General features: G+C 37.6%; 6 protein-coding genes, 1 long non-coding RNA gene and 2 other non-coding genes across 29 annotated transcripts; 5 read left to right on the top strand and 4 right to left on the bottom strand.

The window, feature by feature from the left end:
- Positions 1 to 7,630: 7,630 nt before the first annotated feature.
- On the bottom strand, positions 7,631 to 8,041 carry LOC133244333 (uncharacterized). Its single transcript, XR_009735367.1, has 2 exons — positions 7,905 to 8,041; positions 7,631 to 7,819 (listed from the first exon to the last, which is right to left on the bottom strand). It is a non-coding gene; the product is annotated as an uncharacterized LOC133244333 (long non-coding RNA).
- Positions 8,042 to 8,118: 77 nt separating this feature from the next.
- On the top strand, positions 8,119 to 40,002 carry FYTTD1 (forty-two-three domain containing 1). Its single transcript, XM_061411293.1, has 9 exons — positions 8,119 to 8,371; positions 12,705 to 12,833; positions 20,388 to 20,536; positions 26,450 to 26,562; positions 29,593 to 29,689; positions 30,089 to 30,150; positions 31,521 to 31,595; positions 35,627 to 35,753; positions 37,610 to 40,002. The coding sequence occupies exons 1-9, from the start codon at positions 8,266 to 8,268 to the stop codon at positions 37,706 to 37,708; spliced, it is 957 nt and encodes a 318-aa protein (XP_061267277.1). The 5' UTR covers positions 8,119 to 8,265; the 3' UTR covers positions 37,709 to 40,002.
- A 5,149-nt stretch (positions 40,003 to 45,151) lies between these two features.
- Positions 45,152 to 152,769, top strand: LRCH3 (leucine rich repeats and calponin homology domain containing 3). Of its 12 annotated transcripts, none has more exons than XM_061411110.1 (21): positions 45,152 to 45,461; positions 91,018 to 91,162; positions 92,744 to 92,870; positions 93,325 to 93,430; positions 96,736 to 96,872; positions 98,091 to 98,200; positions 106,460 to 106,553; positions 107,766 to 107,886; positions 109,389 to 109,537; positions 113,962 to 114,038; positions 121,796 to 121,847; positions 122,243 to 122,383; positions 125,949 to 125,999; positions 127,507 to 127,560; positions 131,736 to 131,807; positions 135,719 to 135,767; positions 136,541 to 136,648; positions 138,245 to 138,363; positions 138,903 to 139,040; positions 143,027 to 143,104; positions 146,518 to 152,769. In XM_061411110.1, exons 1-21 carry the CDS (start codon positions 45,200 to 45,202, stop codon positions 146,716 to 146,718), a joined length of 2,391 nt encoding a protein of 796 aa, XP_061267094.1. In that variant the 5' UTR covers positions 45,152 to 45,199; the 3' UTR covers positions 146,719 to 152,769. The 12 variants fall into 12 exon arrangements, with proteins under 12 accessions (XP_061267094.1, XP_061267102.1, XP_061267111.1 ...); XM_061411120.1 differs by having other exon boundaries at positions 45,153 to 45,461; positions 149,857 to 152,769; XM_061411118.1 differs by lacking the exon at positions 127,507 to 127,560.
- On the bottom strand, positions 151,985 to 207,763 carry IQCG (IQ motif containing G). 5 transcript variants are annotated; one of them, XM_061411248.1, is made up of 11 exons: positions 207,679 to 207,763; positions 195,070 to 195,136; positions 192,964 to 193,231; positions 188,161 to 188,384; positions 185,931 to 186,059; positions 177,600 to 177,681; positions 169,695 to 169,856; positions 167,213 to 167,287; positions 158,866 to 158,997; positions 157,809 to 157,910; positions 151,985 to 154,331 (listed from the first exon to the last, which is right to left on the bottom strand). In XM_061411248.1, the coding sequence occupies exons 2-11, from the start codon at positions 195,075 to 195,077 to the stop codon at positions 154,200 to 154,202; spliced, it is 1,314 nt and encodes a 437-aa protein (XP_061267232.1). In that variant the 5' UTR covers positions 195,078 to 195,136; positions 207,679 to 207,763; the 3' UTR covers positions 151,985 to 154,199. The 5 variants fall into 5 exon arrangements, with proteins under 5 accessions (XP_061267232.1, XP_061267223.1, XP_061267262.1 ...); XM_061411239.1 differs by lacking the exon at positions 207,679 to 207,763 and adding an exon at positions 199,596 to 199,714; XM_061411256.1 differs by lacking the exons at positions 151,985 to 154,331; positions 207,679 to 207,763 and adding exons at positions 155,177 to 155,733; positions 199,596 to 199,716.
- RPL35A (ribosomal protein L35a) lies at positions 199,955 to 203,434 on the top strand. 4 transcript variants are annotated; one of them, XM_061411326.1, is made up of 4 exons: positions 199,955 to 200,049; positions 200,643 to 200,687; positions 200,908 to 201,060; positions 201,998 to 203,434. In XM_061411326.1, the coding sequence occupies exons 2-4, from the start codon at positions 200,677 to 200,679 to the stop codon at positions 202,185 to 202,187; spliced, it is 354 nt and encodes a 117-aa protein (XP_061267310.1). In that variant the 5' UTR covers positions 199,955 to 200,049; positions 200,643 to 200,676; the 3' UTR covers positions 202,188 to 203,434. The 4 variants fall into 4 exon arrangements, with proteins under 4 accessions (XP_061267310.1, XP_061267300.1, XP_061267291.1 ...); XM_061411316.1 differs by having other exon boundaries at positions 199,967 to 200,004; XM_061411307.1 differs by having other exon boundaries at positions 199,971 to 200,040.
- On the bottom strand, positions 205,248 to 205,356 carry LOC133255187 (U6 spliceosomal RNA). The gene has a single exon (XR_009738898.1). It is a non-coding gene; the product is annotated as a U6 spliceosomal RNA (small nuclear RNA).
- Positions 207,764 to 207,770: 7 nt separating the features above from the next.
- Positions 207,771 to 258,590, top strand: LMLN (leishmanolysin like peptidase). 3 transcript variants are annotated; one of them, XM_061411218.1, is made up of 18 exons: positions 207,771 to 208,085; positions 215,162 to 215,256; positions 215,815 to 215,845; positions 216,909 to 216,991; positions 217,462 to 217,585; positions 220,920 to 221,098; positions 224,419 to 224,440; positions 225,443 to 225,499; positions 228,752 to 228,846; positions 232,605 to 232,722; positions 234,206 to 234,313; positions 237,411 to 237,487; positions 238,819 to 238,929; positions 240,544 to 240,676; positions 242,403 to 242,562; positions 244,299 to 244,429; positions 248,195 to 248,405; positions 254,883 to 258,590. In XM_061411218.1, exons 1-18 carry the CDS (start codon positions 207,867 to 207,869, stop codon positions 254,981 to 254,983), a joined length of 2,055 nt encoding a protein of 684 aa, XP_061267202.1. In that variant the 5' UTR covers positions 207,771 to 207,866; the 3' UTR covers positions 254,984 to 258,590. The 3 variants fall into 3 exon arrangements, with proteins under 3 accessions (XP_061267202.1, XP_061267193.1, XP_061267209.1); XM_061411209.1 differs by lacking the exon at positions 224,419 to 224,440 and having other exon boundaries at positions 225,394 to 225,499; XM_061411225.1 differs by lacking the exons at positions 224,419 to 224,440; positions 234,206 to 234,313 and having other exon boundaries at positions 225,394 to 225,499.
- LOC133255513 (U6 spliceosomal RNA) lies at positions 216,456 to 216,562 on the top strand. Its single transcript, XR_009738953.1, has one exon. It is a non-coding gene; the product is annotated as a U6 spliceosomal RNA (small nuclear RNA).
- LOC133244319 (cytochrome c oxidase subunit 7C, mitochondrial) lies at positions 223,058 to 223,394 on the bottom strand. The gene has a single exon (XM_061411350.1). The coding sequence runs from the start codon at positions 223,365 to 223,367 to the stop codon at positions 223,176 to 223,178; it is 192 nt and encodes a 63-aa protein (XP_061267334.1). The 5' UTR covers positions 223,368 to 223,394; the 3' UTR covers positions 223,058 to 223,175.
- Positions 258,591 to 284,971: the final 26,381 nt, after the last annotated feature.

Here is a 284,971-nt window from a genome sequence, read left to right as displayed (position 1 = left end):
TTTAAATAGTTTCTTTGAATCTATCCATAACATTTTTGTGTTCTAACTTTATAAAAATGATATTAAGCTGTATTTATTCTTTGAGGGCTTTTTCTGCTTAATATTACATTGATAAGATTTGTTTATAACGTGTATCTCTATAGCTCATTGATTTTGACTGCAATATAAGAGTTCATTGTGTGAATGAACTGGTTTATTCATGTTTTCTTCCACTGATAGGCATTTGGTTTGTTTCAAAGTTTTTGCTATTGTAAACAGTGCTGCTATGAATATTCTTTTACATGTCACCTCTTATACATAAGCAAGGGTTTCTCATGGGTACATACCTAGAAGTGAAATTGCCAAGTCATAGAGATATTGTCTGTACTAGCTTTTGTTTTGAGTGATAGGTTTGTAGGTACACAATTTCAAAAATATCTAATTAGTTATGAAGCCATAACTAATTATAATAAATTATTTAAAATAATTAACTAACCAAATGAAAATGGGCCATGCATGGAAAATGATGAGCGTATACCATGAACCAAGGATTATGATTAACAAACCTTTATGCATCGCATCTGAGACCCAAATGCAAAAATTCAAATATGCAAGAATATCTAGCATTAGGGTTCAGTAACTGTCACATAAATGTAATGGCCTTATTTCCTGGAGAAGGGAATGGCAACCCACTCCAGTACTCTTGCCTGGAGAGTCCCATGGAAAGAGGAGCCTGGTGGGCTACAGTTCATGGAGTCATAAAGATTAGGACACAACTAAGCAACTAACACCCTACTTAGCAACTGCTTGCTGGGTTAACATTTTAAAGTTCAAAAAATCTGAAGAACTATATTGATCCTGATTAATCTGTTTTAAAGATTACTGGGCAATAACCTCAGATATGCAGATAACACCACCCTTATGGCAGAAAGTGAAGAGGAACCCAAAAGCCTCTTGATGAAAGTGAAAGTGGAGAGTGAAAAAGTTGGCTTAAAGCTCAACATTCAGAAAACGAAGATCATGGCATCTGGCCCCATCACTTTATGGCAAATAGATGGGGAAACAGTGTCAAACTGTATTTATTTGGGCTCCGAAATCGCTGCAGATGGTGACTGCAGCCATGAAATTAAAAGACGCTTACTCCTTGGAAGGAAAGTTATGACCAACCTAGACAGCATATTCAAAAGCAGAGACATTACTTTGCCAACAAAGATCCGCCTAGTCAAGGCTATGGTTTTTCCAGTGGTCATGTATGGATGTGAGAGTTGGACTGTGAAGAAAGCTGAGCGCTGAAGAATTGATGCTTTTGAACTGTGGTGTTGGAGAAGACTCTTGAGAGTCCCTTGGACTGCAAGGAGATCCAACCAGTCCATCCTAAAGGAGATCAGTCCTGGGTGTTCATTGGAAGGACTGATGCTGAAGCTGAAACTTCAATACTTTGGCCACCTCATGTGAAGAGCTGACTCATTGGAAAAGACCCTGATGCTGGGAGGGATTGGGGGCAGGAGGAGAAGGGGACGACAGAGGATGAGATGGCTGGATGGCATCACTGACTCAATGGACATGGGTTTGGGTGAACTCTGGGAGTTAGTGATGGACAGGGAGGCCTGGCGTGCTGTAATTCATGGCGTCGCAAAGAGTCAGACACGACTGAGCAACTGGACTGAACTGAACTGAACTGAGGATGCAATTTTTATAGAATGGTAGTTGGCCGTAGAGTACTATTTGTTGTTGTTTGGTCACTAAATTGTGTCCAACTCTTTTGCACTCCCATAGGCTATATAGCCTGCCAGGCTTCTCTGTCCATGGGATGTCCTAGGCAGAAATACCAGAGTTAGTTGCCATTTCCTTCTCCAGGGGATCTTCCTGACCCAAAGAAGATCCACGTCTCCACTGGAAGAAAGCAAAATTCACTCAAGAATCATTTATTCAAATAACAGGTTTTTAAAGCTTATTACAGTTACCTATTTGCCAAAAAAATTGGTTTTAAGAAATAGTCTTCTTGAATATATTCAACAAATATCAAAGTCATGAATATTTTATTCTTATTGTATTCACTAAAATTATTCTTAGCATTTTTTTAAATATTCAAAATTTAAAAGCTAAGGGATGTTGTCTACTTGCCAAGTCTAAAGCAATTTGAGCATCAAAATGAGTTAATTCATGATATGTGTACATATCTACATTCTTTTCAAAGGTAAGCAGAACCCTTACACTCTGCACCCCTTTCCTTTTCAAAAGAGTTACTGAACATGAGATGAGTCTGTGAACTTCTTTGGAACTTATATGTATATATAAGTAAGTATGCAAATAGATAAATAAATAGAAAAAGGAAGGAAGAAAGGGATGTAAAAGCTCTTTTCACCACTGAATGTCAGCTTATGAATGTGGAGGAATGACAGTGAGAACATTATTGTTTTGTAGCCACCATCATAATAATTGATTCAGGCAAGAATCATCAATGGATGCTAAAGCTGTTAGTAAAATTTGTTCTGAAACAGATTATTTACACAGTCGCAAACCATCTCCTCAAAGATTACTTATTCATTGTATATAGGGGGAAAAGAGCATCTTCACAATGAAGAAATGTGGCAGATATCACCTTAACCAAGTGACCAAAGATCACCAATAAGAAAATAACATCATGTGTCTCCTGATGTTAAGTACTGAGAAGGACCCAACATCATCTATGTATTAATAGTATTTCTTACAAGAGTGAATAACCAAATCTAATCATACGGTGGCAATAAGAAAACGAAACTGAAGGAAAATCTTTGCACTGATTACCTTCAACCTTCAAAAACGTAAATATCATAAAAGACTAAGAAAGGCTGATAAACTTTTTCTGATGGAAGGAGATAGAAGATAGAATTATCCTTGTTATAAAGGATAATTATTTATTAGGATAATTGGCAAAATTTAGAATATGGACTATAGTCAGAGAATAGAATTGCATCAATGTTAAGTTTCTTGAATTTGATCATTTTGGCATGGTTTTATAAAAGAATATCCTTAGATATACATTCTGTAGTGTCATGTTGTCTACAGCTTACTGAGATTTCTTGGACTACCAATTTATCTATTGAGGAAACTGAAGAAATATTTTTTAAAATAAACAATCTTTACGTAACTAAGGGGGAATTGTGTGATTTATGTAAATTTGTGTAGCTTCAGAAAGTTCCACAGTTAGTCATTCAGTGAACTGACCTAGAATCTTTGGTTGAAAGAACCCCTGTCCTGCCCAGAGAAGACAAGGCCTAATAAGGAGAAGGCTACAGCTCCAACCCCTGAGTGCAGGAAGAATTCCCCTTCAAGTTCCCCTATCTATCCAAGCAGGTTACCTAGTCAGAGAAAACTGATGACCAGGGAACTGGAGACTAGTAATTTCTCCAGCCACGCCTGCTATCCTGCCTGTCCTGTTCTCGGCTGTAACGCTGTACTGTGTAGCAGAGTGTCTTGCCCAGAGTAGGGACTCAAATTCTGAATAAATGAATGAATAAATCTGAGATTAAAAGGCAGAAGACTAGAACAGCTAGAAACACTTAGAACAAAAGAAAAGGGCAATACAAAAGAGAAAAAGGAAGCTGTGCCAAGGTGGCAAAGAAAAGGTACTGCAGCGGAAAAGAGAAGGAAAACCATACTGTACATACAAGAGCTTAAGGGAGTTGTGTGCATGCTAAGTTGCTTCATCATGTCTGACTCTTTGCCACCCTGTGGACTGTAACTTGTCAGGCTCCTCTGTCCATGGGATTCTCTAGGCAAAATACCATGGTTGCCATGCCCTCCTCCAGGGGATCTCCCCCATCCAGGGATCGAATCCATGTCTCTTGTGTCTCCTGCATTGGCAGGCAGGTTCTTTACCACTAGCACCACCTGGGAAGCCCCACGGAGTTAGGTATAATATTAATAGTCATACCTAACTGATACATACTTAATACATACTGTATCTACATAGAATACAAACTATATCTATTAACAGTTCCCTTATTTCAGTATAATACAAATTACATCAACATATGAATTCTAAAGAGAAGGAAATGGTAACCCATTCCAGTATTCTTGCCTGGAGAATCTTGTGGACAGAGGAGCCTGGAGGGCTGCTGTCCATAGGGTTGCACAGAGTCGGACACGACTGAAGCGACTTAGCATGCATGCATGCATTGGAGAAGGAAATGGCAACCCACTCCAGTATTCTTGCCTGGAGAATCTTATGGACAGAGGAGCCTAGAGGGCTGCTGTCCATAGGGTCGCACAGAGTTACAGGGACTTCCCTGATATGAAGTTGTGGCTCAGACGGTAAAGCATCTGCCTGCAATGCAGGAGACCCGGATTCGATCCCTGGGGAAGGAAGATCCTCTGGAGAAGGAAATGGCAACCCACTCCAGTATTCTTGCCTAGAAAATCCCATGTATGGAGGAGCGTGGTAGGCTACAATTCATGAGGTCGAAAAGAGTTGGACACAACTGAGCGACTTCACTTTCACTTTCCTGGTAGTCCAGTGGTTAAGAAGCTGCCTGAGAAGGCAGGGGACATATGTTCAATCTCTGGTCTGAGATCCCACGTGCCATGGAGCAACTAAGCCCAAGCACCACAACTATTGAGCCCCACACCTAGATCCTGTGTTCCACAAGAAGAGAAGCCACCACAATGAGAGGCCAGTGCCCCACCACTAAGAGTAGCCTCCACTTGCAGCAACTAGAGAAAGCCCGCATGCAGCACTGAAGACTCAGTGCAGCCAAAATAAAGATTTTTTTTTTAAAGGATAATACACAATGACCATGTAGGTTTATCCTAGAAATGCAAGGATGGTTTAACATTTGAAAAGCAGCCAATATAATTTGCCATATTAATAAACTTAGAAAAACCATTTGGTTATCTCAGATGCAGAAAAAGCACTAGATAAAATTCACCATTCACTTATAACTAAAACTCTCAGCAAACCAGGAGTAGAAGGGAACTTCCTCAACCTGATAAAGGCCATCAACAAGAACAAAAAAATCTAACGTCATACTTAATGGTGAAAGACTGAATGCTTTCCCCTTGGTGTTGGGAACGAGTCAAAGATGTCCACTTTCTCCATTGTTATTTAACATGGTACTAGAGTCCCCAGTCAGTGTAATAATGCAAGAAAGATAATAAAAAGCATACAGATTGGAAACAATTATGCCGAGTGAATGATCTAGATATAAAAAAGAGTTTATACCGTGTGATTCCACTTATATAAAATTCTAAAAATGCAAATTAATCTTTAGTGACAGAAAACATATCAGTGGTTGCTTAGGTAGAGGTTGGGGGGAGGGATTACAAAGGAGCACAGGAAATCTTTGGGAGATGATAGATAAATTTATTATCCTGATTATGGTGGTATTTTCACAGGTATGTATTTCACACGTCTACAAACTGCACACTTTAAATATATCTTTTATTGTCTGTCAGTTATACCTCAATAAAGTTGAAAAAAGGAGGGGACTTAAAATATATATCAAACTAATAAAACTGAGTTAAATATATGAGTTGTGCTTACTTTTGAAGAGAATATAGATCTCTATGCACATTGTGAAAAGAGAGCTAGCACATGTTAATAGGTATGGTGTTGTTAAGGTTGCCAGATTAGCAAATAAAAATATAAGACTCCTTGTTAAATTTTAATTTCAGATAAACAACAAATAATTGCTTAATATAAATATATCCTAAATATTACTGCAATATTTTGTGGTAAAAAAAATTGCTGTTTATCTGAAACCTGGAACAAAACTGATACTAAACAATTATTGATTGTTTACCTGAAAATCAGATTTCACTGGTTCTGTATTTTGTCTGGCAAGCCTAAACATTGTCTTATCTACACTGTATGAAATTAAGCCTCCAAAAGGGGCAGTTGCTTGAATTCTGTTTATTTTGACTCAGGTCTGAAGACTTAACTGCTGAACTGAAGACAAACGCTGTCTGCTCAGTGTCCAGCACATGCTGAGAAAATGTTCACAGTACACGCTCAGAAAATGTTTTTTTCTTTGCAAGCTACATGAAGATAGGGACAACATCTGTCTTGCTCAGCATTTTACCCTCGGGCCTATTATAATGCCACTGCTCAATGAATATATGATTAAATGAACATCTGCCCCTTGTGCCCCAGCAAATTGCAGGGTTGACCTTTTATCTCCAGCCCTATAACGGGCTGGTCAACTTCTTGGACGTGCACCGGTTTTGCTTTCTTGGCTTTTCTTCCTCCTCTCTGTTGCTGTGTATGTCTCAGGTTGCTCTTTTGTTTTGTATGGCTTTGTGTGTGGCTGATCTACCCTTAACTACAATGCCTCTTGTCTCGTTTTTCCCTTTCGAATAGGGGTGATTGCTCTGAGACTCTGAAACCCTCAGCCCTTGGAGAAACACAACAGCTAGAATTGCTTCATGAAACCCCAGAGCATGTTCCCTTTTAGAACTAAAGAGATTTGGTATGGGGCTTCAGTTTGGAGGAGAAGACCAGGATAAAAGGGAATCTTTATAAATTGGTGTGGGAAGAATTTTACACATTTGAGACTTTTATTTTCTGTCCTGTATTGCCTGAAATACAAAATGTATCCATACTCTAAATACATTAATTTTCTTCCATAAAATTAAGAACTCAATCCAGTGTTCCTCCCTGTAGTTTGCTCCTACCAATAAGTAGTGATTGCAGAAGTTATTTCTAGTGAGAGAAGGATAGTATGTAGAAAAATGTCTTGTGTTTAGAATATTTTAGAACTGTAAGGAATCTTAGAGATAATAAAGATTAACATATATTAAGTATAACTACTTCTTGTTTTGAAGATGATTATGAAGCCCAGACACTCTCCCAAGTTCACAAGGTGAATGACTGAAGTGAGTGAAAACATTCAATAAAACCTAGGCTCTCTTGTACTTCTCTACAATACAGTTGCCTAGTTCTTAGCAGTTGGGAAAGAGGTGGTAGCTGCAGAGTAGAACAGTAGTAATATCAAGCACATTGTGCTAGGAGCATACATGTTATTCTCCTTGACGTGCTGAATATTGTTCTTGGATCTTTTTGAGTCCAAACCTTCCTCCACCATTTAAGTTTCTTGTATCCCTTCATAGGTGTGTCTTCACCTGATTCACTCTACTCTTATGGTTGTATTTTTTGTCTTGGGGAAAAATAAGTAAGGCTATTGTGGGTTTGAGACACTTTAGATCACTGGTTGGTTTCTATGCAAAGAGAAATTTTAGGAAGTGCAGAGGGGGAAGGTGGCAGAGATTTCTAAATGAACAGAATACCTGTCCCTGATTTTTTTCTTACATGCAAATGTGTTACATAGTTTAAGCTGCAATGAGGATGATATAACTTAAATGCTTCCACACAAGCGCAGTTACTTTGGAGGAGGAGAAGGAGGTAAGAAGAGAGGGAATATCACGTTTTGTAAATAGGAAAAAAAAAGTTCTTATGCAGAAGTTAATCAAATATTAAGAAGTTTTCCCACAGGGATGATTAGAAAGAAATCGAATCCCCCTATCAATTTCCAACGCAAGTGAATTAGAGAAAAATGCAGCCAAATAAGCAGAGGTACTTACCCCTCTTCCAAAGGAAGGTGAGGTTTTAAGGTAGCTAGTACCGTGAAAAATGTTTTGAGTGTGCCGGCTGAGAAGTGGTACAGAGACGGGGAACGTTAGCATATACTTTTATTAGTATGGTGACGCAAGGATTATCAGTGCAGGCTTTGCTTTGCGTCCAGACGTGGCGATTCCGCATGCTGCAGGTGGAGGAGCTGACCAGGGAGAGGGGAGCTGAGGCACAGTTCTGCAATCCACGCTCGTAGGGTCGGCCCTGCCTCTGCGGCTGCATTGCAGTGGGCTGTGAAAGGTTCGTGTGTACCAAAGCTTACGGGGCCTTTCTGTAGCAGAGGGGACTCGAAGGGCACGGAGGAACATGATCTCACTTTAGGCATGTGATTCTGAGGTGTTCACGGTCCAGCATAATTCCGGCAGAAAGGCGAACTGCTAAAACGGTGGCTCTCACTAGCAGCCAGAGCGGCGGGTGAAATGTTTTCTCCTGTCCAGCAAGGGGCGCTAGGACCCAGTCCCTGAAAGGGGGTGGGGCCACTCTCGCAGGCCGCTCGTCTCTATGGTCCCCACCTCCCTCGCCGTCAGACGCGCGTGGGGGGAGGAGGGGGGGGCACGGACTCCGTCAGCACGCGTGCGCGCTCTCGCGGTGCGGATAGTCTGCGTGCGTGAGTGGGAGGTGGCAGGCCTCAGCCTCTGGCCTTCTCGTCTGACTGTTCCAGCTCGACGTCTCCAGCCATGAACCGGTTTAGTACCCGGTTAATGGGAGCCACCGCAACCCCGCCGCCTGCGCCGCCGAAAGCCCGCAGCAATGAAAACCTGGACAAAATTGATATGTCTTTGGGTGAGGAGCCGAGTCGGACCGAGTTGGAGTGGGAGGAGGTGTGGGTGGAACCAAATACCGTGGTTTGTGGGGGAAGGGGCGGTTGGGTGCTGGAGTTTTCTTGCGGGTGGGCGGAACCAAGCGAGGGCCGGTGGGGACGTGGGGGCGGGGGAGAGCTCGCAGGTGTCGGGGTCAAGTCGGAGGGCCTCGGGGATCCCCTCGGCCGGACTGTATCTGAGGGGGCGGAGGGCGCTTTGGGTTGGGACTTTGGGGGGGATCTAGGAGTGCGGACCCTCTTTCCTCTCGAAGGGCGCCACCACACGGGTGACCCCGGCTCTTTGTGAGGAAAACTCCGCGCGTTTCACCTCAGGCGTATTCGGTGTGGGCGTTATCGAGGGAGCTAGGGCACGGATCGGACGGAGCCAACCTTTCTAAGGAAAGCTCTTCGAGAGCCGGGCTGGTTCGGTTAAATCCGTGGTTCCAGGGAAGGGCTAGTTGGACGTTTTGCGCGCTTGGGCCTGTGTCTGGCGCCGCGCAGAAGCGTCAAGAAGCCCCTAGAGTTGGCCATTTCTGACGGGCAGCAGACGGCAAGGCCACCGCGGGGCGCTTGACAGAAAAGATACTTAGAAAGGACTTCATGGAATGGTGGTGTATTAGGTGCTGCCCAGAAAAGCACTTTCTCCTCATCCAGTCCTTCAAGTTAGCAAATTAGAACAAAACGAAGCGAAAAGCGAAGGATGGTTTATGTGGATTGATAGGAAGACAAGTAAAGCATAGGACCTAGAAGAGTTGGAGTGGTTTGGTGACAACTAGGTAAAAAGCAGGAAGATGGGCGATTCAGTTAAAAATTCAGACCCAGCACCACGGAGGCACTAGTCTGTTTGGCTTGGTTGGTTTAAAAGCAATGCTGTTTTTATCGGGATTTAGGTTATGACATTAGATATGGTTAGCTCTGGCTGAGGCCTACAAGTTTTCGGATATTTAAAAAGTTCTGGGGACATATAGAGGGGCTTCCCTGGTACCTCAACTGGTGAAGAATCCACCTGCAATGCAGGAGACCCCGGTTCGATTCCGGGGTCGGGAAGATTCCCTGGAGAAGGGATAGGCTACCCACTTCAGTATCATTGGGCTTCCTGGGTTTGATCCCTGAGTTGGGAAGATTCCCCTGGAGGAGGGCATGGCAACCCATTCCAGTATTCTTGCCTGGAGAATCCTCATGGACAGAGGAGCTTGGCGGGATACTGTCCATGGGGTTGCAAAGAGTTGGACACGACTTAGCAGCTGACTAATAAGCACAGCACAGGGCATATAGAAGTGTAACTTTTCCAAGGATGATATTTTTCATTTTTGTTGTGTTTCTTTTTTTTTTGCAAGATTTTTAGTCATTAAGAACTCTTGCTTTCTGTTGTTGCCATAAGTTAGAACCCAAGACATGAATTAAGCAGATCATCAGAAGATCATAGTTTTGCAAAGACATGAGGCATCTTTTGAACTAAGGCCAAGAAAAAGTATAGTAAATATTTATTGAGTGCTTACTACCTGCCAGGCACTGGACTAAGCATTTTTATATGTGTTAAATTATCCCAGTGATAACCCTATAAGGTATATAACTGCTTGTAAAGAGCATGGAATCTGGAATCCCAAACTGTCTCAGTTCAAATCCTGTCTCTGCCGCTTATTAGCCATTTGATCTTGGGCAAATTGCTTCTTAGTGCCTCATCTGTAAAAAGGTGAGGCCCTACCTCAGAGGGTTGCTGTAAGTGTTAAAAGAGTCAGTAGGCATGGATAAACTGCTCAGAACTGTACCTGGTACACCGTAAGCACCATATTTACAAACACACACACACTGTATAAGCCATTGTTATTTCTGTTTTACAAAACCTGAGGCATAGAGAAATTAAGTAACTTTGCCCAAGTTGTACAGCAAGTTAATGATGGAATCAGTATTTCAGAGCACCATGATGTAGATGTAGAAAGTGTTAAACGTGTGTTTTCTAACCAATACATTTCTTAAGTTTCTGAGTTTTTTTGTATGCATTTTCCTTTGGTAATTAGGGTGTTCAAGTGAAGAAAACTGAGGGATAATTCTCTTTGAAGGTAGAGATGAAGTGCAGTAGATAGCTAAACTAGAACTTGGTCTCTCTATTCTCTTAAGAACATACAGCATTCTGTCAGGTGCCTTTTTTTTTTTAAGTGAATTTCATGTAGATGTGATGAAGAGACAGATATTTTAAGTAATTATTATGTTTTGTGAATATCCCACTTTATCCCTGATAAAATGAATATCCCATTTTATCAGGCTTGCATAGGTTTTAGAATTTAATTTTTTGTTTTATTTCTAACTGTGGCTCTTTCGGGTTTATGTGACTATTCATATAGAATTATCTACCAAGGTTATCAGTAGTTGACCTCATTGTGACTCAGTTTCTTAATTTGAAAATGGGGATTAAAATAGTTACTTCATGGAATTATTGTGAGAATTGAATGAATGCATGCTTTAAGAACCATCTTATTAGTACTCAGTTACTATCTCTCCTTGATTAGGAGAAAGCCATTTTCTTCGTTAGATTAGAAGACTCTTCTGTGTCATTGTAGCTCCATTTAACTTGAGGATTTAGGTAATAAAATGCTTAAATATAAAACATAATTTTATATTTGATATGCTTTGCTACTTTTAATTTTTAGTTTTACTCTGTAATGCCCTATTTTTAAATCAGCCTAATTAGGCAGATTTATACTCTACTGTTTCTTGTTTTATGGTTTCCAGACCAAATTAATTTTGGAGGGGGAATACTCTCCTGAACTCTGAGATTTCAGACTTTTGGTGAAGACTAAGTAGCACCTTGTTAAAGGAACGTAGTGCTTCGAAAGTAGTGGCTTTCTAACTATATTTTCTTTCTGCTTACTGGGAATTTAACATGTTCATGCCTCTGAGATTTGTGAAATCTTTGTATTTTATAAAAACTGTTTTTGAGTCCCTTTAACTTTGATGAATTTTTCTGTAGCTGAAAGATTTATCTCTTCTTGAGGAGATTTGAATTATTTTATATGATTGTTTGAATGTGATTTAAAGTCTTAAATGTGAAAGACGGGTGAGATAGAGTAGTGCTATATGAGAAAAGATCCCTGTATATCTTTCTTTGACTTTAGAAAAGACTATGGTCATATTGATACAGTTGTTAAATTATTTGTATTTAGAGCAGTTTGGAAAAAAATAACTGAGGTTTGTTAGTTTCATTAATTTTATTTAGAAGTGTTGACAGTGTTCAGTTTATTTGGTTTATTTGCTGTAGTTTCAATTCAGAATTGGAGTTGGAACTTCAGAGAAATTGTTTGAATATTTTTAAATAGGTATTTTTTGTCTACTAGTAATCTCCTTTTAACATATGTAAATAGGATCTGGAGTACATTTAGTTTCCTGATCTTCACATTGTTCTTTTTTGATATTAGAGCAGTGTGTTGTTTGTGAATTACCTTGGGACAGTTTGAAAGTGTTTTTGGAGATAATGAGACTTAGAACAGTGCAGAGGGAATTCCCTAGAGGTTCAGTGGTTAGGATTCCAAGCTTCCACTTGGGTCACGGTTTCCATCCCTAGTCCAGGAATTAGATCCCACAATCCCATGTGCCCCTTGGCATGACCAAAAAAAAAAAAAGAGACAACTGTGTAGAAAGAAAAATAGATAACCCTGAATTGCTGTGCTAAACAAGCAAAGAACGAGTAGTGTTTTCTTTTTGTACTGTACAAAAAGTACTTGTTTACTTGTTTGGTACTTGTTTACTTATATGTACTTGTTTACTTATATGTCTTTTATGTTCATTATTTACATGTCTGTTTCGTTCACTAATTTTAAATTTATTGAGAGTAGTCATATTTTACTTTTGTTTGTTTCTATTACGGCCACATACATTCATCGCACCATAATATATACTCAGTAAAGATTTGCTAACTTGAGATGAACTTAGAAATTTGGTTTATAAATGATTTATTATTTGACTGCCAATGGTTTTATTGAAAGTTGGTCATCTTTAAAACTGAAGACTTCTGTGTTTATAGAAGATAAATACAGATAATTTTTGTAAACAGGTTTTGCTTATTTACATTCATTAGGAAAAGAAATACTGTGAATAATAGAAATTTGACTTCAGCTTTTCCTATGAAACTTTCCTTCACTGCTCCAAACATATTGGCTGATTTGAGCTTTTATGTTCTTAGGATTGTTATCCTTTTAAGGAAGTGCTTCCAAAGTAGAAAAGAAGTTAGGGACATAGGAAATCTGTCAACTAGAAAATGAGACTGAGTAATTGAGTCATTAAGTTAAAATGAAGATAATCATCACATTTTGTCTATCACAGATGATATCATCAAGTTGAATCGAAAGGAAGGAAAGAAGCAGAATTTCCCGAGATTAAATAGAAGACTTCAGCAAAGTAGTGCCAGGCAATTCAGGATGAGAGTAAGATGGGGTATTCAACAGAATTCTGGTAAGTTTTGCAAGTAAGCTTTAATAAAATGCCAATTATTTATGGGTTCATAGTATACTATCTTTGATACATACTTAAAACATGGAGGAAATACATCAGTGATTTATGTTTTTCCTTCTCTCAGTGTTTTGTTTAATCTTACAATCTGGTAGCAATTCAGGTTTCCTTAAATAGGTGATTAACCGTGTGTCTTAAAAACATTAAGTCATTTTAAAGTAACCTCAGTATATAAAGTCTTTGTTATTTTTAGGGATATAGATTTGTAAAGGATCTTACATACCATAAAGTCTCAGTCTTCTTTGCAGTTAGATGTTAGTTTGTCTGATGGATGACTGTGTAACTCTAGCTTAAATACATTCAGTGGGAGAACGTACCACCTCACAAGATAACTTATTCCATTATTGGAGACACACTGTTTACTAGAAGATTCTCTTAATTTGAATTAAATCATGCCTTCCTGTTAATTCTATAGAGTTATAGGAAACAAATTATCTTTCTTATATGAAAACCTTTTAAATACATGGAGACTGCTATTTTGCATAGAAAATTATTTCTACGTTACTTATCTTATGCAGGATCTTTAAGATTTGTTAAATTCTCCAAAGGTAACACAGAATTGAATGCTTTAGATGTGGTCTATTATTTTGGAACTCTACATATACAGTTATTTTTAGTAATCTAGAAGCTTATTTATTTATAACATCTTGTTCCAAAATGGACTTACGGTTGTAAGGGAATACTATTAATTATATGTGACTCATTAACTTTTTTAGCAGTTACATCAGCATTTCAGAATAAACATTTGTTCAGATTTTTAAAACTCAAGATCTTTTTTACACATGTGAAAAAATGTTTGATAAACTAATTCCTAAGGTGATTTTTGTCCTATATGTTAAAAAACGTAACAAGTAATCTCCAGTAGATTGAACATAATTAATCCTACGTTTAATTTAACAGCTGATATGCCAACATATCCTCAACATATACCTATAACTAAAATTAGACTGTACAGAAAAATTTATTCTTCCCTAATAATTTTCTTGGATAGCTGGACTCAAGAGAATAAATCTTGTGACAGGTATTTAGCTATAGAAAATTAATATTTAATTCCAGTGATTTATATTTCAAGATTTCTTATGTTACTCAACATACCATATTTAAATATGATTTATATTAAAATAATTTTAGAGTTCATAGAAGCCAGAAATACATTTGTTTATGCTAATCATTTGTTAAATACATGATAAATGCTCTGAACTGACCAGCTTGTTGGGGTTTGTAAAGATGCAGTCTTTTACTTCAGGGAACTTCAGGTGACAGATAAGGTTAAAAACACTTGAGAAATATCATAAGAGAAATTCTGATAGTACTATAGGATTTTAGATAGGCATTTTGTGCTAAGATAATCGGTGGTAATTTAATCAATAAGGTGAAATAGGATCTTGTTCATGAAGGATCAGAAAAGCTTTCCTTTTACAGAGATTATGATCTCAGCGTTGAGCTAAAGATCTGCAAGTGCCTTAGGATCTTTTAAGATTGAATTTGCGCTTGTATATTCTTCACTTCCATGTGACAGGGCCTAAAATAGAACAGCTGCTCCTGTCACTGAATGTTCAGAGAGAGATGGGATTTTCTTAAGCTCTGATTGGTTTGGATAAGTTCAGATTTCCACATTGTAATGTCAGTGAGAATGTTAGCTTGAGGTAACAGAATAAGCAGAGAGCCCTTAGCAAATAATCATTTATTTTTGATGACTGAACACATAAGAGAATAAAGTTTTCCCAATTCTATTCCTGAAATGTAATTTAGTCACTCAATGCATATTTGTACAAACAACCTAAATGTTCTTCAGGGATGGAATACTATGCAACAGCGATTATCAAAGTGTTGTCCAGAGATCCTAGGGAATCCCCAGGACTCAAGGGGTGTAAACAGTCAAAGTTATTTCTATAATAATAGTAAGACATTAATTGTTTCAGTCTTATTCTCTCATGAATGTACAGTGGACTTTTCCAAAATCTACACAGCATGTGATCAAACAGATTGGATGCAGAAACAGAAAATTTCCTATTAAGCCATACAGTAAAAAGATTTGCAAAAATGCAAATCAGTGCTTCTCTTTTTATTAAATATTTTTGTTTAGGAAAATAATAGTTGTTTTTCGTTAAAAAATGTTTTTTGCCCTACATTTAGTGAACTTTAAAATAGCATCGTTATTAAATGTTTTAGTTTTCATTTGTAGTATGGCTTGTTGTTATTTTTAGTCCCTAAGAGTTTTGCAACTCCATGGACTATATCCCACCAAGCTTCTCTGTCCATGGGAGTTCCCAGGCGAGAATACTAGAGCCGTTTGCCATTTCCTTTTCCAGGCTGTCTTCCAGACCCATGGATTGAGCCCTTATCTCCTGCATTGGCAGGCGGATTCTTTACCACTGAGCCAACAGCATACCACCCTTATAGTATGCTAAATATCAGTAAACATAAACTCATGAAAAGAAAAGCTCTTTGGGGTCCTCAGTAATTTTTTAAGAGTATGAAGAGGTCCTGAGACCAAAAAGGTTGAGAATGCTGTCTCTTTTAGATGCAGAAGAGGCAGGGAGAAGTTTGTGTGCTGATTTGAAAAGGAGCCAGTAATACGATTGCATACACTTTGTGATACGATATTTTCTAGAAAATCCCTCAAGTCTTCGTGTAAGTGATCTGACTGCAGAAATTAAGCAACTGGATGTGTCTGTGAAAGAAATGCATGAAGGAATTGGGCTGTAGATTCAAAAGAAAGATGAAAATTCCTATGTCTAGTTTTCATTCTCAACATTAGTTGAACCTGTGGAGCTTTATAAATTAGACTGATAGTCTGGCTGCACTCCATTGCTACTGAACCAGAATCTGCAGAAGTATGATCTGGGTATTTTTAAAGTTCCATATGTCCCTCTAACACATGACTAGTGTTCAACTGCTGCTCTGGTGAAGCTTAAAATGTGGAAGGATCTTCATAGAGGTAGTAGTTGAAGTAATGAGAATGAAGGTACTCTGGAAAGACAAGAGAACTTTCTAAAGGGGCTAAATGAGTGAAAACTGAGAAAAGACTATTGCATGAAACATGACAAGGAAAGGGTGAAAAATAGAACTGTTGCTAAAACTGAGATAGAGCTAGTGAAGTTTGTTCAAAGGTAGAAAAGGAAGGAGAAGAAAGGGATGATCTAGGCTTTTTAGAAGGTAAAGGAGAAGCTGTTGATAAATAAGAGATTGTAGAAAGAAAGGGTGATGAGAATGGGAACAGTAACTATAATAGAAAGCACCTAGAAATAGAATTTCCTTTTATTTGTGTGTTTTTTTAAATTTTATTGAAGTATAGTTGATTTACAATGTTGTGTTAATTTCTTCTGTACAGCAAAGTGACTCAGTGATATATATGTGTGTGTGTGTGTGTGTGTGTGTGTGTATAGTTTTTCATATTCTTTTCTATTATGGCTTACCCCGGATATTGAATATAGTTCCCTGTGCTATATAGTAGTGTACCTTGTTGTTTATCCATCCTATATATACTAGTTTGTATTTACTAATCCCAAATTTCCAATCCTTCCCTCTCCACCTCTTTTTATTCTTGTTGATGAGATTTTTTTTCATGAGTCTTTCTCATCTAAGCCTCAAACTTTGGTATAATAATGGATTCCTGCTCTCTTTAAACTTTCTCTTTGTTCTACTAATTCACTCATTCTTTTGGAATACATTCAGATTTCCTTGTTCCTCTCCCAGTCCCTTATCATGTTATGTTTTAATATTGCAATAGCATCCAGAATGGTTTCACTGTCTTCTGTCTTCCATTCAGTATAAGATACTGCTTCAAAACTGATATAATCTAATCATGAATTCCATGACCCCCTCAATTCCTATTCAAGTATAGTCTTTATCCCCACTTAGAGCCCTCTTATTTGTGCCTACCACATCCATTCACTTTCTGTCCTTTTCTCTAGACTCTCAGTACACTGTGCTTGCCTATGTCTTTGAATTGTACTTGTCACTGTTTGCCTTATTCCTTATTCACATCGTTTGTGTTTTGTAGCTAGCTCAGAGCCTGCCTTTTCTGTCATAGCTGTTTTTTTTCTCTTTGGAAATGTACCAGATTATATTCTGCCTTTTATTATTCTTTAATCGTTTGGAAAAGTGTTCAATTTTTCGAGCCACAGAAACTTGCACTTAGGTCATGGCTCTGCCATTTTCTAACTATGACCTCTGGGTAGTCACTATTCTTTGCCTCATTTTACTTGCAAAATTGAGATGTTAGCATCAGCTTCATCAAGTTCTCATTTAAAGTACTCAGAACAGTGCCTAGCACAGTAGTAGATCCTTCATTATTTAATACAAATAAAAATAGCAAGTTGTTACAGATTTAATTTGAACTAGAGGCTTTCCCATCATGCTTGATTTTCATTTGGTTGCAATTCTAGAAGGAAATCACACAAAGAGTAGCAACAATTTGATCCTAATATTTTAAAAAGTTATATCTCTATTGTTTTTTTGATGATTATAAAACTAATAAGATCATTACTTTTAGTCCTAAGGCAGAGCACCCAAAAAAGGAACAAATCTACATGAATTCCCTACCATACAGAGTTGCCATGCAGATAGAATTCACTGGGAAGTGATCTGTAGGGATGCTGCTGCTGCTGCTAAGTCGCTTCAGTCGTGTCCGACTCTGTACGACCCCATAGACGGCAGCCCACCAGGCTCTCACGTCCCTGGGATTCTCCAGGCAAGAATACTGGAGTGGCTTGCCATTTCCTTCTCCAGTGCATGAAAGTGAAAAGTGAAAATGAAGTCACTCAGTTGTGTCCAACTCTTAGCGACCCCATGGACTGCAGCCTACCAGGCTCCTCAGTCCATGGGAGTTTCCAGGCAAGAGTACTGGAGTAGGGTGCCATTGCCTTCTCCCACTGTAGGGATGAGGGGGCTTTAATTTACTGGAGGATGAGCAGGGTCAGAATTAGAGTGATACCTAGGACTAGATCTAGATAGATACCTTGGGCCTAAAATTTAAGGTGTCATTCATTCTCAAATTTTGTGCCTTAGGCGCCTCTCTTACCTCACCAGAGTCTTAGCTTGAGGGGAGGGGATAATGATTGCCATTGACTGTCCTATGCCACAGAAACAAACCTTGAGTTGCACACTAGAACTTGAAAGAAAAGCTTCTAGAGTCCCTGCAGCTCCCTCTGCTGACAAAGCCTAATATTAAGCCAACTGGTAAGAGACATGTTCCAGTAACAGAAGTGGGGCAGTAAAGGCAATGAATTCATAAATGGTTCAACCATCATAACAGGTTTTTTCTAACTGCCTTGTTGAATTCTGGTCTCAAAATTGGTACACCACAAAAAAGCATTATGGAATTATATATTTGAGAATGACATATACATGATTATGACTTAAGAGATTCATCACACACATTAGTCCTGAGAAATCCTACAGTAAACTATTTTATTTAGTTTGACTGTGAAGCAAGTTGTTAGACCTGTTACCACATTGAAGGTGTATAGTATTACACAGGATTCCATTCTAAAGACATTCCCCCACAAATTAAAATTAAGAATAGCCAGTATCACAATTGTTACTTAGCATAGTCCTCTGGAATTTCTGGCCATTGCATTAAGAAGTAAAAGAATTCGAGGTGTAATTATTGGAAGGAAGAAGATAGTATTATTTGTGAGTAATATGATTGTCACTCAGAAATCCCAAGAAAATAATTTGAAAAACTATTAGAACTAATAAGTGAATTCAGTGAGATAGCTGATTAGAAGCTATTGAAAGCTCAATAGCTTTCTATAGTCCCAGGAATGACAATATGAAAATTATTAATAGGGATCTTTTTTGAGATTAATAACATATGAAATACCTTTAATAAATTTAATGAGAACTGTACAGGACCTATGGGGGAAAAGCCTTGAAACTTTACTGTGCCAATTTAGTGACCAAAGAAGACTTGAATGAGTGGAAAGACAGCACATTCCTGGATATTGTAAAGATATCAATCCTTGAAAAGTTAATTATAAATTTAAAGTAATTCTTAGAGCATCAAAGAAAATTAGAACTTGATCCTGAAAGACTGATTATGAACATGGCAGTTTGGGAATGAAAGATAAAAAAAAAAAAACACATGGAAAGTGTTCATTATTGCTAGTAAACTACCAAATGTGATGAGATTTTTTTTTTTAATTTCAAAGATAAAGTGATAAAGATTAAAAAGAATAATAGTCAAAGTAGTCAATGATGTGGAAAAATGGGCACCCTTATGTTCCTGGAAATATACATAAATACAGTCATTCTGGAGGAGATTTTTTACCAAAAGAATCAAAATCCTTAAGAATTTGCTTTACTCTTTGATACAGCATTTTGACCTTTGGAAATTTATATATTGAAGAAATGATCATGGCTGTGTATAAAAATGTGTTATCTATAGTGTTATTGTAATCTTTATGGTAGAGTAATGGTAGAAGTAACTGAAATGGTTTAGTGTGAATATTAAAGACATTAGAATTAAGGATGGCCAATATCACAGTTGTTACCTAGTGTAGTTCACAATATTCACAATACAGTGTTAACATAGACTACAAAGTAGTATTTTGAGTGTGAAATATGCTTGCTGGAAGATTGACTTGGCCTGCTTTCTCAGCCCACAGTACTACAAAATTGTAAATTACCTCATGTGATACAGTCTTTTGTGTTGCTTAAAAACAGTTGATTCTAAAAGTGTTAACTTGAAATATATGTGTATAAGTAAAATACTAGAAAAATGTAAAATGTTAGTAGTTGTTATCTCTAAGTGGTGACCTAATAATGGTGGTGACTTTTATATTCTTATTTATACTTTATATATTTTTAAGATTTATGCAGTTGAACATGTTTACTTTTCCAGAATTAGAAAATGAATGTTTAAATAGATAAGACATATAATGGAAGAGTGAAGTAAGTAATGTCATGTGCCGCAGAGATTAAAATATTCATTGGAGTTTACTGCAGACTTTAGCAAAACCAGTTGGAATACAGTAAGACTGAAAACAAAGAACCCAGATTGCAGCATAGTAAGTAAATAGGAGATAATGATTCCACTCTAAATCAGTTGCCACCAAACAAATAAAGTGTGAGGCACCTGTTAATAATGTATTTTATCTAACCCAATACATCTGAGATATCTTTATAATGTATGATTAATATGAAATTATTAATGAAATATTATATTTTCTTTTGTTACATCTCAATTCAGATTAGTCATATTTCAAGTACTCAATAAGCATATGTGATTAGCAGCTGCACAGGGAAAGTTGAGACTGTTCTCTTTGTTGAGAGTAATTCTGAAGAGAAGATAGCTAGGAGGAAATGTGAGAATCCTCTAGTCCTTTGCAGTCCATTACCAGTAGCAGAACCCTTTTCAGTGCAGCTTATACAATATAGTAAAAGAAGTATTATATAATAATAAGTGAAAAACTCTCATGTCCTCCACCCTGCTTAAGAAAGACAGTATCCTATTGATTCTGAGATTGTTTTTTCCTCTTCTCCTTACAGGTTTTGGTAAGAATAGTCTGAGCCGTAGAGGAAGAGTGATGCCTGGGAAGAGACGTCCTTATGGAGTTATCACTGGCCTTGCAGCTAGGAAAGCAACTGGAATTCGAAAAGGAATTAGTCCTATGAATCGACCACCTCTAAGTGACAAGGTAGGATGATAGTTAATCCTGAATCAGAAACTCTGGGACAAATGAATCTGTATTCAAAACAGAAATAAGACTCACAGACATAGAAAATAAACTTTCAGTTACCAAAGGGAATGAGGGGAGGAGGGATGAATTAGGAGTATGGGATTAACAGATACAAGCTACTATACATAAAATGGATAAGCAACAAGGATTTACTGTATATCACAGGAAACTATATTCAGTATCTTATAATAACCTATAATAAAAAATAATCTGAAAAAGATATATATTTACAACTGAATTACTTTGCTGTACACCTGAAACTAATGCAATATGTAAATCAACTATATTTCAACTAAGGAAAAAAAATAAAATTTTATTTGTACTAGTATTTTTGTGAATGAGCTTGAGAGAACATTTTATTTGAATATTTTGGTTTTTTAATGTAGTACTTTAGGGCTTATATAAAAAATTTAATAATTAAATAAAAATGATTGTCATTCATGAAGAATACCTAAACTTCCACATTATCAAATATAAACTTTTTTTTTAATAGGTTCTTAATTTTGCTTGTACATGTGCCCCCGTGTGTGTGTATACAGTTTTTAACAGATGTGTGTCTGCAGTTTTTAATAGGTTATTGATGTATAATTTTATACTATAAAATTCATTTAAGTGTACAGTTCAGTGAATTTTAGAAAATTTAGAGTTGAACAATCATCACAGTAATTAATTTTAGAAAAACATTTCTATCACTCTAAAGAGAAATCTCATGTCCATTCACAGTCATACCCCATCATATGCCCCCAAGCAACCACTAATCTACTTGCTGTAAATATATTATAAATTTGTCTTTCCCACGCATTTCATATACAGGCATACCTTGTTTTATTACACTTCACTTTATTATGCTTCACAGATACTGCGTTTTTTACAAATTGAAGATTTGTGGCAACCCTGCATTGAGCATGTCTGTTGGTGCCTTATTTTCAACAGCCTTTGCTCAGTTTCTGTCTCTGTGTTACATTTTGGTAATCCTCACAATATTTTAAACTCTTTCATCATTGTATTTGTTATGGTGATCCATAATCTTTGATGGTACTATTGAAAAAAGATCAAAACTCACAGAAGACTGAGATGATGGTTAGCATTTTTTTAGCAATAAAGTATTTTTAAAGTAAGGTATGTACATTCTTTTTTTAGGCATAATACTGTGGCACACTTAAAGACTACATTGTAGTGTAAATATAATTTTTTATATGTACTGGGAAACCAAAAATTCTTGTGACTGAGTTTTTTGTGGTATTTATTTTACTGCAGTGGTCTGGAACCAAATCCCCAGTAACTCCAAGGTATCCCTGTAAATGGAATCATACAGTAGTATATGGGCTGGCAGTTAGCTGTATACTTTTGAGGTTTATCATGTTGTAGCAAGTCTCAGTACTTCATCTCTTTTTATTGTTGAATAATATTCCATTATATGGATATACTATATTTTGTGTATCCATTCACCAGTTGATGGACAACATTTTCATTGTTTTCACTTTTTTGGGTATTGTAAATACTGTTGCTTACATCCCTGTAAGTCTGTAGGGACACAGGTTTTCATTTCTCTTGGGTGGATAACTGTTTCCTCTAGTTTATATTTTTAATTAGAGTTATATTTATTTACCCACTGTAAATTAACTACTTTTCAAATCTTAATTGACTTTTTATTTACATCTCAATGGAGTAAATTTCGAATTGGCTAAATAAAGCACTACTTAAAATAGTTTCACACATGGTTTTTCTTTAATTTCTTATGTTTAGTAAGTCTGAACCACCAAGGAATGTAATGTTCTACTCTTCTATTTTTTAACCTGTTTGGTTTCTCTGATTATGAAAGTAAGACATTTTAATTGAAAAATTCAGGACATGAATCATTTCTTAAAATATCTTTAAGAATGTATTCTGGTTAACCACAACTCTCTTTACACCTTAACTTTTCAGTTCTGCTATCACCAACAGCTGTCTCTAAAACTTCATCACAGAACTTGCTCCAGTAAAAATTTTAGATTGCAACATATGGTATAGTCTTTTGAGTTGTTTAAAAATAGTGAAAATTGAAAGTGTTAAATTATAGAATACTTACAAGCTCTATAAATTGTAGAATAATGTACTGAATGTTTTTATTCAAAGACTGAATGATTTTAGAAAAGGTATGGTTTGAAATTTTCTGGTACTTAAGAACCTTTCTCTCAACCTGAATGTAGATTAATATCTGAACAGGAATGACTGTGGTACTTGTGAAGCAGATCATTTTCTAGCAATTTACGAAATTTCTTTTTACATATAAATAACTTATACCATCCTTTTATATTCATTAAATGAATTACCCAAATACTTTAATATACTTAGAAATTTTATACCTTAAAAAAAATTCCTGACCGTAATTAGACATTTTGTTACTTTATCTCTTCCTTTCCACAGTTTATATGCAATAGTAAGATTTTATTTCAATAAAAATGTACATTTTCTTACAGATGAAGTGAAATACTAAGTGGGATGTGCTATGACTAGCAAATGACTGTGCTAGGAGGGGAATGAACATCTCTAAGAATGAATTTTTTTCTTTTATTTAGAGAAAGCTTAAAGTATCTGCCAAGTGAAAGTTCTTAAGGAATTTTTTGACTGGAATATATTACCTTGTCAGTGTCAGTTCTATAACATTTTCCTTTTAGATTCACAATTTCCTAAAACTGAGGGTATGTTATGTTTTGTAGAACTTTTAACTGGACTGTAATAGCACTAAACTATTTAGTACTTCTGTAAACTTAAAAAAATAACTGCATAAATAGCAGTTATATTCTGCTAATGGGTAGTTTTGATCATTTGTCTGATTTTGATAGTTTATTAATACCTTATCTTCATACTGTGGAATTCAACAGTAAAATAGGAATAAATGTTAATGTGCAAGACAGTGTGGATACATCTCAAAACATCGTGCTGAGCAGAAGAATTCAAACACAAAATACTATGTACTATGATCCTGTTTCTTTGAAATTGTATAAAAGGCTGAACTAACTATAGTGACAGATCAGGCATTGCCTGGGGTTAGAGTCATGTGAGGGAAGGAAATTGCAGGGGGCATAAGGAAACATTTAAGGTTAAAGGTACTGTTTTATATTTTGGTTATGATGTGTTACATGACTACATGTAGTTACCCAAATTCATCAAACTGTACACTTAAAATTTTATTACTTTTAATAAGTAATAAAATACTACTTTAATAGAAAAACATTCAAATAGACTACCTTAATTTCTTTCCCTCAAGGAATAATTTTTGATATCAAAATTCTGTAGGGAAAACTTACTGCTAGATATTCTTTGTAAACACTTTTGTACACATATACAAACCTTAGATTCATGAACACAAATTTCCCAATACATTATTGGACTATTGACAGTTCTTGACCATGTATCATCATTTAATTCATGTTGACTGAATACTCAGTATGTCCTAGATGCAAGGGATTCTGTATTAAAATCCCTGTCCTCATGGAGAACTCAAATAAATATTAAATAATTTATCACACAGGTAACTAAATGATTATCATATGGCAGGTATTTTGAAGGAAAATGACATGTGACAGTAACATTATAGAAGGAACTTTTACATTTACCTATAAAATGGTCTTTGGTATTTTTATTAAAGACAAAATATTAAGCTCAGAATGGGCTATCATTAGTCTGATTTCATAGCATTTCTTCTGTATGGTTGATATTCTTTATTCCTGCTTTTACATTCTTCTCTAAATGTTCATGAAAATGAAGACTATTGTAATTTTTGTGTATTTTAATCTGTATCTTTGGGATACTTCTCATATTTTTAAAATACAAGGGAATCTACATTAAGTAAAATATACAGTTCATATTGTCAAAGACTTTTGAAAAGCCTTCATGGAAAATATGGAAACCTGAATTAGGCTTTAATGATGGACTGAATTTATGTGGAGAGAGAAAAAGTGGACATTTCATGTGCTAATATTCTATGACATTGAATTTTTTAAATTTCTATATTTCTACTCAGGTTTCTTTGCTATCACAACCTCCCTTTTTTTCTTCTCACACATTTGTTTTGGAAATTAGCTCTCTCTTTTTTTTAAAACTATTTGTATTGATATATAGTTAATTTATAATGTATTAATTTCAGGTGTAGCAAGTGATTCAGATATATGTTTTCAGATTATTTTTCATTATAGGTTATTACAAGATATTGACTATAATTCCCTGTGCCATACAGTAAATCCATGTTTCTTATCTTTTTTATATATCATAGTGTGTATATATTAATCCCAAACTCTTCATTTATCTCTCTTCCCCTTACTTGCTATCCATTTGATAACCATAAGTTTGTTTTCTATGTCTGTGAGCCCATTTCTGTTCTGTAAATAAGTTCATATATATCATTTTTTTATATTCCACATATAAATGATACCATATATTTGTCTTTCTCTGATTTATATCACATAATATGTTTTAAATCTTTCAAGGATTCTAAATTGTTGATTTTATTTAGCATGGAATGCAGTATTTGTATTTGGCCTATGTCCACCTTTAAACCTACATTCCACACCATTACCTTCACCCCCTCCTCTCCGCCATAAACATACCTCAACATTCCAAGAATCTAAAGTCATAGTTTCCTCTTTCATCTCTCTTTCTCTTTGTGCATATGCAAATCTCTCTGTTATAATGTTATTACCGTATTTCCCATATCCTATTACATAACTTACCACAGTATATTATAATTACCCATTAATATGCATCTGTCTGTTAGACTGGATTACTTGAAGATGAGGACTATACTTAGATATCTTTGTATATCTGACTAATATACCTGTCCCATTATAGATACCTGATAGATATTTGTTGAATGCCCTCAAGAGACAGAGCTGCTCTAAACATTTTGTAACGTGTCAAATTCTTTATATAATGGAATTCTCAACTTGAGTTTAAGCTGTGCCCACTGCAGGATTTCAGTCTTTAGTTGTTAAGATAGATTTCAGAGAAGCCTATTGGCAAGGGGTCTAAGAGCCTCTTGTGAAATAGCTCAAGTTATGCCACTGCTGAGTCTGAGACATGTCTGGAAATTAACCAGTCTTTTTAAACTTGGTGGATGCCCTGACAGGTGACTCTTTGCAGGGGTCCTGGGAGGGAGCTAATTAAAAGGAAGACTGACTCTAAATGCTGGAGGGAAAGAGTGATTGTGAGCACACTGTAATACACTTTGTTCCCACAAAAGTCTTTAGACATCTCATAGAAACAAATAGACACCAAACAAAGCTTAACACAAATTCACTAAAAACACTAGAATCATAGAAGCACAAGCCACACTGCTTAGGACCCTCTAAGAGAGCAAGAGACAAAGGAGAGATAACATATCTCTTCTACTTCTCCTCTGACTTAAAGATCAACTTCAGTCCAGTCAAAGTCAAGGAAACCATCAGAGATTGCTTGGCTAGCACGATGGCGCTGCACCTGCATCAGGAATTTGGCTCTCTTACACCTTCACTTGACATCAAAATCATATTTATATGAAAGATTCCCAGATTTTCATTTCAGGCTCTCTCGATTCTTCTCTTGAGCTCCAAAGCCATGTTTCCTCATCACCTGTGTATCCCTCAGAGAATCTCAAACTGAACATAACCAAAATAGAAAAAATTCCTTCTTCTGTTTGAATTCTTCTTTAGTTGCAAGTATTTTAAGTATAATGTGGTTATCTTTTTGGTCACTTAGACTGGAAATATTCAAGTTGTTTTAGCTTCTCTGTCTCTCTAATCTGTACATCTTAAGTAGTGGTCAGTCCCTGTCCATTCTGCTTCAGAAATGTTTATATGGTAGGTTATAGAGCATGAAGCAATCTAATTAACATAGTCTCTTGCTTTCTAAAAGAATATAGAACGATATTTTCCAGCATTAAAAAGGAAGGCAAACCTTCTGAGACAAAACGAAGTGCAGAGAAAACCAGTTGCAGCTCTCAAGAGACCTAACCAGTTAAATAGAAAGTAAGTACTCAAATATAAGACAGTATTATGTTATCCTTCATAAATAAAGATGGACTTCTTATACTGAGAGTTCAAATCAATGAATTTGCAGTGATGTTGTAGTTGTCTGGTCATTTTTGAGACAGGTCATTTGGGATGTCTGTTTGAACACTCAGTATGGAAGCATTTAGTTACAGCTTCCTTATTTTTTAGAACCAGTGTTGTTGATGAATTTAATTATAGACTTCTTAAGAAAAACATCACTCTGTTTCTTTGTTTCTCTTGACATATAGAAAAAGACTGAAAAAGGTGATTGTTTTGGTAAAAACACCTCAGCCAGAATTATTCAAAATTCTGAAAGCTGAATTTGTTACATACTCTCAGTGGCTCTTAACAGAATAGTGTATGTTATTTGTGGGAAAAGCAAACCTGAAAGGATTTTTCATGAATACTTCTTAAGCTTAAATTATTTATTTGTCTATGTCCAGTCTTAGTTGTAGCATGCGGGATCATTCATTGATTGTAGTGCGTGGGCTTCTCTCTAGTTGTGGCATGTGGGTTCAATAATTGTGGTGCACAGGCTTAGTTACCCAGGAGTATGTGGATCTTAGTTTCCTGATCAGGGATTGAACCTGTGTGCCCTGCATTGAAAGGTGGATTCTCAACTGCTGGACCACCAGGGAAGTCCCTAGCTGAAATTATTTTGGTATTAAATTAAAAAGGGTATGTCCTGTGATTCCACTCTTGCAAGGTCCCCAGAGCAATCAGATTCACAGAGACAGGCAGCGGAGGGGTGGGGGCTGGGGGCTGGGCGGAGGTGGGCAGTGAGTTGGAAGGGGAACAGGTTTAGTCTGTGAAGGTGAATGTTTCTGGAAATGGTGGTGGTGGTGGTACGACGTGAATGCACTGAATGCCACTGAACTGGCCGAAGCGGTAAACTTCACATGTATTTTACCAATTAAGGATATTTAAAATGTTAAAAAGACCATTGTTTAAAATGTGACCTACTATTATAGTACTTCTGCTTTATTGACTATGCCAAAGCCTTTGACTGTGTGGATCACAACAAACTGTGGAGAATTCTTAAATAGATGGGAATACGACACCACGTGACCTGCCTCCTGAGAAATCTATATATGCAGGTCAAGAAGCAACAATTAGAACTGGACATGGAATGGCAAACTGGTTCCAAATCAGGAAAGGAGTATGTCAAGGCTGTGTATTGTCACCCTGTTTAACTTATATGCTGAGTACATAATGCAAAATGCCAGGCTGGATGAAGCACAAGCTGGAATCAGGATTGCTGGGAGAAATATCAATAACCTCAGATATGCAGATGACACCACCCTTATGGCAGAAAGCGAAGAAGAACTAAAGAGCCTCTTGATGAAAGTGCAAGGAGAGTGAAAAAGTTGGCTTAAAACTCAACATTCAGAAAACTAAGATCATGGCATCTGGTCCCATCACTTCATGGCAATAGACAAGGGAACAATGGAAACAGTGACAGACTTTATTTTGGGGGGCTCCAAAATCACTGGAAATTGTGACTGCAGCTGTGAAATTAAAAGACACTTGCTCCTTGGAAGAAAAGTTATGACCAACCTAGACAGCATATTCAAAAGCAGAGACATTACTTTGCCAACAAAGTTCCATCTAGTCAAAGCTGTGGTTTTACCAGTAGTCATGTATGGATGTGAGAGTTGGACTATAAAGAAAGCTGAGTGCAAAAGAATTGATGCTTTTGAAGTGTGGTGTTGGAGAAGACTCTTGAGAGTCCCTTGGACTGCAAGGAGATCCAACCAGTCCATCCTAAAGGAAATCAGTCCTAAATATTCATTGGAAGGACTGATGCTGAGGCTGAAACTCCAATACTTTGGCCACCTGATGGGAAGAATTGATTCATTTGAAAAGACCCTGATGTTGGGAAAGATTGAAGGCAGGAGGAGAAGGGATCGACAGAGGATGAGATGGTTGGATGGCATCACCAACTTGATGGACATGATTTTGAGTAAACTCCGGGATGGACAGGGTGATGGTGATGGACAGGGAAGCCTGGTGTTCTGCAGTCCATGGGGTCGCAAAGAGTTAGACATGACTGAGCGATTGAACTGAACTGAACTGATTATGGTACTCTGTTCTCTGTAAGGATAAAGTAGAAGTTGACAAGCTGTGAAGTTTTATTATTTCAGTTTCAAATACCATTTGTTCATCTCTTATAAAAGACAATTCAAAGCAAAAAAAAAACAAAAAAACCCTGAAATGAAGTTTTTGTATATGTGGAATGGCTATAATTGTAACTTTACTCAACTATCATCTCTTTGTTTTGAGAATCAATTGGGAGTACTTTTTTTTTGGAAAAGAGGAACTTCTCAAAAATTTGTCAATTACCTGAGCCATTAATGAGTCCTTGTTAATTGAGATGGCCAGGGAAATTATGCATTTGAGCCTCTATAAGGTTGGAGGTAAGATGAGGTGACATGTTAAACATTTATTTATAGAAATAAGCAGATAAGTATGAAAAGTTGTCTTTTACCAACTTGCTATAGAAATTAGAAATTGGTGAAAGTAAAGTCAAACATAATTAAGGTTACAGTATTCTATGCAGGAGAGAGCAAACAGTGGAACAGTATGAGTTTTTGTGTGATTTATATTAATATAATATGTATTATGAGTGAAGGAGAGCAATACATATGAGTGAAGGAGAGAGATTTGGAGAATATGTTATATTTCAATATTTTCTCTTTATTGTTGGTTTTTAGCAGTTTGACAGTGATGTATCTAGGTATGATTTTCTTTGTACTAATTCTTTTAGACAGTTGAATATTTGTAAGATAAATTAGCTCCAGAATTAACCAGATTGTTATATGATATCTGTAAATCAGATCTCAATAGCTTCATGTAAACAAGAACATAATTGAATCTTTGTGTTTAGTATACCTCAGTATTTTCGCCTATGCATTTAACTATTTTTGCTTATTTTTTCAAGATGTTTCAGAGTTGTTAAGTGGCCCAGACTTTTCATGGTACATGTGTTTTTTTTTGTTGTTGCAGAAATAACATTCCAAATAATTTTACCAGGAGTGGAAATAAATTAAGTCATCAGAAAGACACTCGTCAGGCAACTTTTCTTTTCAGAAGAGGCCTGAAGGTATAAAAAACCCTTGACAGTGTTTTCTTTTTACACAAAGGATCCTGACCATCCACCTTTAGTAATCATCAATTATAGACATGACCCATGATCAAGGTAGGGTTTGGGTTTAGGATATGGAGAACATGACATTAGATTAATTTTTTTCCCTCTTTTCTCTTTTGTTGTCATCAATGCAGTGTCCTATAAGAATTCAACATGTTATTTAGGAATAAATTTGTTTTTACTACTTATTCTGATACAGGAACCTCAAGAAAGAGGTGTTGTCAGAATAGGCACATGCTCCTCTCTTGCATTCAAACCCACCACACAGGGTTCTAAAGTTACAGAGCAGGATAGCTCTTTGGATTCAAATCCTCTGCTTTCTATGGCATCTACTGCTTTTTTTTTCCCCTTCAGGTTCAGGCCCAGTTGAACTCAGAACAACTGCTAGACGATGTAGTAGCAAAGAGAACTCGTCAGTAAGTTTCAATTTGTTTTTCAAGATGTCATTTCAAAACTCCCAGAATAGTAGTGACCTAAATTACTTTGTGCTGCAGTTTAAAAGAAATTAAATGAGACCCAGAGTGAATTAACCATTGAGACTGAAATAAGTAAATCCTGTTTTGTTTTTGTTGATTTCCCCCCCAAAACATTTGGTTTTTCACATGTCAGTGTTACACGTTTTAGCAGCAAATGCATTACTCTGTATTTTTTTTCCTGTTTATTCCATTTTAATGAAATAGCTCTTTATTTTTTTGTAATCACTTTATACAAATGAACCAGTTCAGGGAATAAGTAGAAGAAAATCCAGTAGAGCTTTTAGAATATTTATAAATTTTTAAAAACAATACAGTGTTTTCTTCTTATATTGCTTTTTTCCTCCTTACCCCATGAAGGTATTTTAAGAATATATTTTTGTCTCTTAGAATTGTACTGCAAGTGTGAGTTGTAACATTCCATCAGTATGACCAGAGTTTAAAACTAAATCATTTAAAATTATGGCTGCTACTTAGAAAACAAAGCATATATCACATGATCGCAGTTCAGATATGATACCTTCTAGAATGGGCATGATTTTGAGCAGTTGGAGTATAAGAATGGCAACTATTTGAACTTCATGCTGATAGTATTCTTTTGCACTGGAGTTTGAGGATCAATGTATAGAACAAAGCACAAGATACTTAATTTGGTAACAATGTAATATAAATGTCAGACTTTGACCTATATAAATATAAAAGTAAAGCTGATAAAAAGTGGGTGAAGAGGTAGAGGGAAGGAATTAGAAATACTATTGTCCTTTCTTTTAAAGGAGGTAGGGGAAAATGTCAAGAGATACTACTGGAAAAAGAAATTCAAGTGTATTTATAAAATTAATGAAAATAAAATAGTGATACAGCCATCAAAATGTTTCAAACTAGGAAGAGAAACTAGAGGATAGTGTGATGAGCTGAATCTTTATGATAGCAAGATATTATTACCTAAGTATCTTGTTTAGTGAACTGGAGGTAACTAACAAGCAGAAAATCAGGAAGTTAAAAGTGCTGCCTCTGGGGAGCAGGAAGGGAGAACAGTGGAGTAAAGGATTGTTGCTTTTTATTAGAAGCTTTTCTGAATTATTTGATTTTTTTATGTGCATATATCTGTTACATGGAAAAATATTTATAAATTCATGTGTCCAGTTCTTATAACCAGTATGCTGATCAATTATATCATGTCGGGGCTCAGATATCTAGAATTTCTGAAAACTTAGAAAAAGTAATGGCTACTTTAAAATGTATGTTTTATATAGAACACACAGTAGGATTTGTAAACTTTCGTTTTAATGAAATTTTTGGTTTTTTGAAACTAGATGGCGAACTTCCACCACAAATGGAGGAATTTTGACTGTATCCATTGATAATCCAGGAGCAGTGCAGTGCCCAGTGTAAGTCTTTTTTTTCTTTTTGGAAAAAATTATAACCTCTCATTATGTAAGATAATAGAAAAATATTTGACTCTGCTCAGGAGTATGATGTCCAGGCTAGGATAAACTGAGACAAGGAAACAATACAAAGTGTAAGTTAAAAGTAGAGAATTCCTTGGTGGTTCATTGGTTAGGCGGAGAAGGCAATGGCCCCCACTCCAGTACTCTAGCCTGGAAAATCCTATGGACGGAGGAGCCTGGTGGGATGCAGTCCATGGGGTGGCGAAGAGTCAGACACTACTGAGCGACTTCATTTTCACTTTCACTTTCAGTGGTTAGGACTCAGTACTTTGAGTGCTATGGCCCAGATTCAATCCCTGATTGGACAGGGCACTAGGATTCCACAAGCCACACAGCATGCCAAAGCAAACAAGCAAACAAACAAAAAAGCCAAAACAACTAAAAAAGTTACATGTTTTGGACTTCATTACATACACATCCGCCTTTTTTTTAAAGACTTCATAGTATATTCTTTTATTTTTGTTGTTTAGTTGCTAATTCATGTCTGTGACCCTATGAACTATAGCCTCCAGGCTTCTCTGTCCATGGAATTTCCCAGGCAGGAATACTGGAGTGGGTTGCTATTTCCTTCTCCATGGATCTTCTTGACCCAGGGATCAAACCCAAGTCTCTGGCATCGGCAGGTGGATTCTTTACCACTGAGCCACCAGGGAAGCCCATTCTTTAATTTAAATGACCTTAATTAACTTCACCATTCCATTATATTTATTGCATTATAAACTTTCTAGGTTGAAGCTGGAAGTGATATTGCCTGGGGTGGGGGTTGAGCTGAACCCTGAGTTCACAGGCAAGATGTGAGACTTGTAGCACTGGGCTGGAGGTAAAGGATCCATTTCAAGAAAGTTCTAAAACCATATTATCAAATTCAACCTGATAATTGACCTAGCCGTGGAAAAGCCTCATTGGATCCTCACTAGACCACACGGTAACTCTCACTCTTAAATTTTTCCCATCAAAAAGTATCAGGAATGAAAATCTACGTTGTGTACTTAGAATTGAAAGAAAGTCCCGTATCAGCCAGTGGTCTAGCAGATTGGCTAATTTCTTGGAACTTCATGCAGACGTACTCAAGCTAACACAGCAGAGGAAAATGTCTGTGTCGATGTGTGTAACCCATTAGTAGGTTATGAAGTCAATTATGTGAGTTGTGATGAACATATTTTTAAAATAATAAATTTTTTTTTAATTCCTAGGTTTACAGAGTTTTTGTTTTGCCTATACATCCATTTTAATAATTGAGATGAAAACATCAGATGAGTCTCGAGGTTTTAGAGGTTGCTTTATTTTAGTAGAAGATTAAGACTTGGAAATGACCAATTATTCCAAATTGTTGAAAAGTTTGTAGTTCTACTTACAGAGGTATTCTGTGAGCAATTTATAAATTTTAGTCTCTAGATTAGTCTGTCAAGAACCAAGTTGTTTTTTTTTTTTTGATTCAGCAAGGTTGCAGGATACAAGATTAATATCTGTTTTTATATACTAATAATGAAATATCAGAAAGAGAAAGTAAAAAAGAAAACTGATTTAAAATTGTATTTACAAAATGCCTATGAATAAACTTAACCAAGGAGGTGAAGGACCTGTATGTTGAAAACTGCAAGATATTGATGAAGGAAATTTTAGATGATTCAAAGAAATGGAAAGATAATCCCATGCTCTTGGATTGGGAGAATTAATATCATTAAAATGACCATATAACTGAGTAATCTATAGAGTTAACGCAATCCCTATCAAAATACCCAGGGCATTTTTCACAGAACTAGAGCAGATAAAATTTACATGGAACCCCAGGTGACCCCCAAATTACCAAAGCAATTCTGAAAAAAAAAAAAAAAAACGAAGGTGGGAGGTCACACCCTGACATAAATCATAGCAGTATTTTCTTGAATCAGTCTCCAAAGGCAAAAGATATAACAAAAGTAAACAAATGGGACTTTTAATTAAACTTTAAAGCTTTTACACAGCCAAGGAAACCATCAACAAAATCAGAAGACAGCCTACAGAATGCAAGAAAGTATTTGCAAATGATGCAACCAACAATGGGTTAAAATCCAAAATATACAAACAGCTTATACAAGTCAGTATGAAAACAGTTCAGTCAAAAGGTGGGAAGAAGACCTAAACAGACATTTTTCCAAAGAAGACATACAGATGGCTAGCAGGCACATGAAAAGATACTTAGCACCACTAATTGTTAAAGAAATGCAAATCAGAACCCCAATGAGGTATCACTTCACCTGTCAGAATAGCTCTCATCAAAAAGTCTACAAATAATAAATGTAAGAGAGGATATGGAGAAAAGGGAACCCATGTACACTGTTGGTGAGAATGTAAATTGGTTCATCCACTGTGGAAAACAGTATAGAGGTTTCTTAAAAATAGAACTAACTACCAATTCCACTCCTGGGTATATATCTAGAAAAAAATGAAAACACTAAATCAAAAAGATATGTGCACCCCAGTGTTTTTCATAACAGCACTGTTTACAATAGTCAAGACATGGAAGCAACCTAAGTATACATCAAGAGATGAATGGATAAATAAGATGTGGCATATATATATGCATATATATGTATATATACAATGAAATGTTACTCAGCTATAAAAAGAATGAAATACTGTTATTTGCAGCAACATGGATGGACTGAGAGAATGTTATACTTAAATAAGTCAGAGAAAGACAAATACTATATATTACTTATATATGGAATCTAAAAAAATAATACAAATGAATGTATATAGAAAGCAGAAACAGACTTGTAGACATAGAAAACAAATTTGTGGTTACACAGAGGGGAGAGAAGGCAGAAGGAAAAAAATCAGGTGTATGGAATTAACAGATACAAATTACTATATATAAAATAGATAAGCAACAAGGATTTACTGTATAGCATAGGGAATTAGACCCATTATCATATAACAACCTATAATGAAATATCTGCAAAAATACTGAATCACTATGCTGTATACCTGAAACACACAATATTGTAAATTAACTATACTTCAAAAAATAGAGGAGGGGGACCTACTGGATGATGATGATAATGAAGATCGGGGGGATGACCAGCTGGAGTTGATCAAGGATGATGAAAAAGAGGCTGAGGAAGGAGAGGATGACAGAGACAGCGCCAATGGCGAGGATGACTCTTAAGCACATAGCGGGGTTTAGAAATCTTGTCCCATTATTTCTTTACCTAGGCGCTTGTCTAAGATCAAAATTTTCACCAGATCCTCTCCCCTAGTATCTTCAGCACATGCTCACGGTTCTCCCCATCCTTGTCCTTCCCATGTTCATTAATTCATATTGCCCTACGCCTAGTCCCATTTTCACTTCTTTGACCCTCCTAGTAGTTAGGTTAAGTCTTACCCTGTAATTTTTGCTTTTAATTTTGATACCTCTTTATGACTTAACAATAAAAAGGATGTATGGTTTTTATCAACTGTCTCCAAAATAATCTCTTGTTACACAGGGAGTACAGTTCTTTCCATTCATACAATAGTTGCTTCCCTGACAACAAAGGCAGTCCTCATTAGTTGAGTGGAACCTGAGAGCAGCTTTGAGTTAGAGGTATGTGTGTTAAACCCCACATAAGAGTGCTGTGTGGGGCTGTTCAACACAAATGTAACAATGTATTTTTGTGAATGAGAGTTGGCATGTTAAATGCATCCTCTAGAAAAATAACTAGTGTAATAGTCTTAAGATTTGTTTTCTAAAGTTGATACTGTGGGTTATTTTTGTGAACAGCCTGATGTTTGGGACCTTTTTTCTCAAAATAAACAAGACTTTATTAAACCAGGAATTTGGAGAAAAAAAAAAAAAAAAATGGGTTGGCGGGGTTATTGAGAATGTAAATAAAGTAGCCTTCATACAGTTGAACATGTATACAAGTCAAAATGTCTTAATGAACCAAGTGATTTATTTCTCTTCTTTTGATTGTTTAATTGACCTTATTTTAATTTTTTTCTAATAGAACTCAGAAACCACGATTAACTCGTACTGCTGTGCCCTCATTCTTGACAAAACGGGATCAATCTGATATAAAGAAAGTTCCTAAAGGTGTCCCCCTACAATTTGACATAAACAGTGTTGGAAAACAGGTAAATTTCCCCCCCTGTATTTCTCTGGCCATTGACTGAAAATATTTTAATTAACAAAACTAATGTTGTATAATAAATAGGATGTCCTAACTATCCTTAACCCTAGGAAACTACTGGTCTACCTGTTTTCTGTCTCTGGATTTGCTTATTTTGGACATTTCATGTGAATGGGATCATATAATGTGTGAACCTTTTTTCACTTACCATAATTTTTTCATGGTTTATCCATTGTGTATATCAATATTTTATTTCTTTTTATTCCTGAATAATATTCCACCATATGGATATACTTGTATTTTATTTGTCAGTTGATGGACATTTGGATTGTTTCCATTCTTTGGCTATTGTGAATAATGCTCCTCTGAACATTCATGTACATATGCTCACACAAAAACCTGTGCATTCATGTTTTTGTGTGCGTGTATTTTATTTCTCCTCGGTAAATACCTAAGAATGGAATTGCTAGATCATATTATAATTCTGGGTTTATCTTTTGGGGGAGTACGAAACTGTTTTCCAGAGAAGTAGCTGCGGTACCATTCCTTCCAACATGTAAGAGTTCTGAATTTTTCCATGGCCTTACCGGCATTTGTTATTATCTGTCATTTGATTTTAGACATTCTGATGCATGTCAGGTGGTATATCTCACCATGGTTTTGGCAGTTTTTGTATTATTAACCTTGTAATCTTGCTAAAATACACTTTCTGCTTTTAATAATTTTATAGATTACTTAGGATTTTCTTTGTAAGCAATCATGTCATTCTTTGAATTTCTTGCCAATCTTTAAATCTTTTCGTTTTCTTCATTATGATGGCTAGGACATTCAGTTCTATGTTGAGAGCATGTTTGCTTGCTTTGTCTCCAGACTTGAGAAGGCATTGTTTTTCACCATTAAGTTTGATGTTAGCAGTAGGCTGTTTTTATCAGATTGAGGAAGTTCCCTTCTATTTGTAATTTGCTGAGAATTTTTATCATGAATGAGTGTTACATTTTAAAATGTCAACTGTGGCATGAAGATAAAATTTTCTGTATAGACAGAAATTTGACCAAATTTATTTTGCTTATTTTGTCTGTTGTTACTTTCCTTTCAGCCTGGTATTTCCATCTCGTTAAGAATTTTCTAAGTTAGTTGTGATCCACACAAAGGCTTTAGTGTAGTCAATGAAGCAGAAGTAGATGTTTTTTCTGGAATTCCCTGTTTTTTTCCTATGATCCAGTGGATGTTGGTAGTTTGACCTCTGGTTCTTCTGCCTTTTCAAATCCAGCTTGAACATCTGGAGGTTCTCAATTCATATACTATTGAAGCCTGGCTTGAAGGATTTTGAGCATTCCTTTGCTAGCATGTGAGATGAGCTTAGTTGTGTGGTAGTTTGAACATTCTTTCATTGCCCTTTTAGGGATTCTGACTCTAGGTTTCAATTCTAGACCTCCAAGTGGACAACTGACTTCCTTAAACGTCACTAAATTCACCTATTTCATATGGGTGTTTCCCTCATATATATACACACACACACACACACATATTTATTTATTTATATATGAATGTTAAGTATTGTTACTGTGAATTACCATTATGATCACATTATTATTCCAAAGCAAATCTCCAGGGGATCTTTCCGACCCAGAAATCGAACCCGGGTCTCCTGCATTGCAGGCAGACACTTTACCGTCTGAGCCACCAGGAAAGGTGGCTCAGATATATATATTATAGTACACATATATATCATATATATGTATATATATATGAATGTTAGGTATTGTTACTGTGAATTACCATTATGATCACATTGTTGTTCCAAAGCAAATGTAGCTTACAGTCAAGTTGTTAATTTTTGTTTTGTTTTGTTTTCTCCAGACAGGGATGACTTTGAATGAGCGATTTGGGATCCTGAAGGAACAAAGAGCCACTCTCACTTTCAACAAAGGAGGAAGCCGCTTTGTAACCGTGGGATAGATCCCATGTCACAGGAACTTTTCAGTGATGACTCTTAAAAATTTAATTGCTTGAAGAGTTCATCACAGAAATTCAAGAAACTTTATTTCAAAATATTCACAAGGCTAAATAACTCTTATTTTTATTTTTGAAGTTTTTTTTAAACATGTATAAATAATGCCCTGAAAGAATAACAGGGAATATGCCTATGTGTTCTTAAAGATTTCATGGTTGGCCCAGACAGAACAATTCTCTATTTGACTTTTTTGATTCCTCATGCAGCAGAAAGAATGTGGAAAGATAGAAATTGATTATTTTATGATAGTGGTATTTAGGATCTCATCACCTTTGCCCATTTTTTACACCTTGCCATTGTAAATCTTGGTCTTCAAGATTTGAAATAGGTCCCTTTGTTGCTGTCACTTATACTTTAATAGTGTTGGTGTAATAAGTGCAGTTGACTTTTCTGCATTAGGGATATAAAAAATTATTAGAATTTCAGTTTGGGGGTTTAAGATTTATGGGGATATCTGGAACTTGGTTCATTTTTCAAATAACATTAAGTTAATCCTCCAGAGTTGTAAATCTTTAATGCTGAACTTTTTTTTAATGAGAAATGTGACTCCGGGCATTAGCTTCTGTTTAAAATGTTGGTGTTTAAAGGCTGTAAATGGGTGTTTACAAAGTTATCTGATAGAGCCTAATTGGAGGAAAGTCCAGAGTAAAAATCTGGTAATTTGTGTGGAGAGAAAGTAGCAGGTGGAAGATGGTAACTGAGATGAAGACGTTAAAAGCTAGGTCATAGGTATACTGTTTGAATTTAGTGTAGTTTTGAGTCTAGTGTGCACAAAGTGTTCTTCAGATGATATTTGGAATAATTATAATTAAAATGGATTGAGTTCTATAGATATTTTGATAGGAAAATTAGCCATAAAGTCCTGGACTTCTTATTTGAAAAAGTTAAATTTTAAGTTTACTAAGTTGAACAGTACATACAGCTCTTAAAAATATATATATATGTCACAAGGTAAAAGGTGCAAAATTATAATAGAGTTAACATTATTATGACCTTGTTCTGTACCTTTGCTTCTGATTTCTTGTGTAAAGTTCAGGCATTTGTGGTGAGAAAAGGATTTCCCCCCTCATACTCTGGAGGGTTAGGAGGAGTTAATTTGTTGTGCCAAGCTAGTGCTGAAAGTCCTCAGATGGTTGTAAATTTTAAGTTATGATATAATAGCAAAATGCAGCAAAATATTCAAACTACAGGTTACGAGTTTGGTCATTTTGAAGCTTAACTTTTTGATTTGCTGTAATGTTAAAACCTCTAAGTAGGTGTTAGTTTTCCCTTCAGTGTATAATTTGTGTTGATTTTCCCTGTTAAAACACAAAACATTGTATGGCTCCTGCCTGCGTTGCAGGGTATACTAGATTTCATTGTTGTTTCTCATGGTCCTTTGGTTACTTGGTTTATGCTAGCCACGGAAAGCTATCAATAACAGTTTCATGCTTATACCAAAGAATTAAATCTGATCCTTAATATCTGGTATTTTGCTTGTAAGTCTACTGATAAGGGATTATTGGAAGCCAGTCATACAATTTGAAAGTAAACTCCAGTCTCTCTGTAGGCCAAGGACTCACTGCAAAACATTTTTGCAAGTATGAATGCTTAGATTTGATTTCATGAACAATACATTTTAGACTGGTTTAGAATTATTGATAACTTATTTTAAAACAAAGGAAAAACAACTGAGCACGAGTTTGCTGTCTTTAGAGCAGTTTGTGAAAATACGGTATAAAGATGTTTTCATTTTCTTGTTCTTTTAAATATTATTGTACAGAGCTATTATTAATGCCTTCTTTTTAAATCTTAAAAATCCCTCCAAATATTAAGTGCATCAAACAAAATGTCTTTGGTATATTAAACTTTTGCTCTTCATGCATCTGTAATTTCATTTTCTTTTTAAATATAAAATCTTGCCTTTGTTACAGCCAAATTATAATTCTTGAGTGCTAACATGTTGTATAAAAACAAAGGAATATGCTCTTTTGGAGGAAATTTTTCCTTTCTTAGAATGTGGTTGTAGTCATCCTATTTCAGTTATTAAAAGTTTTTTTTTTTTTTAAACAAGATGCAACTTAAATTTCCCTTTGCATCAAGGTGTGTAAAAAACATTGATGCAGTGCATCACAAAATGAACGTTTGTATTTAATGAGGAGATGCTTTACACTGTACTTTTTGGTGTTTTTTGGAAAAGTTACCTTTAGATCTGAAGCTGTTCATTTTTAACAAATAAAATATTACAGGTCTCTCATGATTTATTCTTAGCTAAAAAGATTGAGTTGTGGTTTTTAGATTGTTTTGTGTTACAAAGAACTTTGTAGTGACTATAACATTTAGGATTTGAAAAGCTGCCAAACAATTAAATTGGTAAATCAATTTAGACTCATATTGACATCCCATTAACTATCTTTTGACTGCTTCAATTATAGCTCCAACAAGAACTAGTCAGGGGGAATTAGAATAGAAAATCAAATTTTCTTAGAATGCAATATATTAGACTGAATGAACCTTTAGAGATCATCCATTTTTTTTTTTTTTTTTTTTACATCTTGGTTCAGTGATACTCAGCTTTTCAACACCTGTGTGTGATCCAGTTACTTTTTAAGCTTAGATCTTTAATTCTCCATGAATGGAACACCCACAGAAAGTAGTGGAATGGTGTGTGGCTTGTCAGATATCTAAGAAATGGTAATACCATGCTCTAGCATTTGTAACATGGTAAGTAAATACACTCTGCCAGTGATAATTATGAGATTTCATCACTTTTCATTCCAGTTAGGTAGACCTATTAGAAAAGGCCAGTGTTCCTTGTCAAACATTATGTATTTTTTTCTAATAGGTATAAACTTCACCACAATTTTAATTATAAGCAAATCATAAAATACTGTAAGTATGAAGAAACTTTGAATTTATTGCCCAGTGGTTATTTTTTGTTATAATAGATAGATATATCATATTTTGCTGTCAATAGCTTTGTAATTCACAGTGTAACATAAACAGTGTTGGGGTACCTTTTGATTTCTGTTACTCTAAGGAAGTAAGAGTGAAAAGAAATAGCGGACAGAGAATGAATACACTGCAGAGAATGAATGCCATACATTCTAAATGCAGGCAACATTAGGGCAGAAAATGATTTCTTCATTTCTGTTCACTAAATCTTTGAAGTCTCATCAGAATTATATGATTATTTGTTTTTTGCCACTGTGAAAAAAAAAGGAAGCATGAGATTTAAGCTTTCCTTAAGTTAAAAGCAAGTTATTTTTGCATAGATCAGTTTGGAGTTAACCCCTGTTTAAAAATGACACCAATAAACTCCAAGCATTTACAACAAGAATTTTGGACTACTGTGAACCATTAAGAGGGATTTTCCATGTGGCTCATATGGTAAAGTGACTACCCGCAATGCGGGAGACCCGGGTTTGATCCCTGGGTCAAAAATATCCCCTAGAGAAGGAAATGGCAACCCACTCCAGTACTCTTGCCTGGAAAATTCCATGGACGAAGGAGCCTGGGCTACAGTCCATGGGGTTGCAGAGTTGGACACAGCTGAGCGATTTCACTTTCTAAGAGGGATTTAAAGATTTGTTTATAAATTGTTGACTTTGAATGTCTCTTTTTTTCCCTGCCCTTACAGTTTACTTTCTACCTAAAAATCTATCCAACTAAAAGCTTGATAAAACAAAGAAATGTGATACCATTCTGGAACTGAAATTCCTTTTTCTCAATATATTCTGATGAGGTTTATCAATGTTTAAAGAAAAATAAGAGGGACTTCGCTGGTGGCCCAGTGGTTAAAACTTCACCTTCCAATGCAGGGGGTGCAGTTCCGTCTCTGCTTGGGGAACTAAGAACTCACATGCCTTGCAGGCAAAAACCCAAAACATAAAATAGAAGCAATATTTTAACAAGTTCAATAAAGACTTTTAAAAGGTCCACATAAAAAAAAATTAAAAACAGATAAATAGGAAATTATTTCCCTAGCCTGTATGTTTAATTTCTATTTCCACTTTTCCTGAGAAGAAAATCACAGTCTAAATTTTCTTGTAAAATTTTTTAAAAAGTCAATTCTTTTTTTTTTTTTCCCCCACTAAAGCAGTCAGAAAGGGTAGAACCAAACATTTGTTGAACATATTCAACAAACCAGTTTCTGTGCTTTGTATTTTTAGAAAAGGGGATTGGCCAAGATTTTAATCCTACTGCTCTGAGTTTATAAAGTAGAATCTTAAAGGAGTAGCCATAATATATTTCTAATGAGTAAAACTAGGGAAAGAACTTTATTTCTGCGTGATATGAGATGCAGAGGTGGAGAGAGTTACTAAGGTTGGAGTGAAACTTTTGCCACTAGTGTTCAGTGAGTAACCTTTCAGACTATAAAATACACAGGGAGAAGCAGGGAGGTTCTTTGTGTTAATTCCTAACATTTGGTAAACCCGCATTGACTTTTCACCTGCTTCCAGACCATAGAGCAGTAGTGGAACAAGTTAGAGATCCCTGAAGCCCTTTTACTCAGCCCTTTTGCAACTGTTTCTCATCACTTCTTTTGTTCATCACTAGACTCTGGTGAATTCCCTACAATGACTCCCATTTCCCATACCTTATTTTCTCAAGATGATTTTGTCCCTTCCTTTATGGAGAAGATTGAGGGAGAAGGATGAGAATTCCCTCATTCTACCTTTACTTTATAGATAAAACTTCAAATCCTTAGAGGTCTCAAAATTAACTTCTGATTTATCTTTTCTTCCAGCCTTTCTTTATGGAGGACTAGTTCTTATAGTGTATATATAGCATCTTAATTTTTACTGTATCCACAGGCTTCTGTTTTGACCATGGTAGACTTAATATCTACAGATATTTTGGACTTGAGACCCTGTTCTCAAATATTGTAATTCTTTTTTCTCCTAACCTCTGATGTATTAGCACATAACTTCTACTGTGTTAGTACTTAACAGCATCTTTGTTTCTTTCCACTTACTCTATTTTTAAACTATTGATATACTCAGCCAGGATATTGAAGATAACTATAAAGTTTAACATATTAAGGACCTTAAAATCTAGTTGACTAGACAAAGTATAATCTATGTATAAACTTGGTCAGAACTTCAAAGGCCAGAATTAGCATGCTGCTACTGCTAAGTCACTTCAGTCGTGTCCGACTCTGTGCGACCCCATAGACGGCAGCCCACCAGGCTCTCCCGTCCCTGGGATTCTCTAGGCAAGAACACTGGAGTGGGTTGCCATTTCCTTCTCCAATGCATGAAAGTGAAAAGTGAAAGTGAAGTGTCCTGGTCGTGTCTGACTCTTCGCAACCCCATGGACTGCAGCCTACTAGGCTCCTCCATCCATAGGATTTTCCGGGCAAGAGCACTGGAGTGGGTTGCCATTGCCTTCTCCATTGTATGTTGTAATTATAATGATATGTGCAGGTGGATAGGAAGAATGAGGCCATATAAGGAGAATTTGTCAGGAATTCAAATGTGGAAGGTAATTGGTAATCAAATATAGATGATATCTGTGCATTTAAAAAAGTCTATTTCTATAGCATTGTAGCATTAATATGGAATATATGGTTCTGCTTTTGTGGTTGAAATAGCTCTAAAAAAATTAAAATGAGGACCTGCTTTTTGTATAGCTTAAAGTCTTTCTAAGAGTAACAATTTTAGAAGTCTAGAGTAACAAAAACCAATTCATACACAGGATAGATGATACCTGCCAGGGATAACAGATCACTTGCTATTTGGGTGACCCATGTTCATTAGAGACACTGATCATGGAACCTGTCGCTGAAGAACCTAGAACACAATTTACAGAACAACTCTTTGAGCAATTGATACTAATGAACTTTGGCACTGAGATTAAACATTTTCACAGTCTCTTCTATTTAGGAGTTGGGGAAATGCTAATCAACGTTTCATTGTAAAGCTGGACCTTGAGTGATGGACAGCATCTCTCCAACCTTACTTTCTTTTGCTCTCTGACATGAACTTTTTGGCCTGTGGCAATGTTCTCCACATGAACCATTATAAAAATACCTGGATGTGTTCATGCTGATATTCCTTTCAATTTGGGATGTTACTTTCCCCTTCCAGCCTATTGCACTTCAGAATCCTTCAGATTTGTTTCAGAATTTGACATACTAGATTCCTTTTCTTTGAATTCTGATGGTTAATTCCCACTACCCCCACTCAGCCCTTTTTTTGTGGTTTTAATCTCTATTGGGGTCGCAAAGAGTCGGACACGACTGAGTGACTGAACTGAACTGAACTGAACTGAATCTCTATTTGGCTTACTTGGATTCCATAATTACAATCTAGGAAAAGGACTGTATCTGACAGTCTTATTTCCCACAGAAAATACTAGTTGATTGATTGTAGGGGAAATTTACATCATTTAGCAGGAATGACTTAAGTGTCATTCAGTAATGTCAAGAATAAGCTGAAGACTGGTTGTAATATATGTGAGGCCTAATTGGTTTAAAATGAAGTGGGAATTCCCTGGCATCCAGTGGTCAGAACTCCCAGCTTTCATTCTGGAGGGCATAGGTTCAATCCCTCATTCAGGAAGTCATGCTGCTGTGCAAGTCACCCAGTCTTGCCAACTCTGCAACCAGACCTCTGAACTGCAGCCCACCAGGCTCCTCTGTCCATGGATCAGGAAGCTAAAATCCTGCAAGTCCCATGGTGTGGTAAAAAATTACAAAGTATTTTTAATAAAATGAAATATTTTCTTATCTTCCAGTAACTGAATGGTTTCATTTTTATTTTTAACTCTCTTCAGTTCTGTCTTTAATTCCCACATGTAGATTATGGTAAGATCATTTTCTCTTCCTCGGTTTTGCTTCTAGACCCAAATTTTAGACTTCAGTGAGGTTCACTCAGTTTTGTTCAACAATAAAATCTTGCCCAAAGAAGAGGTACTATTTAAAGTGTTTATTTTCCTTAAGAAGCTATTTTGTAGGAAGGGCCTAAAATATTTATATAACCCTTTCAATGAGAATTATGAAGTTTGGGAGCCAGGTTAACACTTCTGTTTCCCTCAGGCAATAATGGTTAATAAATTCACAATCTCCACTTAAATCACTTGGCTTATAGAATGACAAGTCAAGGAACCTTTTCCCTCTTTTGTGGCAGCAACAGTGTTAAAACTTAATGTTTAATCCTCCTAAGGGAGGAAGGTAGTTTTGGTGAGGAGCGTGTCTGAAAGACATTTTTGTAGGGGTATGTTAGAAAGGCCACTGGGAGCCTATCATAGGGAGCTGCTCGAGATTTGTGAGTTCCGTTTTAAATTTCTCTTGGAAACCTGTGGGCGGAGGCCAGCGCCTGGAAGTGCAGAGCGGCACCGCAGCCCTGTCCATCAAGGGATCTGGCCGGGGTCTGTAAGCCCCTTTCCCCGCCCACCTATCATCGGGTCGCGCATGCGCTGAGCTGAAGGGCCGGAGAGTTGTCGGCTGGGAAATGGCGGCCGCGGGCTTGGTCGCTGTGGCCGCGGCTGCAGAATACTCTTGCCCAGGAGCGTCGGGAGGTAACCTCTCGGCTGTTAACTGCGGCCCAAACTCCGGGGCAGGCCCTGGTCCTGGCCCGGGCTCTTGGAGCCGCTCCCTCGACCGAGCGCTGGAGGAGGCGGCGGTAACCGGGGTGCTGAGCCTGAGCGGCCGGAAACTGAGGGAGTTTCCCCGGGGAGCGGCCAACCACGACCTGACGGACACCACTCGGGCGGGTGAGTGGGGTGGGGGACAACCCAGGGGACAGGAGGCCCCGGGCGCGGTTGGAGGCCGCCCTGGCCGTTCAGGGGAATCGAGGGTAGTTACAGTAACTGGTCCTGTTATTCCTGGTCGGGACCAGGTTAACGGGGAGAAGCCGACTGCCCCAACCCACCCAGGCCTGCGGGTCAGACCCCGAGCCTGGGGCGAGGCGGACAGCAGCATCTCTCGGGGAAGAAGGCCGTAGGAAACTGATGGGTACTGTTTTACTTTCCTAGAAAATTAACTTTTGCAGAAGCTGAGGTAGACCCTTGCTCCGCCTGATTGCTGCAGGCCAATTCGGATTTAGGATGCCAAATTGACTTTACAGATTTAGGTTTGTAGCGCGCTTTTAATCGGAATAATATTGGTCGCTGCATTGTCAGGAAAGCATGACTCTCAGCACTGGCGTTTTTTAAGAACTGTTGTTTTCAGAGTGAGCCCGAACGCTTTTTCTTTCTCCCCTTCGTCTAGTTGACTTACCAAATGTACTTGTAAAAATATCTAGGGGCAACTTTAAGACTTCCACTACTTTTCCTCTTTCCTCATGCCCCCTCAAAAAAAAGTTGCAGAAAGAAAACTAGAAAAGGCACAAAAGATTACCTACTGTATCTATGTTTAATTCTTAAAAAAAAAAAATTACTTTGCCTTATACATATTTTTTTAACATAGAAAATAAAATAAATTAGATATTATTTGATTTTCTTAGTTGTAGAGAACAATATCTGGTGACTGAGGTGTTCAACATGTTTCCTTTGTGTTTAAAATACAGCTTCCTCAAGGAGTAGATTAAAAACAGTACAAAGGAGGAAAACATCTCTTACGTATAGTATATAGTATGATGTAATTATTTTCATACAACTTTTCTTAAGCTGTTAACTTTTCCTATGTTTGTGCACTCATTAAAGATTGCCGAGTATTACATATGATTCACTCATTTTGGAAAGATAAGCAAAACTGTTAACACTACTTCAAGAAACTGTTTTCCAAAGAAACTTTGCCTCTTGTGTAAAATGGAAGGAATCAAATGTTTGTTTAATCTTTTTGAAAACAGTTATATAGAATATGGTTTGTGTTTTTTAGTGAATGACCTTAAAATTAAATTTTTTTGAATATGTAAATGAGTGGCCACTTGCCTTTTGTATGTGTTCTGATAGACAGCATCTAAACTTGTTGTTCATACCCCAAATTTTGTGATTCTGTTCAGGAGGTGGCTATATGGCATATGACTGACTGTTCAGGAGATGGATAGCATAGTGACTTCATATTGGCATGAGTCATTTCGGTATTACTACATTAAGCCTCAAGTTAAGGGATAAGTTGATTGTAGGAGTTTATCTAGCTCATTATCTTACCGTCTTTTAAATAGCTCTAGGGCCAGTGTCTTTTTCCTTTAAGAAATATTAGCTAACAAAGAAAATGCAAAGGCATTTATGAAGAATAAGTAATGCCAGTGGATTTTTCCCTTACTATGCTGTGAACTTTTAATTCATTATTATCCACACTTATTTTTATTACTTTAGTAGTTTATTTATAAACCAGATTTTTTGTTCGTTGACATTTTGTTCATTTTGTTCATTTTATTTAGTCAAAAAGTCTAAAAGAGGAGAAAAAGATTGCAAAGTACCTTACAACCTGTTAGACTAGATTAATTTCTAAAATGTCAGAAATATCACTTATTAAGTATAAGAAGTCTTTGGCAGACCTTGGTGAGTACAAAAATACTTAATTCTCTAAATTATTTTAAACAGATAATTTGATGTAGATAAGATCATTGATTGAGTTTTCACTGTTTACTGTTCATTGTGGTAGATGTTTAAAGTACATTGCCTTATTAAATGCTTAACAACCAATGGATTAAATATTATTATCCCAAGGATTTCCCTGGTGATCCAGTAGCTAAGACACCGCACTTCCAGTGTAGGGGACCTGGTTTAATCCCTGGGCAGGTAACTAGATCCCTCATGCCACAACTAAGACCCAGCACAGGCAAATAAATAAAATGCTTAAAATATTATTATCCCAAATTTACATATGAGGAATCACACAGGATTTACAAAAAGACACTCAGAATCATATAAATAATAATAGCGGTAGAATTTCAGCCTTGGTCCATCTTACTCTTTTTCTTCACTGTGCCACACAGCCTCTTTACATACAGATAGATATTATCATTCCTGTTTTTAGAGGTAATGAAACCCAGGTTTGGAGAGAAAAATAATTTGCTTAAAGACCTGTAGCTAAAGCCAAGGAAGGTGTTGTTAGCCATGATTTGAGCCTAACTCAAATCCTGTTTGAGGTAACTCTAAAACCATAGACTGTTACACAGTGTCCTTTGAATTCAGACCCAACTTTAGTTAGCTGAAATGTTTTATTTAGACCCTATAGAAAATTTAAAGCCCCAAACATTACTTGAACACTATATTAAAAGTTGCCAGGTTATCTGTTCTTTCCTAATATATAGAATGTATCTGTAGATACATATAACTGCTATCTTTACATTTTAAGAAATAGTACATATTACCTGTACTGTTTATAACTTGACATAATTAGAATTCATCATGCAATATTTTCTTGGAATTTTTCCCCTCCTGTTTGTTTTAAATGGTAGATTTTTAGGAAGAAAAAGAAGTGTTTGTTTGGAAATGAGTTACTTGATCCAACGGACAGGGAAGATCTTAAATCACAAAAGACTTTTGGGGGCTGAAAAGCTGTAGCTTTAATTTGGGGAGGCAGAAATGGGAAGGAAAGCCATTCCAGGCAGTAGAATGGATCCCACCCTGCCACAAAGGTGTGCACATAACTCAGGGCTAGCTAGTCAAGTAGTCCATCCCTCTGTCAACAGTGATAGTTTAGAGAGGGACACATTTTCCTATCAGCATGCAGGAGTGTTAATTCTGTTGAGAAAGAGGCGTGCTTTGAACCGTGGAGTTGCTGAGAGAATAGAATGTGAACCTGGAGCTTGCCAATAAATTGAAAGCAGAGCCAAAAGATGGAAAGAATGAGGCCAAGTTCGATGGTAATCTTTGGATCAATAGCCAGGCTTTAAATTAGTGGTATCCTTGGACTGTCTAATTATACAAGCTAATGAATTTCCTGTCCTACTTAATCTGAGTAGACTTTTTGATACAAAATAAGAGTCCTGAGTAATGACAGTGAGTCTGCTCTTGAAGTTGTGGGGAGGTCAGTTTGGTCAGAATAAATTGGTGGGATTAGAGAATATGAGAGCTGCCCTTTGCATTCTCAAAAGGGAGATTGTTCATTTAACAGATGTTTGTTGACTAAAGGATTTTCAGGTGTAGATACACAGAGAGGACCAAGACACTCCCTGTTTTCAAAGAACTCAAGAGGTCTAGTGTAATAGAATGAATAAATATAAAGATTATTTGAATTGTCTGATAATAGCAAAACTTTTATGTGTAAGGCATTATGCTAGGTAATATAGTGGGAATAAAAATAAGAAAAGACTCTACCCTGTAAGTATTAAAAATCTAGTAATCTGTTTGGCTGGCTGCAGTAACAGTCAAGGAATGAAAAACAGTCTGAGATCATACTGGAAAATAAATGTACAAATGTTGACTGATTTTTTTTTTTTTAAAGAGACAGAATGCATCAAGTTGGCTGAGTTATTAAACCTATAGGACTAGGAAGGTGGTAATGCTACTGATAATAATAGTAGCTAACATTTTTTGAGCTGTTAGCATATTTCAGATATTGTACTAAGCTATATATATAAAATGCACATATAACAACCACCTGAGTTGTAGGTACTAGTTTTAACCCCATTTTACATGTAAAAATGGAGACTTGAGGTTAACCTGATCATTGTTACACAGGTAATAAATGACAGCACTAGGATTCAAATTCAGATACATCTGATCCTAAAACTTCTGTTTTTGATCACTGAGCCGTACTGACAAAGAAAGTTTGGTTCAGTTTCTTTAGTTGGCCTGATACATGTTCTGTTGCTGTTAAGTCACTTCAGTCGTGTCCGACTCTGTGCGACCCCATAGACGGCAGCCCACCAGGCTCCCCCGTCCCTGGGATTCTCCAGGCAAGAACACTGGAGTGGGTTGCCATTTCCTTCTCCACTGCATGAAAGTGAAAAGTGAAAGTGAAGTTGCTCAGTCGTGTTCGACTCTTAGCGACCCCATGGACTGCAGCCCACCAGGCTCCTCCGTCCATGGGATTTTCCAGGCAAGAGTACTGCAGTGGGGTGGATACATGTTCTACTGGAGTCTTAAATGTGTCAGGCCAACTAAAGAAACTGTGCAGCAAATAGAAGTGTATATCTGGAACTTGTAAGAGTGAAGTTAGAACTGCAGCATAAATTTGAGACAGTCATAATGAAGGGTTTATGCAGTTCTTGGAGAGAGAATGTGGAGAGTGGAAAAGTTGGTCGCTGACAACCATGGGGTACCATAGCACTTAAAGGGCAAGAAGAAGAATCAGTCTGAGAAAAAAACAGAAACAAAGTTTTATAACTAGGCCTCTACTAGAATTTAGAGACTCCTAAAACCAAAGGAACTGTAGTAACCCTCTTAAGTTATTTTACAAATGAGAAGCTGTCTTAAAGATTAAGACTTTGTTTAAGGTTGTATAGTGAAGTGCTGTTTTGCAGAAGACAAATAGGATCATAGTTGAAGGTGTAAGAAGTCTTTTCTGAATGGAAAATCGAAAACAGGAAACCAAGGATTCATCTTTTGGGACAAGCCTGTGGTTGATGGCAGATGGAAGAGACTAATGATACAAAAAAAAGAAAGACATGGAGATGTAATGGGTGAGCCTAAGTAACACAGTCTTATTGAAGCCATGAGAATAACGCTTTCAAGAATCGTGTGCTTATTTCCTACATAAAGAAGAATGAGGATTGCATAAAAGACCATTTAGTTTTTCAAAAAACATTCTGTAACTCACACAGTCATGGTTTCATTAGTCTTGGAAATATGCACTGAAATGCCAGGTCTTAAATGGAAACTATATTTCTCTTGGATACTTATTTATGTATATTTTATATCAATTTCAGTTTGTAAATTTTAAATTTGGTTCCTTAATTGTACTAGCCACATTTCAAATGCTCAGTGGCCACATGTGTCATATTGGTCAGCACATTAGATAGACCTACTGTCCATTATATTGGACAGCACAGGTAATAGAATCTTCCCATCATCACAGAAAGTTATATTTGACAGTGATTTTGGGGTATACTGCAATGCCTTTCTATATCCATGAATACAATAAGCCACCATGATCACCAAGATCACTTAAATAATTGTTGAGAAGACATCAGCAAATGGGGGCTCATTAATAATTACCAGATCTTTGGTAATATCTCAGGTCTGAAAGGGGATATATCATTTTTTCTTCTAGAAATAATATCTTGTTGTTTTTTTTAAAAGGGTGTTGACTTTTTACTTTTGTTGGCTGCAACAGGTCTTCGTTGAAGCACACAGGATCCTTGTTGCAGCACATGGGATCTTTAGTTGTTGCTTGCAAACTCTTAGTTGTGGCATGTGGGATCTAGTTCCCTGACCACGGATTGAACCTGGGCCCCCTACATTAGGAGCACAGAGTCTTAGCTCCTGGACCATTAGGCAAGTCCTAGAAATAATATCTTCTTAATAAAAACTGCCATTTAAGCATGCCATCTTTGTTAATAGAGGCATTAACTGTATCAGATCAGATCTGTCGCTCAGTTGTGTCTGACTCTTTGCAACCCCATGAATCGCAGCACACCAGACCTCCCTGTCCATCACCAACTCCTGGAGTTCACTGAGACTCACGTCCATCGAGTCAGTGATGCCATCCAGCCATCTCATCCTCTGTCATCCCCTTCTCCTCTTGCCCCCAATCCCTCCCAGCATCAGAGTCTTTTCCAGTGAGTCAACTCTTTGCATGAGGTGGCCAATGTACTGGAGTTTCAGCTTTAGCATCATTCCTTCCAAAGATATCCCAGGGCTGATCTCCTTCAGAATGGACTGGTTGGATCTCCTTGCAGTCCAAGGGACTCTCAAGAGTCTTCTCCAACACCACAGTTCAAAAGCATGAATTCCTCGGCGCTCAGCCTTCTTCACAGTCCAACTCTCACATCCATACATGACCACAGGAAAAACCATAGCCTTGACTAGACGAGCCTTTGTTGGCAAAGTAATGTCTCTGCTTTTGAATATGCTATCTAGGTTGGTCATAACTTTCCTTCCAAGGAGTAAGCGTCTTTTAATTTCATGGCTGCAGTCACCATCTGCATTGATTTTGGAGCCCAGAAAAGTAAAGTCTGACACTGTTTCCACTGTTTCCCCATCTATTTCCCATGAAGTGATGGGACCGGATGCCATGATCTTTGTTTTCTGAATGTTGAGCTTTAAGCCAACTTTTTCACTCTCCACTTTCACTTTCATCAAGAGGCTTTTGAGTTCCTCTTCACTTTCTGCCATAAGGGTGTGTCATTTGCATATCTGAGGTTATTGATATTTCTCCCGGCAGTCTTGATTCCAGCTTGTGTTTCTTCCAGCCCAGTGTTTCTCATGATGTACTCTGCATATAAGTTAAATAAACAGGGTGACAATATACAGCCTTGACGTACTTCTTTTCCTATTTGGAACCAGTCTGTTGTTCCATGTCCAGTTCTAACTGTTGTTTCCTGACCTGCATACAAATTTCTCAAGAGGCAGATCAGGTGGTCTGGTATTCCCATCTCTTTCAGAATTTTCCACAGTGTATTGTGATCCACACAGTCAAAGGCTTTGGCATAGTCAATAAAGCAGAAATAGATGTTTTTCTGGAACTCTCTTGCTTTTTCCATGATCCAGCGGATATTGGCAATTTGATCTCTGGTTCCTCTGCCTTTTCTAAAACCAGCTTGAACATCAGGAAGTTCAGGGTTCACGTATTGCTGAAGCCTGGCTTGGAGAATTTTGAGCATTACTTTACTAGCGTGTGAGATGAGTGCAATTGTGCAGTAGTTTGAGCATTCTTTGGCATTGCCTTTCTTTGGGATTGGAATGAAAACTGATCTTTTCCAGTCCTGTGGCCACTGCTGAGTTTTCCAAATTTGCTGGCATATTGAGTGCAATCCTTTCACAGCATCATCTTTCAGGATTTCAAAGAGCTCAACTGGAATTCTATCACCTTCACTAGCTTTGTATATCCACTATTAACTGTATAGTTGACCCATTTTTCATCTGTGAGTATCATGCGCTCAAATCAGGAACCTTCTAAGAGCCTTAGGAATGAGAAAAGAGTAGGAAAAAACCAAAGCTAATTTTATTTGACTAATCAGACTGTTTCAAAATCATTCCTTCTGATATTAAGAGTTGTACATGCTCATTGTAGTACAAGAAGTTATAAATAAGACATTAAAAATCTTTTGTAATTCCACTTACCACAGAAAACTGGTAGTGAACCTTGGTTTGAAATCTTTAAACATTTTCTTCATGAATATATACATTCTCACTTTAAAAAAACATCTTAAAATGGGATCTCATAAAGGCTGTTTTATCATTTTTTTACTATATGATATATAGTATCAGAAAATAGCTGCTACAGAAAGATATGTAGCATACTTTTTAATAGTAGTCTGCCGTAGGTATACTGTCTTCTCATTTACCCTATTGATACACTTTGGAATTGTCTTCATCTTTCACTGTTACAAATGATATTGCTGAAAATAACTTCATGTGTATCTCTTTGCAGACTTGTTTAATTTCCTTAGGATAAATCCCTAGAAATATAATTGATTGGGTAAAAGAATGTACAGTTTTAGGGGTTTTTAAATACAGATTGTAAAACTGTTATTCCTAAAGGGTTTTTTAGCTTAGATTTGTATCAGCAGTTCATGAGTTGTCTTCACTCTGCTGATTTTATTCTTTGTGATCTGTGTCAGTCTGATAGCTGAGAGATTGTATCTCCTTCTTCTGTATTCAGTTCATCTTAAGAAGTATAATTTTTACTACCATAAGAAAAAGTATATAAGTACAAAGAGAAAATATTTATTTTTTTGTTTTTTTCTGTGTCCTTTTGTCAGAATAAATTGATGACAAAGACTCAGAAACTGTTTGTGCCTGTATATAAACTCCTGTATATTCAAATTTTTCTATGATTATAAAAGTAACACATGTTTTTTACAGAAAATTTGGAAAAAAATAGAGAAAGAAAAAAGGAATACTATTGCATCAATAAACCACTGAACATTTTGACATATTCTTCCAAGTATTTTTTTTAATCTGTGTACATGTATATTGAAAAACATGGTATTAGCTTTTTGTAGTTTGCTTTTTTCCACTGTAGAGTGTATTAGAAATATTGTGTCATATCTTTCAGTTCAGTTCAGTCACTCAGTCGTGTCTGACTCTTTGCGACCCCATGAATTGCAGCACGCCAGGCCTCCCTGTCCATCACCATCTCCCGGACGGATTTCACTGAAACTCACGTCCATCGAGTCAGTGATGCCATCCAGCCATCTCATCCTCTGTCGTCCCCTTCTCCTCCTGCCCCCAATCCCTCCCAGCATCAGAGTCTTTTCCAATGAGTCAACTCTTCGCATGAGGTGGCCAAAGTACTGGAGTTTCAGCTTTAGCATCATTTCTTCCAAAGAACACCCAGGGCTGATCTCCTCTAGAATGGAAGGGACTCTCAAGAGTCTTCTCCAACACCACAGTTCAAAAGCATCAATTCTTCAGCGCTCAGCCTTCTTCACAGTCCAACTCTCACATCCATACATGACTACTGGAAAAACCATAGCCCTGATTAGATGGACCTTTGTTTGCAAAGTAATGTCTCTGCTTTTGAATATGCTATCTAGGTTGGTCATAACTTTCCTTCCAAGGAGTAAGCGTCTTTTAATTTCATGGCTGCAATCACCATCTCCGGTGATTTTGGAGCCCCCCAAAATAAAGTCTGACACTGTTTCCACTGTTTCCCCATCTATTTGCCAAGAAGTGATGGGATCAGATGCCATGATCTTCGTTTTCTGAATGTTGAGCTTTAAGCCAACTTTTTCACTCTCCTCTTTCACTTTCATTATATCTTTACACTTAACCAAATCCCTTTTATTGAGCATTTAGACTATTTCTATTTTTTTCTTGTTATAAATAATACTAGAGTATAAAATGTCATCTCCAGTATTGCCTGGAAAATTCCATGGGCAGAGGAGCCTGGTGGACTATAGTCCATGGGGCCACAAAGAGTTGGACAAGACTGAGCACAGGAAGTGAACTCTTAAATAAATATAACTCTTTGCTCACATCTCTTATTATTATCTCTTACTAGATAAATTCCTAGAAGTGGAATTGTTCTAACAAATTCTTATATTGTATTGACACAATACAAAAGACTTAAAAATATCCTGTTATTTATGTCCGTAGCCACCTCCTCCCTGCTCCCCTCCTTCAACAGACACATATTTTATAAAGAGAAGCAGAGACCATGGGGAAGATCATGGCTGTTGAGTATAAAGGCTTATTTAATAAGATTTAAATTTACTTTTCAGGGGAAAAATCTAGACTCTGCTGTACTGGCATTGTTTTTTAAATAGGAAGGGTAAATAGTAGGATGGTGCCTTTAGGAGGGGTGAGAAGATGAGTCATAGATCATCACAAAAATCAGTGTTGAGACTAAAAGAATGGCAACAAGGTTGGGACCAAGGATTTCCTAGGGTTCATTTCCTTTTCCTGTGGCTGTATTTGGGGTCTAGATGCTTAATATTAATGCTTAATATTAATAAATTAATATTAATGCTTACTATTAATAAAAAGTCCTATTACATGAAATAGGACTTTTTAAGTAGTAACATGCATGTTCATTTTTTTTTCCAGTTCATTTATGAAGCAGTTACTCCACTGAAGTTTGGAAGAAAATACATGGTTAATATGGTAATTCACAAAAGGAACACTGTTTTGAGTTCCTGAAGTAGCCAGCAATATCAAATGCAGTGCTGCTACTAATTATAGAATCATAAACTAGTACTAAAAATTTAAGGAATTTCCTTGCTTTTAACTTTCTCCCTTGCTCCTCTAAATTTGTAGATTTTTTATTATTTGAAAGAAATCTCAAACCAAGAACTTTAACTAATTTATTAAACATATTTCTTATAAGAACTAGGTAACTGATTTTTTTCATTAAAAACGGGTTTTTAGAAATGGCCTATAATCATAGAGTGAAAAGATAAGCCACAGAGTAACAGATTGGCGATAAATACAACAAACAAATGATATTCAGAATATATAAAGCATTTCTACAAACAAGATAGCACAATAGAAAACTGAGAAAACTCTTGAACTGGTACTTCACTAAAGAGGAATTCCAAATAACTGATAAATGTGTGAAAAGGTGCTCAATCTCATTAGTAATCAAGGGCACGAAAAAGAAAACCAAACTGAGGTACTTCTCATTGACAGACAGTACGGAGTACTACAAAGTACTGTTCTCCCTCAGTGCCCTCAGGGAAATGGTTCTGGACCACCCCCCAGACACACACACAAAGGCACTAAAATCTGTGGTTACTTAAGTCCCTTACATAAAAATGGCACTATTTGCATATAATCCATGCAGTTTTCCCTGAACTTTAATTCCTCTCCAGATTACTTGTAAGATTTAATACAATCTAAATGTTGTATAAATAGTCACTGGTGCGTAGCAAATTCAAGTTTTGCTTTTTGGAACTTTCTGTAATATTTTCCCCAAATATTTTCAGTCCAAGGTTAGTGGAATATGCAGATGTCAGATCCCACAAATACAAGGGTACTGACTGGAGCATTGGGACATTTATACAGTGCCAATGGGAGTTGAAAAATACCTAGTAAAGTTGAAAATACACATATTTTATGAACCAGAAATTCCAGGCTCTGAGGTACATACCCCAAAGAAACTTGTGTATAAGTGCGCCAGGACATATGTATAAGAATGTTCATGTGCTGTGCTTAGTCGCTCAGTTGCGTTCGACTCTTTGCGACCCCATGGACTGTAGCCCGCCAGGCTCCTCTGTCCATCGGGATTCTCCAGGCAAGAATACTGGAGTGGGTTGCCATGCCCTCTTCCAGGGGATCTTCCCAAACCAGGGATTGAACTCACATCTCCTGCATTGCAGGTGAATTCTTTACTGTCTGAGCCACCAGGGAAGCCCAAGAATGTTCATAACGTTCATATTTGACAAAACAAAAAAAGAAACGATCATCAATATAATATTGTTTAGTCGCAAAGTCGTGTCAGACTCTTTTGTGACCCCATGGACTGTACCTGCCAGGCTGCTCTGTCCATGGGATTTCCCAAGCAAGAATACTGGAATGGGTTGCCATTTCCTTCTCCATCAATAGAATGGGTAAATCAATTTTGGATATTTATGTGATTTCACAGCAGTGAAAATGAATAAGTTACAACTGCACGCAATTACATAGATGAACCTCGGAAGCATGTTAAGCAAATGAAGTATATGACACTGTATTTGCAGTACAAATATGCTTAAATGAAGGTCAAAAACAAGCATAATCATAAATGCTAAAACTTTTAAGAGGCAAGAAAGTAATTACCGTAGAAGTTAGGATTATGGTTACTTGTAAGTGGGGACTTCCCTGGTGGCTCAAATGCTAAAGCGTCTGCCTGCAGTGCGGGAGATTTGGGTTCTATCCCCGGGTCAGGAAGATCCCCTGGAGAAGTAAATGGCAGCGCACTCCAGTACTCTTGCCTGGAAAATTCCATGGACAGAGGAGCCTTGTAGGTTACAGTCCATGGGTTCGCAAAGAGTCGGACACGACTGAGCGACTTCACTCACTCACTCACTCTACTTGTAAGTGAGAGGGGAAAATATTAAAGGAAAGGGGCAGTGGGTTAAGGGTGGGTGCATTTCTGAAGTACTGAAAATATTCTATTCTTTAACCTGGGTTCTTCACCTATATGATTATTCACTTTATACTATTTTTTAAAAATTGTACATCTGCATTTATAATTTATTTACTTTTATAATGTGCTTCTTTGTTTAGGCTTACTTACTCATTCTTAACTTGATTATTACTCATATCACCTCTTCTTTTTTGCCTTCCCCTTTGCCTTCTCTATCTCTTTACCATCCGCCTTCACTAGTCACTTTTCTTGCTTCCCTAATACTTGTTCACATTCTTTTTTCCATATTAACTTAAAGAAGGTATATTCAGTTCAGTTCAGTCGCTCAGTCGTGTCCGACTCTTTGTGACCCCATGAATCGCAGCGTGCCAGGCCTCCCTGTCCATCACCAGCTCCTGGAGTTCACCCAGACTCACGTCCATTGAGTCAGTGATGCCATCCAGCCATCTTATCCTCTGTCGTCCCCTTCTCCTCCTGCCCCTAATCCCTCCCAGCATCAGTCTTTTCCAGTGAGTCAGCTCTTCGCATGAGGTGGCCAAAGTACTGGAGTTTCAGCTTTAGCATCATTCCTTCCAAAGAAATCCCAGGGCTGATCTCCTTCAGAATGGACTGGTTGGATCTCCTTAAGAGTCCTCTCCAACACCACAGTTCAAAAGCATCAATTCTTCCACGCTCAGCCGCCTTCACAGTCCAACTCTCACATCCATACATGACCACTGGAAAAACCATAGCCTTGACTAGACAAACCTTTGTTAGCAAGGTAATGTCTCTGCTTTTGAATATGCTATCTAGGTTGGTCATTAGTTTTCTCTTGCTGCGTAACAAATCATTATAGCCAAAGCTTAAAACAGTGTTTATTATTTTACAGCTCTGTAGGTCAGAAGACTGGACTCAGCTGAGTTATCTGCTTGTGGACTCACAAAACCAAAATCAATGTCTTGGCCAGGTTGGACCCTTATCTGGAGGCTTTGGGGAAGAATTTCCTGAATCATTCAGATATTGGCAGCATTCAGTTTCTTGCAGTTATAAAACTCAGGTCTCCCATTTCCTTGATGGTTGTCATCTTCCGGCTACTCTGAGGCTCTGAAAGGTATCCACATTCCTTACAGCATGGCCTCCTTCACCTTCAAGCCAACAGTCGTGTGTCCTCTTGGAATCTCTGACTTCCTCTTCTGCTATCAGCCAGAAGGCTCATTTGATGAGATTGGGTCTAGCCAGATGATCTATTTTTTGTTTAATTCAGAGTCAGTTGATTCAGTTCAGTTCAGTTCAGTCACTCAGTTGTGTCTGACTCTTTGCAACCCCATGAATTGCAGCTCGCCAGGCCTCCATGTCCATCACCAACTCCTGGAGTTCACCCAAACTAATGTCCATCAAGTCAGTGATGCCATCCAGCCATCTCATCCTCTGTCGTCCCCTTCTCCTCCTGCCCCCAATCCCTCCCAGCATCAGTGTTTTCCAGTGAGTCAGCTCTTCATGAGGTGGCCAAAGTACTGGAGTTTCAGCTTTAACATCATTCCTTCCAAAGATATCCCAGGGCTGATCTCCTTCAGAATGGACTGGTTGGATCTCCTTGCAGTCCAAGGGACTCTCAAGAGTCTTCTCCAACACCAGAGTTCAAAAGCATCAATTCTTCGGCACTCAGCTTTCTTTATGGTCCTACTCTCACATCCATACATGACTACTGGAAAAAACATAGCTTTGACTAGACAGACCTTTGTTGGGAAAGTAATGTCTCTGCTTTTGAATATGCTATCTAGGTTGGTCATAACTTTTCTTACAAGGAGTAAGTGTCTTTTAATTTCATGGCTGCAGTCACCATCTGCAGTGATTTTGGAGCCCAGAAAAATAAAGTCTGACACTGTTTCCACTGTTTCCTCATCTGTTTCCCATGAAGTGATGAGACCGGATGCCATGATCTTTGTTTTCTGAATGTTGAGCTTTAAGCCAACTTTTTGACTCTCCACTTTCACTTTCATCAAGAGGCTTTTGAGTTCCTCTTCACTTTCTGCCACAAGGGTGGTGTCATCTGCATATCTGAGGTTATTGATATTTCTCCCGGCAATTTGATTCCAGTCAGTTGATTGCTGCTGCTGCTGCTAAGTCGCTTCAGTCCTGTCTGACTCTGTGGGACCCCATAGACGGCAGCCCACCAGGCTCCCCCATCCCTGGGATTCTCCAAGCAAGAACACTGGAGTGGGTTGCCATTTCCTTCTCCAATGCATGAAAGTGAAAAGTGAAAGTGAAGTCGCTCAGTCGTGTCCGACTCTTAGCGACCCCATGGACTGCAGCCTACCAGGCTCCTCCGTCCATGGGATTTTCCAGGCAAGAGTACTGGAGTGGGTTGCCATTGCCTTCTCTGAGTCAGTTGATTAGCAGTTACTTAATTATATCCACAAAATCCCTTCTGCCTCATGAGGAATATAATCAGTGATATTTCATATTCACAGTCCCAGGGATTAGGGTGGAGATCTGTGGGAGGCATTTTAGGATTCTGCTTTACATAGAGGGTTCTGTCTTAACTTTATTTTGTGTATCACTTAGTACAGTACCAAATATCCTTTGAGTGTTTGTTGTATGGATGGATGCATGGATGGGATATGGATGGTAGGGATGGGAGGGAAAAGTGGATGAATGAGAAGGCAAAAACAGGAAATGAAAAGCCTATTCTCTTTCTTAGCTTTAGAAATAGTGACAACTGACTTCTGTGTGACTGGGTTTAATGAGGAGCCTTGGGGCTTCAATGATATAGTAGAATTCAATCAAAACATTCTCAAGGATAATGCCAGTGAATATACTTCCCTTTTATGTCAAAAGTCAGGCATTCAGACCCTCTGTAATTGGTGTCATAGAGGATAAGAGTGATCATGTTACATGTGCTAGGAGTCAGCACCCCAAAATAATAAGTAACAATTGAGAATTTTTAGGTGTTTGAAAAATTTTAGAATATGACCTTGATTTGCTAATAAAAGAAGTAAAACAAATTTTAAACTCCGTACAGTAAAGCAGGCTTTCCATGTATATTCAGTATTTATAACTTTAATAATTAGGCAAGGCTCAGTTATCCAGGGAGACTCTTAGCCTGATAAATATGTGATCCTTTTTCTATCTCAGTAACATTGTGGTATCTGATCATCTGTTATCAAGTGACAGACCATAGCCTGTTGGTTCTCAAACTTTAGTGTGCATAAAATCCCCTGCTACTGCTGATGCTAAGTCATTTCAGTTGTGTCCAACTCTGTGCAACTCCATAGACGGCAGCCACCAGGCTCCCCCGTCCCTGGGATTCTCCAGGTAAGAACACTGGAGTGGGTTGACATTTCCTTCTCCAATGCATGAAAGTGAAAAGTGAAAGTGAAGTCGCTCAGTCGTGTCCGACCCTCAGCGACCCCATGGACTGAAGCCTTCCAGGCTCCTCCTCCCATGGAATTTTCCAGGCAAGAGTACTGGAATGGGGTGCCATTGCCTTCTCCGTAAAATCCCCTATGGCACTTAAAAAAAAATATACATACATTCCTGGGTCCAGACCCTAGAGAGTCTGATTCAGCAGATCTGGGTGGGGTCCATTAAGTTCCATTTTTAACAAGCAGTCGGATAGTTCTAGGTGCATGTGGCCTAAGAACCACTACTTGAGGAATTTGTTCATAGACTTTACTACTTTACTCTAAAATTTGTTTAGGAAAGTAGTATCTGTTCACGTCCTAAAACTATCTTGATTAGGTAAGCCAAAGATTTTATTCAATTGAAAAAAATATTAAGTATAAAATACAGACTTCATTTTGCAAAATTGGGCACTTTGATACAGAATAAACCTTTGAAAGGTTGGTTTATTTGTTTTAAAGGTAGTGTCACTGAAGAGCTGTGTTGTTAACTAGATACAAATAGACAACCAATTTAATATGATTATCCAATGGATATGGGTATCCAATTTATACTAACAGATAACCAAATAAACTATGAAAATTGAGCATAAATAATTAGTTAGGGTCTTAATTACAAGCAGCAGACACTGGCTGTGGTTATGAGTAGCCCCCATGATCTCTGGGAGGACTGGAGAACCAGGCTAGTAAAAGGTTACTTACTTATAATTAAGTAACCAGGAATGTGTCCCAAATCATGTGACAGAACTTATCCAGTGAAGACACCACTAGCATTGCCACCTGGGGATAGACACCTCAAATTGCACCACTATCACCAAAGATAATGTACACTCTTTACTAGCACTGGAGCGTTTGCCACCACTACCTGTGGAAATTGAAATATATTGTTACACTGGTTTTAGTTCAAGGTTAGGGGAGGATGTGCCTGGGAGAACCAGATCATATGCCGATGCCCCTAGCTGTGAGAGAGTCTGGGAAAGCTAACGTATGGTGTGGCACTTTGCAGCTTCTGTTGAGGAAAGAACTGTTTCAAAAAGTATTGGATTCTCCAAATAGGAATAGTGTTTAGATCCTGGGCAGCCTAAAAAAATGGCATGTGTCTAACTACAAGTTGTATTTTATACTAAAACCAGGTAATCAATTAGGCCTTTATAATTATCAAAATGAACAAGAAGCAGTATGTATGATGCAGTGGTAGGCAGTTTATTGTAATTAGTATTAACTTTTTTACAACTAAACATTCCATTGCCTGGTTCAGTTGGGAGAGGAGGAAAAGATTTTTCTTTTCAAGGGGTACCTTCAGTTTTCCTTTTCTGTTTTTTTCTTTTTTCCCCTAAACTGAGCATACCCTTAATTTCTGTTTAAGATCTGAAGTCTGCATTAATTTGAGAAGAAGGATCAACAGTGTTGCCTACTTCCTATCCTTTCAAGTTTGCATGTCCCAAATCCCAGTACCTATGGACAGTATTCTGTCATTTTAGCCAGTGGTCCCCATAGTAAGAAATTATTAACAACAAATGTGTTTGTTTATTGTATGTACTAAATTACATGTATTATAAAATAGGCATAAAATACAAAATTTAAAGGAGAAATTAAAGACAAATAGAAATAGAAATTCCAATGTTTTTGTTCTATACTCCAGTGGATCATTATTCTACACTCCAGTGGATCATTACTCTGCATCCTGTGGATAGCAGGCCCACATTCCTCCCTTGAATACTTATGATTCAGAACAGTAATTAGCCTCTTAAAAATATAAGTAGAAGAAAGGGAATTTAATGTTAAGTATCTGAAAGCACTCTAGACCCTACTATGAGGCAGTATGGGAAGTGAGAGACTGAGGTATGGAATCCAAGGATAGAGAGCTGTGACCTGTTGAAAAGGAAGGGGTTTTAGAAGACAAAGACTTAGGAATTTCTTGAAGCAGAGCTGTAGATGAGGTATTCCTTTTATAGCATGTGCAAAACAAACCAGTGTCTGTGTGAAGTGTGCTGCGCTGCTCCCACGGATTTGAAGAGATGGGGTTAAGCAGGGTAGGAGCAGTGTTACTTTGGGAGTAAGAAGATTTGGATGTTTCTTCTCTGCTTTTAATACTTTTTTCCCTATGTCTTTTATTTTCTGCAGCTTGATTACGATGAAGCTTTCTTTATATGCATCCTGCCCTTAGGTGTACAGAGCCTCTTGATTCTATGAATTGAAAAATTCTTGGTTATTTGGTTTCAGTAGTGAGTTTTTCTGTTTTCTTGGTTGACAGATACTAGTCAAAGTTACAATTTTTCTTTTTTGTTTTGATTTGCTTTTCCTAGGGTATTACTATTATATAACATCTTCTTTTGAAATTTTCAAATGTGATCTATAGGTCTAAAGTTTTGCTATTCAAACTGTGGCTTATGGACCAGCAATATGGCATCACTTAGGATTTTATGAGAAATGCAGAAATTCAGGCTCCATCCCAGAATTAGAATCTGCATCTTAATAAGATCCCCAAGTGCTTATGAGAACATTGCAGTTTGAGAAGTGCTCCTCTATAGCTAATCCAGTTAACTGAGGTTGCTCTTTTTTCCAAAGGGTCTCTGAGATAAGTATATAGATAAGTATATAGATCCCCAGTTATTCTAACCCCATGCCACAGAAGTCAGCCAAATTGAGCACTCTCAACACCAATCTCTTAAAAAGGGTGGGGAGAGGTTCAGTAGGCAAAGAAGAAAGTTATGCCAGCAGTTACTTTGTTCTGCTCATGTGATTTTTTGGGGCTCCAAAATCACTGTGGATGATGACTGCAGCCATGAAATTAAAAGACTCTTGCTCCTTGGAAGAAAAGCTATGACCAACCTAGACAACATATTAAAAAACAGAGACATCACTTTTCCAACAAAGGTCCATCTAGTCAAAGCTATGGTTTTTCCCAGTAGTCATGTATAAATGTGAGAGTTGGACTATAAGGAAAGCTGAGTGCCAAAGAATTGATGCTTTTGAACTGTGGTGTTGGAGAAGACTCTTGAGAGTCCCTTGGAGAGCAAGGAGATCCAACCAGTCCATCCTAAAGGAAATCAGTCCTGAATATTCATTGGAAGGACTGATGCTGAAGCTGAAACTCCCAATACTTGGGCCACCTGATGCGAAGATCTGACTCATCTGAAAAGACCCTGATGCTGGGAAAAATTGAAAATGGGAGGAGAAGGGGACACAGGATGAGATGGTTGGATGGCATCACTCGATGCCATGTCCAACTCCATGGACATGAATTTGAGCAAGCTCCAGGAGTTGAGGATGGACAGGGAAGCCTGGCATGCTGCAGTCCATGGAGTCTCAAAGAGTCGGACACGACTGAGCAACTGAACTGAACTGATGCTCATGATCTGGGCATATCGTGGATATGTATGAGCTAGAGTTAAATATGCCGCTATCAAGTCCTTTAGACTGTGCCTTGGCTCAGCCGAGCCACTGCCAAAGTTATGTTCAACAGGTTAAAAAAAAGGTCTTGGTGTGTCGTCCTGTAGGTGTAGTAAGGATGCCAGCTTGTACAGAAACCCTAACCTATGTCCACAGCTCAGTCTTCTTGTGTTTTTTTGATCTCCACTTCTCTTATGAGGATTGGAGCTTTCTACCCAAAATTACTATGTCATAAGCAGGTTTTTATTTCTCATTGGTATATTTGTTTCTCATATTTGCTTTAAAAAGTCTAATTGTTACTGGTTCAGTTGTTTATCTTGCTTATAAAGATACTGTTTAGTAACAGTAAAGTTAAATATTCTTGAGGTCGAATCAACAGTGACCAGCTTAGGTTTATTAATTTTGCTCTCCTATCATAGAACTTAGAGCTTCTCAGATGGCACTAGTGGTAAAGAACCCCAAGAGATGCATGATATGCAGGTTCAATCCCTGGCTTGGGAAGATCCCTAGAGTAGGAAATGGCAACCCACTCCAGTATTCTTGCCTAGGAAATTCCATGGACAGAGGGGCCATGTGGGCTACAGTCCATAGGGTTGCGAAGAGTTGGACACGACTTAGCACGCATGCATGCATCATAGTACTTGGAATTGTAAACACTTCATTTTCCAACATACTATAATGATAAACACAACTTAGACTTAAGTTGTGTTATTTTTTAAGTTATTTTCTATAGAATCTGTATCTTGATTATCCTTTTCTTTTGTCACAAAAGAAAGAGAATTTTTCATGGTAGGTATTGATTTCTTCACAGCATCCTTCATGTTATCTTTGCTTTTTCGGATCCTTCTGGACTTAAGAATCTCTTAAGAGATTTAAGAGTGTTCCATTACTCACATATCACTGCCTAAACCCTTCATACGTGGGAGCCCTTCTCTTGAGTAAGCCTTTCCCCATACTAGCGTTGCTGCTGGGAACTTGAAAATTGCATTCCAAGAACAAAAAGATTTTGTAACTCCGTCTTATTTCCCCTTCCCTCAAATAAAACATTTGTTATCTTTAAGCAGTCTTTGTTCCTTGTAGTGAGCAATAGGATACAGGATTACAGTCTGTCTGCTGCAGCCTCCTTTTATCGTATTTCACATGACAACTGATACCAGACAGGATGGCATCAGGGACAACTTAGATAATTTATGTGAAGGAGTAGGAGCCTTTCGAAGTCATTAATGTGGACAATTTTAACTATTTGACCAAATTCTTTTCTCACTTTAATGTTAAAGCTCTGCAGTTGGTTCTCATTTATATTCTAATCTGAGTTACCAACTTTTCCTTTCCTTCATACCCAGTATAGTCATATTTTATGCACTGTTACTATATTTTATTATATCAAACTGTATTTTCAATTAAAGTACTGTCAAAAGGTTCAGAAATATTACATTTAAATGCCACCTTGTGACTGTTCATTTTCAATAACTCTTATATATATGATGCCACTGAACTGTATTTTTGAAGGTTCCTAAGTTTAACTTCCTTAGTTTCCTCAGTATACTGATAGTTGGTCTGATTTCGTAGGTATATCCAGTTGGTTAATCAGGACCAATTTCACCAAAGATTTATCTTCTTTCTTTAAAAAATGAGTATTTCATATGCATAATGACTTTCTGGCAAAATGTATTTAAACTAACATACTAAGTAATGTAACAGCTATTAAACTCAATGTAAAATAATATAATTGTCAAGAATAAATAGTATTGAATTATTTCATGTACTCTCTGCCTCAGCATGTGACGGTTTTTGCAGAATACAATATGTTCTTCGCTGTCTTACATTATGCTGCCTTGTCAAAAGGTACTTTTTTACTTTGCCAGGGTTATGACTCAAAACTTTATATTTTTCTTTAAGTTATGTTACTATTATCATTAGAGTATGTATTAAAAGTTGTTATTTTTATTTTCATCTGTTTTCTGGAGGAAGAAACCTTACTGCAACATACACAGTTGCAGCTTCATCAGATCAGATCAGTCGCTCAGTCATGTGCGACTCTGTGCAACCCCATGAATCGCAGCATGCCAGGCCTCCCTGTCCATCACCAACTCCTGGAGTTCACTCAGACTCACATCCATCGAGTCAGTGATGCCATCCAGCCATCTCATCCTCTGTCGTCCCCTTCTCCTCCTGCCCCCAAACCCTCCCAGCATCAGAGTCTTTTCCAATGAGTCAACTCTTCACATGAGGTGGCCAAAGTACTGGAGTTTCAGCTTTAGCATCATTCCCTCCAGAGAAATCTCAGGGCTGATCTCCTTCAGAATGGACTGGTTGGATCTCCTTGCAGTCCAAGGGACTCTGAAGAGTCCTCTCCAACACCACAGTTCAAAAGCATCAATTCTTCGGTGCTCAGCCTTCTTCACAGTCCAGCTCTCACATCCATACATGACCATAGGAAAAACCATAGCCTTGACTAGACGAACCTTTGTTGGCAAAGTAATGTCTCTGCTTTTGAATATGCTATCTAGGTTGGTCATAACTTTCCTTCCAAGGAGTAAGCGTTTTTTAATTTCATGGCTGCAGTCACCATCTGTAGTGATTTTGGAGCCCATAAAAATAAAGTCTGACACTGTTTCCACTGTTTCCCCATCTATTTCCCATGAAGTGATGGGACCGGATGCCATGATCTTTGTTTTCTGAATGTTGAGCTTTAAGCCAACTTTTTCACTCTCCACTTTCACTTTCATCAAGGGGCTTTTGAGTTCCTCTTCACTTTCTGCCATAAGGGTGTGTCATCTGCATATCTGAGGTTATTGATATTTCTCCTGGCAATCTTGATTCCAGCTTGTGTTTCTTCCAGTCCAGCGTTTCTCATGATGTACTCTGCATATAAGTTAAATAAACAGGGTGACAATATACAGCCCTGACGTACTCCTTTTCCTATTTGGAACCAGTCTGTTTGTTCCATGTCCAGTTCTAACTGTTGCTTCCTGTTCATAGTAATGCACTATTCAAATTTCTTAGTCTGTTTTTCAAATGTGGACAAACACAGAGATAATTACACAACACCAGTCATTTAGCTTGTTTGAGAAAACAGTAAAAAAAAAAAAAAAAACCATATTGCTCTTGGTTGCAAACATTGAAGTTATTGTCTTGGACTAGAAATCCTAGGCCTGCTCTGCCAATACACAATATACTGTAGTATATGTTTATGCCAATACACAAAATAGCATAGTTTACCATAGGGCACTGATTGTCAAAGTGTGGTAATCTAGACTAGCAGCAACAGCATCACATGGGAAATTGTTTGAAATACGTATTACTATTTTTAAAGTTTTTATTTATTTTATTTTTGGCTGCACTTGCTCTTCATTGCTGTGCCTAAGGCTTTATATAGTTGCAGGTGTGTGGGCTTCCCGTTGTGGTGCCGTCTTTTGTTGCAGAGCATGGACTCTGGGGTACATGGGCTTCAATAGTTGTGTCGTACGGGCTTATTTACCTGCAGCATGTGGAATCTTCCCAGACCAGGGATCAAACCCATATCCCTTCATTGACAGGTGGATTCCCAACCACAGGTCCACCAGGTAACTCCAGAAATAAATATTACTCAGTCTCACCTCAGGCCTGTGGTATCTGAAATTCTGGGGACCACGTCTTGCCCTCCAGGTCCATGTAATGCATGCTAAAGTTTGATAGCCCTTGCCATGGAATATAGAAAATCTCAAGGTAATTATATAATTATTCTTATAATTTCTCCATTAAATTCAGAGCATCCGTTATTTTTAATAGCACAAACTAAAGAATTTATCTAAATTCTAAAGCTCCAATTTTGAGGGGCCAGTACTTTAAAATCTTCATGGTTACAACTTTGCAATGGAAGCCCTAGTACATTGCTTGCTGCTAATAAAACCTTTATTATTCCCTCCACCATGCGTGTGTGCTCAGTCGTTTCAGTCTTGTCCATTCCTTTGCTACCTCATGGACTTTAGCCTACCAGGCTTCTCTGTCTGTGGGTTTACTCTGGCAAGAATAGTGGAGCAGGTTGCCATTTTCTCCTCCAAAGATAATCTTCCCAACCCGGGGATCATACCTGCATCTCCTGCATCAGCAGGTGGATTCTTTCCCATTGAGCTGTCAGGGAAGCCCTCCCTCCACCATACTTTGTTTTTAAAAACTGGAAAACTGCCTTTTACTTTTTAGGAACCGTTGAGTAGTGGAGGGAGAGTAAAGGTTTGATAATAGTATAAAACATTTTATTAAAAGTTTTATTAAATACTTCTTAAAATGATAATCCCCTTCCCCTCAACATAAAGGAATAGAAATTCCAGTAGATACTGGAAAAGCAGGCCAGGGAGCATGAGTAAGAAAAGTAGCTCCTATCTCTTCCCATTATAATTTTCAGCCTTCCTGTTTTAAGATGTGAAAGAAAATCCAGTCCAGTGACATACCAGAGTATAAGTATATTGTAGTTATTTAACCTATAATCCCTGTGGATCTTAAAGGTAATATTTAGTGAGAGTCTCTGAAGAAGCGATTTGATAATGCTGTATGATATCTGTATTAAATGATATCTCTTTAAAAATCCTGATTTTTCACTGGAATAATGGCATTGACTATATTAATCATATACCTGTTTTTCAGCATTTTAAAATAATTTTTAGTATAATAGTGTTTGATGTGAGTGTATTTATGCATGGGCTTTTAATTTGAAGAAATCTAGGTTTGAATTTCGATTCAGTCACTTCCTAACTTTGTGTGACCTATAGGCAATGTTTCTTAACCTTCCTAATGGCGGTTTCCTCATTTGCCTCAAGGACATTTTTTGGATTAAATAAGATTGTGGCTATATGAAACAACAAATGTTCTAGTGCTTATATGTGCTCAGCAAAAGATAGCTTCCTTTCTTTTCTCTTTTCCTTTATTTCTCCTGCTTAATTCAGCGCCATATCTATTTAGTAAAAATGTATTTTGTGCGTGTGTCTCAGGCACTGTTCCAGGCATAGACATAGTTTTTTTCTTTTTTTTTAAATAAATTGGGAGAGCTTTTTGAAGCATGGTTTTTGAATCTAAAATAAACTAACTCCAGTTTGTTACAAAATGTTTTCTATTTTTCAGTCATATTTTCCATTTCATTATGGAGTCATTTAAGGGCTTCCTTGGTGGCTCAGTGGTAAAGAATCTACCTGCCAGTGCAGGAGATGTGGGTTCCATCCCTGGGTCAGGAACATCACCTGAGAAAGAAATGGCTACCCACTCTAGTATTCTTGCATGGGAAATCCCATGGACAGAGGAGCCTGGTGGGCTACAGTCCATGGGGTCACAAAGGAGTCAGACATGACTTAGCTGCTGAAGAATATGGAGTCATAAAATATATGTAACAGGCTTAAATTGATACATTGTATTGCCACGGTTTTAAATGGACATATACCTCCACTGTGGAGAAAGCAATGGCACCCCACTCCAGTACTCTTGCCTGGAAAATCCCATGGACGGAGGAGCCTGGTGGGCTGCCGTCTATGGGATCGCACAGAGTCGGACACGACTGAAGCAACTTAGCAGCAGCAGCAGCATAACTCCATTGTACTGATAGAAGATAAAGATAGTTGATTGATTACTACTGGTAATTGGTATGTTTTCCCAGAGTTTTTTGTTGAAGTCATTTTTTGTAATGTATGATTTAGTTTCCTTCTGTTTGTACTTTAAAAGTTTCATTTTACTTTGAATTTTTGGATTATCACTTTTAAGGATTTCTTTTAAAATTTTGGAGAAATTCTTTAGTTGTCTTTACATTTTATATTACTTAGAGTAAGCTGTCAAATAAAAATATTTTTGACTGCAGAGTTTCATCATTAATTATGCCTTACATTTTTAAAACACCTTTTTCAAAGAACAGAGTTCTCCTGCTTTTTCATTACACAGTTTTTACATTTCACTTATCCTAGTTCTGCATATGTCACCAACGAAACAAGATTAGAACCCAGGTCTCCAGACTACAAAGATAATTCTCTTAGCTAAAGTAAATTAAGGCTTCTAAGTTTGATTTAATTTTTCACTCCTCTTGTTAAATTTCTTTAATATTTTTATCATAGCTCAGCTTTAGAAACATGTACCAACATTTTGTCAGCCTACATGCATTTTTCAGCATCCTACACTCCTAGAATATGTAGAAAACATAATTTGGGAGGGGGAGTTATTTTTCAAAATCGTTCTGTATACATTATTGCTTTTCCTGGGTTAAATATGTGTAAAGTGATAAAACATGGAATATGGGCCTTCTTAGACTCTAGCATCCTTGATAGCTTTTCCATAAGACTTTTTTTTTCCTTTGGTTTATTACACACTCAGTTCCAAACGTTGACTGCCCTGGGGCCTGGCGCGTCCTCCACACAGTGGACAGAGGGTGGAAAGAAGGGCTGGAAAAAATGTGGGGTTTCATGATGTTACAGAAATGAGACCTTTACTCTAGCAATAGGAATTCACATTTCAAAAGTTGATGGTTGTCAAGCTGATCTAAAAAACTTTATGAGAATGCCAAAATAGTTGCTGCTTTTTTAAAACTTGGCCCTTTCTAAAACAAAATTTGTTTTTTCTCTAAATAGCCTTCCATATCAATAAGGAAAGCATATAACTGATTATTTTTGAGTTAGTTCTCTTCTTTAAGATGTGTTGGGAGACAGCATTCTAAGCTGGAGGAAAAAAAGGGGGCAGCTATAGCATAGCTTAAATGAAACGAAATGCAATGAAAAAAATCCATTTACCTAGGTTTAGTTGTGTGGAAGATAGATGGCATTGCTTACATTTTCAAATCTTGTAAAAACTAGTCACAAAGTTAGGTACTGTTTAGAACCTCTTGAGGTAATAAAAAAAAAACCTCAAAGTTGCTAGAAACATCTTGTGTTAAGTTGTGAAGGAATAATGATCAATAAAAGCATTTACATAAAATGAGTATCTAGCAATTTTACACATCCTATAAAATAAGAGTTTGGGTTTTGAACAAAATCTCAACATTTTAGTATAAACAATGAAACCAAATTGCCATCCAGTAGGAGCCTAGGAAACTTTGGTCATCATTAGTGAGCTAGAATATACAAGATTACCAATATGATATTTAACAACTACATTGGGACTCCTCAGTTAATTGCTTTTATAGAATGACTGAATTGCAGAATAAAAAGGTTGTTTGAGGATCACTTTGTCTTCGTCCTTTTGCTGAATAAAATAACCTGCTTTTTTTTTTTCACCAGTAAATCCTCAATTTGATTTAACAATTATACTATGAAGAAATCATTTCTGGAAAACTGATTAAAAATTTAAATAGGGTAATGATAATACATTTGGTCATAATTTAAATTCTGCATACATTTTAGAGAGAATTTTATAAGAATGGTAAATTTTAAACAAGTCCTTATTCATGCTTTTAAATATAAATTTAGACCACGCACTTAAAAAAAAGTCAAATACATGTTCAAATTAAATACCAAGCCAGTAAAGGAATTCCATTATGAAAGAAGGCTGATGATATAATTTCAAATACTGACAGAAATTAACCCCACTATAACAAATTATAAATTCAAAGTTGAAATCCTTTCCTTACACTGAAATTGTCAAAATTTTTTGAATAAACGGTCAGCTGAATATTTTCATTTTATGATATTTGTTGAGGATGTGATATACCTAATAAGACATTTATGTGAAATTAAGTATAAAGATGAGACTAGAAATAGGTTTAAACATTTCATTAGAGATTAAAAAACAAAGCCCATACACTTAAAAAATATTAGTTTATTAGAAATTCTTCCCTTTCTCACCTGTACTAGTAACAAGATACTGGTATCAGTATTGTAACCTGGATACTTGGTCAGTCTGTATATCAGCAATGACAAAAAAAAAAGGCATTAATCTTTTTTTTTAACTTAAAAAAATTTTAATTGAAGTATGGATAATTTACAATAGTGTATTAGTTTCAAGTATAGAGCAAAGTGAATCCATTATACATACATATACATATATTCTTTTTTAGTTCTTTTCCATTATAAGTTATTACAAGACATTGAGTATAGTCCTTGTGTTATATGGTAGGAAAATAAGTTAATTTTAACAATTTACTTTTCTAATGACATGTTTATGTGTTAAAAATATTTGACAGTGCATTCACTTAAATGATGATTTTAATTTTAACAAATATCTGTTAGTAACAAATTAAACCTTATTGTAAAGAAATTCTTTATAGTGTTCATGACCAGATCTCCTAATTTCAGGGAAGGCCACAATAAATTGACCAGACACGTTACAGTTAAAAATTGTTGTGACAAGATTGTAATAAATTTGTTCAAAAAGTTCATGAAGTTTTAACTTGGAAGGTACTAAAGAGAAATATAAAAAGATATCATTGTATCCTCTAAAAATTTTGATCATAGTCTATGCTTTTAATTTTCTAACTGATCAAACCAACATCTGCCTCATAATGAAGCACATTTTGGCATCTCTGTAAATGCTGCTATGTGAAAGTAAAAATAGGGAAAATAAGTTGTGATAGTCACATTCGCAACTTTCAAAGAAAATTATGTATTTCCTGAATTAGTCATATCAAGTGGTCATCATTCCGTATGAATTCCAGCATTATACATAAAAGTAAGGTGTTAATGGATTTTCTCCACTTATTTCTAACAATCTACTTCATCGTTACTGATTATCAACATCCCTATTGTCAAATTGCTAGGCCCTTCTAGTTCACATTGTTTTTGACTTTGGGGATTGTGAGTTACAGAGACTGGATCTTATTAAAGTATTTGCTTCACGCAGAAATGAGATCAGATCAGATCAGATCAGATCAGTCGCTCAGTCGTGTCTGACTCTTTGCGACCCCATGAATCGCAGCACGCCAGGCCTCCCTGTCCATCACCAACTCCCGGAGTTCACTGAGACTCACGTCCATCAAGTCAGTGATGCCGTCCAGCCATCTCATTCTGTGTCGTCCCCTTCTCCTCCTGCCCCCAAACCCTCCCAGCATCAGAGTCTTTTCCAATGAGTCAACTCTTCGCATGAGGTGGCCAAAGTACTGGAGTTTCAGCTTCAGCATCATTCCCTGCAAAGAAATCCCAGGGCTAATCTCCTTCAGAATGGACTGGTTGGATCTCCTTGCAGTCCAAGGGACTCTTTTCAACACCACAGTTCAAAAGCATCAATTCTTCGGCACTCAGCCTTCTTCACAGTCCAGCTCTCACATCCATACATGACCACAGGAAAAACCATAGCCTTGACTAGACGGACCTTTGTTGGCAAAGTAATGTCTCTGCTTTTGAATATGCTATCTAGGTTGGTCATAACTTTCCTTCCAAGGAGTAAGCGTCTTTTAATTTCATGGCTGCAGTCACCATCTGTAGTGATTTTGGAGCCCAAAAAAATAAAGTCTGACACTGTTTCCACTGTTTCCCCATCTATTTCCCATGAAGTGGTGGGACCGGATGCCATGATCTTCGTTTTCTGAATGTTGAGCTTTAAGCCAACTTTTTCACTCTCCACTTTCACTTTCATCAAGAGGCTTTTGAGTTCCTCTTCACTTACTGCCATAAGGGTGTGTCATTTGCATATCTGAGGTTATTGATATTTCTCCTGGCAATCTTGATTCCAGCTTGTGTTTCTTCCAGTCCAGCGTTTCTCATGATGTACTCTGCATATAAGTTAAATAAACAGGGTGACAATATACAGCCTTGACAAACCCCTTTTCCTATTTGGAACCAGTCTGTTGTTCCATGTCCAGTTCTAACTGTTGCTTCCTGACCTGCATACAAATTTCTCAAGAGGCAGATCAGGTGGTCTTGTATTCCCATCTCTTTCAGAATTTTCCACAGTTTATTGTGATCCACACAGTCAAAGGCTTTGGCATAGTTAATAAAGCAGAAATAGATATATTTCTGGAACTCTCTTGCTTTTTCGATGATCCAGCGGATGTTGGCAATTTGATCTCTGGTTCCTCTGCCTTTTCTAAAACCAGCTTGAACATCAGGAAGTTCACGGCTCACATATTGCTGAAGCCTGGCTTGGAGAATTTTGAGCATTACTTTACTAGCACGTGAGATGAGTGCAACTGTGCAGTAGTTTGAGCATTCTTTGGCATTGCCTTTCTTTGGGATTGGAATGAAAACTGACCTTTTCCAGTCCTGTGGCCACTGCTGAGTTTTCCAAATTTGCTGGCATATTGAGTGCAGCACTTTCACAGCATCATCTTTCAGAATTTGGAATAGTTCAACTGGAATTCCATCACCTCCACTGGCTTTGTTCGTAGTGATGCTTTCTAAGGCCCACTTGACTTCACATTCCAGGATGTCTGGCTCTAGGTCAGTGATCACACCATTGTGATTATCTGGGTCGTGAAGATCTTTTTTGTACAGTTATTCTGTGTATTCTTGTATCTCTTCTTAATATCTTCTGGTTCTGTTAGGTCCATACCATTTCTGTCCTTTATCGAGCTCATCGCATGAAATGTTCCTTTGGTATCTCTGATTTCCTTGAAGAGATCCCTAGTCTTTCCCATTCTGTTGTTTTCCTCTATTTCTTTGCATTGATCGCTGAAGAAGGCTTTCTTATCTCTTCTTGCTATTCTTTGGAACTCTGCATTCAGATGTTTATATCTGTCCTTTTCTCCTTTGCTTTTCACTTCTCTTCTTTTCACAGTTATTTGTAAGGCTTCCTCAGACAGCCATTTTGCTTTTTTGCATTTCTTTTCTATGGGAATGGTCTTGATCCCTGTCTCCTGTACAGTGTCACAAACCTCATTCCATAGTTCATCAGGCACTCTATCTATCAGATCTAGGCCCTTAAATCTATTTCTCACTTCCACTGTATAATCATAAGGGATTTGATTTAGGTCATACCTGAATGGTCTAGTGGTTTTCCCTACTTTCTTTAATTTAAGTCTGAATTTGGCAATAAGGAGTTCATGATCTGAGACACAGTCAACTCCTGGTCTTGTTTTTCCTGACTGTATAGAGCTTCTCCATGTTTGGCTGCAAAGAATATAATCATTCTGATTTCGGTGTTGACCATCTGGTGATGTCCCTGTATAGAGTCTTCTCTTGTGTTGTTGGAAGAGGGTGTTTGTTATGACCAGTGCATTTTCTTGGCAAAACTCTATTAGTCTTTGCCCTGCTTCATTCTGTATTCCAAGGCCAAATTTGCCTGTTACTCCAGGTATTTCTTGACTTCCTACTTTTGCATTCCTGTCCCCTGTAATGAAAAGGACATCTTTTTTGGGTGTTAGTTCTAAAAGGTCTTGTAGGTCTTCATAGAACCGTTCAACTTCAGCTTCTTCAGCGTTACTCTATGGGGCATAGACTTGGATTACTGTGATATTGAATGGTTTGCCTTGGAAATGAGATAGTCAGTGGCAATCCCTCTTAAAGTTTTGTGTGTTAATCCCTCAGTTGTGTCCGACTCTTCGCGACCCGCCAGGCTCCTCTGTCCATGGGATTCTCCAAGCGAGAATACTGGAGTGGGTTGCCATTTCCTTCTCCAGGGGATCTTCCCAACCCAGGGATCGAACCCGGGTCTCCCACATTGCAGGCATGTTCTTTACCATCTGAGCCACCAGGGAAGCCTACCTCTCTAAATTTTTTTCCCATTTCACTATGACACCAGTCATGGTGGTCTGAATTTTTATACAGTACTCTAATGCAGAAATTAAACTTAGCATCAGGTTGAGATTTTGAAATTTTTTCAGTCCTTGAAGTTGTTGCTACATACGCTATACACTTCCCATTATTTTCTTCCTCTAGGCAGTCAAGAGATTTCTTCAAGGTCCTTGCTTTCTGAAAAGGAATAGTAATCTTATGACAGACCATTTGTCTTTCCTTTCTGCCTCTGCAGCGCTTGGGCAATGGTCAGAGTCCTGACTCTACTAGTCCTCTGACATCACACTAGCAGGAAGGTGGCGGGTACCTCATTACTGCTGATAACAGGTGGAAGTCCACACACACACACACACACACACACACACACACACAGACAAGTCGCTCAGTCGTGTCCGACTCTTTGCGACCCCATGGATTGTAGCCCACCAGGCTCCACCATAAATGTCTCCACTGATCCCACATGGTGGGGAATGGAGCCCTGTTACCTTCTAGTGGGCGTAAAAGTCTCAGCTTCTTTCTTGACCGTCTGTGATACCATGCCAGTGGGGACTGGTTGGGGGAGCCAATGAAGTGCTAAGTTACAGTCCTGCAAGGGTGGAAGTTTAGGCTCCCTGTTTAACCTTTGCTCCTTGCATGGTATGTGAGGCCAGTTTTTTCTGAGGTGTTTGGCTGAAGTAGAGTAGTTACTGTCTGAAAGTTTTCTATCCTGTTAAGTTGCCCCTTTCCTGCTCCTTTGGCTAGAGAAAGCAGGCTTTTGTTTTAGCTGTTTTGTTTTGTCTCTGTCCATTGGTGTTTCTGGATTGCCAAGTTGGAGATGTCATCTCCAAGGATATATGGCGTAAAAAGAAAACCCAGGGAACTGATCACCATTTCATTCCTTGGATCTCGAAACCCTTAGTTGTCTTGTTTTAACCCTTTTGAATCTTATGTTTGTTTTAGATGTAATGACCAGTTTTTAGTTTAGGAAGAGAGAAAAATGCATCTACTCTTTCTTACAGGAAGCAGAAGTCACTAATTGGCATTTAAAATTATATAAATTTAATAAAAAGTTAAAATCAAAAACAATTTTTAAAGAATATTCATACATGTATAAATAAGACTTAAGAATGAAAAGACTAGAAAATATTCGTATTTCAACTTCTCTCGGTTGTATGATTTTATTAATACCTAAAATAAAATTATTTTTATTGCATTCTCAACAAAATTTTCATGTCAATCTCATAGTAGTTGAAAGCATAGAGGAAATAACTATATATAGAGTATTTTTTAGATTTAAAATTTTAGAACAGATTTAAAGACAATGTTTTAAAAGTGTAACATACTTTTGTCAGTCATCACAGTATCTTCATTAAATGGTCAACTGTTTATGTTCTTTCTCCTTGGTATTTGTTAGCCTGTGGGAAGCACCCCAAACAGTATCACTGTGGCTTGTTAAATAGTTACCAAATAAATCATATTCTAAGTTATAACTTTTACATAATTCTTTAGGGTCTTGATCTTCCTTAAGAATTTTAGTTTATATTTTATAATTAATAATTTAATATTGAATGTATATTTTAGAAATTTATAATAATTTGTTTTATCTTTACTGTTAAAGGATATTATCTCTATAATATACTTCTGGAATTTATATAGCTTAGTGTTAAAATTCTCTTATACTGAATATTTGTCATAGTCTCAGCCCCTTTTCAGAGAAGGCAATGGCACCCCACTCCAGTACTCTTGCCTGGAAATATCCCATGGACGGAGGAGCCTGGTGGGCTGCAGTCCATGGAGTCGCTAAGAGTCTGACAGGACTGAGCGACTTCACTTTCACTTTTCACTTTCGTGCATTGGAGAAGGAAATGGCAACCCACTCCAGTGTTTTTGCCTGGAGAATCCCAGGGACGGGGGAGCCTGGTGGGCTGCTGTCTATGGGGTCGCACAGCGTCGGACATGACTGAAGCTACTTAGCAGCAGCAGCAGCCCCTTTTAACATTTGCAGCAGTGACAGTTCTCACAAAAAGTGATAGTACTGTCTATGTGAATATTGCATAATAGGCTTCATTTGGTAAGGATGATGTCATTGCATGGGATGGGCTCAAGGAGTTACTATAAGAACATAAGACTTTTGACTATTAGCATTTCTTAATAAATACCGTACAGTTAAAAACATTAATTTGTGTTTGGATTGGAATGAAGCTAGGTTTTCCTGGCTTACTTTTCGAGATTTAAAGAAATAAGTCCTCATTACAAACCTGAATAGAATGAAATATTAAATCCTTTTTTCCCCCTGGGATAGAGAAATGGAGTTAGGAAGGAAAGAAAAATGGTGTTAGGAAGGAAAAAGCTAATAAACAATTTACATTTTTTGTTACACAGTGGTAAAACTAACTTTCTGAGATTTGGCATTACAGAATACTTTAAATTTTGTTTCTTTAATTTCTGCACTAAATAGTTTATTGCTGAGGTGTAAGATAGGGTTTTTAGAAAAGTCTGTGATTTTGAAGGAAAATTTTTAAGATACATATCACTAAAAAGAGACAGATTACATTTATTGTCTACTTTAAGTACTATGCATTTTTATTGTAATAAAATATATGTAACACAATTTACCATTAAATCATTTTTAAGTGTATTGTTCAGTGGCATTGAGTATATTCACATTGTTGTACAACCATCACCACTATATCCATCTCTATAACTTTTTCTTTAATTTACTTTTTTATTGAAGGATAATTGTTTTACAGAATTTTGTTGTTTTCTGTCAAACCTCAACATAAATCAGCCATAGATATACATATATCCCCTCTCTTTTGAATCTCCCTCCCCACCCCTCTACGTTGATACAAAGCCCCTGTTTTGAGTTTCCTGAGCCATACAGCAAATTCCCATTGGCTGTCTATTTCACATATGACATCTCCATAACTTTTTCATCATCTAAGACTGCAATTATATTTATTAAATAGTATCTCTCCATTACCTCTTCCCCTTACCCCCTGGTAACCATTCTATTTTCTATCTCTATGAATTTGAGTATTCTAGTTATGTATGGAATCATACAGTAGTTATCCTTTGTCTGTGGCTTGTTTTTGGAGAAGGAAATGGCAACCCACTCCTGGAGAATCCTGGGGACAGAGGAGCCTGGTGGGCTGCCGTCTATGGGGTCACACAGAGTTGGACACGACTGAAGTGACTTAGCTGCAGCAGCAGCTGGCTTGTTTCACTTAGCACAATGTTTTCAAGGTTCATTCATGTTGTAGCATGTATCAGAACATTTTAAGGCTGAATAATATTTTGTTGTAAATATATATCACATTTTATTCATTCATTTGTTGGTGGACATTTGGATTGTTCATTTGGATTGTTCATTTGGGTTGTTTCCATCTTTTTTTCTGTTGTGAATAATGCAGCCATAATATTGGTAGACAAATACCTGTTCGAGTCCCTGCTTTTAGTTCTTTTGGGTATGTACTCAGAAGTTAATTGTTGGATCATAAACATAATTTCATGTTTAATTTTTTTGAAGAACCGCTTTAATGTTTTCTACAGCAATTATACCATTTTACATTTTCACCAGCAATGCTCAAGGATTCCATTATTACATATTCTCACCAACTCTTATTATTTTCTGGCTTTTGTTGTTAATAATGATTATCCTTATTGATATGAAGTGGTACCTCATTGTGGTTTTGATTTACATTTCCTTAATCATTAGTGATGTTGAGTGTTTTTCCATGAGCTTTTTGGCCATTTGGAAAAATATCTATTCAATTCCGTGCCCATTTTTGAGTCGGTGATGCTATCTAACCATCTCATTCTGTCATCCCCTTCTCCTTTTGCCTTCAGTCTTTCGCAGCATCAGGGTCAGCTGCTGAATACATCATTGCTGCATGATGCAAAGTCAGCTCTTTGCATCGTGTAGCCAAAGTATTGGTGCTTCAGTTTCAGCATCCGTCCTTTCAATGAATATTCAAGGTTGATTTCCTTTAGGATTGACTGGATCCCTGACTCAGTTGAAATTAATTTGAGCAAACTCTGGGAGATAGTGAAGGACAGAGAAGCCTGGAATGCTGCAGTCCATGGGGTTGCAAAGAGTTGGACACGACTTAGCGACAGAACAACACAACAACCATTTCTTAATTGGGTTGTTTGGTTTTGTTGTTGAGTATTAGGAGTGGATGTATGTGTGTGTGGGTATATGTATTCATTCTAGATGTTAACCTATCATTGATTTTACCCATTTTATTTTTAATTCTTGTTGAAGAGGGATGGTGGTAGTGTGGGTATAATCTGACCTGGTCTATGAGTATCTCTTCTACATTTCCACTACTGCTATTAAGGATCTTTTCTTATGCCCACATTAAAGATTAATTAATTACCTACCAAATAAACTTTGTGTGTTCAGAAATAATTTTCAAATTTTTAATTTAAAAATAGCTAATTAGAGAGTTGATCAGCATGAAATATCCAGTGTTGGCACACTGAATTAGCTTAATTGTAGCAAATAAACTTGACCTTTTAATAAGTCAGATATTGTATTAGATGCAAAAGACACAAAGCTCTTGGTCTCAAGGAAGTTAAAATCTAATAAAGAATTACAGTACAGTGTGATCATTGCTACATTAGAGTAATGGAAACATAGGGGGAGAATTTTTTGAGTGCCTAGACAAATCAAGGGAAGTAAAATGAGATGATGTTTGAGATGGCTCTTAAAGGAGGAGCAGGAGTTTGCCAGGGTATCAAGAATGAAGTGAGCTATGGAGTTCAGTGTTAACTTCCTTTGGGAGAGTTCCCAAGGTTAAACATCACTGGTATATATGACTCGGTATATATGACTCCGAAAAGCTGGGAGGGAAGGAGAGGCAACCTTTGTGAATAAAAGGGAGAAATTAAGAACATTGTGAGCTGAGTAAACACCCTAAAAAATGTCTCACTATATATTTACATTTATGATAATAAGCAGTACACAATAGCTTAAAGCATCTGTTTTTTTAAGTGAGATTTGGTCCCTTTCTCTTGTGTGCTTTAGACAATCTGGTCATGTATAAGAGCTGGAAACATTCTCAAGAACACTATATAGAAATGAATAAATACAAGTTATTTAAGTTTAAATTTAAAATATTTGTATTAATTGGTTCAACTGAATTTAAATTATTTTGAGTGTCATCCAGATAAATGGTTCCTTTATAACGGCAATGTCACCACATTATTTCTTCCGATAGCTTACGTGAGAATAGGGAGAAGAATAGATGGACAGAGGCAAGCACAATATCAGATCTAGTGGTTCAAAGGAAATGATCTCAGGCACCGTATTATAGAAGTCAGACACTGATCTTCGCAGAAAAGGAAAGTGCTTCTTGCAGCACTAGGAGGAATCAAGAATAGTGATTGTTAAGTTTGTACTGAAAGAAGGGGCAAAATTGTGCAGACTTCTTTAAGAGCAAAGAAGGAATTTGTTGAACTAAACATTGAAACTGCTTAGTTTATTTATAATTATTTCAAAATATTTAATTCATAGAATTATTTGTTATAAACAAGTTTTTATGTTATAAAGAATTAGGGTTTTTCCTTTTCTTTTTAACTAACTTATGAGAAGCAATATCATGTTAGTAAAATAATTATACTTTTTTTTTTTTTTGAACCTTGTGACCTTCAGAGTCTCAAACAGAAATAAGAAGTCATAAAGTTACCTGGAAGGAAAATGCCATGTCAGTTAAAGAAATGTTTCCCAAAAACTTTTTTGGGTTTAAGAAGCCATGTTACTGTTGTCTTTGGATTCCAGGTTTGTCCCCTGAAAGCAAGAATCAACTACTCTTCACTCATAAAATCATAAAGTTATTGAATAGTTAATTGGAGAGATAGACTTAGGAAAAAAGTACTTTTTAACGTGTTTCTTGCCTGGAAAAAAAAAAAAGGCAAAATAATGGAAAATATCAGTGAAAGTGTTAGGAAGATTCTGAAGTCTTCTAGAAATCTGTTGTTTAGTCGCTAAGTCATGTCCAACTCTTTCTGTGACCCTATGGATTGTAGCCCGCCAGGCTCCTAGATGGTAATAAATGGTAGAACTAGGGCTGAAGTCTGGCTATGTCATATGTCTCATTTAAGATAATAGTTTACTCTAAATTTCATTGTTTTGGAGCATGGCTTTGAAAACTTCATTGGCAGGCTTTGTAAAAGTGAAAGTCGCTCAGTCATCTCTGGCTCTTTGTGACCCAATGGACTGTATAGCCTGGCAGGCTCTTCTGTCCATGGAATTCTCCAGGCCAGAATACTGTAGTGTGTAGCCATTCCCTTCTCCAGGAGATCTTCCCAACCCAGGGACCAAACCCAGGTCTCCTGCATTGCAGGCAGATTCTTTACCATCTAAGCCACCAGGGAAGCCCTCATTTAAGATAATAGTTTTACTCTAAATTGCTTAGTTTTGGGCTGTGGCTTTGGAAACAGTTTATTGGCAGGGTATGTAATGAACCATATTTCAAGATGAAAATATTATGAGAATTCAATCACAATTATAAGGATGATCTTTATAAACTCTAAAGTTGAGTTCATTTTCCAATTTTGTATAAAACCAGAATCCATTCTAGGCAGAAGTTCATGTTCTTTCCTGTGTGAGCAGAGAGTCTTTTAAATTGGTTGCATTACCTGAAAAGGAAAAATTTGTAATGTATTTGAATGATATTTAAAAATAAATGAGGGGAGAAAAATTTAATTAGAAAATTGCAGGAGTATATACATGTATGTATGTGTGTAAGTATATTTATATATACATCCTTTCTCATCATTAAGATTTAAGATCAATACTTAAGTAATCCTTATTGTCATGTATCTCTTAACTTCAGCTAACATGTTTTACTACCAGGTAGCCACATGTATTTATGATGATTTAAATCTTTTAGATACCCTTTCTACCTGTCATGAACTAGTAGCTTGTAGTTTCTTTAATCGTTCTGTCAGAGCAGAACAAGAGTACCGTTTTCTCCAGCCTTCAGTTGTAGTTTTTTTCCCCTGTCCTCAAGCTTCCACTAACAGGCACTAGGAGGCCCTTAGGGCCACTGCTTGCTGCCTAATTTTAAGCCAGTTTTAGTGTTTTGTTACAGCAGCACTCCACTTCAGGTACCAATTTCTCCTTTGTTTTTCTATTGCCGTATAACAGATCACTGTAAAGCTGGGTGGCTTACAAAAACAACCCAGCAACAGTCATTAATCCTGAAACTTCCCTCAGAATTGGTGGTTTTCCCTTTGGTTCTCTGCTCTGCAAACTAACTTGCCACAAAAATTTCTGTTACATGAGGGTGAAAAATAGCTGATTCTAGAACTGGGGCACAGAAGTTGCAAAATAAGCCTGGAACATCTTGCTGTGTCAGAATAAAAGGAAATGCTAAAAAAAAAAAATGACATATCAAAAAGATACAGGAGGACTTCTCTGGTGGTATGGTATTTAGAAATCCGCCTATCAATACAGGGGGCACGGGTTCCATTTCTGGTCTCAGAAGATTCCACATGCTGCGGAACAACTAAAACCTGTGTGCCACAACTACTGAGCCCATGGGCCTAGATCAAGCGAAGCCACCACAATGAGAGGTCTGTGCACCACAATGAAGATAGCCCCCACTCACCACAACTAGAGAAAGCCCACAGGCAGCAGCAAAGACCCAGTGCAACCAAAAACAAATAAATAAGCAAACAAACTAAAAGATACAGAAGCTAGTTTAAAGGGGAGTTTTCATAATCAGTTCAGTTCAGTCGCTCAGTTGTGTCCAATTCTTTGTGACCCTGTGAACTGCAGCACACCAGGCCTCCCTGTCCATCACCAACTCCTGGAGTCCACCCAAACCCATGTCCATTGAGTCAGTGATGCCATCCAACCATCTCTTCCTCTGTCGTCTCCTTCTCCTCCTGCCCTCAATCTTTCCTAGCATCAGGGTCTTTTCAAATGAGTCAGCTCTTCGCATCAGGTGGCCGTATCAGGTCTGGGTCAAAATGGGTTATAACATTGAATAAAATGAAAATCCATGAGTTTAGGCAGCAAATAGGTCAGTAAATGTACATCTTTTTTAAAAAAATAGGAAGGTATCATAAATTAAAAACATTTTAAACTTCAAAATGGAAAAAAGTCCTAATGTCAGTTTTTATATACCTAAGCCATTCTTTTGTTTGTTTGTTTTATAATCTATTTATTTTTTTGGTTGCACTGGGTCTTTGTTACTGCATGCAGGCTTTTTCTAGTTGCAGGGAACAAGGGCTACTCACCGTTGTGGTACACTCTGTTCTCATGGCAGTGGCTTCTTTTGTTGTGGGGCACAGGTTCTAGACACATGGGCTTCAGTAGTGGCAGCACACAGGCTCAGTAGTCACAGCTCAGGAGCTCTAGAGTGCAGGCTCAGTAGTTGTGGCACACAGGTTTAGTTGCTCCATGCATATGGAATCTTCCTGACCATGGTTTGAACACATGTCCCCTGCATTGTCAGGCATGTTGCTATCCACTATGCCACCTGGGAAGTCCACCCTCCTATCTTGAGGCAGCATCTCTGACCAGGAGAGAGAGGCTGCAGATGGTCCGGGATGTGTGCATCTGCCCAAGTTTCTGTTCTGCATTGATAGAAACAATAATGCAATCTGAAGGGCTTTCTCAATCATACACTTTCTGAAAAAAGTGCTGGAAAAGCCACTGTTTCCGAGTGTCCCTGCTGCTGGCATCGTCTAACTGAGGGTACTGGCACTGAGCATGCCTCCTTCATTCCCTTTGGAATAATCAGCCATCTTCCACCATAATTCTCCAGTGCTTAGCATGTCTTCACCCTCCTTTAAGTAGGCCCCTTGGGGAGAATAAGAAGTTGACGGAAAAGGTTTATATGGCTTACTTTTTTAGCTACCAGAGGTCTTCCATATTGTTGTTATGAAATCTGACCAACGAAGACATCTTCTTTTTTTTTTATATATATATATTTTATTTTATTTTAATTTTTTAACTTTACAATATTGTATTGGTTTTGCCATATATCAACATGCACCTGCCACAGGTATACACGTGTTCCCCATCCTGAACCCTCCTCCCTCCTCCCTCCCCGTACTATCCCTCTGGGTCGTCCCAGTGCACCAGCCCCAAGCATCCAGTATCCTGCATCGAACCAACACATCTTCTTAAGTCCTGGCCCCAGTGTGCTTCCAGGGCTCTCTCAGGCTCCCTCTGTGTGCCCCTTCCATCCAGCTTCCTAAGCCATTCTTTTTTATGGTTATAACCTATCTTAACTTTTTAAAAATTATAAATACCTATTTATGGTTTGATACACATAATAGTTTTTCCCTCAAGGGTTGGAATTGATTCATTTTATATAAAATGTACTTCTTTAGAAATTATTTTCAATCCAGGTTATGTAGTGTTTCTTAAAAACAAAAAAATAAAGATAAAATTGTAATTTTGTCCTTTTTCAGTATATTAATTATGCCTTACCATAGATGAAGCTCTATAGATGGAAGACAGGATTCTTTATTCTTATTCCACAGTTTTTGTTTCATTCATTTATTTGGTCTTTTTTTGAATAAATATTGAGTGCTATTATATGCTATGTACTGTGGCACTACTAAGTGCCAACTTATACAGAGTTGAACAAAGCAGACCTTTTCCCTACTCTTTAAACATTCACCATGTGAATCTAGAGTGATCATTCTCGTGCACCCCCCTATAATATTGAAGATTCTCTTTACATTGTTTTAGACTTTTTTCTTTAACATAGTATTTTTAAACTTGTATATTTGAAATGAGTTTAACTTTGAGGGTAACTTTTTTTTATAAATAAGGAAAATCAGCATTTCATTGCAAGCAATATGTTTTAAAACTTTTTCCATTGAAATATTTCTTTTACTTATCTGAAGCTGCCATAATACATTTTTTTAGCTAAAAGTTTTTTCATATTTTTTATCAGGCCAAAATAGGCTTTTTCTGCTTTGTTCAACTGAATAATACATCCAGGAGCTGTGCCAGGGTGGTATAGTTGTCGGCTCATATTAAGACCAAGGCCACATTCAGGATATGATATGTAGAAGTAACTTAATAGCTTAATTTGCAGAGTTGCTTATTATCCAGTTTATGGCTTTTTACAATACTTGGCAAATCTCAGTTGAGCATGCAGTCTGGAAAACAGCCTACAACTGACTACATTGACACAGAGATGGAAATTTAGAGGGCTCATGTGGGAATTACTAGTCTTATCTATATGTGTGAAATCAAATTTACTCTAGTGATACAAAAATATAGCAACATCTCTTTATTTAACCTCACTGAAAGATAAGGAAACTGTTAAGCATTTTAATGTAAATCTTCAAATAAGTGTTTTCTACCTTTATGCTTTTTAAATTAAGTATACTGAAAGCAGTATTCTTTTTGGTGACCAAAGATCATAAATTATTTTATTGTACTCTGCTATATTTTATTGCTATATTTATATTGACATTTATCTGCTATATTTATAATTTATAATACCTTGTAATTGGTGAGGTGGTGATATTTTCACTGTATTGCTGTCAACCTTATGAAGATAGCTTTATGTGTGTGCCTCTTTGCATTTTATATGAAAATAATGAAATAATTTTGAAGTATATGAAATATACTTTATTTGAATTTCATATATATTTGAAAATATATGAAATATATTTTATTCCTAATTTATATTTATCTGCTATATTTATATTTACAATACCTTGTAATTGGTGAGATGATGGTATTTTCGCTGTATTGCTGTCAACCTTATGAAGATAGCTTTATGTGTGTGCCTCTTTGCATTTTATATGAAAATAATGAACTAATTTTGAAGTATATGAAATAATTTTCTGTGCATTATTTGATTTTATTCTTAGAACAATCCTAAGAGGCAGTGACAGAAGAGATGAAGAAAAATGGTTGGGCTCACAATTTATTTGAACCAAGAAATTGAGTGTTTGTTGATAAGATTATATTGGGGGGCAGGGGGACAGAGAAAGGTGTCAAGATGCTTCCAGAATCCTGACTTAAGCAATTGGATAAATAAAAGCATCATGTACTGAGAAAGGAAATACTGCAAAAAGAGTGTATTTGCACATATGTAACATTTCAGTGGCATTGTATGTGAAGTTAGTCCTCAGAAGCTCAGAAGTCTTTTTTACCTCTGTGGAAACACATGAGGTAGTTTCAGAGCATTCAGTTTACATACAAACTCAGGACACTGCCTATAACATGAGAATTTCCTGTATCAATTTAGTTACCAAGTCAAATATGGTTAAATTTTTATTTCAGCCTTTATTTCCTTCTTTTGAACTTTAATGATTAATAAAATTGGAAGTATTAGTAGTCTAGCTGAGGAGACTTTGCTGTTTTGAATACAGTTGAGATTCTTATAGTAAGAAAGAAGGAAAGAGCATAGATACTCAAAGGGCAATGAACTACATCTTTCATAAATAACATGGCCCTTTAAAAAGTTCAAATATATTGATTGGGTCTCCTTGTTAGTTCCTCAGTCTTGTCCAACTCTTTGTGACCCTGTGGACCGTAGTCCACCAGGCTCCTCTGTCCATGGAATTTTCCAGGCAAGAATATTGGAATGGGTTGCCATTTCCTTCTCCAGGGAGTCTTCCTGACCTAGGGATCGAACCAGGTCTCCCGCATTGCAGGCAGATTCTTTACCATCTAAGACACCAGGGAAGTGTATTGATTAGGTGATAATGTTAAATATAGAGTGTTTCAGTTAAAATATTAAGATTGTCAGACAATAAAAAGAAAGAAAATCTACCTATAGGTTGTTTATAAGAAACATGTTCAAAGTGTAATAATCCAAAAAGTTCGAAACTAAAAAACAGGAAAAAGTACTCTGTAGAAATATTGATTGTTAGTTTTCTGTGCTATATAACAAATTATCACAAATTTAGCAGCTCTTCCTGGTTTCTTTGGATCAGGAGTCTAGGCACACCTTAGCCTGGTCTACTGCAAGGTGTTGATCTAGATTGAATTCTCATCTTGAGGTGTGAGTAGGGAAGAATCTGCTTCCACGCTCCCTCAGGTTGTTGGCAGAATTTATTTCCTTGAAACTATAGAGTTTGCAGCAACTTACTTCTTCAAAGTTGGCAACAGAGATAGAACAGATTGGATAAGAGAATCATAACCACAGGAATGGCATCACCTCATGTTTGCAATATTCTATTGGTTAGGAGCAAGTTGGTTACTTTTGAAGGCCCACCTACACTCAAGTGGAAAAAGGGATATTATACAGGGTGTTAATAGGGATCATGGGAGTCACATTAAAGTCAGTCCAACAAACCAACCAAAAGAAGAGATTTCAAAGCAAGTAACTGTACTAGGAATAAAAGGAGTAGTAACTTAGGAGTTATAAAAAGTTTGGTTTTTCAGTTCAGTTCAGTCACTCAGTCGTGTCCGACTCTGCAACCCGATGAACCACAGCACACCAGGCCTCCCTGTCCATCATCAACTCCCGGAATTCACCCAAACCCATGTCCATCGAGTCAGTGATGCCATCCAACCATCTCATCCTCTTTCGTCCTCTTCTCCTCCTGCCTTCAATCTTTCCCAGCATCAGGGTCTTTTCCAATGAGTCAGAAGATAGTAATTTAAAATTTTGGGGGTACCTAAACCCAAAACTCCAAAATACATAAGGAAAGGGTTAAATAATTATACAGAGAAATAGACAAGATAGCAATAAAAATGAAACACTGTAATATACCCTTCTCTCTCAGCAGTTGATACAAAAAACTGACCAAAAAATAAATCAGTAAGGATGCACCTTAAACAATGCAGTTAAATAAATATGACCTAATAGATATAACCAAAACATTGTTCCAATTGTAGAATAAACATTCTTGTCAAACTCACATGGGCTTCCCAGATAATTCAGTGGTAAAGAATCTGCCTGCCAATACAGGAGACGTGGGTTCAATCCCTGGGTTGGGAAGATCCCCTGGAAAAGGGAATGGCTACCCACTCCAGTATTCTTACCTGAAGAATTCCATAGTCAGAGGAGCCATGGGGTCACAAAGAACTGCCCCAGATGGAAAGCTTAGTTCCAGTGCACCGTAGAGGTTGTTTCACTATTTTGGTGTAAAATGCCATTGAAGGTGCTCCAGCAGCTTGATCTGAGCTCCAAGGATGAGGCAAACCATGAATTGGCAAAGGAAAACAATTCACTTAAAGGAACTCTAGCAGCAAGAGAAAGGATGAATAAGGATTACATCTAGAAAAAAGCAACTTCAATGAAATAGAGCTATTTGAAGAGATACATGACAAGTTTAACAAACAGAACAAAACAGAATGATCCAATAATTCCACTCCTGGGCATGTATCTGGAGAATATTCTAATTTGAAAAGATACATGCACTTTAGTGTTCATAGCAGCACTATTTACAATAGCCAAGACATGGAAGCAACATAAATGTCTCTTGACAGATGAATGGATAAAGATGTGGTACATACGTATACAATGAAATATTACTCAGCTGTAAAAAAGGAGGAAATAATGCCATCTGCAGCAACATAGATGGATCTAGTGATTATCATACTAAGTGAAGGAAGTCAGACAGAGAAAGACAAATATCATATGATATCGCTTATTTGTGGAATTGTAAAAAGTGATACAGATGAACTTGTTTACAAAACAGAAACAGACTTCAGACATAGAGGATAGATTTATGGCTACCAAGAGCAAAGGACAGGAAGGAGGTGGGGATAAATTAGGAGTTTGGAATTAGCAGATACAGACTACTATATACAAAATAAATAAGGTCTTACTGTAACAGCACAGGGAACTATGTTCAATATCCTGTAATAAACTCTAGTGGAAAAGAATCTGAAAAAGGAGATATATGTCAAGTTACATATATATATATGGGCATGTGTGTGTGTGTGTATGTATGTATGTGTGTGTGTGTGTGTGTGTATATATATATATGTGTGTGTGTGTGTGTGTGTGTATATATATGGGCTTCCCTGGTGGCTCAGATGATAAAGAATCCACCTGCAATGCGGGAGACCTGGATTTGATCCCTGGGTTGGGAAGATCCCCTGGAGGAGGGCATAGCAACCCAATCCAGTCTTCTTGCCTGGAGAATCCCCATAGATGGAGCCTGGGGTCACAAAGAGTCAGGCAGGACTGACCCACTAAGCACAGCACAGTGCACGCACGCACGCACACACACGGAACATAGTGCAAAGTGTACTACTGGTTTACAAAAGAAGATAAGGTAAATGTTTGGTTTTTTCCCCTTTGTCAGCTTACAAGATAATGAATTGGTTCTTTATCATCTTTGGGGGAGTGTTTTATTTTAAACTCCTATAATTCAGTAGCATGTTATAGATTGCAGTCTGCTGCATTTATTATCTTTACTGAATCTCAAATTGTCTCATCTTTGGCCAGTGGGAGCAGAGATGTTTCCTGAGTCCTTTTGATATGACCCTGATACTTTTTGACTGATGAAGAGACAGTATTTTATTTTGTTTTGTTTTTCTTCATTTTTCAGAAAACTTCAGGATCTTGTCTGTGCTTTTGGGAATGTGGATTTTAGGGATCCGTTTGTTTTCTAGGATATTTGATACTTAGCATGATCTGTGATGTGATTTGTAGGCTGATATTCCTTGGAATTTATGTTACTTGCAAAGAATAATGGTTTTATCTTTTTAGTATTTGTGTGTGTGTGCCAGGTCGCTTCTGTCTGGCACATGTCTGAACTCTTTGAGACCCCACGGACTGTCACCCAACAGGCTTCTCTATCCATGGGATTCTCCAGGCAGGAATACTAAAGTGGGTTGCCATGCCCTCCTCCAGGGGATCTTCCTGTCTCAGGATTCGAACCCCCATCTGTTACATCTCCTGCATTGGCAGGAGGCTCTTTACCATTCAGGCCACCTGGGAAGCCCATTTAGTATTTATGGAGACTCAAAAGTAACCAACAGGGCTTCCCTGGTGGCTCAGACTATAAATAATCTGCCTGCAATATGGGAGACCTGGATTCGATTCCTTGGTCGGGAAGATCCCCTGGAGAAGGGCATGACAACCCACTCGAGTATTCTTGCCTGGAGAATTCGATGGACAGAGGAACCTGGTGGGCTACATGTCTATGGAGTCGCAAAGAGTCAGACCCAATTGAGTGACACCCAAAAGGAACCAGCATTTTCCAGCAACAGATGTAGAGGCATATGTTAAGCTGGTTTATTCAATCAGTTAATATTTGAATGTTTACTCTGGAACAAACTCCACAATAGGAACTCTGGGAGATTCTAACAATTATGAAACCTACTTTTTGTTTAAAATTTTTATAAAATAAGTTCCAGGGATTGATTTTAAAATTGCTTGTTTCAGATCTGTCACGAAATCGCCTCTCAGAAATTCCCATAGAAGCATGTCACTTCGTTTCTCTTGAGAATCTCAATTTATACCAAAATTGTATTCGATATGTACCAGAGGCAATTCTAAACCTACAAGCACTAACTTTCTTAAATATTAGGTAAGAACTTTTTTTTAAATTTTAGTTTTGTGTGGTGTTTTCAATTTTCCTCTTCCCTTTCACTAAAGTTATCTGAGGAATTCCCTGTGGTGGTCCGGTGGCTAGAACCCCATGCTTCCATTTCAAGGGGCGCAGGTTTCATGCCTGGTCAGGGAACTAAAATCTTGCATTCTTTGCAGCCAAAAAATAGAAATGATACTTTTTTTAAAAATTACATCATCTGTTTATATCAGCAATATCTCTTCATGTTTTTAGGCTAAATTAACAGTATTTTCTGGGTCCCTCTAGTTTCTCCTTTTGTCTTTGCCTTTGCAATAGTTAACAAACTCTAATAAGAGCTGTTACCCTAATTGTTTTGTAGCAGTGGTTCTCCAATTACATTTTCAAATAAATTTCATCAAATAAAAATGGTAGATCTGAAATTATTTTGATTTTTGTGATTATGTATTTTTGTATACTAAGTTCTGAACATATAAATGCATTTATTTAACTCATCTACTCCATTGTTTCACATCTTACAAGACTTCTTTTGTTATTTCATTATAAAAAGTTATAAATGTTGACTGGAGAAAATAAATTTAGAAAAGTAAAGGAAATCCATCAAAATGTGTCTGAATTAATAGATGAATTTTTCCTTTTTTTCTAGGCCTTTAGTCGAATTTTTAAATAAATTTTTCCCCTTGTTAAGAAATATCCTTTGGAAATATTTTTTATATGTAATCATTTTAATGTATAGTTTATATATTTCTAAGACTCATTTTTGCTCTCAGATATTTACTTATTTCAGTTTTTTCTTATAAAAGTAGAACTAGTAGACAGCTTTGTATGTGAATGTCTAATTATTAGATATTAGAAGTTTTAATGGCTCATGATCAGTTAATAAAATCATCAAAAGATCTTACAAATGGGGGCAATTGTTACTAAGGATTAAGATGTTAAATATGCATAAGGAAAATTTTAACTTATTTTTATCCTTATGATGTATTTTTTACTTCCAGTTCTGATTTGTATACTTTTGTTTAGATAAAAGATTTCTTATCTATACTTCAGTCAGTATGATATGTCTAAAATCACAATCTGTCCATTTTTTCCCATAGAACTATATTTGGTTTGTTTATATACATTTGGTTATAATGCTGTAATGATGAGGCAAGTAAATTACAAATACTTTTAATGTTTATAACTCTTTGGAAAGAAGAGGAGAGGATGCTAGTTATCTACCCTATTTTAAAATAATTTTTCCTGTATAAATTTAACTGTAATACAATAATATGATTTGTTTATGAGACTTTTCATTATTTGCTAAGGAGTTTTATGGTGCAAGAGTCCTGTAAACCCTGTGATTTACAGTTGAGGAATCTGTGTAAGATGCAGATTAATTAAATGCTTTGCCTGAAAAACAAAGCTGACAAGTGACAAACTTGAACTCAAATCTGTTTTTTCAAACTCAAATCTAATATCCTGTTTCTTTCTTGTAAGATTTACAGTTGTTATTATACTGAGTGTAGAATGAGAAAGATGGCAATTTTTCTCCCTGAGTGTTGGGCTCTGACTTAGTTTTTTTTCTGCTTACCCATTTAGTCGGAACCAACTGTCAACATTGCCGGTACACTTGTGTGAGTTACCATTGAAAGTCTTAATTGCTAGTAATAACAAATTGGTCTCACTTCCAGAAGAAATTGGACATCTCAGACATTTAACGGAACTTGTAAGTGAATATTTCATTTTTTGATTGTTTTATGTATATATGTATGTATATTAAAAAGCAGAAATATCACTTTGCCGACAAAAACCATAGCTTTGACTATATGGACCTTTGTTGACACAGTGATGTCTTTAGTTTTTAATATGCTGTCTAAGTTTATAATAGCTTTCCTTCGAAGGAGCAAGCATCTTTTAATTTCATGGCTGCAGTTACTGTCAGCAGTAATTTTGGAGCCCAAGAAAATAAAATCTGTCACTGCTTCTGTCAGTCAAAAGCCTATATACATTTAAAAAATCAAATTCTAGTACAAACTGTGGAATTATTCCTGGACAAAGAATCATAGTATTTTTTACAACCGGTGGGTATTATGTTGTCCAAACCTCATTTTGCAGATAGTTTAAAGCTGGCAAGTTTGTAATATCAGTACAGTTCTTTACTTTGTATCTTTTTGAAATAGGATGTGAGCTGCAATGAAATTCAAACAATACCTTCCCAAATTGGTAATTTGGAGGCCTTGAGAGACCTTAATGTAAGAAGAAATCACTTAGTACGTTTGCCTGAAGGTAAGAAACTGTAAAACAGTTGTTTTGTTTTTTTGCCCTTTTATTTTATCTCTCAGACTGATGTGCACATCACAAATGTATAAAAGTTACAGCAAGTGTTTGAGATGTAATGATTTATTTAATACATGTTATCTGTTCTGTTATAGATTTTAAAAGCTAGACTTTTCATTGAAAAGCTCTAATAACTATTGAGTAGTGATAGTAATTTTAGATCATGTTAACTGATAACGTAGGGTCTCTGGAAGTTTCATTTGGTATAACTACTTAAGAGAAATTTCACATGTTTTTGATAAATCATATACATGATTACTGGAAAAACATAGCTTTGACTAGACAGACCTTTGTTGGCAAAGTGATGTCTGTTTTTTAATACGCTGTCTAGGTTTGTCATAGCTTTTCTTGCAAAAAGCAAGCGTCTTTTAATTTCATGGCTGCAGGCACCATCTGCAGTGATTCTTCCTGCACCAGAGATTCACATCATTCATTTTGAGAAATTGTTTTATATCTGTTTGATAATTTCCTATCTTCTGATTCCTGTTTTCTCTTTTGAGAATTTTTGTTAATTGGATAGTGGACTCTTAATTGATCTTATGGTTTTCTTATCTTTTTTATTGTTCATTTCTTTGTCATTTTGTTTAACCATGTGGTAACAGTTCAACCATTTATAGTCTAACCATTCTTCTGAATTTTTAATTTCTGCCATCTAATTTTTCATCTCTAAGAACCCTTACTTTTTGCTGATTTAAAAACAAAATCCTTTCCTTTTTCAGTAATTTAGTATTTTATTTTTCTGAAATTGGAGACATTAGTTCTAGTTTTCAGAGTTTTCTTCTGTTTCCTGTAAACCTGTTTTTTCCTGCACTCATTTTTTTCCTTTGTTTTGCATATTTTGATTTCTCTCTTATATGTTGAAAGCTCTTCTAAATGTTTGTGGGTCATATACCATTTATACAAAGCTAATTAGAAATTTCAAGTATACTGGGAAGAAATTGTATTAAGCAGTAAGCTGGATATTTTACTGGAGGAAACTATATCAGCATCTAAAGGCCTTTTGTATGGGACTATATAGTTTGTCCAGAGAAAGATGTTTTCTTTCTTCTACATTGTGTATCTTCCTAACTAACTAATGGGGTGAGGTTGGGTAGCAAAGTGCTGAGGTCTTGTCACTAAATGTGTAGACTTTCACTTAAATCCTCCATTTTTAGCAGGCAACTCATCCTAACTTTCCATTGTGCAGTCCTTGAGGCTTTCAATTCAGTTTCACTAAAGGATAACTTGTTGATTCCTGTTGTGAATGGAAAGCAGCATGCATAGTTGGGATTGAAAACCTATGCATCTAACTTGTTTTTATACAGATTGTCATCTGATCCTTTTGTTATTCCCACCTTTCTGTGGTATCAGACCCAGTTTCTAAGACTTTCTGTTGTTCTATAAGGGGTCACCATTTCATGCACAGTTGGGCAGAGTAAAGGACAGAAACGATATGGACCTAACAGAAGCAGAATATATTAAGAAGAGGTGGCAAGAATATACAGAATAACTGTACGAAAAAGATCTTAATGACCTGGATAATCATGATGGTGTGATCACTTACCTAGAGACAGATATCATGGAGTGTGAAGTCACATGGGCCTTAGGAAGCATTACTACGAACAAAACTAGTGGAGGTGGTAGAATTCCAGCTGAGCTATTTCAAATCCTAAGAGATGATACTGTTAAAGTGCTATACTCAATATGCCAGCAAATATGGAAAACTCAGCAGTGGCCACAGGACTAGAAAAGGTCAGTTTTCATTCTAATTCCAAAGAAAGACAATGCCAAAGAATGTTCAAACTACTGCACAATTGCACTCATTTAAAATATTAGCAAGGTAATGCTCAAAATCCTTGCAGCTAGGCTTCATCACTGTGTGAACCAAGAACTTCCAGATGTTCAAACTGGATTTAGAAAAAGCAGAGGAACCAGAGATCAAATTGAAAACATCTGTTGGGTCATAGGAAGAGCAAGGGAATTTAAAAAAAAAAATCTACTTCTGCTTCACTAAAGGCTAAAGCCTTTGTGTGGATCATAACAAACTGTGGAAAATTCGTAAAGAGATGGGAATACCAGACCACCTTACCTGCCTCTTGAGAAACCTGTATGCAGGTCAAGAAGCTACAGTTAGAACTGGACATGGAACAGCGGATTGGTTCAAAATTGGGAAGGGAGTATGTTAAGGCTGTATATTGTCACCCTGCTTATTTAACTTATATGCAGAGTCCATCATGTGAAATTCTGGGCTGGGAGAATCACAAGCTGGAATCAAAATTGCCAGGAGAAATATCAATAACCTCAGATATGCAGATGACACCACCCTAATGGCAGAAAGTGAAGAGGAACTAAAGAGCCTCTTGATGAAGGTGAAAGAGGAGAGTGAAAAAAGCTGGCTTAAGACTCAACATTCAAAAAAAGAAGATCATGGCATCCAGTCCCAGCACTTCATGACAAATAGAATGGGAACAAGTGGAAACAGTGACAGACTTTATTTTCTTGGACTCCAAGATCACTGCAAACAGTGAATGCAGCCATGAAATTAAAAGAAACTTGTTCCTTGGAAGAAAATCTATGATAAACCTAGACAGCATATTCAAAAGCAGAGACATCACTTTGCTGACAAAGGTTGGTCTAGTCAAAGCTATGGTTTTTCCAGTAGTCATGTACGGAAGTGAGAGTTGGACTATAAGAAAAGGTGAGCGCCAAAGAATTGATGCTTTCGAACTGTAGTGCCGGAGAAGACTCTTGAGAGTCCCTTGAACAGAGTGGAAATCAAACCAGAATATTCACTGGAAGGACTAATACTGAAGTACCAATACTTCAGCCACCTGATCGAAGAGCCAATTCATTGGAAAAAAAACCCTGATCCTAGGAAAGATTGAGGGCAGGAGGAGAAGAGGGTATCAAAAGATGAGATGATGGGATGGCATCACCAACTCAATGGACATGAGTTTAAGCAAACTCTGGGAGTTGGTGATGGACAGGGAAACCTGGCATGCTGTAGTCCATGGGGTTGCAAAGAGTCAGACACGAGTGAGCAACTGAACAGCAGCAACAACATAAGGGGTCAAATAGTTTGCTTTTCATTAATATTAACATCCCTAAGCACCTAGATTTCATTTTATGACACTTTGCTATATATCAGTTAATCACTAAGAAAGGATGGATGTAAATACTTAGGTTAAATCAATTATATTTAGATAGAAGCTCATGAAGAAAAAAATGTCTAGCTTTGAAATATCATTGTTTATTTCCACCTTACTTCCCTGCAGAACTAGCAGAGTTGCCTTTGATAAGGTTAGACTTTTCCTGCAACAAAATTACAACAATTCCTGTCTGTTATCGGAATCTCAGGCACCTGCAGATGATCACCCTAGATAACAATCCACTACAATCTCCTCCTGCACAGGTAAACCACAGTGATTTGAAGTATGTTATAAACTTTTTGGACAAAGGATAAAGTTTAAAAGTTGTAAGTTATATGTATTTACTTTTTGTCAGAGATTAAGTTCTTTTAAAATAAATTCACACTCGTATGTATTCTTTAAAAGCCTTGAAGTAAATGAGATGGGAGATATGTAATGTTCCAAAAATGTTTTTCCTTTCACTAAATTGACTTTTTCACATTTGAAGGGTTCTTCCTTAAAGTTTTTTTTTTCCAATTAAGTTTGAGTTATTTCTTTCTAGTAAAACTTAAATGAAGACAATGTAAATGCTACAGACAAAATACTCAGTTTACAGAATTAAAGATCATCAGGGTATTTCTCATGACTGTTGTCTTTGTACCTTCCTGTTTTCTAAAATCTTAAGTTCCTCATTGAGTCAGTTTGGACTGAAATGAACCTACTTAATGAAGTTGTTATAAGGTAGCTTTACATACAGATTTTAGACATTCCACAATCTAAAAAGCTTTTTGTCTTATATTTTTCACCGTAGCTTTCCTTACTCTGCAGTTGATTCACCCTTGTACAAGTGTCTATATGGCAGCTGTTAAAGTGTTTGAGTAAACTTCATTAACTACAGAAAGGTCTCATATCCCTAAAGAGTTTATATGTTGATTTGTAGGACAGAAATAAATAGGTGGCAACAGAACTATATAAGACTTTAATATTTAATCATTTCCTGCTTTTCTTTCTTACAGGAAGTAGGATTGAACACATAATTGTGCATGATTGTTGGATTTCTAAAAACAAAAGTTGCCAGTAGAATCCATGGGGAGCAATGCTTTAAATCTCTGACTGTGCCTAACTAGTCAATATAAGTTTACTTGGTATTCTAACAGTGTTTATAATCATGAATTATGTATACTATGTTACTAAAACTTATTAGTGACTAGAAAACAAAACCCTACATTTATATCACTTAAATACCTAAGGTAACAAATGATATAATGTGTTATAATGAATTAATTTTTAATATTACCGTACATACTTAATAGAAATACCTTCTATTTCCAATATACATTAAATAAAAAGCTGATTGTGATTTAAAAGGCAGGGGCTCCTTCAGTTAAAAAAATAAGTAAATTTAAAATTAAAAAAAATAAAAGAAGCAGAAGGAAAAAAGGTTTGGATACACATATATTTCAGATGAATAATAATTTGTTTCTATATGTTACTTTACTTAGATATGTATAAAAGGCAAAATCCACATATTTAAATACCTGAACATGCAGGCTTGTAAGATTGCTCCAGATCTGCCAGATTATGATAGGAGACCCATGGGTTTTGGCTCCTGGTGAGTATATTGTATTCTTCATTTATTATTTTCTATCTCACGGAGAAGCAAATAAATGGGACCCTTAAATTTGTCTGACGGTTTGTTTAACCAAAGCAAAATAACCTATTTTAACGTTATTTTTCTCAGAATGCTTATATTAAGTAAAAAATAGATTACATAGATGTGACCAAGTATAGTTCTAAGTCAGGGTTTCTTAACCTCAGCACTGTGGATATTTCGAAATAGATAATTATTTGTGGTGAGGACCTGTCCCGTACACTGGAAGATACTCAACAGCTTCCCTGGCTTCTGTAGCACCTTCCCAACGTAACAAACAAAGGTGTCTCTAGTTATTACCAAATATCCTCTGAGAGGTCCTCAGTTGAAAACTGCTGGTCTAAGTGACTTTAATACTAACTAACCTTGGCTCTCCTTTTAACTAACTCTATAACTTAAGGCAACTCATTCAAACTTTCTGGGCTGCATTTTTCACAAAGGGAGTGAAGGTGTTAGATTTGATGGCCATGAACTGTAGTGTTGGAGAAGACTCTTGAGAGTCCCTTGGACTGCAAGGAGATCCAACCAGTCCATTCTGAAGGAGATCAGCCCTGGGATCTTTGGAAGGAATGATGCTAAAGCTGAAACTCCAGTACTTTGGTCACCTCATGCAAAGAGTTGACTGATTGGAAAAGACTCTGATGCTGGGAGGGATTGGGGGCAGGAGGAAAAGGGGACGACTGAGGATGAGATGGCTGGATGGCATCACCGACTCAATGCCCATGAGTCTCAGTGAACTCCGGGAGTTGGTGATGGACAGGGAGGCCTGGCGTGCTGCGATTCATGGGGTTGCAGAGTTGAACACGACTGAGCGACTGAACTGACTGACTGAATGTCATTTTGGGATCTTTTAAGTCTGTGAATCCCTCAGCTGCATATAGCATCAGACTTTTACAAAGGCATTTTCTTGGCATTCCCAACCATTACAGCAGTCTTAAGTAACAGGAATTAAATTCATAAAGTCTTTAAACAGGCAAAATAGATATCTCAGTGAAGGTGTAATAATATTAATAAACTTTACTCAAGAGAACCCTTTAGGCATTCTCTTAGAATTTGTCACATTTTACGTAAAAGCACAGTCCTAACCTTCTCAGTGTCCTAACTTAAAACAGATGAAGAAACTTCTATTTTATTAGAGTTTCTAAAAGCAGACATATTAAAAATACAAAAATAATTCAAAGGAAAAAATAAAACCATAAAAAGCAGATGCATATTAACAAAATTCAAATTACTGATAAATTCTGAAAGGGAGAAAGATTCCAAGTGAAGACATAAGGGGGCTTTAAAGGTATTTGTGTCTCACCATACCTTAAAAGCTATGTCAGTTATAAGTATTCTTTTATTTTATATGGTATTTCATAATTTTAATAAGGTTTTTAAAAACAATGAAGCTCTAGAAACATAGCAGTTTGACATCACCAGACATATGTAAAGTACCCTTCATATTTTATTTTATTTATTTTTTTTTACCCTTCATATTTTAGTAAATTTTAAGTTATTACTATATTTTAGCACTGTACAGTAATTGGTGCTGCTTAAGAAAATGCTGAGATAAGAAAATGCTAAAATGCTACTTAAGATACTGCTAAGATTTTCCCAATAAAGGGAAATACATATAATTAAAAATTTTTTTTGTTTGTTTTACTTCTTTTTTTTTTTTTCCAACTACAATTTTATTTTATTTTTAAACTTTACAAAATTGTATTAGTTTTGCCAAATATCAAAATGAATCCGCCACAGGTATACATGTGTTCCCCATCCTGAACCCTCCTCCCTCCTCCCTCCCCATACCATCCCTCTGGGTCGTCCCAGTGCACTAACCCCAAGCATCCAGTATCGTGCATTGAACCTGGACTGGTAACTCGTTTCATACATGATATTTTACATGTTGCAGTGCCGTTCTCCCAAATCTTCCCACCCTCTCCCTCTCCCACAGAGTCCATAAGACTGTTCTATACATCACTGTCTCTTTTGCTGTCTCGTACACAAGGTTATTGTTACCATCTTTCTAAATTCCATATATATGCGTTAGTATACTGTATTGGTGTTTTTCTTTCTGGCTTACTTCACTCTGTATAATAGGCTCCAGTTTCATCCACCTCATTAGAACTGATTCAAATGTATTCTTTTTAATGGCTGAGTACTACTCCATTGTGTATATGTACCACTGCTTTCTTATCCATTCATCTGCTGATGGACATCTAGGTTGCTTCCATGTCCTGGCTATTATAAACAGTGCTGCGATGAACATTGGGGTACACGTGTCTCTTTCAATTCTGGTTTCCTCAGTGTGTATGCCCAGCAGTGGGATTGCTGGATCATAAGGCAGTTCTATTTCCAGTTTTTTAAGGAATCTCCACACTGTTCTCCATAGTGGCTGTACTAGTTTGCATTCCCACCAACAGTGTAAGAGGGTTCCCTTTTCTCCACACCCTCTCCAGCATTTATTACTTGTAGACTTTTGGATCGCAGCCATTCTGACTGGTGTAAAATGGTACCTCATAGTGGTTTTGATTTGCATTTCTCTGATAATGAGTGATGTTGAGCATCTTTTCATGTGTTTGTTAGCCATCTGTATGTCTTCTTTGGAGAAATGTCTATTTAGTTCTTTGGCCCATTTTTTGATTGGGTTGTTTATTTTTCTGGAGTTGAGCTGGAGGAGTTGCTTGTATATTTTTGAGATTAGTTGTTTGTCAGTTGCTTCATTTGCTATTATTGTCTCCCTTTCTGAAGGCTGTCTTTTCACCTTACTAATAGTTTCCTTTGATGTGCAGAAGCTTTTAAGGTTAATTAGGTCCCATTTGTTTATTTTTGTTTTTATTTCCACTATTCTGGGAGGTGGGTCATAGAGGATCCTGCTGTGATGTATGTCAGAGAGTGTTTTGCCTATGTTCTCCTCTAGGAGTTTTATAGTTTCTGGTCTTACGTTTAGATCTTTAATCCATTTTGAGTTTATTTTTGTGTATGGTGTTAGAAAGTGTTCTAGTTTCATTCTTTTACAAGTGGTTGACCAGATTTCCCAGCACCACTTGTTAAAGAGATTGTCTTTCATCCATTGTATATTCTTGCCTCCTTTGTCAAAGATAAGGTGTCCATAGGTGCGTGGATTTATCTCTGGGCTTTCTATTTTGTTCCATTGATCTATATTTCTGTCTTTGTGCCAGTACCATACTATCTTGATAACTGTGGCTTTGTAGTAGAGCCTGAAGTCAGGCAGGTTAATTCCTCCAGTTCCATTCTTCTTTCTCAAGATCGCTTTGGCTATTCGAGGTTTTTTGTATTTCCATACAAATTGTGAAATTATTTGTTCTAGCTCTGTGAAGAATACTGTTGGTAGCGTGATAGGGATTGCATTGAATCTATAAATTGCTTTGGGTAGTATACTCATTTTCACTATATTGATTCTTCCAATCCATGAACATGGTATATTTCTCCATCTATTAGTGTCCTCTTTGATTTCTTTCACCAGTGTTTTATAGTTTTCTATATAGCTTTCTCTGCCTAAAGTCTTCAGAAGCAGCTTTGTAATGATATTCGGAGTTTTTTGGTCTGGCTGTTAGACTGCAGATTTGTATAGACTGAAGGACATTGGGAACACCAGCTTTAATCTAGTTTTGATTTAGTATACTTAAACAAGTACAGGGAGAAATTATGCATATGCATAAAATATTCCTACCAGAACATCCTCAGTATTAGCACTTTTAACTCTGAGAAGACTAAAAGCAGGTATGTGGTGTTAAGGAAGACAAAATGATTTCGAAAAGATGGTGGGGGAGGTGGAGATTAGGTCTTACAGTGTGCTGATCTAGGTCTGTCTTAGAGGAAGAATTTTGGCAGTGGGGAAGATATGAGGAAAGCCAGACCACTAATACCAAGAATTTTTAAATTTTCTCCATTATTTCCTTTTCATTTCTTTTTCCTCTTACCTCACTTCATTGCTTAAAATATGGAACTCTTATTTCTTATCTCTAGAAGAAAGTTTTGTTTTTCCTATTTAAATATTTCTAAAAGTTTCTACTCCTGTACTGTTTAAAAAAAAATATACAGCAACAAAAAAAGTAGCTTTTAGAGGACTTTGCTGGTAGTCCAGGAGTTAAGACTCAGCTCTTCCACTGCTAGGGTTTGGGTTTGATCCCCCTTCTGGGAACTGAGATCCCACATGCCACATGCCATGAGGTGCGGGGCAAAAAAGTAAATAAATAACACTAATCTTTTTTTTTTTAAGTAGTTTTTATTTTATATATACACTAACTTATTTTCTCAAGGAGTTAGTAACCCTTGCAAAGGAAAAGTTTTTCTCTCCTGAAGTAGCAGAGTAGGAATATTAAACTGCTGCTGTTGCCTTGAGGTTTGAGTGTGAGAAGATGAATAGTGATTACTGGGTGTGTGTATGTGTAATGATTACAGGGCACACCTGAAGAAACCAAGGAGGAAACATCATTACCTCTTTGAGCAGTGAGCTTTGATTGAGGGCTGCAGTGCTGGTTACAGAATCTTTTTCTCTCTGATTCTGTCCTTAGTTTTGAGGATTAAGAAGTCTTCACCTTATTTCTTTGAATATTGCAGTCTTTATTACTTTCCTTTTAAAAAACAGATATAAAAAATTCCTGGGAAGAGATTTGTGTTTGCTAAAAGATATAGGAAGGCTTGAGTCAATAGAGAAAGTTTTCCTAAATGGGAGGTCTAGATAGCATAAACATATCATGTTTCTCAAAGGAATTCGTAATTACAGATCTAATATATTCCAATCCCTATATAATCCCTAATTATGCTAATAGATTATCCTCTGCATTTTCTATTTTTCCAGAGTTATGTTACTGTATTTGTGATTATTTCAGAATATCCTATAAGTTTATATATATATATATATCAATATATATGTTGTGCATGTGTATATATATTTATGTATATAAAAGAAAAATATTTCCTTCAGCTCCTCTTGCACCAACAAATGAGACATTGTACTTTCATGTCCTTTCTTACTAAGGTACAGATTAATAAGATTGCATTGTAGTTATCAGTGCATTTATTCAGAATGCAGTCATGGAGTTAGAAGGCCTTGGTTCTAGCTCTGAAACTTTGTACTATTGGGCACTTTTCTATTTATTTTTGGCTGTGATGGGTCTTCGTTGCTGCATGCAGACAGAGCTACTCTCTAGTTGTGATGTGCGGGCTTCTCATTGCAGTGACTTCTTTTGTGTATTACAGGCTCCAGGTGCATGGGCTCAATAGTTGCGGCTTGTAGGCTCTGGAGCATGAGCTCAGTAGTTTGGTACATAGGCCTAGTTGCCTCAAGGCATGAGGAATCTTCCCAGACCAGGGATCAAACTCGTGTCCCCTGCATTGGCAGGCAGATTCTTAACCACTGAACCACATAGGATCTTCACTGCATCATGTGGGCTCAGTAGTTGCTGTCTTTGGGCTTAGTTGCTCCAAGACATGGGATCTTAGATCCCTGACCAAGGATTGAACTTAAACCCCTGCATTGCAAGGTGGATTCTTTTTTTTTTTATGGTTGTGCATAACTTTTATTTATTTATTTATTTTTTAATATAAATTTATTTATTTTAATTGGAGGCTAATTACTTTACCAGTGGACCACCAAGCAAGTCCCTCAAATGCATTGCTCTTTCCCTCTACCTTAAATTCTGATTCATTGTGACATAGCAACTTTTTTAAAGTTACGTACACAAACTGTAAGAATACATGGAATACAAAATTTGATACCAGAAGAACACTACATGTTTTAAATTTGTACCATTGAAAGTTATTTTTCAATCTAGGCCATCTTATTAAATAAAATGCTAACAGACCAATTTTTAACATAGGTTTTGTCATGTTTTAGACTTTAAATTAAGCTAACTTTTTAAAACTATGTTTAAGAACAAGCAAAAACTAAAGCTTTTATAGCTTTAGAAGAAAATGTAGAATATCTTTGTGACTTGGGGAATGCAAGGATTTCTGAGGACACAGAAAGAAATAACCATTAAAAAAGAAATGATAAACTCAATTTAATGAAAAGTAAAACCATCTATTTATGAAAAGAAACTGTTAAGAAAATAGGCAAGCCACAGACTGAGGGAAATTATTTGCAAAATACATATAAAATAATAGACTTCCATCCAGAGTGTATAAAGAATGTGCCAGTCCTGTCTGACTCTTTGCAACCCCACCAGGCTCCTCTGTCCGTGGGGATTCTCTAGGCAAGAATACTGGAGTGGGTTGCCATGCCCTTCTCCAGGGGATCTTCCCAACCCAGGGATCGAACCAGGGTCCTCCTGCATTGCAGGTGGATTCTTTACCAGCTAAGCCACCAGAGAAGCCTGCAACTTAATGTTAAAAAGACAAACAACCCAGTTGAAAACTGGACAAAAGTCTTGAATAAACTTTACAAAGAAAGATACATAATTGATCAGTAATCACACAGAAAAGTGCTTAACATCATTAATCATCATTGAAATGCATATTAAGTTACAATGCATATCCATAAGAATAAAATTAAGACTGACAACAGCAAATGAAAGGATGTGGAGCAACCAGTGCTCTTATGTTGCTTATGTAATGTAATTTGAGTTGTAAAAAAGTAAAATCAGGACATCCATTTTGGAAAGTTAGTTTGGCCGATTTTTTAAACAACTTTACTGAGATAAAATTTACCCATTTTAAGTGTCCAGTTTGGTGAGTTTTGGTAAATGGGTACAGTCACAAAACTGCCAACACAATCAAGATACGTATTTTTTTAAAAATCACCCTCAGCCCCAGGCAGTCACTGGTCAGCTCTCTGTCATTTGCCTTTTCTAGAATTTCATAGAAATGAAATGAAATATATAGCGTTTTGTCTGTGGCTTTTACTTAGCAAACTGTTTTCAAGATTATTGATGTTGTATATTTATTTAAATGGGCCAAAGATTTGAACATACATTTCATAAAAGAAGATAAATAGCCAATAAGCACATTAAAATATTAAATATCACTAGTCATCAGAGAAATACAAATTAACATCAGACTTTACAGCCATCAGAATAATAACTAAAATTAATGACTGGCAGTATACAGTGTTGGCAACTGGAACTCCAGTATATTGTTGTTGGGAATTTAAAATGATTCAGCTACTTTTGAAAACAGATTGGCAGTTTTTTAAGTTAAACCTACACTTACCATATAAATTCATTCATCCAGGATGAATTCACTGACATGACAAGAATTTCACTGACATGATGCCAAGTATGAAAAGTACATACTCCATTTTTGTGCATTCTAGAATAAGCAGAACAAATTACCCCAAACTTAGAGGTTTAAACAACACAAATTAATCATTTTATGGTATAGGTCAGAAATCTAAATTTTGGTCTCACTGAGCTAAAATTAAGATGCTGGCAGTGCTCCATTCTTTTCTGTAGATTCTGAGTAGACTGTGTTTCCTTGCCTTTTTCAACTTCTAGAGGTTGTGTGCTTTCCTTAGTTCTTGTCCCTTCCCCCATCTTTAAACCAGCATTGTATCCTCCTCTTCTTTTTCCCTCTTACACATTCAAGAGACCTTGTGATTACATTGAGCCCATTCATACAATTCAGGATAATCTCCGTATTTTAAAGTACGTTTACTAGCAGCCTTAGTTTAATCTGCAACCTTAATTCCCGTTTCCAATGTAAAGTAACATATTTACAGGTTTCAGGGATTATATCTTGACATCTTTGAAAACAATTATTTGGCCTTCTATACTAATTTAAAGTAAAAAAAATTTTGGTAGTTGCTTCTTAGTTGATGAGGTGAGGAAAGTTGACTGGAAAGGGATGTGTGGTAATTTTCTGGTGAAGTAGAAGTGTCCTGTATCATGATAGGGGTGTATGTTACAAAGATGCATTCATTTGTCAAAGGTTTGTGTATTTTGGTGTATATAAATTTTACCTTAAAGAGAGTGCTATTAAAAACAGAAATAATGGAGAGGGTCATTGGGAATGGCTAGAGGAACAGATGAAGTAAGAGTGTTGATATTTTTGAAGGTGGATAATGAGGACATGAAAGTTCATTATTCTCTTCTAACTGCTTTCTTTGAATTTGGAGTTTTTCATACTAAAAAATTAAAGGAGTACTCACTTCATTCTAAGCAATGAAGTCCCTAAATGCCATGAAAATACTTATTACTCAAATTGCATCTATTTCAAATGTTAATTTTTAAAGTATCAAACTTCACAATAAGAACTAAAGTTTCTTTTCGGCAGCCATGAAGAACTGTACTCAGGTCGTCCCTACGGAGCGCTTGATTCAGGTTTCAACAGTGTGGACAGTGGTGATAAGAGATGGTCAGGGAATGAAGTAAGTGTTTATTGTACTTGTTGCAACTTCTGATTAAGAGGAAGTAAAATGATAAAAATGGAAAGTGTCTTAATTGGACTCAATTTCTTGTTATGTAAAGTATAGAAAAGCCAAATGAGGGGTAAAACTCCCACATAGTCCTATCACTCAGAAACGGTATTATGTTTCTTCATCGTCTTTTTAGCATATTGTGTTTTCCATGTTTGTTACCTCATTGTCTCGTATAAATCATTTTATATCCTGGAAGATCTTAATGGGAACTGAGCCAGTTACATGGGAAACCTAAAATTTTGAGTGCCTGGGTAATCTTGAGCAGAGAGGGGTAGAAGATCTGCTAGAAGGTGAGAAAATAGAACTATAGGCTGATGGGTAATAAGATAGGAACCTGATGAAGTTATCTACATGCTCAAGATAAATAAGTAACTTTCTCAGCAAATTATATCATTTTTCTCTTTTGTTTTAATTATTAGTATTATGTTTTCTCTTTTTAAATTACTAAGGTATAATATTTTAGCTATAAATTAGGTTAAATGATAAAAAGATTTTGTTAGCAAGACTGGTAGTATACCATTTTTAACATTATTTTATTTGGAGTCTAAAGCAAATTAGTTTTAGAATACAGCTTATTTGTCATTTGAAATTGCTTGGCTATTTGTGTGTGGTTGGGTGTGTACATGATTGTGGCAATATCAAAAAAGATACTTTTTTGGGGGTGCTGCACTGGGTCTGTGTTGCTGCTCTCAGGGTTTCTCTAGTTGTATCAAGCAGGGCCTACTCTCTAGGTGTGGTGTGCAGGCTTCTCATTGCAGTGGCTTCTCTTGTTGCTGGAGCACAGGCTTTAGGGCCCATGGGCTTCTGTAGTTGTGGCTCCCGGGCTCTAGAGCATAAGGTCAGTAGTTGTGGCACACAGGCTTAGTTGCCTCACAGCGTGTGGGATCTTCCTGGATCAGAAATTGAACTGGTGTCCCCTGCATTGCAAGGCGGATTCATAACCATTAGACCACCAGGGAAGCCCCATTTTAACCATTTTTAAGTGTGCATTTCAGTGCCATTAAGTACATTGATGTTGTTGAATAATATGTACATCTTTGTAGATGCATCTCTGTAATTATTTTGCTCTTTTTTAAAAAATATAAATTCTGAGTTTATGCTATAAATACCTTGTCTAAAATTCGAAGTGATTTATTTTAGTGTTTCTGCTATTTTTTTAAGCCTACAGATGAATTTTCAGATCTGCCTCTTCGAGTAGCAGAAATTACTAAAGAACAAAGACTACGAAGAGAAAATCAATACCAGGAGAATCACAGCAGTTTAGTAGTAACAAATGGTGGAGGTAAACGTGATTCCTGACAACATCCAAAATCTTTTTTATCTCTGACTTTTTAAACGGCCTTTTCACATCCATTCATTCCTTTTATTTGTATATCTGTAACTTCTTCCATTCTTTTTTTAGAGACCTCCCTCCTCTTCTCATATGATTAGGAAAAAAAATGTTTTCTATTAGGACTAAATTTCAATTTCTCTATGTTTTCAGGCTTGTAATTAAAATATAATGTTTTTCTCTTTATTTTGGGAGAAAACTTTACTGAGTTCTCTGGAATACTAAGTTTACTAATAAGTTTATCTGGAATAGACCTTTGCTAATCTTTTTTTTTTTTTTTTGGCTGTGCTGAGTCTCGGTTGCTGCGTGGGCTTTTTCTCTAGTTGCAGTGATCATACACTGCATTTTTCACCAGCTGCATGTGTGGGCTTCTTGTTGCACTGGCCTCTCCAGTAGCAGAGTGTGGGCTCTAAGACGCTCAGACTTCAGTAGTTGCAGCAAGTGGGCTAGTAATTGTGGCTCCTGGACTATGGAGTACAGGCTCAATAGTTCTGGTGCACAGGCTTAGTTGCTCCATGGCATGTGGGAATTTCCTGGATCAGGGATCGGACTGGTGTCTCCTGCATTGACATGCAGATTCTTTACCACTGAGCCATAGGGGAAGCCTGATCTTTGCTAATCTTGACTTAACCATGATCTTCTTAGAAGTATTCTCCTTTTTAAAGATTCTCTTTGTGGTCATTGTGTGACCTCTTTTAGAAATTAAGTGTATTCTTGATGTCTGCCTTGTCTTTCATCTGAAATTGTGCTCTTCAAGGGCATCTGAATCTTATTTATGTGCTTCTCACCCCAGAGCATTTTGAGAAGCAAAAATTCCTCAAATGATTCCCTTCCATCCACAAACTGCTGCAACATACCTGCAATACTGACCTCTAAAAAATATTTTTCTAAATAGGAAAATCTTTTTTTTCTAGTAATGGATAGCAGTTACAATAAGGGGAACAGTCATCAGTATCTGTTTCTTTATCACCAAGTCTTTCCTCCTGTCTTTTCACTTTTATTTAGAGTTAATTGTGTTAGGTTTTCTGCCTAATTCTTTAAAGAGATATGATTAAGCCCCAAACCTAAAACATCCAAAAAATGACACAAAACCTAAAAGAAGATATACCCTTCAACGTTAAAAAATTATTCTTCCTCTTTTTGTCTCACAGAGTCAAACTTGTTTAAAATAGTCAAGAGCTAGCCAAAGAAAAAAGAAATACTAGAGGTCTAAATTCCAGTAATTACCATCAATTACTGCATTCTTTATAGTGAATCAAGACTAGGGCTTTTCTTTAGCCTGTTCTTGTGAGTGACCATGGACTAAATGATAAAGACTTACGTAATTTATTCTTCCCACTTTCATAATAGAAAATGTTAAGGAAAAGGAAAGAATGCAATTTAATGGTTTTTGTTGGCTATCTAACTTGAATTTTTTTTTTTGATGTGTGTGTGTGTTTGTGTCATATGGACAGTGGAACATGAACTGGATCAGATTGACTATATTGACAGCTGTACTGCAGAGGAAGATGAGGATGAGGTGAGACCACACAAGGGCCTGGACTCAGACAGCCTCAGTTCACAGTTTATGGCGTATATTGAACAACGGCGAATCTCTCATGAGGTAATATACACATTTAAACCTAAATTTGTTGCCATCCCCTAGTAAAAACAATTTATGATAGTCTAAATTTCTGTCATATCAGTGATTTGTTGGTTTAGGCTCAATTATTTGTTTTATTATCTTTAGTTCCAATTTTATTACTTTTTTAAACTATTTTTAAAATCAGACAGTAGTCTTAAGTAAAGTTGAGATTTATTTTTCAAATAAAAAGACAGATTTCAGAATTTTAAAGAAGAGAAGTCCTAAGAAAATTCAAAGGAATATGATGCTTTTTATTGTTATTCTTAATACTTTTTTTGTTAACTGATAAATCATAGTTTGGTCAGTAATTAAGAATTGAACCAACGGCAGACTTTTGGAGCAACATACAAACTCAACCATAGAATTTTCATGATGAGCTTAATTATACTGGTGCTTTTATGCTAAGTCACACAGAATACAAATTGTTTGCCATTAAAATTCCTGGGTGTCTGTTATAGTGGAGCATTGAGTTGCCTTAGAAAACAAATGAGCATTCAGCCCACTGCGAAGTCTCCGCCAGTTCCCCAAGGGTCTCAAGTAGAAATAGCATTCTTCAGTGTATCTAGTCAGCATAATAAAATGGCTCCACTTCAGTGTGTGTGATGTTAATGTCTGGAGTTGGTCCCAGGCTCTGAGCAGGGATTATTTGAGAAACACTTGGGGCTTTTTGAAGAATGATGTATTTAAGTCTTTTAGAAATAGCGAATAGTCACTTCAAGTGGGACATGTTATAGAGTGTTATTATCATTCTTTTAAAAAAAAAAAAACTTGGTTTTCCTATCCGAAGACTTTTGAACACAGTATTTTTTGTTGGTTCAAAAGACACTCTTGTATTTAAAGTTTGATAAATACGTTATTCCCCCCAGCCCATATCTGAGGGGAATACATTCCAAGAACACCAGTGGATGGATGGTACTGAGCCCTATATGTACTATGTTTTTTCCTATACATACATACCTAAGTTTAATTTATAAATCAGGCACAGTAAGAGATTAAGAATAATAACTAAAAATAGTTGCAACAGTATACTGTAACAAAAATTATGTGAATTTGGATGTGTGCACACTCATGCTCTCTCTTATTATCTCACTGCACAAATATAATGCCTTTCCCATCTTAACTAAGCATTCATTTACACATACTGTGGGTGTGTAACGTTTGCAGTTTCAAGTGCAATAACAAAACTAGCATGAATGTCTCTTTCCTTCTTCACAACTTCACAGATGGAAGCTTTGTTCTTACTGTAGATCTTACCTTAGAATTCAATTTTTTTCTTTCCTTATTAATTCAAGAACTTTCACCTTTTCACTTCAGTGAAGCATTTTACGACTTCTCTCAGGCATATCTGAATTACCAACATTACTACTTTTGTACTTGGGTCCATTATTAATAAAATAGGATTACTTGTACACAAGCACTGCTGTACTGCAACAGTCTGATAATTGAGAGAAACTTAACTGAGCCAGCTACTAACTGACTAACAGGCAGGATACCCTGGTGAAAGGGATGATTTGTAATCCAGGTGGGATGGAGTGGGACAGCTTGCAATTTTACCACACTGCTTAGAATGGCATGCAGTATAAAACTTACAAATTGTTTGTTTCTGAAACTTTCCATATAGTATTTTTGGATCAATGGTTGACAATGGGTGACTGACATCTCAAAAGGTGAAACTAACCAATAATGTCCATTGCTGTGAATCAAAGTCCTGCAGCCTACAGATAGCAATGTGTACAAGTTGATTAATGAAACTACTTGTGGTTCAGGCTGTAAGCATTTCTGCTAGAGCAAAGGGCATCTACTTGGCAGTAAAATTTAAGTTAACAACGCCCACTTTATAATCTTGGGGAATCCTTTTTCTTTTCTTGTAGTCTTTTTCTTTGACTGTTTTATGGTTAATTATCCTGTGTAGATGAGGTATTTCTACTAAAAGTGAAAATGCCCATTATACTGCTGGTGAAAAATTGTAATATCATTTCTTTAATCCATTATATTGGCTAATTTGTAATATGTTTTCTGATTCCATCTACCTATTACGTATAGTAGTCTTTATGATTCTGTTGTAAGGCTCTTTAGGACTTCTGTGTCATAAGGCTTTTGAAGCTTGGCATATATAAAAATCTGCCTGCAATGCAGGAGACCCAGGTTCACTTCCTGGGTCGGGAAGATCTCCTGGAGAAGGAAATGGCAATCCACTCCAGTATTCTTGCCTGGAAAATCCCATGGACAGAGGAGCCTGGCAGCCTACAGTCCGTGGGGTCACAAGAGTCGAACACGACTTAGTGACTAAACCACCACCCATATATAAAAATAAAATGAAGTAGTATTATTTTAAATGGTTTAATAACCAGTGAATAAATATTTTTTTATATTCTTGGATACTGCCTAAAAATGGGTTGTTAAAAACTATTTGAGATTTTAAACACTCTGCTATTATTTAAGGTTTATCATAATACCTCTCACATGCATAGAAATATTATGACAAAATGGGGTATGGCTTATAGACTGTAACATATTTACTTTTTTAATTAAACTAATGTTACGTTCATTTTTGTCATGAAAATTTCATGTACCTCTTGCCGGAATTTTAGGTAATCACAGCGTTGTAAAACCTGGGTGCTACGTCACTGATGGTAGCATACTAAGAGAGATTTCTGTTTACTTATAAACTTAAATTAACTAAAATTAGAATAAATATTCTCTCATCCAGATTCTAGAATTGTGTCTCATTTAATATGATCCTTATGCCCAGACTTTATAGGAATCAGCCTTAGCCCTTTGGAGTAATTCACCTAAGATTTTCTAGTTATGTGTGATGTACCTGTTTCTTGGACATAGACTGTAAAATCAAATAAAATTTGATTTTAGATTTTTAGGGAGAATAAGTTGGGTTTTTTTCCCTTCTAGAATACCCATTTTGATTATTTTCTTTGGTGCTCAAGTAGGATTATATTGTTTTTATAGATTCTCATTTGACAAAATACCTGGTGTCTCTATCTTTGATTTATATTTTTCAGTATATAAGCCATATAACTTAAAGCAGTTACGTTTTCAATCAATAATTTTTTTAAATGACCTTTACCCTGTGTGTTTTAGTCGTTCAGTCATGTTCAACTCTTGTGATCCCATGGACTGTAGCCCGCCAGGCTCCTCTGTCCATGGGATTTTCCAGACAAGAATACTGGAGTGGGTTGACATTTCCTTCTCCAGGGGATCTCCCCCACCCCACAGATCAAACTTACATCTCCTACATTGCAGGTGGTCTCCTACATTGCAGGCAGATTCTTTACCACAAGCCAGCAGGAAAGCCCTAATTAATACCATCATGCTTGTGTTCAATTCGCTTCGGTCGTGTCCAACTCTAAATACTGGAGTGGGTTGCCATTCCCTTCTCCAGGGGATCTTCCCCATCCAGGGATTGAACCTGGGTCTCCTGCATCTTTTGCATCACAGGCAGATTCTTTACTGCTGAGTTACCAGGGAAGCCCCAATTAATACCATATTTTGCCATAAACAAATTACATTTGAACTTCCCTGGTGGTGCAGTGATTAAGAATTCACCATGCAGTGCAAGGGACACTGGTTCCATCCCTGGTCCAGGAAGATCCCATGTGTTGCCAAGCAATTAAGCCGGTACATCACAACTGCTGAGCCCATGAGCTGAAACTACTGAAGCCAGCACTCCTAAAACTTGTGCTCCACAACAAGAGCGGCTACCTCAGTGCGAAGCCTGCACACTAGAACAAAGAGTAGCCCACGCTCCCCGCAAGTAGAGAAAGCCTGCGTGCAGCAGCAAAGACCCATCATAATAAATGGGTAATAAATAAATAAATAATAAAATAAGTAAATAAATCTTTAAAGAAAAAGGAAGAAATTACTTTTTACTTTGTCTTGATATTCTACTGTCATCCCCAGGACTATTTGTCTAACATAAGTACAATTTATGATGATGATGAAGTAAAGAAATGTAGTCTCCCCAGTGAACTTCCTGTTACCAGGAATAGTCGAGAGGCTGAGCAAAAGTCAGGATAGGATCGGTAGGCATTCTTGTTCTAGAGGAGAGTTTGTGCTCAATGACCTCTAAGATTCTTTCCAACTTTCACATCTTACTGTTTTGTAAATATTACTGTATGGTCATTATAAATCATAAAGTACAGTGAGAAGAAAATCTACATTTTTAAAAAATAAATGTTTTTGGCTTGTGAACAGTCTTCTGTTTATCAAAGCAGTAATATAGCCTATAATCCTTCTAAACGTGAAAATTCACATTCCAAGATTTTGTTAAAATATTTTTAGTGTAATATACTATATTGATCCCTAAATGCCATTGAAATGTAAACTGTGTAATTACACTTTTCTGGATACATGTGTTAAATTGATCTGTCTTTCTGTTTTTGGCCTAGGGTTCACCAATAAAGCCAATACCCATGAGGGAATTTCAAAAAACAGAAGACATGAGAAGATATTCACATCAAAATAGGTTTGAAAAACCAATGCTAGTCATTTTGTCTTAAAACTGGGTAGTAAGAGCATGAAATGATTTTGGTTTTATGTATATATATGTATAATGAAGGTGTTTAGATACTGCTGCTGCTACTGCTGCTAAGTCGCTTCAGTCGTGTCCGACTCTGTGCGACCCCACAGACGGCAGCCCACCAGGCTCCCCCGTCTCTGGGATTCTCCACTGGAGTGGGTTGCCATTTCCTTCTCCAATGCATGAAAGTGAAAAGTGAAAGTGAAGTCACTCAGTCATGCCTGACTCTTAGCGACCCCATGGACTGCAGCCTACCAGGCTCCTCCGCCCATGGGATTTTCCAGGCAAGAGTGCTGGAGTGGGGTGCCATTACCACTACGTGTTTTAAATATGATGTATTTAGAGCTAAGTGAAATGTACCTGTGTGCTCTAGAATAAGAAGTAAAACTGACTTACTGATTCTAAATTCGGATTACCTAAACCTTTATCTGTATAAGTATTTGAAGATAAGTAATAAAGTTTATTGGAGAAGGCAGTGGCACCCCACTCCAGTACTCTTGCCTGGAAAATCCCATGGACGGAGGGGCCTGGTGGGCTGCAGTCTATGGGGTCGCTAAGAGTCGGGCATGACTGAGTGACTTCACTTTCACTTTTCACTTTCATGCATTGGAGAAGGAAATGGCAACCCACTCCAGTATTCTTGCCTGGAGAATCTTGGGGACAGAGGATCCTGGTGGGCTGCTGTCTCTGGGGTCGCACAGAGTCGGACACGACTGAAGCGACTTAGCAGCAGCAGCAGCAATAAAGTTTATAATGATGTACATGGATTTATGCATAAATAGAGCTGCATGAATTTCAGGAGTCCAGCGATTTTACTTAAACTTTTGATTAGATGACAGAACAACAGAGAAAACAATATATTCTTCATTCCCATCTCAGTTGAAGTAATCTTTTATCTATAATTACTGCCTCAAAGGATATTTCTAAACTTAGCTTGGCCATTTAGGGTGCTGCTGCTGCTGCTTTTTTGTTTTCTCAAGAGTACTGCTTCTTATTCTTGAGCTCCAAAAAGTTTCTTATCATAAACTGTATCACAATTGTTGAAAGATTCTCAGCCTTTGGTTTTTTTTGCTTCCTTTTTTTTTTTTTTTTTTTGAAATCTTAAAAAAGTAGGCTTGATAAATCTGTTCTTAAGTAACGTTAAATTTGTTGTGTAGAAAGTGTCATACATCATTCTTTACTTATACTTGACAGGATATTAAAGTTGTTTAGAAGGCTGAGCTATAGATGAATAAAGAAACTGTAGGGAGAATAATGAAAGAAAGAAATCTTATAACTTGGCCTTTTTAATCTTGTTAGTTCATGAAGATTTAGACACATTTCATGTCTTTGAAATTTATCTCAAAGTGACTTTTTAGTTGTCAATGTGTCCCTTTACTGAAAATGTGGTTATTTGAGATTCCAGTATCATGTGGGCATTTCTTGTTACATTTCCCCATGTTGGATAGACCTCTGCTTTATTTTTGGCACCTCCTACCTTCTGTGTCCATCATAAGTAAAGCTCAGGATTTTCAGGATATGGCACACACCCTCAAGGTGAAAGCCAGCTTTTTGCTCAGTTGTCTTACTAAAGTTTTAGTTTTCTGATGCTTCAGTTCAGTTAGGTTTCGCTCAGTCACGTCCAACTCTGCGACCCCATGGACTGCAGCACGCCAGGCTCCCCTGTCCATCACCAACTCCCGGAGCTTGCTCAAACTCTTATGTTCATCGAGTTGGTGATGCCATCCAACCATCTTATCCTCTCTCGTCTCCTTCTCCTCCTGCCTTCAGTCTTTACCAGCGTCAGGGTCTTTTCCAGTGAGTCAGTTCTTCCCATCAGGTGGCCAAAGTATTGGAGCTTCAGCATCAGTCCTTCCAATGAATGCATATTTAGGACTGATTTCCTTTAGGATTGACTGGTTAGATTTCCTTGCAGTCCAAGGGACTCTCAAGAGTCTTCTCCAGCACCACAGTTCAAAAGCATCAATTCTTCGGCCCTCATCTTTCTTTATAGTCCAACTCTCACATCCATACGTGACTACTGGAAAAACCATAGCTTTGACTAGATGGACATTTGTCGGTAAAGTAATGTCTCTGACCCTTATATAACAAATTACCACAAATTTAGTTGCTTAAAACACACCTATTTATTATATTACAGTTCTGAGAGATAGAAGTCTGGGCAGGCTTGTTTTGGTTCTCTGCTTAGGGCCTCACAAGGCCAAAGTCAAGGTGTTGGCTAGCCTAGAGTCTTACCTAGAGACCCTGGAGGAGAATCCACTTCCAGGCTTATATAGGTTGCTGGCAGAATTCAGTTCCATGCAGTTGTAGATTGCGGTCTCCATTACCTTGTTAGCTGTTAGCTGGGAGTCATTTTTGCGTCTAGAGTCCACCCACATTTCTTGGTTCATGGTTTCCTCCATATCAAGCCAGCAGTGACGGGTCAGATCTTCACATAAATCTGATTTCCCTTTCTACCACATCTCTCAAACTCTCTTGCCTTCCTCTTCTGGTTTTAATGACTTGTATGATTATACTAGGCCCACCTGGATAAGGTCAACCAATTAGTAACCTTAATTTCATCTGCAGAGTCCTTTTCTGATACGTAACATATTTATTGGAGTAATACCAGGGGAGGAGATCATGTACCAAAAATCTGCTTACCAAACCTTAATCCAGAGTTCCTGTTTTTTAACTTCTTTTTAGAATCTGTGGTTTTTTTTTTTTTTTAGTACTTCAGCAGTGCATTTTAAAAGATTACTTTGTTGAACAGTTTTTTTGTTTCCATTGGCAGAGTCATTCAGAATATGTAACCTGCCACAGGTGCTAGAAACTGAATCAATGATTACTGTTACCTAGGTGTTTCAAATCTTTAGATCAATACAGTCTTTGGATAAGAACCCCATACTTTATTCCTGTCATCAGTTGAGCTTTAAGATCAATACATACCTCATACCTCATGTTGCTAAATATCTCATATGCTAAGTACTTTTTTAGGTATTGGGAAATAGCTGTGAATTTCAGAGTTCTTATCCTCCTCAAATGGAATCATGAATTAGAACCTAGAAAAACAAAATCACCTCAGAATGGCTGGCAACTCTGAGGCTCACAATGCTTGCCTGTAACCTGAGTAATGTTGCGTTGCTTCATGTGTGTGCTCAGTCATATCCAACTCTTAACGACCCTGTGGACTGTAGCCCGCCAGGCTCCTCAGTCCATGGAGTTTTCCAGGCAAGAATACTGAAACGGGTTGCTGTTTCCTTCTTCAGAGGATCTTTCCAACCCAGGAATCCAACCTATGGCTCCTGCATCTCTTGCGTTGCAGGAAGAATCCTTACCTCTTGAGCTGTTGAGGCTTCCCAACCTGAGAAATATGTTAACCTACAAAGTCTTGATCAGTCCTTCTGTTACAAAGACTGAAAGGAATTGAGTTAGTTTATAGATTGCTACTTGCTTGTTAGTCACTGCTGAAGAAAAAGGTTGTTTGCTTTTTCCTCCCAATTCTCCTCTCCTCCCATCACCCACCATTTACATTTCTTCCTACCTCCCCCTCCCCGACACAAACACAGACACTATCTGCCTGAGGATTAAGAAAGGTAAGGAGGTATGTTAAGAGTATTATGATAAATTGGTAAGTGTTTTATAACTGTTTGCTGCTGCTGCTGCTAAGTCGCTTCAGTCGTGTCCAACTCTGTGTGACCCCATAGACGGCAGTCCACCAGGCTCCCCCGGCCATGGGATTCTCCAGGCAAGAACACTGGAGTGGGTTGCCATTTCCTTCTCCAATGCATGAAAGTGAAAAGTGAAAGTGAAGTTGCTCAGTCGTGTCCGACTCCAAGCAACCCCATGGACTGCAGCCCACCAGGCCCCTCCGTCCATGGGATTTTCCAGGCAACAGTACTGGAGTGGGTTGCCATTGCCTTCTCCAACTGTTTGCTAAGATGGAGTAAATAGATTTTTAGTTAAAATAACAAAACTGTCATTTATTTTATATATCAAAAAAAAAAAATTTTTTTTAAGGGGTCACTTATAACCTGATAGGCATTTTAGTTCGAGAGAGATGATAATGTGATAATGTCAGGCTAGGTCCTGTGAAGTTCGTTAATTTCTACTGGAAGCAGTATAGTATTAAAAAAATACCTGGATATTTTTAGTTTCATGTTACGTAGACTAAACTAGAAAAGCTACTATATTAAATGTGATATGATGAACAAAGAAAAGCAGAAGGGCAGTTCAGAGTCTGTCATACAGAGGTACAGTTCTGGTTTGCCCAGCTCAAGCAAGTTCAAGATTTAAAAACGCATAATTACAAACCTGTATTTTTGTGTCAATATCCCATATTTTTGAGAGGAAGATACCACTGCCATTTGTTTAAACAATATTTCTTGAGCACTGCAATAGTCTGGTTATGTTCTAGGTTCCTGATAACAACGCCACAACAGATAAATACATGTAACAAATACTTATCAGGTACTGCTCAGTGCTACAAAGAAAAATAAAGCAGGATGAAAGAGTTAATACTGAGTCAGGTTGAGGGGAAAGCGAGAGCAGTTTTATGATGTAATATTTTTATCGAAACCCCAAAGAGGGATCAAGGATTCTGGCTATCTAGGGGAGGAACAGTCTAGGCAGAAGCCATTACAGAGGAACATACTTGGTGTGTTCAGGGAACACTAAGGAGTGTAAATAAGGCAGAACAGTTTTGAAGTGTGAGATGAAAATTAAGTTGTGGTTATGTTCTACTTGAGATGCTGCTAGAAATTCAGTGGTGTTAACCAGGTAAGCAGGTCTAGATGTATAAACTTAGAGTAAAGGGGAGAGAATTAAGGCTTAAACAACTGGATTATTTGTTGTTATTGTTCAGTCGCTAAGTTGTGTCCATCTCTTTGTGACCCTATAGCCTGCAGCACACCAGGCTCCTCTGTCCTCCACTGTCTCCTGGAGTTTGCTCAAGTTCATGTCCATTGAGTTGGTGATGCTATCTAATCATCTCATCCTCTGCTGCCCCCTTCTCCTGTTGCCTTCAGTCTTTCCCAGGTCTTTTCCAATGAGTCAGCTCTCACTTCAGGTGGCCAAAGTATCAGAGCTTCGGCTTCAGCATCTGTCCTTTCAGTGAATATTCAGTTTATTTCCTTTAAGATGGATTGGTTTGATCTTCTTGCAGTCCAAGAGACTCTCAAGAGTGTTCTCCAGCATCACAGTTTGAAAGCATCAGTTCTTCAGCACTCAGTCTTCTTTATGGTCCAACTCTCACATCTATACATGACTACCAGAAAAACCATAACTTTGGCTATACGGACCTTTGTTGGCAAAGTGATGTCTCTGCTTGTATACTGTCTAGGCTTGTCATAGCTTTCCTTCCAACAAGCAAGCATCTTTTAATTTCATGGCCACAGTTACCGTCTGTAGTGATTTTGGAGCCCAAGAAAATAAAATCTGTTACTGCTTCTACTTTTCCCCTTTCTATTTGTAATGAAATGATGGGACTGGTTGCCATGATCTTCGTTTTTTAAATGTTGAGTTTCAAGCCAGCTTTTTTACTCTTCTCTTGCATGCTCGTCAAGAAGCTCTTTAGCTTCTCTTCACTTTCTGCCATTAGAGTGGTATCATCTGCATGTCTGAGACTGTTGATATTTCTCCTGGCAGTCTTGATTCTAGTTTGTGATTCATCCAGCCCAGCATTTTGTGTGATGTACTTTGTGTATAAGTTAAGTAAGCAGGCTGACATTATATAGCTTTTCCCAATTTTGAACCAGTCCATTGTTCTGTGTCCAGTTCTAACTGTTGCTTCTTGACCTGCATACACGTTTCTCAGGAGACAGGTAAGATGGTCTGGTACTCCCATTTCTTTTAAGAATTTCCAAAAAAAAAAAAAAGAATTTCCCACAATTTGTTTTGATCCACACAGTCAAAGGCTTTAGTATAGTCAGTGAAGCAGAAGTAAATGTTTTTCTGGAATTCCCTTGCTTTCTCTGATCCAGAAGATGTTGGCAATTTGATCTCTGGTTCCTCTGCCTCTTCAAAACCCAGCTTGTACATCTGGAAGTTCTCAGTTCACATACTGCTGAAGCCTGTCTTAAAGCATTTTGAGTATAACCTTGGTAGCGTGTGAAATGAGCACAGTGGTATGGTAGTAGAGACAAGCAGGAATGGTTATGGAAATAGGAGAAAGAACGTCATATCCCAGAGGCTAAGTGAAGAGACATTCTCAAGACGTGGGGGGAGAGAGAAGCAAATCTCACATACTGCTAATAGGTTCAGGAAGGTGAGGGCTGACAATAACTATTGGATTTGGACATGTAAATCCCCCAAATTGAAGAGAGCAGTTTCAATGAACTTGTGAGGACAGATCCGGATTGGAGTGGGTTCAAAATAAAATGGGATGAGATGAAGTGCAAACAGTGAATTCAACCAACTTTTGGTGTAAAAAAGAGGGTGAAGAAATGAGGATATAAAGATGTATATTAAAAAGTTTTGCTTAAAAAGCATTATTAAAAATGTTCAAATCAAGGTACATACACCCACTTGAGATGGTTTTATATGATCCTTTCTGGTATAGTTTATCTATAGATGGCCAATAAAAGCTATAAGAAATGTTAACAGTGAAGTTGGTAATTTGGGACAAACTTGCACTTAATGCCAGTTATTCTAGTACATGGTCCTGGAGTCACTCATCTCTCATTCTTTATTGGTTATATCCCAGTTAAAAATCTTATCCTACCAATACATTCCTCTCTTTTCTTGCAAGACTTGTGACTGAGTATGCTCTGGTTAGGTGTGCTAGGATAAAGGTTGGCGAGGATTAATAGAAAGTTAAGGAAGTTTTAAATCTCTACCTTTAACACTATTTTAAATCTTGTATAGGAAGTTATTAAGTAGTTTATTTGGTAGGCATTAAGTAATTTATTCTGTTCCTTTTAAAAATTATAAACAATTTATTCTGTCAAAGTTTTTTTAATGCCTAGAAATTAAAAAAAATTTTTTGTAAATACTTCAAAGATTTGGAACCAATATAAGACAAAAATGTAGCATGAAAGAACAATAGACTAGCTTAAGTTTTTGTTTTCTTATATATTATATTTTTAAACTTTAGGAAATATAAGAAATAAATACCAAAATATAAGAATTAACACTGATAAAACTGAAAAGCAAGTTTTACTGTTTTTTTTTAAGCATCAAATCAGGTTTCATATTTTTCTTAAAGATAAAAATCAACAAAAGCTTCAGTTTTGTTACTAAAATTGCTCTTCAATTAAAAATGGGAGTAGATGTGCTCTACACGTAAAGTTATAGGTTCTGTAGTATTGCAGAACTGTGTTGATAAAGTGGCTTTGTGTATAAACCATCTCCATGTACATGTATCTTGTTTCAGTCCTAGTAATAAAGAAGATGTAGTTGTGTGAGCTGTAAAGAAACAGTACTGTTTGAAAAGTGATCTCAAATAACTATCATCAGCACTGGCTGACATAGACAGTTGTCCACTATGTGTAGCTTGATCGGTGATATCATCATGTGAAATATGAGTTGGAGGCATCAGGTGTTCCTGTAGCTTAATTTAATGACTTGGGCTCAAGTTTATAAAATGCAGTTGGTCTTTCAATGTTGACCAGACAGTTTGCCTGCTGATTAATAGAAAATTACATTAACAGTAAAATTCCACTTATCTTTTATTTATCTTTCTTACCAAAGAGTTTTTTCTTTTCTATTTTTCTTTTTTGGATCAGAGTTCCAGCTGAGCCATCTTCTCTCTTATCAGTATCACCAAGTCACAATCAGGTAAAAAGAAAATTTTCCAGTTTGAGTTTCTTTTTAAATTAAGATGATTTTCTTCTTTTATAATACTTAAATTGCAGTTAATTCCCAAACATCTCTGAATTTTATTACCTGTCTCTTCAGTCTACAATTAACATAATATGTGCACCTGAAACGAGTAGCAGTGTTTTAGAGAGAAGATACCAGAGAGAAAATAAGAATTTATACTACATATCAGAACACAGTGCAGAAATGGGAAAAAATTAGCAATAAGCACATCTGAAGAAATGCTCAGTGAATGCAAAGTAAAAATGGCTTGGGTCAGCAGTAGTTTCCCAAAATTGATAAAGAATATTAGTAAGTTGATCTTTATTCCTGCGTGCATATGCAAAATGATCCTCTTGTTCCATTTTTCACAGACAGACCTGGAACTTCATCGGAGAAGAGAACAATTAGTAGAACGTACTCGGAGAGAGGCACAACTTGCTGCCCTACAGTATGAGGAGGAGAAAATAAGGACCAAGCAGATTCAGAGAGATGCTGTCCTGGACTTTGTCAAGGTGAGTTCTTTGAGTTCATTGAATGGTACTCCTAAAGTTTCTTAGAATTAAGTGCATATTTGTTTCATTGAGACTGTCAGGTTTTATTGTCTTCATGGGGGAAAAAAATTGATAATCATAAGAATTTGTGAGTAAATAGTATAACTGTCTCCTGTTTGTGATTAGATTAACTGTCCTCAAAGGTAGATAGGCTTGAGGATAGTCTCTTACTCTTATTAATTAGCTGTCTGTCATTAGACGTATCACTTTACTGTCCAGCTGCTGTTTCCTAAACCTCTAGTGCATCATAAAAGTGAAAATGTTGTGTAAACTGTAAAGTGCCATGAAGATTTAAACTATCGTTACCTGAACCTATCACTCACTTTCTTACCTCAAAAATTTGCAAGGCTCACGGGCTTAATACTTTAGTCATCTTAGATTCTTTCCTTTCTGTTTCTCCCCAGCTACTCAGTTAATAATCCTTATTAATACTTCTGTTTTAAACAGACTCTGTAGTTGTCTCTAAATCTGGTTCACTTTTTTGGCCTGTGTTACTTACATCTTTTTGTTCTGCAATTACCTTAGTTTTTTTTTTTCTTTTTAAAATAATTATTTATATTTTCTCATGTTTAATATATGTCTCTCCCAGGAATTCCCTGGTGGTCCAGTGGTTAGGACTCTACGCTCTCACTGCCACAGGCCCTTGTTGGATTCCTGGTCAGGGAACTAAAATCCCACAAGCCTAGTGGCATGGCCCATATATATGTATCTGTCTCTCTTATTTATCTGTAAATTCCATGAAGAAAGGGACATGCTCTTTCTATCGTGTTTATTCACTGATGTTTCTCTAGGTCTAACCAAGCCTTCAGAAGCCTTAGCCAACAGTAAAGTTCAGTAAATACTTTTTAAATGATTGAACAGATGAATCACTCACCCTCTAATTGCTTTCTCTTGTTTCATAACTCTAGCCAAAGTGTATCTTCTTTAACTACCATACACATGATAAATTCTTATATTTTTTTCAAATGTATAAAGCCTGCAATGATGATATTTGATGCCCAGAGAGGATAAGAGTTTTCCTAAGGTTAAATACTCAGCTAGTAAGTGGCAGAGCAAAGATTCTAATCAAGGTAGACTGAATAGAAAATGGAAATGAAGCGGATGGAAAAGTTTCTTTAAAAAAAAAAATCTTGATGGTAACTAGACTTACCATGGTAATCACTTTGATTTAGAAATATGAAATCATTATATTGTGTACCAGGAACTAATATAGTGTTGTTGATCAGTTATACTTCAAAAACAGACAAGCTCATAGAAAAAGAGGTCAGAATTGTGATTACCAGAGGCATGGCATGGGGGAAGGGGAATTTGATGAAGGTATCCAAAAGGTACAAACTTCCAATCATAAGGTAAATAAGAATTAGAGATGTAATGTATTAATACAGCATATATGTTAAATGTGAAAGTTGTTAAGAAAGTAAATCCTAAGAGTTCATCATTTCATCTTTTTTTTTTCTTTTATTTTGAATCTGTATGAGATGGTAGATATCACTAAATTTATTATGGTAATCATTTCATGACTTCTGTAAGTCAGATCATAGTGCTCTCTGCCTTAAACTGATACAGTGCCATGTGTGAATTATGTGCTTAGTTGCTCAAGTTGTGTCTGACTCTTTGCGACCCCATGGACTGTAGCACACCAACCTCCTCTGTCCTTGGGCATTCTCCAGGCAAGAATACTGGAGTGGGTTGCCATGCCCTCCTCCAGGGGATCTTCCCAACCCAGTGATCGAACCCGGGTCTCCCACATTGCAGGCAGATTCTTACATCTCAATAAAACTGGAAAGAAAAAAGAAGGAGGGACAGGCTGGCTCAAATCCCTGGTCTATGACCAGAATGCTGTACTGACTCTCAGTTAATGATAATGGCTAACACATATTATGTCCTAAGTGTTCTATCCATTTTACATAAAATAACTCATTTAGCTTGCCATATGTAGAAGTCATATAACTAGTAAGAGATAATTACATTGTAGATAGCCTTGATTAAAGGTCAAATTGGAGTTTGATCTTAAACAGTTAGGCAGACAAGCGCAATTTTAGTTCTTAAGCAGGAGAAAAACATTAGAGGGAAGGTACTTCTGAAAAACTAATCTCATGTAAGAATATATTAAAAGATGAGGAAAGCAAGAAAATGAAATAGAGAGTAATTGCGGTAATTAGATGAAGGCATAAAACTAGACAATCTCTAAGTTTCCTAAGGAAAAGCCGTGTTGTCCAATGGTAAGGTCCTAGCATCAGAAATACCTGAATTTGGAGGGTTCAGGATGGGGAACACATGTATACCTGTGGTGGATTCATTTTGATGTTTGGCAAAACTAATACAATTATGTAAAGTTTAAAAATAAAATAAAATTAAAAAAAAAAATAAAGTACATAAAAAGAAAAAAAAAAAAAAAAGAAATACCTGAATTTGAATCTAGCTTTGCTACTAGGTATATGCTTGACTTTTGGAAAGTTACTGAGCCGTTCTATGCCTTTATTTTCCTTATTTGTGTAATATTTAACAGTTAAATATCAACTACTTCAGAATAACTGTGGCTGCACCTAGTACTTTTGTTAGTATGGTATGTGCTACACCCCTTGCTACCACAAAGGGTTTTATAAAATAACAATAAGAGTTTTTAGAAGAAGCATCATTATGTCCTATACATAGATGTGTAGTGAATGTTGAAAAATTATTGACAACGAATGGGGAACAAAAGGTTCCAAAGCAAGATTTTGAGGCTAAAAGAATGGTTTTGATGGGAATTAGCTTTGTGGAAAGAAGGTCAGATTTAGAGTCAGAAGACATTGGTATGAATCTGAGTTCTGCTGCTTACTTTGTGACCTTGCACAGACCGTACAAACTCTCTATCCTCAATTTCTTCATCTTTACAGAATATGATTATGGTGTTTATCTCACAGAATAAGAAGAATCACTTGAGATACTGTGTATAGGAACACATTGTAAAACACTCAGTGCAGATATTGTGAGATTATTAATTGACGTAATAACAGAAGTTAGCAAGTTAAATGAAAGAGCCAGTTATTACGGGAAATGGAAGGGTTTTTTTGGTTATGTTGAACGTAAGATGACAGTGGGGTTTCCAGGTAGAGAGTTTCCACAAACATTTGAAAATACAAGCCTGAAATTTGGCTGATGGGAGAGAGCTAAAGCTGTTAGCATTGGAGTAATATTTGAAGCCATTAGAGAAAGAATGATTTCATTGAGAAAATTTAGTGAGAAATCACTACTCTGTGAATATGTTTTTATCCGTGTACATATTTAAAAAAGCGTTGTTTTTAAATGTTCTGTTTATAGATGCTTTTATACACAGAAAAGTACTATATATCAGCTTACTGCTTTTCCGCATTTAAAATATAAGCTACTTAAGGAAAGGGTGGCATCTTGTAACCAATTAGTTTAGAAAAGTGTCATACATAAGAGATACAGAAATTAATGTGAGTGGTTATTTAATGAACAGAATTTTTCATTTCCAGTGTTCCAAATTCTAACCAACTTCCCTTTCTTGTGGGGTATATAGCAAAAAGCATCGCAAAGTCCACAAAAACAACACACCCCCTTAGTTGGTGAGGTAAGTTTATATAATCACCTTTCTTTGAAATTTTTTATTACTGCAATGAAAATGAAATAGTTTGCATGTGATTATCATATGTTTTTAGTGATCAAATTATTGGCATTTTCTTTTTTCTCTTCACAAAAATCTACTTACTAGGGAGAAAAAGACATGGGCCAGGAAGTTTATTACAATCTATAGATCAGGATTTTTTTTTTAATTTATACACATCCATCTGGAGGTTATTTATTACCCTCCTTGCTTCCCCAGCAGAGATATCATCTCCCTCATCCATTTTCAAAGCTATTGTGTAATGAGAGATGGTCCTGAGATCTGTATCTAACACAGGTGATTGGTGTCAGTATTAAACCAAAAGCTCTACATAGTATTTCCACTTCAGAGCTCATTTCCTAAGTGTGTATGTTATTGGTTATACTTTGTACACATTAATTTGATCATAAGTTGTACATTTTCATTACAAATTGACATGTAAGATTAATTGCTTATTAACCTTTTTAAAAATCTGTGCACCTGTTTTGATCTGTTAAACTGATGCTTACTAAATGAGTATTTTTCTTGTAGTTGGCTTTTTCATTAGCTGTTTTCCTTTGTCTTTGCCTTTTTATTTTTTGAGTTTATGATCACTTCCTTAAGAATGCATTAACATGTTTTTTCATGTGAATGATGACTTTGTTTTTTGTAAAATAAGTTATTTGAAAACCTAACACATGGGGCTTTATAAGCATCAGTTTTCAGCACAGTGTTGTCGTAGCACAAGTGTTTCTAGATTGGTAAAATAATTGGAAATGTTTTAAATTATCCATTATAAAGTTTTTTAAATCTTAGACATATAATAACTATTTTTGTTCATTTATTTGAGAACTTGGGCATTGGTGTAACACCTGAAAGATTCACTCAAGCATCTTCAGTTGTCTTTTCTTCTCATGGTAATAACTATACAAACTTTTGACAGTCAGAATTTGATAAGTTAATATACTCTTCCTTTTTAAACCCAAATATTTCCTTCTTAATGATCCTTCTGGAATAATTCATTATATGAAACTAAAGCTCTTAGGAAAATGACATGTACACTTTAAAATTTCCAATTGTACCCTTGTTTTGTCTTGAAAGGTAATGAAGAGACGCTTGGAATAGGAGGCATGACTCTTGGGTTTATTATTTTTAATTTATCACTAGCTCACTAAATAAGCAGAAATTCTTTATATTATTGCTACATCTGTACTTCAGCTTTCTCTTCTTAGAACAGAGAATAATTTCCTCCTCACTTTAGATTAGGCAATAAAATCATATTTGAAATTGTTTAAGTTCTTTAGAAGAAAATCATTACTCACAACTTACTAGCTGTTATGACGCATGAAGTCTGAATGACTGTGAATGTGGTCCTGTATGTTGGCATCTTTACAAGTATATGTTAATATGTCTCTCTGCATGTGTATTTGTGAAATTCGTCGTGTGTGTGCATAGCTTGGTTTTGACACTGCTTCATTTTTCTCCACCTCTCCAGTGTCCCTTCCCATCCAGAAGGTCTCAACACACTGATGATAGTGCCTTGTTAGTGGTAAGAACCTTGCACAAAATGGAGTTTTACATTGCTGTAAGATTGGAGAATAGCTATTGTACTTTTCTTTCTGAATTGATCTAAATACCATAAAACATGATGAGCAGCATTACTGAATGCTTTACAAATAGTTAGAATGTCTCCCTACATTACTTTTCATGATTTACCCAGTATTCCAAGTATTCTGCAGATGTGATTCAAATACCTTTGTTAGTGTTCTCAAAAGTAAAACATCTGCATTGAGAACCATATTGGCTTTGTATGTGTGTTGGAGGAGAGGGCATAATATATTAGTTTTTAAAATGTAATTTCTAATTACAGATGTACGTTGTTAATCATTAATTTGTTTTGTGAGTCACCTGTATGATTAATGGTTCCCTTATTACTTCATGATGCTAATTATACAACTGTGTATTTGACACCCTATTTTATTATCTATTTTAAGCTACTGAAAATCCCAAACTTTAAAAAAAATACTTCCATCTCAAGATTATCCCTCCATGCTCATTTTATGTTTTAAACTAAGGGAAACATTAACTTGGAATGCTATCTACTGATCTTTGTTAACATTAGTTTGCTTTTCCTTTTAAATTTTATTTGATTTTATTGAACACATTAGAAGATGCCGTAAAACACATTGGTTTACTTATTGTCTGTTTCATTAGCTGAAAATGAGTATAACACAAGAATTTTATTGAGAGCCTCATTTTTATCAGCTTTGCAAGAGGATTCTAACCATTTACACAATTGGTTTTCCCATCATGTTTTATGTTACTTTTTTCACTGTAGTATTGAAAAGCAGCAGTTCAAAAGCCTATTGTCTGTAGCAATTCCTGTCTTAGGAGCTGGTAACTGCTGCCTCTGTGAATGCTACTGCATGAACTACATACATCAGCATGAGATTTCTGTTACATAAACTTTCACTGTCAAAATCTCTGTGTTCTGCAATCATCATTTCCTTTATGATGGATAAAGCACATTTTAACTGGGCAGTCTTATAAAGAAATAAGCTTCTGGAGTTTTAGTTGAAGTTAATTGGCTTGAGAAGCAAATAATAAATTAATGTAGAAAAATACTGAGAGCCTGTGATGATCCAGATGCTGTACCAGCATTATTTCATTCATCCTCACAGCAGCCTAAAGAGCTAAGGGTAAACTTAACACCATTTTACAAATGATTACTGAGGCACAGAGTGTTTTGTCCAGATGTGATTTCTCCAAGATCACATAGCTAATAAGTACAAGGCTGGTTCAGATCTAGATCCAGGTGACTTAAAACCTGCATGAACACCGTGCTATGTTGCCTCCTGTACTATAATTGAAAACACTTTAGGGAACTGAATATGAGATTTAATAACACATACAGTAAGTGCTGAATGCCCAAACATTTTTATCAAGGAAAAAGTGGAATTTGAAAAAACAGCCACAAAATCCCCCCTTAGCGTGAAATTTGAAATTTCAGCCATTTTCAAACACGTACACTACTATTTTACTTAATAGTATTCATGTCTGGCGTAAATTAGATGGCCTTTAAAAGCAAGAACCATGTCTCAGATATTTTTGCATGCCAAATAGTGTCCAACATGTACACAAAGAGCCATTTTTTAAATCATACCTCTCCTCTGGTCTTATCAAAACTACTCTTAAATGACGTAAGAGCTTAAGTATCATCTTCACATGGTAGAATAAAGTCCATATACTTCTTAACATGGTCTGCAAACCCTTTAGAATAAGTTGCAAACTTCTTAACATGGCCTTTAAGTTCCTGTGCACTCTGGCTATTATCTGTCTCTCATCTCTGGTCTCATGCTATGTCAGCATTTTTTTCTGCTCTACAGATATGAGAAACCCTTTTCCACCTCAGGATCTTTGCAAATGCTGTTCCCTCTGCATGCAATGTCGTTCATTCCCTGCATATACCCGTTGGTTGACTCCTACTGATCTATCTGGTATCAACTTAAATGTCACATCCTTAAAATGGCTTTTCTGCAACACTGCTTACCCCAAATCAGTTCTCCACTGTTACTTGTCTTCATAGTACTTTTAGGTGGGAGTTTATTGTTTTTTATATCTCTCCCCCAACGATAGACTGTTAGATTATAAATTTCATGGGCATGGGGATATTCTCTGTTGCATTTACCTATGTATACTCAATCCCTATCATAATTCCTGGGATACATTATTTATAATTACTAATAAGTAATTCCTGAATAATTTGGAAGTTTTATGTATTCTTTACATGTAATAATTGCTCATTTGTTAAGGTGGTCAAGTGGTTAGGATTAGGAGTTTTCACTGCAGTGGCCCAGGTTTAGTCCAGGGAACTGAGATCCTGCAAGTTGCATGGAATGGCTAAAATAAATTAAATCACAGTCAGGAAAAAAAGAAAAAGTTGTCAAAAAAAATAGTTTCGTGATGAGAAGGTCTGATGATACAGCAAGTAAATGTTGAATTTGATTTAAAGACCTTGAAATATGGGATTTGATATAAGTATTAGAAATGTTTAATATCTGTTACACTAACATTCCTTTTCGGTTGCCCTTCAGGCTTTGTTGCTTTCGTATATGTTACATCTATGTCTAGCCCATTTCTAGATACTAGCAAGTATCTAGACTCATTTCACTTCCTCTTCTCTTCATTCCTTTTTTCCTTCTTTGCCAACTTAGTGCTAGATACTAGCAAAGATTTTGACTCATTTCACTTCCTCTTCTCTCCATTCATTTTTTTCCTCCTTTGCCAACATAGTTCCATTTAGCCTTTTTATACTTGAGATTGGGCTTCCCTGGTAAGCTCACATGATAAAAAAACTGCCTGCAATGTGGGAGACCTGCGTTTGATCCCTGGCATTCAGTTCTTGGGTTGGGAAGCTCCCCTGAAGGAGAACATGGCAAACCACTCCAGTAGTCTTGCCTGGAGAATCCCAATGGACAGAGGAGGCTAATGGGCTACAGTCTGTGGGGTCTCAGAGTCAGACATGACTACGACTAGGCACACAGCACATACTTGAGATTGACAGTAATTCAAGTCCATTTTATTATAAAGAAGCCCAGGAAATCTAAACAAGTAAAAGCATATAAAATGTAAGACTGCTGTCACGGTCTGTTCTTGGTACATTTCTTTCTTCACTTTTTTCTGCCTGAAGATAGATAATCTTACTGTGAGTATTACATGTTTTTTTTTTTTTTGCACACATGAAAAAAACATTGCTATCTATCAATTCATTAAAATTATAGTTGTATTTATTTTATTGACCATCTTACCTTTTTCTAAATACCACTTGTGTTCCTGTTCATTTATCCCATGATTCAGGTATTTGTGATCATAGTTTAATTTTTTTAATTATTTAACTTATAAAGACTTTAATATCTTTAAGCCTTTGGCATTTTTAACAGGTAAAATCCCACCCGAGCACCCTTTGTGATAGTCTTGTCTTCTCTGATTTCCATTCCCCACCAGTAAAAAAAAATTGTCATGTTTTGAACAGCTTTTATCTATAAAATTCTGTATAATAGATTATAACAGTATCTCTAATATATTTAACTAGTTGTATGTATTCATAGATTGGTGAAAGGATAAAAGATTCAAACAAAAGGAAAATTGTATGTTTTAGAGGTCATTTGGACTTTCACGGAAGCAGAAATGAAATGCTGGTTCATCCTTAAGGTGTGATGCAAAACCCTTACATCCTGGCATTTCACTCCAGAGCCATTAAACTGAATTATAATAAGTCTAATTTGGATTAATATTGAAAAAATATTGCCCTTATTCATGCCAGTTCTGGTCAGTTAAAATGAACTCTTTGACTGGATTTGTTTCCCTTGTTATAGGAATAGCACAGGACTCATTTGTTTCTAAGGCTGTTTTGCTATTAAAAAAAAAATTACGTTCTATTTTATTTCTATATTAAATCTTATCTTTCACTTCTCGATTAATGTGGTATGGGGTATTGAAATAGTTGAATTAAAGGTGGAGAAACTGTGTTAAATTACAGGCCTTTTCTCCCAGGTATTCTCTTTCTGCCCTGTCAGTGTCAGAACCATTTGAAAGTTTGTCAGTGACCTTTCCTTTTCTGCTTTTACTGAGAAGATCTGCCTGCCTGCCTGCCTGCCTGTCTGTCTGACATTTTCTAACATAAATGCTGCCTTCTGTTTCTTCTCGTTTTCTTTTGCAATTTAGTCGCTGTCAGGTGTGAATCAAGTGGGTTATGCTGCTCCCCTGCCTCATGCTTCTGCCTTCAGGCCTCTTCAGGTATCCGTATATCTCGTTATTGTAATTTACCAGGAATTTTTGCAAGTTTTATTATGCCAGAAACATAGAGCCTTCATTCATTCTTTATATTGAGATTTTGCTTGAAATATTCTAATTTTATTATCAAAGAATTTTTTGATCATGAGTTTACTTTGTAACTTTGTTACTATTTTACTTTGATCATGAGTTTTTATTTGAATTAACTCTGTTGGCTAAGTGCATGCGAAATAACTTGAGTCCCAGTCTCCCAAACTGGGAGACTGTCCGCTGCCAAAACCCTTTTATAGCAGGAGTCAGTAAGCTGTGGTCCCTAGGCCACCTGTTTCTGTTTTATTGACACACAGCCACTCCCATGTGTCTATGGCTGCTTTTGTGCTTAACTAGGAAGTTACAGTGGAGATCATATGGCCTGTAAGTCTAAATTAAAAACCTGTGGTGTTTTATTTTTTGAAGGCTTCCCTCTAAGGATGATAATTCCATGCTTATTATCATTTGATACATAAATGATTAATAATCCTCATTGTCAACCAGGTCCTCTCCTTGTCTAACTTATATCTGTCCTCCTGTGATTTACACCTCACCTGTTTCTTCTTTTCTTTTCAGAGTGGAGATTTTCTAGTTATTTAGTAGTTCTTATGTAGGGAGAATCTTTATAATTGAAAATTATTTTGATGCCTCCCTTGTCTTATCTGTAAGTTAAGCTTTGGCCCTTTTATGTACCTTTCCTAACCTGTTTGTCCTTATGGACTTTCACAAGTTCTCTGCCCTCCATTTTGGCTCCATGGTCCCCCTCATTAGAGCCCATGTGGTGCTGAGCATGAAACCAGGGTTATTCTCATCTTTACCTGAGTGTTAGGTTGGGGTTTTCCTTTTCAGTTGTTCATTTTACTCAGTACCCACTGTAATTCTCAAATGTTTTAATTATACTCCTAAATGATAATAATTTCTAAGTATTGTATCTTGTTTTCCTGCTTAATTTTTATTTGTGAACATTTAAAATTTTCTAGCTTACCAGAAGGCAATGGCACCCCACTCTAGTACTCTTGCCTGGAAAATCCCATGGACGAAGGAGCCTGGTGGGCTGCAGTCCATGGGGTCGCTAAAAGTCGGACACGACTGAGCGACTTCACTTTCACTTTTCACTTTCATGCATTGGAGAAGGAAATGGCAACCCACTCCAGTGTTCTTGCCTGGAGAATCCCAGGGACGGGGGAGCCTGGTGGGCTGCCATCTTTGGGGTCGCACAGAGTTGGACACGACTGAAGCGACTTAGCAGCAGCAGCAGCAGTTTACCAGAATACTTTCAGAATCTAGAGTCATGTCCTTCCAGATGCTAACTCCAGCTTACATCTGTAAACCTGATAAACCTTCTTTCTGGTTCTTATTGAAGCTACTCATACCTGAATGACTCCTGAAAAAACTTTCTAATTCTCTTCTATATTAACCTTTTGCTAGCCTTTCTCAGTATGTTCCTTATTTGAACAACACAGAAAATTATCTGAGGGACTGTTTTCAAAATTCTTTCAAGGAAGGTATATAAGAGAAAAGTTAATTTGTCACAGTCAGGGTATCAGCATGGTTTGAGCTAATTATTTTATATACTGGAATGCAAATCAGTTAGATTTACAGTTTCAATAAAAATATATTTTAAAAAGTCCCCATTTTATGAGTCCCCTCTAATCTGGCTTTGTTTTCCATTACACCCAACTGCATTTTATCTTTTGGTACTTCTGGAGGTGAGAATATTGGCTGCCATTCAGTGGAATGTGTTTCAGCTCTTCCTTACCTAGTTCAGTTCAGTTGCTCAGTCGTGTTGCACTCTTTGCAACCCCATGGACTGTAGCACACCAGGCCTCCCTGTCCATCACCAACTCCTGGAGTTTACTCAAACTCATGTCCATTGAGTCGGTAATGCCATCCAACCATCTCATCCTCTGTCGTCCCCTTCTCCTCCCACCTTCAGTCTTTCCCAGCATCAGGGTCTTCTCAAATGAGTCAGTTCTTCGCATCAAATGGCCAAAGTATTGGAGTTTCAGCTTTAACATCAGTCCTTCCACTGAATATTCAGGACTTATTTCCTTTAGGATGGACTGGTTGGGTCTTCTTGCTGTGTAAGGGACTCTCAAGAGTCTTCTCCAACACCACAGTTCAAAAGCATCAATTCTTCGGCACTCAGCTTTCTTTATGGTCCTACTCTCACATCCATACATGACTACTGGAAAAAACATAGCTTTGACTAGACGGACCTTTGTTGGCAAAGTAATGTCTCTGCTTTTTAATATGCTGTCCAGGTTGGTCATAACTTTTCTTCCTAGGAGCAAGCGTCTTTTAATTTCATGACTGCAGTCACCATCTGCAGTGATTTTGGAGCCCCAAAATAAAGTCTGTCACTGTTTCCAGTGTTTCCCCCTCTGTTTGCCATGAAGTGATGGGACCAGATGCCATGATCCTTATCTAGTAGAGTTGCCTGTTAACTTTATCATTTTATTTCCTAAATGTGTTAAAAGTTTCTAATGTATCTCACAGTAATAGGTCTTTTAAATTTTTTTTTCCCCTCTGTATCTGGAATAATCTCTACTTCTTATGTTTTTCAATTTGTACCATTGGTTCTTCAACAGGTCTTTGTTTAGCTAACTAGCTTTCTCCTTCCTATTTCATATTCTTTGAAGATAAGGATAGTCTTTTGTTCCCTTATAAAGATATCCAGCTTTTGCCTCGCTTGCCTGTTCATTCCCTTTACTAGTGCCTGTTGCTTTTACTTTAAACTTGTTATTTAAATTCCCATTTCTTCTCCGCATCCTAAATTTTGTTTACTGGCATCTTTATACTTGATGAACATATTGTCTTTTTCACTAATGAAGATGTGATACAGTTCTTCACTCAAGAATGCAGCTTACTTTTTAAGTCTTAATTCTTGGCCTGAGAGTATAAAATCAAGGAATCATTACCTCAGAATTGTCTTTCAGGTCAGTCCAGTAATTTTCTCAACAGCATGGCTTCTGTTTATTATTTATTTATAGCAGTTAAAATTTCCTTTCATCATTAATTTCACCTACCCAACTACAATTTGAGATAAAAGATTTCTGAAAATACTGAAACCCAAAAGGGAGAAAAAAGCATGGGAGTGTGTACATGTGTATGTTGTGTTTTAAAGTCGTTCTGTTCAAAAATGTCTCAGTTATCATAAATTATTGAGTATAATTCATTAATCATTTAATATAACTTGATATCAAGTCCTAAAAAACGTTAATTCTAGCTTTTGTTGATTTTACTTCTCTGCCATGTCTTTAATATCTTTAACCCAGCTAACCAATACTTCTTTTTTAATTAGCTTAACTTCAGTCCCTTTTTTTAGGTATACCTTATACCAGTTGAGCTACTTCTCTCTCCTTTATAGTTCCTTTGGTCAATAAATTAAAAAAGATTTTGGATTCAAATACTAGTCTCAAAATACAGATATCATCTTGCACCATCTTATTTCCTAGATGAAATGAAGAAATCTTCATTACTCTTTCTTAAAACACTATTTGAGGAGTAGAGGAGAAATACTTTAGAAAGTATCCCAGAAAAACACTATTGTAAAATAAAATTTTATTCTCTCCTATACATTTCCCAATAAAATTTTCTGCCTTAGGATGATTTAATTTTTCACCGTCTTAGGAAAGACCTGTTTGTTACATAATAGGACTATCTTTAGAGAATGTGTTACTTAAATCTTATATTCTCTAGAACCAAGTAAAAGATTTGGCATTAAAAAATACTCAAAATTAATTTATTATACCAAATTCTCATTTCTGAATTTTATTTTGAATAGAGTTGCATGATTTTTTTTTTATAATCCCTAAGTTACCACAAATGTGGAAAGTACCTCTTCTTGAATAATAAGTATTGATGTATTTATTTCTCCACAGAATGATGACAGATCTAATGCTGTATCAAATTCACCTACAACAGAAACAGGTAATAGACACAAAAGTACAATTAACCACATCCTTATTATAATTCTTTACCAGAGTTTTCCTGATAAATTCCTTCTTAAATGGCAGTGGCTTCCTTTTCTGAGAAATCAGGCACAAATATGGGAACTCTGCACATTTTTCATTTTTTAATTCAATTGGTTGTTCAGCTACTCAGCCTTTTGATACAAAAAAATGAGTATTTGCTAGCAGGGCTATAGGTTGGCACAAGACTATTTAATATATTAACATTCATTCTGTCTTTATTGATAACACCAAGAATAACATGACAGTTAAAAATACATACATGAAACTTGGCTGGTGGTCCAGTAGTTAAGAATCACCTTTCAATGCAGGGAGTGTAGGTTTGATCCCTGGTTGGAGAACTAAGATCCCACATGTTGTGGAGCAGCTAAGCCCACACACCACAACTAGAGTGAAAGATTCAAATAAACAGGGAATTCCCTGGTGGCCTAGTGGTTAGGATTCCAGGCTTTCACTGCCATGGTCTGGGTTCAGTCCCTGGTTGGGGAACTGAGATTCCACAAGCCATGTGGTGTGGCCTAAAAAATAAAAATACATACAAACAGCCCTCCTGTTTTCAGGGTTACTTTTCTGTACCAGATTTTTCTATTAATAAAATTATTATTTTATATCATTGCAACATTTAACATTTCTTTTTCATTTATCATTTATTGAACTTTTGTCACGTCTATTATTATATTTAATTTTTTTCCATCTCCTTTAATTTTATTTTGCTTTTCCATGCTGATTCAGCTCATCATTCCCCTGCATATTCTTTTCCTGCTGCTATCCAGAGAAACCAGCCCCAGCGCCCTGAAAGCTTCCTTTTCCGAGGAGCTGTCAGGACAGAAACAAATAAAGGTAGGTGGTAGTGACTAAAAGAGGGATAGGGGTGGAGGTGGTTATACAATGACATTAACTGTTAACATGCTTTTAAATTTCTCCCCTGGGAATTCCTTGGCAATCCAATGGTTAGGATTCGGTGCTCTTACTGCCAGGGCCCGGGTTCAATCCATGGTCAGGGAACTAAGATCCTGCACCCTGTGTGGTGTGGCCAAACAAAAACAAAACACAATAATAAACTTCTACCCTATGGTGTCACTGAGACAAAGTTTTAAGCTCTGCATTTGTCTGTGATCTCACTGACATTAAAGGAAAAGAATCTTAATCTTGCTCAAATTCATTTTGTTCAGAAAGTTTCTTAGTATCACCTAAAAGCAGGTTATAGTGTTTGAACAAAAAAAAATACTCTTTTAGGGTTTCAGGGAATGAATGTCTCTCCTCCCTATAACGTCCTCTTAGATTTTTCCATTGGTAAAAGCTGTCTATATTGTTAAAGAAATGAATCAGTAATTTAAAAACAGATCTACATAGTCTCATGGTTTTTAGTTAATATGGCAAATCTCTGCTTATCCCCAAAGAAGTTACCTAAACATGGAAACAAGACATTTCACTCCCAAAATTACTGTTAATGTAACTGATAGGTATAGTGAGATTTAAACTCAAACCAGAGGTGTGCTGCTGGTGGGACTGTAAATTAGCATAGAAAACCGTTTACATTATCTGCTTATGCTGAATACTTGTTGAGTTGGTCAGGTAGTTCACTTGGTTTTAGATAAAAATAAAATAAATTTTTCATTTTCATGAAGAACTTTATTGAACAAACTTTTGGCCAATCCGATGTATCCTATGAATAGCAACTTTGCTTTCTGAAACATGTAATATCTATACCAAAAGATGTGTACAAAAATATTCATAGCAGTGTTATTCATAATAGCCCCAAACTGAATGTCCATCAACAACAATACAATGGATACATAATTATGGTATGTTTGTACAATAGGATACCAAATAGGCAATGAAAATGAACAAGGTAATACATACAACAATGTGAATAAATCTTATAATGTTGATCAAAAAGATGCCAAACCCAAAAGCATACACACATATAATATGGTTTTATTTATAGAAAGTTCAAAAATGGACAAAACTAATCTGTGGCATTAGAAGCCAGGAAGTTTACATAGTTAGAACCCATGGTGTTAGAAATAACTCTTGGGTACCAATGGGCAGAGAACAGGAGAGAGTCTCCTGGGTGTTGGTAATTTTCCATTTATTGATTTGCTTGTGTCTACTTTGTGATGATAATTTATTGAGAGCTCTTTGCTTATGATTTGTGTAATTTTGGGGGGTGTGATATTCAATAAAAACACTTTTAAATGGATGTGATCAAACACAAAATAGTTGAGCCCAATGGATAATGGATATTTGGTAGTTTTTCATACTATTCTCCCTATTATTGTGCATATTTTTAAATTTCCATTATAAAATCCTTCTTTTAAAAAGGCAATACAGAAGTAGAAAGTGCTGTACTTTCAAGGAAACTGATCGGGCGGATCTGAGTATTTTTGCAACGCTAGCAGTCGCTTTTCTGTCTCACATATCAATATTTTTTAGGTCATGCTTCACCCCTCCTTTCATCTTCTGTACCAACCACTGATTTGAAAGATCCGGTAACAAGACAGAATTCAAGACAGAGAGAAGAAGAGCTAGAATTAATAGATCAACTACGGAAAGTATATACATTGCCTTTGAGTTAAACTTTCTTAAGTGATATTGCTATAACCCATGATCCTGGCATCACTTTTTCATTTGACTTACACATTTTTAATAGAATCAACAACTGTCCATTGTGTGATGAGTTTTTTCAGCTATTTACTAGGAAAATGAGATGGGTTACTCCATAAAGCTCAACCCCTGGCCCTACTTATTTAAAATTTTTTTCTGCTTCAATGTAGAGAAATCTTGTTAGAGTTAATAAAAATTAATGTATATGTGCACATATATATACCACACTTACATCATATGTAGTGTTTATTTTAAAATTGTATCTAGTTTTTTGTTTTTTAATCAGAAAATTGTAAATGAATTCTGTTGTGGAACTTGGCAGCACTGTCACCTGACTGCCATACATATATACATATATTGACCGTACACATATATATGTATATGTGTGTATATAATATTGGATCTCCTTAAATTATTGTCTTAGGATAGAAAGATAAAATAAGAGATTGTGGTACTTAAGTTATTTGCTTTTTATCTTGATTTTTAGCATATTGAGTACCGGTTGAAGGTATCTCTGCCTTGTGATCTTGGAGCAGCTCTAACCGATGGTGTCGTTCTTTGCCATTTAGCCAATCACGTGCGGCCTCGATCTGTCCCAAGCATTCACGTTCCCTCACCAGCTGTAGTAAGTTTAATGCTTAAAAAAAGTTGGCTCTTCACCAGACATTTGTTAAGAGGCAGACATTATGCGAGTGCTAAGGATACAAATATGAATAGAGTCTAGCCCCTGCCTTCTGGGTCTTCTGCTAGAGAAAAAACAGGCCTGTAAACAGTAACTTACATCTGTGTGCTATTATAAAAGAGTTGGGTCAGACGTGTGCTATGGGAATACAAAAAAGGGACCACTTCAGTGCTGCCTGGAAAGTTCAGGAAAGCCTTGCCAGCAGAGGAAGAGGTAAAATTTGAACTAATTCTTTAAGTATGAGTAGAAATTTGCCAGCATTACAGAGAGGGAGAACGTCATCCTGGACATAGTATTCCGAGATTAAAAAGCTAAGGAAGATCATGGCATATTAAAGGAATAACACCTTACCCCTAAATATTTCTGAGAATGTCCTAGGTCACTTTGCTCTTACCCATAGCTTGAAGCCAGGGATTGTAGGACGTGGGCGCTAGACCCTGTTGGTGGCAGTGGGATATGATTCATTCAGAGCTCCCTGTGGGATCAGCCCGAAACTGAGAAGAGACAGCTGTGAGCCCTTAGCAGCCAGCAGGGAGTCGGGGTAGGAAAGGAGGATTGATGCACTGGCTGAGTAGAGACATTGGATGAGACACCAGTAGCATTCACAGGTGATATTTGCATATCCCCCGTTGTTCCAAGAATATCTTTTCATGGCTGTTGTGCCTCCTGTCCCCTCACCAATACACAGACACACAGCAGGATATAATCAAAGTTTCCACATTGCATTGATTATTATTTGATGCTGTGACATCTCTTTTGATGAGTCTGAATGGATACTGTGCATTTGTAACAAGCTTAGCAGTGTCTAACCTTTTCAGAATCTCATTTTCTGGCCATGCTTCCTGATACAAATCCTTTAGTCTTAATGCAGTTGTATCCAGGCCTCTGGATTGCCACTCAGGACGTTCATCTTGCTGCCTCTCCAGATGCAAATCGTTTAAGCCTCCCAAGGACCTTTTATTCTAATTATAAAAGCTGCTTTGTTACCAAGGTCCCAGGAGACTGATATGGCCCTTTTCCCTCTAGCACATCCAAAAATAGAGTCATGCATTTGCTTCTAAGGAAAATAGGTGGCCAATTTTTATTTAGTGACCTCAGAAAACAGGCTTTCGGCTTTGTGTAGAAAAGACAAAGAGGAGTAACAGTACTGCCAAGTCAACTATGCTTCCAAGACTTGAAAGACTTGGTTTGGGTCCTGAGGTGGTGATTAAGAGAATAGGAATTGGCATGCTATTTGGCCATGCCAGAAAGGGAAGGGCTTATTCATACTTGGCATTCTTCCCAGTTTCTGTCAACTGAGTTAAGAAACATAATGTTTTTTAATAATAAAAAAGAAGTCTGTCATTCTTCATATATTCCAGGGAAATACTTAGGAAGTAGCAAGGAGCTCATGTGGAAAGTGAAATTTGAGAGTACAGGTGACTGAGGATCTTTATCTTGATCACTCAAACAGAGTACCTTTCATTTAAGCATGTAAAATACATATAGGAAAAATAAAACTATTTTATAAATGTTAAACCACTTAGAGAAATTAAACACATGGACCTTGTTTATCAAAGAAACAGGGGTATAACATTAAGTTTTGTTGTTGTTCAGTCCCTGAGTCATGTCCAACTCTTTGCGACCTGATGGACTGCAGCACGCCAAACTTCCCAGTCCTTCACCATCTCCCAGAGCTTGTTCAAACTCATGTCCATTGAGTCAGTGATGCCATCCATCCATCTTGTCTTCTGTCATCCCCTTCTCCTCCTGCCTTCAATCTTTCCCAGCATCAGGGTCTTTTCTAATGAGTCTACTCTTCACATCAGGTGGCCAAAGTATTGGAGCTTCAGCTTCAGCATCAGTCCTTCCAGTGAATATTCAGGATTGATTTCCTTCAGGATTGACTATTTGATCTCTTTGCAGTCCAAAGGACTCTCAAGAGTCTTCTCCAACACCACAATCGAAAAGCATCAATTCTTTGGCACGCAGCCTTTTTTATGATCCAATTCTCACATCATACATGACTACTGGAAAAACCACAGCTTTGATGAGATGGACCTTTGTAGGCAAAGTAATGTCTCTGCTTTTTAATATGCTGTCCAGGTTGGTCATAGCTTTTCTTCCAAGGAGCAAGCATCTTTTCGTTTCATGGCTGCAGTCACCATCTGCAGTGATTTTGGAGCTGAAGAAAATAAAGTCTGTCACTGTTTCCACTGTTTCCCCATTTATTTGCCATGATCTTCATTTTTTGAATGTTGAGTTTTAAGCCAGCTTTTTCACTGTCCTCTTTCACCTTCATCAGGAGGCTGTTTAGTTCCTCTTTGCTTTATGCCATAAGGGTGGTGTCATCTGCATTATCTGAGGTTATTGATATTTTTCCCAGCAATCTTGATTCCAGCTTGTACTTCATCCTGGCATTTCACATGATGTACTCTGCATATAAGTTAAATAAACAGGGTGACAATATACAGCTTTACTCCTTTCTCAATTTTGAACCAGTCTGTTGTTCCATGTCCAGTTTTAACTGTTGCTTCTTGACCTGCATACAGGTTTCGCAGGAGGCAAGGAAGGTGGTCTGGTATTTCCATATCTTGAAGAATTTTCCAGTTTGTTGTGATCCACACAGTCAAAGGCTTTAGTGCAGTCAATGAAGCAGAAGTAGATGTTTTTCCAGAATTCTTTTGCTTTTTCTATGATCCAACAGACATTGGCAAATTGATCTCTGGTTCGTCTTCCTTTTCTAAATCCAGCTTGTACATCTGGAAGTTCTTGGTTCATGTACTGTGAAGCCTGGCTTGGAGAATTTTGAGCATTACTTGGCTAACATGTGAAATGAGTGCAGTTGTGCGGTAGTTTGAACATTCTTTGGCATTGCCCTTCTTTGGGATTGGAATGAAAACTGACCTTTTCCAGTCCTGTAGCCACTGCTGAGTTTTCCAAATTTGCTGGCATGAGTGCAGCACTTTAATAGCATCATCTTTGAGGATCTGAAATAGCTCAACTGGAATTCCATCACGTCCACTAGCTTTGTTCATAGTGATGCTTCCTAAGGCCCAGTTGGCTTTGGACTCCAGAATGTCTGGCTCTAGGTGAGATGTTGGCTTCCATGCCTGATGCTTAAACCAGCAGATGAATTTGAACAGCTGAGTTTGTTAACCACTTTGGGAAATGGGATCATATTTCTTTCTCACAAGATAACCCACTTGGCAAAAAAAATTTATCACTTTAGGTCATGCAGTGCAGCTATGTTCTAGTCATCAGAGATATTTTCAGAAAAACAAGTTTAGTAGTGATTTTCCTATGGGAAATTTTCACCTTTTGGAAAATGGTTCTTTAATCCAATCTTTTAAAATTCAAATATTTAAATTTAATCATTGAATAGCGACATGATACATCTGTAGTATATTTATGGGCAAAGGCTGTTGATTTTATTATTATTATTTTCTTTAAAAAGACTGAAAGAAATGAACCAAAGTGCTAACTGTGATTATACTTGATTGACTTACCTGTAGGTAATTGATTTTGCTATTCCTCCACATTTTCTTTGGTGTATATTTTAAAGTGGAAAAAAATCGGACAGCCATCCTCCTAAAATTTCTCTGTTTAGTACTTGCTTTATAAAAATCAAAGCCCAGTGTCTATAAAGTAGGGAGTGGCATACTATGAGCCATAGGCCAGTACCTATTTTTGTAAATAAAGTTTTATTAGGACAGTCACTCACTTGTTTATATATTGCCTATGGTTGCTTTCAGTCTCTTAGCAGATTTGAATGGTTGCAACAGATCATATCGCCCTGAGGCCTAACATGTTTATTATCTGATCTTTAAGAAAAAGTTTGCTAACCCTCCAATCTAGAACATTGAATTTATGAAGCCACTGGCAGGAGTGTTTTTAGTTAGCAAATTTTTTTAAACTTTGCTAATAATACTGTTTTCTTTGTTTTGCAGCCTAAATTAACAATGGCAAAATGTAGACGAAATGTGGAGAATTTTCTAGAAGCTTGCAGAAAAATCGGTGTACCTCAGGTAATAAATCTTATTTCTTATGTTTACATAAGAAATAAATAAATTTGGGTATTACATTCCTAAAATCTTTTAGAAATGCCAGTATTTAATATCTTATAGGATAGTACTGTGCTAAGCTGATAATTACTAACATGATTGTATTACTACAGTCAGTCATTATGCTTTTGATCAGTTTTCCTTAATTATTTCCAAGAACCCAGCAAAGAAATAATATACATATTAATTAACTTCAATGTTATAGTAAGTAATTAGTGCCAAGTAATCAAAAATAGTTATTTTGAAATTTTCTAAATATCCCCACTTGCTCATTGACTTGTAGACAACTTCATACACAGTAAAGGCTATGCTTCAGAATATGTGCTTCTTAGACTAAGGATGCTTCAGTTGGCTTCAGTTTTTTAACACTTGCTTTAATACTTTTAAAAAATGTTTATTTTGAAATAACTTTAGACTTTGAGAAATGTTGCAAAAATGGCACAGATAGATGACAATATACAGTTCACCTGTATATTCAACTATATACAGGTTCCTGGACTGTTAACATAAGCATAAACATAGTATGTCATCCAAAGTAATAAACACCTAGACAGCGTTGTTGACTAAGCTACAGATTTTACCAGCTTTTCCTACTAAAGCTCTTTGGAATTGAATATACAGGAGGCCATTTTTAGGCACTGGTCCTGCTCTTGAGGGTTTTTTTGCCTCCAGATTCCTCAGTTATAGCTTTATTGCCCTTTAATGGTACAAATAGTTAAACTTTTACCCTTTAAAAAACAATTAAGTGTGGTATTCTTAAAAAATATTATATATAATGACATATATAGATAAATTTAAAGAAATAAAAACTGGTACCATTTGATACTTTCTTCATTCATCACAACCATTACAGTTCTTGTCACCATATTTTGTCCAGTATTCAAAGAGAAAAACATGACTCTTTTCTATCACCTTAATTAGCTGTCAGAAACCCAGTATTGGCCTCGACTCAACAACTCCACTGTTTCTCTTGAAGCTGGGCTCTTGCCCCAAAGGCTTTCACTGACAGTGACTCGTTTTACCCAGCTCACCATTCTTTAACTAACTTGAATTGAGAAGGTCATAGCATCACTTTTCCAATGGGCGCCTTTCCCTTTCAGCGTTTTTATAAAGGGGAAGCGAGCCCAGCTACACAGAGCAGCTGCATTAGGCAGCGTGAACTCCCATGAGTGTTTTTTCTCCTTTTATTAAGTAGATTTTGATTCTACTACTTACTTTTCACTTTTTTCTTTTTTGTTTTATTAAGCTGAGTTATAAAATAACTGAAATGCACATTTAGTGATAGCAAGGATCATTTTTGTTCCTGTGGACAAATTCAAAGCAAATTGGTCATCTGAATATCGTACTGATTTTTAAAGGCTTATCATCTCTTTTAGAACAACCCGTATTTAAACATATTGAGAGCATTAATAAGATTTCTAGATAAATAGCCTACATTTCTCCATATTAACAGACAGCTTCTAATATTCCCTTGTACAGTTTAACATTCAGGGTTTCCCTTATGCCTACTTAATTTGTTCCTACCTGACCATCACAGTCATGCCCAGTAGCTTCCCCAGTTTCTTAGCACAGTGTCTTTGAATAAGAGAATGTGGCACAGGTTGGTGCAGGGAATGGGAACCAGAGGGAGACTAGGAGTGATTAAAAAGAGGCAGTGCACACCTAGAGAGAAGGGTGCTGAAAACGGCCCCACACAGCTAGACATACTGGCACACTTAGCCTGTGTCAGACTGTTAAAGGACTTCTTACAGTGTACACGCACTCTGAACTTGACAGGACCATCATCTGTCTCAGATTTAAAGTCCATACACTGAAATTCTTTCAGAATGTAACTGCCATCAGTCAACAAAATCAAAAACAGTGTGCCTTTTATTTTTTTAATTTATTTTAAATTGTCTGATAATCACTTTACAGTATAACAGTATGCTTTTTAAAGCATGCATGTTAATCCACTATTGGCCAAGCAGTGGTTAACAGTTTTTATTTGAAGGCAGGAGACGGAAAAAAAATGCAATTTAAAAGACTGGGTGTTTCTCCAAGGTGGTTTTAGACTGGAGTTCTTGACACATCCCCCCTCCTATCCCTCTCCTTCACCAGAAAGAGGAAGTGGACATTCCACGCGGGCCACCATATCCTTCTCCACTTCTGCCTTTCACCCAAGCCTCACCACCACCGTCACTACCGCTTTTAGATGCGTTCCCGTTCTGCTGCTACTTCTGCTAAAACACTTAATTGTTTGCCTAAAACGAAATGAAGAAAATGAATAAATACAAACTCATAGCTTTAAACTCACATTCTCAGGTCCTTCTGCCATGGAAGAGGAGAAGAAACCTATACGTCTTCTCCATTTGTTCTCTCCTATTTCTGGGCATTATGACCTTTACCTAAATACAACCACCTGCTATGTTTGACTTGTAAATAAAATCAGGGATGTAATAATGATCATTTGAAAACAGATAACATATAGTATTGAAAAAATTGTCAGATCCTCTGTCCAGAAAACACGTGTAAAGATGAACGATTTCCCTTCTCAGTATATATGTTTACAAGTTAAATTATGAAACACTGAAGAATACCAGTGACTATTGAAAACCTCCAATAAGGCTAGGGATATGGATATTCTCTTTTATCATATGATGCATTCAAAAAACTATAATGAGTGGTAAAAACTTCTGAGTCCAGTATATCATGTCCTAAGAGTTATTATCTGTTACGTGTGAAAGAATGTTTTACTGTTACCAAGTCCAGTAATGCTTTTAATTGCTTAATCTATAAACTGGAGGGTGTGGATGATCTCTAAGGCCCTTTAGAACTCTAGATTAATAATTAGTAAACTGGACTTGATTTTTAGAGAAACACCAAGTCATTTAGTACAACCTGACTTCCAGGTAATAAATTTCCCTTGATTATCATACTTTCTTCATTCTTTGAACCTTCATGACTCACCTGGCTTTCTCTGAAAACTTCCCCCTCTTCTGTTCACCCCAAGGTTTTGTCCTTGCTTTCTGGCCTATTCTTTTTTTGTTAATTGCAGAAGAAGGAGCCAAGAAAGAGGTTGCCTCACCCACTCACCACCCTCAGGCCTCATATAATCCTAAGTCAGCATCCACCTCTGTTTATTTTATCCTGAATGTTCATACTAGGCACCAACAATTTTATTCTGCTATTTAGTAGTAATATCAAGCCCAGCACATAGAGGATTCTTTGTGGTTTTGTTTTTCAGCATTTTATTTTGATTCATCATAGTAAAAAATGTTACAGGGCATGTTTCTTTGAATATGATTGAGATGATCATATTGAATTCTATACTCAAATCTGTATTTCTGATCCACTGACTTTGTTTTTCTGTTTTCCTTTCCTGCTCACACTTTGGACAGGACAATCTTTGTTCCCCTTCTGACATCCTTCAGCTAAACCTCAGCGTAAAAAGAACTGTTGAAACACTACTTTCTCTTGGGGCACATTCAGAAGAATCCAGTTTTGTCTCTCTATCTATCCAGCTTTTGGGTTTTGTGGCATTTTATTGTACTTTAATGTTAACTCTCTGTATGCTTTATTATTGGATCTTCCCCCTCTAGCCGAAAGAGTGCATTCCAATGATTTTTCCACCTCATTCCTATGCTTGGTAAAGGAGGTTTGTTTCTCATTCAAAAGTATTTACATATGTGCTTTTTTTTTTCTGGCCATCAAAGAGCTAATCAATAAAGTAGATAAATCCTGTCCTCTTGTCCCCAGATGAGCAGTTCATGACACTGGGAAGCATTTTTGATGCTAACAGAGTAAAAAGATCAGCACTTTTTCTTCTGCTCATTCATCCATTCTCCTGGCCTGCTGCTGCTAAGTCACTTCAGTCGTGTCAGATTCTGTGCGACCCCATAGACGGCAGCCCACCAGGCTCTCCCGTCCCTGGGATTCTCCAGGCAAGAACACTGGAGTGGGTTGCCATTTCCTTCCCCAATGCATGAAAGTGAAAAGTAAAAGTGAAGTCGCTCGGTCATGTTAGCGACCCCATGGACTGCAGCCCACCAGGCTCCTCCATCCATGGGATCTTCCAGGCAAGAGTACAGGAGTAGGGTGCCATTGCCTTCTCTGCTCCTGGCCTGAGAGGCCTTGTTTTTCTCATCATGAATGCTGAGCAGGTTCTACTAATACAATCCTGAGCCTGTTGTTAAAATATGACCTATAAGTTTGTTTCCAAATGGCATAGTAAAATTTCCATCTGGCCATTTTTCCATGTCTCAGCACAGCTTAAGTACTGAAACTGTGAGAAATATTAAAATTATGACTTGCTGAATTTTTTAGCAGCTATTCATAAGGAAACAGTTGTACTCTTTCTATTCTGGGAGGGCACCTGGTCACTTAGATCTCCATATTGAACTGTGCCCTGAAATCCTAAAATCCTGAAATCTCTTTTTATTAGTAGGCACAGACCCACCTAATAATTATTTGCTGTCTGGATATCTGGAAGGCACTGGCCATTTAATCTTAATAATTTTAATTTGATTAGGATGATCAGTCCAAAGATAATGTTGGTTCCCTAGATTGCTATTCTGAGCCCACACTGAAAACAGCACAGAAGCCAAGTATCTGGAGCTGCCCTTTCAGGGGTTGGCACCTGTCAGCACATTTACTATGTTTTGTTAAACTTCATTTCTGGAATCCTATTTAGAATTTAAAATTGGAATTTATGTATTTTCTAATATATTTGAACTGTGTTAATAGGTAAACTTGTATTTGATAGGTTGTTGAGATTATATCTGAACACTAGCAGGTAAAGTATTAGGCAGCAATCTCTGTTTTGTACCCAAGGCAATGAATATTGTCTCTTTCAGAATGTTTAGTATATTAGCCTCTAGCCTTAATGCTTGCAACCACTTTATATTGCATTCAGATTCTGGTTCTTATAAACAGTGTTTCTGAACATTCAGGAATCTCCTGAACTCTGTTAACAAAATTGGACAACTGAACTCAGGTATGAAGGGAGATTGTGAGGAACATAATAACATCATGTAGAAGTCAGTCTGAGGATCTGATTGCTTTGGTTTCTTTCATATTAAACGGGAAAAATGTTTAATACATTAAAAACTGTTTACTGTCAATGCTGGAACATTAAACACTGTGTTGAAAAGTTCAGTTTTATACAGTAGTAGTGCCTTTCAGAGTTTGGGGGAGACGTTGTTTTTAAGGTGTCTGAGTCAGAGATCAGTTTTGTCAAGTTTTGTCCCTTTAAAAAACCACTGATAATACACATGGTGTGGTGTGTTGTTTGGAGGGAGTAATGGTGCATAAGTCAGCTGGAAGGCAAATGTGCATCTGGAACGCATAAGCCACTGAGGGAATGTCTAAACCACGGGCTCACAGTCACTGGGCACTCCTGAAAGTGGAGATCAAGAAATCTGCCTCAGAGGAAATACGTGTCTCCCCCAAAAGCAGAACACTCTGCAGGTTCATATTAAGTATAGTTAATCTGTACTTGCAGTTGCACTCAAAAGATTTACACAACATTGCTAGCTTTATAAGATCAAAAGATTCCATTTATCTTGTTTTATCAAGGTAAGTATTAAAGAAAAAGAAAGTAACACAAGAATACCAATAACTGCTCATAATACATACATGTTATATTTTTTATTGCAACTGGTTTTGTAACACTTTCTGTATTAAGTGCCAGTGAAAAGCTGAGGAAAATCTTCTTTAATAAATATGTATAGTCACGTCTTCAGTAGAGCCAGAATTCCACTTTCATTCCCTTGAGAGTAATCATTCTTTCATCTAATCAGTGATAGATGTTATTATGATATGCCTTTTTTTCTTATATGAAAGGATTAACCAAACACATTAATGAGGTAAATAAGAAAGAAGCAGTTTAACTTCCTTAAGCAAATATGTAAACACTTTTCAGATATATGTTCATTAAGATGTTCTTGACTAAACTCACATCATTGTTCTCCAGCATAATTTAATCCATTAAATACTAGGATATGAAACACTTTTTCAGATATGATTACTGTATTTAAATTCTATAATTCAGATTTTTAAGTGATTCAAACTGGACCTTCCATAAATTACCCAGTGTGGTGGGGCTGGGGGGGATTTTCTCAAATACATCTAAATCTCAAGAATATACTTCAGTTTCTTTCTATGATGCCTGTCTGGTATGACAACCCTGATTCTCATAGTCAGGACTATAATGTAGATAATGGCCATTCCTGTCTCATGCAGTCTGAGTTATGCCATGAAACTATCTTGCATTCCTGTGGTTTGTAATTTCCAAAGCACCTTCTCCTACAATATTGTATCTTTAGGCTTAAGCCATCTGGTAACTTGGAACGGTTTTTCTGTTTTCACCTGTCTCATTTTACTGATCTGATCTGCATTGCTTTTTTATTCATCAGGAATGAAGGATGTTGCTTTTACTCCATCATAGTATGTTTATCCTCTGTTAGTACAAGTGTATGTGACTTGTTTATTTTCTGATATTCGAAATAATCTGTATGTATTTTTAGTTGTATTAATAATAATAATAAAAAAGTGACAGTGAGTGTCAGGTACCATTTCTGTATAACTCATCTGAACAGAGCTCCGATTCCCAGCTACTGACTTTTCATATCTCAATTCGTTATTATGAGGGAAAGAAGAGATGCTTATTTTTTCTTTTCACTTCTGTGACATTCATCCTCTTTTCTCTTTTGTTTTTATGTCACGTTGTCCCATTTCAGGAGCAATTATGTTTGCCTCTCCACATTTTAGAAGAGAAAGGTTTGAGCCAGGTTGCCATGACGGTCCAGGCTCTCCTGGAACTTGCCCCACCCAAGCAGCAGCAGCAGCAGCACCAGTTATCTGCTGTGTAAGGACTCCCGGCACCTTGGGCATTGGCCTGGCCAAAGTGGAACAGGACAGCGTGACTGCTGCTGCCCGCCATCTGCTTAACAAAGCGCTTACGTGTTCTCAAAAGGGACTGTTTCCATGATTCCTGACAGGAATATTTTGCTTCATTTCTCCATTTTAGGGGAGGTTATATCAACTTGCATTGAATTGTTTATGAAGACATGGTTGGTTTTCACAAATGAAACTTCATTACTGAGAAGTAATGAAGTCATTCCAACACTGACGCCCAGCCTGGCTGTGCTTTTCTAGAGTGGGCTCTTTTAAATACTGAAGACTGACTTCTTGGAAGGGTATTTGGCTCTCTGGAAGGCACAGACATGCTTTTATTTTCACCTGTTTCCAAGCCCTCTGGAATCCACAGGTTTCAAAATGTGGTTGTTCATTAGAATCTCCTGGAGAATTTGTTAAAATACAAATTCCCATTCAGTGGGTCTACAGTGAGCCTGGGTATCTGCATTTCAACAACCATTCCAGGTGTTCCCTGTAGTGAAGACCATTGTTCCAAACTAGATATTTGTATAATTTGGGGGAGTGATGACTCCACTGTGTTTCTCTGCCACATTGAAGATCAAAAGCTATATTATACTTGGACTGTCCAAAAAAAATGTAAACACTCCAGATTTTGTATAGTGAACCAATGAAACAAATACTGTGGTATTTAAGGCCAGTGTCCTAGGTCTCCCCCTAGCACCACTCAGAGGTTGGACCCATATACCATCCCACTGTTACTCTAATCAAGCACTCTACACACAGGTTCCACATCTTCAGGCTGGTAGCACGTGGCACTCTGCATCTGTGTATTGACTTCTCTGAGCGCACCCCTTCCCCCCTCCCCCCAAGCTGCTACCAGGATGCCTGGATCTGCGAACATCTTCCAGTCACACACGGCAGATTCACTTCCAGCTCCCCAACTAACGGATGATTGTGAAAATAAAGGAAAAGCCAAATTTCTTACATTTCTTTCAGCTAAGGGCCAGTTTCCATAGCTGAATTAAAGCACTTGTAGCATTTTAAAACAGCTGCTGTCTTTTCATCTAGCTCCCCCACCAGTGCCTTATTTACTAAACTGTGAGTGTAGTAAAATGACCCAAGGCTCAGACAACACAAAACCTTTATTCAAATCTAAGCCACTTGGGTCTTTTTCCCCCTCTATTTTGAGCCCCTTTTCGTTGTCAGTGGTATCTTCTGGTATTCACTGCCTTTGTAAACCAAGTAAATAGAGTAAGTGAAGATACTAGTTATCTAAGTTTTTTCCTGTTGTTAATTGTTCTGGAGTTTCTTTACCAGTGTGCATATTTAAGCATAATGTCCTCTCTTTTTTATCATGTAGCAGCATCTAAAAGTAACTTTGGATAAAGTCATGTTGTGTATCTGGTCAAAGTAATGTTTTCTCCTTGTCATCACAGGTTTAACCTTATATAATACAAAACATCTGAGCTCAAAAGCCCAATCCTTCAGGGTCTTTACAAAAGTAAAAAGTATTTTAAGTGCTTAGAGCCAGACCCCATTATATTTACAGTTCCAAACAGACCCACCAATCATACAGCTTGTTTAGAATTTTAACCATAAGTATTTTTACTTCTAGTCAGTGTTAAACCTCAGTATAATCTCCAGATTATAGAGAACAATTTGAAATGAAACTCAGCAAAGGCCACTATTTGTCACATATTGTGCAAGGAATAATCCCAATCAACATACACAATGCAACATTCGTGACTAATTTTCCCATGGGAATAATTGGACCTTTTTAATTTATTTCAAATTTTATACTTAGCATGAAACCTTATTCATATATTTTACCAAACTAATTCAAATTTATGTTTGAATTGTTAGAAAATATTTGTGTATAGTTTTGGTTAATAATGAAAGAAAAATATAAAATATATTAAATGTCTTTTCTATGTCAAGATGCAAAACAAGTCATGTTGGAAAATTTTTGTACTCAGTATTTTGTATGTACCTTTTTTCTTTTTTTTAAGCTGGAAAGAAAATTTAACATTTAGCCTTGCTAGACTCTAACATAAGCTGAAGATGACTTTGTAACACATCCACCTGACCATTTATGAGCTTCCTACTGAAGCAGCGAGCGTCCCAGCACTGAAGCGTGAATGAAGAAAAGGCTGAGTGCCCGCCCACCAGGGCCCCTGTCAACTGTGGAGATTTTAAGCCAACAGGTTTCTGGGCTTTCAAACTCATACTAGGTTAGCACTCCAAACAATTTTCTCTGGAAACAACTCATGGGAGGAGCCTCTATACTTGACTAGAATAGAGTAGGACACTTAGTAGCTGTAGGTCACTTTCCTTAATAGCTTTTGAAAATATAGCTTCACAGCTAATCAGGAGTCTGATTTCTCTACTTGGTAACAGTCCAGCAATGACTAATGATAGATTACTATGCTGATGAGTATGATGAATTTTTTAAAACTAAGCGCTTAAATGGTTATAGAAATGAAGGAAAACATGGATATTTAGAAACTTTTTTTATACATATTGCAATAAGATGGTTTATAGCAGATTTCATTTTATTTCTGAAAATGTTATAAACGTGTAATTAGTAAAAAAAAAATTTTGTAAAACACTGTCCTATATTTGTATGTGTGTAAATATAATGCATAAGTTCTAAGAATAAATATGTCAGTATCATGTATGTTATTTTAAATTGCCTGTATGCCACTTTACATATTGACATTAAAATAAAAGACAACACTTCAGTAGCATGAAATTAAAGGCTGATGTGAAAATGTTCATATCTAAAGCATGGTTTCCTTGGGAAATAAAAGGGTAAATTCTCTGATGGAACATTGGTAGAAACTCATAATAGCCCCTTGAGATCAAAACGTACTTTTTAAAGGAAGTGTAGATACAAGTATTGTCTTATATTTGGAGTTAGGTATGGCTTAATTTTGAAATATTACATATCTGGAAAGCTTTTCTCAGAAATTTCCAACTGTTCTGTAATTGTCTTAATGTTCCAAGACAGTTCTGTTCTGATTAATCAAGCCAAGAGTGACCCCATGAGTGGGCTTGTGTTCTTTTAAAAGAACATGACTAAGCTTGTGCCAGGCACAGGTTAGGATTTTCACATGTGTTACCTTTTTCAGTCTTAATACCCCATAAGATGACAGTCATTGAGTAATAAGCAAAGCAGCTATAGGCCCTAGTATCTCACTTAACCAAAAATATCTCCAAACTCATCTCCCCACTGACCTGTATCTTCTGTCTTCCCTATGTATGGGTTGTATATCCTGACATCGCATTTCTATCTTCCATTTATCATTTATATCCCTACCTATTTCCCAGAAAAGGAGCTGAAGCAGTTTATAGTAAGATACATGTTCTTATGTGACATTCCCCATTAAAAAAAAACAGTAAAGTGATAATAAACTTAAAAGGCAAGCACCAACCTTTATTAAAACTTTACTGTGTATGTATTATGCTGCTGCTGCTGCTGCTAAGTCACGTCAGTCATGTCCGACTCTGTGTGACCCCATAGACGGCACCCAACAGGCTCCCCCGTCCCTGGGATTCTCCAGGCAAGAACACTGGAGTGGGTTGCCATTTCCCTCTCCAATGCAGGAAAGGGAAAAGTGAAAGTGAAGTTGCTCAGTCATGTCCAACTCTTTGCAACCCCATGGACTGCAGCCCACCAGGCTCCTCCGTCCATGGGATTTTCCAGGCAAGAGTGCTGGAGTGGGGTGCCAGTGAAACGTCACCTTGTAGTTCCTACTGAACACCTCACTTTTGCTTTTACTACTATCATTTTTCACAATAGGCAAATTGAATAGTCAGAATCAGAGATGTTACAGGAAATTACTGACGTTTTAATGCATCACTATAACTAAGATTGTGTGCTTTTTTTTTTTTTTTTGGTCTGGTGAGCGAGAGCAAAAGGAATCTTCACAAGACTTGTAAAAATACATATTCCCAGCAGTTTTTTTTTGGGGGGGAAGGGGGGATGGTTCAAGTTATGAAGAAGCCCTAAGTCACAGTATAATCCTAATTCAGGGTTTGAAAACTAGTATAGCAGGCAAAGTGACCTAGTGTAACCAAGCCTCACCTAGGAGTATCCAAATAAGAAACAACCCATAGATGAGTTAATCTGTGAAAGATATTTCTTAACTCCGTTCAGGTCCTCCTTCCCATCTCCAGAGCACCAACAGAAAAGATAACTCGGTCACTTCTTGCCTCTCCTCTTGTCCTTCTCTTTGCCTTTTCCTTTTACATCCTTGCTGTCATCTTTGTCCTTAGGCATTTTGAAACCACCAATTTCTCTCCGCACCACAGTGCCTCGCCACCAGGCCTGGAGCTGAAAGAGAACAGGGAAGTGAGTATACTTTGTAGTATGCCTGACAAGCTGCATTTTCCTTCTATGCATGGGGATGGTTTTTTCATAAACTAACTTCTGTGAAGATGGTATCTGAGACACAGAAATGGCCAAGCATGCCTTAAGGCAGTGCTAGTCTGTTCTGCAGCTTGAAGTCCTACACTCTAAAGTTCTCAAGGAGTAAAAATAAAAGGAATCTGATTAGGCCTGACTTTCCTTTGCATGTAGAAACCTGATTACCTTGTACTGCTGCTCTTTATGAACATTCAAGTTCCCCAAATCTAAAAACCATTTGCTCCAAAAGGGATGCTAGTTGCCTGAACTGTAGGTAACTCAGTCAAAAATGTGCAGATAAACTATAGATGATTCAATAGGTTTCCTGGTGCATTTCAATCTCTAATGATTGATTCAGTTCAGTTCAGTTGCTCAGTCGTGTCCGACTCTACCATCCCATGAACTGCAGCACACCAGGCCTCCCTATCCATCACCAACTCCCGGAGTCCACCCAAACCCATGACCACCGAGTTGGTGATGCCATCCAACCATCTCATCCTCTGCCATCCCCTTCTCCTTCTGCCCTCAATCTTTCCCAGCATCAGGGTCTTTTCAAATGAGTCAGCTCTTCACATCAGGTGGCCAAAGTATTGGAGTTTCAGCTCCAACATCAGTCCTTCCAATGAACACCCAGGACTGGTCTCCCTTAGGATGGACTGGTTGGATCTCCTTGCAGTCCAAGGGACTCTCAAGAGTCTTCTCCAACACCACAATTCAGAAGCATTAATTCTTCGGCGCTCAGCTTTCTTCACAGTCTAACTTTCACATCCATACATGACCACTGGAAAAACCATAGCCTTGACTAGACGGACCTTTGTTGGCAAAGTGATGTCTCTGCTTTTGAATATGCTATCTAGGTTGGTCATAACTTTCCTTCCAAGGAGTAAGCGTCTTTTAATTTCATGGCTGCAGTCACCATCTGCAGTGATTTTTGGAGCCCAGAAAAATAAAGTCAGCCACTGTTTCCACTGTTTCCCCATCTATTTGCCATGAAGTGATGGGACCAGATGCCATGATCTTAGTTTTCTGAATGTTGAGCTTTAAGCCAACTTTTTCACTCTCCTATTTCACTTTCATCAAGAGACTCTTTAGTTCTTCACTTTCTGCCATAAGGATGGTGTCATCTGCATATCTGAAGTTATTGATACTTCTGGCAATCTTGATTCCAGCTTGTGCTTCTTCCACCCCAGTGTTTCTCATGATGTACTCTGCATAAAAGTTAAATAAGCAGGGTGACAATATACAGCCTTGACATACTCCTTTTCCTATTTGGAACCAGTCTGTTCCATGTCCAGTTCTAACCGTTGCTTCCTGACTCGCATACAGATTTCTAGAAAGAGATAAAAAATATCTTTTTATTGAAAAACATTTGCTTTGGGACAACTGCTTTTTTTCAATATGCAATCACTTTTTATGTTTCTATTTTTTTTTAATTTTATTTTTAAACTTTACATAATTGTATTAGTTTTGCCAAATATCAAAATGAATCTGCCACAGGTATACATGTGTTCCCCATCCTGAACCCTCCTCCCTCCTCCCTCCCCATACCATCCCTCTGGGTCGTCCCAGTGCACTAGCCCCAAGCATCCAGTATCGTGTATTGAACCTGGACTGGCAACTCGTTTCTTACATGATATTTTACATGTTTCAAAGTCATTCTCCCAAATCTTCCCACTCTCTCCCTCTCCCACAGAGTCCATAAGACTGTTCTATACATCAGCGTCTCTTTTGTTGTCTTGTACACCGGGTTATTGTTACCATCTTTCTAAATTCCATATATATGCGTTAGTATACTGTATTTATGTTTTTCCTTCTGGCTTACCTCACTCTGTATAATAGGCTCCAGTTTCATCCACCTCATTAGAACTGATTCAAATGTATTCTTTTTAATGGCTGAGTACTACTCCATTGTGTATATATATGTACCACAGCTTTCTTATCCATTCATCTGCTGATGGACATCTAGGTTGCTTCCATGTCCTGGCTATTATAAACAGTGCTGCGATGAACATTGGGGTACATGTGTCTCTTTCCCTTCTGGTTTCCTCAGTGTGTATGCCCAGCAGTGGGATTGCTGGATCATAAGGCAGTTCTATTTCCAGTTTTTTAAGGAATCTCCACACTGTTCTCCATAGTGGCTGTACTAGTTTGCATTCCCACCAACAGTGTAAGAGGGTTCCCTTTTCTCCACACCCTCTCCAGCATTTATTACTTGTAGACTTTTGGATCGCAGCCATTCTGACTGGTGTGAAATAGTACCTCATAGTGGTTTTGATTTGCATTTCTCTGATAATGAGTGATGTTGAGCATCTTTTCATGTGTTTGTTCGCCATCTGCATACAGATTTCTAAAGAGGCAGGTCAGGTGATCTGGTATTCTCATCTCTTTAAGAATTTTCCACCGTTTATTGTGATCCACAGAGTCAAAGGCTTTGGCATAGTCAATAAAGCAGAAATAGAAGTTTAAGGATCAAAACTCACCTTCAAAAAGGATTTAGTTAGCTCCCTTGAATATCTTGGTCATTATATACAACTGTTCTGAATACAGTCTGGGCTGCTTTAAAATCAGACTAAACTCCAAAGACAGAGCAAATCCACTAATGAAAACAAAAATGGTCTTCAGCTACTTCTTACAGTTTTGCTCTAAATTGAGGAAATTCAACAAATAGAAAACACTATAGAAGCTCAATAAACACTTGCTAACTATACATCGGACTCTCTCCTAATGGAAAGCTCAAGTTTGGGTTTAAATACCTGGTCCTGAATGTATTACACTTTAAAGCTTACTTCCTTAGTTCACCCCCTTATACACATCCCAAGCCACAGCTTGCACACCACAGGGCCTCAACAGATGCTCTTTCAGAGAGAGGGGCAATCCTCAACAGTACAGTTTCAGTGCAGCTGATGTTATATTTGCTTGAAAATATTTCCCACAATCTAACTTGTCAGTTTCATCATCACTAATAAATACAAGTTCATATAAAATTTTTGTTTCTGAACTACTACTTACCCTTTCACCTTTTTTGAGAAAAGCTCTTATCAAAACCTAGCAGATAGTCTCGCTAATATAAATAGGATCTTAAGAAGCAGTGGGATATTAAAAAATTCTTTTAAGAGCTCTGTTGATTAGAAATAGTATTCATAAGTTTGACCTCTGGGCACAAGGTCTAGGCTCTGCTTCCACTGTTAACCACCTCTTCCGTCCAAGATTAAAAACTGGGGGGGGCATGTCCTCCTAACTGTATCCCTGCACCACAGACTATGGCAAATTCCAATGATTAGGTCATGCTTCCTCACAGATCTCCTGCTCTGTGTTTGATAATAAACGAGAGGTGCTTTGCATTCCTCAGTGTTCGGCCAGTTACAGAATTGAAAAGGCCCCAAGATGCAAAGTATGGTTTTGTACCTTTATGATGCTCCTCAATTCCAAGTCATCCTGTTCTCTCTTCTTCCGGGTCTTCTCCTTTTCTATACGATCTTCAATGATGACTTGTTCATATTCCCTTATCTGCAAAAGTAGACATTAATCATGTGTTACAGGACCCAGCCAAGCTGTGGCCCACCCAGACCCTCTTCTTTTGTTCATGCCACATGGCTTGCAGGATCTCAGTTCTCCCACCAGGGATTGAACCCAGGGCCAAGGCAGTGAAAGCCCAGAATTCTAACTACTAGGCCACCAGAGAACTCCCCAGCCCTACATTTTTAATTAAAAACTTTAAAATGAACCATACCAAATTAAGCCCTCCAAAAAAGAAGAGATTTACTTTATTCCTATATTGTCAGTATTCACATTAGCTTTATAATTGTCCCCCGAATTTTTTCAGCTTGAATAAATTTGCTTTAAAGTTTGCTAATAAAAATGAAATACTAACTTTGATATGTGGCTAATGACATCAAAATAATGTAATAAAAAACTAATAGAAGGCACACCTACAAATAACCATCCTTTAAAAGAAATTTGAGAAGTTCTACACTTATTCAATGATGAAACCATAATCAGAAGGTTTTTATAAATCATTTATAAATTATCTTCAGAGATCTTAAAGTAGAAATTAAAATAGTATCTAGCTCAAGGGGTTTTGGATAGCGTTAAAATAAGTTATGTATGTAAATCTGGGTTTGATCCCTGGGTTGGGAAGATCCCCTGGAGAAGGGAAAGGTTACCCACTCCAGTATTCTGTATAGTCCATGGGGTCACAAAGAGTTGGGCACAACTTGAACGACTGAAAAAAAAAAAGTAAAATACTAGAAAAGTGCCCAGGCCAGATTAAACCCATTCAAGTGTTGGCTGCTGCTGTTATTGTCCCATCAATGAGGACATCATCATCATCGGAAAAGAATCCCAGTGGTTGACAGGCACACCTCCACTTCATGACCAAAAACTGTACCCCAGCTACGCAGCTCAGCTCCCACCCACTTCTGCGAGCTCTGCCTTAACGCTATTGAGACTCCCCCTTCCTTACCGTCTTTGCAAGTTCTTGAAGGTGTGCTAAGTCACTGGCCTTAGCAGATTTGAGGGCATTTAGTTCATTCTGTTTCATTTCTGTGTCCTTATCAAATTTCTCCATCCAGAACTCTAGCTTCTCCTCAAGCTTCTATTTGGAAGAAAAAAAAACAAACATTAAAATGTGGCCAGACATGAAACAGTATAGACTGTATGAAATCATGTATATGAGGTTCAAGAACAAGCATGACTGTTCTATAGGGAAAGAAGTCAGAATAATGGTTACTTTGGGGGGGGATTGGTGGTTTATTGATTGGGAATGGGGTGGGAGGGAAACTTCAGGGATGCTAAAGCTTCTATTTGGAAAAGAAAAAAACATTAAAATGTGGTCAAACCTTTGACAAGTCTTAGCAAGAAACACAGAAGACACAAACTTTTAAAAATAAAGGATGGAAAAGATAAGTTCAGAAATAAAAGCAAATTTAAATTGTAAGAGACTACAGTGCGTTATCTTTGTACTAATAAATTCAAAATGAATATTTTGATGAAATGGATTATTTCCAGGAAGACGTAAGTTACCAAAAATGACTCAAAAAGTTTTTTTAAGCAATGACATCAATAATCATTTAAAAAACAGAAAAGGGAGCCAAACATCTCTCCTTTACCCAACCAGACTATTTATGACTGAATTTTACCAGTTTCAAGGAACAGGTAATAATCTATTTTGTTCTGTTTCTATTAAGCTAGCTAGCATCACTGATCACAGTGCAACAAAGAAGCACCAAAAATGAATCTATAGAATAATCTCATTTATGGAATACATAAATACAAAATAAAAATCTATAATTCTAACAGTCTAGTAAAAGAATCATAAATTATGAACAGAGTAGATTTATCCCCCAAATTTAAAGATGATTCAACATCAACAAGTCTACTAATATATTTTAACTTATTAACACATTAAAAGAAATCATATCTTCTCAATGGATTTAAAAAAAAATCCATCTCATAAAACTCAATCTTCATTCCTGATTAAGAAGAAAAAAAAAACATAGCAAGATTTGACTAAAAGGAAACTTTATTAACTTGATAAGGCTTACCTACCATAAACCTACAGCCTAAATGTCATAAAATCCCCATTTGTGTCAGTTATCAATTTATTGCCTCTCAATTCCAAATCATCCTTCACTGACCAGCTTTGTAAGACTGGATGATTGCAGCGAACACTTCTTTCTGCAAACGGGCACAATATTCAGCTTTGTCAGTAGAGGGTGCTAGAGGGACATGACGGAGGAGCTTCTCTCCTTGGTTCCCATGTGCTTCCTCCTTTGTTTCTGGGCACAGCTGATGGTGTCATGGACGTGGCATACTCAAGGGCACTTGTTCACCAACTTTTACTAACACAACAGACAGAGTCTTGCTTGCCAAACACAGTCTACAGTTCCCTGCTTGCCAGCTTTACCCCACTAGCTGTAAACCAGCTCTGACCCAGGCAACAAAGCAAATATTTATTCCTCCCTTGGATACTGTCCTCCAGCCCTAGAGTTCTCTTGTATCCTTCCTTTTTAGCCAATCCCTTATTAGCAGTTAATGATTCTTTTCTTAATATGTTCCCTGCTCAAATTACCAATGTGGTTTCTGTCCCCTAACTGAATGATAATGATACAGAATTATTATCAAAACTAGTTTGTCTCCCACCTTCTAATTCATGTGTCTCACTAAGTCATCTAAAATCCTTGCTTCTATTCATCAGATAGAATCGGCATAACGCAGTAAGCTACTAGGGGTCTCGTGGAAAGTCAAAGCAGGCAATGATCTCTGCGACCGTAATGTGGCAGAGAGAGCAGACACAGCCCTGATGCAACTGTGAGTGTGTACTGCTGGCCCAGCCAGGTAAAAGTAAACTGTTTCTGCAGTTTTTTCGAAATGAGTTTGGAGACAGGGAGTTTAGTCAAGTTAATAGCTGCTGTTCAAGATTTTCTCCAGTAAAGATATGACATCTGAAACAGTATCTGCAGTTGGAGTCACCATTCGATTATATTTACATTAGTCCACAGTCACTCTCCAAGATCATTCAATGGCACAGGCCAAACAGCTGACTTGAATGGGAATGTGATCAATGTCACTACCTCCACTTCAAAGTCTTTGATGTTGGCATTAATTTCAGCAGTTACACTGAGACTACAGTACTGCTTATGTTCACTATCTTGGTAGGGATGGCTTCTCTTAGGCCCTTCCTATCATAATGGCCCTCACTCCATGAATCAGGAGCCAAGGTGAAAATTCTGTTACCAAGTATGTCTTACTCCAACCATATGTTCAGTAACTGGGGAAAATAACCATAGGGTAGATCCATAGAAAAGTGAGCCCAGAGTAATCGGACTTAAGTCTCCATCTATCACCTGACCATCATAATCACCCATTTTGAGAAGGGTCCACAGTGTTGTCTTGAATCCCCAGGAATTAGCATCAATTCAGAGCCAATGTTCAGTAACCTCAAAAGGTCTGGGTATTTTCTTTTTTCCAGTGCATAGTCACTCTAACAAGTAGGTCCCTTGGGTAAGGCTTAGAGGAAGATTCAATTGCATTACTTGTACAAGTGAACAGTCGCTAGTGAGTTCACCTTCAGGGGGACCTGCTGCCCTCAATCAAGGGGCTCTGGGTCTGTGAATTTACTTGGTTTGGAACCTGGGTGAGAGGCCACGACTCTTCATTGTGGTGATTCAAATCAAGTTTTTGGCTACTAGATTTGGACTTTTTCTCTGCTGTATAGCTCAAGTACTGCTTTATCCCAGTACCTCCCTGTAGTTAAGTGCAGCCACATGTCCTCTGGCACTCCATGATCCTACCAACTCCACTGAAATCAGGACTGGCATCACCTGTGGTCTTACCTGGCCTACATAAGAAAGCAAGCACAGGGCTTTTCAAGGGTGCAGGTATTCCCCTAACTAAGAAGCTGAAGTTGAACAGTTCTATGAAGACCTACAAGACCTTTTAGAACTAACACCCAAAAAAGATGTCCTTTTCATTATAGAGGACTGGAATGCAAAAGTAGGAAGTCAAGAAACACCTGGAGTAACAGGCAAATTTGGCCTTGGAGTACAGAATGAAGCAGGGCAAAGGCTAATAGAGTTTTGCCAAGAGAACTCACTGGTCATAGCAAACACCCTCTTCCAACAACACAAGAGAAGACTACATACGGACATCACCAGATGGTCAACACCGAAATCAGAATGATTATATTCTTTGCAGCCAAACATGGAGAAGCTCTATACAGTCAGCAAAAACAAGACAGGGAGCTGACTGTGGCTCAGATCATGAACTTCTTATTGTCAAATTCAGACTTAAATTGAATAAAGTAGGGAAAACCACTAGACCATTCAGGTATGACCTAAATCAAACCCCTTACGATTATACAGTGGAAGTGAGAAATAGATTTAAGGGCCTAGATCTGATAGATAGAGTGCCTGATGAACTATGGAATGAGGTTCGTGACATTGTACAAGAGACAGGGATCAAGACCATCCCCAAGAAAAAGAAATGCAAAAAGGCAAAATGGCTGTCTAAGGAGGCCTTACAAATACCTTGAAAACAAGAGAAGCAGAAAGCAAAGGAGAAAAGGAAAAATATACCCATTTGAATGCAGAGTTCTAAAGAATAGCAAGGCGAGATAAGAAAGCCTTCCTCAGTGATCAGTGCAAAGAAAGAGGAAAACAACAGAATGGGAAAGACTAGAGATCTCTTCAAGAAAATCAGAGATACCAAGGGAACATTTCATGCAAAGATGGGCTCAATAAAGGACAGAAATGGTATGGACCTAACAGAAGCAGAAGATATTAAGAAGGGTGGCAAGAATACACAGAAGAACTGTACAAAAAAGATCTTCACAACCCAGATAATTACGATGGTGTGATCACTCACCTAGAACCAGGCATCCTGGAATGTGAAGTCAAGTCAAAGCCTTAGGAAGCATCACTACGAACAAAGCTAGCGGAGGTGATGGAATTCCAGTTGAGCTATTTCAAATCCTGAAAGATGATGCCGTGAAAGTGCTGCACTCAATATGCCAGCAAATTTGAAAGACTCAGCAGTGGCCACAGGACTGGAAAAGGGCAGTTTTCATTCCAATTCCAAAGAAAGGCAATGCCAAAGAATGCTCAAACTACCACACAATTACATTCATCTCACACGCTAATAAAGTAATGCTCAAAACTCTCCAAGTCAGGCTTCAGCAATACGTGAACCATCAACTTCCAGATGTTCAATCTGGTTTTAGAAAAGGCAGAGGAACCAGAGATCAAATGGCCAACATCCGCTGGATCATTGAAAAAGCAAGAGAGTTCCAGAAAAATATCTATTTTTGCTTTATTGACTATGCCAAAGCTTTTGACTGTGCGGATCACAACAAACTGGAAAATTCTGAGAGATGGGAATACCAGACCACCTGATCTGCCTCTTGAGAAACCTGTATGCAGGTCAGGAAGCAACAGTTAGAACTGGACATGGAACAACAGACTGGTTCCAAATAGTAAAAGGAGTACATCAAGGCTGTACATTGTCACCCTGCTTATTTAACTTATATGCAGAGTACATCATGAGAAACATTGGGCTGGATGAAGCACAAGCTGGAATCAAGATTGCCAGAAGAAATATCAATAACCTCAGATACGCAGATGACACCACCCTTTTGGCATAAAGAGAAGAAGAACTAAAAAGCCTCTTGATGAAAGTGAAAGAGGAGAGTAAAAAAGTTAGCTTAAAGCTCAACATTTAGAAAACTAAGATCATGACATCCAGTCCCATCACTTCATGGAAAATAGATGGGGAAACAGTGGCAGACTTTATTTTTGGGGGCTCCAAAATCACGGCAGATGGTGACTGCAGCCATGAAATTAAAAGACGCTTACTCCTTGGAAGAAATTTTATGACCAACCTAGACAGCATATTAGAAAGCAAAGACATTACTTTGTCAACAAAGGTCCATCTAGTCAAGGCTATGGTTTTTCCAATAGTCATGTATGGATGTGAGAGTTGGACTATAAAGAAAGCTGAGTGCAGAAGAATTGATGCTTTTAAAGTGTGGTGTGGAGAAGACTCTTGAGAGTCCCTTGGACTGCAAGGAGATTCAACCAGTCCATCCTAAAGGAGATCAGTCCTAGGTGTTCATAGGAAGGACTGATGTGAAGCTGAAACTCCAATACTTTGGCCACCTGATGCAAAGAGCTGACTTATTTGAACAGACCTTGATGCCGGGAAAGATTGAAGGCAGGAGGAGAAGGGGATGACAGAGGATGAGATGGTTGGATGGCATCACTGATTCAATGGACATGAGTTTGGGTAAACTCCAGGAGTTGGTGATGGATAGGGAGGCCTGGCATGCTGCGGTCCATGGGTCACAGAGAGTCAGACACGACTGAGTGACTGAACTGAACTGAACTGGATGCATTAGTAAAGAACTGTCTTCTAGGAAGGAGTGTCTCACAGAAACTTGTTACAGGTGGGTGTTTGAGTTGGTGTTAGACCACACATGATAAATTCACATTGTATTCCTATCTCCCTAAGTCTTTTGAATTCTCTCCTCCATTATAGCAAAGAAGCACTGACATCTCCACTTAATTAAATGAGTCCAGGTTTTAACTAACCAATCAAGCAAACTGTTAAGAGTCACCTCCAGCTGCACAAGCTAACACATTAAATCCAGACTCTCTAGTAAACAGGTCCACATCAATGAACTCGACCTAATCCAGTGTTCTATTCTACCTTCCTTGGCCCAACAACCTTAGAATCCATTCTCATACCTGTCTCCAGGGCTTATGCCAATATATATCAGTAAAGTCTTGTAATTCTTTTAGAATGTAAGTTATGTCCTTCTAAGTTATAGTCATCCGAGTTATATACGAGCCTGGAACCCTCTGAGATTTGACTCTAGTGATGGAACCACGGACAAAAGGGGTGATTGCACTAGGTCTTGAGAGCTAGCATCCCTTTCAAAGCATCTGCCTCAGATGCAGTTATTATCACAGGGCTTTCAGGGAAAATAAGACTAATCTCCTCAGACATAGGAGGGCAGGCGACTTCCACCAGCAAGAGAGGCTTACGGTGACGTGGGGTTTCAAGAATGTAAATTACATACCAGGAATTCCCATTCCAAGTTGCAGGGTCCTATTTTCTCCCAAGGAACCCTAACTTGCACATGAGAAACTCGTCATGACCATGAATGAATTCATGTGTAGTACTGACTGAAACACCATTAAAACCAACAGTAGAGAAACAGTGCCACAGTATTACTTTAGTAATACTACTAAACATTACACTTGCCATTCTATGTATACAATAAGCCACAAAATGGAAACGGATGTATAAATAATGAGAGGGGAAACAGGAAACTGCTATTATTTACCGTCAATAGAAGGGGGTGACAGAGGATGAGATGGTTGGATGGCATCATTGACTCAAAGGATATGAGTTTGAGCAAACTCAGGGAGATGGTGAAGGGCAGGAAAGAAAGTCTGGCGTGCTGCAGTCCAGGGGGTTGCAGAGTCAGATACGACTTAGCAACTGGACAACAGCAAGATTTTCTACCTAGAAAATCCAAATGAACCAACTTGAAAACCATTAAAAACTAATATGAGGGGACATAAGGAATCTAGAACAATATACAAAAATGAATAGCCTTTCCATATAGCCTGCACTTAGAGGCATGTCCACTGAGAGAAAGATGGTTACCTAAACCTTGGTATATCCTCTCTTTGGCATATGATACACCAAATATACTGCTTTAGAAAAAATTAGAGACAATGCAAATTAAAAAAAAAACTGGGTCTGTAAAAAATATATACTATGATATATATATACTATATATATGTATAAAATATATACATATCCAATTTATGTCAAAACAAATATAAAGAAATAAATACTAAAAACAAGTAAGCATTTAGGTATATACACAAGAACATACATGAAAAGAAAAAGATATGGAAGAAATACTTGAAAATGGGAGTAATTAAGAGAGCTTTCACTTTTAAAAATCTATACATTTCTGTACTGTTTCAAATTTTTTATTAAAAAGTATCTATGTATTGCTTAGGTTATTGGGCTGAAGATCTGGGTAACACTAACTTTATCCATCCAACATCCATTTATCCACCAATTCATCTGACTGTTATCAAATACTTGCTCTATATCTCACATTTGAGGTAGGTAACATGACTCATAATCCTGAAATTGCAGGGGTGCAGGTTCTAATAGCCTAGTGATATGTTTTTCAGTAAAGCCCTGTGAGACAGCATCTAGAAATCATCTTCTTTAACCACAAATTTGGAATTATTTACTAAAACTTCATCAGCTTTCTCAAAGGTAGGCTATATCATGAGTAAGTGGGAAATTTTTTTCCTTATTCAGCCAACAGAGATATTTTGAAAGGTTCTTTCCATCCAGCTTGTTTTGTTACTAGAATTGGAAATACTAATTCAAACCATTTCAGTCACGTAATTTATATAATTATATGAATAATTTCATAATTCACACAATAAGAAATAAAGTGAGTAAATAAATATGTGGAAAAAATGGTCAATTCCATTAGTAAGCAAAAAAAAAAAAAAAGGCAAAATAAAACAACTCATTAAACTAGCCGACTTAAAAAAAAATATCTAAAGCAGTTAGTTCCATTGAGGATACCTTCAAATTAGTACCTGTATCCCTTGCTGATGTCAGTGTAAAACAGAGACTACTAGCAATATTTATCAAAAGTCACAAAATACCAGTCTCTCAAATAATAATCTCAGGCTTGAGATTTACTTTTAGCAAATAATTGCGGTGAAGAAAACAGTCATTTGGGCCAACCTTTCATTACTGCATTATTTACAGTAATGAAACTTTGGAAATAACCTAAATATCCAGAACAAAGAGTAACAAATAAATTATAGAATAACCACTCTGTGGAACATTATAAAACCATTTAAAATTAATTATTTTACAAGGAGACTATGATAAAATGAAAAAAATGGGTGAAAAAACAACAGGCAATTTTTAAAAAATCTTCACACAACTAAGAATGTTACTTTTATAATTTTAAAAAAATCAGGAAATTTAAAATTATGACTATGAGGCAATATAAGAACAAGAAAATAGTGCCTTTTATAATACTAAATGACAAAATTTTACCTGTACCCAAATTACAGCTTTATAAAACATTTATCCAGATGGATAACTTATACAGAAAACATGGGCTATATAGCTCTTTTATTAGGCTGGTACGATTACGGTCAATTTTTCTTTCCTTAAAAAAAATTGCTTTGCTGTCCTTGGCATTTTATAAGTGGGAAACAAACACTTCAGAGGATAAGAAAGGTTTGGGGACCCACCTGCTGCTCCTTTCTAAGGAACAGTTCGATCTCGGCATGAATCCGGTTCTCTTCTTCAGTTTTCAGCCGTAGCTTCTGTGAATAACAAACCAACATCAGAATTCTTCCCAACAGGGCTGCAAGTGAGTTCTCAAGATTAAGGGTGTAGATGTAACAGCAGGACAAGTTTTCTCTACCAGCTGGGATCCTAAGAACTCCACGGTATTCCTCCAGAGCAGCAATGCCGTTTCCCTGAATTCAGTTCATGTTCACAACACATCTGAGTCATGTCGGGCACTGTGTTAGGCACAGGCAACAGCCCAGAGCAAGAGGGCCATAATCCTGTTGCCTGGAAAGTGCTGTCCATTTAAAGAGAGAAACAGTGCTTCAAGGGCACAAGGTTCTCAGGCCTACAAAAGGACATTCCAGAGTGCAAAAAAGTGTTTGCTGTCATAGTCTTAAGCCACACTTGGGAAATAAGCTTTCCGATAAGCAGGGACTCAAAGAACGGAGTCCCCCTACTGCATGCAGATGACATGCTTGACTAATGTTTGTTCCTTCTCGCCAGCATCTTGTTCTTTTAGCCATTTAGCCTCCTCCCCAAATGATTATTTTTAGAAAAAGTTTCCAGGAAGTATACAACATGTTACTATTTATCTGTAATTTGGAAATGAAAATTTGTAGTTCTAAGTACAATATGACAAGTTTGGTACTGAGCTATATAAAGAGATTTTAAAATTTTAATTAAATTAAATGTCTTTAAGAGAGGGTATGATTTAAAGAAATCTGGAAATAAGTTTTGAGTTTTCTTAATGTAAATATATGTTATTTGAAGTAGGTTATTTCTATGACTTAAGGGCAAAATTTCTTAAACACTGCTCTGAATGAACTGAATGAGTTCCATGCAGGGGGGAAAATAGCCTTTTTCCTCTAAAATGAGGGTCTACCCTTGTTTCTTTCTACTGATACTTTTCACTGTGACTTTTCATTTCTATTAATATAAATTTAGGTGTGCATGGAGTTCAGCTCTCTAAATTTTGTATTTCTTAATGGCGGGATTTGTGGAAAATTCTTCAGGAGATGGGACTACTAGACCACCTGACCTGCCTCTTAAGAAACCTGTATGCAGGTCAGGAAGCAACAGTTAGAACTGGACATGGAACAACAGACTGGTTCCAAATAGGAAAAGGAGTACGTCAAGGCTGTATATTGTCACCCTGCTTATTTAACTTACAGACAGAGTACATCATGAGAAACGCTGGGCTGGAAGAAGCACAAGCTGGAATCAAGATTGCCGGGAGAGATATCAATAACCTCAGATATGCAGATGACAGCACCCTTATGGCAGAAAGTGAAGAGGAACTAAAAAGCCTCTTGATGAAAGTAAAAGTGGAGAGTGAAAAAGCTGGCTTAAAGCTCAACATTCAGAAAACGAAGATCATGGCATCCGGTCCCATCACTTCATGGGAAATAGATGGGGAAACAGTGGAAACAGTGTCAGACCTTATTTTTTGGGGCTCTAAAATCACTGCAGATGGTGACTGCAGCCATGAAATTAAAAGACGCTTACTCCTGGGAAGGAAAGTTATGACCAACCTAGACAGCATATTGAAAAGCAGAGACATTCCTTTGCCAACAAAGGTCCGTCTAGTCAAGGCTATGGTTTTTCCTGTGGTCATGTATGGATGTGAGAGTTGGACTGTGAAGAAAGCTGAGTGCCGAAGAATTGATGTTTTTGAACTGTGGTGTTGGAGGACTCTTGAGAGTCCCTTGGACTGCAAGAAGATCCAAGCAGTCCATTCTGAAGGAGATCAGCCCTGGGATTTCTTTGGAAGGAATGATGCTAAAGCTGAAACTCCAGTACTTTGGCCACCTCATGCAAAGAGTTGACTCATTGGAAAAGACTCTGATGCTGGGAGGGATTGGGAGCAGGAGGAGAAGGGGACGACAGAGGATGAGATGGCTGGATGGCATCACTGACTCGATGGACGTGAGTCTCAGTGAACTCTGGGAGTTGGTGATGGACAGGGAGGCCTGGCGTGCTGTGATTCATGGGGTTGCAAAGAGTCGGACATGACTGAGTGACTGAACTGAACTGAACTGAACTGAATGGCAGGATGAAAAATATTGGTTGGGTAAGAAAAGTAGCAGCAAAAACCTACAGTTACTGAGTATCTTGTTTTGCCCTCTCCTGTAATTACCAGAAGAAATGGCAGGCGGCTTCATAAACTAAGGATAAAGTGACCAAGAGAAGAAAGTACAACCAATTTCAAAGTCCTTACAAAAAATCAGGAGATGTAAGCTATACCCCATCAGAATCTCTGCTTGTAAAAAAGCAAGTCTTCATCCTTTTTTTGTCTTTAACCTCAAACGTTAGGGTTGCTGGAGAGAGAGAACAAAGATCAGAGAAGTCTCCCTCTCGCACCTCCTTTGTCGGCTAAAATATCGGGAGTGACAGTTTGAAAGCCAGTCATTGGATTCATTCCTAATTAACAGTGATCACCTCAATCTCTTCCAGCAAGAGCTCTTCTGTTTTGCTACATTTTTTCTGGGTCTGGGAAATCTGCAGTTCTGTGTTTCTCTTCATATAGCGATTCTCCATGTTGGTTTTTGCCTTCATCTCTTGCAACTGGTCCTTGAGGTGAGCAATATATTCATTCCGATTCTGTAGAGGTTAAGACCAGATTTCTAAATTAAAATGCATTCTACCTCCATTCAGCTCAGTCAGCAGCTTAAGCTTTTGTACTTACATATCAACAGGGAACTGGATCTGTTTTTCTGCTATCACACTATGAGAAATTTACCCAATAATCATGGATAGTATAAATGAAAATGAAAAGCAGTTCTAAGACTGTGGGATTCTTCCCTAGGCACATTATTTGGGTATCCTGTATCCACACAGATTTCCCATTACTATTTCATTTTAGTGGAAAGAGCACTGGACTAAATGATCAAAAGACCTAACTTCCCACCCAAGCCCCGCCAATTGTGTGAATTAGGACACATCAGTTAAACTCTCCAAGTCTCACCTTCTTTACAATAGAAACATTAATATCCACCCTGCCTGAAATATCTTAGCAAGTAATTATAAGGATTAATTGACAATGTGTTTGAAAATTCTTCCCAGGTTACAAAGTGCTTGGCAACTTCTCTTCTTTTTTTAATTGCATTAACATTGGTTTATAAAATTACATCAGCTTCATGTGTGCAACATTATATTGATATTTCAACTTCTGTATACATTACAATGTGCTCAAGGCCGAAAATTTAGCTTCCATCCGTCACCATATAGTTGACACCCCTGCTTTACCCGTTTCTTACCCCCAACCCTTTCCCCTTCTGGGACCGACTACTCTGTTCTACATGTTTGTTTTGGTTTGGTTTGTTCATCTATTTTTGTTTGCTTGTTTTAGATTCCACATATGAGTGAAATTATACAGTATTTATCTTTCTTTGTCTGACTTATTTCACTTTGCATGATAATCTCAATGTCCATCCATATTGTCAAAAATAGCAAGATTCCATCTTTGTATGGCTAGGAAGTATCCATTGTCTATACACTGTTGTAAACATGTACCACACCTTCTTTATCCATTTATCTGTCAATGTGAATATAGGTTGTTTCCTTATTGTGGCTGTTCTGAACAATGCTGCAATGAACACAGGGCTACATACACCTTTCTGAATTAGTGTCTTCATGTTCTTTGGATAAATACCCAGAAGTAGAATAGCAGAATCATATGGTAGTTCTTAATTTTTTGAGGGATTTCCATACTGTTTTCCAATGCTGGAGCTGCCACTAAGATATATAGTACTAGAAAGATACTTTCAGAACAGGATTCCAAGAAGGAGTTATTTCCCCACTGAGCCTAGGAATTCTCATTTTCCTTAAATTTTTAGTGCTGGACAACTGAAAATATAGATAGATAGATACATAGATAGATATAGAAATATATCTTCCATAAGCTAGAAGAATTTGAAACTCTGATGATTATTAGAACACTATATTGACTCCGCCTCAGTCAGTCTCTTCCATCGGGAAGCTTCCATAAGCCTCTTATCCTTCTCCATCAGAGGGCAGAAAGACTGAAAACCACAATCACAGAAAACTAACCAATCTGATCACATGGACCACAGCCTTGTCTAACTCAATGACACTATGAGACATGCCATGAAGGGCCACCCGGATGGATGGGTCATGGTGGAGAGTTCTGACAAAACGCAGTCTACTGGAAAAGGGAATGGCAAACCACTTCAGTATTCTTGCCTTGAGAGCCCCATGAACAGTACGAAAATGATGAAAATGCAAAAAGATAGGATAATGAATGATGAACTCCCCAGGTTGGTAGGTGCCCAATATGCTACTGGAGATCAGTGGAGAAATAACTCCAGAAAGAATGAAGGGATGGAGCCAAAGCAAAACAATATCCAGTTGTGGCTGTGACTGGTGATGAAAGTAAAGTCCAGTGCTGCAAAGAGCAATATTGCATAGGAAACCTGGAATGCTAGGTCCATGAATCAAGGCAAATTGGAAGTGTTCAAACACAAGATGGCAAGAGTAAACATCGACATTTTAGGAATCAGCGAACTAAGACTGGAATGGGTGAACTTAACTCAGATGACCATTACATCTACTACTGTGGGCAACAATTCCTTAGAAGAAATGGAGTAGCCATATTAAAAAAAAAAAAAAAGAGTCCGAAATGCAGTACTTGGATGCAATCTCAAAAACAACAGAACGATCTCTGTTCGTTTCCAAGGCAAACCATTCAATATCACATTAATCCAAGTTGATGCCTTGACCAGTAATGCTGAAGAAGCTGAAGTTCATCGGTCTTCTATGAAGATCAACAAGATCTTCTAGAACTAACACCCAAAAAAGATGTCTTTTTCATTATGAGGGACTGGAATGCAAAAGCAGGAAGTCAAGAAGTACCTGGAAGAACAGGCAAATTTGGCCTAGGAGTACAGAATGAAGTAGGGCAAAATCTAATAAAGTTTTGCCAAGAGAACGCACTGGTCATAGCAAACACCTTCTTCCAACAACACAAGAGAAGACTCTACACATGGACATCACCAGGTGGTCAACACCGAAATCAGATTGATTATATGCTTTTCAGCTAAACATGGAGAAGCTCTAATCAGTCAGCAAAAACAAGACCAGGAGCTGACTGTGGCTCAGACCATGAACTCCTTATTGCCAAATTCAGACTTAAATTGAAGAAAGTAGGGAAAAACCACTAGACCTAAATCAACTCCCTTATGATTATACAGTGGAAATGAGAAATAGATTCAAGGGATTAGATCTGAAAGACAGAGTACCTGAAGAACTATGGATGGAGGTTCGTGACATTGTGCAGGAGACAGGGATTAAGACCATCCCCAAGAAAAAGAAATGCAAAAAGGCAAAACGTCTGTCTGAGGAGGCCTTACAAATAGCTGTGAAAAGAAGAGGTGAAAGGCACAAGAGAAAAGCAAAGATATACTCATTTGAATGCAGAGTTCCAAAGAATAGCAAGGAGAGATAAGAAAGCCTTCCTCAGTGATCAATACAAAGAAATAGAGGAAAATAATAGAATGGGAAAGACTAGAGATCTCTTCAAGAAAATTAGAGATACCAAGGGAACATTTCATGCAAGGATGGGCTCAATAAAGGACAGAAATGGTATGGACCTAACAGAAGCAGAAGAAGAGGTGGCAAGAATACATAGAAGAACTGTACAAAAAAGATCTTCACAACCCAGATAATCACGATGGTGTGATCACTCACCTAGAACCAGGCATCCTGGAATGCAAAGTCAAGTGGGCCTCACTACGAACAAAGCTAGTGGAGGTGATGGAATTCCAGTTGAGCTATTTAAATCCTGAAAGATGATGCTGTCAAAGTGCTGCACTCAATATGCCAGCAAATTTGGAAAACTCAGCAGTGGCCACAGGACTGGAAAAGTCAGTTTTCATTCTAATCCCAAAGAGAGGCAATGCCAAAGAATGTTCAAACTACTGCACAATTGCACTCATCTCACACGCTAGTAAAGTAATGCTCAAAATTCTACAGGCCAGGCTTTAACAGCAAGTGAACTGTCAACATCCAGATGTTCAAGCTGGATTAAGAAAAGGCAGAGGAACCAGAGACCAAATTGCCAACATCCATTGGATCATCAACAAAGCAAGCGAATTTCAGAAAAATATCTATTTCTGCTTTATTGATTATGCCAAAGCCTTTGACTGTATGGATCACAACAAACTGGAAAATTCTGAAAGAGAGGGGAATACCAGACCACCTGACCTGCCTCCTGAGAAATCTGTACGTATGTCAGGAAGGAACAGTTAGAACTGGACATGGAACAACAGACTGGTTCCAAACAGGAAAAGGAGTACGTCAAGGCTGTATATTGTCACCCTGCTTATTTTTTTTTTTTTTTTCAACTTTATTTATTTATTTATTTTTTTTCCCATCCTGAACCCTCCTCCCTCCCCCTCCCCATACCATCCCCCTGGGCCTTGGGAGAATGGCATTGAAACATGTGAAATGTCATGTATGAAACGAGATGCCAGTCCAGGTTCAGTGCACCCTGCTTATTTAACTTATATGCAGGGTACATCATGACAAACACTGGGCTGGATGAAGCACAAGCTGGAATCAAGATTTCCAGGAGAAATATCAATAACCTCAGATATGCAGATAATACCACCCTTAAGGCAGAAAGCGAAGAAGAACTAAAAAGCCTTGTGATGAAAGTGAAAGACGAGAGTGAAAAAACTGGCTTAAAACTCAACTTTCAGAAAAGTAAGATCATGGTATCTGGTCCCATCAGTTCATGGTAAATAGATGGGGAAACAATGGAAACAGCGACAGACTTTATTTTGGGGGGCTCCAAAATCACTGCAGATGGTGACTGTAGCTATGAAATTAAAAGATGATTGCTCCTTGGAAGAAAAGCTATGACCACCCTAGACAGCATATTAAAAAGTAGAGACATTACTTTGCCAAGAAAGGTCCATCTAGTCAAAGCTATGGTTTTTCCAGTAGTCATGTATGGCTGTGAGAGTTGGACTATAAAGAAAGCTGAGAGTGGAAGAATTGATGTTTTTGAACTGTGGTGTTGGAGAAGACTCTTGGGAGTCCCTTGGACAGCTAGGAGATCCAACCGATCCATCCTAAAGGAAATCAGTCCTGAATATTCATTGGAAGAACTGATGCTGAAGGTGACACTCCCAATACTTTGGCCACCTGATGCGAAGAACTGACTCATTTGAAAAAACCCTGAGGCTGGGAAAGATTGAATGCAGGAGAAGAAGGGGACAACAGAGGATGAGATGGTTTAATGGTTTCACTGACTCAATGGACATGAGTTTGAGTAAACTCTGGGAGTTGGTGATGGACAGGGAGGCCTGGTGAGCTGCAGTCCATGGTGTCGCAAAGAGTCTGACATGACTGAGCAACTGAACTGAACTATACTGACTCTCGGAGAAGGCAATGGCACCCCACTCCAGTACTCTTGCTTGGAAAATCCCATGGACGGAGGAGCCTATTAGGCTGCAATCCATGGGGTTGCTAAGAGTCGGACATGACTGAGCAACTTCACTTTCACTTTTCACTTTCATGCATTGGAGAAGGAAATGGCAGCCCACTCCAGTGTTCTTGCCTGGAGAATCCCAGGGATAGGGGAGCCTGGTGGGCTGCCATCTATGGGGTCGCACAGAGTCGGACACGACTGAAGTGACTTAGCATAGCATAGCATACTGACTTTAAGAAGAAGCAAAGTGAAACTAAAGTCCTGATTCTGGCTAGAAAAATCTTGTAAGTTGAGAATTACAAAGACTTAACTGTCTTCAACGGTTTCATTAGAGGTTGTTGTTGTTATTCCGTTGCTAAGTCGTGTCCAACTCTTTCTGATCCCATGAACTATAGCACACCAGGCTTCTCTGTCCTTCACTATCTCCCGAGTTTGCTCAAACTCATGTCCATTGAGTCAGTGATGCCATCCAACCATCTCATCCTCTGTCGCCCCTTTCACCTCTTGCCCTGAATCTTTCTTAGCAACAGGGCTTTTTCCCAAGGAGTCGGCTCGTCACATCAGGTAGTCAAAGTATTAAAGCTTGGGCTTCAGCATCAGTCTGTCCAATGAATATTCAGGATTGACTCCTTTAGGATTGACTGGTTTGATCTCCTTGCTGTCCAAGGGACTCTCAAGAGTTCTCCAACACCACAGTTTAAAAGCATCAATTCTTCAGCACTCAGCCTTCTTTATGGTCCAACTGTCACATCCATACATGACTACTGGAAAAACCATAGCTTTGACGATACAGACCTTTGTTGGCAAAGTAATGTCCCTGCTTTTTTTAATACATTGTCTAGGTTTGTCATAGCTTTTCCTCCAAGGAGCAAGCATCTTTTAATTTCGTAGCTGCAGTCACTGTCCACATTGATTTTGGAGGCCAAGAAAATGAAATCTGATACTGTTTCCAATTTTTCCACATCTATTTGCCATGAGGTGATGGGACTGGATGTCATGATCTTTGTTTTTTGAATGTTGAGTTTTAAGCCAACTTTTTCACTCTCCTCTTTCACCTCTATCAAGAGACTCTTAAGTTCCTCTTCACTTCCAGTAGGAAGCTTCACAACTCAATTATTCCCTCACATTCCAGTGATCTCCACACATACTTTCACACACTCAAGCCTGCCACCTTAATTGCTGGCATCAGTTTCTGACCCATAGGTCTCCCGTATGCATGTACTTCCTGTTTTCCAACCTTGACTTGACCACTGGTTCTTCAGTAACTCTAGAGATTTTACTTGATTTCATCTTGCCAGTTGTTTTTTGTTCAAGGTTTGTCTTCAGTCTTCTAGTCCTGGTTTCACTCCTTTTCTGATGATCAAAATATCTGAGTGATATTCTACTTTAGTTTTACTGAGCCTGAATGTAACAGCTGAGACTGAAATCCAAGAAGGTAAGTTTCACAAGCAAGTTACTTGTTGGAAAAATTATATTATCAACAATATAATGTAAAGAAAAGAGAAAAAAGGGGGTTGTGATAGTAGCGTAGGGGACTTGATTGGCAGAGCCCAAAGCTGAGGTCTCTTTTGATACTATTTGGTTTGAAGTCTTAAAAGGACATTAATATAAATATCTTTTTTTTTTAATACTCAAGGAATACAAGAAGAACTTATAATAATGGTAGAGTTTTTGAGGGGAAAAAAAAGTTAAGAAACTTCTGAAAAATTCTATTCATTACAGAGAAAGCCTAAGCGTACACCAGTTTTTATAAAGTTTTTGGAGGTGACGGTGGTGCAAAAATGGTTTTCAAAGAGCGTAAGCTATAAACACAGGGTTAATAGGGATATTGAAGTAAAAATAAATAACAAAGGTACTTTAAAACTGATAATAGAAAATAAGAGAGGATGCTAAGCAAGTCAGAAGACCTAAAGATAATAAATATCTCAGAAGAAAGGCTAGTGACCTTCTTTAGACAATTCTTCCAAATATATTTTCCTAATATTCTTCTAACTTCTTTGTAGGAGATAAGGAAGATTCCTATATCTGAAGTATAAGCTTGTCCAAATAGCTAGGCAATGAAAAGCTAATATATCAGGCCATACTTAGTAACTTTCTTAATTCTAATAGTCATGGTACTAATTTCTAACTGCCCAAACACAGTTTTGTAAGTACCTGCTTAAAACTTGGGATGCATTTCCTTATACAGGTAAATTAGACATAAAGTAAGGCCCTAATGACCAGAAAAGCTCAATAAATCCACTCTGTAGTTGAAATATAATACAAATGACATTATTAACACTAACCATTAGGTGTAAGGAGTATTTGTGTTGTGCTTAGTCACTAAGTTGCGTCCAACCCTTTGTGACCCCATGGACTGTAGCCCACCAGGCTTCTCTGTCCATGGGGATTCTCCAGGCAAGAATACTGGAGTGGGTTGCCATGCCCTCCTCCAGGGGATCTTCCCAACCCAGGGACTGAAACCAGGTCTCCCGCATTGCAGGCAGATTCTTTACCATCTGGGCCACCAGAGAAGCCTTGTAAGGAGTATGTGATGTGCTTAAGGTACTACCTAGGACCATAATCTCCCATCTGGAACCTTGGCATACAAGAGACTGCCTGAGACAAGGTCTCCTAGAAGGAAGGAGTGGGTGATATGGTTGGATTGGTTGGGAGGGGTAAGAACAGACTAAGAGCTCCAGAGTGTTAGAGTCTCTCAAAGTTCGATTCTGGACATGTTTGTGCATTCCACCAAATATCTGCTATCCTTTTATTTTTAATATAAATATTAAAGGCAACTCAGGGAAAACAACAATTTCTTATACATAACTTCTTTTTTTGCTTGAAAAAGATGACTTCTACTTAGCTGTTATCAACCCAGTAACTTTTGGTGTTGTCCAGATAATTCTTACCTGTACTTCAGCTTGCCTTTCTTTTTTGACATTAAGCAACTGTTTTTGAAGAGATTTTATCTTCTTTCTTCCATTTTCCTCCCTAGAGAAAATAAGGATAATTTATATTTAGAGAAGTGCTTCTCAAAATTCAGTGTACACAGGTTCACCTGGAGGCTAAAGAACAGATTCCTGGGCTCTGTCCCAGATTCTAATTCATTCAGTGGAATTTTCAACTGTGCCAAGGTCCCAGGTGATGCTAATGGTACTGGTCCATGGAGCAAAATTTCAATAATATTTTTAAAAAGACTGTGATTTTGCTCTCACTTTGCTCTCTCACCATGCTGCGGTTTGCACGGTCTCTCAGCTCTGCGTTCTGGAGATGGTGCTAAAGTGGAGAGAAGTTTCTCAAATGCTGATTGCTGAAGCTTCCAATTCAAGTTTCTCGCCTCCTTCCAGTGTCAATAGATTGGCTTCAGTGCACAGGGGTGACAGGACCCGGAGACACCTTTCTTAACACCAGAAGGTGCTGGAGTGGGCTGAGGGGCTGGTCAGTCCAGAGGCTGCTGTCCATACCCCCACAAGGTTCTGGCTCAGAGCCTCGAAGCAGGGAAAAACCCCACGTTCCATGATGGGCTCAGGAGGGAGGATTTGTCAAGTGATCAAGCCCTGAGTCTTTAGAGTGGGAGCAGTGACTCCAAGACCCCAGTCTACCAGAGAACTAACCCTAGAGAGTATGAAATAGTGAGAACTCACAAAAAGGAAACCACTTGAATTAAAGACCCGGCGTCACCCAACCACCAGTAGCACCCTGTGCAGGATGCCTCATCTAAATGACAAACAAAACAAAAACAAACCCAATAATCAGCAGACAGGATTACCACCTCACTCAGCCTTGCCCATCAGAGGAAAAACAAACAAACAAACAAAACCTCAGCACAACTCTCACCCTACAAGAAGCTCACACAAACCACTGAACCAACCTTAGGAGGCAGAAACCAAAAGGAAGAAAGAATTCAACCTTCTTCAAGGAAAGAATTCAACTTTCCTAGAAGCCTGGGGAAAGGAGACCTCAAACACAATAACCTAGGAAAAAAAAAAAAAATGAAAAGGCAGAGAAATACTGCACAAATGAAGAAACAAACTAGAAACACAGAAATCCAAATAAATGAAGAGGAAATAGGCAAAGTACCTGAAAAAGAATTCAGAATAATGATAGTAAAGATTATCAAAAACCTTGAAAACAAAATGGAGAAAATGCAAGAATCAATTAACAAAGACTGAAAAGAATTACAGAATAAATATACAGAGACAAACAACACAATTACTGAAATTTAAAATACTCTAAAATGAATCAATAGCAGAATACCTGAAGCAGAAGAATGAATCAGTGAGCTGGAAGATAAAATGGTAGAAATAACTTCTGAAGAGCAGAATAAAGTAAAAAGAATGAAAACAGCTGAGGACAATCTCAGAGACCTCTGGGACTATATCAAATGCACCAACATTCAAATTATAGGGGTCCTAGAAGAAGAAAAGAAAAAGAAAAGGTATGAGAAAATTTTTGAAGACATTATAGTTGAAAATTTCCCCAACATTGAAAAGGAAATAGTCAATCAAGTCCAAGAGGCACAAAGAGTCCCATACAGATAAACCCAAGGAGAAACAAGCCAAGACACATACTAATCAAACTAACAAAGACTAAACACAAAGAATATTAAAAGCAGCAAGGGAGAAGCAAGACGTAACATACAAGGGAAACCCCATATGCTTAACAGCTGATCTTTCAGCAGAAACTCTGCAGGCCAGAAGGGAATTTTAGGATATATTTAAAGTACTGAAAGGGAAAAATCTACAACCAAGATTACTGTGCCTGGCAAAGATCTCATTCAAAATTGATGGAGAAATAAAAAGCTTTTCCAACAAGCAAAGTTAAGAGAATTCAGTACCATCAAACCAGCTTTACAACAATGTTAAAGGGACTTATGTAATCAAGAAATACAACAGAAGAAAAAAGATCTACAAAATCAACCCCCAAAAATTATAAAATGGCAATAGGAACATATATATCAATAATTACCTTAAATGTAAATGGGTTAAACACTCCAACCAAAAGACACAGACTGGCTGAATGGATACAAAAACAAGACCCATATATATGCTATCTATAAGAAACCCACTTCAGACCTCAAGACACATATAGCCTGAAAGTGAGAGGATGGAAAAAGTGTATTTCATGCAAATGGGAAGCAAAAGAAAGCTGAAGTAGCAATCCTCATATCAGACAAAATAGACCTTAAAATAAAGAAGATTACAAGAGATAGGGAAGGACACTACATAATGATCAAGGGATCGATCCAAGAGAAAGACATAACAATTGTAACTATCTATGCACCCAACATAGGAGCACCTCAATACATAAGACAAACACTAACAGACATAAAAGGAGAAACTGACAGTAACACAATAATAAGTAGGAAATTTTAACACCCCACTCACACCAATGGACAGATCATCAAAACAGAAAATGAATGGGGAAACACAAGCCTTAAATGATACATTAGATGAGATGGATCTTATTGATATCTTCAGGACATTCCATCCAAATGCAGAAGAATACACCTTCTTCTCAAGTGCACATGGAACATTCTCCAGGGTAGACCACATCTTGGGTCACAAATCAAACCTCAGCAAATTTAAGAAAATTGAAATCATATCAAGCATCCTTTCCAACCACAATGCTATGAAACTAGATACCAATTACAAGAAAAAAAGTGTAAGACACACAAAAACATGGAGACTAAACAACAAACTTCTAAATAATCAACAGGTTACTGAAGAAATCAAAAGGGAAATCAAAAAACTTCTAGAAACAAATGATAATTAAAACACGACAAATCAAAACCTATGGGATGCAGCAAAAGCAGTTCTAAGAGGGAAGTTTATAGCAATACAATCCTACCTCAAGAAACAAGAAAAACATTGAGTAGACAACCTAACTGTACACTTAAAACAACTGGAAAAAGAAGAAAAAAACCTAAATTAGTAGAAAGAAATAAATCATAAACACCCGAGCAGAAATAAAAAGAAAGAAACAATAGTAAAGATTAGTAAAACTAAAAGCTGGTTCTTTGAGAAGATAAACAAAATTGACAAACCTTTAGCCAGACTCATCAAGAAAAAAAGGAAGAATCAAATCAACAAAATTAGAAATGAAAAAGGAGAGGTTACATCAGACAATGCAGAAATACAAAAGATTATAAGAGACTGGAATGAACAACTATATGGCAATAAAATGGGTAACCTGGAAGAAATGGACAGATTCTTAGAAAAGTTCAGTCTGCCAAGACTGAACCAGGAAGAAATGAAATTATGAACAACCCAATTACAAGCAATGAAATTGAAGCTGTGATCAAAAATCTCCCAAAAAACAAAAGCCCAGGACCAGATGCTTCACAGGCGAAATCTATCAAACTTAGAGAAGAGATAATGCCTATCCTTCTAAAAGTCTTTCAAAAAATTGCAGAGGAAGGAACACTTCCAAACTCATTCTATGAGGCCACCATCACCCTGAAACCCAAACCAGACAAAGATAAACCAAAAAAAGAAAACTACAGGCCAATATCACTGATGAACATAAATGCAAAAATTCTCAACAAAATTTTAGCAAACAGAATTCAACAACACATCAAAAAGCTCATACACCATGATCAAGCTGGGTTTATTCCAGGGATGCAAGGATTCTTCAATATACTCAAATCAATCAATGTGATACACTATATTAACAAATTGAAAGATAAAAATTATATGACAATCTCAATAGATGCAGAAAAAGTCTTTGACAAAATTAAGCACCTATTTATGATTAAAAGTCTTCAAAAAATGGACACAGAAGGAACCTACCTCAACATAGTAAAGGCCACAAATAATAAGCCTACAGCAAACATTATCCTCAATGGTGAAAAACTAAAAGCATTCCCCCTAAGATCAGGAACAATACAAAGCTGTCCACTTTCACCACTATTATTCAACATAGTTCTGGAAGTGCTAGCTACAAGCAATCAGAGAAGAAAAAGAAAAAAAAAGAATCCAGATTGGAAAAGAAGAAGTAAAGCTCTTACTGTTTGCAGATGATATGATACTGTACATAGAAAACCCTAAAGATAGTATCAGAAAATTACTAGAGCTAATCAGTGAATTTGGAAAAGTTGCAGGATACAAAATCAATACACAGAAATCATTTGCAATTCTATATAGAAAGAGAAATTAAGGAATCAATCCCATTCACCATTGCAACAAAAAGAAGTAAATATCTAGGAATAAACCTACCTAAGGAGACAAAAGAACTGTACACAGAATATTATGAATGAAAGAAATGAAAGAAATCAAAGATGACATAAACAGATGGAGAGATATTCCACGTTCCTGGGTAGGGAGAATCAATATTGTAAAAATGACTATATTGCCAAACGCAATCTACAGATTCAATACTATCCCTATCAAATTATCAATGGCATTTTTCACGTAATTAGAACAAAAAATTTCACAATTCATGTGGGAACACAGAAGAACCCGAATAGCCAAAGCAGTCTTGAGAAAGAAGAATGGAGGTGGAGGAATCAACCTTCCTGACTTCAGATACAAAGCTACAGACATCAAGACAGTATGGTACTGGCACAAAAACAGAAATATAGACCAATGCAACAAGATAGAAAGCCCAGAGATAAACCCATGCACCTATGGGTACCTTATTTTTGACAAAAGAGGCAAGAATATACCATGGGGCAAAGACAGCCTCTTCAATAAATGGTGCTGGGAAAACTGGCCAGCTACATGTAAAAGAATGAAATTAGAACACTTCCTAACAACATACACAAAGATAAACTCAAAATGATTAAGGACCTAAATGTAAGACCAGAAACTATAAAACTCTTGCTACTGCTACTGCTGCTAAGTCACTTCAGTAGCGTCCGACTCTGTGCGACCCCAAAGATGGCAGCCTACCAGGCTCCCCTGTCCCTGGGATTCTCTAGGCAAGAACACTGGAGTGGGTTGCCATTTCCTTCTCCAATGCATGAAAGTGAAAAGTGAAAGTGAAGTCGCTCAGTCATACCCGACTCTTAGCAACCCCATGGACTGCAGCCTACCAGGCTCCTCCGTCCATGGGATTTTCCAGGCAAGAGTATTGGAGTGGGCTGCCACTGCCTTCTCCCTAAAACTCTTAGAGGAAAACATAGGCAGAACACTTGATGACATAAACCAAAGCAAGATCCTCTATGACCCACCTCCTAGAGTAATGGAAATAAAAACAAAAGTAAACAAATGGGACCCGATTAAACTTAAAAGTTTTTGCACAGCAAAGGAAGCTATAAGCAAGGTGAAAAGACAACCCTCAGAATGGGAGAAAATAATAGCAAATGAAACAACTGACAAAGGATTAACTTCCAAAATATACAAGCAGCTCATACAACTCAATACCAGAAAAACAAACCACCCAATCAAAAAGTGGGAAAAAGACCTAAACAGACATTTCTCCAAAGAAGATATACAGATGGCTAACAAACACATGAAAAGATACTCAACATCATTCTTTATTCAGTTCAGTCATTCAGTCATGTCTGACTCTTTGCGACCCCATGAATCGCAGCATGCCAGGCCTCACTGTCCATCACCAACTCCTGGAGTTCACCCAAACTCATGTGCATCAAGTCGGTGATGCTATCCAGCCATCTCATCCTCTGTCATCCCCTTCTCCTCCTGCTCCCAATCCCTCCCAGCATCAGGGTCTTTTCCAATGAGTCAACTCTTTGCATGAGGTGGCCAAAGTATTGGAGTTCAGCCTCAGCATCAGTCCTTCCAATGAATACCCAGGACTGGTCTCCTTAGGATGGACTGGTTGGATCTCCTTGCAGTCCAAGGGACTCGCAAGAATCTTCTCCAGCATTCATTATTAGAGAAATACAAACCAAAGCTACAATAAGATATCACCTCATACCAGTCAGAATGGCCTTCATCAAAAAGTCTACAAACAATAAATGCTGGAGAGCGTGTGGAGAAAAGGAAATGCTCTGGCACTGTTGGTGGGAATGTAAATTAATACAGCCACTATGGAAGATGGCATGGAGATTCCTTAAATAACTACAAATAAAACCACCATATGACCCAGCAATCCTACTCCTAGGCATATACCCTGAGGAAACCAAAATTGAAAGAGACACATGTATCCCATTGTTCATTGCAGCACTATTTACAATTGCTAGAACATGAAAGCAACCTAGATGTCCATTGACAGATGAATGGATAAAGAAGTTGTGGTACATGTACACAATGGAATTTACTCAGCCATAAGAAGGAACACATTTGAGTCAGTTCTAATGAGGTGGATGAACCTAGAACTCATATGCAGAGTGAAGTGAACCAGAAAGAGAAAGATAAATACCATTTTCTAATGCATATATACAGAATCTAGAAAAATGGTACTGAAGAATTTATTTACAGGGCAACAATGGAGAAACAGACATAGAGAATAGACTTAGGGACATGGGGAGAGGGGAGGAGAGGGTGAGATGTATGGAAAGAGTAATACGGAAACTTACATAACCATATGTAAAATAGACAGCTGGGAATTTGCTGTATGGCTTAGGAAACTCAAACAGGGGCTCTGTATCAACCTAGAGGAGTGGGATGGGGAGGGAGATGGGAGGGAGTTTCAAAAGGGAGGGGATATATGTATACGTATGGCTGATTCATGTTGAGGTTTGACAGAAAACAGCAATTATCCTTCAATTAAAAAATAACCTAATTTTTAAAAAAGATTGTGATTTTAGTAAACTGGAAGAGGATTTTCTGGCTTATCAGTGTTGTATCTAAAATTGCTGCTGCTGAGAACAAGCTAAGAAGAGGATGAACAGGAAGAGGCAAAAGAAGAATCTTTTCTATTCTGAGCACCTCTTAAAATATAAGGACATAATCCCTGTCATCACTCCTGTTTTACAGATGAGGAAAACGCACATAGAGAGTTGAGGTGACTTGCTGCAGAGGATCTGAGAATGTGCCCCACAGACCTCCAAGTACAGTCAATGTGAGCAAATAAGGGTCCAAGCTCTCGACTCTGAATCCCTCCACTGTGTGTGCTCTGGGGCCACCCTTCCCACAGACTGCTCCCAGCCAAGTTTTGAGGGTGGCAGGGATAAGGCCATCCCTTCCTAGGAGACTCTGGACTTTTCTGATGTTTGACTTTGGCTCACGGACTCCCTGCTGACCTTGCCAAATCATCCTTAGATTGCAGGGTGGTCTCATCCACCCAACCTTCCCTCTCCTTCACTTAGGGTGAGTCTAGCATTGAGTCCAAAGCCTCCCTCCCCATTTTCTCTCACTTAAGGGTTTCCCTGATAAAAATCTTTACATTAATAATCTCATCTTGGCATCTATCTCTAAGAAGATACAGACTCACACACTTGTCATAGTCACACAAGTGGTAAATGGCAGAGCAGAATTCAAACTCAGTATTGTCTGAATGAGAATTTAACTATTTTATGTTGTCCTTAGAAACAGAATTCTGTTTATCTCCAGCAATCTCTTTATTTAGGTTTAAAATAAAATAACAGAACAATACAATAAAAAAAATAATACCTATCTTAGCTTGAGCTGCTATAATAAAAATATCATAGATTGGAAGGCTTATAAACAGAGAAATTCATTGCTCACAGTTCTGGAGGCTATTAAGTCCAAGATCCGGGTGCCATCCAATTCAGTGTCTGGTGAGAACCTGTCACCTGGTTCACAATTGCCAATTTTCATTTGTATCTACATGACGGAAGAGGAAGGCAGCTCTCCTGGGTCTTGTTTATAAGGGCACTAATCCCATTGATGAAGGCTCCATCCTTAAGACCTACTCACTGACCAAAGACATCCAATCTCCTAAAACCATCACTCTGGAGGTTAGGATTCCAAAAATTGAGGTTAGAGGAGCACAAACATTCAGTCTATAGCAACAACAATAACAACAACAAAAAAACCTTATCATTAAGTAGCATCTAGAGAAATCCTGCTAACTAGAATCTTGAGATTGTCATTGCCAAAACAAACCATAGATTATGCACTACCCATCTGTGTAGTACATATATTGTACTATACATATTATAGATACAGATAACCGAAGCCCAGAAATTGAGCTATTGTTCCAGCAGAACTCTGAATAGAACCCAACTTTCTGACTTCTAGTTATCTCCCCTTAAAAGCAAAAACTTAATTTACTTTAGAAATCTAAGACTTCCAGTAAGAGTTTTGTAACACTTTATTTTTTTTTTTTTTTTAAGGCAACAAAGCAAATAAACCTAAACTTACTCTCACCTGGCAATGGTATCATAGAAATGCATTTTGCTTTCCCTCTCTTTGCCCAAAGCTTTCAGGAGATTGGTGAAAGTGCCTTCTTCTTGCAACTCCTCCAAAGTTTCTGTAATTACATCACTCAAAAACTGCCTGCAAGGAGACACAAAAAAGATGAATCAGTAAGATATATTTCCCCACATTCACAAAGGGCTACAGAAATCACACAAGTTAAGACCCAGAAGGACCATCATAACTAAATTTGAATTATTCTTGGAAGGCAGAAATAGTTTAGTATTAGAAAATCTACTAATGGAAATCATCACATTAATGAGGACAAAAGGAGAAAAAAGCCAAATGATCATCACATCATTTAAAAACAAACAACTCTTAGCAAAAAAGAGAAACTCCTTAACCGGAAAAAGTTTACATACTGAGGACTAACGGACCTGGAATGTACAGCATGATATTGTGTATACAACATTTAAGAACATGTAAAACTATGAATGTGAAAGTCAAAGTTAGTCACTCAGTCATGTCCGACTCTTTGTGACCCCACAGACTGTAGCCCAGCAGGTTCCTCTGGCCATGGGATTCTCCAGGCAAGAATACTGGAGTGGGCTGCCATTTCCTTCTCCAGGGGATCTTCCTGACCCAGGGATCAAACCCAGGTCTCTCGCATTGCAGGCAGACTCTTTACTATCTGAGCCATCTATATGTATCGTTTAAATACAATACTTACATATCTAATAAACGTATCACAACATATACAAGAGAACAATAAACAACAAATTCAGAAGAAATATTTGGGGGAAGGGTGAGGGGACTAGAATCAGAGTTACAATCGTCAGTTGTACCTGACATATTTTATTTGGAAAAAAAAACTCTTAAAGCTATCATGTAAAATGTTAAGATTTGGTGGTTATATACATAAGGATTATTTATATAATCCTTTTAATAAAATATAAATAATAAAATATAATAATAATCCTTTTAATAAAATATAATACTTTTATTCTTCACATTTTTGTGCATTCTTGAAATATTTCATAATTTTGAAAAAGTTAAATCATTTAAAAATTTTTGTATAAAGAGCTAATACAACATATTTTAGAGATGAGTGAATCCAGACTCAGGAAGATTACATGCCTTCCTTGCCCAAGTTCACAGAACTAGCTTGAAAAAGAGATAGAACTATTTAATTCAGACTCTTGACTCCTAGTCCATTGACTATTCTCTCCTAGGTAGAGAATTTTAATTACTGTTATTTAATGTTTTGATATAGAATCTGCAAGAAGTATTCTTACCGTTTTACATAATTATTACCAATAGTTCACACAAAAAAATTCAATAACTATATTGAGAAAATAAATACGATGAAGTCATGTCAGTTGAAAAACTATGATCCCACACACTGAGAATGAAAGGACATTAACTAGCAGCTTATAAACAGGACACCATCTTTAAGGGATGCAAATGTGAAACCAGATTATTTCTAGCAAGAGATGATACCCTCTGGGGAGGGTCTAAAGCAGGGGTCAGCAAGTTTTTCTGTAATTGGACAAACAGTAAATGTTTTTGGTTTTGCAGGACATAAACTCCCTGTTGAAACTACTCAACTCTGCTGTTATCCCATGAAAGCAGTCATAGACAATATATAAAATGGGCAATGCTGTATTCCAGTAAAATTTGTTTTCAAAAACAGACTACAGGCTGGATTTGGCTAGTGGCCCTGGGTAATTGCTATAAACCCTTATTTACCAAAAATTACTATCATAAAGTTATACTTTCTTTTAAACTTAACAGGATTCTTTGTCAGCAAGCCAGTTGACAATGAAAAACTGAGTAATAAGAATGGAAACTGAGACTGCTTAAGAAATCCTCAGGATTAAGAGAGTTTAAAATTTGACTACTTTGATAGTATCTATCTCTTACTAAAGAATAAAGCATCACAAGAGCCACCAATCTCTGCCAAGCACTTGGCTGATACCTCCCTCCAAAGTTATCATTATTCTCATTTTTAAAAACTGTAAACAAAGGCTCAATAACTTCCCCAACCATATAGCCACCACATTAACACTTTTACTTGTACCACACTTCCCCTAGAAAGCCCTTGGCTAATTCTATTATCTGCAGTCACTTGGATATAATGACCAATCCATTAAGAGAAGAGAGCAGTCAGCCACCCCTGTACTCACTCCTCATCCATCTAGAAATACATTATCACATTTCCAAATGTGCTGTCCTTCCTTACCTATCAATCTGAATTTTCTTCAGTGTCTCTGTATTCATTATGGTCTGCCTTGTGGGTTTTTTGAAGATAAGATCTTGCACTTTGTTAAACTGGCCTCCTTGTCCGATTTCCAGCAACTTGGGTTCTTCTTTATGTACCAATGGACTGGATATTTTTGAGGGGTTTGATGCCAGTGGAACTTTTTCTGAGCTTCTTCCTTCTAAATGCATTTCTTTGTTATCCTTCTAAAAACAATAAATGATGTTTCATGTTAAAGACAGATTTTTAAAACAAAAAGAAATAATGCTATATGAGGGCCTCTTCCTCCATTTTAAGCCTTTTGTAATATCAGTACCAGAAAATTATCCTCTTCTTCAGCTACATCAAACTGCATGCTCTGCTGTTTTGTGTCTTCCTGCCTTTAGACAACATTCCCACTCTCTGTCATTCCCCAAACTGGTAAACTTTAAGACTATGACCAAAGACACAGTTCTCTGCGAAACATCTCTATTAGCAGACATTTACCATTTATAATTATTTGTATAAATATCTCCATTAAATTATAAATTCCATGAGGAGAGGGACAGTGTCTTACAGATCTTGGTGCACCTCAAATTCTTTTTGGAACAAGATAATATTAAATAAATGTGGCCATCTTTATAATCCCATTGTTTAGAACAATGTCCAGGATACAGCAAAGACTCAAATGTTCGCTGAACACATGAATCTGAAATACAGTCAATCCCTTGGTAACTGTGGAGGACTGGTCTGATCCACCACCACACCCCTGACCCAGCCCTCAAGGAGACCAGACTCCACAGATCCTGAAGTCCCTTATGTAAAATGGCATAGTATTTGTATATAACCTGTTTACATCCTCTCATATACTTTAAATAATCTCTAGATGACCTATAATACTAAAACAATGTAAATACTATGTATATAGCTGCCAGCAAACAGCAAATTCAAGTTATGCTTTTGGGAACTTATTGGAATTTTTTTCTGAATATTTTTGATCCATGGTTGCTTGAATCTGCAGATGTGGAACCCACAGATATGGAGGGTCCACTGTATAAAGAATTAAAAGAGAATCATACCAAAGAGTAGGAGCCAATAGTGTATTAGTGGTGCGGTATAGATTTCGAAGTTCATGTGGGGAAAAGCCAAAAAAAATTATTTTTCAGACCCAAACTTGAATAGTAAGAGGTAAGCATTACCATCTTTCAACTGGGACAGGATACATCTTTAAGTTGATGATTCCTATTTAATCTGTGGCTAAAACCTTGAGCCAATGGGAAACCATATAACATAGCAATTATGCAGTACATATGGGACTCTGAAACCAGACTTCCTTGTTTAAATCCTGGCCCTGTTACTAAACCACATTGACTTTAGACAACTATTTAATATCTCTATGCCTCCATTTTCCTATTGATAAAATAGGGATAATAATAGTACTTGCCATCTTGCAGTTATTGAGGAAAGAAAAAAAGGAAGGAAGGAGAAAAAGAAAGAAAAAGGGCATTTAGAACACTACACAGAACCATGTAAGTTCAACATTTGATATGATTACTTAAATTCTTCAGCTGGTCCTATGCACAGAAGAGTTTTATTTGCATAAAAGCCTAGGTCTTCCTTAGCTAAACTTCAATTAGATTAGTTTTAAAAAAAACTATCAATAAAGATTAATAAACACACACTCAACAGCATTTTTCCTTTATCAACAGCAAGCAAAGATTCAGATCTGAGGAAAACACACATATGCAAGTACAAAAAAAAAATGCTACATTAAATAAGAATTAAATTTTAAAATACTCCTTTCAATTAAAATTGATATGACTGACTACAAAGAGAACAGAAACCATAGAATTCCAACAATTAAATTGAAAATTCAGTTCAGTCAGTTCAGTCACTCAGTCGTGTCCGACTCTTTGCGACTCCATGAATCACAGCACGCCAGGCCTCCCTGTCCTTTACCAACTCCCGGAGTTCACTAAAACTCACATCCATCGAGTCAGTAATGCCATCCAGCCATCTCATCCTCTGTCGTCCCCTTCTCCTCCTGCCCCCAATCCCTCCTAGCATCAGAGTCTTTTCCAATGAGTCAGTTCTTCGCATGAGGTGGCCAAAGTACTGGAGTTTCAGCTTTAGCATCATTCCTTCCAAAGAAATCCCAGGGCTGATCTTTAGGATGGACTGGTTAGATCGCCTTGCAGTCCAAGGGACTCTCAAGAGTCTTCTCCAACACCACGGTTCAAAAGCATCAATTCTTCGGTGCTCAGCTTTCTTCACAGTCCAACTCTCACATCCATACATGACCACTGGAAAAACCATAGCCTTGACTAGACGGACCTTGGTTGGCAAAGTAATGTCTCTGCTTTTGAATATGCTATCTAGGTTGGTCATAACTCTCCTTCCAAGGAGTAAGTGTCTTTTAATTTCATGGCTGCAATCACCATCTGTAGTGATTTTGGAGCCCAAAAAAATAAAGTCTGACACTGTTTCCACTGTTTCCCCATCGATTTCCCATGAAGTGATGGGACCAGATCTTCTATGCATAAATAAAGCTTTAAGTGTGTGGATGGTTATTACTCTAGATTTTCTAGTCTAGGGAGGGAATGGGAAACCTAAGACCTGGAAAGTTTGTTCTTTCTGATCGCCCTAACCATCGTTCCTCTACCTTTGTGCTCGGGCATCTGGAAAAGGAAGCAAATGTGTCAAATGGCCTGATGAACAGATTACTAGAAATAAATATGAGTTTTTAGAAGAGAACTTAAAGGAACTAGCTAAATATTCTGGCCCATTCACCTCCTTGTACGGGAGGGTGTTAGATCCTAAGGGAAAAAATAAGAACAGTATTCCCTGCAAGGGAGCTCTTTCCAAAGTTCAGATCAATTACTCCCACTTCTGGTAGAACTTAGTACATTAGTATGTTTTTCATAATTCCATTTCATGATTCTTTAGTTATAAAAATGGTTGTGGAAGAGGGATAATGCTAACTAAACTTTCATCCCAGTGTTGTTACTGTAAAGCTCAACAACGTGAAGCTTTTAAAGAAAGAAAACATCCACATTAGTACTAAGGTTTTTAAATATTTATCTTATGCAGGGCAATGGTACTGTAAAAATTTGTGAGTTAGAACAACTATAATACTATAAAATGAAAAATTATTTTAAGAGTCACAGTTTTAAAAGTTATATAACTAACATATTCTGAAAGGGGCTTTTAAGTTCTGTTAATCAGAATAAGAGTACAAACCTTTACTATTTATATTTCTATAAAATCATAAGCAGGGCTTCTCTCTGTCATGTCAGAAAATTTTGTGGGTGAAGATCACAAACCAGAATAAAACTGGAGAAATTTTGTTCTTTTATGTACTGGAATGGTGACCACTACTGAATGTTGTTTATAAATTTGTATTTTTCTTTCTCTCTTGAGTTTCTATGATGGAAAAGTACCCTTTTTAAAGCCTAACAGTAAATATCATTGAGAAAACTTTATCTTGTTAACTGAAGATATTTAGTGAGGTTAATGTCTCTTCTGTACTATCTGTTAACAAACAATTTAAGAATTAGACTAATTTTAAGTGTACTGAAAGGTTTAGTTCTTGGATTTCCAGATGTCTTTGCTTTTCATAAATTAATAAGGAAACTAATTTGTTGCAAAATTCCTATAATACCCATAATGTTTTAAAATCACCCTAAAACTCATAGAATGTTAGTATTAGAAGGGCTCATTTAGTTAAAACTCCACAATTCATTCATAAATGAGAAAACTAAGACTGAGAAAGTGAAATGAATTGCTTATTGCACAATTCAACCATAATGATCCTGTAACTTCAAATCCACTTTTAAAACTCTAATAAAAGTTTTGTGAATCCAGTTTATAAATATAGCAGTAGTAATAATAATAATAATAATTATAAAATTGTAAGGGGCAATTAAAGGGAAATTTAATTTTCTAGTCACAGTAAATATGGACTTCTTTTCTATTAGACATGAAAATTAATTTACCCTCCCATTTTTATAGCAAGTTGCATTTATCACAGAATCAGATATATTCTGTACAAATTATATAATTTTGTTAAACTTAATAAATATGTACTTAAAATAAAATGTAATAAAATTTGTACTTAAAAATTGTTTCTGGTTTAAGGGCTTAAGAATTTATGAAAGATTTCGCTCACTACCAAGTTGAGTTTTTTGTAACTCAGTGGTGCTTTGAGGGAGGAATCCATAACATCATTGAAAATATAATGGCTGATGCAATAATGCGGCTGGATATTCAGAAAAGCAGATTGCAACATATTTAGCAATGACAAAGTCATTTTAGATGAAAGCAGTGTTGACAGGGTCCAGTTGAATCTCCTTCCCCTGGTGTTCAGTTAGCTTTTGTGCTGTTGTGCTTAATCGCTCAGTCCAACTCTGCAACCCCATGGACTGTAGCCCACCAGGCTCCTCTGTCCATGGGGATTCTCTAGGCAAGAATACTGGAGTGGGTTGCCAGCTGACAAATACCAATACAAGACAAATAAGACAACACAATTATTTATCTCCTCAGTATATATATTGTATTTATACTGACTTATCTATGGACTTTTTAGAATAACACCAATATATCAGGAGAAAAGGATATTTTGTGAGATGTACTGTGAGCTATGTCTATTTCACTCCATTAACTGAGAGTACATATCTCAGATAATTACTGTCGCCCTTTACCTGACTAGAAGGTGCTATTCCCTAAGTTGAATTGAATGGCGTAGGTACTGCAAATGATGGAGAGATAAAGAGAAAGCAAAAATTAAGTAATGGTGAATGTATATACCATGCTGATGCTTTGTCTTTTTTCATACTGAACTGGCATGATATAGTTTAGAATGGAGAGCTGGTCTGTGGTGTCCTCCAGAACTGCAGAGATCCTCAGCACGTCTAGAATGGATAGCGGCTTCATGATTTCTGGGCTGGTTTCTATGACTGCTTCTTTGGCTGTTTCTTCCTTTTCTTCTACAGAAGTATTAGGTGGTTCTCCTGTCACTGACACCGTCACTTCAGAAGGCCAAGCTTCTGGAGGAAGATTTGAGGCTTCCAGACCTCTAAAGAAAGAAGGAAGGAAAAAAATAAGTCAGCCATCAAATGTTTAAAATGACTTAAATCCAAAAACACAGGCAGCATGTAGATGGGTTCCTGTAAAGTCCATTTTGCCATATACTCAAGAGAATGAACGGAAGTACTTTGCAGATGATTCTGCTTAATAACCCCCAGTAACATTCTGACTTCCCAAAGAAAAGCAACTTATTGTTCATAAAAGATGTGAAGCCCCTGCTATTTGACTATGCTTAACCAGTTTGAACTTGAGCCAAATAAACTTTTTTTCTAGCAACATTTTCAGGTGCTAACCAAAACTGTCTCATGGTTATGTTAACTGAAAGCTGAGCCTCTCTGTACACCGGGTGCCAAATCAAATCCTGGAGACAGAGTTTGGGGTGGAGAAAAGGATAGCTAGCTTTATTGCTTTGCCAGGCAAAAAGGAACCTGAAACCATGTTCTGTCTCAAAAAACCAAGAGTCCCAACCCTAGAGAATTTGATGAGGGTCAAAGGTGGGGTCTCTAACAAGATTAGAGTGTGGGCAGAATTTGCACTTTCTTAATCTCATTTTAGGTGGTGGGTCTTCTAATCTTGATGAGCTTCTCTGTTCCCTTTCATCTTGCCTCTGGTGATTTTTGGCTGCTTCTCCCTTGATTGGGCTTCCCTGATAGCTTAGTTGGTAAAGAATCCACCTGCAATGCGGGAGACCTGGGTTCCATCCCTGGTTTAGGAAGGTCCCCTGGAGAAGGGAAAGGCTACCCACTCCAGTATTCTGGCCTGGAGAATTCCATGGACTGTATAGTCCAGGGGGTTGCAAAGAGTCGGACACGACTGGGCTACTTTTCATTTTCACTTTCCCTTGATTAGCTTCCCAGGTGGCTCCCATGGTAAAGAACCCACCTGCCAATGCAGGAGACGTAAGAGGTGCTGGTTCGATCTCTGGGTAGGGAAGATCCCCTGGAAAAGGAAATGGCACCCCACTCCAGTATTCTTGCCTGGAGAATCCCCATGGACAGAGGAGCCTGGAGAGCTACAGTCCATGGGGTCGCAAAGAATGGGACATGACTGAAGCAACTTAGCACATACACCCTTGATTAGCAACTGTTCAAATCTGCCCTTTGGAACTCAAGGAAAGTTATAATGCTGGAGTCTTGCCTACAAGAAATGGGAGACAGAAAGGCCTCCATGCCTGGGAGCCCTACAGGGCCCTGCTCCATTTCAATTAGCAAAAAGTGGAATGGAGTAGCCACTCTCAAGGTGGCCCATATGAGTCTCACCTTCTTGTACTCATGCCCTTCTGTGGTCTTCCCCACACTGAATAGGACTAACCTATACAAGCAAAAGGATATTGTGGCTTCCAAGACCAGGTGATTTTGAGACATTAAAGTTTCTCTATCATTTTCTCAAATCTCTCACTCTGTGGGAATCCAGATGCCTTATCATGAGGATACTTCAGAAGCCCTTTGAAAAGTCTCATGAGAGTGAGGAACTAAGGCCTCTTGACAAAAGACAGCATCAACTTGCCAACTCTGTAAACGAGCATCTTGGAGTGGATACCCTAGCCCCAGTCAAGTCTTCAGATGATTGCAGCCCTGACCAACTTCAGCTTATAAGAAACCCCAAAACAGAACCATCCCACTAAGCTGCTCCTCAATTCTTGACCCATATAACCAAGCTACTCCCAAATTCCTGACCTTCAGAAACTATGTGAAATAATAAAACATTTATATTTTTAAGTCACTAAGTTTTGGAGTAATTTGTTACACAGCTAGGGTAAATAATACACAGAAATTTAATATAAGTCATTTCATAAATATATATAATAAACTGGAATTTGGAACATACTCTTCCATTCTTCTTGAGTTAGTTTTAATTTTCTTGGTACATTATAATCTCACGGAAATGCAATCACCTAAAGTGGGAAAAAACATTGAGATTAGTTTAAGGGAGTGTTGAATGACATTTATCTCTATACCCTCCCACTAAGAGAAAAAGAAGTACAAGAGCTGTGGCTTATCCCCTTTAGCTTTGCAGAGCAGTATCAGATGGAAGAATCATTGCCATCAAATGGCACAGGTCTATTTAGTGTCCAGCTTAACTACTGGCAGATAAATGCAATCTTCATGTTTCTTAAGGCAAATTAATGCCAATGTAGGGCTTCCCTGGTGGCTCAGCAATAAAGAATCTGACTGCAATGCAGGAGATATGTGTTTGATCTCCGGGTCAGAAAGATCCCCTACAGAAAGAAATGGCAACACATTCCAGAATTCTTGCCTGAGATATCCCATGGACAGAGGAGCCTGGTAGGCTACAGTTCACATGGACATGACTTAGCAACTCAACCACCACCACCAATGTCCAAAATGTCTTTTGTATGTTTTTAAATTATATTCTGAGTATTAACTGGTAATCTCCATATACAACAGATTTACTTTTCTGTTATTCTGATTACTAAAATATTTGATGGTTCCATTCCCCTATCTGCTAGATTAACAGAATTTATTGCATCCAGAAAAACAATTGCCATTATACCTAGAAAAACTATTTATCCTGAAAATAAGTTTAATACTGCTATCAATATGTTATCCTTCCTCAGTAAAGGGAAGTCCTTTCCGGTTAAATAAGCTTTACAATGAGAACAGACTACGGAGAATTTTGCCATATACAGAGCAGACAGTGAATAGTCAGTTTCCAGTATGATCTCGTCTACAATAAAGTGATCCTTAGGGTGGTACAAGTATGTCCTATGCAACAAACATTTTATATGCAAAACTGAAAGAATATTATAGATGTTCAAGCTGGTTTTAGAAAAGGCAGAGGAAACAGAGATCCAACATCTGCTGGATCATCGAAAAGGCAAGAGAGTTCCAGAAAAACATCTATTTCTGCTTTATTGACTATGCCAGAGCCTTTGACTGTGTGGATCACAATAAACTGTGGAAAATTCTGAAAGAGATGGGCATACCAGACCACCTGACCTGCCCCTTGAGAAACCTGTATGCAGGTCAGGAAGCAAGTTAGAACTGGACATGGAACAACAGACTGGTTCCAAATAGGAAAAGGAGTACGTCAAGGCTGTATATTGTCACCCTGCTTATTTAACTTATATGCAGAGTACATCATGAGAAATGCTGGGCTGGAGGAAGCACAAGCTGGAATCAAGATTGCTGGGAGAAATATCAATAACCTCAGGTATGCAGATGACACCACCCTTACAGCAGAAAGTGAAGAGGAACTAAAAAGCCTCTTGATGAAAGTGAAAGAGGAGAGTGAAAAAGTTAGCTTATAGCTCAACATTCAGAAAACTAAGATCATGGCACCCGGTCCCATCACTTCATGGCAAATATATAGGGAAGCAGTGGAAACAGTGGCTGACTTTATTTTTTCAGGCTCCAAAATCACTGCAGATAGTGACTGCAGCCATGAAATTAAAAGACGCTTACTCCTGGGAAGGAAAGTTATGACCAACCTAGACAGCATATTAAAAAGCCGAGACATTACTTTGTCAACAAAGGTCCATCTAGTCAAGGCTATGGTTTTTCCAGTGGTCATGTATGGATGGAGAAGGCAATGGCAACCCACTCCAGTACTCTCGCCTGGAAAATCCCATGAACAGAGGAGCCTGGTAGGCTGCAGTCCATGGGGTCGCTAAGAGTCGGGCATGACTGAGCAACTTCACTTTCACTTTTCACTTTCATGCATTGGAGAAGGAAATGGCAACCCATGCCCGTATTCTTGCCTGGAGAATCCCATGGACAGAGGAGCCTAGTGGGCTGCCATCTATGAGGTCGCATAGAGTCGGACACGACTGAAGCAACTTAGCAGCAGTAGCAGCATGTATGGATGTGATAGTTGGACTATAAAGAAAGCTGAGCACAGAAGAATTGATGCTTTTGAACTGTGGTGTTGGAGAAGACTCTTGAGAGTCCCTTGGACTGCAAGGAGATCCAACCAGTCCATCCTAAAGGAGATCAGTCCTGGGTGCTCATTGGAAGGACTGATGTTGAACTTGAAACTCCAATACTTTGGCCACCTGATTTGAAGAACTGACACATTTGAAAAGACCCTGATGCTGGGAAAGATTGAGGGCAGGAGAAGGGGACAACAGAGGATGAGATGGTCAGATGGCATCACCGACTCAATGGACATGAGTTTGGGTGGACTCCGGGAGTTGGTAAAGGACAGGGAGGACTGGCGTGCTGCAATTCATGGGGTTGCAAAGAGTCGGACAAGACTGAACGACTGAACTGAACTGAAAGAATCTTTACATAAATTGGAAAAAAAAAAGATATTCCAAACTCGCTAAATTTTCCAGTACAAAGGCAGTCTTAGAAGCAAGTTAATATGCTATTAAGATTTTGTTCTTTTGCTGCGTTGTTCTTTATTTTTCCATTTTTCAGGCCTGGGGCATCAGTAAGTATGCCTCACATAAGTAATAAAGGCCTATGCTTAGTGCTTTCAAGTTCTGGCTGCTCATTCCTCAACACTAGAAACTCAGGAGTCATTTCTGCTTCCTCCTTCATCCTGACATCAGCATTTCCCCAATTCAAATCATCACTAGGTCCTGTGGATTTTACTTTCAATTTCTATTTCACCCAATACCCTGCTGAATCTAGCTGTTGTTTCTTGCTTGAACTACTCTAACAGCTTCCAAATTAAGTGATCTTTTTGAAATAAAGGGCTCATCTTATACAATTGAAAATTTCATTGTATTTCTTAGAACCTCTCAATGGTTTCCCGTTAACTTGAGGAAAAAAATAAAATTCTTAACTTGGACCATAGGGCCTGCTCCTCTGTTCCTCTCCAGATCCATCTAGCACTGCCCTTTTACTGCTCTCATGGTTCCAGCTTCAATGGGCTTCTTTCTTCTAAGGAATCATGCTCCCTTCTAACTCAGGGCTTTTGCATATGCTATTCTTTCAGCTTGAACCACTCTTCCCCTAACCTCTTCACCTTGTAAAGTCCTACTGGTCCATCAGGTACCAGCTTCAATCAGTGGCATTTTGCTATGTATTTATCTCTTAGCCCAACTGGAGCCAAGCTCCATGAACAATTTTTTTCTCACACCACCTTCTAATGTGCCATGTATTTTACATTTTACTCGCTCGTTGTCTTGCTCTCCTACTAGGATGTAAGCTCCATGAGGGCACAGATTTCTGTTGTTCTGTTTACTGCAGCATCCTCCAAGCCAAGAACAAAATTTTGTACATGGTAGTCAGTCATTCAACAAACTGTTGGAAAAAATGAATGAATCCATAGGGCAACACAAATAAATGTGCAATAATTAGGAAAGGTAAATCTCTGGCATCCACTAAGCTATCCCATTCCAGTGCACAAATATTTACTGAAGACCAATTGCACTTGGGCTAGGTGATGGGCACTTGGAGTTTAGCAACTCCTGTCGTTGTTAAGTCGTGTCCAACTTTTGCGACCCCATGGACTCTAGACTGGCAGGCTCCACTGTCCATGGGATTTCCCAGGCAAGAATACTGGAGTGGGTTGTCATTTCCTTCTCCAGGGCATCTTCCCAACCCAGGGATGGAACCCGCGTCTCCTGCATTGGCAGGGGGATTTTTTTTTTTCTTTTTTTACCGGTGAGCCACCAGGAAAGTCTTTTGGCAGCTGAGTTCTCCTTAAAAGGCAACAAGGCTTTGTCAGGGCTGTGTTCACCCTCAGAGTCAAAACGAAGAATGGCGGTAAGAACTTAAGTCATTTCTCAAAAGAGATAAAGGAGTAAAAGGAGGAAAGGATTAAACGGGTGGTAAGGCGGGAGGCGGGGGGGCGGGCGTTCCAGGTGGCTCAATGGGTAAAGAATCCGCTTGCAATGCAGGAGCCAAAGGAGACGCTGGTTTGATCCCTGGATTGGAGAGATCCCCTGAAGGAGGGAATGGCAACCCATTCCAGTATTCTTGCCTGGAGAGAGGAGGCAAGAGGAGGTTCTTCTTCCCATGGACAGAGGAGCCTGGCGCGCTACAGTCCATAGGGTCGCAAAGAGTCGGACACGACTGAACAAGGACGCAGAAAGGCAGAAGAGGGCTTCCCAGGTGGCGCTGGTAGTAACGAACACGCCGGCCAATCCAAGAGATGCGGGTAAGCTCCTTGGGTGGGGAAGATCCCTTGGAGGAGAGCCTGGCAACCCACTCCAGTACTCTTGCCTAGAGAATCCCATGGGCAGAGGAGCCTGGTGGAGGACGGTGCAGAGTCGCAAATAGACACGACTGAGTACACAAGCACGCAAAGAGGTAGGAAAGGTATAGAGAAGTAAGAGCTTTCTCCTCCTGCTTTCTTGCTCGCGGTCTTTCTCTTCCAGGCTAGGATCCGAGAGCTTCCGTTTGCCCTATTCCTAAGTGGTAAGTAAGAAGAAAAAATACCCCCTTGTTGGCGAATCAGTTCTAGGGTACTCGAAGCGTAAGTCGTCCTCCCCTCCGGCTTCACTTTGCCAACTACACCCCCCGGATGCCGTCGGAACCAAGCTAAGGTGTTTCTATGGCAACGGACAGCTTCGGAGGACCTTTTCTTCTCTTTTAGCTGGCTACCACTTTGCCTCCCTGTGTTCCAAAATAATACATTTGCAGCTTACAAACATAAAAGGACTTAGGGAAAGAATTGTACAGATGATTTTGAACGTGGTTTATTTCAGTCAGAAGGCGATTTCTGAGGCTTAGTTTTTTGGCGGTCGCGGAAGTTACCTAAACGGGAGCGGGGCGGGGATGTGTTTACCCACAAGGCCACGCGGCGGGTCCTCGCTGGTCTCTTTCAGCCATCTTGGACCCTGTGAAGGTGTGTGGAGTTCCTGCAGCTGAGCTTTGGGGGCAAATAAGTGGGGTAGGCTCGGCTATATCTCTTGGACGAGGCGCTGGTGTGACTCCGAGGCTCTATCAGCTAACGATTTCTGTGATTTCCAGCAACAGGGAGCACAGGATGGAGGAGATATGGGACTGATGGTGCTGGTCCCCTGGCCTCCGAGAATGGGTGCTCCGGTAACCCCAGTTGCTTCTGGGCCCTAGCGGAGTAAAATATAAAATAGATGCATTTTGTCTGGCAGCAGCGGCACCCTTAGGCAGGGTTCTTTGTCCACTTACTGCCACCTCAAACCTGTTTTCTGCATGTTTACTATGTCTTCCCTTAGCTTTTCTTTCCCGTTCAGTGTGTAAAAGGGTTCTCTGCGTTCTTCTCTGGCTTCTTGACCTTCGTTTTTTCGTAGTGATCGTAGGATAAATTTTCGTAAGACTTTATTTTGGTGTTTCTAGGAGTTATATCTTGTAGTGTAGAATCTTGCCACTTTAGTTTTTATCTTCATTTTGGCGTTTGCTTGCTCATCCAGCATTCTTTGAGTTTGGGGTGCTGTTCCACAGGAAGCTAGTAGGTGGGAAACGGGCATTGCAGGGTTTTAAACTGATTATTATTTTTGTTTTAAGGCCTGCTGGGAACGGGACTTCTAAAACGACAAATATGTCTGGAAGGTATGTGTTTTAAATATCATTGCTTTCTACTTAACAGTGTACTTGTTGTTTATTAGGCGTGATCATAAATGTAAGTTTAAGTCTGGTGGGGGAAAAAAAATAGATGTTTGGTATAGGTAAATTTAGGTGGGGATCATCACAAGTCAAACCATACCTGTTGCTTGTTGAAGTTAAATGAGATCTTTTAACAGCTTAGAATTAACAATGTATTTTGTCTTAGGCTGTGGTCCAAGGCCATTTTTGCTGGCTATAAACGGGGTCTACGGAACCAAAGGGAACACACTGCTCTCCTGAAAATTGAAGGTGTATATGCTCGAGATGAAACTGAATTCTATTTAGGCAAGAGATGTGCTTATGTGTACAAAGCAAAGAAGTAAGTGTATAGTATTATACTCTGGACTTTTTACTTGATTTGTCTCATTTTAAGTTGGTAAAGTAATTGATACGGTTGTGGTTTTTACTTTGGGATTTTAAGCAACTTTAGGGTAGTGTTGGATGTAGATGTCTACTGCACTTAGAAAAATTACAGCTGTTAATTGTTTGAAAGGAGGAGTCAGCTTCTTATGATTTTAAGGTTTTGTAGAGCATTTTTCATGTACCTTAATTCATTTTGTTGATCTCTTGTTGTATTTTTTATGGATGCTTAAAGATAGTCTCTCTCTAGAGTACTGGTTCTTAAACCCATTCCAACTCAGTTAAAACTTTTGGGATAGAGGCTGAGGGAGAGGTGGAAGAAATGGGTGGACTGTTGTTTTTTAACTGTTTTAAAAAAGATCTTTGGGGAATGCTTTCATCTCCTTCAGCCCCTTTTCCTGCTGCAACCAGAGAGATCCTGTGAGATTTTTAATTATAAGTCAGATCATTTATACTTCTGCTGAAACTCCAGCTGGTCCCCTCATATGGTTAAAAGCTGAAGTCATTAAGGAGCTTCTAAGACTTTATGCATTTAGGGCTCCCTGTGTTTTCTCTTAACCCAGCTAAGATTCATCTTGGTTATATATTTTTATTTTAACACAAGCTGTTCCCTTACCTTCCAGTCTTTTTTCCAGCATTAGCTTTTTAGTAATGCCTTCCCTGGCTGTTTACAATTACAAACAAGTTTCTCTCCTTATACTCAGATTTTTTGTCCCCTATTTCATCTACCCCCTGCCTTCTCCACTATTACAGCTATTAGCATTTATTTCTCAAGTGAATTAAGTGGTTAACTGGGGTTGAGGGCCACTGATCTAGAAGTCACCTTGATTTTGCACCACACTATATTGGGTCTGTGGGTTCTCACGCCTTTTTTATTTTAATCGTCTTAAAATCAGCAACACAGTAACTCCTGGTGGAAAACCTAACAAAACCAGAGTAATCTGGGGAAAGATAACTCGAGCTCATGGAAACAGTGGCATGGTTCGTGCCAAATTCCGAAGCAACCTTCCTGCTAAGGCCATTGGACACAGAATTCGTGTGGTAAGTACATTGTTAACAGCATGGAACCTTGTGGAATCAAACTAAGCTCAAGGGGTTCGGCTTGGACCACTAAGGACTATTGTGATAATAAAATGTCACCAATAGTTCAGGCTGTAAAATTAGCGGCTACTGTGAAAATATATTATGGAACATTTTCTTGGCATTATGTGAAAAGCGAAGGCAAAGGGTTCAAATGGATTGAATTTGGTAATTGCTTAGGTAATTGCTAAAGCTGCCTGGAAGTGGTGGGGAATAGCATTTGACCTTTGAACAACACAGGGGTTAGGGGCTAGTAGGAAATCTACCTATAACTTTGCAGTTGCCATCTGCATCTGTGGATTCAGTCAACTGCAGATTGTGTAGTATGTATTTACTGAAAAAAATCTGTGTATAAGTGGACACGTGCAGTTCAAACTGGGATATTCAAGGGTCAGCTATTTAAACAGTTTTCTGGCATATGTATTAGGCTCTGAAGTAATTGCTAGAAAATGAAAATTCAGTATACCTTTTCCTGGCATAATTATTTTTTTTTGGACGTAATTCTTAATATCTCCTATCTCTTCATCATGACAGTCTTGAAATGGGTATTAAGGTTAACAGATGCTCACATCCCAAGGCTTCAGGCAAAGCCTTCAACTCCAGATTCTGTGGTTTTTCTAACAGGATGGCTCCTGTTTTCTTTAGTTAGGATGCATTTTTAATAGATATGGCTACATCTTTGGGGACACAGGGCACTACTGAACCCTGCTGAGCAGTTGAAATTTTTCATCAGAGCAGGTTTTTACTGTTAATGCATGTGAGTGAAGTCGCTTCGGTCCGAACGTGACCTCATGGACTGAAGCCCTCCAGAGTCCTCTGTCCATGGGATTTCTCAGACAAGGATACTGGAGTGGGTTGCTGTGCCCTTCTCCAGGGTATCTTTCTGACTTGTCTCCTGCACTGGCAGACGGATTCTTTACCACACCACCACCTGGGAAGCCCCCATATTGTTAGAGGAGGAAAAATTAAATGGACTCTGTGTTCCCAGTACTGATGCTTAGTCAGTGAATATTCAGAAACTGAAGGCTATAAACATTAGTTCCCTTCCCATGAGGATATGAGTCATTGGGTGCCTCTCAGATAGGTAATGGGATGAGAGGTGTATTTATGTTGTGGTATTCAGTAACTCTTGTATATAACATGTACCTTGTGTTCTTTTCCCCTCCAGATGCTGTACCCTTCGAGAATTTAAACTTCTTGAAAATAAAAGTGTGGATTTGTCCTGTTGTGCTTTTGTTAAATGGCTTACAAAATTCTTTGTCCTGAATACAGTTGCTAAGTCCTAAAATGGTGGTGGTTATCAGGCATATACAGAATACACAGGAGCCTAGAGAATATAGGACTATAGGAGGGTTTTGATGAGGATGGATGTATCTTGTATCTTAATACAAGACCTTAAATGGTAGGGGGAAGATTACAAGTGATTTTTAGTTGGAAACAGTGGAAGGGAGTATCTTGGAAGGTTTCTAGTGATGGCGCACTGGAACCTAGCCTATGGAAACATTTTTTAATTTGGCAGCACTGTGTGGCTTATGGGTTTTTTCTGTTCCCCAACCAGTGATCAAACCTAGGCCCTTGGCATTAAGAACCTTGTTTTGATCTAAAGTACCTTGTAATAGCATGCACTTGTTTGATATAGATTGGTTGGGAAACCTGGGGACTAAAAATGGTAGATGGGAGAAATTTGCGGAATATATTCATGGTATTTGGTGTCTTATTTGAACAAACATGGGTGAGAAATATTTGGGATTTGTGACTGGACAAAGCATTCCAGTATTTACATAACACTTGGTTGGGAATAACATGTAACTTGAAAGTGTCTCCAAAATGCCGTAAGTCTTAGAAAAAAAATCTTAGTAGAGGGTGGTCAGGATTGCCTGGACAGTGTTGCTTTCTTTCTTTGGCTCCATGTTTTAATATAGTAAAGTGCAGGACTGAAATATTTTGGCACGATATAATGGGAATTTGACAAACTGAGCCCCTTTTGACTTAAAATTGTATGTGGGCTTAGTTCAGTTCAGTCGCTCAGTCGTGTCCGACTCTTTGTGACCCCATGAATCACAGCACGCCAGGCCTCCCTGTCCATCACCAACTCCCGGAGTTCACTCAGACTCACGTCCATCAAGTCGGTGATGCCATCCAGCCATCTCATCCTCTGTCGTCCCCTTCTCCTCCTGCCCCCAATTCCTCCCAGCATAACAGTCTTTTCCAATGAGTCAACTCTTCACATGAGGTGGCCAAAGTACTGGAGTTTCAGCTTTAGCATCAGTCCTTCCAAAGAAATTCCAGGGCTGATCTCCTTCAGAATGGACTGGTTGGATCTCCTTGCAGTCAAGGGACTCAAAAGTCCTCCCAACACCACAGTTCAAAAGCATCAATTCTTTGGCGCTCAGCCTTCCTCACAGTCCAACTCTCACATCCATACATGACCACAGGAAAAATCATAGACTTGACTAGACGGACCTTTGTTGGCAAAGTGGTGTCTCTGCTTTTGAATATGCTATCTAGGTGGGCTTATCTAAGAGCTCTTAAAAATGAGTAGAACATAGCAGTTCTACATTTCACTTAGTTTAATGGTGGCCCTGAAGCCAAGAGTCAGGGAAATTGGGTATGTATGTGTACTGCCAGTCTTGGTTGTCTAGCAGCTGTCCAGCAGCAACTGTTGGGAGGCATGGCCATAAGGGAAACAATGTGGGTTGTAAGAAGCAGCAGTTTTGGAATCATTGAGCAACCATGCTGTCCTCACCCTTTAAAGGCCACCACATTTCAAATTTCTTAAGTAGGATCTTATGGAAATTGAACTTGGAAAGTTGGGTTAAGCCAAGAAGAGCAGATGAAATATCACTTGCCAAATTTGATGTGTAAGCAGAAGGCATTTGAGGAACCAATTAACTGGGTTATGTAATGTGACTAAAACCTATTTGGAGTAATTGGAAAGTCTAGAAAACTACCAGATGCCAGGATATTAGTATTTAATTTTGTTTTTGACTGTGTCACCCATAGCATATGAGATCTTAGTTCTCCAACAAGGGGTCGAACCCACGCCCCCCCTGCAGTGGAGTCTTTCTTAATATGGGATGCTTCACCTATTTGTGTGTCATTCTTGTGTGGGGACCATGCTAATCTTGGTAGTATCCCAATTTTAGTTTGTATGCTTCCAAAGTGAGTGTGAAGCAGAGTCTTAACCACCGGACCACCAAGGATGTCCCAACAATATTCTCGTATTAGAGTGTCATTGAAGAGCTTGAGTGACAGGTGACAAAATTCATATTTTAGAAAGATCCCTGTGCAACCCAGCATAAATGAAGGGAAAACCAAGCAGGCTTGGCAGTCTTAACTAAGATATTTGCACACTGAAATAGACTAAACATTAACCAAATTTTAAAACCAATTGTGGAAAGGAGTCTTCACAAGTAATGTTCTCAGCTTTGGTTGCTGAACAGGTAACTTTACACAAATTTGGGGGACCAGGAGATGGTTGGGAGGGGAGAGTTCATGAGTTCTAGAAAGCTGGAGAATGCCCACCTGTCAACATGTCTAGGAAAGCAGGTAGTTACTGGGGTCTGGATTAGGCGTACAGAAGAGAGGAAATCATCTCTGTTGTAGGAGTTCAGTGGATAGATCCAGGGATGATGGTAGAGTAATGAGGTGGTAGGCAATTGAAAAAGCAAGCTGAGTGTCTAGGATAACCAGAGTAAATGCAGTTGGAAGTAAGCCTTGCGCACAAATTCATGCACACTCAAACTGATGGAATGGTAGCACTTGTGAGAGCCTGTATTGGGCTTCATCTGCTCCCATAGAGAGGTTTGGTTTAGTGCAGACTCCTCAAGACAAAGTTACATTGGAGGAATTGCTTGTTTCACAGAAATGAACTAAAATGGCTAGCACCTTGTCCTTTAAACTGTTAAAACTGCCACTCCACAAGGGTGACACTGCTGTTATCTCTAGGAACTTGATAACTGGTACCATTCTTTCTTTATTCACAATCCGGAATTTGTGGTTTTGTGTAGAGCACATACTAAAAGTGATAAATTTGGTTTAAAATCCCAACTACCTTTTGTTGTGGGATGATAGCCACATCTAATGCCTCTATTCTTGTGTAGGATTCCCCACCCATTTTTTTTTTTTTTTAGTACATAATCTTATAAAATGTATAAATTCTTGGGAATTTTTTTTAACCTACTACAGTTCCTAGTATAGTAATTTATAATATTCAATTCTTGAAGTGACTGTTAAAAGCTCAGTGCTTCCAGTTCCCAGTTTTTTGGTTTCTTTTGTGGGCCACAAGGAGACTAGTTTTTTATAGTTTCTCACAGCTTAGCTTTTAAGCTTTTAATAGCAAGGATCTACCAGGTTTCCTCCAGGGTTAAAAGTGTTAATTGCTCAGTTATGTCCAACTGTTTGCAACCCCATGGACTGTTACTCTCTGTCCATGCAGTTCTCCAGGCAAGCATACTGGAGTAGGTAAGCCATTCTCCAAGGGATCTTCCCTACTCAGGGATCAAACCCGGGTCTCCCGCATTGCATGCAAATTGTTTGCCATCTAAGCTACCGGGGTTAACACATTTGCAACTCTTAACATTCATTGATTGTACAGAAAATGACTTTAGTTAAGAAGTGCGTTTGGGACCTCTGGCGGTCCAGTGATTAAATCCAATGCAGGGGGCAGGGTTTGATCCCTGGTCAGGAAACTTAAGATCCCACTTACTGTGAAAGTGAAAGTCGCTCAGTCGTGTCCGACTCTTTGCGACCCTATGGACTATACAGTCCATGGAATTCTCCAGGCCAGAATACTGGAGTGGGTAGCCTTTCCTTTCTCCAGGGGATCCTCCCAACCCACAGATCGAACTTAGGTCTCCCGCATTGCAGGCGGATTCTTTACCAGCTGAGCCACAAGGGGGAGGACAAAAAAATTTTAAGTGGATTTAACACGATATTATAAATCAACTACTTTCAACTTAAAAAAAGGTAGGTCCTAAAATCGGTGACTCAGGATAAGTAAAATTGAAAAGTACATTCCACTTACCTTTTAAACAGAGAGCTAAATTTTAAGACTTTGCATCTATTTATGTCTAAGCTCCTGGCACCTGCTGCTGCTGCTGCTAAGTCGCTTCAGTTGTGTCCGATTCTGTGCGACCCCACAGACCGCAGCCCACCAGGCTCTGCCATCCCTGGGATTCTCCAGGCAAGAACACTGGAGTGGGTTGCCATTTCCTTCTCCAATGCGTGAAAGTGAAAAGTGAAAGTGAAGTCGCTCAGTCGTGTCCGACTCGTAGCGACCCAATGGACTGCAGCCTACCAGGCTCCTCTGCCCATGGGATTTTCCAGGCAAGTTGCCATTGGAGTGGGTTGCCATTGCCTTCTCCGCCTGGCACCTAGTGGGTCCATATTTTTTCACTGGATAACTGAATTAAAAAGTAAAACTCCTTCAGTAAGGACACGCACTTATCACCATCTCATTACCATCAATACCGACTAATCTCACAGCGCAACTCACGTGGGCTGCTAGACCGGCTTCACGCGAATGAGACGCGATGATCGTGATGCGACTCTCATCTTCCGCGTTGAACTTCTTACCGGTGACGCAAGCCAATCAAAAAGCAACTTTCAGCCGCCAAGTCCCTCCACCTGCCTGGAGAGGCGAGGGGCGGGGCTGGCGCTGGGCGCGGAGGCGTCACGTACTCCATGGTAACGACGCTCGGCCTGAAGATGGCGGCCGAGTCGGGTAGAAGAGCGGGCTCCTCGGATTCAGGCCTGGGCCCGAGCCGGTGGCACTGGAGCGGTCCTTTATGGGTCCGAGGCGTTTTACTTCTTTTGGGTGGGCTCCGGGCAAGCACCACATCTATTCCTGTCTCCTTGCGCAGTTCTCCTCCGTGTCGGCACCACGTCCCGTCTGACTCTGAGGTAGGGCGACGGAGGGGCCCTGTGAGGGTAAAGTAATATGGGAGGCAACGGTAGAGAGGATAGGGTTGGAACAGGGTGTACTAGGGGAGAAAGCGAGATTGGGCCAGAGACTGGACTCTCAGAGGGTTGGGACCAGCCATCAGCTCTCTTCTTGCACCCAGCAAAGTGGCTCAATTCGGCACTCGAAAAGAACATCATCACTTTACCGTGCGGAGAGTTGTGCTTAGCAAGTTGTCCTAGAGCAGTGGTTTTCCAACTTGGGTGTACATCAGAATTACCTACTGTGCTGTGCTTAATCGCTCAGTCGTGTCCTAAGGACTTGTTAAAATTCAACTGGCCGCTCCATTCATTCCCTCCCGCTGCCCACTTCTGACTTATTAGATCTCGGATGGAGCCTCAGAATTTGCAGTTGAAGTTCCCAGATCGTTGATGATGCTTCTTGTCCAAGGACCTTACTTTGGAAACCACTGACCTAAAGGTTTGAAAAAGAATTGATTGGAGAGCTAGACAAAATCGTTGCAGAGATATTGGGGGTTCTCTGGAGACAAAATTCAGATTTATTTTTAAGTTACTTCATCACATTGCTTGCTTTAACCCTGTTCTCCTGCCCTGAAATACCTTTCTCCCTCCCATTGTATTTTTCTTCCTGTCTAAATTCTTTCATTCTTAGTTCCTTAATCGCAAGGCAGCCTGCTGAAACCACCCCAGCAGAATGTTCTTTTCATTTTACAATATGTCTTATCTGTACTCTTTTCTGGCACTTAACCGAGTCCCGCTATGTGGTGACAGCTTATTTTTCAGACATATCTTGCTTTTGTAGTTGAATTGTAATTTTCCTTGGTATATGAGGATTGTGTCTTGTACTTTGATTTCTGTACATTATTTAGAGGAGGGCCACAGTAATCAGTATTCTTTGAGGAAAGGAGACACAGTACCTGGGGGCAGGGCTGCATGTTGTGATTGATTTTATATTAATATTTTGTCTTATTACTTTATCAAAAAAGATTAATTTGGAAATTTTCAGTTCAGCCCAGAAATCTAAATCTAAGAAAATTCATTTTTGTGATAATTTTCAAATTTTTCTGTATGCTGTTAAAATCATATATGCCAGAATTCTAAGTTTGGTGTTTGTGGCTATATTACAGCTTTTATCATGACACTGCATTCTGGCTGAATTGTTTTATTTATTCTTTAGTCTCTTAGCAACTTGTAAGTTTACAATACAGTATTGTAATCTGTAATCACTGTGTTGTACATTAGATCTCCAGGACTGACTTATCTACTAGTTGCAAATTTGTACCCTTAAACATCTCAGTTCTCCCACCTACCTAGTGAATTCTTTTTAAAATACATTCCCACAAAGCCCTGCATTTCTCTCTTTGAATTTAGATCAAGAGAAAGTAGTTCAAAGAACTGCAAAATCTCTGTACTTGAAGGAACCTTAATAGCTGTTTTCTTCTTGTGATTGTTGCCAGTGTACAAATCTCTTACTTATATTTGAACATTTCCACAAATAGGGAAATTGTCTCCAGAGGCAGTCCCTTTGCTTTTTGGAGAGATCATTGTTCTTTTTATAGAACTGAAAACGGACTTCTCAGGCAGTACAGTACTAAGAGTGCTAAGAGTTTCCACTGCAGGGGACACATGTTCAATCCCTAGCAGAGAACTAAGATTCCACATGCTGTGCGGTGTGGCAAAATAAAATAAAGGTACACAGCTTGAAAACTCCTCCTGAAACTTCCCTCTATTCTTATTTATGGCTCTTGGCTGAACAAACTAAATAGTGATGGTGCTTTGGATATTAAAAGCAAGCTATTAAATTCTTGAGAGTTCTCATTCCTAATAAATTTTCCTGTTTCTTCATAGAGTATGTTGTAACAAGTCCTCATAGCCATTCTCTTTGCTTTAATTTGGACACAAAGAATAGGCAAGTGCTAGTCATTGTAACAGTAGAGACTGCATCTCTGATAATTGCAACAGGAAATTACAGTAACTTTATATTGGTAATGATGGGGAACTACAAAGCATTTGACTTATATAACTTGTTCTCAACTGAAAACTTTTAAGTTTTGGTTTAATTTTTTATTGCATAAATTAAAACAAAACCAGAATAGTATAATGAACTCCCATGATCCTTCACCCAGCTTCAACACTTACCACTGCTCTCTTATTCTGTTTCATATACTTCTGTCCATTCTCTATCCACCCATTGTTATTGTTACCTTTACAGGTTTTTTTTGTTTTCCCATAAAATTTATATATACTAAAATGTAGCACATGCAATCATTTACATTCATGTAAAACCAACAACCTATCACAATACAGAATAGAACATTTTCAAGTCTCCAGAAAATTTTCTCCTGTTCTGTGCCAATCAGTCTCTCCCATCTCTTTTCTTTTTTTTATTTTTTTCATATTAGATTTAGATTTTACAGCAAATTAGTTTTGCTTGTTCTAGAATTCAGCTTAAATAAATGGAATTATATAATGTATAATATAGTAGATCACATTGAATTTTCCAATAGTAAATCAACCTTGTATTTTTGGAATAAATTTTAATTGGGTATGATATATTATCCTTTTTAATACACTTCTGAATTCAGTTTCCTCATAGATTAAGGATTTTTATATCTATGTTTATAAGTGATGTTGGTTTATAGTTTGCTTTTCAGTGAAATTTTTATTAGCTTTTGGTATCAGAATTATGCTGACTGTACAAAATGAGTTGGAAAGTTCTATTATATATTTTCTAAAAGAGTTTGTAGAAAATATCTTCCTTAATATCTTCCCTGCCCTTCACTATCTCCTGGAGTCTGCTCAAACTTATGTCCATTGAGTCAGTGATGCCATCCATAACTGAAACTATCAGGGCCTACAGTTTTCTTTATGAAAAGTTGTTTGTTTGTTTTTTAACACTTTCATTGAGCTATAATTTATATACCATAAAATTCACCCACTTAAGTATCCAAATAAGTGATTTTTAATAAATTTACAGAGTTATAGAACTATCACCACAGTCCAGTTTTAGAATTTTTTCATCAACCTGGAAAGAACCCTTGTGCCCATTTACAGAAAACTCATGTTTTCACTTCTGGCCCCAAGAAACCACTTGGTAGGAACAGATAAATTCAGTTTCTCTGATACAGGTCTATTCATAGTATCTATTTGATCTTGTGTCAGTCTTGGTAACATGTGTTTTTTGAGGACTTTATTTCATCTGAATTGTTACACTTACTGACAAAGTTGTTCATAATATATTTATCCTTTTGATGTCTATAGAATCTGAGTGATATCCGCACTTTCATTTCCAATGTGGTAATTTGTGTTTATTTTATTCTAGTCCATTCTTTCTAGGAGCTTATTAATCTTATTAATAATTTTAAATAGCCAACCATAAGCTTTGGTAATTTTCTTTAATCATTGTTTTCTATTTCATTGTTTTCTGTTTTGTTATTTCTCCTTTCTCCTTATCGTGGATTTACTTTGCTCATATTGTTAGGGGGAGACTTACATCATTGTTTTTGAGCTCTTTTTTCTTTCCTACTATAAACATTTAAAGATCTGTATTTCTCTCAGTACAAATTTAGCTACACTTCACAAATTTTGACACATTGTATTTTAATTGTCACTTAGTTCAGATGCTTTTATTTTCCCAAGTAATTTTATCTTTGATCCATGGGTTATTAAAAATGTTTAAAATATAATTTCTAAATATTTGGTCCTTTTCTAGATAGCTTGTGGTTATTAATTTCTAATTTAGAGAATATCTTCTGTAAGATTTCAGTTCTTTGAAATTGTTTTACATATATTTCAGCATATGCTCTGTCCCACTAAGCTTTTCTGTGTAATAGTAAAGAGTATACTATAGGTACTGAGTGTAGTTTTCTGTACACATCAATAAGGTAAGGTAACTGATGGTACACTTCAGATTTCTATATTTTTTATACAAGTTTAAGGGTTGTATTCCATTTACAGTTATTATAAAATATTAGCTATAGATTTCTATGTTCTTAAAATTTTTTGTCTAATTGATAGGATCTTAAAATTTTCTATGATTATAAATGTTTTTCTTTTTCTTCCTTTAGTTCTGTCAGTTTTTGCTTCATGGATTTTGAATCTATTGCTAGGTACATTCACACTGGAGAATCCCATGGAGGGAGGAGCCTGGTAGGCTGCAGTTCATGGGGTCACAAAGAGTCAGACAGTACTAAGCGACTTCACTTTCACTTTCAATCCTTTATTATTATAAAACATTCTTTATTACTGGTAATACTCTCTACCTTTGTCTGCTTTGCTGATATTAGTCTAGCCATTCCAGCTTGCTTATGATTAGAATTTTATATCTCACCTATCTATGAGATGTAAAAGTTTATCTTTTATCTCACTAGAGATAAACTTCAGTATTGAACATCTTTCTTTTAGTGCTTTAACTATTTGTTTCATTGTCTTCTCATCTTTATTTTTTTAATTAAATACTTTATTAAAAAAAATAAAAACAGGTTTAGACTCACTGCAAAATTGTGAAGAAGGTACAGAGATTTCCCAAGTACTGTATTCCTCTTGACATGCATAGACTCCCCTATCACCAACATCCCTAATCAGAGTGGTACTTTTGTTGTAACTGATGAAACTACACTGACACATCATAAGCACCCAGAGTCCGTATTAGAATTTACTATTGGTGTTGTACATTCCATGGGTTTGGACAAATGCATAATGACACATAGCCATCATTACAGTATCATACATGGTAGTTCCACTGCTTTCAAAATCCTGTGTGCTCTGCTTATTCCTCTGCCATCTTTCTATCTCTGGCAAACACCAATCTTTGTACTGTGTCCATAGTTTTCCCTTTTCCAAAATGTCATCTGGTTGGAATCATGTAGTATGTAGCCTTTTCAGATTGACTTCTTTCACTCTGTTGATGTTCCATCTCCCAGTCATATCTGACTCTTTGTGACTGTGTGGACAGCAGCGCACCAGCCTTCCCTGTCCTTCATCATCTCCCAGAGCTTGCTCAAACTCATGTCCATTGAGTCAGTGATATGCATTTAAGTTTGCTTCATGTCTTCTCATGGCTTAATAGCTCATCCTTTTAACTCTGAATACTATTTCATTGTCTGGATATACCACTGTTTATTTATCCATTTACCTATTGAAAAGCATCTTGGCTGCTTCTGAGTTGTAGCAATTATGAATAAAACTGCTATAAAGATCCATGAACAGGCTTTTGTGTGAATTTACATTTTTAACTCATCTGTGTAAATGCCAAGGAGCATGACTGCTGAGTGGTTATGGCAAGAAGTATGTTTAGTTTTGTAAGAAACTGCCAAAACTGTCTTCCAGAATAGCTGTACATGTTACATTCCCACCAGTAATTAATGAGAATTCCTATTGCTCTACATCCTTGGCAGCATTTGGTATAGTATATGTTCCAGATTTTGGCCATTCTAATAGCCATATAGAGATATCTCATTGTTTTAATTTGTGTTTTCCTGATGCTGGGAGGGATTGGGGACAGGAGGAGAAGGGGACGACAGAGGATGAGATGGCTGGATGGCATCACTGACTCGATGGACATGAGTCTGAGTGAACTCCGGGAGTTGGTGATGGACAGGGAGGCCTGGCATGCTGCGATTCATGGGGTCACAAAGAGTCGGACACAACTGAGTGACTGAACTGAACTGAACTGAATGATATGTAATGTGAAACATCTTTTTGTATATTTATTTGCCATCTGCATACCTTCTTTGGTGAGGTGTGTGTTAAGGTTTTTGGCCCGTGTTTTACTTGAGTTGTTCATTTTCTTATTGTTGAGTTTTAAGAGCTCTTTGTATATTTTGGATAATAGTCCTTTATCCAATGTGTCCTTTGCAAATATATTCTCCCAGTGTGTGGCTTGTCTTCTTTTCTTAATGTTAACTTTCATTGAGCAAAGTATTTATTATTAATAAAGTTGAAATTATCAATTATTTCATTCATGGATTATGTCTTTAGTTTTGTATCTAAAAAGTCATCACTAGGCACTTCCCTGATGGTCTAGTGGGGGCCAGTGCAGAGGGCCTCAGGTTGGTCCCTGGTCAGAGAACTAGATCCCAAGTGCCACAACTAAAAGTTTGCATGCTGCAATTAAAAAATAATAAATAGGGACTTCCCTGGTCCAGTGGTTAAAAGTCCACCTTCCAATGCAGGGCATGTGGCTTTGAGCCCTGGTGAGGGAACTAAGATCGCACATGCTGTAGGGCAACTAAGCCTGCGAGCTGCAGCTACAGAGCCCGTGCACTCTGGAGCTCATGCCTTAACGGAGGATCCCGTGTGCCGCTACGAAGACTTGACACAGCCAAAAATAAACAATAAATAAGTATTAAAAAGTAAACAAAAAAGTCATCACTATACCCATGAATATCTAGTTTTTCTCCTATAGTGTCTTCTCTAAGAGTTTTATAGTTTTGTATTTTATATTTTGCATTGAGATTTATAACCCATTTTGAGTTAATTTTTATAAAAGATGTGGGCTTTGACTCTAGAGTCACTTTTTTCCATATGAATATCCAGTTGTTCCAACACCATTTGTTGAAAAGACATTGTTTGATTTTCTTGCCTTTTTCCTTTGTCAGAGATCAGGTGAATGTATTTATGTAGGTCTATTTCTGGGCTCTCTATTCTGTTTCATTGACTTATTTGTTTCTCCTTTTGCCAGTACCACACTCTCTTGATGCTGTAACTTTATAGAAAATCTTGAAGTCAAGTGGTGTCATTCCTTCAACTTTGTTTTTTTCTTCAACATTTTGTTGGCTATTCTGGGTCTTTTGCCATCTATATAAACTTTGGAATTAGTTTGTTGATATTCACAACGTAACTTGCTGAAATTTTTATTGGGATTGGCATAGGTGAAACTGGAAAGAACTGACATCTTGGTAGTACTGAGTTTTTGTATCTGTGAGCATGAACTATCTCTTGATTTATTTAGTTCTTTTTTTTTTTCTGAGTATTACATTTAAAATTTAGTTTGTTAATTTTGAGTCCTTAAGTAGCTAATCTATATATATTTTTTCAAATCTATTCCTTTTTCTCAGGTCATAAATAAGGTCCATCTTAAAAATCATGTTGTAAAGAGAGATGTTAATGAACATTTAAGAATTAAGATTATCTACGATAAAAGTATTGAAGAGTAAGTACACCATTATTCTGTCATCTTTTTTATTAAGAATCAAACTATTGAAGATACTTTCATTTGTTACCTGGAGTTCCGTAAATGGAATTAAACTAAATATGCTTTTTAATTTAGAAAGATGAAGGCCATGAGATATGATTTAAACCTATGCATCTTGAATAATTTAAACAGAACCAGCGTATATCTCCGTGGATGTGGTCAATAAGAGACCTGGCCACAATAAGTACTTGAAGGAAAAATAAGAGGAAATACCAATATATACAATAATAAGAACATGTGCAAAATTATTAACCAGAGAGGTGATATAGCCTGATTTTTAAAGAAAGAGAGGTTCAGAAAAGAGATAAATTATGAATCTGTAGTAGTTTATGAAGAGCTATTGGGAGTAGTTGATGTCTTTCTCTATCTTTAACTTCCCAAATGAACAAGACTGTATTTGATCAACTCTAAAATGCTCGCTGAGATCTGGGGCTCCTGCCAGATATATTCTGAACAAATGAGACGATGGTTTGCCCTCAGCATGGCAATCTTTATGTTTTATGTCATCATTTTCAGGTTGCTCCCTGAGAAAAGACACCTTGTAAAGGTATGTAATAAATACTCATGACTTGAACACTTAAAATCGTGCGTTTTATTATATGTTAATTTTACTTCAATAATGAAAAATATATGCATGACTACTTTGTGAATGACTAAATAAAAGATGTTGGTAAATGTATTTCTCATTTTCACAAACATGTTGTTGTGATGTACTCACTAAAACTTTGTTCATATTTGATATTAAGTTTTCTCATTTTATGATGTGATATTAAGTCATTCTTATTTCTTTTACTTGTCCTCTTAGGTTTTAGGGGAGCAGAGCATGCTTAGGATAGGATGGAAAAGATGACTTTTTAAAAATATCAAAAACAGTTTTCTTGGTGTAAATGCTCATTGTCCTGAAGAATAATTGGCCAGATAGTATGAAATGCCAAGGTTGTTTATAAAGGTGCTAGCCTCATACGCTTTTTAACTATTACAGAGGCATGCGCTCACACACACACACACACACACACACACACACACTAAGCCAGCTCATTATGGGCAACAGAAATTGGTGAAGTTAAAGTAGATCTTCTACATATAAGATTTTCTTAACATGAACTACATTAGTGTTGGAGTCATCTAAAGCAGTCTCAAATTTAAAGTAAGTTAGAGTGCTCGCTTCGGCAGCACATATACTAAAATTGGAACGATACAGAGAAGATTAGCATGGCCCCTGCGCAAGGATGACACGCAAATTCGTAAAGCGTTCCATATTTTTCAAAATAAACTTATTGGAGAATCTTTAAAAAAAAAAATAAAGTAAGTTAGATTAATAGTTGTGATTTATGTTTTATAATATTCTATTTAAATAGAATAGGGTACGGAAGGAACTTTCTGGTGCTTTTTCCTCCAAAACTAAACTAGAAGGTGAAGAAATTCCTTTGCTCCTACGCTCACTCTCTCCCCTACCCCTAGCCACACAACCTTTGACTAAATATTGTATTTGAGTTACAAGGCTTTTTCCTTCTTCCCCTTTAGTCATTAATACCCTGTGCTTGCTTGTTTTAAATATGGTTTATCTCTTAGTTAATTCTGACTGTTTTTTTATTTCAACTTTTATTTAGAACAAACTTTTCCCACAAGCTGTTTCTTATTTAGAGAAGACTTTCCAGGTTCGTAGACCTGCGGGCACTATATTACTTAGTAGGTATGTCACATTTCACACAGCTCATTTTCTTCAATTGTTTAGCAGTCTGCCCTCTTCATTCTGTCAGTATGGCAAATTTTGAAATTTATACTGGGAGTATTTTATTATGTTGGTTCTTAGAGACCAAACCGTAAGATATAGCATGTTGGGTAGTCATTCTGTCCCTGATTTTCCATTATGACGGGACCCACTGGGTCTTTTCTTTGGGTGTAGTTGTACCCTTTTCCCCATCTCCCCTTCCTTCCTCCTTTATGTGTACAATATAGGCTTTTGAAGTGTTTGAAAACCCACATTAGGAGGATTTCCCATGGAACCAAAATTGTTTCTGAGACTACTTTTCTAATTAAAATAGTAGCTATTAATGAACTAAATATAGCAACTACTAGTTTTTTACAGTGTTTTTAACTGCTGTGAACTAATCTTGTTTTTTGTTTTTTGTAATTAAACTTTAATGTAAAAATGAACTGAAGACAATGTGCAACGAACCAATACCAATACCTACGGAAGGAAAATGATCACCATAGATGCTGTACTGAGGAATGTGCAGAGCATACAAAATGTGGTCCCATTATAGTGCCTGAGGAGCACCTCCAGGTAGTTCACCCTGCTCTTTGCAACATTTTTATTCTTTAGGATAAACTTAGAACAGATTTTCAATTGTGATTGTTCCCAGAAGTTTTTACAGTTTTACAGTTCAAGAGCTTCATTCTCTATCGAAAGTAATCACAATTGGGTGTGCTGATTTTATTCTTTCATTGGTTTTCAAATGAATTTAGTTATTTCTTTTCTTTTTTCGGTTTATCTCTGGGGTTGCTGAATCATTTCTGCTTAGAACTTTATCTTTGCTCTCCAAAACATCTTTTAGCAGCTGTATACCTCAGTATTTTTAAAGGGCAATTTAACCTTATCTCTTCAAATAAAAGTAAGGTTCAACCCATCATGGAAATGTATTCTATAAAAATACTTACAACTATATAATATATGTTCAAGGGTATTCTTTGCAAAACTATAAATATACCTATACTAGTTATGTTATGGCATAACCACATAATGGAATATTATACAGCTGTTAAAGAATGAAATCAATCTTTATATAAATAAATTGTAGCAAACATTAAATTTAGAATGGATAAACAACAGGGTCCTACTGTATAGCACAGGGAACTATATTCAATATCCTGTGATAAACTGTAATGGAAAAGAATGTAAAAAAAGAATGTGTATTGTGTGTATAGCTGAATTACTTTGTATAGCAGATTTGCACAACATTGTAAATCAACTATACTTCAGTAAAAAATTTTTTAAAGGTAAATCAGTGTGGGCAGTTAGCCTGTTTTATTTAAAAATTAAAAGTTATCAATTTTTCACCCTTGGTCTTCCCTTGTGGCTCAGCTCTTAAAGAATCCACCTTCAATGAGGGAGACCTGGGTTTGATTCCTATGTTAGGAAGATCCCCTGGAGAAGGGAAAGGTTACCCACTCTAGTGTTCTGACCTGGAGAGTCCATGGGGTCTCAAAGAGTCAGACACAACTGAGCGACTTTAGCTTATGGGTTTCCCTGATAGCTCAGCTGGTTAAGAATCCGCCTGCAATGCAAGAGACTCCAGTTTGATTCCTGGGTTGGGAAGATCTGCAGGAGAAGAGATAGGCTACCCACTCCAGTATTCTTGGGCTTCCCTTGTGGCTCAGCTAGTATACAATCCACCTGCAATGTGGGAGACCTGGGTTCAGTCCCTGGGTTGGGAAGATCTCCTGGAGAAGGGAATTCTCCTGGAGAATACATGGACTATACAGTCCATGGGGTCACAGAGAGACACGACCAAGTGACTTTCACTTTGACTTTTCACTTTCACCTTTCAATAAAGCTGAAATAAAAGCATAAGTAATAAAAATAAGTATATACACCCATATAAAAAGTTATAAAGTAATTGGAAATATACATATATTAAAAATCTGGAGACATTAAAATTTTAATGATTTTCATTGAGTTGGATTGTGGGAGACTTTTATTTGGTAAATTATATGTTTTTGTAACTTTCCAATTTTTCATATTAAGCATATATTATTTGTATTAGAAAAAACAGAAAAACTTAAATGCATAAACCAGAAAACCAATTTATACATACTTTTTGAAAAATATGATTATTGCTTTAGATGTCTTTCTCTATTTAACTATGTTCTCTCATTACTTGTAGAAAATAAATATGTTATTGAACATTGATTTTATAAGCAAAATCAAGCATATGGTTGAAGTGTACTTCGTAATTTTTTCTTGAGGTATCTGAAGCTCACCAAAGGCTTTTCGAACCCTATAGTGGCACAAATTCAGCTAACTTACTCAGCTTCCATTTCTTTTATCAAATTCCTCAAGAGCATAAAGGGTTTTAGGGACATGTTTCAAAATTAAAACAACTTGTTAATTACATATTTATCTTTTGTCCTAAGACATTTAGAGACATTTCCTAGACATTTTAAGGCACATTTCTTTTTTCCTATTTTTGTTTATTTTAAATTATTTTGTCGTTTCAAATTCTGTATTATCTTTTTTGGGGGGGGTGGTTCCTAAACGTTTTTTTTAAGAAATGAAAGATCATGGAAAAGAATGCTGTTAAATCACAGCTTTTCGTAACACCAACTATTAGCAGATTAAAGTAATTGAATTTTAAAATTATAAATACGTGTGTTAGAGAAGCAACAGTAAGCAGAAGTGAGAATTTCTGTTTTTTCTCTCTCTACAAACATCACTTATGTATTAAAAAAAAGCCAACATTTACTGATTTTCCTATTTATAATTTGGAGATTATGGTTATTTAGGAACTTTGATAGAAATTCTCTAAAAAGCAGGTGTTAAATGGGCAAAGTTTGCTTAGAAAACTAGAAATAAGGGTAGTAATATAAAGATGACTTTAACTTTTTACCTTATATACTTTTGTATTATCTGAATTTTTAATAAGATACATGAATTACTTTATAATAGGAATGTATTTCCACTGGATGAAGATTTTTATTAATTAATTTTGAAATAACCACAGATTCACAGAAAATTGCTAAAAAATGTATTTATAAGAAGGTTCCTTGTAATTTTCACCTAGTTTCAGGGTTTAGTAAAACCTTTTTATTTCTCTTTTTGTATCCTGGTGGGATGCCCTTTCAGAGAAGGCGATGACACCCCGCTCCAGTACTCTTGCCTGGAACATCCCATGGACGGAGGAGCCTGGTGGGCTGCAGTCCATGGGGTTGCTAAGAGTTGGACATGACTGAGCAACTTCACTTCCACTTTTCACTTTCATGCATTGGAGAAGGAAATGGCAACCCACTCCAGTGTTCTTGCCTGGAGAATCCCAGGAACGGGGGAGCCTGGTGGGCTGCCGTCTATGGGGTCGCACAGAGTCGGACATGACTGAAGCGACTTAGCAGCAGCAGCAGGGATGCCCTTTATAAATAGAAGTTGTTTGTTTTAATTCATATTATACATTTATGGTCATTGTATATAAAGTAGAAATTTTAATAAATCTAAAATTAGAGATAGGAACTGAGTAGAGAGAGGTATGAATGTGTGCATGCTTGTGTACCCAGTCGCTTCAGTCACGTCTGATTCTGTGACCCTATGGACTATAGCCTGCAAGGCTCGTCTGTCCATGGGATTCTCCAGGCAAGAATACTGGAGTGGGTTGCCGTGCCCTACTCCAGGGGATCTTCCGAACCCAGGGATTAAACCTGTGTCTCTTACATCTCCTGCATTGGCAGGCAGGTTCTTTATCACTAGTGCCACCTGGGAAGCCCCAGAGAGAGATATGGATTTTGATAAAAATGGAAGAATTAATAAAAATTAAATCATACATATTTAAAGTCTGGATTCACTGTAAGTAAAAGCCCTTATAGTTAACCTTATCTCTGGTCTGATTTTCTGTTGTCCCCTGTGGGCATAGCAATGCAGAGTCTGTTGTGGTGGTAAGTGGCCCTGTGGAGCAGTGGGTGTGCCAGACCAAGAGGGAGTCCGGGATGCAGACTTTGTTCTTTATGTTGGTGCTCTGGCCACTGAGAGGTGTAGCCATGAAAACATCATCTCTTATGCAGCCTATTGTCAGCAGGAAGCAAAAATGGACAGGTAAGCTTCCCCCCCGAGACTTATTCCCAAGATCTAATATAAGAACTCTCAGGGTGGGCACAATATTGTAAAGTAACTAGCCTCCAATTAAGAAAAAAAAACTCCCAGGGTGTGGAGGGAGGTGGGTGGTGGTTAGGATGGGGAGACACATGTGCACCTGTGACCGATTCATATTGACGTATGGCAAAAACCAGGACAATATTGTAATTATCCTCCAATTAAAGTAAATAAATTTAAAAGAACTCTGAAAGCGTGTTCTGAGTGTTTAGAGTACAGGGAGTTTGCATTTGCCAGATTACCCACCTCCAGTAGTAAGAAACAGCATAGTGCTTGGATGCAGGTATAGTGGGGAAATCAAGTTATAGGACTGTTATGCATATGGTAATATGAATAAAGAAAAAATCTACTGTCAATAGAATTTTCTTTGGAAGTGATGAATACCTCTCTAAGGAAACAGTTTGAACTTTAATTTTAGCACTTCTGTGCTAAACTTTAAGATGCTGAAAATAACTATTCACCTAATTTTCATATCACTTGATATGTCCTTCACTTAGTTATTTCTTAAAAATTTAGAATCCTCCTTTTTATTTATAAAATATTTCAAAAATTTTTTTCTCAGTGAAGTAGTCTTGAAATAAAGTTGTTATGTATACAGAGGATTGCCTGTCACACACCAGACAAATCAATTAAAGGCAGTAGGAACTGACATGTCTCGATATAGATTGTGTGACATTCTCAGATCTAAGAGAGTTAATGTGACTTGTTCATTGTTTGTAAGGACCATTGGTGAGTTCCTGAACATTCATCTACCAGTCAAAATACTAACTGACTTTAAAGAGCTATTTTACTTCTATCAATATCTAATTAATTTAAGGGGAAAAAGTGAAATTATTAGTAGAATCAAGTAAACAGTACAAATGAAACACTAATATATGCTTCAGAGTAATACTGTCAGTACTGAGGTCAAAATCAACATCATTGATTATGAAAGCAGTCTGTTAGCGTGATACCGTATACTTGTTGATCCATGAACTAAACTCAAAAATCTTTAGCTTCTGAATGCTGAGAATGCTTTAAGTGAAATATTTAATATATTACTGAAGAAGAAAGTACTAGGTGGTTTTGCAGATGTATATGTATTGTTTAGTATTCTTAGAAAAGAATATGTGTATTTAGTAGAATGTTCAATTTTTTCCTGAGAAGCTATCATTAAATTTATGATATTTTATAATTAATAGTGTCTCAATATCAAGCAAATATGGTATTTGAAGTGCGAAATGAATAAGCTACTTAATAAAATGAGACACATCTCAAAGTAGATGTCTTTGAGAAATATACCTTCATAATAGCAATGTTGCAAAATCATGGTTCTTTATCTTAATTTGACCTAAGCCATATGGATTGTGCATACACCCATACACAATTTCATTTTTAATATACTGTTGAGTATCAAACATTGTAGAACAGTGTACATAATATGATTTCATATTTGCTTTAAAAAGCTGCTTATGGATTTGAACATGCTAAGGTAAAAGTCGAAAATAATTAGGATTACCAGCTATGCTAATTTTCTCAGGAATACCCTTGTGTTAGACCTAAAAGCCCCATAACCTAGGAAATCCCTCAGTTCTGGGCAAACTGGGATTGAAGGTCACTCTAAAAATAAAACATCCCTTTTGTTAATAGCAGTTACTTGTGATAGTGGACTTTAGTGGTGGTAGGTTGTAAAATAAGGAATTTTCACTTAATTCTTCATACATTTCTATAATTTGGATATATAACTCTTTCCAGTGAGCTTTTATTACTTTTCGTAAACAAAAGACATGTTAAAGTGAACTTTATTTTTTTTTTTTTTTAAATCAAATACATATTTAATTAAGAAACTAATAATGCAATATTACCCAAACAAAATGTAAGCACATGTTCAATTACCATGTTCCATGTTTCAGAGAAGAGGCATTAAGGATTTATGCTGTAAGTTTATTTACAAACATATCTAGGATGCTGAATTCAAGGGATTGATCCTTTTAAGAGACTGCACCTCTTAATATGCTCCTCTTCCTATCTGTCTCATGGATTACTTTTTCAGCAGTTGGTGTCTTACTATAAAGAAAGGTGCAGCAAATCCAGACCCAAAGAACAAAGTCATCATAGCTAGTAATCTCCACTTGTTTTCCACTGAAAATGGTATATTCTTCCCTGGACCCTCCTCATAGTGGCTCCGACGAACCACTGAGGTTGTGAACCTCCGGATGCTCTGTCCCAACATAGCGCTGTTGGACGCTCTACAAAAGATCTAAAGTGAACTTTAAAAACACAAAAGTGAACTTCATGTATTAGGAACAGAATGGGTTCCCTGTGGAAGTAGGGAGAGGGATATAAAATCCCATGTTGAGATGGGTCTAGATTAGTTCTTCTCTTTTTAGCACCTGATAATACTGAAAGTACTGAAAGTATTGTCTTTTAGGGAGAGAATCCAGCATAGGAGTTATCACATAGATGAGAATCCCATAGCCCAGAGATTTGTTTCACTTTCAAAGCCCTGCGGTTATGTTTCCTTAAGGCACTTGAACATTGGCTCACTTTAGGTAGGAATGACTAGCTGAAAGCCCTGCGGTTATGTTTCCTTAAGGCACTTGAACATTGGCTCACTTTAGGTAGGAATGACTAGCTGAAGGAATAAATGTTCCTTGTGTCAGTGAATCTGAAGCTACTCATGTTGTCTTCTCATACCTGGGGAAGATTCTGGTTTCTTAGAAGAATGTTGACATTAAAAGAAAGAGCAATATCTTAAGTTGGTGTTTTTGAATCTTTTATGATAGAAGCGGCACTTTCCTTCAAAACTGCTATATTGCATTAATTCATTCCATAAATATTTGAGTGCTTAATACGTTGCCAGCAGACTAGGTGAACAAAACAGGCACATGTACCTGCCTTGTGGAATTTACAGATTACAGCGGGAGTCAGGTACTAGTTAAATACAGTTAGAAAGAGACATGTGACTTCAAATATGATAAATACTTTGTAGAAAAAGGGTGCTGCGAGATAAAAGAGAACAAAAGGAGGCAAACATAATGTAGATGAACTGGACAAAGAAGCCCTCTTTGAAGAAGTGAAACTTGAGATATAAGCTGACAGTTATCAGTATCAGCCACATAAAGAGCTGGATAAGAGCTTATGTTAGGAAAAAGCTGTTGTGTTGAGGATGAGAGCTTCAGGAGATGCACTGTAGGGAGAAGAACACAGGGCTGTTTTATTCTAAATGCTTAAGAAGTCCCTGAGGGTTTGAGCCTGACAGAGACATTTATTTTATATTTTAGAGGTCACCATGGCAACATTTCGGTGAGTAACTTATAGTCATAATTTTCTAAGTGTAAATCTGTTGTTTTCAAGTATGAAAAAAGTGCATTGTATGTTTGTTTTTGTTTTTGTTTTTTTTTCTTTTTTATCTACATAAGGCTTTTTTTTTTTTTACCTACAAAAGCCTGTTACTTTGTAAATAGGCTATCAGTATTTGGGGAGATTTGTGATATTTCTGTGGTAAAATGTTAAGGTAGTGTTGGGAGAAAAAACCTTGGGGTTCTTTATATTGCTGTTTGGCACAGTTTTTGAAAGACAGTTAGATGCATGGTGAAATTGAATTACTCTAGGTCCCAGTCAGCTCTTGGATTCTTAAGTTCCAGGCTCATAAAGAGATATAGAATTCTGTAGATTCTAGAAGGTATAAAATACTGTATGAAAGATGATGATAGGAAGATAAAAAAATCTATGTTAGTGAAGGCATTGTTGGGACAGAAGGAGGAGGATAGTGAAATGGAAATAAGAGGGTTCTGTAACTTGCAGCAATCTGAATGATTTGCTTATTGTCTGTCTTATTATATAACTGTTTTCCTTCTCTACCTACTTGTCTGTCCCTGTGCCTGTACATAAAGTGAAATGCTGAAGTCAGAAATGAGTTTTGTGAGTAAAAATAGTGTTAGAATTTAAGTTTTCCAGTTCATTCCCTTTTTTGGTACATATTGACCTATTTTACAAATTCACACTGAAGTATAATTAACTGACTCTATCCTTTCATGGGAACAAGTGTTGATTAGCTGTATCATAGGGAAAAACAGGTATAAGTCTTAGAAATAAAATATAGTTAAAGTTAGATATTATGTTATAAAATGACGTTTGATATTTAACAAAGATTTTTTCTGACCTTAATCAGTTTTTGTAGAAAAATATAGGTTAATAGATATCATAGTACACACTGTTCTGGAATATAATTAAAAATTCAATGTCTGTTTTAACAGGCCAATAGCAGGATATGCTAACCTGTGTCCAAATATGATCTCTACCCAGCCTCAGGAGTTTGTTGGGATGCTGTCCACAGTGAAACATGAGATTATTCATGCGCTGGTAAATTTTGCTGTTAACTATTATTCTTTCCTTCATGCCTTGAGTTTTTGATTATAGTCTCATTTTAATTATATATTAACATTTAAGATTATGTGGCTTTTTAGATTGTGTTCAATAGAACCTAGTTGATTAGACCTCTGCCAATAGCCGACAGAATTTTTAGTGATTAGGATAGTGGCTAGGTTAAGTTATACTACTTAAAATAATTAAAGTAAATCCATTGGGTAAATAGGAGTTTTGAAAAAATGATTAAGCTTCTTAAGAAAATACTTAGTAATTAAAAGTGATACCTAGGGACTTCCATAGTGGTCCAGTGGCTTAAACTCTGCGCTCCCAATTGCAGAGGGCATGGGTTCAATTCCAAGACCCAGTTCAGCCAAATAAAGTAATAAATCTTTAAGGAAAAAAAAGTGATACCAGGTTATAGATCTGTCTTCTCTCTTTTAGAGATCTCATTTCTAAAAGTCTTCTTGATCTATTTAGGCTTTCTAAATTTTATATATACTAACTGATTCAGAACTTCTCTTTGCTTTTCTCCAATCAGTCCAAAGTACTAAACTTTTACACGGTGTCTGGGGAATTATATGAAGTTGCCTGAGACCTAGGAAATGTCTTTCTGATGTCTTTCATGTGTTTAGAAAATATAATAGATGGGAGTAAAATGCAGTGATTAAGAGAGAGAATAGATCACACAGATGTAGGTGTGAATTTCCTTAGCTTTACTGCTAAAAATCTTGGGGGTCTATTAGAAATTATTTAGCCTTTATAAGTCTCCGTTTCATCTATAAAATGAAGATAGTAGTACATATTAGAGTGGATTTTTTTTCTTGAAGGTTAAATAAGATAAAGCATATAAATGGTTTAGCACCATGCTCTACATAGTAAGATATAATAAAATTAGTGGCTATTATTAGTCTTTTTTCATGAGCTATCATGTATGATTTGTTTAAATCAGCAAATACCTGAATAATACAGTGAAACTCTAGTGTATACAGATAGCACTTATGTTTTTCAAGTAAGGAGATTCTAAAACGAATCATGTTTTCCTTTTACTAAAAAAGTAAGTCGAACCTGCTATCGTGATGAAAGACAAACATCATTTTAAAAAACATTTTCAGCTTTAAGCTCCAAAAACTGTAGATACTTGATGCTGAGAGAACCAGAAAAAAAAAAAAAAACAGCAGGTTTTAAATCTAATGTATAAGTAAACATGAATGCAGAAGTCCCAGACATGATGTAAATTGGATTATAAACAGGCAGGTCACAAAAGAAAAGGTCCAGTTGGTCAAGAGGTATATAAGAATATATTGAGATTTATTTTGGCAGTTAGGGAGTCTCAGAGTCAGACACCATTGAATGTAAAAGCATGCATGAGAGTTACTATGTACATTGACTTTTTTTTTTAAATAAAAATAGTGAAAATTTATTTCAGGAACTAGATGAAATAAATGAAGCACAACTCAGCATCACTCAAATGGTGTAAATAGAAACTGCAAAAAAAAAATTCAGTAATTTTGCTAATGTCTAATTATGATGGAAATGATTCTAAATTTGACCGATATTTATTTATATTGACAGGAAAGTTATTTATATTGACAGGAAATCAACTAACTATATTGTCATAATATGTACATTGACTTTAAGGTAGTAATTACCTCTGGGAAAAGAGAGAGGAGAAAGGGTTAAGGTAATGGGCCTTCAACAATATTCTGCAGTGTTTTTGTTTCTTTAAAAAAAAGTCTAAAGAAAACGTAGCAAAACTTACATCTTAAATCCTCTTAAAGAGTAAACATAAATTTCTTTTAGATTTTTAAACTTTTTTGTATATTTGTATTTTAAAAATTGCAAAAACCTGAGAAATTAAGAATATTAGTTTGTCTCAAAAACCATCTGGAGGATGGTAAGAATTAAATGTTTAACAAATACACTTATTCTCTATTAAGTTATATATGCTCTAACTATCAAATATAGTCATTCCTGGTACTTTCAATACTAGATATACCTTCTGAAATGTGTGTGCTTAGAAAAATTTTGAACTTGATAGGGAAGAAAAAAATGTGGATTTAGAATATTCTAAAGGATGAGGCACATCATACTATTTTAAGCTTTATATTACCTCAATGAATTGTATATTAAAAACTATTTAGATTTTCTTAACTGACTCCATTAAATATCCTTTGCATCTTCAGAGAGTAAAAAAGAAGAAATGTAGGAATAAAAGAATACTATGGGTTCCATTAATTATTTTGGCAAGCCTTGAATGATACAGAGACCACAGTTATATAAGCAAAGAAATTTGCCAAATAAATTGATTACATGATCATTTGTGATTCTTAGTTATTTGAATATAAACTATAGCATATTTTCAATGTTAAAACATACTTAAATTAGTAGTTACAAAAGTGCTTTTTTTTTTAGTCATTTAGGTTAAGAAAGAAAGTAAGAAAAGAAATCTTACTCATGAAACAGATGTCCAATCTCAGTAATTGTCTTTTCTTTTTTTGTCCATTTCCTCATTTTATTTGGGAGGGGGGAGAATAGCAAATGGGACTTTGAATACATTTATATAAAGTATCTATTAGCTTATTAAAATTGAAGACTTCTTAAAAATATTGTCTAAAAATGTGATTATAGACAAATTCACATTGTAAAGAAAATCTTTAGAAATACAGATGATTTTACATGTTACCACCAAAATAACTACAGCTAACACTTCTATATATGTTTCCAGTGTTTTTTCCAGAGTATACATCCCCCTAAATATGCATACATTTACAGTCATTTTTTAGGTATAGATATATATTAAGTATGGACTTTGGGATCAAAGTCTTTGAATTTTTATGAGTATTCTTACGAGTACACTTGCCTGCTCTGAACTGTATTGTTAATTATTCTCAATAGTAGCATTCCCTGGTTGCAGGTGTAGAGTTTATTAGTAAGTTCATGTAAAGAAGACCATCTGTGATAAACACATCTTTAAACAAATAAATGTGTTGTCTATACCAACCAAAGAATGTCTTTTCTATTGCTTTTAATTTTTTCACTTAGAATTATCTCAAGTAATTGGAATTTAAAATTCATAATGTGAAATAATTTCAGTCCTACTCCAGTATATCAAGTTCCTACAGAAGTATTCCCATGATGCTTTTATGTGGTTCTATCAGTGTTCTCTTTTGATAGTGGCATGTTGTAATAATATATAGTCAGATTTGATATTTTTCACTGTAAGACATTTTGAACTTTTTCTTACAGGGTTTCTCTGCTGGGCTATTTGCATTCTACCATGATAAAGATGGAAATCCTTTAACTTCAAGATTTGCAGATGGTCTCCCACCTTTTAACTATAGGTATTTGGGTTTTTTTATTCTTATTCTCTTTTAGGAGGATGCTAAGACTAGAACCTGAGAATTCTTATATGTTAATTTCTACAAATAATAGTGGCTTTATGGCTAGCCTAAGATTGTATATCCTATATTATTATAACAAGATAGGATATGAGGTTATTTAGCTTTACCTTTTCATTTCACAGATGAAACAACTGAGATGGAGAGAACTTAAGTGACTTACCCAAAGAGTGAAGACTCTTCTTGCCAGGCAGAGCTCTTTTCCACCACTCTGTAGTAGCTTGTATTACTTTACAGGAGAGTCAGGCCATGGGAGAGTATGGGTTGGTTATATTTTGGTTTATTAATAATTATTGTCTATACATCATATTGTTTACATGTTAACTGTAAACTGTATTTTACAGTTTTTTAAAACTATATTTTATTTCTCATGTTAGCAGTGATCTAGAAGTTCAGGGCCTAAAAGAAATAATACTAAGAAATAAAAAAAAAAATGATTAAGAATTTTATATAGACTATCAGTCACAGAACTATAACCATTTACATGGATTTATATATCTAATTTAAGAGCACATGTCCACAAAAAGACATATACATGAATGTTAATGGCAGTTTTGTTATTAATAAACAAAAAATGGAAACCACCCAAAGGTCTATCAATAGAAGAATGGATAAATAAATTGTAATTTATTCCTATAATCAAAAACTACAAGGCACTGAAAAGAACACATTATTGCTACATGTAATAACGTGAACGAATATAGTAGTTATAGGGTTGAACAAAAGAAGTCATAGTCTAGTTGTATGGAGTTTAAAAACAGTCCATGATAAAAGACAAATGAGTAATTTTACTTGAAGCTGTAGGCTATTAAATGCTGTGCAAGTTGAATAGATTGAGAAGGCACATAAAGAAACCTCAGGGTATTGACACTATTCCATAATGAGAGTAGTGAGTGGTAAACAGATATAGAATAAAAAATTAATTCTCATATGAAGATCTCCATTTAGGTAGCTTATTGTTCAGTTGCTCAGTTGTGTCTGCTTTGTGACCCCATAAACTGAAAAGCACACCAGGCTTTTCTGTCCTTCACTGTCTTCCTAAGTTTGCTCAAACTCAGTGTCCATTGAGTCAGTGATGCCATCCAGCCATCTCATCCTCTCTCATCTCCTTCTCTTCTCACTTCTAGGTAGCTGGAAGTGCATAATTATTAAAAACAGATAATACTTTATTCATCATAGTACTTTTTTAGATTACATGTTAAACAACAAAATTGTTAGAAACAAAATTATAATGTAGAAATAGATGTTTTACTTCCTAGATTGTATTTGTTTGGATGGCTGGTTGGCATCACCGACTCAATGGACGTGAGTTTGAGTGAACTCCAGGAGTTGGTGATGGACAGGGAGGCCTGGCGTGCTGCAGTTCATGGGGGTCACAAAGAGTCAGACACGACTGAGCGACTGAACTGAACTGATGGAAGAAGTCTGGTCTTTCCTAAGAATTGTGGTCTTTATGGGAAACACATAAATAGTGAGAGTGGGACCATCTATGTAGTGATAAGGAGGAGAGAGATACCCATACATAAGAACCATTATTAAGCTGATAATTGCAGTGCTTTCTTACATTTTGGATATTCCTTAAAAGCAGAAAATCTTACAGTATAAATGGAGATAACAGAGTAATAAGAAATTCAGATGGTAGACATAGAAAGAGTTGGATTTGGCCCTCACCTTTTTATTTGGAGAAACCATTAATCTTAAAATGTGAATGGTGAAGAGAATATTGGGATTATTAATACAGTAAACACTGTTTCTTTTCCTTTTGGCTTTGTTCACTATTTATATTTAAACATTGCCTTGCTGTGGAAAAAGAAAAGGAATTAAGAATAATCTTTCTAAGGCATGAGTAGACGAACAGATATACAGCAAATAAAACAAAGGATTAATAAGTAATGGTTATTGTGTATACAGTATTTACCATATAATTCTTTGAATAATATATAAAATCTTCATAAAATAATGGTGGGAAAACTAATTTCTTTATATTCTGTTTTATTGTTGAGAATGAGAGATTCATAGGGTCAGTGGTAGAAGTAATCTAGGAAAAAGCCAGAAAATAACAGTGCGGGTTATAGGCAAAAGTGAAAATTGATGACCATTATAGTTTTCTATAATAAATATAACACTTTTGTGGTAGTACTTTTATTTGTGCAAGATAGATTTTCCAAGATGAGATTGTTTTCTCCCATTTACTTATTTTTTTATCATATTTTTGCCTTGCAGAAAAGTTTTTAAATTTTATATTATTAAATTTACCTATTTTCTTGCTTAAGAAAGTTTCTTCTGCTCTAAAAGATTATAAAAATATTCTAAATTTTTTTCTGGTAAATTTATTATTTGAATTTTTATGTTCATAGTTTTAATCCATTTAGAATTTATTTTTGCTTCATGTATTTTGGGGTTCTTTTGTAAGGTATATACATGTTTATTATGTCTTCTTGGTGGACTGACCCTGTATTCATTATAAAATGTCTCTAGTGACAATTTTGTCTGACATTAGTATAAATGTTCCAGCTCTTTTTTTGAGTACTATTTGCATGATACATGTTTTTAATCCTTTTATATTCAACCTATTTGTATCCTTGAGTGTGAACTGTGTATCTTGTAGGCATAGTTGAAACTTTTTTTTTTTTTTTAATACATTCTGCCAGTTAACCCTGTTTCGCTCCCTCTGGCTGCCAGGTTGCTGGTTTTCACCATGACTGTGGGTTGTTGGTTTTCAAGGCTGCTATAGAGCTGGAGAGAGGGCATTGGGAAACCGCCACAAAGCTTGCTGTTTTTACTTAAACTCATCCATTTTTCTTAAATAAGTTCTTTCTGGATTGCTGTAAGCCTTTGGTTAATTTCCAGAGTTCTGAAAAAAATTCGTTTGGCTAATTTTGATACTTTGCTCATTGCTTTCATGAAGTTCAGTAGTCCTTATTCTGCCATTTTTACTGACATTTGTCTGGAATTTATTTCTGTATATGGAGTAAAATAGGGATTTTATCCCTAAAATAGGGATTTAATTTTTTCTTGTTGGATAACCAATTATAAAAAATATAATTTTCTTTACAACACAATTGTTAAGTAAATTATACTTTCTCACTAAGTTAAAGGGCTTCCCCAGTGGCTCAGCAGTAAAGAATCTGCTTGCAATGCAGGAGACACAGGTTCAATGCCTGGGTTGGGAAAATCCTCTAGAGAAGGAAATAGCAACCCACTCTAGTATTCTTGCCTGGGAAATCTCATGGACAGAGGAACTTATCCTCTCATGACAGAGGCTACAGTCCATGGGGTTGCAAAGATTCAGATACAATTTAGTAACTAAACAACAATAGCAAAATTAAGTTAAAATGTCACCTTCTGTTAAGTCTTGTTATATACAGTACTTAGATCTCTCTCTAGACATGCTTTTGTTTTATGCAGTAAATTTATTAAGAGGAAATAATTCACTGTCATCTTAGCCCAGTATTAGCTATTTGAATTTGAGCAGGTTACTTCATCTCTCTAAGCTTCTGTCTCTCTGTCTGCAAAGTAGTGATGATAATCTCTTAAAGTTACTGAAAAGATTAAATTAAAAAATGCTATCAAGCCTTTGCTTGTACTTGGTGTCAGATACAAGGTCAGATATTTTAATTTCATATTGATATTCATAAACACTTCTACATTTAAAGTGACAAATTTGCAAGAAGGACTGTATTTTTATTCTTTAATTGCAGTCTTGGATTATATCAATGGAGTGATAAAGTAGTTCGAAAAGCGGAGAGATTATGGGACATTCGTGATAATAAGAGAGTTCCTCACACTGTTAATCTTCTAGTAACACCTCGTGTTGTCGTGAGTATTACTGAGCTTCATGTCTCATGAGCCATCTGCTCTTCTCGTTCGTTATGGTCCTTTCTTTACTAATCATTATTGTTTAAGAACTAATGATTAAATTTCAAAGCTTGTAGTAGGAAACAGGGGCTTCCCTGGTGGCTCAGAGGTTAAAGGGTCTGCTGGCAATGCGAGAGACCTGGGTTTGATCCCTGGGGCGGGAAGATCCCCTGGAGAAGGAAATGGCAACCCACTCCAGTATTCTTGCCTGGAGAATCCCATGAGAAAAGAAAATGGTGGGCTACAGTCCACCGGGTCACAAAGAGTCGGACACGACTGAGCGAGCGACTTAACTTAGTAGGAAACGTAAAGGCAGTACAGTAAAGCTGCAGGCCAAGAGATATCTGAGGAAGAAAAATTTAGCAATGACTTAACGGCTCCATTCTACCCACTGCTTTAAGTTGTTACACCAGTGCTCCGTTGTGATACCCCTTAGAATCACTTGTACTGTTTGCATAATTGCTGGTCATTTCATTTGGAATCAGTTTTATTCAGGAGGGTCTCCAGAGGAACAGAAGCAACAGGATGTGTTTGTTGAGAGAGAAAGAGATGAAGAGATTTATTTTAAGGAGTGGCTGATGTAGTTATGGAGGTTTATTAGAGAGTCTAAAATCTGATGAGGTAGGCTGGCAAGCTGAAGAAATAGGGAAGAGTTGCAGTTTGAATCCAAAGACTGGCAAAATTCCTTCTTGCTCAGAGGTGAAGTCAGTCTTTGTTCTATGAAGACCTTCAACTGACTGGCCTATTTATGTTACAGAAAGTGATCAGCTTTACTTAAAGTCCACTAATTGAAATGTTAATCTCGTCTAAAAACACCTTCACAGAAACATTCAGAATAATGTTAGATCAAATATGTGGGCACTTTGCCCCAGCTTGGTTGATACATAAAATTAATCATCTCACTCGCTTATTTAATGACAGAAACCTGTTCTCCCTACCCGCTCTCTTAACTACATACAGCTCTTTCTGACCTCTGAACTTTTGTGCTGCTCTCGGAATACCGCACATCCCTGTACTTCATACTCTTAACTGTGATGTACAGATGAAACCAAAAGAACAAAATTGTTTTCTAATGAACAACTTATTTTTCTCAACAAAGACTATGTCCATAATATGAGCAGTTTATACCTATGTTAAAATCATTGTTGACACAAAAGTTACAAGTGGCAATCATACCAGTCTTTAACTTTTTAAATATATGACTTAAAGCCAAAATCTTCAAATGGAGGAAAAAATAATAAGATAATAGTAGTTCAATAGCAAAGAAAAGTGCGACGGTGTCAAAATATTTAATTATATTAAAAGCTATATTTTTAAAAGACATTCTGTCTTTTAATCAAAGTAATTCCTTAGTGGCTACTTTATCTTATCCAGTGTGATAAGGAATTTGCCATTATGTTGTACTTTTGTGGGTTTATTTATTTATTTATTTTCTGATTCTTAGGATGAAGCACGAAAACACTTTAACTGTCCAATTCTTGAGGGAATGGAACTTGAAAATCAAGGTGGTATGGGCACTGAGCTCAACCATTGGGAAAAGCGGTTATTAGAGGTCAGTTTATTTGAAAATGTTACTAGACATATTTTTTCTTTAAAAAAATAGACAGATACACTAACGTAGTTTTTTTTTTTTTTAAATAGGTTCATGCATTTATGCAGCTTTTTCCATTTAACCATATACTTTCCAAGGAATTACAGATGCTTCTGCTGTAATACAGTGTATGCTTTCCTAAGCAATCTCTTTCTTCAAAATAAAAAATAACAGTTTGTGGGAAACACAAATACCAAGTCATTAACAAAAGCAATAAGTCATAATAAAAGTACTAGCTCAGTCTAAAAACACATTGTATTTCCAATAAATAAGCTTCTATATTTATTTACTTGAGTATTTCTTTTACCTTAAACAACAGCAAAAAGCAATGGGGGATAGATGGGAGACTATAAAGCTAAATAATGGGGACAAGAGTAAAATGTAAAAAGAGTAAAGTGTACAAAAACAGTGCAACAAGTACTTCTAAGAGCCTCTGGCCCTACTGAGCCAATTGGAAGAGCATGGAACTTCATGCACAGCACAGCATTCCTCTGTTGCTGTGTTCAGGTGTCTTAGTGTATTTTGGTTTTTTGTTTGTTTTTTAATTTTTATCTTATATTGGAACAGAGTTGACTAACAGTGCTGTGTTAGTTTCAGATATACAGCAAAGTGATTCATTTAGCTGCTGTTGCTCCACTGCATAAAACATTAAAATCCAGGAGAAATCATTATGAACCAACATGAGTCCATCTTATACTGATGTGATTCCCTTATTTGCTAGTCTCATATGAGCTCATTCACATTACAGAAGTACATCCATTAGTAGAATATACTTTATACTTGGATCTATTTATTTTTAAATAGCTACATAGTGTTATATGTGGAGAAGGAAATGGCAACCCACTCCAGTATTCTTGCCTGAAGAATCCCATGGACAGAGGAGGCTGGAGGGCTACAGTCCCTGGGGTCACAAGAGTCGGACATGACTTAGTGACTAAACCACCATAGTGTTATATGAATGTGACAATAATCCTATGTCAGTGAATAATTATGTTTTAAATGTTTTATCTTAAAAATGTTATAATGAGTGATTTATTTATATCTTCAGTGCCCTACAGGAGTGGCATTCCAGTGTGTTCTTAGGTTCAAAAAACAGTCAGTCAAACCTGTGAACCCTAAACAGGTCACATTCAAAAAATACTAGAAGGATACAAGAGAGAAAGTACAGTATGCCAGCATGGCAGTCAGGCATTTCTCTTGTGCTCTGCACAGTAATCTAGGCTATCATCCATGCCTCTTCCCCTCTCTCTCTGGCTCAAACACAATAAGCACAAGACCGTAACAGGTGTACAAGAACCAGCCTGGTTTAGAAGTACCATGTTACAAATAAGGATCGGCATTGTTTTTTTTAACAGTTTCATAGACTTAACTTCCAGATACCTGTAAGGGACATACCCGTAAGACTCACTGCACACAGAGAAGTCCCAAACTGTGGCTAACCAACAGGTATTCATGTTCATCTACAATAATCCCAAGTCCAGAAGCATATCTTAAGTCCTGTTGCCTAGTAACACAGTTGACATTCCACCTTATTAGGTTTTCAGGGGCACAGAACTAGAAAGTTAATGCAAGATCAGATCTGTTTATGTAGAAAGAAGAATGGAATTTCTGGATCAAAGGAAGTTTGAGCAAACTCCAGGAGATAGTGAAGGGACAGGGAAGCTTGACATGCTGTAGTCCATGGAGTTGCAAGGAGTCAGACACAACTTAGCGACTGAATGACAAATATACATTTTTTAGAGGTCTGTTTAAATGAGTAAACGGTTGCAGTTTACATACATCATGATCCTAGTTAGCAAAATTATGAAAAGAATGAAATTAGTGCTTGTACTGACGTTATCTGGGTGACCGTGAAGTAACAGTGATAGAAACTTACGGAAGACATGTACACTTTTATCTCACGTGGGAATTTCAGTTTCTTTATATTCCTTAAGCGTTCTTTCTCAAGTGATTCTCTTTAGAAAGCTACAGATGGGCCAGAAATGAAAATTTACTTACTTTTCAACAGAAGACTTGAAAGTAGTAATTTTACTAGTTTCATTAACTGCTGCCTTTCCTCTGAAATCAACTTTGTGTTCTTGAGCTGTGTTTTAAAAAGATGAAATTAAAGTACTTGAAATGGCAATCCAACGTTCAACATAAAGATTAACAAAATATGGGAATTCCCTGGAAGTCCAGTAGTTAGGACTCCATGCTTTTGCTGCCAAGAACATGGGTTCAGTTCCTGATCTGAGAACTAAGATACCTCAAGCCATGCAGCACACCCCCTACCCAAAAAAGAAGAAGAATCAGCATCCCAAAATACAATGTACTTTCATAAGTGACAGTGATGTCCGACTCTTAGGGACCCCATGGACTGCAGCCTACCAGGCTCCCCATCCATGGAATTTTCCAGGCAAGAGTACTGGAGTGGGGTGCCATTGCCTTCTCCAAGTGACAGTGAAGTCCTTACCATTAGGTGACCTCCTGGTAGGAATTTTATTATATACTAATTAAGACATTGGGTAGACAGTAGACCTTGATGATATTTTGTATCCCTCAGGCAACTCCTTTGACCCTATGATTTTGTGATACTTGTTTTTCATATTAGTATATATTTTTCTGATCACAGAGTATAAAAAGTTGGTTATAAAAGCATTTTCAATTGTAATTCAAGCAAGTATTCCATTCTCCTCTCCATTATCTGGGCATCTGTCTCAAACACCAGTATTACTTTGCCTTAATAGTGTAATGTTTTTATAATATTTCTTTTTTTTTTTAAATAATATTTCTGTTTCCATATATTTATCTTCATTTTCATCACAGAGTTCTAAATGCTAGTTATCTGTCATTACAGGGAAATTGTACACAATATAGATATTTGAGGGAGAGAGTAGATTTTGCTTTAAGCTTCAGTCTGTCATCTTAAAGAAAGCTTGTATATTTTACTATTTTAAATCAACATTTTGTCAGTCTCTCACACCTTCAACGTTTTGCCTGTACATCAAAGCAATCACGGAAATTATTGGGAATTGCAAGGAATCCAGTCTTCTAATTAAAATCTGTTGGTGATTTTCAGAATGAAGCAATGACTGGTTCTCATACCCAGAACCGAGTCCTCTCTCGAATCACTCTGGCATTAATGGAGGACACTGGGTAAGACAGCTGTGAGAATTTTACATGAATTGTTTATTAAAATGAAATGAATATTAAGATTACTATTAAGATGAAAAGAATATTAACTTAAGCAAATATATTTTACACTGAAGATAAATATACCTGTGTTTGGTTTTTTTTTAAATATACCTGTTGTAAAATTTTTTTTCAGTTAGCTATCCATTACCTATATCAGCTCCATTCATTCATTCAGTAAATGTTTGAGACCCTGAGGTATGTAATAGAGTAAAACTAAATCCCTCATAAATAAATAAATGAGATTTTTTTTTAATAAATAGAGGGCATGATGATATGAAGGAAAAGCTTATATAAACAGTATTTTTAATTACAAGTGAAATTGATTTATGTAGAGATTCCTGGTTTTTAAGGCAGTAGAACTTTCTTATAAAGCAACAGAATACTGTTTTAAAATGAGTCCAGTGGGAATCTTTTTCTTTGTGGGCTCTTGGGTTTATTTTGATGAGTCTCAGTTTTGATAGCTTCCTTGCTCTTTAGTATGGCAAGATGTACCAGACTGATTTGCCCATGCTCTGTATTCTAGATCTGGCATCAGCCAATCTTCCAAGGAGCACAGGAATGCTCCTTTTGATTAAGAATAGCTTTTGGAAATCACAATTAGGGACTCCGTTAATTTCTACTGGGTTGTCCTTGTTTCTTACAGTTTTCAGTGGACCAAGTAGGGCAATTCATATTTTTGAAAAGAAAAAAAATGCTGGATTCCTTTTAGCGCTATTATCACTCTTTCCCATTTATCCCTTAATAAGCAATGACCAACAGAAGGGGTCCTGCTGCTCTGTTTTTCTAGCCCTTCTGTAAATAATGCTGGTTTCTTTAAGATACAGGTAGGATGCAGAAGCATCTTGGAGTGTATGAATCACTAGGGAAATCATGGCACTGGTTAATTTTAAAACATTTCTTCCATTTTCTGATGCAACAGAATTCCAGTTTTTCTCTCATTCTCTCTGTTTCGTTGCCTTTTATACTCCTTGTCCCACACCTTAAACATTTTCTCCTCTGTGACTTATATCATCTTTGAAAGTTACAATGGAAACATGATGTGGTTTAGTGTTTTTCAAATATAAAAGCACCCTCAAGTATTCATGTTTCCCTCAAGACTAAAGGTTCCAAGTCCCTGCTGCAGTGATCCTGTGCAGCTGGGACTTTGGTTGTAAATGTTCATCTGTGGGGATGGTCACTAAAAGCCTTTTTGAGGTCCTAGTTTGCTCATTGTTAAGATTTATAATTGATACGCTGGAGTTGTTTTTTAAGTGACAGTAATATAAAGTGCTTTGTTTGGGTTATTTCCACAGCTGGTATAAAGCTAATTACAGCATGGCTGAGAAATTAGACTGGGGCCGAGGAATGGGCTGTGACTTTGTCAGGAGGAGCTGTAAATTCTGGATTGATCAGCAGAGACAAAAGTAAGGATGCATTTCCTCTTATTGTCTTTGCTAACAGTTTACTTCTGATTTTGTTCTGTATCCAGTGTCCCTGTTTTCAAAATGTGGTGTGAACCGTTTAATTTCAAAATGTGTAGAAACCATCCATGGTTCCTTTTTTAAAAAAAAATTTGGCTATGTTGGTGTTTTGTTGCTGCACTAGGGCTTTCTCTAGTTGCAGCAAGCAGGGGCTACTCTCTAGTTACGGCAGGCAGGGGCTACTCTTCGGATCCAGTGCATGGACTTCTCATTGTAATGGCTTCTCTTATTGCGGAGCACGGCTCTAGTGCGTGGGCTTCGGTAGGTGTGGCGCGTGGGCTTAGTTGCTCTGCAGCATGTGGGATCTTCCTGGAACAGGGATTGAACCCATGTCTCCATTGGCAGGTGGATTATTTACTACTGAGCCACCAGGGAAGCCCTAATAGGGCTTTTGTGAAGCAAAATTTTTTAATTTTGATTAATTTAAAATGATCAGTTTGTCCTTTTATAAGTCATACCAGCGCCTGATTCCTGACTTCAGATTCTGATTCGGTTGGTATGGGGTGCAAGGTGGGCATGGAGGTTTTAAAAGTTTCTCTAGATGATTCTGATGTGCAGCAAAATTTGGGAACAACAACACTAGCAGATCAGGTTGTTGTACTGGAGTTAACTAACTGTCCCAAAAGTAGCTGCAGTGTTTCATGTTACTGCTTATGAACAGCTTTCCTCATAGCAGGCTTTTAACTCAGACCTCAAACTCCTTAGTAGAAACTCTGAGTGATTAAAACTGCTTTGAGACCTAGCCCAGATGAGAAGAGTAAGACTAACATCTTCAACAGAAGAAGTGCTTGTTACCAGGTATTTCTCTAATGGGCAAGGCACTGACCTTGGAGAGAGAAGTTTAAGTCCCATCACCATCCCTCATCAGCTATATGATCCTGGACAAGCTAAATGTCTCAAACTATTTATTTATCAGTGAAATGAAAATACTAGTTCTACTTTGGAGGGTTTCTTTAGGAATAATGATATTGTATACTAGAATGCGGTCCACTGGAGAAGGGAATGGCAAACCACTTCAGTATTCTTGCCTTGAGAACCCCATGAACAGTATGAAAAGGCAAAAAGATAGGACACTGAAAGATGAACTCCCAGGTTGGTAGGTGCCCAATATGATACTGGAGATCAGTGGAGAAATAACTTCAGAAAGAATGAAAGAATGGTGCATGAGATGGTTGGATGGCATCACTGACTCAATGGACATGAGTTTGGGTAGGCTCTGGGAGTTGGTGTTGGACAGGGAGGCCTGGCGTGCTGTGGTTCATGGGGATGCAAAGAGTCAGACACGACTGAGCAACTGAACTGAACTGAGCTGATATTATTTGAAAGTTCTATTAATCATAAAATGCTGGACTTGTGTGGTAGCCCTTGTTCACAGCAATTAGAGAAAGTCTGCATGCAGTAATGAAGACCCAGTGCAACCAAAAATTTTTAAAAATCAATTAATTAAAAAAGAATGTTAAAAGCATTGAAATTGTAACAGAAAAGACAAACTCTAAAATAGACTTCTAATATCTTCTTTAGAGTTTGATACCATGGTATTTTTATCTTTGTCTGCAGGAGACAGATGCTGAACCCTTACTGTAACACACTCAGAAGTAATCCATTGCAGTTAACTTGCAGACAGGACCAGAGAGCAGTTGCAGTGTGCAATTTGCAGAAGTTTCCAAAACCTTTACCTCAGGAATACCAGGTAACACTTGTTTGGGGCACAGTTTCAGGAGTAAACCTTTTAAAAAGAAGTCTCCATTTTGAATTGGAAGAGTGAATTAAGCTCTTAAGTTTTCAATTTGTCAGGCTCCATTTGTTTTCTGTAAGTTAGAAAAAACTGAAGTTTTACATTTCTTTATAAACTGTGTTAATTGATAGCAATTAACTGATATCTAGCAGTGCCTAGTAGTAGTGGTAAGAGACATTTAGAATATTTATTTTAATGTATTTTTTAAACTATTTCTTTTTGTTTCAAAAGTCTTCATCTTTATATTAAAAAAAAACAAGGTTCTTTGAAGAAAGGAACTGACTGGGAAGACAAATATATCGCTTATATGCAGGATCTTTAAAAAAAATGATACAACTAAACTTACTTTAAAGTTTATAACTAAACTTTATTTTAAACAGATACAGACTCGGACTTAGAGAACGAACTTATGATTACCAGGGAGGAAGGGTGAGAGGAGGGATAGATTGGGAGTTTGGAACTGACATGTACACACTGATATATTTAAAGTAGATAAACAATAAGGTTAGATAGTATCACTGACTCAGTGGACATGAATTGAGCCAACTCTGGGAGGTAGTGGAGAACAGAGGAGCCTGGCATGCTGCAGTCCATGGGGTCGTAAAGGGTCAGACCCGTCTTAGCGACTGAACAACAGCAACCAATAAGGACCTACTGTATAGGACAGGGAGCTCTGCTCAGTACTCTGTAATAACCTACATGGGAAAAGAATTTGAAAAAGAATAGATACTTTATATGTATAACTGAATCACTGTGCTGCACACCTGAAACTAACACAACATTGATCAACTACACTCCAATATAAAATAAAAATATTTTTTAAAAAGAAAAAAGTAACTGAAGTACTCTAATCCAGTTAATTAGAAGGCTTGGAATTTCTGCTCTACACAAGTTTGCCTAATGGTATCTAAAAGGTGAAGGCAGTGGTCCCACATGTTCAGTCTGAATCTCTGATGTAGGCTTTAAGCTTTTTGTTGAAGTGGCTATTTCTAAAAAAGCTTTAACACTGCCTGCCATTGACAAAGGAGCCACAAGTCAGAAATTATCTCAGAAGTGAGTTTAAAGTGATTGCTTCTAAATTTTGAGCTTCCTACCTGTTTATAACCCCATTGAGTGCTTTAGACACTGTAAGGCAGTGACTATATATATATTTCTGCACTTAGTACTGTACTTCAGTGAGTTGGTATGAAGTGTGAAATCTTTAAAATTTTTCTGGTACCTTGTTCCTTTGGTATTTCCAAATATTATATATTATCTCATTGATTTTCTCATGGGTTTTTCAAATTTGTCAAAACAACATATAAATTAAGTCTCCTAAAAACATTTGAAGTACATTGTATTTAAAACATCTTAATTTTATGAATTAGTTTTATGTTTTGTCAGCTCTTAAAACTCTTTCTATGTATCCTTTTAAGACATTAATCAAATTTGTCATCTAATAAAAACTTAACTTAGACTAATTTACTTACCTTGCTTATTTCTAAAACTACTACAACCTTGAAATACCACAAATAACACAAAAATTAGTCTTTTTGTGTTTACTCTGTATGAAAAAAATAGATTAATATCTCCTTTGTATTATATAGCATTAGAGGGATGCTATAAATTGCCTGTGGGCTTCATATTGATTTTATAGAATGTTTCTTACTCTCCTGCCTTCCTAATATATTTTTCTTTGTAGTACTTTGATGAACTCACTGGAGTACCTGCAGAAGATCTGCCTTATTACGGTGGTTCAGTAGAAATTGCTGACTACTGCCCTTTCAGTCAGGAATTCAGTTGGCACTTAAGTGGTGAATATCAGCGCAGCTCAGATTGTAGAGTACTGGAAAATCAACCAGGTCAGTAGTTTAGTGAAGTTAAATGTTATATACATATTGAAAGTATATATAAGCAATATAAAATAGTGTATATCAACAATATAAAATAGACCCCAGAGCCAGATTGTCGGAGTTTATTTTGTGATTCCACTGCCATCTACCTGTTTGAAGTAACTTCACTGCACCTTAGTTTTCTCCTGTGTGCAAAGGAGATAATACTTGTCCCATAGAGTTGTGAGAATTAAATGAATTAATATAGTTCAGTGCTTAGAATTATGACACATAGAAAGAATTGTTAGCTATTAGATACACTTGCACATTTGTGTATATGCTACCATAGTGATACCTTATATTTGCATGACATTTTTCTCATTTGCAAAGCACTTTGATTTTAATCATTTCATTTTATTCTTCTAAAAACCTGATAAGAGACATAGAGAAGATACTATGATTGAATTTCACAGATGAGGGAAGAGATATACTAAGTAATATCGCTAATTGATGTCAGTGCGAGATCTTCCAATGCAGAACTCTTTTTATTATATCATATTAGGTATCCTATTTTTTCCTCTCCTGAGGAGTGTGCATTTTATGTTACTTAGACATAACGTGTCATTCTGCAGATATCAGAATAATACTGTTGTCCCATAAGTAGTAAGATGTGTTGCCATCTTATTTATTCTCTGTTAGTATATATAAATGATCAGGTCATCAAGGAAGTAAACTGTATGGCATTTTTTAGGAAATGGTCACTGTGTGCTTTGAAGACTTTAAAATACTCATAAATAAAATAAATATAAAATTCTGTTTTATTTTATATTTTTTTTCTTAGCTTATACAATTAAGATTTTTAAAAACTGATATAAAATAAAGTTTTATCTCTATAATATTTCAAAATGGACTAATTGAACCATCTATTTTCAAAAGATGAAACTTGTTTTAAGTGTAGAGAGAGAAAATTATTCCTAGGCTTTTTTTCTCTTTTTTTAAAAATTCCTAGGCTTTAAGGAAGGACTCCACCCCTTTGTCCATTAGCCATTTAGAGGTCATTTAGTCTACCCCATAACTTTGTGGGTTTGTGCTTAGTCTAAGACTAGATCAGCCTATCATTTATTGACTTCCAGGAGATGGCACAAGTTGAAAATACAGGAACATATTGCAAAAGTAATAGCACTCCCCAAAAAAATCTTCATTATTTAAATCATTGGCCTCATCTTATCATGGGTCACTTGGGAAGTGACTCCTAATTTAGACCACCACTGAAGGTGATTCTTAGTGCCATTTCCTCTGTATATTTAACTTCAGTGCTCTAGGCCCAGTTTTATCTCTTGTTTCTGATAGAATAGTTTTCTCCTAATTCCTTTATTGAGAATCCAGTTTGAGTTTGGAATTTCCTCTTTCTTTTAATTTTTTTAATTGACAATTTCCATGAAACATGTTTGATTTTTAAAGCAACTTTTAATCATAAGAGTGTAGCCCATCAGGCTTCTCTGTCCATAGGATTTTCCAGACAAGAATGCTGGAGTAGGTTGCCATTTCCTTCTCCAGGGGAGTCTTCCCAACCCAGGGTGAACCCAAGTCTTCTGCATTGGCAGGCGGGTTCTTTACCAGTTGAACTACCAGGGAATCCCAACACTAACGAAACACGTGTGATTTTTAAAAGCAACTTTTAATCATTAGAGTAGAATACTTCAGTTTCTTATTCTTTGAGTCCAAAGTCAATTTTTAATAAAGAAAACTTCTCTGGTTTGCTTCAGACCTTTTTAAAAACTATGGTGCTGAAAAGTATGGGCCTCATTCAGTTTGTCTAATTCAGAAATCAGCATTTGTCATGGAAAAATGTGAAAGGAAGCTGAGTTACCCGGACTGGGGGAGTGGATGCTATCAGGTAAACCATATGATTGTTAATAATTATACCAAATACTATATAATTGTATCTCATTATATGGCTTTTATATTTTCAAATATATTTTGTATCTTTTATTTCTGCTGTTTACTACTTTAGCTTATTTATTGTAACTATTAGTTTGGATGTTTTTGTTTTGTCAAAATATTGTCATTTCTTTGAGAGAATTTGCCTTTTTCTGTTTGTTTAAGTTACGCAGTTACTGTATATCAACATGTTTTATAATAATTTTGCTTTTGGGCATATATCCTAAGGAAATATTAGGGAATATGTAATTTTGCTCTTAAAAAACTACTTTGTAGTGGAAAAAGACTATAATCTTGTAAAATCTGAAGAAGGCATGTATTTAAGAATTAATAAATCAACTACTGGTTTTCAGTAGATTTTTTTCTTTGAAATTAGAAATCCAAAGAGAGCAAACTACTATTTTCTTGATTTATTATCTGCCTGTCTAGTATTAAATGACTATACTACCGTAGAACTTACTGAGATGCAGGCATTCTGTAATTTAGGAGCATCCAACCTAATGAATGGAGAAGGCAATGGCACCCCACTCCAGAACTCTTGCCTGGAAAATCCCACAGACAGAGAAGCCTGGTAGGCTGCAGTCCATGGGGTCGCTGGGAGTCGGACACGACTGAGCAACTTCACTTTCACTTTTCACTTTCATGCATTGGAGAAGGAAATGGCAACCCACTCCAGTGTTCTTGCCTGGAGAATCCCAGGGATGGGGGAGCCTGGTGGGCTGCCGTCTATGGGGTCGCACAGAGTCGGACATGACTGAAGCGACTTAGCAGCAGTAGCAGCAACCTAATGAATATTTTATACTCTACTAATGGATGTCAGGGAACAGAGTGTGATCCTGAAAACTGAAAAATAAAAATTCATTGTGCCATTTCACCTACAAGAGCTAAGTGGACTAATGTATCTGGCAATTTAACTTTTTATTTTTAAAGTTTCTTTAAAATTAACTTTTTTGGTAACTGCTTTATTGAGGTATAATTCACACACCACATATAATTCATGTAAAATAATCTTTGAAACCTTACAAAAAATAATTTAAAATAAACACATTCAAGTTACAATCTGACAACTATAATCCAGCAACCATTTTCTGATAAATTCATTCTATTAAAGATTTATGTATTGCTTAAATACATAATTTTTATCTAGTTGTAATCATAATACATAGTTTTGTTTTAGTGTTTTTACTTAGTACTTTTTATATAGGCCAAAATACCTTTGCCAAGTTTTTTCCAATAATAATACTTACTATTCTTCATAGCTATAGAACATTGCATCATTTTAAAGTATCATAATTAGGGAAATCATTTTCCTTTTAGATATTGAGTTAATTTTCACTTTTCACTATGTAAAAATGCTTTTAAAGTATATTTACATGCTTTACCTTATTAAAATTAATTTTTTGAAATAAATTCACCTAAGTGAGAATATTAGGTTAAAGGGGATAAAGCTGGAACAGTGTGAACCTTAATAGGAGAATGACCTTTTCAGCCTATTTCAGTGTATTCTCTACACCACCACCACCACAAAGGGATTATGTATCATCTACAAAGATTAAATGTACTTGGCTTCCCTGTAGTACCTCGTGTTGTCAGTTAATTTTGCTAATTTAACCAGTTATATAGGAAAATGTGTATGATTTCTAAACAATTAGCTGTTTTGTTTTTTGTTCTTTTTTTTTACACTGACAGAGAAGTTACAAGAATGGTACAAAAATATGAGTCATTTAAGTGTAAATTGCTGATGTCTGCCCCTTCACTCCAAATACTTTAAAATGTATTCCATCCTCCTATGTGACTACAGTACTAAAAAAAAAAAAAAATTAGGAAATTATCATTGATATATCTAATTCTTGGACCCATTCAAGTTTTGCCTATTGTCCAAGTAATGTCCTTTTAGTAATAGGATCTGGACTAATTTAACTACTATTAAGTAGTTGTCACATCTCTGTTCCCTTCAATGTGGAACAGTTCCTCAGTCTTCTTGACTTTCATAACCTTGACACTTTTAAAGATTACAAACCAGTTCTTATCTAGGGTATGTCTCAATTTGGGTTTGTCCGATGTTTCCTCATGTTTAAATTCATGTATAATGTTTTGAGCAATGAAATCACAGAAGTGATGGCTGTGTGCTTTTGGTGGTGCACTCTTGATTTGTCTCTGCTGGTCATGTTAACTCGCTGGTATCTACCAGGCATCTCCACTGTCAAGCTGTTTTTCTCTTTTAGTTAATTCCCTTTTTAATTAGTAAATATTTGGGTTGGGGGGAAAGTACTATATCAGTAACATATTTGTTATACTTTCATTTTATTAATTTATACATTTAAGTCTGTATTGACTCATGGATTGCATTTTATTCAATAGCTTTTACCATTAGTATCATTGTTTGGATATTCAGCTTGCCCCAGATTTAGCCAAATGAAGCCCTTTGGATTGGTTCCTGTGTCCTTTTGGCTTGTCCTATCTTTTTAAAATATTTCCTTGCTTTCTAGCATAAGATATTTTAGGTTCATCTTCACTTTCTTTGCCCCAGCTCTGGAATCAGTCATTTCTCCAAGGAGCTCTCATTTCTTTTAGTAGAGTGAGGTATTTAGAAACTAGTCTGGGTGGTAGCTGTATTGTTATTTGCTATTGGGATATAGCTGCTCCTCAGGCCTTCTTGGAGAAGGCAATGGCACCCCATTCCAGTACTCTTGCCTGGAAAATGCCATGGACGGAGGAGCCTGGTCCAGTACTCCTGCCTGGAAAATCCCATGGACGGAGGAGCCTGGTGGGCTGTAGTCCATGGGGTCGAGAAGAGTTGGACACGACTGAGCGAATTCTCTTTCACTTTTCACTTTCATGCATTGGAGAAGGAAATGGCAACCCATTTCCAGTGTTCTTGCCTGGAGAATCCCAGGGACGGAGGAGCCTGGTGGGCTGCCGTCTATGGGGTCCCACAGAGTCGGACACAACTGATGCGACTTAGCAGCAGCAGCAGCATAATGTGAAGTCTTTTTAGAAAACAACTTTGAAGTAAATATTCATTTAAAAATTTTTTTAAGTTAGTTTTAATATGTTTGCCTTTTAAAGTTAATTTCATTAGTTACCCCTTGTATTTGAGATATGAATCCTGCCTTTAAATATGTTACCAGTTTTATTAAATAACTGTGACCATTTTCATCTCTGAGCAGAGGATCTGGGGTAGGGATAAAAATAACAAACTTTTACTCTGTTATTTCTATACTGTATGCTTTTTTTTTTTTTACAGTGAGCATATATTATTTATAAAAACTAATACAAATTTGATTTACAAAATTTAGTAACTTGTAGAAAGAGTAACATGATTCATGGCTCTTTGATAGAGATTTAAACTGAATTATAGGAGGATACTAGAATCTACAGAAATGTTATTATTGATGACTTGGCTTCCAGGGTCTGTGAATCTGCATTGTATGTAAAGCTGTGTGTTACCTGTGTTTTTCAGGAAAAGTGTCCATAGCTTTCATTGATTTTTTAAAAGGTATTAGACTCAAAGTTGAAGAACTGCTACCAGAGAGTGAAATCCTTTTAGGACGTGAATAACTTAACCCTCTTTATATGAGATTAAAATATGCCCACATCCCAAACTGTTTTTTATAGCCAACATTTTTAGTAAATTCTACTGCGTTTTCCTACAATTAAGAAAGGTTCACATACTAGAATCTTGCTGATCTGATTTTTTTTTTTTTCCAACCTTTTGAAGGTTTCTTGTTCTCCAGAAGGTCTGAAGGTTTGGGTTCAGGATACTTCATATTTGTGTAGTCGGGCCGGGCAGGTCCTCCCTGTGAGTATTCAGATGAATGGGTGGATTCATGATGGAAACCTGCTCTGCCCATCATGTTGGGACTTCTGCGAGCTCTGTCCTCCAGAAACAGATCCTCCAGCTGTTAACCTGACTCGAGCACTACCCCTGGGTAAGTAGTCTCTTTGGTTGGAGTAGAGAGGGACTTTTTTTGGAAGATGTTGAAAATTCCCCACAAGGAAGCTCTAAAACAGGTTGTGCATCTTCTCTTCTAATTGCAGTTTTATGGGAAGATCTCCTTCCCTTCATTGTTAGAAATCAAAGGTAGGTAGACTTGACACGTGGGAGAAGGCAATGGCAACTCACTCCAGTACTCTTGCCTGGCAAATCCCATGGACGGAGGAGCCTGGTAGGCTGCAGTCCATGGTGTCGTTAGGAGTCGGACACGACTGAGTGACTTCACTTTCACTTTCATGCATTGGAGGAGGAAATGGCAACCCACTCCAGTGTTCTTGCCTGGAGAATCCCAGGGACGGGGGAGCCTGGTGGGCTGCTGTCTATGGGGTCACACAGAGTCGGACACGACTGAAGTGACTTAGCAGCAGCAGCAGACTTGACACGTCACTTCAGTAAGAGCGAGAGTGAGGAAACTTTGTATGCAGAGAACCTCTGACTGGCACAAAAAATTCCCTGACAGTTATAAAAAGTTAATGTTTCAGCCATTCATTTTGAAATTAAGAGTAAAAATTCTGTTCATTGAGTACAAAAAAGCAGTTAAATATATTTTAGTTGTATTATAACTAGGTGAGATGAAAGAGTGGGAAAGACACTGGAAAATGTTCTAAGATGAGATTGACATGTCCGCAAAGAAGAGATAGGTGCAAGGAGATGCAGATATACACAGTGAGATAGAAAGACAGGCTGGCAAAGACAGTGGTTTTCACTGAAGGATATTTTACTCATTCTGTGAGACTCTGGAGAGTAGAATGGAGACTAATAAAATGAAGTTGTAGGGAGATAGATTCAGTAAAATCATTCAGAACCAGGAGAGGAATAGAAGGGACTGTCTTGAGAAGAGTGCCTTCCCTATTAATGAAGATGTGCAAACAGGCTGATGACCTGTTTCTAAGAGTTATAAAAGCAAAATTCATGAACTCTCAACGAAAGCTTTGACCTATGGTCTGTGATATTTTATTAAATGATTTATGAAATTTTATGACTTTGGTGTTGGGGAAGACTCTTAAGAGTCCCTTGGACTGCAAGGAAATCCAACCAGTCCATCCTAAAGGAGATCAGTCCTGGGTGTTCATTGGAAGGACTGATGTTGAGGCTGAAACTCCAATACTTTGGCCACCTCATGCAAAGAGCTGACTCATTGGAAAAGACCCTGATGCTGCGAAAGATTGAGGGCAGGAAGAGAAGGGGACGACAGAGGATGAGATGGTTGGATGGCATCATCAACTCAATGGACATGGGTATGGGTGGACTCTGGGAGTTGGTGATGGACAGGGAGGCCTGGCGTGCTGTGGTTCATGGGGTTGCAAAGAGTTGGACACGACTGAGAGACTGAACTGAACTGATGACGGTTTGACATTTTGAAATAGGCCATGTTTCATTTTCTCAGCTGGAGGTATTTTTTAAATGGAATTATATAGTCCTTTGTTTGTTTTGTAGTTAGGTTTTAAATAGAGGGCTACATTCACTTTACAGCTCAAAGTTTCTTTATCTCTAAAATTTAATTTTTTTTCTTTCCCACATTCTGAGCTTTATCAAGACATGGGCTACAAGTAGAGGGTGAGTTTGGGGATCTGAATACTTGTGTTAGGGGTGCTCAAGACCACCCCTAGATTTCAGGATTCTCTAGGACTCTACTTGGTACTTAGGGTGCTGTGTTGTATTTTCTATGGTACTATGTTGTGATTTCTTCCTGTTAACTAGTTCTATAAAGAAGCATGCTCAAAAAAGGATTGTTACCTCTAAATCACTACCACAATTTTGGAAAATGTATAAAATATTATAAGAATAGATGCCTTTTAGGTGTAGTTTCCATTAGTGAATATGAAAGATTTAGTTCTAAATTCTTTTTTTTAATTTATTTTTTATTGAAGGATAATTGCTTTACAGAATTTTGTTGTTTTCTGTCAAACCTCAGTTTAGTTCTAAATTCTTCCTGATCTCTTCAGATTGTAGAGGTTGTTTTGTTTCCATTTATTAAATGCTGGACCCTTTGCTGAGTGCTCTGTCTATATCCATGTATTTAATCATCACAAAACCTAATGAGGTAGGAATTATCATTTTACATGTGAGACAACTAAGGTAGAAAGAGGTTAAGTGATACATTCACTGTTACAACTAATAAGGTGCAGATCAAAACCCAGATCGGGTCGTTTCATTCATTTTGAAACACCCTCTTTGTATCTTTCCTTTGTAGAGTACTGTCACAGAAAGTGCAGTGTTTTTGAAGGATGACAAATGTTCCAGAGCCACCATTAATGTTTTAATGGTTTTAATGTTTTAGCTTGTTAAATTTTAGTACCAACAGCAGATAAACAATAGCTAGTTCATTTCTCCTCCTATTTCCTTTGGATCAAATTGAGAATGAGGGAATAAAAGGATATGTCTGTGTTATTAGAAACTCCAGGATCTATTCCTTATTCCAACTAAGACCACTCGTATCTAATGCTTTAGGCCAGAACTAATCTGGTACATGTTTCTGGGGTGATGGAGTTGTTCTATAATCTGTACTGCCCCATACAACAGTCGTTAGTCACATGTGACTATTAAACATGTGAAATGTGGCTAGTGTGACTGAGGAACTAAATATTTTTATTTTGGTTAATTTAGATAGCACATATACCTAATGGCTATGTGTATATACACATCTAACTGATTCACTTTGCTGTACAGTGCAAAGTGACACAACATTATTGTAAAGCAACTATACTCCAATAAAAATTAGTTTAAAAAAAATTTTAAGTCACCAGCAGAATGAGAAACACTTGTGTAAGCCAACCAAAGAAAGACATTTGATCAGGAAGGAAGGAGAGGTTTTATAGTAAATAGAAGACCAAAAAAAAAAAAAAAATCCTAATTGCTACCATCAAAGTGAAGAATGCTATGAAAACCAACAAAGACACAATGAGATGATCAACAAATCCAAAATCCAGTTTTTTAAAGCACCAGTAATATAGTAAAAATTCTAAAAATTTGATCAAGAGAAACATCGGCATGGTAAAAATTTTAAATAAACACATACACATAAATATACACATGCTTTGGAAATGAAAAAGAGTCGGTCCATCTCCTGAAAGCTAGAAAATGAATAAAAAAGCATAAGGGTGCTAATATTTCCATCTTAACAGGAAGCCAAGTGATAATGTGGAAAGTATATGGGACATGAATAGAGGTTTGCTTATACAGGACCTCAGACAAACTATATAAATAAGTAAGGAGAGGGAAGAAAAGAAGGTGAAACATAATGTAGGTTAAATTATCACCTTAAATGGCAGGAGTGTTTTATCTAACTTAGGAAATAGTAGTTTAAGCTTACACTTTAAAAAAAAATTAACATGTATTTAATTGGAGGCTAATTACTTTACAGTATTGTAGTGGTTTTTGCCATACATTGACATGAATCAGCCATGGGTGTACATGTGTTCTGCATCCTGAACCCCCCTCCCACCTCCCTCCCCATCCCATCCTGCAGTAACCATCAAAGATAAAACAGGGTTGGGGTTGATGGAAAGAAAATGATGTAAGACCAAGTTTTTATTATATGTCCTCTTATACTGTTTTTTTCACCCTGACACTTGAATATTTAAAAAACTAAAATAAAAATGCTATTTAATCAGTAGGACTTAAAACAATAAAGTCAAACTGGTTACATTTAACATGGTTTGACAAAGTGCCTTCTAATCTGACTTTGATTTTGCCATTAAAGAGGCAAAATAATCACATTCATCGACTGTAGCTGTAGCTCAAAGTTATGTCTTTATTGTATATAGTGTAGTCTAATGAATATTTGCTGGTATTTAGAGGCTACTTTTTATTGCATTTCACCTAAAATATGTCATTAAAAAAGAAATGCCTATTTGCAGGGCAGGAATAGAGATGCAGATGTAGAGAATGGACTTGTGCACATGGAGGGGAAAGAGAGGGTGGGACAAATTGAGAGAGTAGCATTGACATATATACCATACCATGTGTAAAATAGATGTACTTCCATATATACTACTTGGAAGCTGCTGTATAACACAGGGAACTCAGCTTGGTGCTCAGGGATGACCTACAAGGGTGGGATGGGGAGGGGTGGGAGGCTTGAGAGGGAGGGAATGTATATATACATATAACCGATTCACACTGTTGTATAGCAGAGACTAACACGACGTTGTAAAGCAATTATATGCCAATTAAAAAATCAGCGGGCTTCCCTAGTGGCTGATTGGTAAATAATCTGCCTGCAACTGCAGGGGACACAGGTCCAGGAAGATCCCACATGCCGCAGAGCAGCTAAGCCCATGTCCCGCAACTCCTGAGCCTGCACCTTAGAGCCTGTGCTTCACAACAGGAGAAACCACTCCAATGAGAAGCCCATGCACCACAACTATAATAGAGAGTAGCCTTACTCACCGCAGCTAGAGAAAAGCTCGTGCAGCAACAAAGACTCAGCACAATATATAAGTAAATTATATATATAAATAAATAAAATTATATATCTATTAAAAAATCAGCAAATGATAGTCCTCCCCCCCCGCCACAAAAAAAAGTGTGTTTATTGCAGAAAGAAAAAAGAACAGTAAAAGTTACTTTAAAATAAATTTAAATAGCACATATAGCTATCAGACATATTGGACAGTACAGAGAAGGCAATGGCACCCCACTCCAGTACTCTTGCCTGGAAAATCCCATGGATGGAGGAGCCTGGTAGGCTGCAGTCCATGGGGTCACTAGGACTCGGACACGACTGAGCGACTTCACTTTCACTTTTCACTTTTATGCATTGGAGAAGGAAATGGCAACCCACTCCAGTGTTCTTGCCTGGAGAATCCCAGGGATGGGGGAGCCTGGTGGGCTGCTGTCCATGGGGTTGCACAGAGTCAGACACGACTGAAGCGACTTAGCAGCAGCAGCAGCTCTAGGTCAGAAGTTCAAACTTGCATAAGATGCAAACTTTAGCATGCATCAAAATCATGTTAAAACACAGATTGCTAGGAATTACCCCCGAGTTTCTGATTCAGAAGATCTGGGTTGGAGTCTTGAGAATTTGCGTTTTTAACAAGTTCCCATGTGAGACTGATGTTGTTGATCCAAATGCCACACTTTGAGAAGGATTGATTTTTGTCAGCTGGTTCCATTGGGAAAGAATATAAGTTCCCCATGGTTTACCTGAATTATATACAATGAAATAATTTTTTAAAATGCTTATTTCACATTGTTTAGTTCTCAGAAAAACATCTGTAGTACCTTAACATTATCATTTTTTTAATTCTAAGATCCAGTCCTTTTTTTTCTTTTTAAGAACGTCGGACTAGAAGCTTAGTTGGTTCTTTATTGGTCAAAATGGTAGAAATGACAACTCATCCTAAAATAAAGTCAGGTTGGCCTGGTCTCTTGACTGCTAAAAATTGTTCTCCATTCTGAGAATTGTTAGGGAAAAATAGTTTTAGTTATTAGAGCAACTTATATAAATTAAAATATACTCCTACTGCCAAAAACCTGTAAAATCTTCTGCTGTTTCCAAATTAAGCCTGGGGTGATATGGATAGATGGGTGGATATTTAGAGATTGGGAAACATATGTCCTGTTTTGCCTGGGATGGTCCAGGTATGATTGTTATTATTTATGATTGTATTAAAATAATCAAAGAGAATAGTTGATCAAAGCAAATTTTATTTCACATAGGTAGTCTCTAAGGAATCCAGAGAACTGTAAAATAAAAGAAAAGGTCTATAAGCAGGAAATAAGGAAGAAATACTCAGCTTAGGTTGATGGGCTGAAGTTAGTATCTACCCTTATTTAGAAAGATCAAGGAAACAAGTATAGAGCCCAGAGTTGACTTGGTGGTTGGAGATGGCTGACTGGATATGCTGTGGTTCTGGTCAAGTGGAGCATTTACACAAACATGAAAGTTATCTAAGTTTTAGTTTGATGAGTTATCTAAGTTTAGTTTCCATCTTGAGACTCAAAATTTATTTCAACACTTATTTCAAAATGTCCTGATATGGAATGATAAATTTTGTGGTCACCCTACTTAGAAGAGACAAGGGAGAATAGAGGAGAGTCCTGCATCCCATGTTGGAATAGCCAAGAATTTAATTTACTTTCCTGTGTAGCATCTTTAGCTTTACCAGGATACCACTACCCTGAGACACCTTTATTGTTTCTTGGGTGCTGTTTTTGAACCTTGATTGGGTAGGCATATCTTTTCTCCTGCGTAAATATTTTGTTCTTTTTCTATAAACATAAAAGACTGCATATCTCGATTTCAGGAAGTCACTCTTGAGTCTGCTCTCAGAGGTGGTCCTTCTTCACCTTTTAATAATTAACTCTACTCATTTGTCAATATTTTGTCAATATTGAAAAAAACTATTTGTCAATAGTTTTTTCCAAAAATGTCTATGGAAAATCAATTTTTTGTTTTCAACCCTAGATCTCTGTTCCTGTTCCTCTAGCCTGGTGGTCACCCTCTGGCTTCTGCTAGGCAATCTGTTTCCTCTGCTGGCTGGATTTCTTCTGTGCGTATGGCATTAGGAATGGAAAAGTGAATTCTAAAGACATTCCTTTGTGTCATGTTCCTCTGAACAAAGCACAAAATCTGGCAAGTGCCAGCCTGTGTGGATGGTGGAAGTGGCATTCCTGACTTTGGCTTGGAAGTGTGGACCACAATCAGATCCTGAAGCAGAGCTTCACAGCGGTCACTCCTCATCAGCAACCCAGCAGCCTCAAAGTTTGGAGGAGAAGGATTTCCAAGTCTCCGAGTCTCTTTACATTTCAGGATATATAACTTTCTTGAAATTTTCCTTTGAAAGTGGGATAAAAGGTGAAGATTTCAGTGATTACATACCTCAGCATTTCCATTAACCTAAAACAATGGGAGAGTTCATCTCTGCTGCAATAATTTAAAGAACAGCTAATTGTTCCAAGATTATAAGTTGTGGACCCTGTCCTCAAAAGTATAAATTGTCCTTTGACTTACAGAAAATAATTTGATTTCTACATAAACTGTTATACCTAGTTTAAATTTAATGACTGTACATCGTATACCTAAATCATTGTTCTAATGAGTTTTTTTTTTAATTTTTGTTTTGCTAAATCTTATGATTTAACCTTTTTCAAAACAGCTGTGTGGCAGTTTCCTGCTGAACCATTATGTGTTGGTAGCCCTCTTCTAGCTATATCCATACTCACTGATCTTCAGAGAGTAGCTTCCAGTTGTATTCTCCATTAGTTTAATAATGACTTGAAAAACTGGGAAGCAGAGGGAGAAAAATATTCTGCCCTGTGAATCATTGAAGACATGCAAATTGAATAAAACCTAATTATATGTTTTTCAGATAATAGTTATGACAACTGCTATCCAACAAGAATAGAACTTTCCTTTTTGACAAATGAAGATAAAAAGAAATTATGGTATAGACAGGGATGCAGTTATTTTTAGGTTGGCTTAGAAACTGTTAGGTTTGGAGGAGCCTGGTAGGCTGCAGTCCATGGGGTCGAAAAGAGTCAGACACTACTGCATGACTTCACTTTCACTTTTCACTTTCATGCATTGGAGAGGGAGATGGCAACCCACTCCAGTGTTCTTGCCTGGAGAATCCCAGGGACAGGGGAGCCTGGTGGGCTGCCGTCTATGGGGTCGCACAGAGTTGGACACGACTGAAGCGACTTAGCAGCAGCAGCAGTAAAATGTAGGTTTGGTGTAGAGCCTATCCGATAGGGTCCACTTTACCACACAGCGTATGACTTAGTCCATAGAAATCAGAAGATTGCTTTGTAATGTCCTTTACCCCTTGTATTTGACACACTTTATGTCACCCATTGATTCTGGTTCCCAGAAGCAGTTCTGCCATGATACCAGAGCTGCCCAACCCTATTTAGTAATCCCAATGTGAAATTCTTTAATAATGAATGATGTCCAGTTTTTCTTAAAAAGAAAAAAGAAACTTCATGAGCTCTAAAGCTGTGAAGTCCTATGGCATTATAAACGTAGCCCTTGAACAAACATTAATTCATTAATTGGTTGGCCCTTTAATTCAGCATACAGTTATCAAGCATTCAGTTTAAGAAATTGTGCTAAGTGAACAAACAGCACAATTACTAAGAAATAATTCCAACCTACTATTTGGCACTGGAGTCAAACAGCAACTCCAGCATAAAGGAAAGTCACCTCTTTTTTTTTAAGTGCATATATTTAAAATACTTATCTGCCTACAATTTTAAATTGGAGGCTTTTGTCTTTGTGAAATGCTGGGAGTCTCTAGCATAGCCAGCCTCAACTGAAGAAGAGCGAATAATAATGGTGTTTCTGCCTTTGTCCTGCATACTTTAAATCATGCAAATCAGAAAAATGTAGAGTATATTTTTAAAGAAAGTTATAAATCTAAGCATATATACCTAATGTGATTATGAATCATTGCAAAGTTATATAAATAATTTTACCAAAAATAATACGGATTAATAATATATTTGAGACTCACAGTGATAGGTTCAGTTATATTTTGACTGTTGTGCAGTAATCCCATTTAGGTAGTATTGTTTCTGAGCATGGTGCTTTTTATACTTGAAATATATTTTTGCTTTATTTTTATTGATACAATTATATTTGCACTAATGAATTTCTGAAGAAGATATTATAGATGACATTTTTTCTATCTATATTTATTAAGCTTGGTATCTGGTAGCCCAGTGTTTCCTCTGCACAAATGTAGAATCTGATACAGTATAATGTTAAGAAGTCTTGAATTTTTGAGGGTAACTAACTGTGCTGGTGTCTTCCTTCCTCCTCAGCAAGTTTTGAAAATGGTTGCTTGTCACTGATTGTGCATAGTATACTCAATGAAGATTTAGAAAACGACTGAACCTTTAAGAAATTTTAAAAGGCATAGTTTAGTCACTTAGTAGATGATGAAATTCTAAAACAATATTCTAAAAACAAAAATTTTTAAGTCTGAAATTTCAGTGCAGAATTAGTGGACTGTAATTCAGCTTTGAACTGAAGAACTTGAAATGACCTAAATGTCAGTATCCTGTGGCAGGTGATTCCCTTTATGTTTGCAAAACCAGTTCACAGAGAGACTGCAGCCATGGTGGAGGGAGGTGGGGCAATAGCTAATTTGATGATAGCAGACTGAAGTCCCTTTCTGATTCAGAAGGGGCCAAGTGCTTATAAAAACTGACTACCTCAGTTTTCATTTCAGACTTAAGTTCATTTTGATAGTATTAAGGTCCCAATGTCAAAATTAACAAGTGAATTTATCTCTCAGGTTTTCAAGAACAGAATTTATAGGAAGGAAGCAAAAGCCATGTCGTTAGACTTGAGCTGACAGCTTTAAAGAAACTGACAAGCAGTTAGGTAGTCTTAGTATAGATCTCTCTGTATTCTCCTGAAAAACATCTTTTCCTAAAAATGTTATAAATTATGCTTAAAGTTAGTTTCAGCCTAATATATTGGCTAAGAATTTATCAGTATTTGAAAGTGAAACATAATGAAGTTTAAATAGTTATAAGATACATAAATAAGTATTCCAGAGTATTCCATAAAATTTTATCAATATTCTCTTCAATATTAGAAGACTCACTGATTGAGACCATCTGTAAAATGACCATATGCTGTCTCAGAATCTTTCCAGCTCTAACATTCTGTGACTGATACTCGTGCAGAATTGCTCGGTCACTGCTGGCTCTGGCCTGCTTCCTGGAGTACGCCGGCTTACCTCCCCGTCGTGTTCCTTGCAGTGTCCCGTGCTCAGTGCCTTAGCACTGTCCTTGTCCTTGGACGCTGAATGGAGAGAGAAGAGGGTGTTTGAGTAATCTTGGCAGGATGAGGTGGACTTCAGTCACAGCCCCACAGACCTGTTTCATAGTTGGCACCTGTCATCCGTGCCAGGTCCTTGCAGCCAAGAGGACTAATGTATTTTAATAAAGTCTGTGTTACTTGTTCTCAAGAAAGAACTTACCTGAAAGGATGACCTTTTTTTGATACATTTAGTCAGGGTTGGGGAGGGAGTGGTGAATTATTTTCTTTTTGTTTACATTTTTAATAAAGTAGATTTCAGAACTAATCTTTATTTGTGGTATTTAACTTTAAGTGTAATATATTACCTAGAAAAAACAAAGCTTTAATAAAAATGGAAACTAATTTGCATCTTGTCTTTACTTAACACCATCAATTTTTTTTGGAATGATTTATAAACATTTATTAAAATAGAAAGCTGGAGAATTTCCTGGGGGTCCAGTGGTTAGGGCTGAGCTTCCACTGCAGCAGTCACAGGTTTGATCCCTTGTCAAGAAGCTAGGATCCTAAGCTGTGCAGAGCAGCAGCCAGTGAATAGTTGTTTGCTCTTGTATCCCATGGGCATCCATCTGGCTGCCTGTTATGTCTGACTGGTATCATAAACGCCCTTGAAATCTTCAGGACAACAAACATCTTTGGTTAGAACTGGTTCCTTGCATTGTAGTCACTACCTCTCTTCACACCCCAAAGAAGTTATCTGTAGGAAAAAAAAAAAAAGAAGTTATCTGTAGAAAAAAACATGTACCCATCATCAAAAAGTCAGGCCAACTGCTTTTGACAGGTCAAGGATTCAAGTTCACCTCTTCAACTTCCAGTCAAGTCTGCTTAACAGCTGTCTGCTCATAGATACAGCATCCAGCTTGAGCTTTAAGACCCCAGCAGTAGTTGTCATCCTGCTGGTACACAACTGCCCACCAGAAGCCATGAAAATCCACCTTGGAGTCATGCCTGCCACGGTTCTTAGCAGCAGAGAACAACTCACAGGAACAGCCAGCTTGCAGCCACGAAAGCCGTCAGTTTTTTAAACCAGGTTAGGAGAAGGCCATGGCACCCCACTCCAGTACTTTTGCCTAGAAAATCCCATGGATAGAGGAGCCTGGTAGGCTGCAGTCCATGGGGTCGCTAGAGTCGGACAGGACTGAGCGATTTCACTTTCACTTTTCACTTTCATGCATTGGAGAAGGAAATGGCAACCCACTCCAGTGTTCTTGCCTGGAGAATCCCAGGGATGGGGGAGCCTGGTGGGCTTCCGTCTATGGGGTCGCACAGAGTCGGATACAACTGAAGTGACTTAGCAGCAGCAGTGGCAGGAGCACAAACCTCAGATGGTGAAAGAATCTGCAGTCAATGCAAGATGCCTGGGTTCGATCCGTGGGTCAGGAAGATCCTCTGGAGAAGGGAATGGCTACTCACTCCAGTATTCTTGCTTAGAGAATCCCATGAACAGAGAAGCCTGGTGGGTTACTACTATCCTTGGGATTGCAAAGAGTCAGACATGACTGAGCGACTAACACTTTGAGGAGTACAAACACATCTATACACTTTATATGGGGACAATGAGGTGATTATTGTGAAACATAATTCAATTTTTACTTTTAACTGGAGTAATATTGTCCTACTTAAAGACTGGGGACAAATGTTATGTAAACCTATAGGGAATAACCCTCCTCAAATAGTTAAGCAGAAAGAGAGTGGACTAAAACAGTTCAGGGCAGCTGTCTGTGGCTGAGGATGATTCCTGCCCTATGAGTTTCGTGCTGTGAGCCAGGACCACTCTGTGTGTTCAAGTACCACACTCTATTTGTGGCTGTAATCGTGGAATGTGATTCTTCATCATAACCTGACTAGTTTGAGAGAACGTACCTGGGGCATGCCTTCATGTGTACGCAGAGCCGTCTTGCCCTGGGGGCTGGAGCTAAGCACCATGAAATGGACTGAATGTTGCCTGTTTAACCTACTTGCTGAGTAGATCTTATCAGGAAATTTTAATGATAATATTTAGATTTTTTTTAAATGTTTTAAGTATTTCATATAAGTACTAAAACTATGTACAGAGTTTAGTAAATTATATATTTACTATATATGTATATCAAACTATGTACGGAGTTTAGTAAATTATATAAAAAAACTATTCACAGAGTTTAGTAAATCCAATATTATTTGCACAATGTACTGAAGATAAAGCCATCTACACCTCATACATTACCTGTTTATACTCCCTTTTTGTATATTCATAGAATATATAGCTTATTTAGTAGGTGTCATTGCTTCCCTGGTGGCTCAGCTGATAAAGAATCTGCCAGCAATGCAAGAGATCTGGGTTCGATCCCTGGGTTGGAAAGATTTCCTGTAGAAGGGAATGGCTAAGCACTCCAGTATTCTGGCCTGGAGAATTCCATGGACTGTATAGTCCTTGGAGTCACAAAGAGTTGGACACAACTAAGCAAATTTCACTTTCAGAAGGTATCATTATATAAACAAGTCTTTTGTCCACACATCTCTGGTAGATACGCTGAAATGGAGAGGTTTATTTAAATCAGCTTGTTAGTGGTCCATCAGAAGTTCATTCTTTAATGTTTAAAATAAACTGGACATATTTGGAGATAGAAGTTCAAATACACTATCTGATATTCTGGTAGATGACCAATACCATTCTCATTTTGTATGTATAGAAATGTTTTGTTCTGCCTATAGACCTTGATATATCTTAGATTTAATGCCATTTTCACATCCAATGCCACTAACAGCCAGTTTTTTCAATTTCAACAGAAACATTAGAGACTCAATGTTCTAACGTCGTCGTCTTGTTTGAGAATCACAGTCAAGAAGGCTACAGGTTGATAGGAAGAAATTTCACATGTGATTACACACACGGGTGTTCATTAGTGTGTATATAGTGACAGCTCTGATGTATTTGGCTGAGAATATGAAAATTTACTGTAAGTGGGGTAGCTGCAAAGAATAGAGCAAATGCCTCACGCCTCAGCAGTTTGCCAGAGCCTTGAATCTTTGATAGAAGTCAGATAAAACAGGTTATGCCACTGCTCTAAAATGATATTGGTTAGTTGTGAGGCTTAATGCTTGTTATTAAGTAAATGTGTAAAATCTGCATTTCTTACAATAGGTTTGACAAAGGAGTAAAGGGAGAGCCAGTAAGTCTATAGGTGTTAAATGATCCTTAGGAATAAGCATCATGGAAAGAAAAATGAAGAAGTGAAATATCTAAGGCAAATCAGTCCTCAGTCTGATTGAGGTGAGTCAGTGGCTTCGCCACTCTGGGATTTTGCTCCAGAACCCCAACATCAGCAGTGTGCCCCACGCCTGGTCTCCACAGATGGGTTTTTTCCCTCCTTTTTGTTCTAACTTACCCTTTCACAGCTGCCCTCCAACCCTAGGCTGTGATCATTCCTCCTCCTGTTTCCCCGTTACCATTTCAAAACAACCTGGTTTTCTCAGGTACATACACATACCTATGTGGTGGTATTATTAACTGGGAGTGGTGGCGAGGGGAATCTTACCCCTCCATCTTTTTCAAGGATCGATTTGAAAAGAGGGAACCAGCAGCTCTCACTAATTTGTCAGAAACCCCTCCCTCTGCAGTTTGCTCCTGCTGTTTTATAGTTTTCATACCATCATTTAATTCCAGGTCTGGAATGACAGTGCCTGGTGTGGCTGCCGTGCACCATGGCATAGGAGCCATGGTGGTGAAAATGAGCAGACTAGCGTCTACTGAGCTCAGGAATCGGAGCAGGTCAGCTTCAGAGAGGGCAGGCACTGATCTGGATGTAGCTTCCAGCTACTCAAGCCAGAAGCATAGATGCGGAAGTTATTAGTGCCCTGGAGAAGGAAATAGCAATCCACTCCAGTATTCTTGCCCAGAGAGTCCCATGGACAGAAGAGTCTGGCAGGCTGCAGTCCATGGGGTCTCAGAGAGTCAGACACAACTGAATGACTGAGCACAGCACAGAGGAAGAAACAGATGGTGAAGGTAAGTCTAAACTCGAGAGTGAAGGCCTAAGAATTGGGTACTAAGAAATGACTCAGGAGGGAAACAGGAGCAAGAGGGTGCATGCAGAATGACCAGGCCACTACTTCGACATGGGGAGGGGCTGCCTTGTGTTTTTGCCTCCAAGGTGTAAGCGCACTTGAGAGTACCATCTGATGCTTATCGAGGTACTAAATCTAGTGATTGAACATTGAAGTATTTGTTGGGTACTTACGATGTTCAGCGCATATTTAGCACCAACTCTGGCAGGCACTCTGCTGGGAACACAAGAAACCGACAGACATGGTCTTTGTCCTAGAGGTGGTGAAGGAGGGGGACAATTAAATGATTGTTTCCTTAATACTCTGTAATAACCTGTATGGGAAAAGAATCTGAAGTAGAACAGCTAATCCTTTGCAAGGAGCCATTGCAGACTTCTGCTCACTGTGAAGACAAGGAATACAAACCTTTCTTATACCCTCTGCCCCTCAGCCTCCTCCCTCCTTACTGCCTCCCCTTATCTACATTAGATCACATGGTCCCCCATTTCACTCTACTGCAGTGGCTCTCAAAGTGTGAACTGTGAGTTCAGTTCATTTGAGTTCAGTCGCTCAGTTGTATCTGACTCTTTGCAACCCTGTGGACTGCAGCACACCAGGCTTCCTTGTTCATCACCAGCTCCTGGAGCTTGCTCAAACTCATGTCCATCAAGTTGGTGATGCCATCCAACAATCTCATCCTCTGTTGTCTCCTTCTCCTCCCACCTTCAATCTTTCCCAGCATCAGGGTCTTTTCCAATGAGTCAGTTCTTTCTATCAGGTGGCCAAAGTATTGGAGTTTCAGCCTCAGCATCAGTCCTTCCAATGAATATTCAGGACTGATTTCCTTTAGGATTGACTGATTTTATCTCCTTGCAGTCCAAGGGACTCTCAAGAGTCTTCTCCAACACCACAGTTCAAAAGCATCAATTCTTCAGCACTCAGCTTTCTTTATGGTCCAACTCTCACATCCATACATGACTACTAGAAAAAACCATACCTTTGACTAGATGAACCTTTGTTGGCAAAGTAATGTCTCTGCTTTTTAATATACTGTCTAGGTTTGTTATAGCATTTCTCCCAAGAAGCAAGCATCTTTTAATTTCATGGCTGCAGTCACCATCTGCAGTGATTTTGGAGCCCAAGAAAATTAAGTCTGTCACTGTTTCCATTGTTTCCCCATCTATTTGCCATGAAGTGACAGGACCAGAGGCCATGATCTTAGTTTTCTGAATGTTGGGTTTTCAGCCAACTTTTTCACTCTCCTCTTTCACTTTCATCAAGAGGCTCTTTAGTTCTTCTTCACTTTCTGCCATAAGGATGGTGTCATCTGCGTTTCTGAGGTTCTTGATATTTCTCCCAGCAGTCTCAATTCCAACTTGTGCTTCATCCAGCCTGACATTTCACATGATGTACTCTGCATATAAGTTAAATAATCAAGGTGACAATATACAGCCTTGACATACTCCTTTTCCCAATTTTGAGCCAGTCTGTTGTTCCATGTCCAGTTCTAACTTTTGCTTCTTGACTTGCATACAGGTTTCTCAAGAGGCAGGTCAGGTGGTCTGGTATTCCCATCCCTAAGAATTTTCCACAGTTTGGCATAGTCAATGAAACAGAAGTAGATGTTCTTCTGGAATTCTCTTGCTTTTTCTATGATCCAGTGGATGTTGGCAATTTGATCTCTGGTTCCTCTGCCTTTTCTAAAACCAGCTTGAACATCTGGAAGTTCTCAGTTCACATATTGCTGAAGCCTGGCTTGGAGAATTTTGAGCATTACTTTACTAGCATGTGAGATGAGTATAATTGTGCAGTAGTTTGAGCATTCTTTTACATTGCCTTTCTTTGGGATTGGAATAAAAACTGACCTTTTCCAGTCCCGTGGCCACAGCCGAGTTTTCAAAATTTGCTGGCATATTGAATGCAGTACTTTCACGGCTTCATCTTTTAGGATTTGGAATAGCTGAGCTGGAATTCCATCACCTCCGCTAGCTTTGTTCGTAGTGATGTTTTTAAGGCCCACTTGACTTCGCATTCCAGGATGTCTGGCTCTAGGTGAGTGATCACACCATCATTGTTATCTGGGTCATGAAGGTCTTTTTTATATAGTTCTTCTGTGTATTCTTGCCACCTCTTCTGAATATCTTTTGCTTCTTTTAGGTCCATACCATTTCTGTCCTTTATTGTTCCCATCTTTGCAATGATGTTCTTTTATGCTTATTTGTAAAAAAAACCAGAAAGAACATCTTTTTGTGGCTCCTAGACCAGCTGTATTCCTCAGAATGCAATTTTTTTTTTTTTTTTTTGGCCGCACTGTGCAGCTTGCAGGATCTTAGTTCCCTGACCAGAATAGAATCAGTCCAGGGAATTCCTATAAAATGCAAATTCTTTGGCCCCATCCCAGATCTGCTGAATCAAAATCTCTAGGGTTGGGGCCCTGCAATCTGTGTCCTAACAAATCCTCTAATTGATGCTGTTGAAAACTCAAATTTACAAATTACTGCCCTTAAACTCTCTGGTGCTTCTTACCAAAATCCACTTGGTAAAATCCCAACTTTGGAGGAATCCTATTATCTGCCTTGACCTTACTTATACTAGATGAGCCCTACTAGGGAAAAACACTAAGCTGATTGTATGTGTACTCAACTGGGTTTTGCCCAACAATCTTATCTTCCTCTAGTCACTTCCTCTCCCATGCTCAAGGTTGCCAGAATTAGTGAAGAAAAACCCCAAACCAGAACACACAAATTTTAATTTCAAATAAGTTCAGTTCATTAACTCAGTCGTGTCTGACTCTTTGCGACCCCATGAATCGCAGCATGCCAGGCCTCCCTGTCCATCACCAACTACCAGAGTTCACTCAGACTCACATCCATCGAGTCAGTGATGCCATCCAGCCATCTCATCCTCTGTCGTCCCCTTCTCCTCCTGCCCCCAATCCCTCCTAGCATCAGAGTCTTTTCCAATGAGTCAACTCTTCGCATGGGGTGGCCAAAGTACTGGAGTTTCAGCTTTAGCATCATTCCTTCCAAAGAAATCCCAGGGCTGATCTTCAGAATGGACTGGTTGGATCTCCTTGCAGCCAAGGGACTCTCAAGAGTCTTCTTCTTCAAAAAAAAAGTCTTCTTCAACACCACAGTTCAAAAGCATCAACTCTTCAGTGCTCAGCTTTCTTTACAGTCCAACTCTCACATCCATACATGACCACTGGAAAAACCATAGCCTTGACTAGATGGACCTTTGTTGGCAAAGTAATGTCTCTGCTTTTCAATATGCTATCTAGGTTGGTCATAACTTTTCTTCCAAGGAGTAAGCATCTTTTAATTTCATGGCTGCAGTCACCATCTGCAGTTATTTTGGAGCCCCAAAAAATAAAGTTTCTCACTGTTTCCACTGTTTCCCCATCTATTTCCCATGAAGTGATGGGACCAGATGCCATGATCTTAGTTTTCTGAATGTTGAGCTTTAAGCCAACTTTTTCACTCTCCACTTTCATCAAGAGGCTTTTGAGTTCCTCTTCACTTTCTGCCATAAGGGTGGTGTCATCTGCATACCTGAGGTTATTGATATTTCTCCCGGCAATCTTGAATCCAGCTTGTGCTTCTTCCAGCCCAGCATTTCTCATGATGTACTCTGCATATAAGTTAAATAAGCAGGGTGACGATATACAGCCTTGACTTACTCCTTTTCCTATTTGGAACCAGTCTGTTGTTCCAAGTCCAGTTCTAACTGTTGCTTCCTGACCTGCATATAGGTTTCTCAAGAGGCAGGTCAGGTGGTTTGGTATTCCCCTTTCTTTCAGAATTTTCCACAGTTTATTGTGATCCACACAGTCAAAGGCTTTGGCATAGTCAATAAAGCAGAAATAGATGTTTTCCTGGAACTCTCTTGCATTTTCGATGATCCAGCAGATGTTGGCAATTTGATCTCTGGTTCCTCTGCCTTTTCTAAAACCAGCTTGAATATCTGGAAGTTCACAGTTCACATATTGCTGAAGCCTGGCTTGGAGAATTTTGAGCATTACTTTACTAGCATGTGAGATGAGTGCAATTGTGCGGTAGTTTGAGCATTCTTTGGCATTGCCTTTCTTTGGGATTGGAATGAAAACTGACCTATTCCAGTCCTGTAGCCACTGCTGAGTTTTCCAGATTTGCTGGCATATTGAGTGCAGCACTTTCACAGCATCATCTTTCAGGATTTGAGATAGCTCAACTGGAATTCTATCACCTCCACTAGCTTTGTTCGTAGTGATGCTTCCTAAGGCCCTCTTGACTTCACATTCCAGGATGTCTGGCTCTAGGTGAGTGATCACACCATCATGATTATCTGGGTCATGAAGATCTTTTTGTACAGTTCTTCTGTGTATTCTTGCCACCTCTTCTTAATATCTTCTGCTTCTGTTAGGTCCATACTATTTATGTCCTTTATTGAGCCCATCTTTGCATGAAATGTTCCCTTGATATCTCTAATTTTCTTGACAAGATCTCTAGTCTTTCCCATTCTGTTGTTTTCCTCTATTTCTTTGCATTGATCGCTGAAGAAGGCTTTCTCATCTCTTCTTGCTATTCTTTGGAACTCTGCATTCAGATGTTTATATCTTTCCTTTTCTCCTTTGCTTTATTTAATTATTATTTAATTTCAAATAATCATATACTAAAAAATTATTTGCTCGTGTCAACTACAAATTGGCACTTACCAAGAGCATTGCTAATGACTGAACAACCAAGGCATTTGCCATCTGCCTCTATGCAGACTGAATCCTGTGCTGCTATACCTGTTGACCTTCAAATACCCCTGACTGAGTTCTCGGTAGAGTGAGGCACTCTGTGCTCCAGGAAATCTGGTGGGACAGGTCTTTAGATAGTTGGATGTTTTTAGGAATAGATTTTATGATGTCAATCTTTGTATCTCCTCTTATCTAGAGAAGCACTAAATCCGTTAAAGGTGACATCAGATCCTCATGACTAACAAAAAAACCTTTTGTAAAATGAGGGCTGCTTAATGGTATTGAACTACCCACCGCCACCCCACCCCCCTGCCTGTTAACCAAAGCTGCTTTGGAGCAGTCTCTCAGAACTATCTGAGATGCTGCCTCCCGGGCTGCAATCCTCATGTTGCCCCAAATAAAACTTAACTAACAACTCAAGTTGTGCATCTTTTTTAGTCGACACTTCTATCTGAAATTCACATTTCACTGAGCAACCTGTATTTTTATTTGCTAAAATTAGCAACTCTAACTAGGAGATATATATATAATCAGTATGCAGGCAGTTGGGAAGCGAGCAAGCACAGGATGGAGCCAACAGTGAAACCATGTCAGTCCTTGTTGCCTCTGACCTTGATGGTACAGATGTTCTGGAGAAGCTAGGACCCTCCAGCACGAACTAAACACACACACACCTGGTCCAAAAGCCAGAGATGCTGCAGGAGGATTCAAAGGAAGATGGGACAGTTGGAGTCCTGTCTGATGCCTCACACCAGCAGGGTGACCCAGCAAATAAATAACAATGTGTTTGCAAAATGATTGTTGCTTTACTTCTGTCCTTAATCTCCCCCAGGTATGTCTCTGAATCATGCTAACTGGAAACACACAGGGAAAGGAATTTTGGGATAAGTAACAACCTAGTCAGGGTGATGCATTGTACTCCACCACACCCATTCTTCAACTTAAAAGAGGCTTGATATTAAATGCCAGTGACAGATGAAAATTTTACACAGCTGCCCTTTACATAGCAGCCCTTTGGGAGAATGACGTCAGCAACATAGTAGGGTAAGATACTATCTTTGTCTTTCCCCTTCAATCTACAACCAGTAAAACATCCACAACACAGCAAGGGGCCTCTGTCCAAAACACCAGGATGACAGAGGATTACACACATCTGTGTATCTACGGGTAGACTGGAACACACAGAGGAAGTGGAATTAGGGGAACAGCAGACAGTGCCTGCAATCCTGGCCCTCTAGCTATGGCAGCCCACAGCCGCAGAGAATCCAGTGGTGGTACTGAGACCCTCGCCTCTCTGTACAGTGCTGAATCAAATCCTAGAGACAGAGTTTAGGGTGAAATAGAAAAGGATAGCTTTATTGCTTTGCCGGGCAAAGAGAGACACATCAGGTTTCTGCCTCGAAAAATTATTATGTCATCACCTGGGAGGATTTGATGAGGGTTTTATAACAACTCTCCCCTTTCAAAGGTTTACATGATAGGGTGTGCAGGGCTTTCACTCCCTTAATCTCTTCTCAGGTGGGTCTCCTAATCTAATCTCTGGTCCATTTCATCTTGCTTCAGATCTTTCTTGGCTGCTCCTCCCATAGCAACTGTTCTGAATCTGCCTTTGGGACTCAGGGAAGGTCATGGAGGCAGAGTCTTGCCTACAAGAAATGGGAGACAGCAAGGCCTCCATGTCTGGGAGCCCCACAGGGCCCGCTCGGTTTCAGTAGCTGCAGGAGAGGCAGTGCATACCACTCCAGTCTCTCAGGCACAGTGGCACTCATGGCCACAGGGAACTGGACAGCAGTGACAGTGGGACCTGGGGCCCTGGCCCTCCAGCTGTGGAAGCACCCAGGACTCCAGCCCTCGACCCTCCCAATGGCAGCAGCAGAGCCCAGGAACCTAACACCAGACACAGCAGAGGTGCCTTGACCCTGGCTCCTTTCCCTCCCCTCCTCCTTGGCTGACAGCAACAGAGCCTGATCCCATTTGCAGAGGAATCACCCACCATCCTGGTGCTTCAGGTGGGGTAGTGACACTGGCAGCATCAAAGGCTCCAACAACCCCAGAGACACAGGCAGTGATAAGGACCACATGGAGCCCCGCCTCTGATGGAAGCAGTGGAGAGCGGCAAGTGCTGTCTTCCACCTGAGGCAGCCAGGTAAGAGAAACCAAAAGTTTGTGCTATAGCGCCACCTGCTGGAAAGTAGAAGAAAGGCCTCTAATTTTTAATTAAGTTGAATTGTTAGAATCAAATAGAAAGGTGTTCCCTGTTTCAAATGAGTTGGCAGAGGTGCTGAGTTGGCATTTTCCCAAAGAACACATACAGATGAACAACAAGCAGATGAAAAGGTGTTTAGCATCACTAATCATTAAGTAAATGCAAGTCAAAACCACAATGAGATATCACCTCATGCCTGTTAGAATCCTTATTATCAAAAAGGAAAGTATTGTTGAGTATGTGGAGAAAAGGGAACTTACGTATAAATAGAAAGATATTTCATGCTCATGGATTAAAAGAATTAACATTGTTTGAATGTCCATAATACCTACGGCAATCTACAGATTCAGTGCAGTCCTTATCAATATCCCGAGGACACTGGGGACAAATACTGTTGGTAGGAATGTAAACTGGCACAGCCACTATGTACAGCAGAGTGGAGGATTCTCAAAAAATGAAGAATAGAAGTACCGTATGACCCAGCTATTGCACTTCTATGTATTATCCAAAGAACATGAAAACACTAATGCATGCAGCCTTATGTTCACTGAAGCATTATTTACAATAGCCAAATGTGGAAACAGCCTAAGTGTCCATGAATGGATGAATGGATAAAGAAGAGGTGATATATAGATACATATAAAATGGAATATTGCCTAGGAATAAGAAAGATGAAATCTTTCCATTTGTGACAACAGGGATGGAGCTTGAGAACACTAGGCTAAGTGAAATAAGTCAGACAGAGAAAGACAAGTATCATATGATTTCACTCATATTTGGAATATTTAAAAAATAAATCAACAGGGCTTCCCTGGTGGTCCAGTGGTTAAGAGTCTGCTTGCAACACAAGGGATGCTGGTTTAATCCCTGGTCCGGGAAGATCCCATATGCTATGGAGCAACGAAGCGCATGCACCACAACTGCCGAAACTGTGCTTTAGAGCCCATAAGCCGAAACCACTGAAGCCTGTGTGCCTAGAACCTATGCTCTGCAATAAGAGAAGGCACCGCAATGGGAAGCCTGTGCAGCACAACAGAGAGTAGTCCCTGCTCGCCGCAGCTAGAGAAAGCCCTTGCACAGCAAAGACCCACCACAGCCAAAAAAAAACATGAACAGAAACAAACACACAATGCAAAGAACAGAATAGTGGTTACTAAAGAGGAAGAGGCCAGGGGGAGGGCAAAATAGATATGTGAGATCAACTGTACAGTGACAGGAGGAAACTCCATTTTGGTGGTGAGCATACTGTAGTGCATTTGTTGTTCAGTCACTAAGTCATTTAACTTTTTGTGACTCTTTGCAAACCCAAGAACAGCAGCACGTCAGGCTTCCCTCTCGTTCACCATATCCCAGAGTTTGCTCAGACTCATGTCCATTGAGTCAGTGATTCCATCCAACCATCTCATCCTCTGTTGCCTCCTTCTCCTCCTGCCTTCAATCATCCCCAGCATCAGGGTCTTTTCTAATGAGTCAGCCCTTCCCATCAGGTGGCCAAAGTACTGGAGCTTCAGCTTTGGCATCAGTCTTTCCAGTGATTATTGACTGATTTCCTTTAGGATTGACTGGTTGGATCTCCTTGCTGTCCAAGGGACTCTCAAAAATCTTCTCCAGTACCACAGTTCAAAAGCATCAATTCTACAACACTCAGCCTTCTTGATGGTCCAATTCTCACATCCATACGTGACTACTGGAAAAACCATAGCTTTGACTAGACGGATCTTTGGCAACAAAGTGATGTCTCTGCTTTTTAATACACTGTCTAGGTTGGTCATTGCTTTTCTTCCAAGGAGCAAGGGTCTTTTAACTTCACAGCTGCAGTCACCATCTGTACTGATTTTTGGAGCTCAAGAGAATGAAGTCTGTCACTGTTTCCAATTCCACCCCCACCCCCATCTATTTGCCATGAAGTGATGGAACCAGATGCCATGATCTTAATTTTTTGAATATTGAGTTTCAAGCCAGCTTTTTCTCTCTCCTCTTTCACCTTCGTCAAGAGGCTCTTTAGTTCCTCTTTGCTTTCTGCCATAAGGGTGGCATCATCTGCATACCTGAGGTTGTTGATATTTCTTCCAGCAATCTTAATTCCAGCTTGTGAGTCATCCAGCCTGACATCTTGCATGATGTACTCTGCATATAAGTTAAATGAACAAGGTGACAATATATAGCCTTGATGTACTCCTTTCCTGAATTTGAACTAATCCATTGTTCTATGTCAGGTTCTAACTGTTGATTCTTGACCTGCAGTCAGGTTTCTCAGAAGGCAGTTAAGATGGTCTGGTATTCCCATCTCTTTAAGAATATTTCACAATTTATTGTGATTCACACAGTCAAAGGCTTTTGCATAGTCAATGAAGCAGAAGTAGCTGTTTTTCTGGAATTCTCTTGCTTTTTCTGTGATCCAGTAGATGTTGGCAATTTGATCTCTGGTTTCTCTGCCTTTTCTAAATCCAGCTTGTACATCTGGAAGTTCTTGGTTCATGTACTGTTGAAGCCTAGCTTGAAGGAGTTTGAGCATTACCTCGCTAGCATGTGAAGTGAGCACAATTGTATGTTAGTTTTAACATTCTTTGGCATTGTCCTTCTTTGGGATTGATACGCATGTAGTGCATACGGAAGTAGAAATACAATGTTGTATGCATTAACATGAAATATTATAAACCAATGTTACTTCAGTAAAAAATAAAATATAAAAAAATCACAAAAAGACATAAAGGACAAGAAAAGATCAAAAAAAAGAAAAGAAATAGCTACATTTTGTTGAATCCTTTCTATTTAAGCACTTCTAATATACTCTATTAAAGTATAGTTGTACAATAAAGTTGTACAACAGTGACTCATTATTTTTATGGATTATACACCTTGTAAAATCATTATAACATATTGACTATATTCCCTGTGTGTACAATATATCTGTATATCTTATTTATTTTAGACCTAGTAGTTTGTACCTCTAAATTCCCTAGTTCATTTTGCCCCTCCCCGACTCCTCTCCCTACTGGTAACCACTGGTTTATTGTCTATACCTGTGAGTCTGTTTTTGTTTGTTATATTCATTTGTGTTTTGTTTTTTTTTTTAGATTCAACTATAAACTCTTCACATACATTTTACTTACATAGATATATGAATACATACATTACAAACATGATCTCCTTTAGTCCTCATAACAATGCTATAAAATTGGTATCATTTCATAGATGAAGAAATTAAGGTTGGAGACATATTCCCATGAACATCCAGTAAGCAAGGGGCAGAGCTATGAGGCAGAGCTATAAGGTCTCTCTAAAGCCTATGTTGCTAACCATTAAATTCTATGCTATGCAGCCACCCAACAAACTGTGGACTTTGTTATTTCATAAGCACTAAATCTGCACACAGTCTATAGACTTCCTGCAAAACCCTTAGGCAAGAGCACTCAGTGATTGACCTGTGACACCACTAGCTTGGGAACAAGTTCCTGAGGCACTCATCACACTTCGCCCTGAGAAGTTGCCTGAGTTGGAGTCCGAGACCTTTCACTTAGTAACTGAGTGGCCTTGGGCGAGTTACATAACCTTCGTCAGCCTTACTTGCCTGGTGAAGGCAGTAATTCCCACCTTACAAACTGTAAAGGTAGATGATACTAATACCAGGAGAATATCTAGCACAGCCTGATCATCCTAAGGATGATCTCCCCCTTTCTCAGTGAAGGAGTTCTCCCCCTTTCTCACTGAATTAGCTACTACTACCTATGTCTAGGCTGCAGACCCTTTAATCTATACCTTCAGTTCTAGTCTCTGATTCTTCCTCTAAATTTGTGTTTCTTGTTTCTCACCAGAAAGCACAGCCAACGCCAAATTATCTTCACTTGAACAATTTTTCCCAGCTTTTCAACAATACCATCAGTGCTACCTTCAATATATTTCTGGTCCTTGAGCTCACTTTCTTAAAATCATCTCCATCTCTCTCTCTTTCTACTTGTCAGATATCATATGTACACATCACTCCTCTTTCCCAAGAAAAATATTTCAACTCCTAGTGCCATATTTTAAAAAGTATATTAGCAAATTATGTTTGAGAGTTGCCAAGAGAGTAGATCTTCAAAGTTCTCATCACAAGGAAAAAAAAATGTTTTCTTAACTATGTATGGTGACAGATGTTAATTAGGCTTATTGTGATCATTTCACAGTATATATAAATATCAAATCTTTATCATGTGAAACTAATATCATGTCATATGTCCATTATATCTCATTTGAAAAATCATACTGTGGAAAAAAGAAAGTACATTGTCAAATTTGAGTAAATTAGAAGGATCAGGATGATGAGAGCCTGGAAACTGGCATAGTGAACATGTATGTATATCAAGGAAATAGGCATTTTCCTCTTTTAGAACAAAAACCTAAGGTTTATCACTGGGAAGAAAAAGTTCTTTCTCTGTAGGCTTCAAAGTACAGGCCTGATCCATAGGAAGTGGATTTCTGCTTGAAAAAAGGAAACATTAAGGACTTGAGTCTCTGCCAGTGAGATGTGGTACAGCCATCTGGGATTCTCTGTCTTTGTCTCATCTGCTTGCTTCTTCCATTCTCATGTCAACAGGGAGGAGGAGGATTTAAGCTAAAAAGACATAGTCACCATCTGCTATGAGAATCTTAAGGAAGCAGCTTGCTAAGTTTCAAGTATGTGCATACTTTGTTGAATGATTTAAGACTCTCTGGAATCATATGCTACCCATTTTGAGCCTGCTTGAAACCTGGCTTCCTAGCACCAGTGACATGAAAGCTAAAGGTTGCTCATGGCAATGAAGGGTTTATAATCCCCCTCTGAGTCAACCAGACTCCTCAACTCGTAATATTGCCTTTAATAATAAATTATCTAGCACATTCATTTTCAAGGCAGTCAATATCAGCAAGACAGAGGCTTTTCTTTTAAATGATCCTTCTGCTTTTAAGAGTATGAGGACCACAGCAAAGATAGTTTGCAGATGGATCCCACTGGCCTGAAGACAGAAGGTGTGGGTAGGATGAAGCAGGACAGGCTTCTGAGGGTTTAGCGTAGGGGGAAGGGTAAAAAAAAGGCAGAGGACAAGAAGAGGTGCCTGCCTACCCATCCAAAAGGAAACTGCGCAGCAACAGAAAAGAAACATATTGCTCCATCCTCCAGACTCTGAATGTGTTGACCATGGTCCACGAATGGAGCAACTTGAGAACAAAAGTACACAGGGCTCTTGGGCACTGGACCCAAGAGAAAGTAGAATTGATGGCTGACCTGCAGGCGCCAGAGCACGTGGGATCTTTCTTGCATCATGTGGAATCTTGCATTGCAGTGCATGGACTCTCTAGTTGTGGCATGCAGGCTTACTTGTTCTGTGGACTGTAGAATCTTACTTCCCCAACCAAAGATTGAACCCATGTCCTCTGCATTGCAAGTTCAGTTCAGTTGCTCAACTCTTCGCAACCCCATGGACTGCAGCACGCCAGGCTTCCCTGTCCATCACCAACTCCCAGAGCTTACTTAAACTCATGTCCCTCAAGTCGGTGATGCCATCAAACCATCTCACCCTCTGTCGTCCCTTTCTCCTCCCGCTTTCAATCTTTCCCAGCATCAGGGTCTTTTCCAATGAGTCAGTTCTTCCTATCAGGTGGCCAAAGTATCAGTGTTTCAGCTTCAGCATCAGTCCATCCAATGAATATTCAGGACAGATTTCCTTTAGGATTGACTGGTTGGATCTCTTTGCAGTTCAAGGGACTCTAAAGAGTCTCCTCCAACACCACAGCTCAAAAGCATCATTCTTTGGTGCTCAGCTTTCTTTATAGTCCAATTCTCACATCCATACATGACTACTGGAAAAGCCATAGCTTTGACCAGACAGACCTTTGTTGGCAAAGTAATGGCTCTGCTTTTTAATACACTGTCTAGGTTGGTCATAGCTTTTCTTCCAAGGAGCAAGCGTCTTTTAATTTCATGGCTGTAGCCACCATCTGCAGTGATTTTGGAGCCCAAGAAAATAAAGTCTCTCACTGTTTCCATTGTTTCCCCATCTATTTGCCATGAAGTGATGGGACCAGATGCCATGATCTTAGTTTTCTGAATGTTGAGTTTTAAGCCAACTTTTTCGCTCTCCTCTTTCACTTTCATCAAGAGGCTTTTTTAGTTCTTCTCTTTCTGCCAGAAGGGTGGTGTCATCTGCGTATCTGAGGTTATTGATATTTCTGCCATCAATCTTGATTCCAGCTTGTGCTTCATCCAGCCTGGCATTTCACGTGATGTACTCTGCATATAAGTTAAATAAGCAGAGTGACAGCATACAGCCTTGACATACTCATTTCCCAATTTTGAACCAGTCTGTTGTTCCATGTCCAGTTCTAACTGTTGCTTCTTGACCTGCATATGGATTTTTCAGGAGGCAGGTAAGGTGGTCTGGTATTTCCATCTCTTTCAGAATTTTCCACAGTTTGTTGTGATCCACACAGTCAAAGGTTTTGGCATAGTCAATAAGGCAGAAATAGATGTCTTTCTGGAACTCTCTTGCTTTTTCGATGGTACAGTGGATTTGGCAATTTGATCTCTGGTTCCTCTGCCTTTTGTAAATCCAGCCTGAACATCTGTAAGTTCTTGGTTCACATACTGTTGAAGCCTGGCTTGGAGAATTTTGAGTATTACTTTGCTAGTGTGTGAGATGAGTGCAATTGTGCAGTAGTTTGAACATTCTTTGGCATTGCCTTTCTTTGGAATTGGAATGAGAACTGACCTTTTCCAGTCCTGTGGCCACTGCTGAGTTTTCCTAAGGTCTACTTGACTTCACACTCCAGAATGTCTGGCTCTAGGTGAGTGACCACACCATCGTGGTTATCTGGGTCATTAAGACCTTTTTTGTATAGTTCTTCTGTGTATTCTTGCCACCTCTTCTTAATCTCTTCTGCTTCTGTTAGGTCCTTGCCATTCTACCCTTTATTCTGCCCATCTTTGTATGAATTCTCCAGGCAAGAATACTGGGATAGATTGCCATTTCCTTCTCCAGGGAATCTTCCTAATCCAGGATTCAACCCTGCGTCTCCTGCATTGGCATGCAGATTCTTTACTACTGAGCCACCAGAGATGCCCTTTTTATGATTATATATTAAAATTTTCTGAATATAATTGGTTCTGTTGTTTGCTTTAAAGACCTTTGGGATTCTTTTTGCCACATCCTCATCAAAATTCCTCAGTTTTTACTTTCTAATATGTCCAGAGTACACTCTGTTCCCACTGTCTTAAATTTCAGGCAGACGTAAGACATAGCACCTGCCAGTGCTTATCCTTCCTGGTTTGTTTTGTTAAACTCTAAAATCAGTAGATTGTGAAACAACTTCACCATATATTTGTCCCAGGTCTTCCCCTAAGGCTGATAAGAGTTGATAAAACTAGTTTAGCTGTTCCCTATGTTACGCTACAAAGATCTCAGAGTAGTTTTCTGCCCCAAGCCCCTGTAATTAAACATTTTGTCTTTTATGAATCTTGGGATTCATAGGATTTACACTTTTTTAAATTAATTTTTATTTTATATTAGACTATAGTTGATTTACAATACAATGTTAGTTTCAGGTGTACAGCAAAGTGCCTCAGCTATGCACACACATAGATGGATTCTTTCTCAGATTCTTTTCCTATGTAGGTTATCACAGAGTATTGAGTAGAGTTCCCTGTGATATTCAATAGGCCCTTGTTGATTATCTACTTTATATATAGTAGTGTGTATATGTTAATTCTAACCTCCTAATTTACCCCTCCTCCATTTTCCCCCTTTGGTAACCATAAGTTTGTTTTCTAAGTCTGAGGACTTAGGCTTTTTACACTGTGGCTGTGTGATTTCACTAAAAGCTCTTCTTTCCTTGGTAGAAAATGTTCATGGTTTATTCATTTATCTTCTTTTTACTTCTATTTAAAAATTGTGGTAAAATATGTATAACCTCAGTTTTGTCATTTTAACTATTTTTACATGTGCAATTCAGTGGCATTAAGTATATTCACAATGTTGTTCAACCATAGCCAAGGTTTCCAAAATTTTTCATCTCCCCAAAAAGAAATTCAGTGCCTATTAAACAATTATTTCCCTTCCCTACTTCCCCAGCCTTAGCAACTTCTGATCTACTCTCTGTCTTTATGGATTTGCCTATTCTAGTTATTTCATGGAAGTGAAATCATCCAATATATGTTCTTTTGTCTGGCTTATTTCACTTAGCATAATGTTTTCAAGGTTCATCTGTGTTGTGTGATGTGTCCAAACTTTATTTTTATGGTAAAATATCTGATTGTACGTATATATCAGATTTTGTTTATCCACTCATTTGTTAATGAACATTTGGATTGTCTCTACCTTTTGACTATTGTGAATAGTGCTGCTATGAATGTTGACACTGAGTCCTTGATTGAAATTCTTTTGGGTTTATACTTAGAAATGGAATTACTGGGCCATATGGTAATTCTATGTTTAACTTTTCAAGGAATTGCCAAATTGTTTTCCACAGCAGCTGTACCATTTTACATTCCCAGAAATGCATGAGATTTCCAATTTTTCCACATCTTTAATGAAATATTTTATTTTTTATGTTTTATTATAGATCTTCTAATGGGTATAAAGTGATATATCATTATAGTTTTGATTTTTGTATTTCTTGATGGCTAATGATGTTGAGCATCTTTTCATGTTTATTGATCATTTGACTATCTTCTTTGGAGAAATGTCAAGTCCTTTGCCCATTTTTAAATTGGGTTGTTTGTAGTTTTTTTTAACCCAGAGTTTTGAAGCCCTCTCCACTGTAGGTCACCAGCAGTCAGTCTGCACTTTACAAACTAGCACTACTCTCAACCTTAGAAGACAGACTCTGGTATCAAGGACTGTCCATTTTTAAATTTGGGGTTGATTGGAGGAACTGGGGTTGATTGTGTTGATTGCTCAGCCATAGAGGTCCCTCTGGTCATATTATATCATAAGATAGATGAACCAAAAACTAAAATTAAAAACAAAAGAAGGAGAGGATAGAATTTGAAGTTAATCTAGTTTACTTTTCCTCATTCATCAACTTAACAAATATTTCTTGAGCACTTTATAGGTGACAAGCATTGGCTAGATACTGGGGATATAGTGGTCAATGACACAGATGAGGTTCATGTGGGAGGCAAAATAATGGTCCCCAAAGATGTCCACATCCTAATCCTGGGACCTGTGAAATGTTACCTTACATGGGAAAAGGGACTTGGCAGGTGTGATTTAGTTAAGGATTTTGAGGTGGACAGATTATTCTGGATTATCTGGTGGGCCCAATGTAATCGTATGTCCTTATAAGACAGAGACAGGAGAATTAGAGTGAGAGAAGAGGGAAGCAGAGTTAGAGATTTGAAGACAACAAATAGCTTTGAAGACAGAAGGGGCCATGAGCCAAGAAATGCAGATGACTTATAAAAGCTGGAAAAGGCAAAGAAGCACATTCTCCCCAGAGTCTCTGGAAGGAATGCAGTCTGGCCGACCCCATAACTTTAGGACTTCTGCCTTATAGAACTGTAAGATGGTTGATTGGCCTCATTCTAGACTCTCACTTTATGATCATTCATTATGGCAGCAGTGGGAAGCTGACACAGTTCCTCACTCCTCCATACAGGGCACTGAGGTATAGTGTCAGTGCTGAGTTGGAGTCAGACTCCTGTCAGAGTCCAGTAGCCATGTGACTTGGGACAGAGTTTCTTCATCACCGAGACTCATTTTCCATGTCCGTAGAATGGGGGACAGCAATGTCTGCCTTGCAACATTGTTGTAAGAAGTAGAGATAAATTATATAAACAGTGGGCATTTAGTAGGCTCTTAGTAAGTGGAAGCTATTATTTTTGCCATCACTATTTATTTTCTTTTAAATGCTTTCCTTTAATTAGGCAAGAAAGTGAGAGATCAAAGACGTGGACCTTATTTAAAATTAGAATGTTGGAAGAGGAAGGGATTAGAAAATGCTTCCATGGGAGTAATTAGGGAAGATTCTCTTCTAGGGAGCAAGGCAGTGGCCCTGGTTGCCCTTCTCTCTCCCTTCTCCTCTCTGTTAGTCACACTGTCCTGCTGCTCAGCTTCCATGTATCAAACACAAGGATTCACTTCATCCCTTCTTTTTTTTTTTTTAACTGCCATCAAGTCCTGCTTCCATTTCTCCATCTAAACCCACTCCCCAGAAAGGCCCTTGTTTTGTTTATCTTTCTCAGTCATGACTAAGGTGATTTTGGTTATAGTTGTTCACATTTGGTCATGTTTGCCTTCTTGATGCAGCATTGATAACCCAGTCTAGATTGATTTCCAGTCCTTGGTCATAAATTATAATGTATGTCTCCCTCACAAAGAACAGGCGCCAGCAGCCAGATCTGCTTTGGGTATCTCATTTCCTCTGCCTGTAATAGCTCACTGGCCAGGATGGACACCTTACCCAAGCCAGGAACTGGGATTTGTGACCTAATCAGCCCTGACTCAGAACTGATTGGAACTATATCCATCAATCAGTCAATCAGGAGAGTAATAACAGCTATATAAGCTTAGGGGAGGGGGAGGGGGAGGCGAGGAGAGAAGAGCTCAACGGACATGCAAGGAGACGTCTCAATGGCTCTGCAGTCCCATTTTCTAGCCCCTTCCTACAGCTTTACTGTATTTCTGTCTTCAGATTCCATGAAAAAGCACTATGCATATCCTTATGCAGTTAAGATTTCTTTATATGGACCATTTTTAAAGTCTTTATTGAATTTGCTACAGTATTATTTCTGTTTTATATTTTGTTTTTTTGGCCACAAGGCATGTGGGATCTTGGCTCCCCAACCAGAGATTGAACCTGCACACCCTGTATTGGAAGGTGAAGTCTTAACCACTGGACTGCCAGGGAAGTCTCATATCCTTATACATTATACATGGTGTACATACATAGAATATATACCTAAACATAAATATGCACACATATAAAAACATGTATATAAAATATACAAATACATGTTGAAATAAATTTCTAGGCCACTCCTGCTCAGGGTCTCATGTCAGCAAATGAAAATTTAGATAACTTTCATGTCCCTGTAAATGCTCCATTTGACCAGAAATGTAGCATATCCAGTCAACCACCCCCAAATGCACAACCCAGCTCTGAGCACTATACTTATGTTCTTCTTCCTCTCACCGCAAACAAGGTTGGCCATGTGGCCCCAGTTAACCAGATATCTTCATTTTTCTTTTCTCTGTTCTATATTCTCTACCCTGTGAAAGCTATCTGCCTTCAGCCCCATTTTGCAGTTCTCTGGACCCTTGTCAATGGAGACTGGCTGCCTCGTGAAGCATTAAATGACATTTGTTTGTATCACCTAAATTGTCTCCTTTAATCATCTGTAATATGCATATACATAAAATTATCAGTTTTCCCTTCAGCCAACTTTAAATGAATTCTGTTATGGCAACAAAGGGTTTCAGCTAATTTAAACATAAATATCTTTGGGGACAGCAAACTCTAGAATTCCTAGAGGAAAACCGTGTAATATAAATGCTGCCATACATCCTCATCTCATTTTATTGCTGAGCCAGAGGCCTAAAAACTTTAATCGTCAATGTCTTACATCATCAAATGCCTTCATCCAGGAGAAGGTCTTTGGAAAAGCACACGATGCAATCATGCCAACATCAGACACTGACAAAAGCATCATATCCCTTCTTGATATGTATCCAAAGAGAAGAAAATTTCAGGATGTCCCCAGCTCTGGCAACTCATCTCAATTTCTTTTAGTGTGGAAAAGAAAAGCAATAAAAATTATGCACTCAAAGATTCCTTCTTTCCCTTCCTTCCTTATTTCCTTTTTTCTTTCTTTCTCTATTTCTTTCTCTATTCTTACAGGCCCAAGTTAGTCTTAAAAGAGGCACTTCAAGCAAAGATCCCCTCCATGGATGCAGACATTAATGTTCCAAATGCCTTTTGGATTTTATTGTTCCCACGAGGCAACTCACCAAATCAGGCAGTGCTACCAGGTGTTTTGCAGCCAGTCACTCCTGTCAGTCACTTCAGTTGCTCAGTCGTGTCCAACTCTTTGCGACCCCATGAATCACAGCACACCAGGCCTCCCTGTCCACCACCAGCTCCTGGAGTTCACTCAGACTCACGTCCATCGAGTCAGTGATGCCATCCAGCCATCTCATCCTCTGTCGTCCCCTTCTCCTCCTGCCCCCAATCCCTCCCAGCATCAGAGTCTTTTCCAGTGAGTCAGCTCTTCGCATGAGGTGGTCAAAGTACTGGAATTTCAGCTTTAGCATCAGTCCTTCCAAAGAACACCCAGGGCTGATCTCCTTTAGGATGGACTGGTTGGATCTCCTTGCAGTCCAAGGGACTCTCAAGAGTCTTCTCCAACACCACAGTTCAAAAGCATCAATTCTTCGGAGCTCAGCTTTCTTCACAGTCCAACTCTCACATCCATACTAGTCAATCTAATCACATGGACCACAGCCTTGTCTAACTGAATGAAACTAACCCATGCCCTGTGGGGCCACCCAAGATGGACGGGTCACGGTGGAGAGGTCTGACAGAATGTGGTCCACTGGAGAAAGGAATGGCATACTACTTCAGTATTCTTGTCTTGAGAACCCCATGAACACTATGAAAAGACAAAATGATAGGATACTGAAAGAGGAACTCCCCAGGTCGGTAGGTGCCCAATATGCTACTGGAGATCAGTGGAGAAATAACTCCAGAAAGAATGAAGGGATGGAGCCAAAGCAAAAAGAATGCCCAGCTGTGGATGTGACTAGTGATAGAAGCAAGTTCCGATGCTGTTAAGAGCAATATTGCATAGGAACCTGGAATGTTAGGTCCATGAATCAAGGCAAATTGGAAGTGGTCAAATGTAAGGAGATGGCAAGAGTAAACATCGACATTCTCGGAATCAGCGAACTAAAATGGACTGGAATGGGTGAATTTAACTGAGATGACCATTATATCTACTACTGTGGGCAGGAATCCCTTAGAAGAAATGGAGTAGCCATCATGGTCGACAAAAGAGTCCGAAATGCAGTACTTGGATGCAATCTCAAAAACGACAGAATGATCTCTGTTCATTTCCAAGGCAAACCATTCAATATCACAGTAATCCAAGTCTATGCCCCAATCAGTAATGCTGAAGAAGCTGAAGTTGAACGGTTCTATGAAGACCTACAAGACCTTTTAGAACTAACACCCAAAAAAGATGTCCTTTGCATTATAGGGGACTGGAATGAAAAAGTAGGAAGTCAAGAAACACCTGGAGTAACGGGCAAATTTGGCCTTAGAGTACAGAATGAAGCCGGGCAAAGGCTAATAGAGTTTTGCCAAGAGAACATACTGGTCATAGCAAACACCCTCTTCCAACAACACAAGAGAAGACTCTACACATGGACATCACCAGATGGTCAACACCGAAATCAGATTGATTATATTCTTTGTAGCCAAAGGTGGAGAAGCTCTATACAGTCAGCAAAAATAAGACTGGGAGCTGACTGTGGCTCAGATCATGAACTCCTTATTGCTAAATTCAAACTTAAATTGAAGAAAGTGGGGAAAACCACTAGACCAATCAGGTATGACCTAAATCAAATCCCTTATGATTATACAGTGGAAGTGAGAAATAGATTTAAGGGACTAGATCTGCTAGATAGAGTGATGAACTATCTGGTGAACTAGTTCATGAACTAACGAACTATGGATGGAGGTTCACGACATTGTACAGGAGACAGGAATCAAGACCATTCCCAAGAAAAAAAATGCAAAAAAGCAAAATTGCTGTCTGAGGAGGCCTTACAAATAGCTGTGAAAAAAAGAGAAATGAAAAACAAAGGAGAAAAGGAAAGATATACCCATTTGAATGCAGAGTTCCAAAGAATAACAAGGAGAGATAAGAAAGCCTTCCTCAGTGATCAGTCAAAGAAATAGAGGAAACCAATAGAACAGGAAAGACTAGAGATCTCTTCAAGAAAATAAAGAGATACCAAGGGAATATTTCATGCAAAGATGGGCTCAATACAGGACAGAAATGGTGTGGACCTAACAGAAGCAGAAGACATTAAGAAGAGGTGGCAAGAATACACAGAAGAACTGTATAAAAAAGATCTTCACGACCCAGATGATCACAATGGTGTGATCACTCACCTAGAGCAAGGCATCCAGGAATGTGAAGTCAAGTGGGCCTTAGGAAGCATCACTATGAACAAAGCTAGTGGAGGTGATAGAATTCCAGTTGAGCTATATCAAATCCTGAAAGATGATGCTGTGGAAGTGCTGCACTCAATATGCCAGCAAATTTGGAAAACTCAGCAGTGGCCACAGGACTGGAAAAGGTCAGTTTTCATTCCAATCCCAAAGAAAGGCAATGCCAAAGAATGCTCAAACTACCACACAATTGCACTCATCTCACAGGCTAGTAAAGTAATGCTCAAAATTCTCCAAGCCAGGCTTCAACAATATGTGAACCAAGAGCTTCCAGATGTTCAGGCTGGATTTACAAAAGGCAGAGGAACCAGAGATCAAATTGCCAACATCTGTTGGACCATCAAAAAAGCAAGAGAATTCCAGAAAAACATCTATTTCTGCTTTATTGACTATGCCAAAACCTTTGACTGTATGGATCACAACAAACTGTGGAAAATTCTGAAAGACATGGGAATACCCAACCATCTGACCTGCCTCTTGAGAAATCTGTATGCAGGTCAAGAAGCAACAGTTAGAACTGGACATGGAACAATAGACTGGTTCCAAATAGGAAAAGGAGTATGTCAATGAGGCTGTATATTGTCACCCTGCTTATTTAACTTATATGCAGAGTACATCATGAGAAACGCTGGGCTGGATGAAGCACAAGCTGGAATCCAGATTGCTGGGAGAAATACCAATAACCACAGATGTGCAGATGACACCACCCTTATGGCAAAAAGTGAAGAAGAACTAAAAAGCCTTGTGATGAAAGTGAAAGAGGAGAGTGAAAAAGTTGGCTTACAGCTCAACATTCAGAAAACTAAGATCATGGCATCCTGTCCCATCACTTCATGGCAAATAGATGGGGAAACAGTGGCTGACTTTATTTTGGGGGGCTCCAAAATCACTGCAGATGGTGATTGCAGCCACGAAATTAAAAGACGCTTACTGCTTGGCAGGATAGTTATGACCAACCTAGATAGCATATTAAAAAGCAGAGACATTACTTTTCCAACAAAGGTCCGTGTAGTCAAGGCTATGGTTTTTCCAGTAGTCATGTATGGATGTGAGAGTTGGACTATAAAGAAAGCTGAGTGCAAAAGAATTGATGCTTTTGAACTGTGGTGTTGGAGAAGACTTTTGTGAGTCCCTTGAACTGCAACGAGATCCAACCAGTCCTTCCTAAAGGAGATCAGTCCTGAGTGTTCATTGGAAGGACTGATATTGAAGCTGAAACTCTAATACTTTGGCCACCTGATGCGAAGAACTGACTCATTTGAAATGACCCTGATGCTGGGAAAGATTGAAGGTGGGAGGAGAAGGAGACAACAGAGGATGAGATGGTTGAATGGCATCACCAACTCAATGGATATGAGTTTGGGTAAAGTCCGGGAGTTGGTGATGGACAGGGAGGCCTGGTGTGCTGCAGTTCATGGGGTTGCAAAGAGTCGGACACAACTGAGAGACTGAAGTGAACTGAACTGAACTGAAGCAAGGTAATCAAGGCTTCAACCGTATTTCCTGAACACAGCACAAAAGAATAGGGACATGATTAACATAGAGAAATCAATTGCACTCCCCCCATACTGTGGCCTC

The sequence above is a fragment of the Bos javanicus genome, chromosome 1, assembly GCF_032452875.1.
Source record: "Bos javanicus breed banteng chromosome 1, ARS-OSU_banteng_1.0, whole genome shotgun sequence".
Lineage (NCBI taxonomy): Eukaryota > Metazoa > Chordata > Mammalia > Artiodactyla > Bovidae > Bos > Bos javanicus.
The sequence above is the reverse complement of the archived record's forward strand: the minus strand, read 5'-3'. Positions and strand labels throughout refer to the sequence as shown.

Coding starts and splice junctions, on each gene's coding strand:
- FYTTD1 (XM_061411293.1), top strand. CDS start 8,266: ATGAACCGGTTTAGTACCCGGTTAATGGGAGCCACCGCAACCCCGCCG. Junction 31,596..35,626: donor GGAGCAGTGCAGTGCCCAGT/GTAAGTCTTTTT, acceptor TTTTTCTAATAG/AACTCAGAAACCACGATTAA. Junction 35,754..37,609: donor TAAACAGTGTTGGAAAACAG/GTAAATTTCCCC, acceptor TGTTTTCTCCAG/ACAGGGATGACTTTGAATGA.
- LRCH3 (XM_061411110.1), top strand. CDS start 45,200: ATGGCGGCCGCGGGCTTGGTCGCTGTGGCCGCGGCTGCAGAATACTCT. Junction 93,431..96,735: donor CTTAGTACGTTTGCCTGAAG/GTAAGAAACTGT, acceptor ACTTCCCTGCAG/AACTAGCAGAGTTGCCTTTG. Junction 98,201..106,459: donor CCCATGGGTTTTGGCTCCTG/GTGAGTATATTG, acceptor TCTTTTCGGCAG/CCATGAAGAACTGTACTCAG.
- IQCG (XM_061411248.1), bottom strand. Junction 177,682..185,930: donor TTCTATGATACCATTGCCAG/GTGAGAGTAAGT, acceptor TATTTTCTCTAG/GGAGGAAAATGGAAGAAAGA. Junction 154,332..157,808: donor AATTGAGGAGCATCATAAAG/GTACAAAACCAT, acceptor GTTCTCTTTCAG/CTCCAGGCCTGGTGGCGAGG.
- RPL35A (XM_061411326.1), top strand. Junction 201,061..201,997: donor TATGTGTACAAAGCAAAGAA/GTAAGTGTATAG, acceptor TCTTAAAATCAG/CAACACAGTAACTCCTGGTG.
- LMLN (XM_061411209.1), top strand. CDS start 207,867: ATGGTAACGACGCTCGGCCTGAAGATGGCGGCCGAGTCGGGTAGAAGA. Junction 215,846..216,908: donor AGAAAAGACACCTTGTAAAG/GTATGTAATAAA, acceptor ACTTTTATTTAG/AACAAACTTTTCCCACAAGC. Junction 248,406..254,882: donor GACTCGAGCACTACCCCTGG/GTAAGTAGTCTC, acceptor TTTCAACCCTAG/ATCTCTGTTCCTGTTCCTCT.
- LOC133244319 (XM_061411350.1), bottom strand. CDS start 223,367: ATGTTGGGACAGAGCATCCGGAGGTTCACAACCTCAGTGGTTCGTCGG.